At 37.9% G+C, this 288,358-nt stretch overlaps 15 protein-coding genes, 3 long non-coding RNA genes and 1 pseudogene across 34 annotated transcripts; 12 read left to right on the top strand and 7 right to left on the bottom strand.

The window, feature by feature from the left end:
* Nucleotides 1-24,416: 24,416 nt before the first annotated feature.
* On the top strand, nt 24,417-34,701 carry LOC136245840 (kelch-like ECH-associated protein 1). The gene is made up of 2 exons (XM_066037313.1): nt 24,417-24,537; nt 33,104-34,701. Exons 1-2 carry the CDS (start codon nt 24,491-24,493, stop codon nt 34,410-34,412), a joined length of 1,356 nt encoding a protein of 451 aa, XP_065893385.1. The 5' UTR covers nt 24,417-24,490; the 3' UTR covers nt 34,413-34,701.
* Nucleotides 34,702-37,489: 2,788 nt separating this feature from the next.
* On the top strand, nt 37,490-38,221 carry LOC136245980 (uncharacterized). Its single transcript, XR_010696188.1, has 3 exons — nt 37,490-37,525; nt 37,575-37,637; nt 38,016-38,221. It is a non-coding gene; the product is annotated as an uncharacterized lncRNA (long non-coding RNA).
* Nucleotides 38,222-38,964: 743 nt separating this feature from the next.
* On the bottom strand, nt 38,965-42,839 carry LOC136245529 (uncharacterized). The gene is made up of 3 exons (XR_010695914.1): nt 42,630-42,839; nt 41,258-41,306; nt 38,965-39,266 (listed from the first exon to the last, which is right to left on the bottom strand). It is a non-coding gene; the product is annotated as an uncharacterized lncRNA (long non-coding RNA).
* Nucleotides 42,840-42,897: 58 nt separating this feature from the next.
* On the top strand, nt 42,898-51,491 carry LOC136245528 (uncharacterized). The gene is made up of 4 exons (XR_010695913.1): nt 42,898-43,031; nt 50,984-51,045; nt 51,105-51,171; nt 51,232-51,491. It is a non-coding gene; the product is annotated as an uncharacterized lncRNA (long non-coding RNA).
* Nucleotides 51,492-55,579: 4,088 nt separating this feature from the next.
* LOC136245753 (uncharacterized) lies at nt 55,580-58,426 on the top strand. Of its 2 annotated transcripts, none has more exons than XR_010696111.1 (4): nt 55,580-55,639; nt 56,669-56,847; nt 57,396-57,481; nt 57,535-58,133. XR_010696111.1 is itself a non-coding variant. In XM_066037232.1 (4 exons), exons 1-4 carry the CDS (start codon nt 55,712-55,714, stop codon nt 58,244-58,246), a joined length of 1,008 nt encoding a protein of 335 aa, XP_065893304.1. In that variant the 5' UTR covers nt 55,688-55,711; the 3' UTR covers nt 58,247-58,426. The 2 variants fall into 2 exon arrangements, 1 of the variants encoding a protein (XP_065893304.1); XM_066037232.1 differs by lacking the exon at nt 55,580-55,639 and adding an exon at nt 55,688-55,742 and having other exon boundaries at nt 57,535-58,426.
* Nucleotides 58,427-64,015: 5,589 nt separating this feature from the next.
* On the top strand, nt 64,016-97,532 carry LOC136245251 (uncharacterized). Its single transcript, XM_066036741.1, has 6 exons — nt 64,016-64,208; nt 73,439-76,324; nt 80,470-82,569; nt 82,628-82,774; nt 90,576-91,856; nt 97,518-97,532. The coding sequence occupies exons 2-6, from the start codon at nt 73,475-73,477 to the stop codon at nt 97,530-97,532; spliced, it is 6,393 nt and encodes a 2,130-aa protein (XP_065892813.1). The 5' UTR covers nt 64,016-64,208; nt 73,439-73,474.
* On the top strand, nt 68,242-69,172 carry LOC136245252 (zinc finger MYM-type protein 1-like; annotated as a pseudogene).
* On the bottom strand, nt 86,306-90,335 carry LOC136245372 (uncharacterized). Of its 15 annotated transcripts, none has more exons than XM_066036870.1 (9): nt 89,330-90,324; nt 89,037-89,272; nt 88,627-88,695; nt 88,527-88,578; nt 88,129-88,372; nt 87,668-88,065; nt 87,486-87,620; nt 86,601-87,433; nt 86,306-86,493 (listed from the first exon to the last, which is right to left on the bottom strand). In XM_066036870.1, the coding sequence occupies exons 4-8, from the start codon at nt 88,546-88,548 to the stop codon at nt 87,381-87,383; spliced, it is 852 nt and encodes a 283-aa protein (XP_065892942.1). In that variant the 5' UTR covers nt 88,549-88,578; nt 88,627-88,695; nt 89,037-89,272; nt 89,330-90,324; the 3' UTR covers nt 86,306-86,493; nt 86,601-87,380. The 15 variants fall into 15 exon arrangements, with proteins under 15 accessions (XP_065892942.1, XP_065892943.1, XP_065892934.1 ...); XM_066036871.1 differs by having other exon boundaries at nt 89,083-89,272; XM_066036862.1 differs by having other exon boundaries at nt 88,129-88,695; nt 89,330-90,159; nt 90,244-90,335.
* A 6,320-nt stretch (nt 97,533-103,852) lies between the features above and the next one.
* Nucleotides 103,853-119,235, top strand: LOC136245715 (kelch-like protein 7). The gene is made up of 2 exons (XM_066037200.1): nt 103,853-103,974; nt 117,414-119,235. The coding sequence occupies exons 1-2, from the start codon at nt 103,895-103,897 to the stop codon at nt 118,735-118,737; spliced, it is 1,404 nt and encodes a 467-aa protein (XP_065893272.1). The 5' UTR covers nt 103,853-103,894; the 3' UTR covers nt 118,738-119,235.
* Nucleotides 119,236-123,747: 4,512 nt separating this feature from the next.
* On the top strand, nt 123,748-135,881 carry LOC136245973 (uncharacterized). Its single transcript, XM_066037424.1, has 2 exons — nt 123,748-123,831; nt 131,674-135,881. The coding sequence occupies exon 2, from the start codon at nt 132,026-132,028 to the stop codon at nt 135,650-135,652; it is 3,627 nt and encodes a 1,208-aa protein (XP_065893496.1). The 5' UTR covers nt 123,748-123,831; nt 131,674-132,025; the 3' UTR covers nt 135,653-135,881.
* Nucleotides 135,882-137,946: 2,065 nt separating this feature from the next.
* LOC136246126 (uncharacterized) lies at nt 137,947-144,873 on the bottom strand. Its single transcript, XM_066037584.1, has 2 exons — nt 144,812-144,873; nt 137,947-142,097 (listed from the first exon to the last, which is right to left on the bottom strand). The coding sequence occupies exon 2, from the start codon at nt 142,080-142,082 to the stop codon at nt 138,132-138,134; it is 3,951 nt and encodes a 1,316-aa protein (XP_065893656.1). The 5' UTR covers nt 142,083-142,097; nt 144,812-144,873; the 3' UTR covers nt 137,947-138,131.
* Nucleotides 144,874-144,921: 48 nt separating this feature from the next.
* LOC136246130 (uncharacterized) lies at nt 144,922-146,268 on the top strand. The gene is made up of 4 exons (XM_066037588.1): nt 144,922-145,195; nt 145,494-145,650; nt 145,731-145,865; nt 146,005-146,268. The coding sequence occupies exons 1-4, from the start codon at nt 144,927-144,929 to the stop codon at nt 146,194-146,196; spliced, it is 753 nt and encodes a 250-aa protein (XP_065893660.1). The 5' UTR covers nt 144,922-144,926; the 3' UTR covers nt 146,197-146,268.
* On the bottom strand, nt 146,216-150,293 carry LOC136246132 (uncharacterized). Its single transcript, XM_066037589.1, has 3 exons — nt 150,059-150,293; nt 149,905-150,007; nt 146,216-146,694 (listed from the first exon to the last, which is right to left on the bottom strand). The coding sequence occupies exons 1-3, from the start codon at nt 150,291-150,293 to the stop codon at nt 146,382-146,384; spliced, it is 651 nt and encodes a 216-aa protein (XP_065893661.1). The 3' UTR covers nt 146,216-146,381.
* Nucleotides 150,294-150,308: 15 nt separating this feature from the next.
* LOC136246133 (RWD domain-containing protein 4-like) lies at nt 150,309-155,616 on the bottom strand. The gene is made up of 8 exons (XM_066037590.1): nt 155,451-155,616; nt 155,305-155,385; nt 153,074-153,183; nt 152,799-152,844; nt 152,636-152,755; nt 150,585-150,663; nt 150,485-150,537; nt 150,309-150,428 (listed from the first exon to the last, which is right to left on the bottom strand). The coding sequence occupies exons 1-8, from the start codon at nt 155,481-155,483 to the stop codon at nt 150,396-150,398; spliced, it is 555 nt and encodes a 184-aa protein (XP_065893662.1). The 5' UTR covers nt 155,484-155,616; the 3' UTR covers nt 150,309-150,395.
* On the top strand, nt 155,602-244,856 carry LOC136246128 (N-alpha-acetyltransferase 25, NatB auxiliary subunit-like). Its single transcript, XM_066037585.1, has 25 exons — nt 155,602-155,713; nt 155,829-156,053; nt 157,239-157,432; nt 157,751-157,928; nt 159,567-159,678; nt 159,885-160,111; nt 161,647-161,762; nt 162,067-162,144; nt 163,245-163,380; nt 232,048-232,137; nt 232,283-232,393; nt 232,740-232,809; nt 233,761-233,860; nt 233,989-234,036; nt 235,204-235,307; nt 235,391-235,458; nt 235,555-235,621; nt 236,008-236,050; nt 236,276-236,500; nt 242,615-242,738; nt 243,340-243,402; nt 243,665-243,793; nt 243,846-243,928; nt 244,240-244,530; nt 244,585-244,856. Exons 1-25 carry the CDS (start codon nt 155,659-155,661, stop codon nt 244,732-244,734), a joined length of 3,087 nt encoding a protein of 1,028 aa, XP_065893657.1. The 5' UTR covers nt 155,602-155,658; the 3' UTR covers nt 244,735-244,856.
* LOC136245984 (uncharacterized) lies at nt 193,943-194,931 on the bottom strand. The gene is made up of 4 exons (XM_066037432.1): nt 194,913-194,931; nt 194,698-194,858; nt 194,168-194,651; nt 193,943-194,131 (listed from the first exon to the last, which is right to left on the bottom strand). Exons 2-3 carry the CDS (start codon nt 194,745-194,747, stop codon nt 194,267-194,269), a joined length of 435 nt encoding a protein of 144 aa, XP_065893504.1. The 5' UTR covers nt 194,748-194,858; nt 194,913-194,931; the 3' UTR covers nt 193,943-194,131; nt 194,168-194,266.
* Nucleotides 209,320-211,878, top strand: LOC136246129 (uncharacterized). 2 transcript variants are annotated; one of them, XM_066037587.1, is made up of 2 exons: nt 209,320-210,048; nt 210,092-211,878. In XM_066037587.1, exons 1-2 carry the CDS (start codon nt 209,346-209,348, stop codon nt 210,103-210,105), a joined length of 717 nt encoding a protein of 238 aa, XP_065893659.1. In that variant the 5' UTR covers nt 209,320-209,345; the 3' UTR covers nt 210,106-211,878. The 2 variants fall into 2 exon arrangements, with proteins under 2 accessions (XP_065893659.1, XP_065893658.1); XM_066037586.1 differs by having other exon boundaries at nt 209,320-210,340; nt 210,392-211,878.
* Nucleotides 211,539-213,748, top strand: LOC136245874 (uncharacterized). Its single transcript, XM_066037334.1, has 3 exons — nt 211,539-211,744; nt 212,843-213,115; nt 213,297-213,748. Exons 1-3 carry the CDS (start codon nt 211,539-211,541, stop codon nt 213,694-213,696), a joined length of 879 nt encoding a protein of 292 aa, XP_065893406.1. The 3' UTR covers nt 213,697-213,748.
* A 720-nt stretch (nt 244,857-245,576) lies between the features above and the next one.
* On the bottom strand, nt 245,577-246,660 carry LOC136245732 (uncharacterized). The gene has a single exon (XM_066037216.1). It carries the CDS (start codon nt 246,652-246,654, stop codon nt 245,725-245,727), a length of 930 nt encoding a protein of 309 aa, XP_065893288.1. The 5' UTR covers nt 246,655-246,660; the 3' UTR covers nt 245,577-245,724.
* Nucleotides 246,661-288,358: the final 41,698 nt, after the last annotated feature.

Raw genomic sequence — 288,358 nt, 5'->3', positions numbered from 1 at the left:
AGAGCATGGAGAATCTGAAAATCATTGTTTACATTTACACAAATTCCTGCAAGGTCAGCATTTTAAAATTTTTAAATGGCAGCCAATAAAGTAAGAAATTCCTGATATATCAATTTTAATAGTTCATTAATGAACTCAACAAATTCTCTGGTGACATTTTTACATCTCTATTCACTAGAGGTGACATAGTTAATCATGAAAAATTAAAAGTTTTAACAAACAGAATAGAAGAGCGTCCATTATGCTGCAATAACTCAGGAATAAATTTTAGCAAAAAGAATTGAGGAATATTCCAGATTAATTGGATGAGATATATGTATAATTGGTGCAAAGTATTAGTTTGGCTTCCAAAGAAACATTTCAAGCCTAAAAACAGCACAAAGATTGAGTTACTCTAATAGAGCAGTCAATTACTCTGATAAAGCAGTCAACTTTTGAGTCCACATTTTAAATGTAGCAGTCACATTTGTGAAAGTCCTAGCTAGTGTGCTTATGTTGGGCATAAATTTCAGGAGATTAGCTAATTTTAGGTTTGAAAGAATGATTGGAATTTACATAAAATATTCTCCCATAAAAGGTAATTTTGTTAATTAGCAATTGGCAACTATGATTTCACCCTGACTGGCACTTTTGTCAGTTGGTGGTATGCATTGACATAGTCAGGTTAACTATATAATTATGTCTAAGATAACTTCGTTCAAAATTTATGGGCCTACATAAAGCTTGGAGAATGCATGGGGATCAGTGAAAATCAATGCTTGCATTTACTGTATACAGATGCCTGAATGGTAGTCAATCAGCAGTTTGAAAATAGCAGTCTATATGGTACAGATTTTAACACTATTTCTATGTTCTCACGCCCATATAGAATCCATTACTTAATGGCCTCTAAACGGCTAAGAAACCTAAAAGCAATTTATTTGGCAGACAGTTATTGCATGAAACAAAGTGAATAAGTGAATTATTAACATTGAGAAGTAGGGTATAGCTACATATGAAGACATCATGGCTATGCATGTACGTACATATACATAACAATCATCAGCAGTGTCACTGTTGTCGTTTTCAATGCATTATACAGTATTATACTGTATATTAGGGATCATGCAGAATTGAGCTTTTCCAGTTCAAAATATCACCCTAAAACCAGTCTCAATTTCCCTTCATGACAGCTTGGCAGCATTGGTTAGACACAGCCAAGCCCCAAAATGTCAACTCCAAATTCTTCCAACAAGTTTCTACAGCATTTAAAACTTTTCTATCCAACAAAATTTTATGCTGACTTACTGACTGATGCTTCCCGCCAAGCATGCATAACTTGACACACAGGCTTGATTTTGGCAACATACAATATATATATAGATGCATCGTGGACTTGCCTTTGTCCTCCTTTGTGTTTCAGTTCTCTTCACTGATAATGCAAGGTGTCAATTCATGCTATATCGTGATATGGCTTCCCTGTAGCTGTATTTTCCATAAGCCATATGACTGATTGTTGAGACGCTTCTCATGCTGTTTTTTGTTTGCAATGTTGTGTAATGGGCAAAGCATACTGTAGATGAAAATGAAGCATCATGGCCACCTCCCTTTTAGCTACATAACTGATAGTTGGGGTATGCGTCCAGACATATGGCTTGTCAGGTGCCTGTCCTCCTTTTGATGCAACATATGTATGGGTCCACCAGTCATAACTATGTTACAAAAAAATAAGTAGAAAGTTAGATTAAGAATCAAAAAAGTAAAGAAACAAGGAATAGCTAAACAGTAGTGAAACAAGAGAGGTTGTCTATATACTGCAGATTAAATGTCCACTAGTACATCTGCAGTATATAGGTAATCTCTTGTTTCACTACTGTTTAGCTATTCAATTTTTTCTTTACTTTTTTGATCCTTAATCCAACTTTATACTTAAAGCAGTTACTTGTGAACCAGTAATTAAAAATGTCTTGGCTAGATGTGCCAAATGTCTTTTGTTTATTTTTGGATAAGAATCAATTCGTTGACAATGGCAATCTTTGGATTATTTGAATATGTCTGTTATACAATTATAATTCTGTCACTGAAAAGCAAATTTTCATTGGATTTACAGTGGATACTAATTTTCAAGATTGTGTATATATCAATTTTAACTTGTTGGTGCAAGTCTGTTTGATGCAAAAAATTGCTCTTGGTGATCAGCATGAATTCGTTCTTGCCAATTGTTATTTTAAAACTACTGTATTAAGCAAATTCCAACTACTGTCTTAGAAAATGAAAATTCTTTCAAAATTTATCTAGTAATAATAATATTATTATTATGCTAAACATGCATAAACACATTAGCAAAAAAATAGGTTCAAAAGTTGACTGCTTTACTAGATTATGTGACTGCTCTATTAGAGTATCTAAATTTTCAGGCTTGAACTGTTTTATTAGAAGTCAAATTATACATTGCACCAGTTACACTTTGCACCGGTTACACTTTGCACCAGTTATACTCCAGAATATTCGTTACTGTAAATTATTCCTGAATTATTGCAGCACATAAATTATAATGGGCCTTCTTCTATTCCCTTTGCAAAACCTTTCAATTATTCATGGTTAACTGTCACCTCTAATGAATAGAAGTGTAAAAATGTCACCAGAGAATTTGTTGAATCCATTTATTAAACAGTGATTCTGCGGATAATTCTAATTGACCAAAAAAAAGATCTATATTTGTGTTTGCATAATTATAGAAGCCTTGCAAATAAGTTGACAACATTTCAAAACTTTGTCTACACTTCTCACTACAATATTATAGGAATAACTGAAACGTGGTTGAATTCTACGATAGCAGACAATGAAATTCTTCCTGCTGGCTTTACAATATACCGTTCAGACAGAAACACTAGAGGTGGAGGAGTACTACTAGCTATCAGGAATTCTGTTCCCAGCCAACTTGCAGACTGTCCTGTGAACTTAGAACTAATCCTTGTACATGTTGGCCTAAACAATCCAATTCGAATTTGCTTACTATATAACCCTCCAAATACTACTACTAGTCATAGACAAAACCTAATAACCTATCTTGAGAAACTTACTGCTGATCCCAAGCCACTTGTCATAATGGGTGATTTTAATGTCCCTGATGTAAACTGGGCCACTTTAACTGCGTCAACTAGTTTTTCATCCCAACTGTGTGATTTAGTATTCCAGTATAATTTGTTGCAGATAATTGACTGCCCCACACATATCCATGGCAATGTACTCGACCTTGTATTTACCAACTGTAATGATGCCATCAATTCATTCTCTGTTTATACGGATAACACAATATCTGATCATTATTTAATAACCTTAAAAATGTCATTTAACTTTACTCATTCCGATCGGCAACCATCGAATTATGTATATGATTTTTCAAAGGCAGACTATGAAGGCTTTTGTCAATTTCTCCTAAGCTGTGACCTTACTAGTTATTATAACTGTACTGATGTCAACGAAGCATGGACCTTCATCAAGCAACTAATTATTACAGGGATGGATCAATTTATTCCAAAAGTTAGGTTGAGATCCTCTCAATATCCTAAATGGTTTAACGCCCATATAAGACACCAAATTAAGTATTTCCGAACACTACGACGAAAGTTAAGACGACGCTTTTCTATACCTGCCCTTAATCGCTTGATCTGTGCAGAAGATAACTTACAATCGGAGTTACAAACTGTTAAATCTAATTATGAGCAAAGTTTATTAGACAATTTTGCCAAGTATAAAGACCCTAAACTATTTCAGTATATCAAGAGTCTGTCTAAATCGAGATCATTGCCTACAGTCCTGAAATACAACTCCATCTCAGTGGAGACTGACAAAGAAAAAGCAGATATGTTCAACAACTACTTTTTCTCCGTGCTTACAGATAGTACTTCTGACTTACCCATGTTGCCTGAGCTAAATAGCTTAATAACCGATATATCAATCAATCCGAATGAAGTATTTGAAGTGCTAAATGCCCTCCAGATGAACAAAGCGTCTGGTGCAGATAATATTGGCCCTTCTGTATTAAAGAATTGTGCTGCTTCTCTGGCTCAACCATTACATTTCCTTTTTTCCTTGTCTCTAAGAAACGGTGAGGTGCCTTCACAGTGGAAGCACCACACAATTATACCAGTGTTCAAAGCTGGTGACAAATCCAGTGTTAATAATTATCGACCAATTTCACTACTAAGTAATATCTCAAAGGTCCTCGAACGGATAGTTTATAATAAAATAATGGAAGTTTATTCAGACTTAATATCACATCGTCAGTTTGGATTTTGTAGAAACAAGTCCACGTTACAACAATTACTGCTGTATTTTAATGATCTTTGCTCCTCTAAAGCACAAAAGGACTGTATTTATTTAGATTTTTCTAAAGCTTTTGACAGTGTCCCACACAATAAATTGTTATCAAAGCTATGGTTTAACGGGATCACCGGCAACTTATGGTCTTGGTTTCGTTCATATTTGACTTCTCGTTACCAATGTGTGTCTGTTAATGGCTGCCTTGCCAATGTCTTACCTGTTAAGTCTGGTGTTCCACAGGGCAGTATACTAGGACCGTTACTATTTTTAATCTATATAAATGACTTATCTCATGTCGTAGTACATTCAACTATATTCAAGTTTGCCGATGACCTCAAGTGTTATCTACCTATAAGAACTCATATGGACTCCACTCATCTCCAACATGACTTGAACCTATTATATAAGTGGAGTACAGAGAACTTTCTTTCAAAGTTAACAAATGTGTTGTCCTACAGTGTTTACCATCATCAACTTCAGCTATCACTGTTTACAATCTTGATAATTTTGAACTATCTAAAGTACCTCAACACAAAGATCTTGGCATCATATTTACAACAAACTTAACTTGGCAATCCCATTACGAAGCCATTACAGCTAAGGCTTATAAATCAATTGGTCTGATACGGCGAACATTCAAAAACACTATATCAATCCAACCCAAAAGAACTCTTTATTTAACCTTAGTCAGATCAACCTTATTGTATTGCTCTCCTTTGTGGCGGCCCAATCTCATTAAGGATATTTCGATGTTGGAAAGAATTCAGCGACGTGCCACCAAATTTATTTTAAACGATTTTACTTCGGATTACAAGGAAAGACTTATGGATCTCAAACTATTACCCTTAATGTACACATTTGAATTACTAGACATTCTATTTTTCATCAGATCATTGAAGTATCCTACTCCTAGTTTTAACATCTCCAATTATGTAACCTTCAATAATTCTAATACCAGATCATCAAATATCAAACTAGCTACATCACAAGATTTTAAGCAATTCAACATGTGCCAATTCTTATTTTTATAGACTTCCCAGATTATGGAATTCTCTGCCAGTAATTGACCTTACCCTCTCCTTCAACACAATTAAGCAACAGTTAAAGAGCTATTTATGGGAACATTTTTTAAGTAATTTTAATTCAAATAATAAATGTACTTTCCATTTCGCATGTCCTTGTTGTAATTGTGCTAAGCTCCCCAACCCTTGTAACTATCATTTATTGTAGTAACTAGTTTTATAGGCTTTTGGTAATTAAGTTAAGTATAAGTAGTTAGTTTTATAGGCATCTGGCATTGATTGTCATTTGTCCTTCAGATCACCTTTCCAATCATACTGTCTTATTATTGTACCTACCATCCCTGTAATTTTGCTGTGTATCTGTAAAGCAATGAAATAAATAAAATAAATAAATAAACTTTTATGTCAAAATTAAACTTGATGTATTAGAAATTTGTTATTTCTAGCTGTCACTTTGAAATTTAAAAAATGCTGACCTTGCAGGAATCTGAGCAAATATAAACATTGATTTTCAGATTCCTCATGCTCTAAGCTTTCCAAAAATGCATAGGTTTGCTAATCCCCATAAACTTTAAACGAAAGTGTATTTTTGGACATAGTGAACCTGACTAAAACCCAACCTGTGTCAAAACTACGCGATCGACTTTTATGAATAAAAAAACTATTAGTTTTCACGTCTACCAGGCAAACCGCTTAGAGCAATGAGCTAAAAATCAGTATGTAGCTGGAATAATCATCATAGAAAGTCCTTGCAGTAGTACAGAAGAACTGATCGGATTACAAACCACTGAGTTATGATTCGAAACGCAACTACCTGTATAGCAAATGGACCTAAAGTCCTAAACAGCTGTGCTGATTCATTGACTGCACCTCTACATCATCTATTTTCTCTGTCTTTGGCAAATGGTGTCATTCCCAGTGACTGGAAATGCCACAACATAATAGGTGGGGACTATTCTACGGAACGGAATGATGGACTAAACCACGGAACGGAACGCTTTCTAAAATTGAAGCTTGCAACTTACCATCGCTGAAACTTCCCTTATAAGTTAACAGTGGCATCTCCAGTGGGTGATTAAACATAAGATAAAAAGAATTAACGGATCGATTGTGGGTTTTTGTTGGTTGTCATTAGTAACGAAGTATTATTGTGGGATGAGCTGTATCAGTGATGTTCATCCATACGGAAGGGAACTTTATGTGAGCTGTTTTTCTTATTTAGACTTTAGAAAACAGTCTAGGCCGGTCTTTCAAGTCATAAGTCAGTGTATAAATAAAGCAAGCAGGAAGATACTGGTAACAGGAAAGAGCCAGCTGAATTAAAACTTGAAGAATTTTGTGCAGTGTGTGAGGAGCAAATATTTTGGCAGACCGCAAGGAGGGTATATTCTGCAAACATCACTGAAGTGTATGCATGGAGTTATTTATATATTGACAGCTGGTGCAGTGGGCTAATGCCATATTCAATAGTGAGCTGATTTTATCTGTTGCACAATTCAAGGATGTGTCTGACTGCTAAATGCCAAAACTCCAAGATCAGCCAAATCTTTATTATAAGCCGCATGTGAAACCATGCCCGTAGCCACCAGGCAAACGTGATTTGGACCAGGATGTGTGTGTAATTTCAATGTATCTAGTCAGACCTGAAATGGAACACTCACATTAATTACATACCACCTAAGAATCCTAGGATTTCTTAAGTGTAACATTTCACATGCTTCACTTCAAACAAAACAGGTTAAATTTGTTCGTCTATTTTCAAGTGATTCCCAGTCCAGCTGGTCCATGAAATTACAATGGGATCACATGTATTTGTTACAGTGCGGGTTGTCCTGTGTTGGATCTACTCTAGAGTTGAGATTTCAAGGTAGACTCACTGCCAATGTACTGACACTAGTACTGTTGTAGCATGTTTAAGTGGAGGACAAATGAAATAGTAATGCTAGATTATTTATGTATACAAATTTTTCATAATGAAATTGATATCCCATTTTGATTTGTACTTCCACTTTGCAACATATTCAAGAACAAGAAGCTACCACACTTAATCTCCAACCACTGTCATTAATTAACCAAGATCTCACTAGTCTGTAATTCACCTTACTGTAGTGATTTTATTGATTCATCTGTATGTTTTCTTCATTTTCCTTTGAAGTTGTACCAAGAGTTCATAATAAGGTGGAGAGTGTCTAACTTGAATGCATTCACCAAACACCCTGCTTAAAGTAACACCTCGGCCTTATTTCAGAACAAAGGCTTTACCTTCTTCAGCAACACTAATCAACAGTTTTCTATCCCCCAGTAAAGGTGTTGATTTGATGAAAGGTGAACTTCACGCAGGGTGTTTGTACAGGCCATACTGAGAGTTAGACACTCTCCCCCATACAAATCAGTATTACGAACTCTTGGTTGTACAGTATAGGTAAACAAAGATAAGTTTCTCTCCCATCTTATTCTAGGATTTCTATTGACAAGGAAAATTCAATTATTTGTATACAGGCTCAAAATTGAGAAAATATAAAGAAAATGAATTAATATTATACAGTCAGTTTGCTTTTGGATATTTAATGTCTCCAACCACAACAAAGATTCGATGAATCCATACATCTCATCACTGGTCGTCTGAACATTCTGAAAGTGATACCTCACTCAATCAACCATATAATCTGTTTATTAGACTGAATAAAGTCATGATTACCTAAACAATCAATTAATGTTTTATAATTATCCTATTCCATTTTCCTGGAGGTTCCACTGATAAAATGCAATTTCAGCAATGATAGCAGCTAGCCAAGCTGCAAGTTGATTCAGAAAGCATTCCATTCTGTAAAATAGACCCCATCCAGAATTCAACTCAGTACTCAGGCTGAGATATCTGACAATAGTCCACTACTCTGTTAATGAATCATTGATGTTCACACAATATAGCCTCCTTGAGGTATCTGAATGTTTGCTCCTCACACACTGCACAAAATTCCTTTAGATTCTGCTTAGACTGAGTTGATTCAGCTTGTCACCATACTTGTTTCCTTTGTAGTGTAGCTATACACATACTGATTTATGCCGATTAGAAAGGCTGGGCCTCAGACTGTACATTCTAAAGTCAAGTAAGTAAAAATAACTCACATACTAGTAAAAACAAGTCATGCATTAGTTCCCTACTTGATATATCGGAAGATGAACACACTGAGTCAGCTATTCCCACAATTAGTACTTCGTTACTAATGACAACCAACAAGAACCCACAATCTATCCTTAAATTCGTTTTATCTTTCTTGGGGTAACGTTTGATTACCTGCTGGAAGTGCCACTGATAACTTGTACAGCAATGGTAAGCTGCAAGCTTCAATCTGAGAAAGCATTCCGTTCCACAGTTTAGTCCATCATTCCGTTCCGTTCCGTTCCGTAGAATAGACCCCACCAACATAATACCTGTTTACAAGTCGGGTGATAAATCTTCTGTCAAAAACTATCGGCCTATTTCATTACTATGCAATGTATCTAAAGTTTTAGAACGTCTAGTACATAACAAACTTCTTGATTTCTATTCAGACTCCATATCACACCATCAATTTGGATTCTGTAAAAACAAATCTACTTTGCAACAGTTGTTACTATATTTTGATGATCTATGTTCTGACAAGAAACAAACTGATAGTATTTACCTTGACTTCAGCAAAGCTTTTGACAGTGTTTCACATATTAAACTGTTGTTGAAGTTATGGTCTGCTGGCATCACAGGTGATGTGTGGTCATGGCTACAGTCCTATTTGTCTGACCGTAGTCAACGTGTTTTGGTCAATAATAGTTTATCTTGCTCTCTACCTGTTAAATCTGGTGTACCTCAGGGTAGCATCTTGGGACCATTGCTGTTCATAATCTATGTTAACGATCTGTGTGATAAAGTTGAGAATTCCACAATCTTTAAGTTGCTGACGACCTCAAATGCTTTAAGGCAATCCATTGTATCACTGACTCCAACCAACTTCAGAATGATTTAAACTCCCTATATGGATGGAGTCTTGATAATGACCTCTCTTTCAGTATTAAGAAGTGTGTCGTTTTACATTTCAAGGTCACATTACACGACACAAACTATTTCATTAATGGTGTTCAACTATCTAATGTCACAGAACATTGTGACCTCGGAATAGTTTTCTCCAAAAATTTGTCTTGGGCCAGTCATATTGATTCTACAGTGGCTAAGGCTTACAAGTCCTTTGGCCTACTCCGCCAAACGTTTAAGAACACCTTCTCTATTCAAGGTAGAAAAACACTATATCTGACTCTAGTGAGATCCAAGCTTTTATATTGTTCTGCCTTATAGCGACCCCATCTTATGAAGGACATTTTGTTGTTAGAGCAAGTCCAGCGCCGTGCAACTAAATTTATATTGAATAACTATACTATGGATTACAAAACAAGATTGTTTCATCTGAAGCTTTTACCTTTGATGTATGTGTTAGAATTACATGATGTTCTTTTTCTAATAAAATCTTTGAACTCCCCTACTAGTAGCTTCAACATATCCGACCATGTTTGCTTCAACAACAGTTGTACCAGATCATCCAGCAGCAAGTTATGCCACAGAAATTCTGACAATGTCATTACAGCAAATTCATATTTTTACAGAATCCCTAGATTGTGGAATGCATTACCTATCATTGACTTATCCCTTTCCCTCCCTACTATCAAACATAAACTTATTATTTTTTATGGAATCATTTTACAAATAGTTTTGACACTACCAGTAATTGTACTTTGCATTTTTTATGTCCTTGTAGGAACTGTAGTAAGCTTCCCCACTCATGTAACTTTAACATTTTGTAGTTGTACTGTACGTAAGTAAAGTTTAGTTGTAAATAAGTAGCTAAGCAGTTAATTAATTTAAGGCAGCTGGCACTGGTGGCTAGCTGACCCTCAGATCATGTAATTTCCCTTTTGATTTGTCTAAAGTTTTGTACTTGTATTATTTGATCTGTAAAGCATTAATACATAAACAAATAAATAAATGCGAGATCGAGATACTCTAATAGAACAGTCACCCTAATAAAGTATTCAGCTACGTTTATAACTTACTCCATTATAAAATTATATTAAATTGCAAGTTATTCTGTGGGGAATACAGTTAATCTGATAGACAATTCAGCTACAGGCAAGTCACCCTGTAGAGAGTTCATCTTGAAACAAATCACTCTGTAGAGAGATCAGCTAGAAGAAGTCACCTTGTAGAGAGTTCACCTACAAAGAAACCATCATGTAGAGAGTTCAGCTGCAAACAAATCACCCTGTAGAGAGTTCAGCTACGAACAGATCACCCTGTAGAGAGTTCAGCTACAAACAAATCACCCTGTAGAGAGATCAGCTAGAAGAAGTTACCTTGTAGAGATAGTTCAGCTACAAAGAAACTACCATGTAGAGAATTCAGCTGCAAGCAAATCACCCTGTACAGAGTTCAGCTATGAACAGATTACCCTGTAGAGAGTTCAGCTAGAAACAAGTCATCCTGTAGAGAGTTCAGTTACGAACAGATCACCCTATAAAGAGTTCAGCTAGAAACAAGTCATCCTGTAGAGATTTCAGTTACAAAGAAACCACCATGTAGAGAGTTCAGCTGCAAACAAATCACCCTGTAGAGAGATCAGCTAGAAGAAGTCACCTTGTAGAGAGTTCAGCTACAAAGAAACAATCATGTAGAGAGTTCAGCTGCAAAAAATCAATCACCCTGTAGAGAGTTAAGCTATAAGAAGTCACCTTGTAGAGAGAATCCTGTAGAGAGTTCATCTACAAGCAAATCGCCCTGTAGAGAGTTCAGCTACATTTCAAGTTACCCAGTAGACAGATGAGCTGAAAACAAGTACTGTATGTATTATATATCTAATCCAAAACAGCCAAGCTGTAAAAAAAGAGTGCGGCCCTCAGAAAGGCTATGGTGAAAAAAGATGTGAAATCCAAGGTGGCGGCCAAGAAATGACTGTGATGGTGGTTAATGCACTGCTTGAAGGTTCTTAGTTTACTAATTTGTTAAGCTGCTTTACTGTAGTTATACTGATAGTAAAATGTCAGTAACTTTAAGTATATGGAACCTAATTGTTTTACTAAGTTTTAAACTCTCAGTAAAACATCAGTGAATGCGGGTTTACTGAAAAACTACTAAAATAACAAACAATTAACTGTTCCATATACTGGGGATATACCACTCTAGTAAACTAAGAAACTTCAAGCAGTGATGGTAAAAATTTTAATAACGACAATTCAGGTGAATTTTGTGCCAAGACCAAGCGGCACCAAATCACCTGAATTGTTGTTATTAAAATTTTTACCATTAACCTACCATCACAGCCATTTCTTGGCCACCACCTTGGATTTCACATCTTTTTTCACCATAGCCTTTCTGAGGGCCGCACTCTTTTTTTACAGCTAGGCTGTTTTGGATTAGATTTCACTTCTTTTTGTATTTGTATACCCCAAAGCCGGCCTATGGCCGGCTTTAGGGCTTTTTAACCTATCATTTTTTTCTTTACCACAGGAAGAAGAAAAGATGAAGCAGGGTGATTTCTTTGTAGCTGAACTTTCTACAAGGTGATCCTTCTAGCTGATCTCTCTACCGGATGACTTGTTTGTAGCTGAACTCTCTACAAGATAACTTCTTCTAGCTGATCTTTCTACAGGGTGATTTGTTTGTAGCTGAATTCTCTACAGTGCGATTTGTTTGCAGCTGAACTCTCTACATGGTAGTTTCTTTGTAGCTGAACTCTCTACAATGTAACTTCTTCTAGCTGAACTCTCTACAGGGTGACTTGTTTCTAGCTGATCTCTCTACAGGGTGACTTCTTTCTAGCTGAACTCTTTACAGGTGATTTGTTTGCAGCTGAACTCTCTACAAGGTGACTTCTTCTAGTACAACTTCCTCTTCTTGTCTCCCTTCTGGGGTACAAGTCTGCATGCAGAACTGTAGGAGCTTGACAAAAAACCTTTGATTTTTCCAAAATTTTATATATGCTTCAAATTTCAAAATAATTGGCCTGTCTGAAACATTGTTATATAATGCTGTACTTGATTCCAAAATTTTGCCACATGGTTATACAATTTATAGAGGTTCCTGTGATGGTGGAGTGATGATTGCTGTTAGTCATGAGTTTTCAAGTGAACAGATTCCAAGCCCTCCTAATTTGGAGGTTGTTTCTGTTTCTATATCATTGGTGCCGGCTATAATCTGCTGTATGGTGCATGTACCTCCAAATTCCACAGTGGAATATCATACTGAACTTATTAATTATTTACAATCCCTACCCAGTCATGTAATAATATTTGGTGGCTTTAATATGCCTGATATCGATTGGTCCACTCTTGCTGGAAGCTCAACAAGTTCTAACAATTTTTGTGAGTTCATATTCCAATCTAACCTTGGACAACTAGTGACTTGTCCAACTCATAAACATGGTAATGTGCTGGATCTAATTTTGACTGATAGTGCCGATAACATAGTTGACTTAACTGTTCACCCTCTGGAGTACCAGTACATTTCATCAGACCACCACTTGATTACCTTTGCCATCTGCTGTAAGAATATTATACCAAAGCCTCTCACTAAGGAGACATTTAATTATGCCAAAGGTGACTATGTTGGCCTTAATGAATACCTATTGAATTGTGACCTTGGTGTAATTTGCAATTTAACAGATGTAGAAGAAATCTGGAACATATTAAAGAACCATATCCTTTCCGGTATGACCCTTTTTATTCCTAAAGTGAAAATAAGAGTTCGTCAATTTCCTGTATGGTTCACTCCTCATCTACGTCATCTTATTAAGTGTTTATGGACACTTCAGCGAAAATACAGTAAACAGCCTACTACTAATAATTTTCAAAAGTTAGTCAGAGCCAAGTGAGATGCAAGCAAGGCGGCCAAATCCAATTACAAGCAAAACCTTATCCAAAACTTTGTGACAAATTGAGATCCAAGAATATACAGATATATAAAACAATTTACTAAGTCTCATACTCTACCTCCACAGTTACATTTCAATTCTAATGTAGCCAACACCGATCATTATAAAGCTGAGCTCTTCAATCAGTACTTTTTCTCTGTTTTTACTAGAAGTACTTCCCTAGAACTAAATCCTAATGATTTAAGCATTCCAGCCAACTCCCTGGATGCAATAAACCTAACAGAGTCTGATATGTTCAATGCTCTTGTTAATCTTAATCCACACAAAGCAACTGGAATTGACTATATAGCTCCTAGCATTTAAAAAAATTGTGCTACCTGTCTTGTGGCACCACTGTTTCACCTATTTACCACCAGCTTAAACACCAGTGTAATTCTAACTGAATGGAAGACACATAAGATCATTTCAATTTACAACTGGTGATAAAACATCTGTCAAAAATTACCGACCCATTTCCTTGTTATGCAATGTTTCAAAAGTGCTAGAAGACCTGATATATGTTAAGATGATTGGTACTGTGGCTAAGTGTATTACCCTGTGTCAATTTGGTTTCCAGAGTAACTCATCAACCCTACAACAATTTCTTTTATATCACCACCAACTGATAACTTCCAAGGATGAAGTGGACGTTGTTCACATAGACTTTCGAAAGGCTTTTGACAGTGTGCCGCACAATCAACTATTGGTGAAACTCTGGAACATTGGGATCACTGGAACTCTTTGGAAGTGGTTTAAATCATACCTATGCAATAGGGTACAATGTGTTTCTATCAACAACTGTTTGTCTAATTGCTTACCCGTATTGTCAGGTGTACCACAGGGGAGTATACTTGGCCCCTTACTCTTTCTAATTTACATTAATGACCTTCCCTCTGCTATTCATTCATCCAATATGTTTGTTTTTGCTGATGATACAAAATGCTTTATGAAAATAAAGTCTGAGTTGGACATCCATAGATTTCAAGAAGATTTGTCATCAGTTTCTCATTGGAGTAACAACAATAACTTTGCCTTCAGTGTTTCAAAATTAATTATTTTTACATTATCACAACATATTTAATTCATTTTATAGTATCGATGGAAATACCATTCCTTGCTCTGATAGCTGTAAAGATCTTGGTATCTATTTCTCTGATAGTTTATTATGCATGGAGATTACACTATCAAAACATTACTTCTAAAGCTTATAAATCTTTTGGATTACTTCGCTGCATATTTAAAGACAGTTACTGTTTGGAGACTAGGAAGAATCTGTATGTTTCAATGATTAGATCTACTTTAATGTATTGTTCTTGCTTGTGGAAGCCCTATTTACTATCTGATGTTGAACTGTTAGAAAGAGTACAAAGGAGGGCAACCAAATATATTCTTAACGACTACACCAGCAACTACAAAGAAAGGCTTTTGAGACTGAAACTTCTTCCACTGATGTATATTTACGATTTAGCCAACATCATGTTTTTTATAAAATCAGTAAAATTTCCATCTGAAAAGTCCAACATATTAAACTTTGTAGAATTTATCTCTGGACCCACAAGATCAGCAGGATACAAACTCAGGCACATGCATATGATAGCATCTAAAAACAGTGTAATGAATTCCTACTTCTACCGTATACCCAGATTGTGGAACAGCTTACCATTAATTGACCTATCCCAAACCCTCCAAATCATCAAATTCAAACTCAAGAATTATTTTTGGAATCATTTTGTTAACAATTTTGACAGTAATAATCTATGTTCTTTTATTTCCGTTGCCCCTGTTCCAAATGTTTAAACATTCCAGCTCCTACAAACTATTTTATTCTTTAACTTGTACTCTTTATAGCTACCCCTTGTAATTATTATTTGTAGTTATATAGCTTATTGTAATTTGTAAGTAATTAATTATGGCTACCAGTGCAAGACACTGGTAAACCTTCAGTTCTGTAATTTAATCGTTATAAGCTCTTAAATATTGTTTAATTTTGTTTATTGATTTGTACAGTTCTGTAAAGTATTAATAAATAAATAAATAAATAAAAAGCTGATCTCTTTACAGGATGACTTGTTTCTAACTGAACTCTTTACAGGGTGATCTGTTCATAGTGGAACTTTCTACTGGGTGATTTGTTTGCAGCTGAACTCTCTACACGATGGTTTCTTTGTAACTGAACTCTCTACAAGGTAACTTCCTCTAGCTGATCTCTCTACAGGGCAATTTGTTTGTAGCTGAATTCTCTACAGGGTGATTTGTTTGCAACTGAACTCTCTACTTGATGGTTTCTTTGTAACTGAACTTTCTATTAGGTACCTTCTTCTAGCTGATCTGACTACAGGGTGACATGTTTGTAGCTGAACTCCCTACAGAATAACTTGCAATGTAATATAATTCTATAATGGAGTAAATTATAAACGTAGCTGTATGCTCTATTAGGGTGACTGTTCTATTAGAGTATCTCGATCTCGCATATGCTACACGTAGTTGGCTTTGGAATCATAACTCAGTGGTTTGTAATCCGATTCTTCTGTACTACTGCAAGTACTTTCTATGATAATTATTCCAGCTACACACCGATTTTCAGCTCAGTGCTCTAAGCGGTTTGCCTGGTAGGCGTGAAAACTAATAGTTTTTTTATTCATAAAAATCGATTGCGTAATTTTGACACAGGTTGGGTTTTGTGTCATATCTCGATGGCCTTTAACTGGATTCTTTTCAAACCACAAAAAGGCACTCCTACGATAGTTACTCCATCTACATAGCAATTTTCAGCTCATTCCTTCAAGCGGTTTACCCTGTGGGCGTGACAGACCTTCGACCTAATTTTACGCAAATAATCGGTCATAACTCCGTGAATGTTCATCGGATTCCTACCAAACTTGGTACTGAGATTCACCTTAATGAGCCCTTTACGAGTACCAAAGTTCAGTCCGATTGGAGCACGAATTCGTGTTTTATGGCGGATTTTGCAAAGTGTGCGAAAAGAAGAAGAAAAAAACGAAGAAGAAAAAAAACCTAACTTTGGCCGCTCGTATCTCGGAAATGGCTGGAGCGATTTTCTCAAATTTGGAATGTGGACTTCCCTTCCTAGCCTGCACGTCTGTAGCAACTTTGGTTTCAATCGGGTAAGGAATCACGGAGCTACAAAGGTGTGAAAATCACGTTTACTTTGTTCCTGTAAATATACTCACGGTGTGGCGCACCGGCTTCTTGGGCGCACGACACACTACCGTGTGTCTTGATATATATAATCTAATCCAAAACAGCCAGCTGTAAAAAATGTGTGCGGCCCTCAAAAAGGCTATGGTGAAAAAAGATGTGAAATCCTAGGTGGCGGCCAAGAAATGGCTGTGATGGTAGGTTAATGGTAATTAATAACAACAATGCAGGTGAATTTTTGCGCCGCTTGGTCTTGGCAAAAAATTCATCTAAATTGCCGTTATTAAAATCTTTACCATTAACCTACCATCACAGCCATTTCTTGGCCGCCACCTTGGATTTCACATCTTTTTTCACCATAGCCTTTTTGAGGGCCGCACACTTTTTTTACAGCTGGCTGTTTTGGATTAGATTTCACTTCTTTTTGTATTTGTATACCCCAAAGCCGGCCTATCCGGCCATAGGCCGGCTTTGGGACTTTTTAACCTGTCTTTTTTTCTTTTCCACAGGAAGAAGAAAAGATGAAGCAGATGTACTTTAAATATTTCTGATTTTATCAGTAAATGTACAAATTATATATATATAATACATATGTTTATTACAGAACTCTCCATGGTGGTTTCTTTGTAACTGAACACTCTACAAAGTGACTTCTTCTTGCTGCTCTCTCTATAGGGTGAATTGTTTGTAGCTGAACAATATACAAGTAACTTCTTCTAGCTGATCTCTCTACAGGGTGGTTTGTTTGTAGCTGAATTCTGTGCAGGTGATTTGTTTGCAGCTGAGCTCTTTACAGAATGGTTTCTTTGTAGCTGAACTCTCTACAAGGTAACTTCTTCTAACTGATCTTTCTACAGGGCAATTTGTTTGTGGCTGAATTTTCTACAGGGTGATTTCTTTGCAGCTGAACTCTCTACATGGTGGTTTCTTTGTAACTGAACTCTCTACAAGGTAATTTCTTCTAGCTGATCTCTCTACAGGGAGATTTGTTTGTAGCTGAACTCTCTACAGGTGATTTGTTTGCAGCTGAACTCTCTACATGATGGTTTCTTTGTAGCTGAACTCTCCACAAGGTATCTTCTTCTAGCTGATCTTTCTACAGGGTGATTTGTTGTAGCTGAACTCTCTACAAGGAAACTTCTTCTAGCTGATCTCTCTACAGGGAGATTTGTTTGTAGCTGAACTCTATACAGGTGATTTGTTTGCAGCTGAACTCTTTACATGATGGTTTCTTTGTAGCTGAACTCTCTACAAGGTAACTTCTTCTAGCTGATCTCTCTACAGAGAGATTTGTTTGTAGCTGAACTCTCTACAGGTGATTTGTTTGCAGCTGAACTCTCTACATGATGGTTTCTTTGTAGCTGAACTCTCTACAAGGTAACTTCTTCTAGCTGATCTCTATACAGGGAGATTTGTTTTGAGCTGATCTCTCTACAGGGTGATTTGTTTGTAGCTGAACTCTGTACAGTTTGATTTGTTTGCAGTTGAACTTTCTACATGCATGATTGTTTCTTTGTAGCTGAACTCTCTACAAGGTAACTTCTTCTAGTTGATCTCTCTACAGGATGACTTGTTTCTAGCTGAACTCTCGACAGGATGATCTGTTCATAGCTGAATTCTCTACATGGTAGTTTCTTTGTAGCTAAACTCTTTACAATGTGACTTCTTCTAGCTGATCTCTCTATAGGGTGATTTGTTTGTAGCTGAACTATCTGCAGGGTGATTTGAACTCTCTACAAGGTGATGTTTTCTAGTTGATCTCTCTACTCAGTCTGGATGACTTGCTTCTAGCTGAACTCTCTACAGTGTGATCTGTTAAGTTTCTACCTGATCTCTCTATAGAGTTATATCTTGTTTGTATAGCTGAACTCTTTTACATGGTGGTTTTTTGATTGGTTGCTGAACTCTCTCTCTCCACGGTGACTTGTTTGTACTACAGAGTGACTTGTTTGTAGCTGAATTCTCTACAGAGTGACTTACTTGTAGCTGAACATTGCATAAAGTAACTTGTTTGTAACTGATCTAGATGAACTCTCTACTAGGTAGCTTTTTTGTAGCTGAACCCTTTACGCAGTGACTTGTTTGTAGCTGAATTCTCTACAGAGTGATTTGTTGTAGCTGAACTCTCTACAAGGTGACTTGTTTATAGTTGAATTCTCTTCAGTGTGACTTATAATGTTCTGAATCTCTACAGCAACATATTTGTAGCTGAACTCTCTACAGGATGACTTGCTTGTAGCTGAATTGTCTATAAGATTAACTGTTTGTAGCTGAACTCCCTACAGAATAACTTGCAATGCCATATAATTCTATAATGGAGTAAGTTATAAACGTAGCTGAATACTTTATTAGGGTGACTGTTCTATTAGAGTATCTCGATCTCGCATATGCTACACGTAGTTGGCTTTGGAATCATAACTCAGTGGTTTGTAATCCGATTCTTCTGTACTACTGCAAGGACTTTCTATGATAATTATTCCAGCTACACACCGATTTTCAGCTCACTGCTCTAAGCGGTTTGGCTGGTAGGCGTGAAAACTAATAGTTTTTATTATTCATAAAAGTCGATCACGTAATTGTGACATAGGTTGGGTTTTGTGTCATATCTCGATGGCCTTTAACTGGATTCCTTTCAAACCACAAAAAGGCACTCTTACGATAGTTACTCCATCTACATGGCAATTTTCAGCTCATTCCTTCAAGCGGTTTACCTTGTGGGCGTGACTTACCTTCGACCTTATTTGCGCAGATAATCGGTCATAACTCCGTGAATGTTCATCGGATTCCTACCAAACTTGGTACTGAGATTCGCCTTAATGAGCCCTTTAAGTGTACCAAATGTCAGCCCGATCCAAGCACGCATTCGTGTTTTATGGTGGATTTTGCAATGTGTGCGAAAAGAAGTAGTAGAAGAAAAATTAACGAAGAAAAACACCCCAAACTTTGGACGCTCGTATCTCGGAAATGGCTGGAGCGATTTTCTTCAAATTTGGTATGTGGACTCCCCTACCTCGCCGGCATTTCTGTAGCAACTTTGGTTTTAATAGGATAAGGAATCACGGAGCTACAAAGGTGTGAAAATCGCGTTTACTTTCTTCCTGTAAATATACTCACGGAGTGGCGCGCCGGCTACTTGGGCCGCACGACACACTATCGTGTGTGTTGATTTGTACATTTACTGATAAAATCTGAATTAGTTATAAAGTATTTAAAATCTGCTTCATCTTTTTCTTCTTCCTGTGGTAAAGAAAAAAAGATAGGTTAAAAAGCCCCAAATCCGGCCATAGGCCGGCTTTGGGGTATAAAAATACAAAATTTAATCCAAAACAGCCAAGCTGTAAAAAAAGAGTGCAGCCCTCAGAAAGGCTTAAGTGAAAAAAGATGTGAAATCCAAGGTGGCGGCCAAGAAATGGCTATGATGGTAGATTAACGGTAAAAAATTTTAATAACGACAATTCAGTGTGAATTTGGTGCCGCTTGGTCTTGGCACAAAATTCACCTGAATTGTTGTTATTATAATTTTTACCATTAACCTACCATCACAGCCATTTCTTGGCCGCCACTTTGGATTTCACATCTTTTTTCACCATAGCCTTTCTGAGGGCCGCACTCTTTTTTTACAGTTTGACTGTTTTGGATTAGATTCCATATCCATGACCATAGACCATGCACTGCATTTATCATCATTCCTTTCTATATACTTTTTGTGCTTGCTCAGCTCCATGTCAGCTGTGCCTATTGTACAGATGTATACAGAGTAATATTGTACATAGAAAATAATAACAGCTAACTAGTTGGTAGTTACATATTCAGTTTATCTCAAAACTTTCTAGGCTTGGTGATATCACAACCTCACATGGTAAATTGTTCGATAGTCTGATGGCACTAGAGCATAATAAAATTAAAAGCATGTACATGTACACATAAAGTTTGTAGTTGTTGAAATTTCATTGAGTGACCACTTGTCACGGTGCTTGCTGGCTGTATAAATCCTCCATGATTCATGATGTAACTGTATTCTTGTACACTGCTATATACAGCATGGAAGTTATCCCTGTCTCTTTTCTAAAGCCATAGGTTTGTAGCCCTATATCTAAAGTGTCCCACTGAAGACAAAAACATAGCTATATCAGTCACACTATAGCAAACTTAAGACAATGAAGAATACCAGTGACAAAGTCACACTGGCACTATAAAGCTTGTGAAGCAGGAAGTCAGAAACATAGGACAAAAATTAAATCCAATGCAAAAAAAAAAAACAAAAAAACACCAGATTATGCAGGTATATGATGACTGGATCCATGCAGACACCAAAATTGAATAGCTAGGTGCTAAGACTCTCAGTCCATTATGCACTAGCTATATATATTTTTATTTATATTGTACTGGAGAGCCAGTAATTAGAAAAATTATGATTAGCTAACTACTTACATACATGTAATTACATAAACTACAAATAATTCAACTGACTAACACTAGCATCAGATGTAAAAGTGTATAAGTACAAACACAAACAAAGAATGAGCTTCTGAAGTCCTCAGACAACATGCAACCACTAAAGAGACTTACAATTGTAGGACTATAGTGGGCATGGCATGGAAAAATGTGTGTATGCGTGTGTGTGTGTATGTGTGTGTGCGTGCGTGTGTGTGTGCATGTGCTTGTCTGTGTGAGAAGCTACAATTAATTTCAGGTTTTACTTGTGAATGCATTTGAATAACTCACACAAGTGAGCTGTTTTCTCTCCTTTTAATAACACAACTACATTTTTCGCCTTCTTAGATCGTTAGACAATGCCAGGGACATACTGAGGTAGTTATTCAACACATTAAAGCACTGCACGTAAGCATTCACATGATCCTGTTCAAAAATCATGTGTGCGAATTGCTCAATTGCATTCGCAAGCAACCTGAAATCGACTGTATATACAAAACAATATATAAGTAGTTAGTCTGGACTAACTGTCCATTCCTTACAGTTCCTGCTAAAGAAAATTCTTGCAGAAGCACAAACTAAAGCTCTTGCAATGCAGTCATTTAAAAGGCCTTTAACAGTGACTGTAGAAAGTAATTGATCAGGCTGTATGAAACTAATAACATCTTGGATTGCCTTGATGGAATGTGACTGAAAATGACCAAGGACACTGATCTCAACAGTTGAGTAAACTCAGTATTTGAGTAACAACGCAAAATATTCAAACAATTCAACTAAGCTAATATTTGGTTTATTCTGCTTCCAGTTGAGGACTGATTCAAGGTGATGTTAAGAGGACAGGTAAGTTCTAAGATGCCAATTATGGAGGAATGCCCATAGGTGTAGCACGTACCTCGTGGTTGGGGGAGCCGCAAAAAGCTGAGCATGTAAAGCATGCTAAACTGGGGGGGGGTTGTAGTCTCCTTCCCAGACCACTTTTTTTCTTTTCCCGCCCCCACACAAAAGAAAAAAGTGGTCTGTGCACAAGACTAGGGGGTTTGGGGAGGTATGCTCCAGAACTATTTTTGGCAGGTTTTAATAAACCTACTTTTTGCCATTTTTGGCAACTTTCAAAGCTGCCAAAACTGGTAACTTCAAAAGCTGCCAAAACGGAGAGTACACAGCTTTGTCATGGAATCCGGTAAGTGCTTCAATTTCTTTCACAATTAAGCATCTTACAGTTATTCCAAAATTGGAAGGTATCAGGTTATAGTGGTGTGTGTAACCATTGATTGTGGGTTTGAGTTTCCATTATTGGCATGAAGTAGGCATGCCAAACTTGGCAATAAAAGCAATATAAACATTTCATTTTCTTTCCAAAAATGGAAACCCAAACCCGCAATCAATGGTTACACACACCACTATATAAGTAAAACCTGATACCTTTCAATTTTGAAATAACTGTAAGATGCTTGTAAGAGAAATTGAAGCACTTACTGGGTTCCATGACAAAGCTCTCCTTAGCTTGCCAAGGAAAATATGTTGCTTTATTTTTGTAATAATTCAGATCCAATGCCAAAGTTAGCAATATGAACTATTGCCAAATTTGGGTCTAGATGAGCCAGTTTTTGAAGCTTGGTAACTTTTACATTTGTTGTTGTCACAACTTTGAAGTTGCATTTCGTAAATTGCCAACAATGGCAAAATAAGATTCTTTTCATTGCCAGACTTTGCTTTTTAAGGGTGTTCCAACTCTGGCTGCAAAATATGGAAACCAATAGATTGTCAAAAATGGCAACATGTTGGATCCACATTTGCAAGAATATGGACAATGATGAATTTACCAACATCTGGGATAAGCCGGTTCGAATCCTGGGGTTGGAGGGATTTTTTTCCTTACTTTGGCCCCTTTTCTGTTACACTTTTCAGCTATAAGCCACTAAGTCTAAGTCCTTGCAATTAGATTAGGGCTGCAGCACATGTTGCTGTCAGACCTTCAGTGCTGGCTGTAAAGCACTAATAACAATAACAATAAAAGCCTAATTTTGCCACAATTGGCAAAAATATGATACCAAACTTTGCCAAAACTGGCAAAAAAACAGGCTTATTAAAACTGTCAAAATTGGCTATTGAACATACCTGTTTAGGGGCATGCTCCTCCCCCCCCCCCCCCCCCCCCCCCCCCCCACTAGGGATGCGGCGATTATGCCAGCATAATTTCAGGCATAATAGGCATGTGCGAGCATTTTGAGGTGATTATAAAGCTTTAACAGTAGGAAAATCTGCAGACTGCACAATTCCGTTAAAAAAGATCGAGCCAGATACTCTAATAGAGCAGTCAGAAACTCAAATAAAGCAGTCACTGAATATTATTTACTCTAATAAAGCAGTCACATTTGAAAGAAATACTCTAATACAGCAACCAGCTAAAAAATTCAAGACTATTTGAAGCTTAAACATCAATGAAAATGGTCTGATGCAACAATAAACTGGCATTATTAGCCTATTATGGTGGCATAATTTTGGGAATAATGGGCAATTCTCAAAAGCATAATAGGCAATTTTTTGAGCACTGCTCAAAAGCATAATGCTCAATTTTTGGAGTATAATAGCCTCATGCCTACCCCCCACCAAGGGAAATTTTTGAAAACTAACACTCCAAGATTGAATTTCTAAGTATTTTTAGCAGTTGAAACATTCCAGCAGTGCATTCTTACTTGAACACTACGAAAATTAATTTTAGAGATGCTTGCCACAATTGTCGATCTTAAGTGCTGCTGAGGAGTCACTGAGTAACCATAGTGCAACCTGGATGGACTACATCTACTCATAGAAAGAGAGAGAACCATCATTAGTAATAAGATGATACATACAATACATTATTAGTCCTCGGTCTCGTACGACCACAGTCAGATCATCTGTGACCTACTGGAACCCTCCTAGTATAATAAGATCGAGTACCTTGTACCGTATAGCCTAAATATTTTGAGGGGGAAAATTTTCACTGATTTTGCGGTTTTGGGAGTTGTCAGCAAAAATGTTAGCCTCAAAATATTTAGACCCGGCTCCATATAGTCTAATACATTTTGGGAGTGTTTGCAAATCCACGAAAATTTAATTTTTGCAACAGTGCTCAACCTTGAAATATTTAGGCTATACGGTATATAATTTTTTTTCCCGGGCTAGATGGACTGTCCTTGCCACCACCCCCAGCACTAGGTGATAAAGTGCTGAACAGCTGGAAATACCAGCAATCAAACAAGGCCGCCAGACTCCAAGCGACCCTCGGAGTAGGTCAGATCAATATTAGTGGTTGGTAGACGGTATATATTATTATGATTATGATGATTATGATTGAAGTACCTGGTAAAGGCAGAGCCTGTATACCAGAAGGCCTTATAAAGGCCTAAGATGTTTATATTATTAATTTCACTAAGTATGTTTGAAAAGTAGGAGAAAGAAGATAAATCCATGGGCAGCCCGCTCGAACCTGCAGCCATCCGATTAACGCTCGAACGCTTACAGGAGTCTGCCAGGTACTATAAGATATCACGTGGGGGGGCTAAACTCTCTAATCGATAAGCGTGCGAGGAAGTGCGTGAATTAAGCAAGGCGTGAAGTGGCGGCTGTGGCCGTATCTTGGTTTATTGAAACAGTGATATGATGGCAACGAAACGCCGTCAAGAAAGTGCCGAATCATCAACTCCGTAAGTAATTTTAACCAGGAATTGAATTAGTCCACAATTGTGGTCCTAGGGGAGAGTCCTAACTCATACCGCATTACCGTATAGCCTAATATTTCGAGGGGGGAAATTTTTGCTGATTTCGTGGTTTTGGGTGTTATGAGCGAAAATTTTACCCTTGAAATATTTTGACCTTCATATAATCTAATACATTTTGGGAGTGTTTACAAATCCGCGAAAAATTTTTATTTCTAGCAACATTGCTCAACCTCGAAATATTTAGGCTATACCGTACGCAAGGAAATTTTGACGTAAGAAAAATTTGACGAATTCAGGCTTCAGCAGGTTTGCCGAATAAAATGTTGACAAAAATGAAGAAATTGTAGGCAAAACCTGTACTTAAAAGGGCGCTTATAAACATTTGACAAATTAAACCGATTTGTCAATTTTTTTTTATTTCAAAATTTCCTTGCGTATGGTAGACCTTATTCATTTAGAACAGTAAGCGCCCTCTGATGTCACGCGAAGCTATACAATGGTCCCTATTTGCCATGGTGATGGCCTTTCTAAAACTGGGCGGGTACAACGGTTGCTATCATGTTACCATAGTTATGGTACTGCAAATGGCGGTGAACTGTGATGTTACTATGGTTTTGGTACTGCAAATGGTGAATATTGGTGGACAACTCCTTCGCAACGGGTTATAAGCGCTGTCAAATTAATTCAGTGAATGAGGTCTATATGGTAGATTTTAGAGGCACGTAGTGGAGCTACACGTCTCTAAAATCTATGCCTGGCAATCTCGGTGCGTTTCCTCACTGTCATCTGTCTCATGAAAACTGGACCCCAAAAATATCGAGGGCCCCAACACTTTGAGAAATCTAGTACGCTAGTGGTGAGAAATCAAGCTTGTTATTGTTATTAGTGCTTTACAGTGACCAGCACTGAAGGTCTGACAACAACATGTGCTGCAGCCTTAGGATTACCTAACCTAATTTCAAGGACTTAGACTTAGTGACTTATAACTGAAAAGGTGTAACAGAAAAGGGGCCAAAGTAAGGAAAAAATCCATCCAACCCCAGGATTCGAACTGCAGGTCACTAGGGATGTGCAATACATATCGATACGGCAATATATCGATACAGCAAATAAGTATCACGATACGATACTGTACTTGGTAAATATCGATATATTGAAGTTTTCTAGTAGAACAGTCAGTGATTGCTCCATTACTGTAACAGTGATGTAGATATTCAAATAGAAAGCCTCTCTATTTACCTGTACTATAAAATGCAACATTACGAGAAGCCATACAAATACACATGTATAAGTGCTGCTGTTATGGCTTACTAAAAACAGTAGCTGTTACACTTTAAGTTTAATGAACTGCACCACTATGTAGTAAACAACCTGCTGTATATATACAGTAGCCATCTTGACAACTCATCAAACTGCAGAGTAATCCGGACAAGCCTTTGTGGGAGCATGCATTAAACTGTTTGTGGTAGCTAACTGTCTGGGTGGTGTAATAGAGGCAGGTATCCAGGTAGAGATGGGCTTTTTAACAGCAACTCTGTTTTCCATACTAAAAATCATATCAGCTAGCTATTTGTCACCTCGGTATAATACTGTAGTTTATCAGTATTAAATTTACTGAATAAAGGAAATTTGTATACACAGTGAATGTATAGAATCATTGTCGGTTCTTTAAGGTACAGATAAATTGGATATTGTTACAACGATTAGCTAATATGCCAGTCATAACTAGCCATGACCACTTCATTATAGTATCGTGATACAGTATCGTATCGAACAGTTTATTGATGGTGATACGTGATACACAAAATGCACTATATCGCAGAACACTACAGGTCACCCAATGTCTATTCGGGGCCACACTCAGTCTCCTCCAGGAGGGATGGATTTTCTTCCTTAAACCTAAAGTATTTATTCTCTGTAAATTGGAAAGATTTTTCCATTTATGTCAGCAAAATTAGCAGAAATCAACTTGGAAATCAAATCAAGATGGGATTTTTTTTACGGCGAAAATCAGGAAATCTCATAAGTATTGGACTCCCCTGGCTCAAATTGAAGCTCAAATTCAATGAAATATTGGTATCCCCAAATCCTAAACTCCCATCCTACCTTTCAGACATTTTGGACCCTTGAAACATGCATAGCCCTCACTGGTCCTAATAGTTTACTGCCAGATCAACTGAATCAAGAGTTCATAATATAAGTAAGGGAGAGAGTATCTAGCTTCCAATATAGCCTATACAAAATCACTGTGTTAAGTTTACCTTTGATCAAATTAATACTTCTTCTGGTGATACAGACCTGTTGATTGGTGCTTATTGGTGTTGATAAGGTCAAGGCTTTATTCTGTAAACAGGCTTAATGTGTTACTTGACTCAGTGACTTTCCTGGATGTATTCCAGTTAGATATTCTCTCCCTTACTTGTATTATGAACTCTTGACTGAGTGTTGACCACTTTTCCAGTGGCGGAGGAAGTAGTTGATGTGAGGGGGAGGCCAACCAGAGTATAGAATCTCTTTCAGCAGGGAGTCTCGGGGGGACAGCCCCCCAGAAGCTGTAGCCATTTTAGCTTTCACAATGTCTTAAAGTTCACCAGAATTAATTTATAGCAATTTTATAGGTGTATTTTGTAGCATTTTAACTAAAACACCAACTTTTAGTCAACAGTATTTAAAACAGCCGATTTGCAGTCTCTTGGTGAAGCTTTTAGCTGTTGACTGCAGGGTTAATGAACATATTATTATTAACATATATATATATATATAGCTAAGCAGTACAAAAACAGCACCTGCCTGGAAACACTTGGTACAATGGTAAGACACCAACTCTGAAAGTAAAAGGTACCTGGTTTGATTCCCACTGTAAGCAAACTTTTTTTTACTACTACTTTTAGGAACTACTACTTCTACTACTTTTTTAATAAAGGCCTTGAGTGCTCTATTAGGGTATTTGAGCATTCTATTAGAGTATATCAATCTTTATCACGATTTCAGCCCCACTTCAAGAAGGATAATTTTGGCATGATATCATTCTGAGGGGGGGCTAAGTCCACCCGCAGCAGACCGGGGGGGGGGGGGGGGGGGGGGGCTTCAGCCTCCTAACTAATGCCCCTAATCCCCCCCTTTCCACCATCTATGCACTATTTTACATCATACAGTACAGTAATATTGTATATCATGTGGTTTGGGCTTTCTTTTCCAACAATATCACAGCCTTACAATACCTTCATGACACCTTGGCAGTATTGGTTTAGGTATATCCAAGCTCATAAATGTCTTCAGAGCGACTTAAAATCCTTCCAACAATTTTCTGTAATTTTTAAACCAGACGTGCGCCCACAGCCAGCTGAAGACTGGCTGTTGGTGCACGCCTGGTTTACTGCAATGTTTGTTTTTCCGAAAAGTGTGTATGTGTTTGTATGTATGTATGTTTGTATATTTGTTTGTCTTTCCACACCCACGTGAGCAAAACTTTGTTCGCTAAAAACAGCCTTTATGTGATAAATAAAGGCCATATAGAGCCTGTATTAAACTTCTGGACAGGTAAGTTTTGGTTTTAGACAATTAATATGTGCCAGTTTGAAATACATGTGAAACAAGTTTATAAGGTTGCGGTGAAAGCCTTTCCCAATGGGCTCTATGGACGTCAAACAGCCGAAAAACAACACAGCTGGCTACCGGATATAACGAATTCCTTCGAGTTGAAAAGGGGGCATGTCTGTACATGCATGAACAAAAATTAAGAGCAGCTTTGATGCTTTTCCTGGAGAACTTGCATAAGAAAATGTTATAGGCAAACTATAAAACAGTTACTAAGATACTTCTGTGCATTATTAATGGGTTAAAAGTGGTTTGTTTTAGGTACGCTTCCTGATGGGTCTACAACTCTAGGAATCACGTCAATGGTTTCAGATGTGATTCTGGAATCAGGAATCATAAACTTATTTTTTTGTGTTTTTCCGTATTTCTGTGTTAGTGCCAGGAATCATCCAGAATCACAGGAATCACTGTCAGAATCACAGAATCAGTTGTAGAATCAGTGCGATTCCAAATCATATCAAAAAACCCGTAGTTGCAAATTCCTCGATGCCTCCTAAGCAGTACTTAACAACATAATTACAGAATTATGAAATATATCATCAATTATGAAATACAAATTACTATGATTCAATTGTGTATGTAGCAACAAAGCAAAACCCAATATAAATATTAGTCTAGTACACTGTTAATTTATTCCAGTTAGGTTTGTTTGCTGCATGGCGCAGAAGTAACACAACATCAACTTATTTTTAAAAATTCTATTAGCATTATGCTTAACTGAGTAACTGTTGCCTACAGTCAAGCATAACTTGACCACGGATATGGCTATGGGCTTAATTTCTTCACTGTTTAATATTGCTTTGTCTGGAGACGTGCCTTTTTGCCAACTGCATCATGGACTCCTCCTTTGAGTCCCAGTTCTTTTTGCTGACAACACAAGGTGTCTATTCACAGTAGTGTAATACAGCTTCTTCAATTCACGCTAGGTTAAGTATTGATGGATTGATTGCAGAGATGCTTCTTGTACTGTTCTTTGTTTGTGACGCTGTATAACAGGCAGAACATAGCTGAAAAACAAACCATAATGACCACTTAGCTATTCAGTAATTCATTGTTGTGGGGGGAGGGGGAGGTGTTCAAGTGCAAAATAAATTTTATGGTATGCCTTGTGCCATTTTTTCTGTTGATGCTGTATGCGTGGGTTCAGTGGCCATAATTATGATATATAAATATACTAGGGATCAAAGGTAGTGAAACAAAGGAATAGCTAGAAGGAAACAGAGGTTGTCTATATCTCCCTATAGATACACTAAGTAGTACTTGTATCATGGGCCTGAGTGATTTGCCTGGTATGTACACCCAAGCTCAAGGGCTACAGGCCTGAGGACATGGATGTTCATATCAGGCAAATTACGAGGACACGTGATAAAACTAATTTGCATCATGCCAATTGCAGGCTAATAGCTCATGGGTGACCAATCATCCAAACCATTAGTAAATGTTGTAAACAGTCTGTAAAATGAAACAGCGGTTTTAAAATACTTGTAAATCATGTAATTGAACTTTTCTGTTATACTCTTACCCATCATGGTAACAAACATAGTCACAACAATAGTTGTTGCTGACCCATAATTAGAGGTGCACCGATAATCGGATCGGCTATCGGTTATCGGCTATATCGGCCTTGTTTTTTCATATCGGTATCGGATCGGTAACATGCATAAAAAGCAGCAGATACAGATATACATAAACATCTATTTGTGGGCACTCATACTCTAGTAATACCCTAGCAGCACATGTTTATGTAGTGTTGGCTGTTGATTACAGTCCCACTCTGTCACTTATTTACTAAATTTAGAGAGCAAATTGTTAGAGAAAATGTCCATGCTACCATATCGGATCGGCTTTGTTTATCGGCTTCATGATATTACTTTATATCGATTATCGGAATATCGGTTAAAAGTCTTATCGGTGCACCTCTACCCATAATTGAATTTTACAAGTTGGTCTATAACGTAAATCCAGCGGTTGGTCTTGTATTAACATCTATAGGGGTAAGCCTCACTGTAGAGTGGTTATCTCATGTTACTCAAAAAGTGGGCATGGTCCATATTCAAAAATGTGGCGAACCGCTTGTGAATATGCTTAAGCACTAGTTCTCATGTTAAACTAATGTTCCTCAACCCATGGGATAGCAAGGGTGGAGTGCTGTAGAATGCAAAATCAGATGCATGACTTTCATCATGTGACCAATAATAAATTCTCACAACCAAATTCCGGTTTGAGTTTTTTTATTAAAAATTTGACTCCCACATCAAGGCCATGGTACATTTACCATGTACCATCATGGCCAGCCAGAGTTTAAAGATATGTACCTTGAAATTGGCCTCTGAAGTTATATAAAGCTTTATGGTACATTGGACATTTAATACAGACTGAAGTATAGGGTTAATATGTACATTAGTGTATTTGCAGGCATAGACAACCTCTGTTGTTTTACTACTTTTTAGCTATTCCCTTGTTTCACTACTTATTTTCTTTGATACCTAATCCACAGTGGCATATCTTGGGGTGGGCCTAGGTTGGCCTGTACCCTACCAAACAATTTTGGTGCCTACCAAAGAATTCTGGTGCCATACCATAGGTATTTGTATTTGAGATTGAGACTCTAATAGAGCAGTCAATCACTGTAATAAAGCAGTCAGCAAGGCCGGATCTAGCAGTTCAGCTGGTATGGTTTGGGCTGTACCAGTTTTGGACAGCTATTTAAAAAGTGCATTTGCTATTAATATTGCATGCATGTGCGATTAACAAAATACGCATATGCGATCTGTAGCAAGCATCGTGTCAGTTCAGAGTTTGTCTTCAGCAGTGGACTTGTGCTTTGATTTGCCAGATATTCCCTTGAAGCCACACCAACCAACTAATTTTGTTTTTCTGAAGAGACATTTTGGCCAAACCAAGGTAATATATCGATCCTTCCAGTTGTCGTGGTTTCAGTAGGCTGAACAACCTTTTGCTTCTTCATGTCGACAATGAGTATACAGACTCATTAGATTTAACGTGTGTTATTAATGGGTTTATTGGTGATTTTCTACAATGTAGCCAACAATGCGTACATATATGATCTTGTCTTTAACTGTTTTCACATAATTCTCACAATAATCACTAGTAATTTTAACATAAAATTTGATGCTGAAAGTGCTCCAAATTCCATTTAAGAGCAATAAATTTTCAAAATTTTCGGAAGGGGAATGCCCCCAGACCCCCTAGATTTTCAGCAACAGCTGCTTATAGTTTACTCAGATGACCTGACCACCATTCAAGTGCTAGATCCGGTCCTGAGTCACACTGTTCAGAGAAGCAGTGTTATGTAGCTATAAATACGAATTTTTATGTACTTTATCAGTATCAAAAACTGAATGAACTGGTTCATATCTTATTGGAATTAATTACTAACCAAGCAGTCAAACTGTATCAGTTGGTCATCACTTGTAGATCTAGCATTTTGTGAGCAAAGAACCCAAACTCTGCCCAATCCTGTAACAATGGAATAGTCCCCATCACTGATGCAGCACTGCCTACCTGTTGAACATTAATAGCAGTTAGAAAATATTGTGTCTCCAGTCTGCTCCATGACCTAGGAACTTTCCACCGCACCAGCACACATGCACACCCCAAGTACCCAGGGTATCAATACAGAGGGGAGAGAAATAATTTTAAAAGAGTACTACCTGACCTTTGCAGACTCTGGAGAGTTTGCCAGTCAGCTGGCACCACTTGAGAAAGTAGACACATTCGATGGGGCGAGGGTGCCTGAACAGGTGAAGTCCTAGAGTAGGGTAAGCCTTGCCACCAAGGCCATCCGGCTTCTTCCTATCATCACGGCACACACCGACAGGCTCCAGGTACACCAGAGCACTACAAATAGTTTCATTCAATGTAGCATGCCTTGGAATACGGTTGCCACTATACCTGCTAAACAAACCATGAGTACCAAAAACATCAACCTTACTACCACAAAAACACATGTTCAACAAAAATGGGAATACCAAGACGTTGATCAAGAGCAATCCTCATGCAATGACTCATTATCCAGCTTAGTGTCCAAGGGAGTTATTTAACACAGTTAGGTTTTTACTGACTGGCTATACAACTGCCTGCCCTACCCTGCCTGATGCTTTCAGATACGCATAACTTGATAACGGCTAAGACTATGATTTTTCACTGTTAGATGTTGCTTCAGCCTGACAGGTGCCTTTTGGCATACCGCAGTACATACAATATATATGTATCGTGCTGTGGCCTCCTATTTCTTCTTGTTGACAGTGCAAGGTGTTGATTTGTGGCATCACATGATGGCTTTAGGGTCCATACTTAATTGTAATGGAAATCATCTGTATTTTCTGGATTAATTGTAGAGAAGCTTCTTGTAATGTTTTTCATTTGTAATGAGCTAAACAGCCACTTCACTTTTTCAGTAGTTAATGGTTGGGGCATGTGTTCAGACAAAAATATCAAGTCTGGTGCCATTTTTTTCTTTTGATGTGGTATGCATGAGTTCACCAGTCACAATCATGTTTTTAAAATGTAAACTAGGAATAATAGATATATGAAACAAGGGAGGTTGCCTATGTTGTAAACATGTTTGCTCACCTGAACTGTCTATACTAAATGTATTTAAGCCTCAAACTTGCCCATATGGCCTTATCAAAGCACTTTGTTGTTAAACAGTTCCAGTGTTACAAGTTTTCCTGGACTGAAACTGACTGTTCAATTAGAATATTTATGTGTGTGTTTTATTAGAGTATTTGAACCAAACAGTTCATTTTTATCATTGCCTGACATCATTGGATATTTGATAACTTAGATCGCATGTACAACTATGGTAGTTCAAAATGCTCAATGCCAATCTATATTGGACAGCGGGGAGCAGTGCTCCATGCCCTTCCTCTACAGGGATTATAATGTATATTATATGTTTATAGAATTACATGAACTTTGCATTCAATAGCTCCAAGCAAATATGTCTAAGATACAACATGGGGTTTCTACAAGCTAGTTCACTTCATCAACCACCTACTAATGTAACCTTCCAATTGTCAGATGGTACCATTGATGCCAACAAGGAATCGCTAGCATCTTTTTCCCCTGTGTTTGAGAAAATGTTTAATAGCAAGTTCAAAGAGAAGATGTCCAGTGTGATACCTTTACCTGCTGACAACCTTAAAACTATCAAACAACTACTTGATATCATTTACAAAGAAGGATGTGAGATGGATGGTCTTGATGATATTATTCCACTAATGGAGGTGGTCGATCGTTATCAATTCAACAAAGCACCATTTCTTCACATGTGTGGTGAAGCCGTCCTATCACAATTGGATTCCTCTGATTACCTTACCTTGTTACCAAAGTATGTTAGTGTGATGAGTGAGGAAAGTCACAAGAAAGCAGCTGATAAGATCATGGTCTACACAAACAATGATTTTACTAAATACGATACCAAATGCCTCCCTGAGAATATATTGCTACTTCTACTAAGCAGGAATGACCTCGCTTCTCATGAAATTGATATCTTCAGATTTCTCGTCAGTTGGTACAATTATCAAACAAAAGAACTAGACAATTCACTTCAACTGGTAGATGAATTCTTTCAACTTGTCACATATCCATTAATCATTCCTCAACTTTTGTCTTCTGAGGTAGCTAGATGTGATTTAGTCAACAAGACTACATTAACTAAAGCCTTTGAGTACTTGTATGGCAGTTGCAGGGCACTTGGGGAATGCGATTGTGGTATGCCGGTGTATTTAAACAAAGAGTGCCACAGACAGCCAAAAAGCATGATACTACAGTGGAATGGGCAAAAAGGCACTAAAATTTTATATAGTGCTGTAGACAAATGCAATGTTAAATTTGAATATCAAAATTTGGAAAGCGTAACTGTTATGAAATCTATGCCACTCACTAATGGTATATATTCATTTTATTTTCACTCATTTCAATTGGATGAATCCAAAGCAAAAGCTAGTAATCTTTTAAGTTTACCATCTACATCTACTTCACCAACAAACCTGGCTATTGCTATCAGTGATAGAGATGGAGAAACTCTGGTTACAAGTCTGCTTGAGAATGAAAATCTGGTCACACTTTATGTCTATGGGAAATACATATTTCTAAAACGTATTGGACTTGCTCAAGTTAAAGCTACCATCAGCACTGATGGAAATTGTCCATTTAGTATCACGATACGTCTACGGAAAAGCAGGAAGCATAGTACTGAATTTGTTAGATTTGCACTAAACATCATTCACAGTTAACTATGAGTATTATCATTTGTTGTGTGTCCCACGTACCTTATTATATTCATGTACTCTTAGATAACTACAATGTAAATTTAGTGACTAAATAAATTATAGTTTGACTCAGCATAGCTAGCTAATACACATTGATGCATGATCCAAGGAGTCAAGAGGACCTGCCCTATCAACAGCAAGTGTCAAAGATTGTTGACATTACGCATACACTTAACAATAATGCACGTAATATATGATGTAATAGTGTGCTGTTATTAGGGGTTTGACAGGTCATGACTTAGTGTTGAACTCATTGAGTTGTATCTGTGCATATCGAGCCAATCGTGTCCTTCCAGTTCACGAATCTGTTGCTATACAAACCTGCCCCCGTCAGCAAGTATATTCCCTTCTTTGTATTGAATAATGACAATACAGAGGGTAATGAAAATTGACATTCAGTGATAGGCCAAATTAAGTACACATTCTGTGATTCATCAAAGACTTCACAATAATTATATTATGTGGTAAGTATAAATATGTAGCCATGAGTTTGGTAGAATGATACACTATAAGTATTGTGTGGATTTTGATAATCTGACGCTCATCTGATTTGTGATGAGTACACATGGTACGGTGTAATCCAGATCTAGATCCATTGAGCCTTAAAAATCCTAATCTGGTAACAATATTCATAAGTAAATATGGACTCACCCATATGCATCAAGTATCCCTCAGCATCAGAATGAGCAATCTCTATACACACACACACACATACCTAAATCAGCTTGATATATGTACAATATAGCTGTAGGGAAAAAATAAAATACTGCAACTCACTATTATAGTCATAGTAGCAATCTTTCAGGGCTCACAATCCCACTAAATTGATCTTTGGAGGTATATAGTTATAGCTTTGCTGTTGTGTTAATTTTTAGCTACACCTGTATGTATATAAATGAACAGGCCAGATCTCTTCAGTTCTTATGTGATTCAATCACACAGCATTTTTGGATACTGAAGTGTCTTGATCCTAATGAACCTACTAGATTCTGTAAAAGCCACCTATCTCTGGCACTTTGACCACATCTAGCTACTTGACACTATGATCTGCATGCGGTATCTCATAGGGTGATTTTACATAGCTAATATACATGCAAACAACCTGGTATAGCAAATATAGACGATTGTGACCGGATTTGTGAAAAGGGATTTACCATACACATCCATTTTATTATCTTTGATGATTCATAACTTCAGGTTGGAAAAGGGCATTGACTAGAAATTTGGCTAGTGGTGAGCACCGTCACAGCTTAATGGATAGAGAAAATTTCAGGTTTATAATTATGTTTAGGCACCAGCCTATTATGCTTTTAATTTTGCCTATTATGCTATGCTGCAGTGCTCAAAAAATTTGCCTATTATGCTCATAATTATGTTCAATTTTTTTGCCACAATTCCCATGTTTTGTTACTTTCTATGGATAATGATAAACTTTGTCTTATGAACAACTGGTTAAATGTAAAAAGTACTCATTGCGCATTAAGAATTTGGCTACATTGTAAACTATAATAACAGTTGTGTCAGATAACTACTTAATGCCATATCAGTGGCATTGACTGTTCTATTATTGTAAGTAAACCTATTTCTGTGGCATGCATTTTTGCTTACAGTATGCCAACTATTCTGCCTATTATGCTAGCATTATGTTTGATGCTTTCAGGCACCTATTATGCTTAAAATTATGCCAGCATAATAGGCTGGTGCCTAATTATGTTAGCTACTCAAGCACTAAGTTGTGGTAATAAAGTTGGATGTATGTGAAAGACCCCTTTTCGTAAATCTGGTCACATTTTACTCAACTGTAATTCATAATTCCACTAATTACTGCTGATATATAATAATATATATTTTAATTCTTTTACTCCGGCCCTAATGGCACTCCCTTCCACCCACACGTCTCTATGGAAAACAAGCTAAAAGAACAACATTAAAACGGAAAAAGAAAGAATTTACCTAAAGAAAAGACACCTAAAATACAGAAGCCCAGGGAATGTTAGTGAACTGGTAGATGCCCCTCTGCGACGGCGAGATCTACTGCTGCATCCGGCATGGGGGCACACCAGGGGACGCTTAGCTATAGAGCGTGATCGAGAACCATGCATGGATGCACATGATGGAGGAGCGAAGCAAGGAGAACCCAGACTGCAACGGAGCCAGCCCATCACCACTGAATATGGGGAATTCCACTTCTCAGTGAGTAATAGACACATTCCAAAATTACGTCACTGCCATAGCAACAACTTTCCGCCATTTTCATTGGGGCCAGTTTCTGTGGCTTCGAAGCCTCAAAGTTGCGTAGTATCAATGCCACACAATTGTTGCGTGCCTGAGTGCGTTAAGAAAGGCTATAGGACTATCACTATTGATGGAAGGAAGGCGAAGGTATCATTTCACAACTTCCCAGATGAAACAAAGCGTGACTTGAGACGCCGTTGGGTTCATGCAATTCGCCGCGATATTGGTAAGGCTCTTCTAGAATGTAATTAACTATAAATAAAAAGAATGATAGCATTAGCATAAACATTCAGTGATGTTACGAAGTCCTTTATACCATTCCCTAGGGCCTGCGGCCGTGCAGTAGGCCTAAGCTGACCGTACATTTAAATTTATAGTAGATATAGAACACTAGCTAGCTACTTTGAGTCCTTGACTAACAATTCAGCCACTTGAAATTATGTTTGTCTATCTTGTACTATAACAGGAGAACACTTTCAACCTAATACATGGACGAAGATTTGTTCTCTGCACTTTCACACAGAAGACTTACAATTTTTGGAGTAGTTACAGAACATTGAGGGAAGATGCTGTGCCATTTATTTTTCCATTCAAGAAATCTTCACAAGCTAAAAGTCGGACTTCACGCAATAGTAATAAGGAGCAGATGAATACAGAAGATGATGCGAGTGCAAGTGCCAGTGCTACAGAAGAGCAAATGAATAGTTGTGACTGTGAGTTGGGAGATACTATGAGAGAGGTAGTAAGCCAACAGCATTCCTGTGGTTGTCAGGAATGCATTCCTGTGGTTGTCAGGAATGCATTCCTGTGGTGACATGTAAAGTCCTCAAGATACCACTGAGGTAAGTCTATTGTCACAAAGTTTTAGTGATGTATGTATATACCATATAGACAATCAAATCATCAATCAAATATCATCACTTGTTCTACCCAATGCAGCCAAGTAAATTTCGAGTGAGAATTTTAGCAGGAAAATGTCAATCTACATACATCATCCTTACTAACCTGTACTGAATGAACTGAGGCGAAATAAAGCCCAAATATATGCTTTCAGAGTGATCTGAAATGTTTCTGAGAAGTTAGTAAATCTTAAATTTGCATTGACTAAATGATTCACTGTTAGGCATTATTTAGGCCTAAAATGGGCTTATGCCAACCATCACAGCTGCAATATATGCATCGTTGAATTACCTCTATTATCTAATGCCTTACTCCACTGTTCTAGAAGTGTCAATTTGTGGGTTTGTGATGGCTTCCTTTGCTGATTTGATTGTTTTCTGTGATCCTTACCAGAAGCTTTGTGCCTTTAACACCTCTTTTCACTCCATACAGGTATCTACTGTTCGAAGGAGCTACTGCATGCTGTCTGCACTGAAGGTTATGGGAAGACAATTAATTTATATATAAAGTGTGTATACATTCTAATTGCTTACTGTTTGTCACTTTAGACAATGAGTTGTGGATATTGTTACTTGTTCACACCTGTTGCATGTTGTAAAGTGGGTCCACTATGCTGTAATGATTTTTAACTTGCTGAATCTCAATAAGCAAACTTATCACCTCAAAAATTTCCTGTTGCACTCTATGGCAACGTAAAATCATTGGACCAGAGTTTTACCTTCAACCTTTCCTGTAAATATTAAGATTTTATCCATTAATATGCTACATCCAAATCATGAGCAAAGTCAGCATAGCTCGGCAATATAAGTGCATAACTGTTGGAAGAAAATTGATTTTAAGACTTTGGTCTGTCAGGCTATTCTGTAGTACGAAGCAACCAGGCAAGATAAAGACTGGTGGATGCTCATCCTGGATTATGGACCGGCAGACCTTGGTCTGTGAGGGGAGAATTGGTAGGTGGAGTAAGCTTGACACAGGATGAGCATGGAAAGACACTATTGAATCTAGTAGATTTTCTGTGAAAAAGAAAAGACATGAGAGGTATAGAAAAGGCAAGACTTGCAGCACAATTATTTAAGTGGCAAGATATGTAATTTCATCAAATGTACTATCCGCACATTCACCAGATGTGTAACCTTAACACTTGGGGCATAAAACGTCTGACTACATACACAACATAATTCATACACAACTGTACTTATTCTGTCTATGTTACAGTTATGGAACTACACACTAGTCAAAAAATTTACCTAGGCTCAAACAAAAACAGGCCACAGGCCCCAATACTGAATAGCATTGCAGTCAGTTATAGATCCGTGGTTCATATTGTTTCAGTATACAGAGAGAGATTAGCAATTACAATACCAACATGAGGGTTAATATTCTTGCTGTGGTAAATATTATACTGATGTACATTGTTCAACATTTGAGTGTGTGTTGCAAACTAAAATCCCACGTCTATATATTATAGATTCCACAAATACCTATGTAAAGTAAAGAACGACACTGGTACTGTAGATAGCTACAATCAAATTGTCAGTTACACAAATTTACAACTTTACAAATTGATTGCTGTCTTAAGCTTGACCCTATCTGGACATCTGCAGCATCACTAAAGGTTCTTCACTGTAAAACGGGCAGTGCTGAATGAGCACACCTGCATTCACATAGACTTCTCACCTCCTGGAATATAAATGCTAATGATAAATACAAAAAAACAATAGTGATTACTAGTGTACATAATACAAGCAGTACTGAGGAGTCCTCAGAGAAGTTGGGTCCTCAGTGGGGACCAACTTTTCTTGGAAAATATACCTCACAATGTGTATTGGTACCTCCAAGTCACATGCCAGCGTCCAGACTTGCATGGCCAGACCACTTACTCTCCATCACAATGCTTCACATGATGCCTAGCATTTAGTGCCTATTCTGAAAGACTGGTTAGCACAGGCCTGATGAATGCTGATTTTCACACTTCCAGCCACATAGTGACCTTTATAAAAACTAAACATTTTGCCTTCATGCAGAAGAAGCATACAAGCCTAACTGCTTGTATAGCCAGTAGTGATTGCTTCTTGGAAAAATGGTTTGTCTCCAGTTAGGTAATATAATAGTGCATTCATGGGGTAACCAATGAGCAGCCAGTCCAAGATGCTTTTAATCATAGACATTATGTGAAGTAATGATGATATAGAAGTGGTCTGACCATGCAAGATGAAACGCCGTGACTTGAACGTGTAAACACAGGGAAGTATATAAAATTCCAAGAATAGTTGAATCCTGCAGGTCCTTGGTCCCAGGGTTCAGCACATAATACACACCTTGGGTAGGGATATAGTGCTGGTTTGTGATTAGTCATTTCTGCTTATGTTAATATAACTGAAAGTAGTTACGTATAAAAATAACAATATTAATTTTACACCAAAGTATATCTCCATGTACTGTATGACCACAAATCAATGTACGATTTTCTGTAAAAATTTTAATGCATTACATTTTCTAAAGAGCCAGCACAGGCCCCTCATTTATTCTACAGTATTATTGTTTTCTTCCTTTATTTTAAGCCTAGTTGGTGCCCACCCCACTTTAATTATCACAGAGGTCGGTAACACTATATAAGCCCTACTCAAAACTATTTTGTTAATTGCATAGTGTATCTGGAATTTTACCACATAAACACCTCAATAGTCACAATACAACACTAGCTAGCAGGGGTTGTTGTATTCAGATTACGCTTTGTGTCAGCATTAAGTGATTAGTATATTTTGTTTTGTTAAAACACTTATAATTAGTTTTCCAAAATGAAATCTATAAAATAGTGTTTCACTTGTAACATTGTAACACTAACTAGGTATACACTTTAAACAAGTGATCACACTTCACATCGTCCACTCATTTTAGTTTGTCCCAGAAAACAACTATTTGTATTTTAATGGTCCTTAAATTGTTTCCTTCCTCCTCTGATCATACTACTGACAATTTTTGTAAAAAAAGCACTGGATAGACAGTTGTTGGCACTGAAGTCACTTTTGTTAAAATTGTCTACAACTACAAACCTATATAGGCAATGCAAATAACCATCACTTAAATCAAGCTCCCTACTAGGGACGCCCAATTCAGTTCCATGTAACTTAGAGTAGATGGGTATTCCTTGTTACGGAGTATGTGCAATTTAGAGCATGGTCCTCTTAATATGCACAACACATACTCCATTATTTTGAGAGCAAGAAATTCTTTATCATTCTATGCTGGGAAGATTTTTAATGTTCATAGTGAAAATAAGTTTAACTGTTAACCATTACAAAGTGTCCAGAATATGCAGGTGTCCTTATTTTCAAGTATCCTGGTTAACAAATTCCACGGTACATGTATACCATATTTTTCGTATAAAAGCCACATACAAATAAACTATTGTCTTGATTATAAGCCAGGGAGTTTCCAGCACACTTTGAAAATAAATACCGGGGCCTGCCTGATTCATTTACAGGCTGTGTCAATACTGCTAGGAAGGAAATACAAGACCAGGCTTTTTATACAAAGAAATATGTACTGTACGGTAGTAATGACATTTAGAATAGTTGGATCATTTAACACCTACAACTTTTTTTACATTATTATGTTCATGACTGCATATAGTTTATAGTAAAATCACAAACAAAATAATACACACTTACATCAGGATTGTTCAAACTGGTGAATTCTGTGACATCTTGTTTTAATACTCTGCAAAATAAAACAATCGGTATAAGATTGACAACATGCACAACACAATAGGGAGGATACAAGTAATTTTTCTACTAAACAAATGCCAGGTATCAAATGAATACCAGTCATAATTTCTAAACATTCTGTGCAACAGTGCTATTAAATGAAGAAGTGAAGAGCATTGTATAGAGCTCGTGGAAAGCATCAAGAAGAGTACAACGCAAGCTGTGAAATTCAATCATCTGGGACACTGATCACGTTTCTACCAACTTTCAGGTTGATTGCAAAAATGTAGTAAGAACAGATACATAATCAAACAGGTGACCCATGATACGAGTATCTTGAACTATATGGCAAGGATTGTAGTTAACAGTTTGCCAGCAAAACATGATGTATAATTATACTGATTGTTATATATGATAGGCAGAACACAAATTTTCATCAGAAAATTTAAAATCCTCAAGTGAAATGTGCACGTGATTTTGTTTTTACATTTCGCAAGCAACCGGTAAATGCCCGTGGAACTCATAACCCCGACACCACTAAGTGACACTAGCTTCCCCAAGTCCCAGTTATACAGTCATACTTAGGTAGGTCTCTTGCTCAAGGAAACTGCAACTTACAGTTGGAGGAGGGGGCATCGAACCTGGAACCTGCAATTACCAAGCCAATGTTCTAACCAGCCGGGTTGGCTATGTCGCTTCACCTATATGGTATAAGCAACAGCACAAAGCAGGCATTTGTACTAATCAAAGTTCAAATCCCAACATTGTCCCATGTGCAGATAACCAGTAATGTTACAGTTTATGAATAATAATAATAATAATTAACTTTACAGTGTACATATACCTACATACATACAAGTTGCAGATGTTGGTATGATAGAGAATTGGGGCATATGGCAACACACTGATGGTCCACTGACATCCTGTGTCAGTGGCCGGAAGCTAAATTGTAGAGTGATTAGCTACAAAGTTTACTCACTAGTCTAAGATTACTTAAAAGGGGGGGAAATTAACAGTTAAAGGGAGTTGAAGTTAGGTTGGTGAGGGATCTTTGAACACTTTGAGCATGGACATAGAAATGAAAAAGAGCAGGTGTTGTTGGAGGTGAAATTTGCAGTGAAATGATTCCACAGATAATCTAAAAGTTTGGCCTTTATCTTGCATGGCATTGGTTGGTAAGCTTGGTTGATTTGTAACCACCTGATAACAATGCCATACATTATTAGCTCAAGGCTCACTCACTACTTAGAGTCCATGTAATGAAAGTACTACTTGGCATACACAACTATTAAACTACCAGTACACAGTCACTATAGCTACTGACTACGTATAATACCTTCCATGAAGCAGAAGCCAAGATATAGGGGGTAGCTTGAGGTCACCTGTTATACTAGCAGACTAGCGAGATATCCACTCCACTGTAAACAAATCTTTAAATAAAGGTCACTCGATCTGTCATTGTTACGCAGAACTTTGTGCGGTGATCACGTGACAACCCAGTTTCCTGTATGACGTAATTTTGTGGTTGAGCAAGTCTGTACATAACGAGATTGTTTGTCAATCAAAGGGAGCGAAACTCCGCACCTGCGAATAATTAGGTATTATGGTCACCCGTGTTTCTCCGCGTACCGAAGTCAGGTATTAACACTTCCTTGTGACCTTAGTGGTGACCTCAGGTGGTTGTTGGACTATTAGTGCTATTGAAAAGGTGGCGATTTTCGCTGTTTCACTATGGAAGGTATGTAGTTTCACTCGTGTATGTGGACCTCAGTAGTGATCACGAAAGACTAGGCCTATTCCTCAGCCAGTGTGTCACGAGTGAATAGACGATATGCGTGTTCTAATAGCCGTAGAAAATTTTACGAGAATTCGTAATTAATGTGTTTCTTGAAATCTCAACGGTGTCACGTATTGAAGGAGCATTTCTTGAGAGCTACCTAACGTACGATTAGAAGAATATGTCAAGACGCCTGTGCTGTGTTTGGGGTTGTACCAATAAAAAGGGGGAAATGCCCGGAAGATATCGCTGGAAATCGGCTTTGTGGCTGTCCATTGGCACGAAATCATGGTTGTCCCAAGCCTCAGTATTTAACGATGCACAGTATTCATAGTATGCCCGATCATGTCAAACAAGTTGTCATCGAAAAGATCAATCTTACCAGGCAAGGTGGACGGCAAACTAAGTGGCAGCCTTTTAAGGAAGCTGTAATTTGCAACATACATTATGCAGATTGTAAAGGACCTACCAGAGATGAAAGTGACGTTCTTCCAATTAATTTTAAAAGACCAAGGAACTATCCTGTAACTAGTTCTGCACCAAAAAAGAGAAGGACATTGGAGAGGAAGTCTCCACCAGAGAAAACTACCAGAAGAAGAAGAGCTTCTCAAGCAAAACAGCACAGTGAGCAACCATACAGTTCACAAGATTATCAGCCCGGTGATGAGTTTAACAATTTACAAGCTGGCCAACTCACGCAACACAATGCACAAACAAATCACAGTGGCCAACTCACACAAATAAACACAGAGACACATAACAGTGGCCAGCTTACACAACTGATAGCTGACAGTAATCTACACACACAGCAGGTCAGCGAGGAGTCTGATGATACACAATCTGGTCAACTCACACTTCAATGCACTAACACAACTGAGGATGCACAGCAGCTCAGCGAGGAGTCTGATAGTACACAATCTGGTCAACTTACACTATGGTGCAATGACACAACTGTGGACTTAGAGCAGCACAGTGAGGAGTTTGACAACTCACCAACTGATCAGCACTCACAACAACAGTGTGAACGGAATGATTTCCAACCGAGCCAAACTGCTTCACACACTGAACACAGAGGGCCAGATCTACCAGTCTTACAAGTGGCAAATCATGAATTAAAAGTTGACTACAATGTGGAGAATCTAATGAAGGAGAATGAAGAGTTACGTTTAGAAAATATGAAGCTTAAGGAGCATATTCAATATCTTAATACTCATATACAGAGACTTGATGTTACCTTGCTCAGTGATGGTCAAGTGAATATGTACACTGGAATATCACGTAAGCTTTTTGACTGCATTGATCGCTGGTTACAGCTGATGTTGGGAAAGCAAACGACAAGTGAAATGCTTTCACCAACCCAAAAGCTTCTACTTGTTTTGATGCGGCTCCGGCAAAATCATTCACAAAGCGATTTGGCGTGCCGCTTCAATGTTGATCAAAGCTCTATTTCACGTATTTTAAACCACTGGATTCCTCTTCTGAGTGCTCAGTTTAAAAGGCTTATACAATGGCCGCAGACATGCATTGGTCCATCTGTAGCGCCTTATGATCTGTTGCCAAACTCAGTAGCTATAATTGATGGCACTGAAATTTTCATTCAGAGACCAAGCAACCTGGCAACGCAGAAGTCATCTTATAGTGATTATAAAAGTCACACAACCGTCAAGTACTTGGTTGCTGTTGATACTTTTACAGGTGTCTTCGTTTATGTTTCTGCAGGTTCTCAGGCAATAGCAGTGACAGATTCACCATTGAACACAGTGGAATATTGGAAAATCTGAAACCAGGGCAAAGAATTTTGGCTGATAAGGGCTACAATGCACGTGACTTGTTTGCCCAGAAAGGGTGTTTCTTGACAATACCAAGCTTTTTGAATGAAGGCACACTTGCAGCTCAAGAGGCCAGACAATCTCGAAGCATTGCCAGTGTGCGAATAAGGGTGGAAAACGCAATCAGAAGGATAAAAGAGTACAAGATATTTACTGAAACATTATGTAACCGTACAAACAGAAAGATAGTCGATGGTAGTGGTAGTATGTGCGTTGTGTAATTTAAAAGAAAAACTTATAAAGTAGTTATAGTGTACTAATGTAAATTGACTAGCTTTTTAAATACAGCACCCAAATTTAAATTATCACAAAAATAATTGATTACATACTATACAACCTAGACAAAATTTCGATACCCAAAGTTGTCATGTAGAAGTGAGTGAGTTTTTCTTTCATTTCACTCCACAAATCATTATCCGGTACAATCCTTTTGGTGTGCAGGTCCACTTTTGTCCAGACAATAAAATCACAAAACTTTGCACCAGAAAGTGCAAGCTGGCCTATAATTTGAAAATAATAATCATGTGATCGCTTTAACCTTGTTTGACAACCATCAACAATGCTTAAGCAAAATGATGGATCCTCACATGCCTTTTCAATGGAGCTGTCACGATGTTTATACATACACTTCACTTCTATGATGCTAAATTCTTCATTGCCAAGCAAAATGATACCATCAGGAGATGTGGCTAGAAAAGGATGCTCAACACTTAAGAAAACACCACACTCTTCAACTTGGGTACCAGTTGCAACCATGTATTGCTGTATAGCATTGCACTCATGGTCACATCCCCACTGTAATGCTGCTGAATGTGGAGTTCCATAGTCACCTAAGACAGTTTTTATTAAGGATGGAGGATAGGAGTGTCGAAATTCTCTGTTGCATACTCTCCCAAAATTACTAGATGTAACTCGCCATTGCCTTGCATCTAACCAGAGCGGATTATTTCGCTGACCAACACTCATATTCTGTATCAGCTGCACATCCTCTGCAGTGGGCTTTAATGACTCAACCAAATATCTTACATTAACTTCACGATCAGCACATATCTCGCATAATTTGTCCAGAGGGTCTATTAATGCTGGATTGGCACTCGGTGATGGAAACGCTTGTTGGCTCCTGTCTGATTCCTGAGTAAAGTAATACTGAATACCAGTATCACAACCAGCATCTTCCAGTCCTTGTAGTAAGCCATCTAAAGGTGCCAAGGCACCAGTGTATGGAAAATAACCAGTTGATGATTTTCCAAAATCCAGGTCAGCAGAAAAAGATGGTTTCCTACCTTGAGAAGGCCGGGACCATGCACATCTCACACTCGTGTATGCCTGTGGTGTGATCTCTGATAACATTATCAGTAATGCAGCAATGTGCACACAGCTTTGAGTGCTGCCAGCAGGACATTTACAGTTACCAGCAACAGGAGTTTGAGTGGCATCTAACTTAATGAATAGGCAGTAGGAAGATGGAACTTGCCTCATGGTGGGTCTGCATTTTGCCTTGACATATGTAAAATCATTGCACTTGGCCTTTTCTAAGCTAAACAAGTGTCCACACTGGCATAAACGAATACCTGTTCGAAAGTTCTTCGTATATCCATCTTTGTGTTTTAGGTAAGTGGAAACACAGTTATCTGAAACCAGTGGAAAGTCATCTGTAGTCCAAGTCACATCATTTGAAAGCTCAGAAAACTCAGGAGGCGAAGGATACTCAAGACGTTGAAATGGCACTGCCTGGATTTGCCCTTCTAACTCATCCGTTTCAACGATATCCAAGACCTTCCTAACTAATTGCTCTTTGTTTCCAGAGAGAGGAACCCGTCTCTCTCGTAAAAAAGCCTTGAGCTGATCCACAGTCCATGAACGATACAGTTCACCACGTCCGGCCATTATCAAAATTCCGTATTATTGCGTCATAGGAGTCACGCGAGAATTAGAATATTTACGGTACGCATATCGTCTATAGGGCCATAGATAGGGCTAACTTTAAAGATGCAGTGGTCTTAGCCTCATGGATGTACGGATTGTGAGCTTGTCACCTTGTGGGTTGTATAGGGTAATTAACTTACAGTGACTTGTTTAGCCAATTATACTCCTAGTCTAAATAAGTTAGACACTGTGACCAAGCGATTTAGTAACCCTCAGGCCCTTAGTAGCGCCCTCACTGCACTCGGGACGCTACAGCTTCAGGCCATCAGGGTTACTAAATTGCTTAGTTCCCTTGGTCTTGGTGTCTAACTATTATTTAACCTTACTCTAAGTGAATGCTATCAAGCTATTGGCCTTCTTACTCCATGCATACATCTCTGTATGTGTCTTAATACCATATCAGACTAGGAAGAAACCTGAATTAAAGCATGAGGTACTTTTATTGTTGTATCACGTGATGACTATGCCCTGCCACTGCCACTAGAGTTGTCAGCTTAGAACAAAAAAAAGAAAACAGTTGTTGACTGAACAAGTATTCCGTACCGTTTTAACTATCACTAAGTAGTATCTACGCAACTATTGCTTCAAATGTCTTGCCTCTGATCCGAGTTTTGACCACACTGATAGTTACACAAGTTAATCCTAATGTTTAACTTAACTGTCGATCCCACTATACTGGAAGAATTAATACCAATCCTTGTTCTTTACTCCATGTCACAATTCTGTGTGGTTTTTTGTAATCACATGATCTCACTTCTATTTATTGCCTCCTATTATTTCTCCACAATGAGTGATATCCGCAATGACATTTTTTGACGTTGCAATTACAAAATTTGATGTCATAATTGACAAAATGGCTGTGTTAGTGTTGGGGCTTTAGAGACTTCGGCGCACAGTATTCGAAATGAATGTTGTCTGTATATTTTTACACATGGAACCACGAGATAATAAAGGTAAGAAGTAGTACACGTACTGTGACAGTGCAAAATGAACTCCAACAAGGAAAACAAACCAAAAATTTTAAAATCACACACAAATAGGCTTATTTGAATTGCCTTATATACTATAAGTCTCACCTTCGCCCTTATTCGAATTTATAAATGCTATCATAGGGAAACACCATCTCGCCCAATACCTCCATGTACAAAGTCCCCACACTACAACGGCCATTTTGTTTGTGACATCACAGATAATGCACACTGCGTCAAGAAACGTAATTGTGGATATCACTCATTGAGTTACTCATAGGGAAAATCCCTTGGATACCCCATCTCTGTCCATCAACTAAATGGAAAGAAAAACATCGGCGAAAATAACATGGTTAGTATTATGTAAGTTAAGCTACTGTATCACAATAATGGAGTAGTTAATTTTAATCCAGCCTATGTCTATAATTGCTCTGGGTGGCTGATGGTGAGGTAAATTAGTCTGATTCCAGGGCAATTCCCAGGCCAGGTTTGGCTACGCCACTGGGTAGATGGCTAGTTTTCAACAACGCATGTGTTGGTATACCTTTTTGTGGGATACTAGTTCTACTACTGGAAGTTAATAATTTGTACACACCTAAGTAGTGCATGGGTGGCCCGGTCAACTGGGTAGGTATGACAAATTTGCATTGTATAGTATGTGCATACATGCATACATGGTATGTATGTTTGTGTGTCAGGCATTAGAAATGTACATAACTATTATGCCAGCAGCAAACAGAATGAGAAAGTGTGTGACAAAATTGATGTTGACTAGCAGGCAGTGTTGGGCAAGTTACTTTGTAAAAGTAACTAGTTACATATTACATATTACTTGCAACTGAACTATTTAGTTACAGTTACATATTACCCATAAAATAAAGTAACTGTAATAATATTACATATTATATTACTTTGTGTCCACAGCCTTAAGCTGTCACGTGTGAAACTACCACCTTATCATGTGACATGATTGTGTTGTTGGACAATATGCAAATTTTGATTATAAGTAAGAAGCTGGTGAATAAGCTTCATTCAGTAGGCTTCGTTACTTTGTTATGGCTAGGCGTTACTCAGGGATAACTAACGAGATTAGTAACTTCGTTACTTGTAGTAATAATATTACGTAACATTAGACTTGTTACAGTAACTATATTACTTAGGTAACGCGTTACATTTGTAAGTAAAGTAGCTTGCGTTATATTACCTGTTTTTATAGCGTATTTCGTTATATTACTTTGTTACCACAAAAGTAATAATATTACGTAACGCGTTACATAAGTAACGCGTTACTCCCAACACTGCTAGCAGGTAGGAAAAGTTTTGTTCCTGGCTAACATGATTAGTTCTCTGGTGCAGCCTGTCACTTGGTTTCTGTCCTGGCATTTAACCAGTAGCCCATATAGTAAGTGCTACAGTAGTGTTGTGAGCCCTTGTGGCACCACTCAGGTGTAGAGGTGTACCAATAATCCGATTGGCTTTGGCTATGTTGGCCTTGTTAGCAACTGACCTGGTTCAATGCAAGCTAGTAATATCCTAGCAACACCTGTTGTCAACTGTTGATCAAAGCCCCACACTGTCACTTTATAGCTGAAGTTAGAGTGAAAATTGTAAGGGGAAGGGGTCTATGCTACCATATCAGATCAGCTTTGTTACTGCATGTAATCCATTGTCAAAATTAACTGCTTAAACAGCTTACATGTACCTCTGCTAAGAATCCTTAATTTGTATAGACCTTTCCAAATGTATTGTGCCTCGTTGTCCTCCTATTTGTGTTGGGCTATTGAGTGCTACCAGAATAAAGGTACCTCTTACTGGCTCTCAGCTATTTCTTTGGTGCATTATGGCTTTTCACTTCACAAGGGTCAGTTTGTTGTGTTTCTGTTACGGTTTATTCCCACTTTATCTACCTTCTCATTATGTGTGTGTGGCTAAGATTTTCTGTGTTTCATGTTCACATGGTATCTTTGTGCCAACTTCTAAATTGTTATTTAAGGTGTGCCATATGAGTCTCCCTGGCAATCCCTTACAGGGAAGTTGTTGCATAATTGTTCTGCTGTTCTTGAAAAGTAGATCTTTGTTTGACTACAGGTTTTTAGTGGTCTATTAATGTGCGTGTTATTTAACAACTTTGTAGCAACCAGTTGGTCTCCCACTCTACTCACTTTCTCCAGTCTACACAGCCATATAACAGGGACTTGGTGTCAACTAGGGAAATAGCTCACCCAGCTCTAACACCAATGGGTACCTAGTGTTAGCTGGGGAAGCAAATTCCCAACTGTCCTTGTCTTGTTTAGCAGTGTAGGGGTCAGGGATTAGGGATCATAGAAAAAAGCAAGGAAACAAGGGAGGGAGGTTGCCTACACCTGCAGATACACTAGTGAACATTTAATCCCTAATTTAGTCTTGGTCTTGGGGTATAGACTGGATTACGAATTAAATGTTCACTAGTGTATCTGCAGGTGTAGGTGACCTCCCTTGTTCCCTTACTTTTTTTCTATGATCCCTAATCGAAATTAAAATTTCAAATTTTTCCTTAAACTTGTACGCCCAAATACCATATCTTTACAACTCGAGTGTGTGGGGGTGTGTCCATGTGTGGGTGTGTCCATGTGTGCATGTACATGTGACTGCATTTGTGTTTATGGTGTACTTTAATCAATCCGGATCAGATCCTCGCCTTACTGGGATTACTATCTGGGTCAGTGATGCTGACCTGGTTCAATGCAAGCTAGTATAAATAGTTTTCCCCATACCTATTGTTCATGCAGTTGTTATGTAGGGCTAACTAACTGGTACCAACAAGGCTAAATAGTGCCAAAATACATAGCACTTGGTGGATACCTCTGTCAGTGATGGTATACACACTTGCCTATGGTCCCATTTGCAGTGATGTGCAAATAGTGGTGGCTTCAAGAGACAGGGTTGAGTCCAGAAATGTATGACAAAATATGTGGGTCCTTGACTTACTGATTTGTGTAAGTCAGAGGTCTGTAGTGGTTGGTGAGTGAGTGGTAATGGTGGCTACTTTATTTGAGTGCTGGTTGATGCTGACATTTGCTAACCACTATGGATACATTCTTTCACCTCACTATATTAAGGATGTCCCAAGGTGTCAGCCGTTCCAATGAAATGACATAATATTGTGAGTTGCACCAGAAATAGTGAAATGCTCTTTCTCTTTTTACTATAGCTGTTAGTGAATACCGTGTTGAGGTCATGCTACCACATGCAAACCTCTGAGAATCATGTAAGGTAAAAGCTGTAACACAGTTGTTTCCGTTGTATGTAACATTTAAATTGCAATATGGCAGGTCCCTATAGATGATCATGACAAGGACACATGACTTTCACGCTTCATCCATATACTGTACAGTGATGGTATGTATTTAGTGCATATGTCAGCAATACTACAGTTCTCTTCTTTCTCCTTATTTCTAGCGAATACATAAGAGACAATTTGCTGAATCATCAAGGAAGTTGAATGCTGTCTTTCTAAGAAGTGGCTAGGTGAAGAAGACTGGAATGAACTAACAACAATAGTTTTTGTCCTACCTAGGTAAACGAGGGGCTTAATTAGATAAAAATTCATGATCCATGATTTAGACTAAAGTTACATAGGGTGATGCATTTACTATGTAGTCACTATGAAATAGCAGCCAGTTTACTATGTGTTCACTTACAAACAAATTGTCTATTCATTTGTACCATTAGTGTAGTCTGTACCACCAGCCCTAGAGGTGGACGTCCAGACTACTTTTTTTCCACCAGAGCAATTTACTTTGACTTGAGAGTTGACCAAATCCCCCTCTTTGCTGGCTGGGGTTAGACTGACAAAACTTTGATGGGTGCATTGTTATTCACTATAACCTTTTATGGTAATTTATTTTACGAATAGTTTGTATTGTTATTGTACATAAAACTAAAATTTACGGTAAAAATTACAAAGAATGAATTTGGCGCGTTATTCGAGTGCAGAGAGTTGAGTTGCGGGTAATTGTCACATGTTTGTACCTATCGCGAGATATGGCCAACAATGCTACTGAGCTCGAGTCCAAGAGTGGAGATCAAGCGATTGTGGAGTGCTGTAAAGGTATACTGACGTATATTTGTGCACACGATCATCGTGCTGCAGCTGGCATATAATCAGCTGTTGTAGGTTTAGTAGTGCATTCCATGCCTCGAAAGCTACCCTGTAGCTAGACGTAGGACATATACTGAATCACTGATGGTGTCGTGGTGAGCTGTTCTCTGAATTATTTGATCAAAGCTAATTGTATTCATGATTGCCAATGCCGAAGTCTATTAAGTGGATGTAAAAGGTGTAGCTAGAGAGCTTTAAGCTGGCTAGAAAGTTTTTCTAAGAGGAAGGAAATTAAACTAGCTTCAATTCCATGCACTTTGTACAAAAATTAATAGTTATGCTTGACTTAATATAAAAATGACAAGCTATTGAGGCATGGATCCAATAAGGCATGCTATAGCTATCACATTAGTTACCTAGATCAGATCATAGCTATATAAAACAATGCAAACAAAATTGCATGATAGTGTGCATGTCACCATGCAGTGCTTTCAGAAGTGTGTACGTGAATAAATAATTACTGTAAGCTACAACATTATATTATGTGTGCCTTATAAATGCAGCTGACATAGAAATCTTGGGTCGCTGCATATCATGCTACAGAAATAAGAGGAGTACTGAGTATTGCCGAATGATGAAACAGCATGAAGAAGCTGGTGCTGATGTGTGTAATAGCTGTGATGACAAGCAGAATAACATCACAACATGTCGCCAGCAGCTGCGACATGACGAAAGCAATGCCACCTGTAAAAAAAAGTTGACCGTTGCGAAGAACTGGGACTTCCTCAGTGTTGCTTAAACTTAGCAGGTCTCCACCTGGAATGTTATGCTTCAAACCCAGACAAATTGAAGACACCAAATGCAACTGGTTACATGATGCCGTATAATGAGGAAAAATGGGAAAAGTGGCTTCAACAGTTTACACTTCAAACACAGTGTGAATACACTGCCCGAAATGGCTCTAAAGCCAACATTAAAACAAGAGAAAAAGGTGTTATTAGAGTAAACAAAGGCCAGTTCTCCTATACATCATCATGGGTACATACATATAATTGCTTGCGTGGAGGCAAGGGAAAATTCAATCCACCAAGTCTAGATGTGGAGAAGAAATCACGTGCTTCAATTGGCTCTCGTCGTCTTGGCTGTCCAGCATGCATTCACATTAGACACCTTATAGTCAGCAATGGGATGGAAATTTTAGAAATCAAAGTGCCATTGTTACGCGCACACTTGTCATCACACACTCCATCATCCATCAAAGATCAGCTTACAATGAAACCTCTAACTGAGATAGAGCAGAAGGTTACAGACTTGGTACAAGAGTGCTTCTTAAATCAAAGAGCTTTAAGAATGCTTCTGAATAGTTGGGTTGAGAAAGATCTTATACCAGCCCACATTGAAAGTGGAGTGCTGATTGAACCACCATCACAATTTAACAGAGCTTACTATCCCACAAAGGCTGACATCGGGGTAATGGTAACAAAAGTTATGACAAAACAACGCAATGGACTCTTTGATCAAGACGCAGTAATGGAGCTACTACAAAGCACTGCAGGTATAAAGCATTACTTCCAGCAATACAACAAAGGCACTGCAAAGTATATGAATTAGTTTAATTTGATCAATATAGCTACAATATTTTATTTTATAGGCTTGAAAGCCATATAAGCAAAGCTGGGTCCCACATGAACAGTAAGAATCCCATTGAAAGGTATATAGATAATATTATAGAATGGTGTTATTTTTTATGTACTGTATGATATTATAGACATTCTGAATTGCTGGAAGAGGCAGATGAGGCAGTGTCAAAAGTTTTTGTGCCAGACGCTGATCAAGAAGAACTATGCTTTAATGATGAACAGCCATTTTTATTAGTCCTCCAAACAAGGCAGCAAAGTAAATGGCTACAGCAGTATGGTAATACTATCACCTGTATGGATGTAACATACAAAACCTTACGGTATGGGTTTCCCTGTTTTTTTGTTGTTGTAAAAACATCTCTTGGGATAGGGAGAGTAGTAGGGACCATCATCCCACAGTATGAAACTGAAGATCTAATAAGAGAAGGCTTAATGAAACTGGCAGAATGGAATCCATCATGGTGTCCGCAGTTCTTTATGACTGACAAGAGTACACAGGAACTAGGTATATCACCCGTGAACAGGATTGTTCTTACCTTTTATTTTAGGAGCTGTTAAGGATATACATCCAAATTGTGTCAGGCTTGTGTGTGATTTCCACACCCTTCAAGCTTTTGAACAATGGGTAAACAATTCCCACCATGGTGTATCACCTGAAGTGAAGCAGTCTGCAAAGAAAGCATTTAAAGAATTGATGTATTCCAGAACCGGTAAGTTCGTTTGTCTTGTTTTAGAATAGTATTTGTATTAGGATTGTGTATAGAAGATCACGAAAAGGCCTTAGTAAAGATCACTACTTCCTCCTGGTACAAAGACAATGAAAAGTTACATACATATCTGCAGAATGAATGGCTGAGTTGCAAGCCAGTAAGTTTTTTTAATGTATATACAGTGTACATAACAAACTATCATGTAAATTTCACAGCTTTGGTTCCATGTTTTCAGACAAAAGTTTCATGGAGAAGTAAACACCAATAACTACACAGAGTCATTTAAAAATGTTTTGAAAAACCACTATTTTATCTTACGTAATGATAAGTCAGTCTTTTCCTTGATAAAACTCCTACTACAGCATGTCTTTCCTGAGCAAGAAAAGGAGTCCATAGAGTAGTCAGCCAGGCAAGCTAGAGATCACCGACTTCCAAGGGAGCTTCTTCCTTCATTTTTACATAATCGTCCCAAGCCAGTCATAAGTGCCTGCCTATCAAGTATTGAAAAAGCCAAAGCTATCGACATCTCCACCATTACTGAAGTAGACAAAGTAAATGGCATTTACCAAATACGTTCAAAAAATGGTGAGTATTCAATTGACATTAAGGGTGGAAACTGCACATGCCCTTATTATACATTGCGCCAAATACCATGTAAAGACATGTTCTGTATTTTTCAAAATTTCTGCTGGACTTGGAATGACCTTCCTCCATCATGCATACAGTGTCCTCACATGACTTTGGACAACGAAATTGACATGTACATTAATCAGGATGACTATCAACTAGTTGATCAGCAAGATGATGCACACAATCATGATAACTCATCAATCACAATGCATTCTTTAACCCCCATTCCACCTCATCAAACAGCTGGTTCAAAGTTACTCTGTTTGCAGAAACAGCTAAGAGATGAATTAGCAAAATGTACTGCAGCTGCGTTTATGATTAATGACATTGAGGTTCTAGAGACGTTAAAAGAGAAAGTACATGGCATACACCTAGAACTAGTTTCAGCTGCCTCGACATCACAAACAGAAGTAGGTCTATTTGCTATGAAGCAATTGATGAAAGAAGAGGTGTTGGACTCCAGAAAGAGATCAACAAAAATTTGTAGAGCAAATTGGGTGACAAAGAAGTACAGCAAAATGAAGAGGAAAACCAAAGGAGAGTACCCAGTACTACCGAAAAGATCCAGACCAGTGCAAAGAGATGATCCACTCAAAGCAGCTGCACATGCTTCAGTTGGCTGTCCAAAAGACAAGAAACATTCTGCAGCTACAGGTACAGTTCATATCTCAGTCACTGAGTTATCTTATTATCTATAAATTGTTTAATTAACAACTAGAAATGATGATCATGGTGGTATATCACAAAGTGATAAATCACAGTTAACCAGTACCACAAGTGAACAGGTATCTATCGCCTTTGTAATGTAGCAGTATAAGTTATGTTGTATATAGGCATTACTTACTCACTCATAATTGATGGATGATAAATTCTCACATGCTAAGAAAGGTATAATATACGTAGCTACATGCACATATTTCATATAAAGTTGTCATCTGAACTAAACGACCGAGATTGCATAAGCTTACTTCAATATTTTATAGACTTTACATTTTATATACTAGAAGTGATATTGCTGCAAGTCTCCTATACACAGCTGTTGATCAGCTGTTTAACATCCATTATACCACTTTGACACCTCAGATCAAAGGAAACCACTCACATATTGTCCTGACCACAGGGCGATATTGCCCTAACCTTACCTGTGGTTAGGACGATATCATATTATAGCCCTGACCACAATGCCTTTTATGCTGAGGCAACTAAAAAGCATCAGTTCCCTTCGATTCTCTATATATATTGGGTTTCTTAAAGTTTTGCATTGTGGGCTTGAGTTTATTTAGCATATAGGCTTATAGCATTCTCTTCATGGAAAAATAATCAAATGAGTCATCATCACATAGTTTAACTACTACACACCACTAAATAATTCTTTGTGCAGTGTAGGGGTTGGTTCTCAAAACAGCACATTTCAACCATACGTAACCTCTACTCTTCAGCACTTACTCTAGTACCTTAGACTATTTCCTTAACTGGATTACTTGGCTAGAAATGGTACCACTAAAACCAGAAAAATCCACAATCATTTCTTTTTTGAATAGCACAGCCCAAAATTCAAACCCACAATAAATATCTACATAGCTTTGTAGTGGTGAATGTAGTTTTGTTTCTTCACATAATATTAGGTGAACATACCGAAGTGGTATATTACTTTTACCATGGCCACTCCTGATATATATGCCCACGCCCTCGGGCATATATATACCCTTGTGGCCATGGTAAAACTATTAAATGTAAATATATCACACAAAGTATTTACAATGGTTGCATATGCTTTAGCTGATTTTGCATATAAATGTACGTACTTATTGCAGGAAAAAAACGACAAGGATGTGGTCAGTGTGAGGCATGTACAAAGGCAGACTGTGGAAAGTGTCGTTATTGCCTTGATAAAAAGAAATTTGGTGGAAAGGAGAGACTTAAACAACGTTGTGTTCATAGAAAGTGTAGGAAAATTCACATTAGGGAAAACAAACTTTCAGAAAGCAGAAAGGTATGTATGTATGTATTATGCAACTGTTTGGGCTAGATATAATCGGATTCGTATACAAACTTTTAGTCTTGAGTCTCTTGACCAACTTGTCCATAACAGGCAAATTACGTGCATACATACATATTTCATCCAAGTACATGCCAGTACTTCATGTTGTCAATATATCACGCATATCAGCATAAATGTAAATGTAGCCATGCAAACATTATAAGTGTAGCCATGTTACACATTAATATGTACGTATTCCAATTGGAGTGCATATAATGTGCTAAATTATTGTTATGTGCCTCTTAAATGATGTGGGACTAAAGTTAAGGTTAAGACAAAAATCTGCAAAATTTGTTCACTAGTTAGCTATAATGAGTTTACTCGTAGCAGTATGAGTCTACCTATCACTTGACATACTCATTCGCCAATGTAACTTTACCCCTAAATCTTACAGTGAATTCTATGTGTACAGCTATATATAAACATGAATTATGTTTCCAAACTATTGAGACTAAGACATAGCTATAGACTTACAATGCTATGGGCGTATCTTTGTATAGACACCAAACTCAGTGGAACAACACGTCAAAGCATCAATCAAGTCATTACACACAATTACAAGTCAAATACTGTGTACATCAAACAGGTAAGTTATAAATGTCAGAATAATAACATACTGATTACATAAAGTAACTGTAGGGAAATAAATCCTGTCAAGCTGTCACTATCTGCTAGCAGTATTTTCAGTTACCGTCTTATGTTGGCAAGTACTTTGAGACTAGACATCACAGAAGAACAGTGTAGGGAAATTTCAGTTATGCCACCTAGTCCATCAACTTTCTCCATCCAGCTGTTACTATCTGAGCAGAATAGGTCTCTAGATAGGATCATTGGTGATGGTAATTGTCTTTTCAGATCATTCTCAAAGGAGCTTTTTGGGGATGAGAAACACCATACAAACCTACGAGGGATTATAATGGAGTTTATATCAAACAATTCGGACACTTTCAAACAATTTTTATCAGACAGCTCAGAAAATATTATTCAACACTGTAAAACAGTAAGCAGAGTAGGCACCTTTGCTACACAAGTAGAGATTTATGCTTTCTCTCATTTTCTACACCTACCAATTTACGTGTACAGTATGGTTGGATTGGCTTCATCTTGGAAATGGCTCCAGTACCAGCCAAAGAACACAGTGAAGTATAATCCCCTACATTCCAATTTGCCATTGCCATCCCCAAGCAATTACCACATTGAACTGTGCCATACCAATGGGAACCACTTTGATCGTGTAATACCAATAAGTCAGTTATTCAAATCAGTATCGGACTCATCATATGACCAATACATAAAAGATTATCCAGCATTATCAGGGACAGAAAACAAAGAAAACATTATTGAACTGTAAACACATATACACAAACTGTAGCTTGGTATCTCAGACATTGTAACATCTGCTCACGTTTCATATATACATTATATCATACAGTTTGATAGCATTAAGCAGACCATCAACTAGTTATAAATACACTCGAAACTGTAATACATAATTCCACGATGTAATGCTGTCTGATATAATTATAACAAGTCAAAGTGTACTGTATCTTTGAACTAGTTGGACATCAAAGCCATGAGTAAACCAAATTCCATGATTTGATATGCAAGTGAAATCTCAAGTGGCACCTTTTAATGCCATGCTAAAAAGCTAAAAGTGGTACATATAATAATGATATCAAGATAATAAACTTGAATCCGTTGATCTATATGGCAATCCCTGGATCGGAGCTCGTTAACTTATTACATTGCAGTAAAGTGGACAAAATTTTAAGACACACACACAATTATTAACTTTTTGGGATACTTCAAACCTTACTTGGTGGTACTCATTTGTTCTAAAACTTTTACTACAAGCACAATGTGGGTTAAAGTATAAATCACACTGTTAAAATGAGGTGTTACAGGTGATCGTAAAGGTGTTCATGTATACCCATGGTATTTACAACACCCTAAGGGAGTACTGTAGCACTAGGGGTGTTATTGAACACCACAAATGTCACTTTATTCCCCATAATAGCTAAGCCACTGTAAGGGTGTTTGCCTACACCTTGGTATATTGAAACCCACAATCGGATGCTCCTATTAAAAATTAGGTTATAAATACATTTTGTTAACTTCTATAAGAGTGACTTGGAAACAACCATGTGATAAGTATAAAAGTGTTGCAAAAATATAATTGTGTACTGCTAATGTGGTTTGTTGTTGTTAATCGTTGCGTATAAATTGAAATCAACATGAAGGTTACCGGAATGTTATAGCAAGCCTACATTTCTTTTCAACAAAATGCCACCATGGAGAGCACTAGAACACCTTTAAAGTGTACTGTGACGCCTTTATAGCTATTCCTAGAACACCCTTAGGGAGTATTGTAACGCCTTTGTAACACCTTTTAGTTGCTCCTAGAGCACCCCTGGGGAGTACTACAACTCCCTTCAAAGGAGTTTAATTTACACAGCAGTTAGAACTCCTCTAAAGGTGATTGGATTACACCCTATTTTTAACAGTGCATAGCCCACCCATGTTTCTAAGTGCGATACGGAGGTATTTTTCCTAATACCATACCATTCTTCAAAAAAATGCAACACCACCCACCCACAATTATATGCATGCACACAACCACAGTCACCCATGCATGTGCACATATACATATACACACACACACACACTACACAATGCAAAAAACCCAGTTGACTGGGCTACCCTTGCACTACTTGGGTGTACAGGTTATTAAACCCCAGTAGTGGGACTAGTACTCCACAAAAACACATGTGCTTGCAACTTTGAAGTTAGTTGTAAAAATGTCTAGCTATAGTTGTTCTCTTATTGTACATTATTGTACATGCATATCTAGCACACAAATGCTGTGCTGTAGTTGTGTACTTATAAACCACACACTCCGCAGATTGGACATCAAGTTATGACTGTCACTCTAAGGTGGTTAGAGGCATTTGCAACTAGTGACTAGTGTAAGTACCGTAGATTCCCTAAAAATTCGGCAGAAATAAATTAATTCTGTTCGTGTCTGGCAGAACAATTAGGAAAAAAATGTACCAGCCCGGTGTTATTGTCGAATTTTTAAGGATCTATCCCTAATACAGTCTACACGCTTCATGGCTATGTTATTTGCGATCTGCTTACTGGTTACTTTCTGGATTTATTTCTACAGGGACCAACAGGAACGCCTTGTGGCGGAACTGACGATACTGGCCGTAACACTCACTTCACTGCAGCACTATATACCGTGATTGCCTACATTATCCAGAAGAGATCAATGTCATTACTGCATCGCTTTTGTATACAGTCACTCGACACTAATAATAATAGAAACCACAATCAATATTATTAAACTAACTATCTCGTAATAATTAATTAAATCTCGCTAGCTCCCAGTTGCTGCATGAAGTGTTCCATGACTAAACAGAGCATTATATCTGAGGATGTATCATGTTTGTGGGCTCTAGGAGAGATGTTATTCTGTGAACAGAAACGAAGATCGTTTTGTGGTAGCCGTGATGTCACACAATGATATCGTTGGGCACGTTCGTTCCGTGAACAATTTTACACTTTGTGCTTAGGCAGTTCATCCAGCATCAAGGTAGCATAATATGTGAGGTCACTGGGAATGCTCAGTACTAAAGAAACCTTCGTCAATTAGTACTCCAAGTGCCGAAAAATTAGCACGCTTGTAATAGAAACTTTCTTTCCGCTTGCCGAAATTTAGAGCACATTGTGTTCAAAGCACGGGGAGTGCCGAATATTATTTTAGAGATGCCGAAATTTTAGGGAATCTATGGTATACTGTTTATGCACCTACAATTTGTACCCCAAGTACAAGCTAAACAGGTGGAGTTTACAAATAAAATGTTCCACAGGTGTGGATGGCCATACTTTTTTCACTTTGAGTCATTGTTTCTCATCACCACCTGCATCATCCTGACAACTCATTCCCATTGTATAAATTCACACAAGCCGCCACTTCGACACATGTGTTCTTTACACTGCTGTGATGCCATAGGTACTGGCTACCGCTAACCCGGCTTGACGTTTTCGATCACTGCCGTTTCCCAGCTGTGCAAGATCCGAGTCTAACGTGAAAGGAAGCGGTGTGAGCTTCGATTTTTTCAAAACTTCGGCAAAAGCACATTCAGTCTCTCCGTGATTATTTTAAATTGTGTAACATTGTCACTACAACATATAACCCAATCCCACAATGACTCCACCTATATGCCCATATAAAATGCATACATTTTTAGAGACCCTTGGATCTTTGTGGATTTTAAACACCTTGCTTTGCTCGGTTTTAAAATCCACAAAGATCCTTGTGCTAGGTCTCTAACCTACACTTAGGGAAGGTTTTCAAATTATAGAATGCTCAATACTTTTGTCATCACTTTTCCCCGGAAATCTGAAGCCATAGCAACTTCTTACCAGACCATGCCTTAGGTCGCAACCCGCCTATAGAAACCACTTTTTCAAGGTGTGGACATAGTGGGGCTTAGATTGATAGGTGCATAATTGACTGATTATAATAAAAAAGTCAATACTGTAAGTTAATTAACCCTATACAAACCATGAAGTGAAAAGCTCACAATGCATGCTACACGAGGCTAAGAATTCAATCACAATAAAAACTACCTAGATTACAAATTTTTCAAAACTGTACATCAAGAGTGCCCACCGTCAATCCCTTCCCAATGGAAAGATCTACCAGACTATATCACCCAAGACGATTCATTACACCTCATCCACTTATTTGAACCAAAAAGTTTTTATTAAAGGATTGGAACAATCTACTATCTAATAAACAACATTAACTCTTTTTCAGTGGAACTTTATACAGCACTGTGTTGAACTAAACAACATCATTGTAACTACATCCTGTGATTGCACTAATTAATTTCTTTTCCTGAGTACATCAACTGTGCTGTCTGCTCAGTAATGATTAAATAAAAAAAGACCACTACATCTTTAAAGTTAGCCCTATTCACTCGTGACACACTGGCTGAGGAATAGGCCTACAGTCCTTCGTGATCACTACTGAGGTGCACATACACGAGTGAAACTACATACCTTCCATAGTGAAACAGCGAAAATCGCCACCTGTTCAATAGCACTAATAGTCCAACAACCACCTGAGGTCACCACTAAGGTCACAAGGAAGGGTTAATACCTGACTTTGGTACGCGGAGAAACACGGGTGACCATAATTCCTATGGGGATATTTATTTCTCAAACTTTGATTTTACATATTTCAATAAATACCACATGGATTTTAATCCGGTAAAGTGCATTACGAAGTACGAAGCACTGATTACCATTAACTGGAACGGCAGCTTTTGAAACATTTATTGAAGGTGTGTAATTTAAGTATGTGTGAAAAATTGGTTGGTTGGAAATCGCTACTTACGGTGTCTGCGGTGTCTTACACTGTTATTATGTTATTATTATCTACTTTGCCAGTTAGGCACTGGAGGGTGTACACAGAAGGCAGAGCCTGTTCGAGGTGTCTTAGCTACCTAGACGTGACTTGGGGACTTTGTAAAAGTGTGAAGCCGATTGTTGTCTACTTCATTCCATCTTGTTAACGTTCGTCTTACTCTCCGCAGTCTTCGAGTAGCAGCCATTTTTTGTCCAAAATCGTGTTGATCACGCGAGCAGGCTGTATACCACGTGTTCGCGGCACGCCCATGTGACTTACAAGTTACGTAAAGAAGGCGCCATACAACACTCCTTTACGAGTTAGTGTTGAGATCTTGTTCTTATCCCGTCGACGATCGTTGGGTAAGAACAAGTTACCTTATAGGGTTTTTTTTCTTGTTGTATGTATGTATGTACCGGCGTATGCATGTATAGCAGGGGCGTAGCCAGGATTTTTTTGAAGGGGGGTTCCAGCACCAGCATTGAGTTACTAGAAGCAGGGGTCTCAATGGCGGATCCAGGATGGGGCATTTGGGGCAAATGCCCCCCCCCTTCAAGAAATTGCATACAAGATCGAGATACTCTAATAGAGCAGTCAATTACTCTAATAAACCAGTCACAATGCTCATGAGGCAGTGTAGCTTACCTATGAAGCTATAAATAGGATTTTATTTTACATAACAGACGTGATATAGTTGGTAAGGATAACTAGCTATTATTGTCGTGACCTTTTTTTTTTTTTTTTGGTCTTCAAATGTTTTTCAGAAAGGTGCCCCCCCTCTTTCCAGACTATGGATCCGCCCCTGGGTCTGGGGGCACAGCCCCCAGCCGCTGAGAGACTTTCAATATTTTAATAAATCAAAACTCAGCAAATTGCTATATTTTATGCAAAAAGTACATTAATTATAATGCATTAAGTGCCCCTGGGATGAAGGTAGTACTAGATAAAGTCACCTAGTGGAAACAGACAGCATAACACATAGAGACACATATAGTAATCTGTAAGTGATGGTTATATCTCACTGTGGTATAGGAGCCATGAATCCACTGATACAAATGACAATCAAAACATTATAACTATACAAATATGCATAGCATGAATTCATTTTGCATAACACAAGTGATAAATTACTGGAGCTCTATATCTTTAAACACTGCACACCAAAGCTATAGCAGTATAAGGTCATGCTAGGTTTTGCATTTAATGTTGGAATGTCTGAAAAACTTCATATGGACATGGATATTTAAATGCATGTTTTATTAGAGTATACCTGACTGCTCTATTAGAGTATATACCTGACTGCTCTATTAGAGTATATCGATCTTTTTGAAGAGGGCTCATGTTACCTCTGTAAATCTTTCCCTGAGAGATGAATGTAAGTTTTATCAATTGTTGTGCTGTGCCATTACACTATATTGCTCACTCATTTTGTCCTGCCACACTAAATGGTGTGTTAGGATCCTGCTTGCAGAAGTCTAAATTTTACAGGGGGGTTCCTGAACCCCCCGGAACCCCCCCCTCCCTACGCCCCTGTATAGAGTTACACTTTTTTTTTCCTTGCCATGCCCACAACTGACTACTGTGCGCTACTGTGTAGATCAGATCTGTGGTCGCATGTTAGTCCGAGGATTCACATACTTGTCTCTTTATGTTGTACACATTCATCATAATCATGATGGTCTCTCTCTCGCAGGCGCGTATATTAGGAAAGAACTGAGAAGCACTATTGTAAAATCCATCCGAGGTATAACGAAAGGTAAAACCACAAGTCAACTACTGGAATAAGGCCATAGAGTCAAGGTAAAGTTGTTTCTGGTGAAGGTGGTTGGACTACGGTGCACCCAGTGTGACACCAGACTCTCTCGGAGGTTTGGAGAGCTGTCATTTCAGTCTTGTAAGTTACTTAAGTAGCTATGGTTCATAGGACTACACTAGACTAGTATATCTATCCTTGTATTTTTGGTGTAATCAATGCTTGCACTGTATGCAGCATGTGTGTAGCCAATTTACTGATGTGGTTAGATATCTGTTGCTGTAGTAAGTAGCTATTTAACTTTTCTAGTATTGTCAAGATTGTATGCCACCCTTCAGTGCTTCACTGGTAAACTTGACAATCATAAACCTACGTTTTGTGACTATACAGTACTGTATTTTGTCACTGATATTTCTGACACAATACTGCCCATAGGTGGAACAGGTTATGAGCCTTCCCACTTGCCAACATTCACTTTACTATACTGGTCCTGTTGATGTGAAAAATTACAGGGTATCTCTGAATATCGATACACAATAGTGTGTTGTATGGCTAAGTACAGCCAGTGCAGGCATGCAACAGACAAGTGCGCATTTACAAAAACCAAGAAAATGTTGTTCTCACACATTTATAGCTTGATAGTTCCTAAGTACAATTTTGTGGTGGGATGTGGGGCACCTGCTATTCCAATTTTGACCCCACAATCCAGCACTGAGATGTGCGTCTTCAAAGATAATATTATTTTCTTCATATCTGATTCTTCGCACCACTTAGAAATTGCTATAACTTGTGCATACTTCAGTCAGTTTACCTCAAATTTGGAGAAACATCATAAAGCACATTTGCAGTCCAATTTTTGTATACATATTGGAATGAAAAACAAGGAAGTTTGTGCAATTTGTTTAAACAATGCAAAAGCAATTTTTGTCATGGCTACAGGGTAAACCGCTTCAAGGGGCAGGTTGAAAATTGGTTTGTAGATAGGTTAACCGTCATAGGAATGCCGTTGGTGGTTTGAAAAGAACCGAGATAAAGACCATCGAGTTATAGCAAAAAAAAATACCAACCATGTGTATCAGGCACATGATCTAGAAAAACAATTCATTGTCATGTCTAACAGAAAAACTGCTGAAGGAGATGAGGTATGAAATGTAAGTATATTAATCATGTTAGGAAAGCCTTTCAGTAGCATAGAATAATCTGAAATTAAAACCAGTAAGTTATAATGCAAAAACCAATGACCTGTAAGTTCATGGTTGAAATACTCTAATAGTGCAGTCACCCATTAGCTATGCATTATATTAGAGCACAAAACGTTCAGCTACAATACAAGTCTCCCTATAAAGAGCTCAGCCACATTACAAGTCACTCAGTGGAGAGTTCAGCTATGTAGCAACTCTCACTGTAGAGAGTTCAGCTATATAACAAATCTCCCTATAGGAGAGTTCAGCTATGTCAAGTCACCCTGTAGAGAGTTTAGCTGCATTATAAATCATTCAGAGAGTTCAGCTACATTACAAGTCTCCCCATACATAGAGAATTCAGTCCCATTACAATTCACTCAGTGAAGAGTTCAGCTATGTTTCAAGTCCCACTGTAGAGAGTTCAGCTACATTACAAGTTACCTGGTGGAGAATTCAGTTACATAACAAGTTTCGCTGTAGAGAGATCAGTTCAGCTGCATTTCAAGTCACCCAGTAGAGACATTGTAAGTTACGTTGTACGGAGTTCAGCTACATTACAAATTCCTTGGCCTGAAGAGAGTTCAGCTTCATTACAAGTAACCCAGTAGAGAGTGCAGCTATATAACAAGTTTCGCTGTAGAGAGCTCAGTTCAGCTACATTTCAAATCACCAGTGGAAAGTTCAGCTACGTTACAAGTCCCCCTGTAGAGAGTTCATCTACATTACAAATTACCCAGTGGAGAATTCAGCTACGTAACAGCTCTTCCTGTAGAGAGATTGCTAGTCTCCCTATAGAGAGTTCAGCTATATAACTGGAGAGTTCAGCTACATTACAAATCACCCCGTAGAGAGTTCAGCTACACAGCAAATCTCACTGTTGGGAGTTCAGCTACATTACAAATCACCCAGTAGAGAGTTCAGCCATGTAACAAGTTTTAGATCAGCTGCATTACAAACCACCCAGTAAAGAATCCAGCTACATCACAGGTCTCCCTGTATAGACTTCAGCTACATTGCTAGTCACCCAGTAGACAGCTTAGCTACATAGCAAGTCTCACTGTAAAGAGTTCAACTATATTACAAGTCACCCAGTAGAGAGCTTAGCTACATAACAAGTCTCACTGTAGAGAGAGAGAGAGAGTTTAGCTACGTAACAAGTCTCTTTATAGAGAGTTCAGCTACATTACAAATCTCCTGGTAGAAGTTGCCTTTTCATACATGATGATATTTTATTATGACTACATATTACAGCTACCTCAAAATTTTTCTCTTCTTTTCTTTCTACAGTAAAGAAAGAAAGCAAGTAAAAGTCAGTCTCAAAACCAGTTGGGTAATGCCGGTTTTGGATAATTACATAAAGGAGTGATATCTGTGTATACCAAACACAACCTAGTTGTGAGATACAGTGCATACAGCCTCCAAAACTCAGGGTGAAAAAATTGTAAAATCAATATGTCAATTGTTTTTAATGATGATAGCAAGCTACAAGATTTTTAAAAAATTGTAATAATCAATTCCTTATTCAAAAAATAGTGTTTACTCTTCAGAACTGCAAACTGAGTAATTAGTAACTAACATACATCTGGTCATTAATTTTCTGTAATACCTAAACCAATTTCTAAACTACTGCCCAAATCATTGCATGCCATGAATTTTAAGTGTGTTTGTAATTTTCATTAGTATTGATTGCACTACTCAAGTTTGCTATGTCTTTTCAAGAAAATCAAAGTGATAGTGGTGATGGCTTTGATGGAGATGGTCGAGCTATTGTATCACCTCAACACTCTTTACAACATGTTCCAACACAACATGAACCACACAAATTATCCACTGGTATCGAAAGTGACAGGACAAGGAAACCACAAGTAACAACACTAAGAATGTACGATTTATTGGTCATGATCGCAGTGATCTTCCTTTGGAATTATCTGATCTATACTCTAGCTAGTTCAAGTCCTTCATTCATTGTAGCTACATAGTTTAGGTCTTCCTTCATTGATCATATATACAGTAGTTGTCTTGAGTCCTTCTTGATTCACTGTAGCTATAGTTCACAGGGCCGGAGCAATCGGTCAGGCCAGTCAGGCAAATGCCTGACCACTTTTCAGGCTTAAATGTTCCACTAACTAGCTAATGATCAAATCTAAAAAAAGATCGTCAGTGCTAAGCTACCCATTAGCTAGCTACATAGTATCATACATTATAGACTGAACGCTGAGATGATTAATAGCCTACTTACTGCTAAAGATTAACAGGGTGTTAGTCTCCATAATATTATCGTCATCTGGTTGATTATCTCGATGTAGGTAGCATATCACGTGATTGAGTCTAGATTCATTCGAATTTATAAGAATCGCAATGTGAATGGCGTTTTTCAGATCGATAAATTTGAGTAGTTTACCTATCCTTGCCGAGAAACCTAACCAACCAAGGAATATCAGTTTTCCTAAGAGAAGCTATGGACAGACTAAAATAACTAAAAGACCATTCCTAAATGGCGATGGCTTCACTATGACAGTGCTGGTGACAAAGCATTTTGTTTCTTGTGCGTTTCTGCACTTAAAACACAAAAGATGAAGCCAGATGGTAATATTGACAAAGCTTTTGTAACGCGAGGTTACTCCAATTGGAAGGATGCGTCTGATGACAAGGGCGGATTTGTCAGTCATGAATGTTCCTCAGCGCACAGAAGAGCAGTTGAGGTTATGGAGACACTGCCTAAAGCAACCTGCGATATTGGCGAACTGTGTTCGAGTGCTCATGCAGATGAAAAGCTTCAGAATCGATCTTATGTATTGAAAGTGTTCCAAACAATACAGTTTTTATCAAGACAAAGTTTAGCCCTACGTGGAGATCAAAATGACCAGGAAAGTAATTTTGTACAGCTCATGAAGCTGCGTGGAATTGATGATTCTAATGTTAGGAAACATTTAGACCAAAGTACAGATAAATATACCTGTCATCAAATACAGGACGAAATGATTCGTATTATGGCGCTCCATACTTTGAGGAATATATCAGCTGACTTTCAAGCAGCTACATACTACTCAATAATGGCAGATGAAGTAACTGATGCCTCCAATAGGGAACAAGTTGTAATTTGTCTGCGGTGAATAGATACTTCATTTGAGCCTCATGAAGAATTTATTGGGCTTTACAAGGTTGATGAGACATCTGCGAATACCATCACTAAGGCTCTAATGGATGTGTTGGAAAGAATGCACCTATCGCTATCCAGTTGTCGTGGACAGTGTTACGATGGTGCCAGCAATATGAGCGGGATTAGACGAGGTACTGCTGCTCAATTTTTGTTAAAAGAGCCTCGTGCTCTATATAATCATTGCTATGGTCATGCATTAAATTTAGCTGTGGGTTAAACAAATCAAGTTACTAAGAGATACATTAGACACTTGTTTAGAGATGTCAAAGCTACTTAAGTATTCTCCAAAGCGTGACACAGCATTTGAGGCTTTGAAGTCAGAAATCGCTCCTAGCAATCCTGGATTTAGAACACTATGTCCTACACGGTGGACAGTGCGTGCTGTAACACTAAACAGCATATTTAAAAATTATTGTGTTTTGAAAGAGTTTTGGGAACTGGCCCGGGACTTCAAGGTTGACTCAGAATCCCATGCCCGTATAATTGGAGTTCAATCACAGATGAATGAATTTTCCTTTTTGTTTGGGCTAAAGATTTCTGAGCGGATATTGTAGCACACAGATAATCTAAGCAAAACTCTGCAAAACCCTAAATTAACTGCAGTGGAGGGAGCAAAAATAGCACACTTCACCCGAACAACTGTGCTAAAAATGCATTCAGATAGAGATTTTGATCTCTTTTGGGCAAGAATTTTGAAACTTAGGGAAGAATTAGTAGGAAACCGCAGCAGTCCTACTAAGAAAAAGAAAAGCGCCATCTAGGCTAGATGCAGGCACTGCAGCACCAGAGTTCCATTCTACTGTTGAAGGTTATTACAAGCAGATTTACTATGAAACCATAGATTTGATAGCTTCTTTCATTTCACAAAGATTTGATCAGCCTGGTTTAAAAACCTACAAAATTCTACAGGATTTGCTTTTAAAAGCAGCTGGGAATGGATCGTACAATGATGAGCTGAAAGCTGTAATTGAATTTTATCAAGATGATTTCAATGAAGTGTCTCTCAAAGCACAATTGGAACTGTTTAGGGCTGGGTACAAAGAAGCTAAAAAGGGTCTACCTGACCTTTGTGAAGTCATTGAGTACATGAAAACCCTCTCTCCTGCTATGCAAACTGGCTTGTCAAAAGTTGTGAAATTGCTGACTTTGATTCTTGTGATGCCAGCTACAAATGCTGTTAGTGAACGTACTGCATCTGCTCTACGACGTGTCAAGACATATCTTCGGTCTACAATGCACCAAGATCGTCTAAACCATTTAATGATCATGCATGTGCATAAAGCAGAAACAGATGATCTTAAATTAGAGAGTTGTGTGAATGAATTTATATCACTAAACCCTTACAGGGCCTCCAAAATTTCCCTGTTTACTGACAATCAATAGTTACAGTAACTAGGTATATACATGTAAACATTAATAGTAAGTTTGTAGGTTTTCAAGTGGTTATGATGTTGACTGTAGTCCTCCATGTCCTTTTTCCAAGTGAAAATCTCTTCTTTAAATATGATATATGATATTACATATCTAGCAGGAACACACAAGTGCATGGATTATAGACACATAATATGCAAAATAATAATACTTGACCACAGAATATAATAGATATTTTATTGAAAATTACTGTGAAATGTCATTAAAATTGCATATCTGAGCATGCAATTTTCAAAAATTTCCTGGGGGGGGGGGGGGGGGGGGGCCATGCCCCCAGACCCCCTAGAAGACAGTGTGCGAAGTTGGTGTGTCTCCAAAATGCCTGACCACTCTAAATTTCACTGCTCCAGCCCTGGTTCATGTCCTTCTTGTAGGCCTCCTGGAACTTCTTCGTTCTGGAAAGTGTAAGTATGGTGATGACTAACTGCATATTGATGCTACAACTGCTAGTTGCTGGATGCCTGGACGCTTCTCTCTGAATCTCTGCACTTCTGTTCCTGTATGTGAGTGCAACGGGTTAGTTGTTAAAAATCACTGAAAGAAGCTTTACTACTGGACTGTACCAATGTTACCAGAATTTACAAGGTGCATCTGTTACACTGGAAAATTGTCTATAGAAACTGTATGAACATGATTGACAAATTGTAGGCTACTACACCACATTTCATATAACACAACACAGTAATACCTGGGAAAGTGCATCATGCTAGCAGTGAACTCTATCGGAAACCAGTTTGCTTTTGTAAAGTATTAAATATCTCTTGACTGGCTGGTTTCATGTACATAAAACTACTACGTATGAAATGGAATTGCCCAAGTTTGAATATTCTGAGTTGGGGTCATTATTTTAAAAATGTAACCCAATATGTGTTTCTAAGCAATGTATGAATTGGAAACGCGCATATAAAAGGTATTACAAATGGTATACAGTCCTTGTAATACAATGTCACAATGTTGTGTAGATCTGGTAGTGGAGACTAGTGTAGAATAATGTGATTCTTTCACAGTTGCAGAAACTTATAAGGCCTTTTGTCAAATAGAGTGCCTTGGTATCATCCCTAAAGTTGTTTTGTTGTTGAGTGTTGCATAGTTTCGCAGTTAACTACGCTGTTTGTGGTTTTTATGTTGCTCTGGTACATTTGTTTAGGATAATCACTGACTAGGTGATGGCAAAAGAAAGGATAGTCACTTAATTTATAGAACTAAACTGTGTTTTATTTCTTTAGCTATTAAAACCTGTTATAGAACTTTGCGTGGGCGAGATCAAAGGAAAAAGTGTACTTTTAATTTCATAAAGTACACTCTCAGCTGGCCAACAGTGCTTCATGACCACAAAGAGTGCTTTATTGAACGAATAAAGCACTCTTTGCGGTGCAGTAAAGCACTCTTTGTGGGCAATAAAGCACAGTTGCCCACGTGCCTTAGTCGGGGCTCGCGCCAGTACGACTAATCACCCACGCCGGTGAAGGCTGATAGCCTCGCCGCGCTGAGTGATCAATCACCCCAGCCAATACAAGTTTTACCACTGGATTGCTTTTATAGACGTACCTAAATGCTTCGATGATGGGTGGGAGAAGGTAACATTGCTGTTACGTTTGTTAATGTAAACGGACAAGTCCTGGAGATATCATGGAATTGTTTCACTGTGACTCACAATAGAATCGATTGTGGGTTGCGAGCAAAACCTGCCAAAATAAGTGATGAACGTCTACCAAGCCAAATTATGGTGAAATACGTGTGAGTTACTTTGTTAAACTAGTTCGTGTGCGTTCAGGCTGCTAATAGTTCGTGCAACGCATGTTAATTACGAGTCCTAGTGTATGGTGAAGCTACACGACTAGAAAGTTTCATAAATCATTTAAAGCATAGCCCTGCTCATGCTACATGAAAATAAAGTACTCGGCCGCGCACCTCGTACTTTCATATAGCACTCGCAGCTATGCTTTAACATATACATATAGGATAAGTTAATGTTGATTTATTGAGTGGATGAAGCACAAATATAATTGTGTAGACAAATCATGGCAGTGGGAGTGTGTACTTACACATACTTGGCACACGTGAAAGAGCAGTATCTGTTATGTTTCTTTAGCAACACAACGTGATGAGTTGACATAAGTATTCGAATCAGTTTTGTATAAAACATTGTCTTCCTCTACATAAATGGCTAGTTCACCATGAATTAAGTTTGCCCCATAAACTTTATTACAAGGAATGTTTCACCATTTTGTGCAATTTATGGAGTTGTTTCCAATCCATGTACAACATATATATATATATATATATATATATATATCATACAGTACGATAGTACTGTATAGTAGAGACCACAAAGGAGTAGGCGTGGCCCATGGGATAACATCACCCAAAAACCAGCCTCAATTTTCCCTGACAATGATGAGGCAGTATTGGTTAGGTAAAACTAAGCTCAAACAAGCTTTCAGATTGACCCGAAACGCTTTCAACAAGTTATTATATTTAATGGAATTTACTACTGACTGACTGAGTAACTGACTGACTGATTCCTTCAGACAACTGTAATTCGATAACAGCTAAGGCTAGGGGCTTGATTTTTTCACTGTTCGACATCACTTCAGCCCAACAGGTGCCTTTTGGCATACCGCAGTACATACAATGCATTCTTCATGGACTTACCAGTGTCCTCCTTTGTGTTCCATTCATCTTTGCTGACAGCGAAAAGTGTCGATTTACATGATGCTTCCCTTCGTAACAGAAATCGTCCATATTTTTCGTAGTGGCTATTTTGAAGTGCTTTTTAAACAGTTCTTGATTCGTACTGCTGTGTAATGGGTTAAACATAGCCGACAAAGAAGCATAATGGATACTTCACTTTTCAGACGATAATTGATATAGACTAACTGGGGCACGTGGCACCATTTCCTTCTTTCGGTATGCGTGGATTGCAGAGGTGCTTTTTGAACAGTTCTTGATTCGAAATGCTGCGTAAGGTGTTGAACATAGCTGACAACAAAGCATAATGGATACTTCACTTTTCAGACGATAATTGGGGCACGTGGCGCCATTACAGATGTGGTATACGTGGGTTCACCAGTCATAATAATTATTTACAAAAAAAGTTAACAAACATGTACACAGAAAAATTTGAAAATTTTCAACTAGAGTAGGGACCATAACACATCGATAAAAAGTACTGAAACAAGCTGGAGTAGTGCACGATATTAAATCACAGTAAAACAATAAGAAGTGTTATATCCCTACTGTGCTCAAGATACCATATTGAAAATGCACAGTAGGGATATAACACTTTTTATTGTTTTACTGTGATTTAATATCGTGCACTACTCCAACTTGTTTCAGTACTTTTTATTGATGTATTATGGTCACTACTCTAGTTGAAAATTCCAAATTTTTCTGTGTACTTGTTTATATATGTATATATTATCCATGGGTATTACACTGTACTGTATGATTAGAGTACTGATTGCTCTATTATTAGAGTATTACATTAATGATCTGATTGGTCACTTAACAGTAGTCAGCAAGAACCAATACATTTTGCATTTTGTACTTAGCATGGCCTGATCATTACTCAATGCATGTATGTATATTTTTAGCATTGATTAAGGACTTCTGCACTACTCAAATTTACAATGTCTTTTCAAGAAAATCAAAGTGATAGTGGTGATGGTTTTGGTGGTGATGGTGAAGCTATTGGCAGTATTATATCACCTCAACATTCTTTACAACATGCTCCAACACAACATGAACCACACAAATTATCCACTGGTCCTGCTGGTATGAGAAGTGACAGGACAAAGAAAACACAAGAAGCAACTACAGCTGGTATTACTCCTAGTGTACCAGTAAAACCTACAGAGTATATTCCTGGTAATGAAAATGGACCAATCCTAATAGACACTCTTAGTGGAAGAAATGAGTTAGTTAATGCTTCAAATATAAATCGGGAGGTGCCCAATTTGTTCCCAATAATTGGAGTACCTAAAGGAATACCTGCTGGTATTGCTATACCACCTGCAGTACCTCTAGACCTGCCTACACTGGGAGGGAACAAGAAACAGAAAAGGTTACAAGTGGAAATATTTCAGCAGCAGAATTCAACTTCTAGAAGACAACACACCACAACTATTAACCAAAGCATTCCATTACAGCAACAATTTATTAGTCATGACCGCAGTGATCTTCCTTTGGAATTATCTGATCCACAAAATATTATACACATATCTTCTCAATTTTATCATGCTGGAGACTATGGGATGATGATCAAGTCATTGGAAGTGCTTGATAGACATAACATGAGTGCCAAGTATGAATGTCATCCCTTAGCAGTAGGTAGAGCAGTGTCAAACTTGGGAAATGCTTACCAATCAATGGGAAGTCTGCGGAAAGCTAAAGAATATTACGAGATTGCTCTTGGTCATGCTATATATGGTAGTGACCAGCAAGGACAAAGCCGAGCATGTGGCAACATTGGAAATATTTACATGACAATGAAGGAACCAGTCAAGGCAGTTCACTATTACACAGAAACCTTACGTCTGAGTTCAGACAGGTCTACAAAGACCACAGGATACCATAATCGAGGTTGTGCAAGGTTTGAAGTAGCAGAATGCATAATGCAGGGAAAGAAACCAAAGGAACTTGTACGTTCTTCTACACGAGATTCTGTATACAGAACATTGACTATAAAACTAACAGATGAAGTGATTACTACTCATCCAGTACAAGAGACCAGTCTTGATTATAGTGCTCACAGTGTCAGTGAATCTGAAGAGATGATAGAACAAGTTGTTGCAACCCCATCAACAGTGAGTGGTGAATCTCTTGATATTGTGACAAGTGAAGAAGTCACCAGGTTAACTGAGGCATTACCATTTTATGAGACTGCTAAAGCTAATTTAATCGAAGCAGTTGAAGCTCATGAAAGAGGTATACAAAATGTGAAAGGCTCTCATGAATCTTTAAATTTGTCTACATTACTGTTTGAGAACAATTCCAAATCATTTTACAAATTACAAGAAACTAGTGTTGAAATTGGAAGAGTGCATTTGCGGTTGTCAGAGCTTGGTATTATGGACTCAGAATCACAAGAATTCAAACAAGCTTTGGTGTTTGCAGAGCAAGCTCGGGCGAGAACACTTGGTGAGCTGTTGCTACAAAAGAAAAGAGCTTCTTGTTCTGACCTCCTTGCTGTATCTACACCACTTGGCTTAAGTGACATTTTTAAGACAGTAGAGAAACAGAAAATGCCAGCTGTGTTTCTGTCATATTGTCTTTCTAAGCTCTTGATGTGGGTTCTCATACCAATCAATGGTGAAGTGAAGATGAGATGCAATACAATTCAACTTAGGAATGAAGATTTTGATAACAGTTCATTTGAACTCTACATCAGATATAACCTTCTCCAGTTTCTCAACCAAAATGAAGTACACATATTCCAGAGGTGTGCCTATGAACAAGAGTCACCATTCACAGTACTTTATGATGTGATAGCCAGGAGGATAATGGAAGCATTTGAGAGTCTTGGAGCTAGTAAAGTAACAGAGTTCATAGTTATACCAGATAGTGTAACCCACTTGATGCCATTTTCTCCTCTGATTAATAAACAAAATTGGGAGTTTCTTGGTGATAGATTCAGAATTAGAATTGTACCTTCATTTTTAACTCAACTCATAATGAGTGTAACTGGAAATCCAATAGTGGAAGTGCCAGGGGACAAAAGTGACTTTGTTGTTGTTGGCAACCCAAACATTCCACCATTTGAACTTGACTCAGTACAGTGGAACTTAGGTAGACTACCTTATGCAGAAAAAGAAGCAGTTTCAGTGGCAAATATTGTTGGGACCACTGCAGTGTTGAGGGAACAAGCAACAAAGCAAAGTGTTCTGTATCGCTTGCGATCAGGTAAAATTATACATTTAGCAGCACATGGGTCAGCTAATGCTGGTTTCCTTGCTTTTGCTTCATCCTTTCCTGTACCTAAATCAGGGATTGTCAATTCGGAGCACATTTTGATCTTTCCTAAAGAGATCGAAACATTAAACATATCACCAGCTTTAGTAGTTTTGAGCTCATGTGATTCAGGACGAGGTCAGGTGAAGGCTGAAGGTGTCATTGGAATGGCAAGAGCTTTTTTATCAGTTGGAGCACAATCTGTATTGGTGTCACTATGGAGAGTGCCAGATGAAAGTGCTCATATTTTTATGCAGTATTTTTACCAGTTTTTAGTAAATGGTTTACCCAGCTTTCATGCTCTACAGAGATCAATGCAGAGTTTGAGATGTTTTCACAAGTATTCACATTTTGTGCATTGGTCTGGATTTCAAATTATTGGAAAAGAAATCACACTTCATAAAAGCAGTAATTCTCAATTTCCTATTTTGAAAATGATAGGTGAAGCATCCATCTTCCCCAGGCAATCTGTAAAGGAAATTGGTGAAGGTTTGTTAAGTGGTAAAACAAAAGGTCTGAGTAATGTTCAGGTATGTTATCATGATCAATAGTTACATGTTATTTAGTATTCTTATTTCAAAACTTATGGTAGTAAGTCGTGCAGCCAAGGAAAGTAGGGCGTGCGACTACCGTTAGTTATTTACACGAACAACTAACTCTAATAGAACGCACACCTAAAACCCACCTTTAAAACTATTCTTTTTTAAACAAAATGTTGCAATACAACAAAACCTTTGGTGTATTGTTATATAAGCGTATTAAAAAGTAAGTAATCCATGTTATATTTTAGTAACACCACATGAAATTTTGCTGAAAATGTCGTATTCTTCTCCTCCTTCGCATACTCGTTATCGTGAGCTGCTCATTTTTATTACTCTTATATCTTAGATTGTGATAGTTCTACAGCCTTGGATTTGCTATCACAAGTTCTTTGGCTAGTTAAGTTTCTTCAGTACAAATCTTGGAACTCCACCTCTCTTGCGAGAGCCACCATAAGCAATTTTCTCAAAGTTTGATACATTCATTCTTGCGCTTCATGGGACAATCTTTGATATGTAATTAAAAATCTAATCAAAAACAGCCAAGCTGTAAAAAAAGGTGCGGCCCCCAAAAAGGCCATGGTGAAAAAAGATGTGAAATCCAAAGTGGCGGCCAAGAAATGGCTGTGATGATAGGTTAATGGTTACATTTTAATAACAACAATTCAGGTGAATTTGGTGCCAAGACCAAGCGGCACAAAATTCACCTGAATTGTCGTTATTAAAATGTAACCATTAACCTACCATCACAGCCATTTCTTGGCCGCCACCTTGGATTTCACATCTTTTTTCACCATGGCCTTTTTGGGGGCCGCACCTTTTTTTACAGCTTGGCTGTTTTTGATTAGATATCACTTCTTTTTGTATTTGTATACTGCAAAGCCGGCCTATGGCTGGCTTTGGGGCTTTTTTAACCCATGTGTTTTTTTCTTTAACAAAGGAAGAAGAAAAGAACTTAAAGAAGAATTTTAGTACTTCAATTATTTTCGATTTTATTAGTAATTATACAAATTATATACATATATTTATTACATGCCCATTATGCCCCACAGGATAGTTTTTTGCAGCTGATCTCTCTACTGGGTGACTTGAAATGTAGCTGAACTATATACAGGATGGTTTCTTTGTAGCTGAACTCTCTACAAGGTAACCTCTTCTAGCTGATCTCTCTACAGGGTATTTTGTTTCTAGCTGAACTCTCTACAGGTGATTTGTTTGCAGCTAAACTCTCTACATGGTGGTGTCTTTGTAGCCGAACTCTCTACATGATGGTTTCTTTGTAGCTGAACTCTCTATAAGGTGACTTCGTCTAGCTGAACTCTCTACAGGGTGATTTTTTTGTAGCTGAACTCTCTGCAGGGTGATTTGTTTGCAGCTGAACTCTCTACATGATGGTTTCTTTGTAACTGAACACTCTACAAGGTGACTTCTTCTAGCTGATCTTTCTACAGGGTGAATTGTTGTAGCTGAACTATCTACAAGGTAACTTCTTCTAGCTGATCTCTATACAGGGTGATTTGTTTGTAGTTGAATTCTGTACAGGTGGTTTCTTTGTAGCTGAACTCTGTACATGATGGTTTCTTTGTAGCTAAACTCTTTACAAGGTGACTTCTTCTAGCTGAACTCTCTACGGGGTAATTTCTTTGTAGCTGAACTCTCTATATGATGGTTTCTTTGTAACTGAACTCTCTACAAGGTAACTTCTTCTAGCTGATCTTTCTACTGGGTGATTTGTTTGCAGCTGAACTCTCTACATGGTGGTTTCTTTGTTGCTGAACTCTCTACAAGGTGAATTCTTCTACCTGATCTCTCTACAGGGTGATTTGATTGTAACTGAACTCTGTACAAGTGCGTTTTTGTGGGTGATCTCACTGCAGGTTGATTTGTTTGTAGCTGAACTCACTAAAGGGTGATTTTGCTTGTAGCTGAACTCCTTGCATTGTATCTAGTTTCTAGCTGATCTCTCTAGAGGGTGATTTGTTTGTAGCTGATCTCTCTACAAGTTGATTTGTGTGTAGCTGATCTCTCTGCAGGTTGATTAATTTGCAGCTGATCTCTCTACAAGGTAATTTGTTTGTAGCTGAACTGTCTATAAAGTGATTTATTTGTAGCTGATCTCTCTGCAGGTTGATTTGTTTTAGCTGAACTCTCTACAGGGTGATATACTTGTAGCTGAACTCCTTACATTGTGTCTAGTTTCTAGCTGATCTCTCTACAGGGTGATTTGTTTGTAGCTGATCTCTCTACAAGTTGATTTGTGTGTAGCCGATCTTTCAACTGGTTGATTTGTTTGTAGCCGATCTCTCTACAGGGTAATTTGTTTGTAGCTGAACTCTGTACAAGGTGCTTTTTTGTAGGTGATCTCACTGCAGGTTGATCTGTTTGTAGCTGAACTTACTAAAGGGTGATTTGCTTGTAACTGAACTCCTTACATTGTGTCCAATTTCTAGCTGATCTCTCTACAGAGTGATTTGTTTGTAGCTGAACTCTCTATAAGGTGATTTGTTTGCAGCTGAACTCTCTACATGGTGGTTTCTTTGTTGCTGAACTCTCTACAGGGTGTTTTGCTTGTGGCTGAACTCTCTGCAGGGTGATTTGTTTCTAGCTTATCTTTCTACAGGTTGATTTGTGTGTAACTGATCTCTCTACAAGCTGATTTGTTTGTAGCTGAATTCTCTGCAAAGTGTTTTGTTTGTAGCTGACCTCTCTTCAGGGTGATTCTTTATAGTTGATCTCTCTACAGGGTGATTTTTTTGTAGCTGACCTCTCTTAAGGGTGATTTGTTTCTAGCTGATCTCTCTACAGTGTGATTTGTTGTAGCTGACCTCTCTTCAGGGTGATTTGTTTCTAGCTGATTGCTCTGCAGGTTGATTTGCTTGTAGATGAACTCTCTACAGGGTAACGTGCTTGTAGCTGAACTCCTTACTTTGTGTCTAGTTTGTAGCTGATCTCTCTACAGGGTGATTTGATTGTAGCTGATCTCTATACAAGTTGATTGTGTGTAGCTGATCTCTCTACAAGGTAATTTGTTTGTAGCTGAACTATCTATAAGGTGATTTGTATGTAGCTAATCTCTCTGCAGATTGATTTGTTTTAGCTGAACTCTGATTTGTTTTTAGCTTATCTCTATACAGGTTGATTTGTGTGTAACTGATCTCTCTATAAGCTGATTTGTTTGTAGCTGATCACTCTGCAGGTTGATTTGTTTCTAGATGATCTGTCTACAGGTTGATTTGTTTGTTGCTGATCACTCTAAAGGTTGATTTGTTTGTAGCTGAACTCTCTGCAAAATGTTTTGTTTGTAGTTGATCTCTCTACAAGGTGATTTTTTGTAGCTGACCTCTCTTCAGGGTGATTTGTTTCTAGCTGATATCTCTACAGGGTGATTTTTTGTAGCTGACCTCTCTTCAGGGTGATTTGTTTCTAGCTAATCGCTCTACAGGTTGGTTTGTTTGTAGCTGAACTCTCTACACGGTGATTTGCTTGTAGCTGAACTCCTTACATTGTGTCTAGTTTCTAGCTGATCTCTCTACAGGGTGATTTGTTTGTAGCTGATCTCTCTACAAGTTGAATTGTGTGTAGCTGATCTCTCTGCAGGTTGATTTGTTTTAGCTGAACTCTCTACAGGGTGATTTCACTGCTTGAAGTATCTTAGTTTACTACAGTGATATATCCCCAGTACATGGAACAGTTAATTGTTTGTTATTTTAGTAGTTTTTCAGTAAACCCGCATTCACTGATGTTTTACTGAGAGTTTAAAACTTAGTAAAATAATTATGTTCCATATACTTAAGTCTACTGACACTTTACTATCAGTATGTCTACAGTAAGGCATCTTAACAAATTAGTAAATGATTGGGCCTTACTGAACACTATTCTTTAGCTCTAGAGATGAAAATTTTAAATCTGGTATATCCATACAGTTTGCATTTTAGATTCACATTCACATGTGAAATCAACATTTAAATATTTTTAATCTCCTGCACCCATTTATGCTTGGATAGCTCATGAATGCATGATGTTATTAGGAAATGGTTGACTGGCATACATCATTGGTACAAAAATTCTATTTAATTTTGTATATGAACTGAGCTCATCAGTTGTTCACTGTTTGAAATGTGTCATTTTGTTTTCAGACTCCACTTGGAGGAGGAATTTACAGAGAGCAGAAGGAGAGTTTTGATAAATTACCAGATATTAGTACTCCAACTTTGCAAACACTGAAGAATAACGAGCCTGCCAGTTGTGAAGAAAAGAAACTGATTGTATTGCATGACTTTGTCAGTTTGGATACATGTGGCTATGTCATGAATCAGCTACAAGAAACATCAACTGACATTATTATTGTTAGTTATGATTTTCTTTTTAAAAACAACATTGTTACAGAAGTAGAGAAACATCTTTCTAGAGGGTGTAATTTGATCGACGTAACCAATCTACATACTATTAATATTAAACAGAAAATGGTGTATGCTTTATTAGAGAAGGATACATTCAGTGTGAGAGATTCTGACCATGTTGTATTGACTCTTTTAAGTGAGTATTCACGAGGATCAGCCACAATCATACATCTGTTAACATCACTGATGAAGAACAGTGATGATAGCAGAACTGGTTTTAACCTGGTTAAACAACAACTGAAACTCCACATTGGACATAAAAAGTATCTTGAAGCTTCACAAAATTCTAAAAGCAGTGTTAGCAGATCTCAACACAGTACTATTCACATGTTTATTAATGACCTAATAAGGAGTGACCATTTCTCATTACCAGCTCAACACTTGTTGTATTGCCTCGCTATAGTAGGGTCACTCCCTCTACCACAATTCTTTATTAATGAACTTGACAGTGTGATAACAACAGCTGTAATCACTAAGGAGGATAAGAGGATGCAAAGATTACATGGATTTGTTTCTAAGTCACTGGTGGAACAGTTAGTACAAGGAGGGTTTATCAGAATGTTTCCTTATCCTATTACCTATCACAAAGAGTTTGATCCAGAGACTATACATAAAAGTCTTCAACTTTTGTTTGTTCCTAAACTAATTTGCTCCTCTATTGAGAGTGAGATGGATGCTACAGACAAGGCAGTATGCATCATGTCTCTACTACATGCTTTAGAGAATATATTGACAGACCAGAGTACAGTACGCGTTAATATGGTCCACCTCCACTACCTACTTGTGTTGTGCAATAAGTTATTTGATGTCTGTGTCGCACATCACCCTATATTTTATGATGTGATAGCCAAGAAGATAATGAAAGCATTTGAGAGTCTTGGAGCTAGTAAAGTGACAGAATTCATAGTAATACCAGATAGTGTAACCCACTTGATGCCGTTTTCTCCTCTGATTAATAAACAAAATTGGGAATTTTTTGGTGACAGGTTCAGAATTAGTATTATACCTTCATTTTTGTCTCAGCTTGTGATGAGTATAAGTGGTGATCCTGTGGTTGAATTACCAGGAGATAGAAGTGACTTTCTTGTTGTTGGCAACCCAACCATTCCAGCATTTGAATATGATTCTGTGCAGTGGAACTTGGGTAGACTACCTTATGCTGAGAAAGAAGCAGTTTCAGTAGCAGATATTGTTGGGACAACTGCAGTGTTGAGAGAACAAGCAACCAAACAAAGTGTTTTGTATTGCTTGCAACCAGCAAAGATTATACATTTAGCAACACATGGGTCAGCTATTGCTGGTTTCCTTGCTTTTGCTTCATCCTTTCCTGTACCTAAATCAGGGATTGTTGATACGGAGCACATTTTAATCTTTCCTAAAGAGATTGAAACATTAAACATATCACCAGCTTTAGTAGTTTTGAGCTCATGTGATTCAGGACGAGGTCAGGTGAAGGCTGAAGGTGTCATTGGAATGGCAAGAGCTTTTTTATCAGCTGGAGCACAATCTGTATTGGTGTCACTATGGAGAGTGCCAGATGAAAGTGCTCATATTTTTATGCTGTATTTTTACCAGTTTTTAGTAAATGGTTTACCCAGCTTTCATGCTCTACAGAGATCAATGCAGAGTTTGAGATGTTTTCACAAGTATTCACATTTTGTGCATTGGTCTGGATTTCAAATTATTGGAAAAGAAATCACACTTCATAAAAGCAGTAATTCTCAATTTCCTATTTTGAAATTGATAGGTGAAGCATCCATCTTCCCCAGGCAATCTGTAAAGGAAATTGGTGAAGGTTTGTTAAGTGTTAAAACAAAAAGTCTGAGTAATGTTCAGGTATGTCAGCATGATCAATAGTTACATGTCATTCATTATTCTTATATCTTATATACAGTTACTTGTGGGAACTCCAGGTAATGAACCTGAAGAATGTGCCAGAGATTTTATCAAAACTTACTACAAATATTATCCCTGTGGAATGTACTGGTATGATGTGTCTGATGAGTTGGCACTGGAGACTTGTGTTAAAGTGGTCACTGAGGTTTGTGTGTATGTGTGTTGTACCTGTGACACAAATGTATATACAGTGGTTCCTCGATTATGTTAACCTCAGATTTCTGAACACCTCAAGTATCTGAACACCGGACATTACTGTTCTATTACACCGTTTAGTTGCTAGCTTGCATTCTGTGAATGTTCTATTAGAGTCATTGAATAAAGCTCTGTATAAAATCACTTATCTGAATATCTCGTTATTAACAATTAAAATCTTTTTAAAATAGGGATTGATAAAAATACACATGTTACAAAAAGTAAGGGAACAAGCTCAAAAATGTTACAGCTGAAATGAGAATGATCCATGCTAAAAAAGTAAGGAAACAAGTCAAACAAGATTACATGGCTACAGTGAACCCTTGGTTATCTGAGCCCCTTTGTTTCCAGGCAATAATAAATGTTATTGTTTGGATAACTGAAACCCACACATTTATACACAAAGCTCTTTTGAAATGCTCTAATAGAACATACACATGTACTTAAAAATACTCTAATAGAACAGTCAACTCCAATTTCGTATAAACGAGGATACGGATAAACAAGGGTTGGATAACCGAGGGTATACTGTACCTACTAAAATGAGACACATTTTAATGCCTACTTTTGGCTAACATGTTGAAATTAGACTAACTATATCAAATTAACCAAAAGTAGGCATTAAAATGTGCCATCTCATTTTAGCAAGTAGCCATCTAGCTAACCTTGTTTGACTTATTGTTTCCTTACTTTTGTAGCATGTGTATTGTATTGATTGTTACTTCATTTTAAACTTTGTTTTTAATAACTAGTTTGATTACTTTTAATGCCTAGCTAGCCAGCTTATATTACGCGATCACATCTTTTCACGAAACTAGAATAGAGCTCATTGCCTCCCACATAAATGCTAGAGATAATGACTCCTTGACTACTACACCATTTCACTCTCATCTTAGTGTTCACAATCACATGATAAGACAGTGATGCATGCTGCAACTATCAGTCATCACTTTGGGAAGAACAATGAATGATGAAAGCGAACAGCATGGCACAGTGGACCAAACATAATCAGAAACAATAGATTCATTAATTTTCCGTCAATATCTTGACTGTCAGAAATTCTGGAGCCATACACCTAGCGCTACCAGGTCTTACAGCAGGCAGGCAGGAAGGCAGGTAGGCACTTATCAATTATCATCTGAAAAGTGAAGTTTCCATTATGCTTTGTTGTCAGCTATGTTCAACCCATTGCACAGCATTTCGAATCAAGAACTGTTTGAAAAGCACCTCTGCAATCCACGCATACCGAAAAAAAGAAATAGTGCTGCGCACCCCAATTATATTAATTATCGTCTGAAAAGTGAAGTATCCATTACGTTTCGCTGTCGGCTATGTTCAACCCGTTACGCAGCAGTACAAATCAAGAACTGTTTGAAAAGCACCTCTGCAAACAAAATAACCACTATGAAAAATACGGACAATTTCCATTACGAAGGGAAGCCATCATGTGCTACCGTCAAATCTACACCTTTTGCTGTCAGCAAAGGTGAATGGGACACAAAGGAGGACACTGGGAAGTCCATGAGGAATGCATTGGATGTACTGCGGTATGCCAAAAGGCACCTCTCGGGCCGAAGCAATGTCAAACAGTGAAATAATCAAGCCTGTAGCCTTAACCGTTATCAAGTTATGCTTGTCTGAAGGCATCAGTCAGGGTACAGTATCACTCAGTCACTCAGTCAGTAAAACATTCCGTTGAATAAAAAAAATTAAATTCTGTAGCAACTTGCTGAAAGCATTTTGGGTCAATTTGAAAGCTTGTTTGGGCTTAGTTTTATCTAACCAATACTGCCTCATCATCGTCTGGGAAAATTGCGGCTGGTTTTTGGGTGATGTTATTTTGTGGGCCACGCCTACTCCTTTGTGGTCCCTACTATACAGTGCTATCATACTGTATGATAAGTACCATACTGTACACATAAGGCCAGGCCAAATTAATTCACAGTTTATCGTCACCGCCCGCATGGGTTTTTAGGAATAGAGCAATAATTTCATAATTCATTATTTCTCAGGTGATAATCATTACTTACGCTTCTGAACTCGCTTTTGTATATTAAAACATGGTGTGGCAACAAACGTGACGATTATTCCCAGCCCGGACTCGTTAGTGCCTTCAATAAATGGATTTCTAAAGAGAGATTGCATAAATGAATAGCTAAGTATTAACAGTGACGTAATCAAATAAGCTCTGCAATCATTTTTAAAGTAGCTAGCAACTGTGTGAAGCTACTTTTTAAATGTTTTTCCATGTTAAAAAGATTATGAAATATGAAAAATGACCTCCCGCCCGCATGACTTTTTCAAATATCCTGGACGATAAACTGTCAATCAACTTGGCCTGGCCTAATAATACTTTAGTCTATTTATAACTTTAGTAATAATGGTGGTTTGGAATGAGGATCCAGCACATGTACATACAGTTTACCACTATCTTGTTTATCAGTAAAACAAATGTCAAGATAGAATGTTAGCATTTGCATGTGAAATTCAACTTTTAAGGTTACGGGATACCGGATACTACTACTACTACGGTTGAAGCCAAAAAATCATCCATTTACGCATGTTGAATATAAATTATAGTGTCAACATATCACATATATAATTGTCTTTTACAGGAACGACGGTGACGGAGGATACTCTAGAAGACACTGCACTATTAACCTTGAAAGTGCGACAATCAGCGCGCCAAATGCTGTATCTTATGCACTTATTTTAAACGTACTTTTTACATAATATCATTGTATTTCATAGTATTTAGGTCTCCAGAAAGTAAGGAAGTAGTCGCGTCAAGGAATGCAAACTGACGGCAAAATTCATGATCACTACGATGTTTTCAATCGACAATTGTCGAAAATTTTGCCCCGCAATCGGGTCCATGTATCCTTTTCGAAACAAAACTCTCCGTATTGCACTGCTAAATTTATCTGTTAACCCGTTGGTGTCTACTTTACTAAGCAGAGAGTGGCAAATGTCTAGAATTTTGGTTAGCGAGCACACAAGCCACCTTAATGTAAATTAGGACTGATAACATGCATGCGTTCAGTGTTGCCAGATGATTTGCTCCAAATGTTCATGTGAAAAAATAAATTTGTTCATAAAAAGTTCATAAATCCATAGTCACTTTCCGAAAACTAGCCTACACATTATAAATAGGTGGATCTCTGGGTCAGTAAAAAAAGGTTACCACCTAAAATTGCCAAAAGTTCAGATTACTCCAGGTTCATAAAAAAGTTCATAGATTATTTCAGGTTCACAAACCAGCCAAAAGTTCATAGATTATTTCAGGTTCACAAACAAGACAAAAAGTTCATAAATCTATGAACTTTATTCACAGCATGGCAACACTGCATGCGTTTAAGAGTTTCGCGGTGTATCTATGGTATATCTAAGCATAGATACTATACTAATAACGCAGCCAGCTGCCTCTACACATGTTGGTGTTGCAATTTTCGTTACGCGAAAGTTTGTCTACATCTTGTAGTGTGTTTGAAGGTAATATTATTATTATACATACGTACATTTTTAAAATGAAAAATCTAAATTACAGTTGTAGTGTGAACAACGGCTAACAAAAGGAACAACGGCTAACAAAAGGAACAACGGCTAACAAAATGAACAAACTTGACAGACACATTTCCCATGGCATATATCGTAAGAGGAGAGTATCTGCTAGAAAAGAAGATAACACAACAGTTAACAGCACAGCAGAGACAGTTAATGATAGTAGAATAATTAAACTACAACAGCTACAGGAACATTTACAGATTGTAGCTCACCATGTAGCAACTTGCTCACCCTGTGAACAGAAGTCTCCGCAGGACCACATAATATCTGTAAGGGAAGAACGCAGACAAAGACTAGCATCAATTCTTACCACCCGTTGTGCTGGTTGCCATACCGAGTTCTCTTTCTCCACATCTGTTAGAGTCAGTGGACCAACCGGTGGTCAGTACTGGGAGAGTAATTTAGCTGCAGTATGGGGCCAGATGTCAACGGGTGGTGGTCATGCCCCATTACAGGAGTCTATGGCAACTCTTGGAGTCCCAACCATGACAAAGTGATCCTTTATTGCTGCTGAGAAACGCATCGGAGAGTGGTGGTCAACTCTTCTTGAAGATTCCATGAGACAGGCAGGCCAGGAAGAGCGGCAGATAGCAATTTCCAAGAATCGCACTTGTCTGGGTGACCCAGCCATCACAGTCATCTTAGATGGGGGGTGGAGTAAACATGCCCATAAACATTCTTACAATGCGAAAAGTGGGGTGGGAGTCATCATTGGATTAGAGACACAGAAGATATTGTTCATGGGTGTCCGGAACAAATACTGCTCAATATGTAGTCATACCGATGATCCTCCACTACATTCTTGTTACAAGAATTGGGATGGCTCTTCATCTGCCATGGAATCAAGCATCATTGCTGAAGGCTTTCAGAAGTGTACAGCAACATGGGGTGAAGTACAGCAAGTTCATAGGTGATGGTGACAGCTCTGTTTGGTCAACTCTGGTTTCTGCAGTTCCCTGGGGTTTCGCCATTGAGAAAGTGGAATGTGCAAATCACTCAGTCAAGTGCTTTCGCACACAACTGGAGAATTTAGTTTCCAACAATCCTAGTTACAAAGGTAGAGGAAAGTTAACGGAGGCAATGCGGAAACGACTCACCAGAGCAGCTCGCTGTGCAATCGTGATGAGGAGCAAAGAGCCAGACAGGACAACTGCCATTATCAAGCTGCAACAAGACCCCATTAATGGACCTCTCCACTGCTTTGGGTGCCACACCAACTGCAGCATAGATTTCTGTAAAACAGCACAAAAGCATAAGAACACAAACACCTACAACTCACCATCAACTTCCGCTGCATCAGTATCACCCCCGATTGTAGCTGTTAACACGCCCACAATATCAACCCCTACTCCAGCTATTAATATGCCCACTACATCCACTAGCCCAGCACCATCAGACAGCAGTACTAATACTCCACAACTTGATTTGCTTCCTACCACATTGTCAGCTTCAGCATCATCTTCTGGCCTCCATCCACCTGATGAATGTCCAGATGACCTTGATGATCTGATGACTGAACAGGCACAGCACTGGATATATGCCACAAGTGATGAGTGTCTGGACGAAGTGAGAGACATCCCAGAAGAAGATCTGCAAAACATTGACATGGGAATGATATGCGATATCCAGTTAGCTGTTAGTAGACTGGTGAGCAAGGCTCCACAGCTAATTGGTAAGCTAAAATGAGTTGTGAGAATTAATATTCAGTATGCACACACTACAGGTAATTTTACGACCAACCTGGCAGAAAGCTGGATGCATATCAGGTCGAAGTTTGACGGTGGGAAGCAAATCAATAGAGTCCAGAGCGGCTCCTGGCAAGGCCGTTGTGCTGGAGCTGGACTATGCTGTAACTTGGGACCATCTTGGGGACCACTGGCATGGGAGAAGGCTATTGGCGCTCCACCTGATGTCTCTGTGGCTTCTGGACAGAATGCTGTACAATGCTGTGAGAAGGATAGGAAGCGGAAGGCTACTGATGAGTCTAAAGAAAGGAGGAAACGGGCAAAATACTGTACAGCATCTGTTGATAACAGTATAAGCTCACGAAGAGCATACTCCAGGTAATACAAAAGTTTAGTTATTGCAGAATATGCATACCAGTTAAAGGGAACACACATTTTACCTAAGTTTCATACCAGCAAGCAATTTTGGTTGCATTACAGCAGAATCACTCTTAAAGGATACTCCCTGTAGAGGACACTGTATGTTTAATTTATCAAGAGGACAGAGAACAACCTCCTTATAGCAGTAAAATTTCAGTTGGTCCCAAAGTGTCCATTAAATAGAGGTTCTGCTGCATAGTGACTAAAATTATTAGGGCTCAAACAAATAGTGGCTTTTACTATTCGAATATTCTTTATTCACAACTACCGAATATTCGAATATTCTTTTTTAGCATTGATATGCAATAATCCTACGGTTACACAAGATGTCTCTTTAATATAATTCAGAATCAACATGATTCGATCACTTATGTCATAGATTTGCTTATGTAGGATCAAGAATTTCCATGTACTCTACCACTGATGTTATATATTTCCTTTGAAACGAATATTCGAATACCAGAAATGGTATTCGAAAATTCGTTTGAGCCCTAAAAATTATACAGAATAGCATTAGAATCACAATGAAATTTGCCAACTGACATGCTGTAAATTGTGTAGAAGCTTACACACTGTACACACCACCCACTTTATAGCATAGAAGTTGTCCTTCAAAAATATGTCCACCCTGTAGTATCCATTTTCTCTATACTTTTCATAAATATTACACAAATCCTTTTATACCATCCTTTACCATCTAGACATGATGGTGAAACTGAAGTGGATGATGTTCCCAGCCACCTCCCATGCTCCCGATTGCAGGAACTGTCATTGGCATTCTACAGAAGCAAGATACTCATTGACACCAATGCCATGAAGAGAGTTGAACTGCTTACCTCACAACAGGGAGATGATGACACTGCAAGGGCAATTTGGAAAGCTGAAAGGAGGCTACGCATCACCTCTTCAAACGTTAAGAATATTGACCAACGCAGATCAACTACTGCTTCTGCTCCACTTGTCCAGCGACTGCTTTACAGCAACTTCAAGGGGAACACAGCCACCCGGTATGGTTTAGCACAGGAAAGAGTCAGCTCTATCAAGTACTTGGAATGGCTGAAACAAAGTGGATCTGCTGGGGCTACAATCAACCGCAATTGTGGTTTAGTCATATCAGCTACTCACTCATGGCTAGCTGCAACACCAGACGCATGGGTCAAGGATCCATCCGCCTCACCACCAGAAGGCTTGGTTGAGTTTAAAAATCCCTTAGTTATAAGGATTTGCTCTTGCAAGAAGCGTTAGACTGCAAACGTTGTAACTGTTTGGAGAAGGCCGACGGCTCATTATCACTGAAACGCAGCCACGAGTATCACTTCCAGATCCAGTTCGCCATGTTTTGTACGGGCAGGAAATGGTGTGACATTTTCATTCGAGCCAAGGACAGCCACTGTGAGAGGATCCAGTACGACGAAGGGTTCTGCTCCAAAGTTATTCCGAAGTTGAAGCGATTTTACTTCTGTGCCATTCTGCCTGAACTGACCCTTTCTTGCCAGCCAATACGGGAGCCCAAGGAATGGATAGACGACGAAGACAACTGGATGGGCATGGTTGAGGGTATCTCTTCTTAACTGTTGGTCGACTCCCGTGTTGCCGGCGTAGATTCGTTGCGTAGCCGTAGATTGGGATAGAAAGTTGGCTTTGTGTGCCGGTATTCCACTGCAAACTAATTCATAATAGTATATAATCTTGTAATCATACTAATTCACGTAGAATATCTATTTGTTATCACTTTATTTATTACTATTACTTGTACAATATCAACTTCTTCAGAACCCTCGAACTGAAACAGTGCCAACGTGGTGTCTCTAAATATAGATTTGCGCACAAATTACGTAAAAAATATTTTCCATCGTGTTATTGTTATATTCGGTAAGTAGCGGGTATCCCGTAACCTTAAACATTAAATTAATTTTGTTCTCCCACACACATATGCTGGATAGCTTATGGATTTACAGTTGATTAGTGAGTATTGGGAATGGTGCGTATATCATTAGTATAAAAAATTCATTCATGCAAACACTAGTGTGTGAACTTTGATCATCAGCTTTTACTGTTTAGAATGTGTTTTTTGTTGTTCAGACCACATTTACAGGAGAAGTTCACGAAGAGCAGAAGGAGAATATTGATAATTTACCTGATATCAATGCTCTAACTTTACAAGCATCATTGATAAAGAACTGTGGTGATAGCAGAGCTGGTTTTGAACTGGCTAAACACCAGCTGAAATTCCTTAATGCCGGACTTCTTCTTGAAGTTTCACAAATAAGGAATGATCATTGCTCGTTACTAGCTCAGCATTTGTTGTATTATATTTCCAGATTAGGTTCAATCCTTCTTCCACAATTCTGCTTTGATAAACTTGACAATGTGGTAACAACAGCTGTAACAACTGAAGAGGGCCATTCTGATCTTGATGCTCAAATTGCTAATAAATGCAAAAAATCAGTGACAGAAAAACTCAAGTACCCAGCTGCGAATTTATGTGGAATGGCTATGGATTTTGACATCTGTGACCGATGTGCCTTTGATAGACTGACTACTGTAAAAGAAAGTAGTTGTGGTCATATCATCTGTAAGGACTGTCTCAAGGATATAATTGATCCATTCATTACAGGCGTGTGTTCAAAGTGTCAGGATACATCCCAAAATCTAACTCATCATGTTGAGTATGAATGTCCACGTCGTGAAGTAAAATGTCAATATTGCCACCTTGTTGGAGAACAGCAGTTTATTGAGGGTGAACATGACAAATTTTGTCCCAAGTTCCCTGTAATCTGTCCTAAAAAGTCTTCTAATAATAACACTATATCTCAACTGCAAACTGAGAATAAAATAAATACTTTTGAACAAATGATAATTGATCCAGATGGAACCTGGCGCAAACTTATTAATTCCAAAGTAGGGAAGTCATCAGATCAAACTGTTCCAGTACTTGTGAAGATGATGGAGTATACCAATAAAAAGAGAAATAATATTAACTGGTACAGTGACTCATTCTACACTCATTACAAGGGGTACAAGTTGCGCTTGTGTGTTCATTTCAAAAACAATACTCACCTGTCAGCCTGTCTGTTCCTCGTGGAGGGTCCGTATGATAGTCAGTTAAAGGAGCATTGTGAGGTGAGGTTGTTGAATCAGGTCAGTAACAGTGAGCATCATCTAGGAGTTGGAAAGTACATAGACATTGGTCACAATAGAATCACTACCCAAGAGAGATGCATGCCCAAGTGGTATAGTACTCAGTTTATTGCCAATGAAGTTCTGTACAAGACCACTGCTACATGCCAGTATCTCAAAGATGATAGCATCTTCTTTCATGTAAATTATAATCTAATCCAAAACAGCCAAGCTGTAAAAAAAGTGTGCGGCCCTCAGAAAGGCTATGGTGAAAAAAGATGTGAAATCCAAGGTGGCGGCCAAGAAATGGCTGTGATGGTAGGTTAGTGGTAAAAATTTTAATAATGACAATTCAGGTGAATTTTTGTGCCGCTTCACAAAAATTCACCTGAATTGTCGTTATTAAAATTTTTACCACTAACCTACCATCACAGCCATTTCTTGGCCGCCACCTTGGATTTCACATCTTTTTTCACCATAGCCTTTCTGAGGGCCGCACACTTTTTTTACAGCTTGGCTGTTTTGGATTAGATTTCATTTCTTTTTGTATTTGTATACCCCAAAGCCGGCCTATGGCCAGCTTTGGGACTTTTTTAACCTATGTTTTTTTCTTTACTACAGGAAGAAGAAAAGATGAAGTAGATGTACTTTAAATATTTTATCAGTAAATGTACAAATTATATATACTGTATAATACATATGTGACCGGATTTGCGAAAAGGGGTCCAATTTGCCAACTTTGACAATTGATAACTTCAGATTGGAAAGAGCTATTGCCTTGATATTTGGGCAGTGGTGAGCACCACTATAGCTGAATACATGGTGAAATGTTCAGGTTAATAATTATGTTACTTGAACACTGAGTTATGGTCTCCAACATTTACGGAATTGGATGTGTGTGGAAGACCCCTTTTCGCAAATCCGGTCACATATATTGATTACAGAAATCTCCATGGTGGTTTCTTTGTAACTGAACACTCTACAAGGTGACTTCTTCTAATTGCTCTCTCTACAGGGTGAATTGTTTGTAGCTGAACGATCTACAAGGTAACTTCTTCTAGCTGATCTCTCTACAGGTGATGTGTTTGTAGCTGAATTTTGTATAGGTGATTTGTTTGCAGCTGAGCTCTTTACAGAATGGTTTCTTTGTAGCTGAACTCTCTAAAAGGTAACTTCTTCTAACTGATCTTTCTACAGGGCAATTTGTTTCTGGCAGAATTTTCTACAGGGTGATTTCTTTGCAGCTGAACTCTCTACATGGTGGTTTCTTTGTAGCTGAACTCTCTACAAGGTAATTTCTTCTAGCTGATCTCTCTACAGGGAGATTTGTTTGTAGCTGAACTATCTACAAGGTAACTTCTTATAGCTGATCTCTACAGGGTGATTTGTTCGTAGTTGAATTCTGTACAGGTGATTTGTTTGCAGCTGAGCTCTTTACAAAATGGTTTCTTTGTAGCTGAACTTTCTCCAAGGTAAGTTCTTCTAACTGATCTTTCTACAGGGTGATTTGTTTGTAGCTGAACTATCTACAAGGTAATTTCTTCTAGCTGATCTCTCTACAGGGCGATTTGTTTGTAGCTGAATTCTGTACAAGTGATTTGTTTGCAGCTGAGCTCTTTACAGAATAGTTTCTTTGTAGCTGAACTCTCTACAGGGTGATTTGTTTGTAGCTGAAATCCCTACAAGGTAACTTCTTCTAGCTGATCTCTCTACAGGGTGATTTGTTTGTAGCTGAACTCTCTACAGGTGATTTGTTTGTAGCTGAACTCTACAAGGTGATACTTCTAGGTGATTTCTCTACAGGATTCCTTGTTTCTAACTGAACTCTCAACAGGGTGATCTGTTCATAGCTGAACTTTCTACTGGGTGATTTGTTTGCAGCTGAACTCTCTAAATGGTGGTTTCTTTGTAGCTGAACTCTCTACAATGTGACTTCTTCTAGCTGAACTCTCTACAAGGTGACTTGTTTCTAGCTGATCTCTCTACAGGGTGACTTGTTTCTAGCTGAACTCTCTACAGGTGATTTGTTTGTAGCTGAACTCTCTACATGGTGGTTTCGTTGTAGCTGAACTCTCTACAAGGTAACTTCTTCTAGCTGATCTTTTTCACTGCATATTTGTTTGTAGCTGAGTTCTCTACAGGGTGATTTGTTTGCAGCTGAACTCTCTACATGGGAGTTTCATTGTAGCTGAACTCTCTACAATGTGACTTCTTCTAGCTGAACTCTCTACAGGGTGACTTGTTTCTAGCTGAACTCTCTACAGGTGATTTGTTTGCAGCTGAACTCTCTACATGGTGGTTTCTTTGTAGCTGAACTCTCTACAAGGTAACTTCTTCTAGCCGATCTTTCTACAAGGTGATTGAGTTTTTTGCAGCTGAACTCTTTACATGGTGGTTGCTTTGTAGCTGAACTCTCTAAAAGGTGACTTCTTCTAGCTGAACTCTCTACAGGATGATTTGTTTGCAGCTGGATTCTCTACGTGGTAGTTTCTTTGTAGCTGAACTCTCTACAATGTGACTTCTTCTAGCTGAACTCTCTACAGGGTGACTTGTTTCTAGCTGATCTCTCTACAGGGTGACTTGTTTCTAGCTGAATTCTCTACAGGTGATTTGTTTGCAGCTGAACTCTCTACATGGTGGTTTCTTTGTAGCTGAACTCTCTACAAGGTAACTTCTTCTAGCTGATCTTTCTACAGGGTGATTTGTTTGTAGCTGAATTCTCTACAGGGTGATTTATTTGCAGCTTAACTCTCTACAAGGTGACTTCTTCTAGCTGAACTCTCTACAGAGTGATTGATTTTTTTTGCAGCTGAACTCTCTACATGGTGGTTTCTTTGTAACTTAACTCTCTACAGGGTGATTTGTTTGTAGCTGAACTCTCTACAGGGTGATCTGTTCATAGCTGAACTCCCTATAAAGTAACTTCTTCTAGCTAATCTTTCTACAGGGCGATTTGTTTGTAGCTGAGTTCTCTACAGGGTGATTTGTTTGCAGCTGAACTCTACATGGTAGCTTCTTTGTAGCTCTACAATGTTACTTCTTCTAGCTGAACTCTCTACAAGGTGACTTGTTTCTAGCTGATCTCTCTACAGGGTGACTTGTTTCTAGCTGAACTCTCTACAGGTGATTTGTTTGCAGCTGAACTCTCTACATGATTGTTTCTTTGTAGCTGAACTCTCTACAAGGTAATTTCTTCTAGCTGATCTCTCTACAGGCCGATTTGTTTGTAGCTGAACTCTCTACATGATGGTTTCTTTGTAGCTGAACTCTCTACAAGGTGATTTCTTCTATAGCTGATCTTTCTACAGGGTGATTTGTTTGTAGTTAAACTCTCTACACGATAGATTCTTTGTAGCTGAACTCTCTACAAGGTGATTTCTTCTATAGCCGATCTTTCTACAGGGTGATTTGTTTGTACCTGAACTATCTACATGATGGTTTCTTTGTAGCTGAACTCTCTACAAGGTAACTTCTTCTAGCTGATCTCTCTACAGGACAATTTGTTTGTACCTGAACTCTCACATGATTGTTTCTTTGAAGCTGAACTCTCTACAAGGTGATTTCTTCTAGCTGATCTTTCTACAGGGTGATTTGTTTGTAGCAGAACTCTCTACAAGGAAACTTCTTCTAGCTGATCTCTCTACAGGGAGATTTGTTTGTAGCTGAACTCTCTATACATGATTTGTTTGCGGCTGAATTCTCTACATGATGGTTTCTTTGTAGCTGAACTCTCTACAAGGTAACTTCTTCTAGCTGATCTCTTTACAGGGTGAATTGTTTGTAGCAGAACGATCTACAAGGTAACTTCTTCTTACTTATCTCTCTACAGGGTGATTTGTTTGTAGCTGAACTTTTTACAAGGAAACCTCTTTTAACTGAGCTCTGTACAGGGTGAATTGTTTGTAGCTGAACTATCTACAAGGTAACTTCTTCTAGCTGATCTCTCTACAGGATGATTTGTTTGTAGCTGAACTATCTACAAGGTAACTTCTTCTAGCTGATCTCTCTACAGGGTGATTTGTTTGTAGCTGAATTCTGTATAGGTGATTTGTTTGCAGCTGAGCTCTTTACAGAATGGTTTCTTTGTAGCTGAACTCTCTACAAGGTAACTTCTTCTAGCTGATGTATCTACAGGGTCACTAGTTTGTAGCTGAATTCTCTACATGGTGGTTTCTTTGTAACTGAACTATCTACAAGGTGACATCTTCTAGCTGATCTTTCAACAGGGTGATTTGTTTGTATTTGAACTCTCTACAAGAAATCTTCTTCTAACTGATGTTTTAACAGGGTGAATTGTTTGTAGCTGAACTCTCTACAGGGTGATTTGTTTGTAGCTGATCTCTATACAGGTTACTTATTTCTAACTGATCTCTTTAATTCTGTTCAGGGTGACTGCTCTATTAGGATGACTGCTCTATTAGAGTATCTCGATCTCGCACTTGCTACACCAAGTTGGATTTCGTGTTATAACTCCGTGGATTTAAGTCTGATTCTTCTACACCATTGAAGAGCCTTTCTAAGATGATAACTCCATCTGTACAGCGATTTTGAAAGCATTACCCCAAGCGGTTTACCTGGTAGGCGTGGCAAGCATAATAATAATAATAATAATAAAATAAAAATATTAAAAATTAGCTAATCTCGATTGCGTAATTGTTACACACTGTTGATTTTTTCGCTGTATCTTCCTGGTTTTTAGCTCGATTTCTTTCAAACCACAAAAGGTTTGAGGTTCAATAGTTAACCTATTCACCCACCGATTTTCAGCTTCTTCCCATACGCGGTTTACCCTGTAGGCGTGACAACATATTGGTGTTATTTTTCGTGCATAATCGCTCATAACTCTTTGTCTGTTTATGGTATTCCAGCCAAAGTTGGTACCGAGATGCGCCTTTATACCCCCCTTCTGTGTGCCAAATTTCAAGGCAATCGGATAACGCGTTCGAGTTTTATAGCAGTTTTTGTAAGTGTGCGACAAGAAAAAGAAAAATAAGAAGAAGAAGAAGAAAAAAAAAACGAAGAAACTCAGCCAATTTTTGAAGTCGCATATCTCGGGAACGCGCGAAGCGATTTCGCTCAAATTTGGAATGTAGAGTGCTGCAGTTGGGGGGCATGTCCACAGCAAAAATCGTCTTGTTTCATCAAGGAAGCACAGAGCTACGGAGGTGCGAAAATTGCGTTTTCTTTCTTCCTGTCAATATACTCACGGGTGTTACGCGCCGGCTTCTTGGGCCGCACGACACACTACCGTGTGTCTTGATTTGTACTAATATATAAGCAGTTGTAATTAAGGACATGATATATGTAACTTTGTAATGCCTTTTTATAAATTTGGTGCTAATAATTTAGTTGCATCTATTTTCTGAAGTTCTTTCCTGAAAACAATTTATTGATGTACAGTAATAATAGTAACAAAGTATTTGTCACTGTTTCCAATGGTAAAGTTATGAGCTGTACAGTTGTTTGATATGAATCAGTAAGACAACTTTTATCCTAGAGAACTCCAGGGTATGTGAACGCTTTATTAGAGTTTATTAGCTAATTTTTTTGTAAAACCTTAATCTCCCTTGATTATTTGAATACTAGACTGAAGCTATATACAATTACCATTCTTTAGAGTAAAATCCCTTTTAAAAGTTGCCCTTAGTAGCATGCTCGACTGCAAAAGTTATCAGATAACCACTGATTGCTAGTAGCATAACTAAAAGTGCATAGTCATTGCTGAAAAACGTATATCAGGAGCATAGAAAGGAGGGGGTTTCCAAGGGAACTCAATTTGAAATTTAGATTCTTATAAATTTACAGCAGAACACACCATTTATAGGCAGCACAAAAGTAGTGAGTGACAACATGTTGTACAGCATAACAGTTTATAGTAGCATGAAACTTACCTTCATTCCCCAGGAAAAGGATCACTGATACATTTAAAGCATGTTTTTCATCAACAACCACTATAGTATAGTTATCTGTGCTATGCACATTTTTCACAGTAATTAGGAATGTGGTGATTATGCTGGCATACTTTCAGGAATAATCGGTATGTGTACATGTGCATGGGAATCAGGAATTATGCTAGCATTTTAAGGTGATTATGAAGCTTTAACAGTCGGATAATCTGCAGATTGTTAAAAAAGATCAAGATACTCTAATAGGGCAGTCAGAAACTCTAGTCACTGAATATTATTTACTCTAATAAAACAGTCACATTGAAATGAAATACTCTAATACAGCAACCAGCTAAAGAATTCAAGACTATTGAAGCTTAAACATCGATTAAAATGGTGTGATACAGCAATAAATTGGCTTTATTGGTGAATTATGGTGGTGTAATTTTTGAGCACTGCTCAAAAGTGTAATGCTCAATTTTTGGAGTAGAATAGCCTCATGCCTAACAGTACTTACATTAGTAATCAGCTATTTGATAATTCTTGCAACCGAGCATGCATGCATGCTATTCAGGTGTGATCCAGACTTTTAAAAGGGATTTCACTCTGTAGCATGGTAAGTACAGCTTCAACCTAGCTACACAATTGTAATTTCTCTCCATTCGCTGTTAAATCTTAACCATTTAGGCCTTCTGTGTATAAATGTACTGAATCATTTGTGACCCGGTCTGTGAAAAGGGCTCTTATAGCCTTTCCAATTATCCATGTTTGGCTAATCATAACTCCTAATCTACTAAAGCTATCACCATGTAATTACAACCACAGCTACTGCCAGGTTAGGGTTGTTGAGTGACCAAATTGTAGGCTTGTACCATATTCACCAGTCAAGTTATGGGTTACCATATATATGCAATTGGAAAGGCTATAAGAGCCCTTTTCGCAGACCGGGTCACATTTATCAAGAGCTGTAATAACTTTTAAAAAGTGTCAAAACAATAGTTAAGCACTTATTGTGTATAGAGATGCAGGGGTAGCAGTTTAAAGTGATTTTGCAGTACAGAGAGGTAATTAAGTGTACCAGCCTTACCAATGTGTAACTTTACCGATATATATATAAACTGATTTTCAGCTCATCAAGTAATATTAAGGCTCTTCCAAAAGAGGACCTTTGAACCCCTCCTCTCTGGATCTGCTCCTACGTAGTATACATCATGATTAACTTATAAACAAACATCTGAGACCTGGACTTTACTGTACCTTCTATCATTAACATAAAAAATTAGGCTGTATAAGGTAATTAAACTGAACAGATCTAATTTTTGCCACCAAAATCAGGCAGCCACTCGCTGCTGGTCTCTCAAATCATTTTACTTTGTAATAGTGTTTGTACTATAAGTATTGAATCTTTAAAGAATTGTTAATTGTTCTAAAAGCAGAGACTGAACACAAGATGAATAAGTGCTAGTTTTCATGCATGTATGTAGCTGTTGCTTCTCATGGTCTTGAGAACAGAAACAGGTAGCAGACCAGAGAAGTGCTGTAATTTGTATCTCATTAAGGATGAAAAGATAGACCTCAATTCTAATTATAAGCTTACTGCCATGGAAACCTTAAGCCATTTCATCCAGACAAATACTACATTGTATTCAGAGTTTTCAGTATCAATTCACCATTAATTGGTGTCCATTTAAAACAGGTACTCAATGGGCCACATTATTCTCTGCCCATTAAGTCTCTAATTACATTAAATGTTGTACAGTATAATGTCTTATTCATCTTGACACCCACTATAATCAGGGGCGAATCGGAGGGGGGCTTTGGGGGCTGAAGCCCCCCCCTCATATTTAGGTTTTACTTGATCAATATGCTGAGTATTATAATGAAATTTGTGACCGGGCCTGCGAAAACAGGGCATGTGGGCACAAACTACACCCCATCACTCTACTGGTCATATCTCATTACTGGAAAAGTATATTTCCATTCTGTGACTTGCATCATTATGCCAATGAAATGCTTACTAAGTGCTGAAAATTGCAACACCATAGCATAATGGTACAAAACGTTATGAGTGATGAAAGTGTGAAAAAGTAGACAAAAATCATGTGCCCACATGCCCTATTATCGCAGGCCCGGTCACATTTTGTCTTAGCATAATTATATGATCACTAATAATACAAATACTCATAAATCCACCTTATAAACATCTTTCCAAGGTATTATCAGTGGATTTATGCTAAAAGTTATACAACAAGGACCCGGATCAGCATTAGAGGTGTACAATATCGAGATACTCTAATAGAGCAGTCAGCTAACTACTCTAATAGAACATTCACTGGAAACATGTAGTTGGTTCTGTTATGGAATTTTTCCAAATCTGCCTGCACCTATACATACAATGAAGTGCATTGGTCTGTTTAAAGGGCTTCATTCATCTACTTGTGTAGTTAATATGTATGGCAATACTTAATTCAGGTACACAATTTCCACTGAAAATGCTCTCAGATTCAATCTTGCATTGTTCAAATTTCAAAATTTTCCATTTTCAACATTCTTATTCTAACATGCACCTATTCAGTGTTGTGCAATTGTGAGAGGGATGCATCATGTACTTGGTTGTCTGTACCTACCCAAACTTTTCCATTAGTAAAATACTTCAGAGAGCCATACCTATAATCTAAAAGCAGTATATAAAATATCTACAGGTAGAAAATATTATGAATTTTATGTGGAAATGTCTCCAAATTGCAGTATTTTAGCATCTATTTTTCAAAATTTTCCTGGGGGCATGCCCCAGACCCCCCTAGTTCCAACATGCTTCGCATGCTGAGAAGTGTGCTTCGCACACCTCTACCCAAGAGATTAGTATCTTGAGTTAGACCCCCTTTTTATAAATCCTAGATCTGCCCCTGATAATTATTCTATTCAAACATCAATATGGTTTCAGATCTAGGCACTCATGTAAACAAAACTACTATATCATTGATAACTTTGCTAAGGCTGTAAATGACAGAAAACAAGTTGACACTTACATGCTGGAATTCTCAAAAGCCTTTGAGAAGGTACCCCACCAATGACTCCTGCATAAACTTAAATTCTATATGGTATTACTGGTGACACTCTTGCATGGCTTGCATCATTCTTATCAGATTGTTCTCAACAATATGCAAGTAGCTATATTCAACTATGTGTTATCTTCTCTAAGCAAGGCCAACTCTGAAGTACTAGTCAAGTTCCATTTTTGGCCCTACATGCATGCACTGTTCCTTTTGTACATAATGACATAGCAGATGATACGCAACGCCAACTTTGTCTACTGCAGATGACTGCATGCATAATAGAACCATAAACTCTCCTGAAGACCATACAACATTACAGCAAGTCTTTAACTGCGGCCACACCACAAGTGTACCTAGACCTATACAATGTATGAAACTCAACTGAAATTGGTGAAAGAACATAATTATATTTATCTTGGTGTCGTATCAATGAAAAACTGTCATGGCAAACTCACATCTTGTATACTTGTAACAAAGCAAATCAAACACTGCATGGGGTTCCTACACTGAAAAACTTAGCTATACCCTATTTACTTGAAAGAAATTAACTATTGCATACAAACAACTAGTGCTTCCACCAGTGGCAATTCTAGACCTGACCTACGGGGGGGGGGGGGGCAAATAGGGAACAGCATGACTATTGTTGTTTGGCTGTAAAAAGTTGAATTTCGGGTGGATCTGGGGATGCAGAATTTTTGCAATTTTAAGGCTTGAAAACAGCTAAAATTTTATGCAAAAACATGAAAACATGCACTAAAAATAACAATGTCGATCTATACTGCAACTTTCCCCCAAGATTTTTAAAAGTTATTTTTCAGTAGGGAGACATCCCCAGAATCGTCTATGGTTTCCACTACCTGAATATTGTGCTTCTATTTGGGACCCTCACCTTCAAACAGAGATATCAACAAACTAGAGCAAATCACGACATTCAAACCAAGATTTCTCATGGATTAAAGCTAGGCTACCTTGTAAGTAACACATAATTATTTCTAGATTTTAGATCGATTTACTTTACACTGCATAATGCTAATGCATCGATTGGGAATATACAGGCTTTGCCTTTACCCGCATTTGTGACCCAATTTTCGACTTATTGTCACATTTGACAACTCAAATATTTGTGACCAAAATTAAGTATTCCGGCCAAGCAATTAATGAGCTTTACAATGACTAGCTACAGTTGTTAGTCAGTACCTTAAATTACTACAAATTCTGAGAAATAATCAGTGAATTGTTAATTTCTAATTATTTCATGCATGACATTAAGGCTGATTTTCCAAAATTGGGTCACATCATAAGGCCACTCCAAATAAATTCTCTGTTTCCCGTCCACCGCCCGCATCTAGTTACTGTCAGCTCTATTATATTTCATTATTCCGTATTCTTCCATTATTTTCCGGTTATTGTTGCATACTGACAATCTCATTTGAAATCATGTCAGCTCACGTGTCAGCAGTGCTATCAAGTCTGCACAAATTTCACGTTTGTGCTATTTTTGCAACCTCAAAAGGAAGGAACAAGCTTAAGCATACTTTTATGCCGATTTTTATGATTGGGCAAGGCAAATAATGGCTTGAAAAGCTGTCAATCTTATAATGAATAATGGAAATGAACCGCCCGCCCGCATGCAAATATGCTTGAGTCCAGGACGGGAAACAGAGAATTTATTTGGAGTGGCCTAATAATACGAATAATCACATGATTTACAGTGGAGCTAGCTATAGGGCTAGGACTCTAGTCCATTATGCACTAGCTATATTAAAGTATGGACTACATACCTACTGCAGGCCTGCCAACCTGGAAAGTAAAAAAATCTTGAGATTTCTGTACCTTTATTGTAGTATTTAATACAGTGTGTAGTAAAAAAAGCTATGCTGAGACCAAAAAAAAAAAAAAAAAAAGGTCTCAACTTTTTAAACTTGAAATCCGTGACATTCGCGCTACAAACCGTGAGATTCTATCCAAAGAAGGTTAGGCCACACCAAGTCAAACCTTAGTTTCTGGTCACCCGCCCGCATGGTAAACCTGAAACCCTAGTTTATGAGGACTATTATTAATATTACAGGTGCTTAAGTGCACGTGACCCAGCAAGACACTTATTTTTTACTGCAAAAGATCGATATACTCTAATAGAGCATTCAGGGATTCCAATAGAGCAGTCACACTACTCTTAACTCTAATATTAGGTATATATTAGGTATATATGCCACACTAATAAAATGTTTCTAACTATAGCTAGTTTTGTCCTTGATTATATAGCTGTTCAGATTATAACTGTTACTAATGCTTCTGTAACCAAAGTAATTTCAGTAGCATTAACTACTAGTCCATGCAGATGGGCCATAGCTTTAACTTTATAATTCAAATGTAGTCCTCTAATGATTAGTCTAATTCCTTATCACTGAACACTACAGGGGTATGGAAAGCCGGCAACATTCGGTGAGCTTAAACTTAAACTTTTCCATAACTAAAATTAGATTGGCAAGTAGAAACCCTTATAGTTTAAACATTCCCAGATGATCACTAAAAAACAGTAGTCTGGAGCACTCAATGACTCAAAACTTTGACAGTTACTTTTCTCAAGGTTACTGAATAGAAGGCTGGAAACACATAGCTAGTGGGCTAAGACTTTTCATTTGAATGAAGAATTTCTGATGTGAAAATAGAAGTTAAATTTCATTGTGTATCATGATCATTTGAACAACTTAGCTATAAGTCATAGTAATACTTTCCTGACATAGCTAATGAGACATTTATTTCACTTGGAAAGCATAAGTAGCTACATGAGCAAAACATTTCCTATAGTATATTCAAAATAAATAAATAAATATATACTTAAATGCTATACATCAGTGTATAGCTAGCCATGATCCATCAACAACTTTCCTAGTGCATTTTTTGCTGAAGCACAACTACTTATGTTGTTGGTTAAGTATAAAATCAACATGAATTTGCTAAATTGAGCAAATAATAATACCATACAGTATATTGTCACAGTAGAGTCTATAGTCCTGAAGTCCTGATCATCCGCCCGCCCGCATCCATTTGTAGGCTTGGGAGTGACCAGAAACTAAGGTATGACTTGGAGTGGCCTTAGTGAAATCGTGAGAGTTAGCAGGCCTCAAAAACCGTGAGATTCGATCTGCTGCCCCTGAGCAGGGTAGTGAAACCGTGAAACTCACGGTAAACCCGTGAGAGTTGGCAGGCCTGCTACTGGTCAGTGGAACTCTCCTATAGAAGCCATACTTTAGATACCACGTGACTAATACGATACCTTTTTTTCCTTTTTAAAGCTCTCTAATCGATAAGCGTGCGAGGAAGTGCTTGAAGTGGGCATATGGTCGTAGTGTTTGTTAAAGTAAACAGAGATATGATGACTACTAAACAACACCAAGGAAGTGCCGAATCATCAACTCCGTAAGTAATTTTAACCGGGAATTGAAATAGTCCACAATTGTGGTACACGTGTCTGGTTTGTATTGAAGGGAAAGTACTATAGTTAGGGTCCGCAACGTGAAATTTCGACCTCCGAGAATCAACTACCAAACCACCCACAAATGCTAGGCTAGGTACCACTTAGAAAATGCCAGATTAACGTTATTTTTCATTAACGTCTTGTCGTGCAAGTCGGCGAATATGCTTACAAATTACGAGATTTTTTGATATATCTTCAAGGAAATGTCTTTTAAAGCTACAATACGCGCTCTCAACCTTTCTTACTAACTGTACTCTAAACTAAAACCATCAATGGCTGCATTGTCTTGAGCAATTTCCAGCCGCAGCATCGCGAAAATGAAATTTCGGACTCGAAAAAAGTTTCAATGCCACTGGAGCACACAGTAGCGATGCCAGAGTAACCCTCCCAGATCAAACTGGTCTGGCATGGGTCCAACTACTACCACACCAAATATCATCGAATTCCAAAATTGTTTGCCATCTGGCTGAGCTCGACGGCTGTCAAAAATTCGTCAAAAATGCCGATTTTATTCACTGACGGGAACTTTTGCTAGCCAGATGTGCTAGTTTACTTCTCAAAAGCTTGCTAAACCCATAGCCTGGAGCTTTAATTCATAGGATTGGTCTGGTAGCTCTTCAAGCGACCTCAAAAACCGCCAAATACCGATATCCACGAATTTTGTCAATATCGACTAATTTACAATGCGTTAAAGAAATTTTGCACATCAAACGTGATGCTTTGCCTCTCTAAAATCATGCTGCATCCTTGTTTTGTTATATTCGTCCATAGGGTGGCAATGGCGGCTCTCTAATCGAGGCCAAAATCCATCAAAATGCCCATCTCACCATTTGTCATCAGTTTTAGAAAGTTTTACAAGTCAAACATGCTGGTTTGCCTCTCTACATCTTTACTGGACGTTTAAATCACCTTCGTCTGTGTAGACACTTTCTCAGTTCAGTCTCTTGAAAATGTCAGAGCACGCCAATTGGGCGCAACCATTAACACCACTTACTGCTTATTTTGTTTCATTGATTCCACGAAAATCCAGCAGAAATATTACATAACCCAACTGGAGTTAGTCTAGTTCTAAATATCCACCTTCGGAACTCTACACGAATGGAAATTTCGATTGTGGTTTTTGATAATCGGAATTTGCATTTCGGTAATCATTTGTATAAACATGTAGAGTACAATATTTAGAGCTAAACTAACTCCATTTTCGCTCTATTACATTTCTGCTGGTTTTCCTGTCATTCTTGTGTGGAACCAATGAAACAAAATAGCTAAGCATTAACTGGTGTTGATGGTTGCGCCCAATTGGCGTGCTCTGGCGTTTTCAAGAGAATGAAGAAAGCTGCCAACACAGACGAAGGTGATTGAATGGTCCAGCAAGGATGTAGAGCGGTAAACCAACATGTTTGACATGTAAAACTTCCTAAAACTAATGACAAATGGTGAGATGGGCATTTTGATGGATTTGGGCTCGATTAGAGAGTCGTCAGTGCCACCCTATGGACGAATATAACAAAATAAGGATGCAGCATGACTTTAGAGAGGCAAAGAATCACGTTTGGTGTGCAAGATTTCTTTAACGCATTGTAAATTGGTCAACATCGGCAAAATTCGTGGATATCGGCATTTGGCGGTTTTTGAGGTCGCTAGAAGAGCTGCCAGACCAACCCTATGAATTAAAGCTACTGGCTATGGGTCTAGTAAGTTTTGAGAAATAAACTAGCACATATGGCTAGAAAAAGTTCCCGTCAGTGAATAAAATCGGCATTTTTGACGAATTTTTGACAGCCGTCGAGCTCAGCCAGATGGCAAACAATTGTGGAATTCGATGATATTTGGTGTGGTAGTAGTTGGACCCATGCCAGACCAGTTTGACCTGGGAGGGTTACTTTGGCATCGCTACTGTGTGCTCCAGTGGCATTGAAACTTTTTTCGAGTCCGAAATTTCATTTTCGCGATGCTGCGGCTGGAAATTGCTCCAGACAATGCAGCCATTGATGGTTTTAGTTTAGAGTACAGTTAGTAAGAAAGGGTGAGAGCGCGTATTGTAGCTTTAAAAGACATTTCCTTGAAGATATAGCAAAAAATCTCGTAATTTGTAAGCATATTCGCCGATTTGCACGACAAGACGTTAATGAAAAATAATGCCAATCTGGCATTTTCTAAGTGGTACCTAGCCTAGCATTTGTGGGTGGTTTGGTAGTTGATTCTCGGAGGTCGAAATTTCACGTTGCGGACCCTACTATAGTCCTAAAACAGTGGAGCGGACTCCTCGAATGTGCAACATAACTCAACGCGGCCATATGGCCACTCCAAACTAAATTCTCCGTTTCCCGTCCCAAACTCAGGCATATTTGCATGCGGGCGAGCGGGAGGGGGTTCATTTCCATTATGCTGCACCTATCAATGTCAAGCCCCACCTACCCCAGGTCAGGCAGAGGTGGGGATTAGTGGGGGATTTGCAAATGTTAGATGACAAATTCCCCACCCCTGGGGACAACTTTGAGTTACAAATCCCCTATACTAATCCGTATTATTTATCCCGGGTATCACTAACAATACGGCCAAGTATGGCTATTTGTGTTGCAAATGCCTCTACCCTAGGGACGAGTTTGGGTGATGAATGCCCAACCTGGGGTAGGTGGGACATGACATTGATAGGTGCATAATACCTGCACCTATCCAATGTCATGTCCCATTCCAACCCTCAGTAGGGTGGGAGAATACAGGGGATTTGAGGATTTGATTTACCTATTAAAATAATTTTTGGTTCAACAAACTGCCACCGTCAAAAGCCCCAGGGTGGGGCAAGGTCAAATCCCCACTATAGGTGTATGGGGATCCCTGGGGGGTGGGGCTTGACATCGACAAGTGCATAAAAAGCTGTATAAAAGTATTCATTATGCTTGTGCCTTCTTATTAAGAACACTAATGTGAATTTGTGCTGACTTGATTGCATACTGAAATGTGAGTTGACACTATTACAAGATATCATTTAATGAGCCTGTATAATATCAAAAGAATACAGAATAATGGAGTACTGTAACAATTTACAAAAGTTTGCAGACATTTGCTGTACTTTTGTTCTGGTATATATAGCAAAGTATTGTTGGACCTTCAACATGCTGGATTTTGAAGTTTGCTGTCTAGGCCATTTCATGCCATTGACCGTTACAAGACTTAGCAATATGTGCCGTCTACTGAAGAGTACAATACGTTGTATACTTCAGCAGGCAGCTCATGTTGCCATCTCCTGTTTGTACAGGATATTTAATGCTCAGGCTTCAGCATCATGGAATGTTCTGTTGAACTGTTGAAATAATTATTTAGTCTTATAAGACACATTAAAGCATAGACACAATGAAACAACAGTAAATATGACAATTAAACAAAAAGGAATATATCTGTCACAACTGTCAATAAGATGTCTCATCAATAGCTGCTCCATCTGCCAAACTTAGTGATCTCCATTTCGTTCGTGATCCATGCACACACAATAAGGCTGCTCGAATAATTGCAAATGATAATCATGCCCTCACATATCCCATCACAACACTATAATTCTTTTCCCATTTAACAGAGTCTGCAAGACTGCGCAAAAAATAATCAGCCTCTGAGCCAAATAAACCATCTACAGAAAAGCACAGAGGCGTGAAATTGGCACGATGCGCCAAACAAGCAGCACCATACTTCCTCCTTTTCTCAACTTCAGCAGTACGAAGGACAGCCTTTAGTCTTATAAGTAGTTACAATTTTTTTTTTTTTTTTTGTCTTGCCAGGGCTCCAGTTATTATTGCTTTTAAAATAACTTGGTAACCCTAAGACTAGACTCCTGACCCCTTAATTGTAATTATGTCATACATGTAATTGTCAAATTTTGATGTTATCATCATTTCCCTTGTATTGGGCATTTCACAGGCATGTAATAAAAGATGTAATAACCTACAACACATGATAGATACCTCAGATTCTGGACCAGATTTGGAAACAGCAGTGAATAGTGATTAAAATGAGCTATAGCAAAAGTCATTTTAACATTGAAAATTACTTACTTTTTCTATGGCAAATTGAATGACAGATATTTACTCTGAAGCTATTTCAACATCCTGACAGCCATTAATCTTCACTACATCAGTACTAAAATCAAACGAAAGCATTGTGAATTTGTTGTGCAGATTAGTTTGTGAACATTACGGTGTTTCTGTGATTACGCACATTAATGTCCATTCCATGAAGCAAACTTCTTCATAATGTACTTTGTACACTCATATGGTTAGTGAGCAATCAGAAACCAAGCCTGTAAGCTCCGTGTTTCTCTGTAAATGGGAAAGATTTTTCCATAAGCGATAATTTACATCAGCAAATTAAAATTGACTTGGAAATCAGAAATCACAGTGAATTTATTTTGGTAAAATCAAGAATCTCTTTTAAGTATATTTGTATCCTAAACTCCCAGCCTACCTTTCTGACATTTTGGACCCCCAAAACATGCATGGGCCTCATGTTATCCCTGGTTCAAATATTTTACCGCCAGATCAACTGGACATTGACCCTTATTCTACATCATTCAGTACAGTAGTACTGTATATTAGGGATCATGGTAGTTTGGGCTTTCTTGCCAATCAGTATCACCTAAAAATAGCCCCACCTCTTTCCTTTGTAATAGTTCGGCAGTACTGGTTACAGGGGCGGATCTATAGTATGTTCATGTTGAGCTGAATCCTGAAAAACAGCTAAAAATTGAAAGTGGATTTTTTCTCAACAGAGTTAACATGTCAGCCAACCAGATGATTATTGGTAACAGCAAAGGTGTCAACAACAGATACGTACGGTTTGGCTCCATCAGAAGTTCGGGAAAGGGCTGTAATGGACACTGTACTTATATGGCTTCCCATAGGAATGTATTGTGAACATTTTGATTGGCTGAAAATATTGTCAAACATTTGAACAAAAAAAAGATTTCGAAATATTTTTAGTGGGTCAAGCAGTACTACAAATTTCAAGATCGTGTATAATTGCATCCATGAGTTATTAAATGTTTTTGAGGATTCAGCTCAACGTGAACATACTATAGGATTTACAAAGGGGCGAGTGCTAACTCAAGGTACTAATCTCTTTGGGTGGAGGTGTGTGAAATACACCTCCCAGCATGTGAAGCATAGGGGGTCTGAAGGCATGCCCCCCCAGGAAATTTTTGAAATATAAGTGCTAAAATACTGAAATTTGGAGACATTTCCACATAAAATGCATATTTCTGCCTGTAGATATTTATATACTGCCTTTAGATTATATAGGTATGACTTTCTGCAGCATTTGTTAATGGAAAGGTTTGGGTAGGTTCAGACAACTAAGCACATGATGCACCAATGGGGGCCTCCCCCATTGGCAATGATGTCTCCAAGGCCATACAAACCAAAGGTGCTGGGGCCTTGTTTTCAGTGTGGTGGTTATGGCCGTATAGCCAAATTTTGCAACATACCAAAGAAATTGTATCCTTTGACACAGCCTGTGGTAAGCAGTGCTGGGGTTTGTCCATCTGCTGTGTCTGACAGACAAGTGACCTTGGAAACAACTCAACTTTGGGAGCTAGAAAGCCTTGGAACGGTGCAAATAGCAGATGTTCAAGGCTGCCTTAAGCAATATATATTTTTGGAGAGATGTGTTGCATGCACTACCTAATATACTGGACTGTATTGAAAAAGCATGGCTATTGTTTACCATTAAAATTTATCCCCCTACCTTTTTTCAAAATAATCATGACTCGGCTAGTGCCCACCGGGAATTTGTGGATGATGCAGTATGGAAAACCATTGTGTGGTCAAGACAGATAGATAAACAGCCCCACATTTGTAGCCCCCTTTTAGTGGTTTCGAATGCTGTAGGAAAGCTGTGTTTAGTTCTAAACTTGAGATATCTTAACAAATCTCTCCATTTATTGACTTTTAAATATGAGGACTTGCATGTAGCTGTCTTATGTTTGATAAGGATGAGTATCTACATATTCAAATCAGGATACCATCATGTGGATATCCACCCTGAGTGCTACAAATTCTTGGGTTTTCAATGGTACAATAATTTCTACAACTTTACTGTCTTGCCTTTTGGGCTTTCCAGTGCATGTTACCTGTTTACAATGTTATAATGCTGTGTTGGTTACAGCTCAACAGTTGTAATGCTGTGTTGGTCACAGCTCAAAAGTTATAATGTTTGTGTCTTAAAAGCTCAGAGATGAAGGCCATGTAAGTCACAGCTGGGCTGTGGTAGCAGTACAGGACTGTGGGCCTCAGTGTCATTGATCGGTGTTGCGTAGGTTGCAGCTAAAGGAAGGGGCCTTAAAGTGGATTCCTCATCATGTATACATGGTATTTTGTTCTGTAAGTATATTAGCACAGGGGACTTGGAAATTAATCAATGAGATAGAGGACCCAGAACTAAAAGATCTTTCCAGCAGACTACCAAATACTACTTTACATAGCTGTGTGGACAACACTGTCAAGAAGTACCGTGGTGTTTTCAGAAGATGGAAAACTTGGGAAGTGGCTCACAAGTTGATACCAATCCCAGCTAAGCCACATGAAGTTGTTTTGTACTTGCAGTACCTTGGTGAGAAGTCAGGATCAAAATCAGCAGCAGAAGAGGCATGCAACGTACTCTCTTGGGTCCACTCCACTTCAGGATTAGCTTCCCCAGCAACCCATCCCCTGGTGAAAGCTACCCTGGAAAGCCTGCAGTGCTCCTTAGTTAAACTGATAGTGAAAAAAGAACCAATGACAATGGAGATGATTGAGGACATGGTTTTGGTTGCTGAGCAGTCTGGCCCACTTTCTGACTTGAGTCTCACAACTGCATGTGTGCAGGATTCCTAAGATTTAGTGAGTTGATAGAGCTCACACCTGCTGATTTTGCTATCAATGAGGAGATGATGACGATACGCATTACGCATAGCAAGAATGATCAGCTTAGGCAAGGTGACGTGGTGGTGATTGCCAGAACCAGGTCCAAGACATGTCCTGTGGCTATGCTTGAATACTACTTGCAGAGAGTAGGCATGACAACCGAGGATGATAGGTTTCTTTTCTGGGCAATTCAGAAGACAAAGAACGGAGAAAGCTTAGGGGAATCAGCTACAGCTGTTTGTACAGGCTGTTTAAAAAGAAGGTAGCTGGTCTGGGTTTTCCAGGAAATCCAGAAGACAAAGAACGGAAGCTTACAAGAATCGCGTATTATCAGCTACAGCTGTTTGCACAGGCTGTTTAAAAAGAAGGTAGCTGATCTGGGTTTTCCGGGCAATCCAGAAGACAAAGAACGGTGAGAGCTTACGGGAATCAGGTAGTATTAGCTACAGCTGTTTGCACAGGCTGTTTAAAAAGAAGGTAGCTGATCTGGGTTTTCCGGCTCAGGAATTCAGTTTTCACAGCCTTAGGTCGGGAGGTGCCACTGTTGCAGCGAATGCAAAGGTGCCAGACCAGATTTTTAAGAGGCATGGTAGATGGAGAAGTGAAAATACCAAGGATGGGTATGTAAAGGGTGACCTAGAAAGCAGACTGGAAGTCACCAGAAAGATTGGATTGCTCTCACAATTGCACATCAATAGGTGCATGTTAGAACAATAATGTTGAAAGTGAAATTTGTGTGATACGAGATTGAATCTGAGAGCATTTTCAATGGAAATTGTGTAGCTGAATTAAGTATTGCCATCCATAATAACTGCACAAGTAGATGAATCAAGCCTTTTAAACAGACCAATGCACTTCATTGTATGTGTAGATATGGATAAATTCCATAGCATAACAAACTATTATGTATCTGCTGAATGTTCTATTAGAGTAGTTAGGTGACTGCTCTATTAGAGTATCTCGATCTTGACACCTCCAATGCTGATCTGGGTCCTTGTTGCATAATGTTTAGCATAAATCCAGTGATAATGTCTTGGAAAGATGTTTATAAGGTGGTTTTATGAGTATTTGTACTAGTAATAGCAGTGAAATATCACGAGTGTTGTATTGGAAATGGGGAAAATTTTCACAAGGCGAAGCTGAGTGAAATTTACCATTTCCAATACAACAAGAGTGGTATTTATCCCAAATTTCACTGCTACCCATGCTATTCCCAGTTAATACCATACTCGCTGCATATACGCATGCTGTGCATTAGCGTTGCTATGTACGCAATTTGTCACTATGTACTAAACACGCAGACACTAATTGGCGCTACATTGTTAACATAAATTCTAGCCAATGAAATTACAATTACAACTTTTTCACTGCTGTCAGTGAAATACGGGATAAATTTCACTGCTACTATTGAGACTTTTGTATGGGTAGTGAAATGGGGGGGGGGGGGGGGGGGGGGGGGGCTTCAGCCCCCAACTCCCCTTCCCAAATCCACCCCTGCGTTAGGCATAGCTAAGCTCATAAATATCTCCAGCCGGAGTGACCCTAAACCGTTCCAACAAATTTCTATGAAATTTTCTATTTAACAGAATTTTATGGTGACTAACTGATGCCTCCAACAAATCGACAATGGATAAGGCTATTGGTTTGATTTCTTCACTGTTCGATGTCACTTTGTCTGGAGATGTGCCTTTTTGCCGTACATGCAATACACACATCATGGACTTCCCTTTGCCCTCCTTGGAGTCCCTTGCTGACGACGGAAGGTGTCCAATCGCGGTAGTGCAATATGGCTTCTTCAATTCATGCTAGGTGAAGTATTGATGCAGAGATGCTTCTCATAGTGTTCTTTGTTTGTAACACTGCATGAGTAACAGGTGGAACATAGCTGAAAACAAGCATAAATAAATATAATGGCCACTTAGCTATTCAGTAATTGATTGTTGGAGGACACAAGTAAATTTAATGGCATTCCTGGTGCCATTCTTTCTTTTGATGCAGTATTTGTGGGTTCAGTGGTCATAATTAGTTTATCATACAGTATGGTAGTACTGTATATTAGAGATCATGAAGAACTGGGCTTTTTCAGCCAAAGATATAACCCTAAAACCAGCCTCAATTTCCCTTCATACCACTTTGGCAGCATCAGTTACGCACAACCAAGTGTCATCCCAAACCCTTCCAAAAAGTTTCTATGCAAACTTTAAATGCTGTGTCTATTTGTCCGGCAGTCACGTGAATAAAAAAAAACTTAGACAAAAAGGGTGCTGTCCTCAAATGAAAAAAAAATGTATACTAAATTCCTGACCTGGAATCGAACCAAGGACCGTGTGTTAGCCAAGGATTGTAGCCACTGTGCTACGTGATTCCCAGCTACCCACCTTTCTTAGTTTCTACCTTATATACGTCATTCAAGAAGGAACCTATAAGAAGAATAACCAGTGAAGAAGAAACCCAAGCTGAACTCGACCCTAACACTAACCTGACATTTGTATAATGATGATTTTCACTGTCTGTATGAAGGTAAGTTTTTGGGTGAGTTTGAGGCGAGCTAGGGTTGGAGTGAGCGAAGCAAGCGTCCCGGAGAAGCTGGGCTAACCCTAGCTCGCCCAAAAACTTACCTTCATGCAACTAGTATGTTTGATACTCAATTTATGGGTGACACTGCCAGACGAATTGTGAAAAAAAATTGTGTACAGCTGCCAGATGAATAGACATTGCGAATTTTAAATTTTTTTATTTAACAGAATTTTTGGTTGACTGACTGACTAACTAATGCCTCCAGCCAAGCATAACTCGACAATGGATATGGTTATGGGCTTGATTTATTCACTGTTTGATGTCGCTTTGTCCCGAGATATGCTGTTTTGCCAACCGCAGTATGTATAATACGCATATCATGGACTTGCCTTTGTCCTGTAGCTGCATGGTGACTGTTCTATTAGAGTATCTCAGCAGCTGAATGCTGTTAGGGTGACAAATCCCGAGTAAATCACCATGTTGCAACTGGGGCCAACAGTGGGGATTTGACATGATAGGTTTACCCTACTATGGGGCATCTGACATTCAGCTGTGTCAAATCCCACTATAGCCCCATATATGCCCGAGGGGGGGGGGGGGGCATTGGGGCAATACATTGATAGGTGCATATTATATGGACTAGTACTATTCCGTAAAGGTGATTTTGGTTACTCGAACTCTATCATAAACACTACTAAATTAGGAATCCAAGCAATAAAAAGTAGTGAAACAAGAGATGAATGATGGTAGCTATTACAGCATAGCTCTGTGGGAAATCCCTACTTTGGCATTGATATTTTGTGTTCAATGCCAAAGTAGGGATTTCCCACCGAGCTATGTTGTAATAACTACCATCGTTCATCTCTTGTTTCACTACTTTTTATCGCTTGGATCCCTACTTTATTTTTAAATTTATAATTTTTAATATCAAGACACACGGTAGCTGGCAACCACACCATGAGTATATTTACAGGAAGAAAGAAAACAGCTTTTTCACTCGTGCATATATTGTAGCTCCATGGTCCCTTCTCCAAAGCACACCATTTTAGCATTATAGCTGTCCCCCAGGTAGGGTACGCCACACATCAAAGTTGAATAAATTTGCAACAGCCATTTGTGAGATATGGGCGTTCAAATTTTGTTTGAATTTCTTCGGTTTTTTTTCTTATGCCGTACAGGGGCTTCAATTACTTTTCGCACACTTTCTATATAATACAAACATGTAACTCAATTGCCTTGATTGTTAGCACAAATGAAGGGCATGTAACGGTGGTTTCATGTACCAAGTTTGCTGTGAATCTGAGGAATATTCAAGGAGTTATGAGTGTTTATTCACATAAAAAAGATCAAATTTCTGTCACGGCTACAGGGTAAACCAAGTATAGAACAACTTGAAAATTAGTGTGTAGATAGGCTGATCATTGTAGCAGTACCTTTTGGTAGTTTGAATACCAATAGAGTTACAGGGAAAAAGTTATACAGCAAACACCAAGCAAGTGTAAAATTGTGGGATCGATGTACTCTAATAGAGCAGTTACCATGGGATAAAAAGGTGTGCAAAAAATGTTGAATAAAAACCTTGCCAGAGTTCGAACCAACAAAACACCTGCATCCTTAACCACTGAACCACTACTACCTTGGCTGATCACCTCACTTAATTTCTGCTTTATAAATGAAATTTCTAGTTGAAATCTGCTTATAATCAAATGTTCATAATTTCATAGATCTACCAATAAAAGTACTAGATTGTTCTAGAACATTCTATGTATGTTCTATTAGAAGTCCTCAAAAAAATGTGCACTCTGTTAGAGTATTACATTAATATTATCAAACATTAAATTAAATCGTGCAATGAAATACATTTACAAGTACACAGGAATTTTCAACTAGAGTAGGGACCATAACACATTGATAAAAAGTACTGAAACAAGCTGGAGTAGTGCATGATATTAAATCACAGTAAAACAATAAGAAATGTTATATTCCTACTGTGCATTTCCATTATGGTATCTTGAGCGCAGTAGGGATATAACACTTCTTATTTTTTACTGTGATTTAATATCGTGCACTACTCCAGCTTGTTTCAGTACTTTTTATCAATGTGTTATGGTCCCTACTCTAGTTGAAAATTTTTCTGTGTACTTGTTTGTTAACTTTTTTTTGTAAATAATTATTATGACTGGTGAACCCACGCATACCACATCTGAAATGGCACCGTGTGCCCCAATTATCGTCTGAAAAGTGAAGCATCCATTATGCTTTGTTTCCAGCTATGTTCACCCCGTTACGCAGCATTTCGAATTAAGAACTGTTCAAAAAGCACCTCTGCAATCCACACATACCGAAAGAATTGGTGCCACGCACCCCAGTTATATCACTTATCATCTGAAACGTGAAGTGTCTATTGCGATTCATTGTCGGCTATGTTCAACCCGTTACACAGCAATATGAATCAAGAACTGTTTGAAAAGCACTCCTACTATCAAAATAGCCACCATGAAAAATACGGACGATTTCTGTTACGAAGGGAAGCCATTACGTGCTATCACCAAATCGACACTTTTCACTGTCAGCAAAGATGAATGGTAGACAAAGAAGGACACTGGTAAATCCATGAAGAATGCATTGCACATACTGCGGTATGCCAAAAGGCACCTGTCGGGCCGAAGCGACGTTGAACAGTGAAAAAATCAAGCCCGTAGCTTTAGCCGTTATCGAGTTACACTTGTCTGGAGGCATCAGTCGGTCAGTTACTCAGTCAGTAGAAAATTCCATTAAATGAATTATTTTTGAAATTCCATAGCAACTTGTTGAAAGCATTTCGGGTTGATCTGAAAGCTTGTTTGGGCTTAGTTTTACCTAACCAATACTGCCTCATCGTCGTCAGGGAAATTGAGGCTGTTTTTTGGGTGATATTATTTCATGGGCCACGCCTACTCCTTTGTGGTCCCTACTATACAGTTACTATCGTACTGTATGATAAGTCTGTCTTCAATAATCATCATTGTATCTACATAGAAAAGAAGAAATGTGAGTAAAAACAAACCTCAAAGTCTGGTTTTGGGGCTTTATAAAGTACAAAAAGATGTGAAATCCACACAAAAAAGTCAAGCTATGAAAAATGGTGCGGCCTTAAATAGCCTGGGTGAAAAAAGCTGTGAAATCAAAGGTGGTGGCCAAGAAATGGCTGCAATGATGTTAATACTTAAAAATTTTTAATAATGGCTGTGTGCATTGTTAAAATTTATTAACATTAACATCTTTGCAGCCATTTCTTGGCTGCCATCTTTGATTTCACAACTTTTTTTTCACCCAGGCTTTTTAAGAGCACACCATTTTTTCACAGCTTGGTTGTTTTTGTGTGGATACTAGTTTGTTTAGTTTTTTGTTAAGGCATACAGCTAGCTATAAAAAATGTGACTGTTCTATTAGGGTGACTGCTGTATTAGAGTATCTCGAGTCAGCCTGCTAAGATGTGCACTAGCCCAAAAAGAGGCGTGGTTTTGATCGATTATTAGAGTATCTTGAGTCAGCCTTCCAACTTGAAGGTGTGTGGTCACTGAAATACAGCTAGAGTAAAAGGGATGTGTCATCGTGGTTTCAATCGATAGATCGATAATACATAGAATGAAGAAATGGGCGTGATCTTGTGACCTATCATGAAAGCTATCTAGTATCGGTACCTCCATACAGTAGTGTAGTCTAAGCACCATAAATAATCTTATGGCATCTATTATGCTGCTTAAAGAAAGTGTTGATATGGAAAATTAAGCAATAGTTCAGGGAATATTTTCACTTTCATTGCAATAGAACAATTCTTGGAGGCACCTCTCAAAAAGTGTTAGCATAAATTGGTTATAGCTATGTGCTGTGTACTTACACTGTACTAGATATTATACATTAATAATTGCCATAAGGCAAATAGCTTGTTGCATCCTATATTATAAAGTGTAATCACATTGTTTGACTTGTAGTGAATCAAAGCGATTATGCCTAAGAAATGAGATGGGATTTCCTCAAGTTGCTTTAGCACTTAAGTTGTTGCCCACTGATGTAACCCTCAAGTTATCTGATGGTAGTATTGATGCTCACAAGATGATACTAGCTGCTGTGTCCCCTGTCTTTGAAACGATGTTCAATGGAGAAGAGAGGGAAATAAATTTACCAAAGTACAGCTGCAAAATTATGCAACAGCTCATTGATGGTGTTTGCAAAGGAAGCTGTGAGATGGACAGCCTTGATGATGCTATTCCACTGATGGAGGTTGTTGATCACTACAAAATAAACAAAGCACCATTTCTTCACATGTGTGGTAAAATTATACTATCACAATTGGATTCCTCTAATTACCTTGCCTTGTTACCAAAGTATGTTAGTGTGATGAGTGAGGAAAGTCACAAGAAAGCAGCTGATAAGGTCATGAGCTACACTAACAATGATTTTATTAATAAGTTTGATGAGATCAAAGATCTTCCTGAGGAGGTGCTGCTTTGTCTTCTAACGAGAAATGAGATTGCATGTCATGACATTGACATCTTCAGTTTCCTTGTGAAGTGGCATGATTACCAAGCTAAAAATTTAGACAAATCATTACAATTTACACCTGAACTCTTCAAGTGTGTCAGATATTCATTAATAATTCCACAGCTATTATCTTCTGTAGTAGCTGCTTGTGATTTGGTTGATGCTAAGGAATTGAATAAGGCTTACAGATACCTGTATGGTAGTTGCAGCCCGATTGGAGAAGATGACGAAAGTATGCAGCTGTCCTTTGCCCAAAGTTTAAGAAAGCCATTTTGGTCGTTAATGCCAGAATGGCATGCACAGCACGGTGTGCGCCTTTCCTATAAAGCTGAGGAGAAGGGCGTAGTTCAAGTTGATTTTGTGCATGCACAACTACAATACCAAAAATTTGTGGTAGAATCAGCACCGCTCAAGAATGGAATATATTCCTTTCATATTTTCAGCCCACCTTCAATTTTCAGCCCACCTTCACTAGGTCAAAGTGTTGCTAAGCCTATTAATGCATCACTTGTCTTCAAGGATGAGGGTGGATTTAATGGCAAAACTGTATGCACAGACAAACTACAAAATTACAACCTAGTCACTTTTTACATTCACAATAACTACTTGTTTTTGAAACGTATTGGAGATGGCAAAGTAATATCAACCATAAGCATTGAGGGGTCTGGAGCATTTATCACCTGTATTCAAAGTGAATCAACTGGATTTGAAGATTACAACCAGTCAATCACCTTTAAAATAGGGGAATCATCATTTACAACAAAAGAACTATAGCAGACAACTTCAAGTACAACGTACGCATACAGTAGTTGTATTTTATGTAGGCATGTGTTCCTGACATTGTACACACACACACACACACACACACACACACACACACACACACACACACACACACACACACACACACACACACACACACACACACACACACACACACACACACACACACACACACACACACACACACAATTAGTCATACCAACTATAAAGCATGCAATGAACCAACTCTTAAATTTATTTAATCTGGGGATGTACATTGGATGTGATATGGGACTTAAAAAGAATCAAGTCAAATGGATCTCAGCCATTCAGTGTGCATATCAGCAGAGATGTTAATGCCACTAAAACACCTGAATCTTTTTGAATTCTTTCTGGCTCTACATTAAATACAGAGGTAACATTTAAGATTGGTCACCATGTGCACTACCAAACTTTTCAGTAGCTTTACATAATATATACTTTAAGCAACTGACAGTCTATATTATTATTGTTTTGACCTCAGAAATGAAATTGTGGAAACTATGTTCTAATCAAGAGTGAACTCTTGTTCTATTTTGTGAATTAAAATAGCTAATTATCTGATTTTGATAAACTCAGCATATCATATTATAGTCTCACCTTTCTCACTCATTACGCAGACTTCTTCTATGTATATACATGTCCTACAACAACCTTTTTTTTATATTGGCATTCCCCAGCACAGGTACCTGCAATTCCTCTGCTAGGTTTAACGTCTATACTTAATCGCCTTTGTTATTAACATTGTCAATTAGGGCCACCAATTGTAGATTCCTTGTTTCCTGTCACCTGCCCACATGGTAAATTTAAAACCGCATGCAAATTAATTTTATTACTGTATTTGGTAGTCACATGACCTAACTTACTACTGGCAGGGAGTTGTGTGGTGGTCATGTCATTGGGATGAAGACTAGTGTCATGGTGTATTATTAGATAGGTGGACTCTGATGCGAACTTCAGATGTTATGTTATTTAGTGCATGGCTCCAAATAATAGCAGTGGATCTCTTTAAGTAGCCTTGGTGAAGCTTGAGATATATTAATGGACACAAGTCCCATTCTTTATTAATGTGTGAAACATTCAGAAAATTTGAGTTGATGGTACAGAGTCAGGCTAATGCTATATAGCATGTGTCACTACGAGCATGACAAATGCCTTTCTGGCTGCACAGGAAACACGAAGGATCTGCAATACTTCAAATCTAACCATCTAGAGGTTTGAATCTTGTTGAATCCCAGTATAATCTTTCAAATCACAACTAACATTGAATCTGGGACAAAAACGCTATTAGGAGTTAATGGCTTCCTTTAATATCCTTGATATTATATAATAGATTTCAGCAGGGGGGGGGGGGGGGGGGGGGGCAACTGGGGCATTTTGCCCCGGGCCCCAGCCTGAAAGGGGCCCCCTGAATACCTGTTTAAAAGATCGATATACTCTAATAGAGCAGTCAGATCTAAATACTCTAATAGAGCAGTCACAGTATTCTTCAGAGGAGGAGCAGTGTAGCAAGCTTATAGATAAGGAGATATGGTTGGTGATGGGTAGTTATTGTCATTGCCAACAGGTTGTGACCTTTTTTTTTTTTTTTTGGTCTTCACCTTACAACTTGGGTCAAGGGCCCCACTTTAACTCTTTGCCCTGGGCCCCTTAATTTCTCTGGGCAGCCCTGGATTTCAGCAATATAATAAACAATAGCCGCCCACCTGCATGTTTTTTTTTTGGTTTTGTTTGACTAGGATGGGAAACAAGGAATTTACAATTGTTGGCCTAGAAGTAGGACATCAATATTGATGTACCTGCATGCCATGGTCCAAGAGTTTTGTTCTAGAACTAGCCCCCACACACTGTAGCTATATACTTGGACTTTTGAGGAATTGAGACTTTATATACAGACTCCAGCTCAAGAGATTTGCCACCCTCTTATCAGGTTCCTTGTTAAGCAACATTTCTCATTATGTTACAATTACCGTATTTAATTTGTCTGCACTTTATGTGGCTGAAGACTTCTGTAACACTGCAGCTGCCCAATGAAATGGTCACTTGAGTTGCAATTAGATTACCCTTGAACCCTTCTTAATAAAAACTTGTATAATTATGCCCCTGGGAACTTTTACCTCTACTTGGAATTCTTGTGTGTCCATTTTTCTTGCACAGCAGTTTCTGCACATCTAGTTACATTTTATATACTATGCAAATGCTATCTATGCCAATATGTAGATTGAGCTGAATCCTGAAAAATTAAAAACAGAAGTGCACTCCTTTTCTAGAGAAATAGAACTGGATGATTAGTGATGACAGTAAAGGTATCAAGAGTAGATATGTGGGGGAAAAGGCCGTAATAGAATATACTCCTCCTTAGAAGATGATAAAAATGTAGAATGGCCGTAAATATATTGTGTCAGATAATTGAATGAAAAGATTTTGAAATAATTTCTGCAGGTCAATCAGTACTACAAATGACATAAATTTTGATAACTTGTATATCATAACTTGTTATTAAGTGCAACCTTCTGTAGGTGTCAAATCCATGGCACAAAGAAGCCTGATATGTCCAAACTTTGAATAGTATATATAAGACCATAATTGATTAAGGAATTCAAGCCTTGGAGAAGGTACAAGAGAGGACTGCCCACTGGGTTTTGTCTGACTATAGTTTGGACTAGCAGTGTAACTGACATGCTGGGATGGGTAACTCTTAGCTGAACATTGTCTCTTACAACATTTTATAAATTTGTTCACCACCTGTCTACTCCACAAATTTATTCAGTCATTTTACATGCCAATATCACCCACAACACTTCACGATTCCTCCTTACTTCTACATCTATATAGTTTCTATCCCTGAACAATCTGTGGTTGAAATAATGTACCCATAGCTGTGAATGAATTGAACACTTCAAAGGAATTTCCAACAAAGTCTCCAGTACTCACCTGTCCTAACTGTACTCATACTATAGTTAATTAAGTTCATTATGAACATAATGAGCTACTATTCATATATATATATATTTTTTGGATTGTGCCCCTCCAGCATCTTGCTGCCTACTCAGTATCTAGTTAAATGTTTTTGAGGACTCAGCCCAACATGTCTGTGCTGGTCAAGGGTCAAGCCATTGACTTTAAAAATTGACTGTCTGTGCCATACAGTGCACAGTGAAGAGATATTGCCTAATCAACATGACACATACCTACATGGGTTAAGTTTTCATGTAGAGTGGCTATAATACAATAATGAGGAGCTATATACTTCCACAGACTTTCATGTTAACTGTGTGCAGTCTTAGTAAATTTTCTGTATTTCATGGCCAGAAAAGTTGTATTAACTATACAAGCGTTTTTAAAAGTAGAAACCATGAATTATATAATGGTAATGCTATCCATATCACTCACTACCTTTAACTATAATTAACCAGAAAAAAACTAATTATAAAATTGCATGAACAAAGCTTATGCAATTATAAAGTACAATATGAGGGTAAAGCTGAAGTGTAATAGCAGGGAGTCTACTTCTAGAAGCTGTAAGGTAGTTGTGGTTTACAATTATCAGCTTGAAAAATGATGTAAAATTAAAATTGATGCGTACAGTCAACCCCCATGAAACTGAAAACCAGTCATAGAACCAACCACATAGGCATTCAATGATACTAATGTTTCTGAATGTCATCAGGTTCAGGGGGATGGGGTCAGAATAAATCATCAGTCTATAAAGCCTGCATGTGCAGGGTAACAGCCAAGATCAGTAAGCATGTTAATGCTCTCATATGGTGAAAATTCAAATTTTGCAGACCTTCTTTGTTTTTGATACACTAATGTTCCTCAAGTGCATGTACAGTGACCAAATAGTGGATGCATATTACCTTACATTACCTTAAATGCTAAAATAAAGCATTACCTTAAATGCTAACATAAAGCATTTATAACAGAAATAAATAGCTTTATGGTAATAAATAGGTAATAAATAGCTATTTATTACCTTACATTACCTTAAATGCTTTATGTTAGCATTACCTTAAATGCTAACATAAAGCATTTATAACAGAAATAAATAGCTTTATGTTAGCTGGATGCAATCTGGGTTGCACCAAGAAAACATTGTTGGCTTTTGTTGTCAGTATAGTCTGTATGTGTTATATGCTCAATCCACCAAACTTCACTGTACTGTTATGCCTATACCATCCTCAGTTGTAATGATAATATTAAATAATAAAAGCTGTTCTTCAGTCTAGTCACTCTAGTGTAATCATTACTTGCACTCAAAGAGCACTTGGCGTGCTGCATGTGTATATAGCCAATTTGCCTGTAGTTAGATATCTTTGCTGTAGTATGCGAAGGCTGGTGATATTTAGCCAATTATTGAAATTTTTTAAAAACTTGGAAAAAATTGTAACACGAAAAAGTGATACAAGAAACACAACCATGCAGGATTTGCTACCCAGACATCAAGGTTTGGAGTATACTACGCCCTACCACCAGTGCTTGCTGGATAGCTACTCCTCTTGTTTTGAGAGAGGGACATCTTATTTTGTTTAAGACAGTATACAACATGCATAAGTACAGGGGTCTAGACTCAGGGGTACCAGACAATACAGGAGCCCTGGCAAGATTTACACTATTAAATTATAGTACGAAAATAGTAATTATAGCATGCAGAAAAGGCAAACCGAAAGATCCTAACAGGGAGGCTCTAGAATTAAAATCCTGTATGAGCAGGAGACAGCAATGCGAGCATCCTGTTCAAACAGAAATCACCTTGCCATTTTCACAAGCATTGGTCACTTGGGCAATTGTGTCTGACATAAAATAGACCAAACAACCAATGTTGATGGAAATGAAAATTTTATGATGCCGCCATTCTGCTGTAGGACTACCAATTTGAGTACGATGGCTAAGTTGCTTGAAAAATACTACAATTATGAGTTTTGCTTTGTATGACGTCATACAAACATGCGCGAAATTTTGACATTGCCTAATATAGAAGGCCAGTCACGCCCATCCCATTCGGAATTTCGGATTGACGCTTTGCCCATTGCCATCTTCGTCAGCATCACTGCAAATGATTCTTGGGTAAGGAACTTGCTGTTATAGTTTTTGCACCGTACGTGTCTCCTCTCGTGCATGTTTCAGCGCTATTAATAAAGTCTAGATTTTTGTAAAAGGAAAAAGAATGTCTTTGCCTCATATTGTGGGCAGAGAAGCAAGCTTCTCAATCCTGTGATGATGGAATTGTCGCCATTACCAATGCTGGTAATGCTGCATGGGTAATGGCGACAATTCCGCCATTCGAGTCGACAGCATTACCACTGAGCATCGATAAAGGCGACAATAGACGATATGCACACTTTATTACTCGAACGAAAAATGATCAATTAAGCGTAGACGGCGCAAAACTCGACGGTAACTTAAAAGCGGAAGTCCCATACAAAAGTATGGGAAGCAAATGCGGCTCGAGCAATAACTCACCACTCGAGCTAAGGACAGGCCATCTTGCTTGCCATACACTTCTTTTGCACGGAAAGAAGTGTATGGCAAGCGAGATGGCCTGTCCTTAGCTCGAGTGGTGAGTTATTGCTCGAGCCGCATTTGCTTCCCATACTTTTGTATGGGACTTCCGCTTTTAAGTTACCATCGAGTTTTGCGCCGTCTACGCTTAATTGATCATTTTTCGTTCGAGTAATAGAGTGTGCATATCGTCTATTCCATCGTCACAGGATTGAGTTTGCTTCTCTGCCCACAGTTTGAGCCAAAGACTTTCTTATGTAATTGAAATGCTGTATTTGATCGGTTTGCAATTACCTTATTTTTTATTGTAATTTCCTTGCCACGCACTTTTTTGGCATTTGCCATAATTATGTGGTGGTGGTGTGAATCCGAGGACACACCACACTTCATTATTCATGCCTTTTCACCAATAATGATGGTTTCTTGTTAACTGTTGCCACATGGGGTGGAAGCTGGCCTGCAGCTGATGGACCCTTTTAACTACTTTCCCTGTCTATTGTACAGTTTGTAGTGGCATTGAATCACGTTTTGTGGTTGTTGGTGGTATTAATTTTAAGGCAGTGGATACTGAACCGAACTGAAGTTGGTTCAAAAAGCCGTACCAGCTATTGAACCAACAATAAACTAAGGGTTACTAAAACAAACAAAAAAACCTGCAAAACTCATACCCTGGACTACCGTTGTGCTAGGACAGTGTGCTAGCCACTGTGCTACCGCTGCCTCCACTACGTTTCTATCTTACAAGTGTGACTCAAAAAGTGAGCTGTATTATAGAAGCACATAACCTAAAGGTGAAGAAGAAACCAAAGCTAAACCCAATCCTAACGCTAATATATAGCACTTGTCCCGTGTTGAATACTCAGGGCAACCACTAGACATGTACCCTAAAGTCAAATACTCAAGGCATACCAACCCAAACATAGAACTAATTGTTTTCCTCATGTAGATGGATGACTGTCAGTTATTTTGTGCTATCCATGAAAAAATAAAACCTTTCAGTTTAGTAACAACTTCCTACATGTAATTGGCAGATTATCAGATCATTGCATCATGTGATTCGGTGTAACGTGATCCCTCTCAGTGCGTGTCGGTATCAGCGGGGTGGGACAAGCCCACGTGAATACGTAATAACACTGTGCAAGTACTGAAAATATTTCACGTGAGCTGAATAGGCCCTGTACAAAAAGTAGAGGAAGGGGATTGACGGGGATTAATACATATTTTAGTTCAATGGTGTGATTCACGATTGGAAAAACGCTGCTGTTATGGAGTAATTAGACTTACAACGATGTCGAATTAGACTTACAACGATGTCGATGTGTGGCAGTGACGACTTTCACATCAACAGTAACAGTGGTCATTAATGATTACAATACAATCATTTATTGTACGATCTGTTAATTTCGACAGGTAGTATGACTACGGTTAAAATAAATATTTTGTTAGTGCTCCATAGTGCACGTGGTCATGTCCTACCCCCATGGGTCGGTATCAGACGTGTAGCTGCTGTTACATTTTCGAGTTGTTATAATCTGTATGGCTCGTTGTGGGGTAGCAGGGGTCTTAAGTAGCTAGATGGAATTTACACAATGCAAGGTGATCATCTTGCTTGAAGCTCGGTTTACCTGTCTCCCAGATGAGGTCTTTTGTCACCTATAATTTGATAGGTTCTGTTAAGTGTTAGCAAGTATGTCTGTTACTCAGGATGACCTGGCCACCTCCTCCATGTTGGTACATCCAAACCCTTGCTGATGCATGCCAGCATCATGGTTAGTAGCTGCAGTTAGTTGATACTGGCCACATAGACCTGTTAAGGCACATATTTCAAAACTTTAAGTGAGTGCTTTTGTGACGGTGTCATGTCTTGGTCTGGTGGGCATGCAGTCGGCTCCCCAATTTTGTCAATACTTTACTACATAAAGCATACAGTGATGTGTCTGGTAGATCCAATTAAGATTTATTATCACAATTCTGACATTAGCTAATACCGCTATACTTAGGTATGTACATATGTATATATATATATATATCATGTGTGTTGTAGTCAGCATAATTTGACCATTATCTGTAGCTGCATAGGTTGTTAATCTATAGCTGTGTACAACCACAACTGCTGGTGTGCAGCCTGTGGCTGTGATACTGATCATGAGGAGAAAAGACGTTTTAGAGGCTATATGGCCTGTTGGATATTACCTGTGTACGTATATTATAGTCATTTGTAGTGATGACCTAGCTGCACTATGTCTCTGGCCCATTGCAATTGGCTGCTTGCAGTGCAGTCATAGTGAGTAATATTGGCTTACCTGCTAGTGGGATGTAGTTGTGCACTCTTGACACATCTGTATTCAGACAGTTGAAGCTGTTCTTGACCACCACCAACTAATTTTGTGTCCAACACTGCCAGCCTGTCACTGACTGATACTCAATTGGCATGTTGGCTAGAAGTGCCCTTGTAAACATTTGTAAGGCAATTGACACAGCCCAGTCTGAACTGTCCATGTGTCACTAATATGATATCATTAACCATGTTCTGAGCAATCCAACTTCTCTACTCGTGGTAGGCACTAGGTCTTTATAATTTGTGTGAATGAAGAGGCAGAAACTGAAAGATTGCCTTAGAGCACATGGCTGGACATGCTGAGTATGTGAAATTTGTAATGAGGAGTCTGCCTCCCTAGTAAAACAATTGTTTTAGCAATTTAGCTCTTTTGGAAAGAAAATCATCAGTTCAAGTTGTATATGGTAGTTAACTGAAACTATGGCTGACTGCTGTATTAGTGGTTGATGCAGTCAGTTGCTACTCATGTAGCAGATGTGTCACTGTGATTGAAACTGTCACATTTATGTACTGCAATTGATGCAGTCAGGTGCACCAACATAGCTGATGTGTGAATATACTGAGCCACATTTACTACTGTTGATGCAATCAGGTGCTATGGATATAGCTGATGTGTGGCTGTACTGAGAAACTGACCTAGCTGTCATCTACTGGAGTTGTTGCAGTCAGGTGTTACTGATGTAGCTGATGCATGACTGTGTTATGCTACCAACGTAAAATGCAAATGATGAAGTCAGGTGCTAATGATGTAGCAGATGTACGACTATTCTGAGACCATGGGATCGTTTCTGTGACTGTACTGTAACTGTTTCTGCAACCATGGCCAGTCACAGTTGGTTTGACCATTAACATGTCCCCTGAATGCGACCAACATACATCATGTTTGTGTGCTGCTGACATAGCTCATGTTTGTGTGTTACTGAATGACAGCTCATGTGTCATTGATGTAGCTCACGTTTGAAGGCTACTAACATACGTGGCTGATGTTATATGCAACCAATGTAGCTCATGTTTGAGTGCCACTGACTACCTCATTTGAGTGCTACTGACATAGCTACTACCAATGTAGCTCATGTTTGAGTGCCACTGACTACCTCATTTGAGTGCTACTGACATAGCTACTACCAATGTAGCTCATGTTTGAGTGCCACTGACTACCTCATTTGAGTACTACTGACATAGCTGCTACCAATGTAGCTCATGTCAAGTGCTACCATAGCTCATGTTTGAGTACTTCTGATGTAGCTTATGTTTGTACACTACCAACATAGCTCATGTTTGTGTGCTACAGATCATTAGAGTGCTATCAATGCAGTCATGTTTGAGCGCTACTGACGTAGCTTATGTTTGAATGCTACCATCAATGTTGTGTGCTACTGACAGAGCTCATGTTAAGTGATACGAATGTAGCTCATGTTTGAGCACTACCAACATAGCTCAAGTTTGAGTGCTACTGACACAGCTCATATTAAGTGCTACCGACATAGCACATGTCATGTTTGAGTGGCTTGTGTTTGTGATACAGCTCATGTTAACTGCAACTGATACGACTCATGTTAAATGTTACCAATGTAGCTCATATTAAATTGCTAGTGACTTACCTCTACTGACATAGCTCGTGTTTGTGGGTTACCGATGTAACTGATGCATGCTTGTGTGCTACCAACATAGCTCATGTTTGAGTGCTACTGATGTTGTAGCTCATGTTTGTGCTACCAACATAGCTCACATTGTTATCTTTTGAGTGCTACTGACGTAGTTCATGTTTGAGTGATATCAATGTAGTTCCTGTTTGAGTGCTACCAACTACCTTTACTGATGATATAGCTCATGTTTGTGGGTTACCAACATAGCTGATGCTTGTGTGCTACCGACGTAGCTCATGTTTATGTGCTACTGATGTAGCTCATGTTTATGTGCTACTGATGTAGCTCATGTTTATGTACTACCAATGTAGCTCATGTTTGAGCGCTACCAATGTAGCTGATATTTGTGCTACTGATGCAGCTGCCCATCCACCAATTCAGGCATAGCTATCTTAATGTTATACGTCTCCCTCCTATGGGATAAGGGCCTAAGAAACAATAAGATAGTTTTGGAATCCACCCTGTTTAATTTGAGGTCAGCTCATCCATGAATTCCTTAAAATGAATCACCACAAAGTCAACAACTCTACCCTAAGGCCAAAGATACTCTCTGCACCTATATTCTAAGCCATCCAGGATTTACTATATTTCACTCTTGTCCTGTGTGAAAGGAAAAGAAGTGGCAACCTGTTAGTGGCTTGTGGGAACTTCTGGTGACAACTCACTCATCTGGCTCTGGCTAGACAATGTTAGATGCCCTAACAGTAGAGTTGGTCGTTGATCTGTTTGTATCATTAATGCCACCATGGTTAGAGCGCTCAGGTTAGACGCCAAACCAGTGAAAATTTGCTTGAACATCTACTCTCAAACTGACCATCCTCCCCATGAGTAACTGTAGTAGAAATTGATACCCTAGTAACTAGACCGCTTTTTCTTCTTTTGTAGTGGGTAGGGAAGAAAGGGGTCCGGTATAGCAATTTTGTTCTGGTAATCTCCAGGTTATGGGGTTTCTACTGTGCAGCTTCTGATTGGTGTCGAAGACACACAAAAGCTCGTTGATAGGGGGCGAGTGATGTAGTCACTCTTTGACATTCATTATTTGTGTGCCATCTAATGTCGGACCCACATGTCTCGTCACGGTATAAAAGCAGATAAGAAAGACTACTATCTCGTTGTGTTTGTGATTCTACTTCAAAAGGGACCAGAAAGCTTCATGGAAAAAGCCGTAATTCCGGAAAGTTAATTACGAATGATGTTGATGCCATGTGTTGAACTGTGTGGAGCTACTCCTGAAGAGATAATCCAACATGTGTTGTCTGTTATAAGTATACTGTAAAGCTGGGAAAGTTTAATATATGTTGCAAATGATGAAACCAGGCAAATGTCACAGGGTAACTGCATCACTTGCACATATCAACAAGCCTTCCTGCATCTTTGACACCAATTAGGAAGCTGCACAGTAGAATCCCCAAAATATGGGAATTGCCAAAACAAATTGCTATATTGCATTCACCACACCTTTTTTCTTCCGACCCAATATAAAAGAAAATGTGGTCTGTCTGGATGCACAAGACTACTGATACCCTACTATATAGTATATTCATGTTGAGCTGAATCCTGAAAAACAGCTAAAAATTAAAAGTGGATTTTTTTCTCAACAGAGTTAACATTTCAGCCAACCAGATGATTATTGGTAACAGCAAAGGTGTCAACAACAGAAACGTACGGTTGGCTCCATTACAAGTTTGGGAAAAGGCTGTAATGGACACTGTATTTATATGGCTTCCTCATAGGAAATGTATTGTGAAAATTGATTGGCCGTAAATATTATGTCAAACATTTGAACAAAAAGATTCTGAAATATTTTTAGCGGGTCAAGCAGTACTACAAATGAGCCAAATTTCAAGATTGTGTGTAATTGCATCCATGAGTTATTAAATGTTTTTGAGGATTCAGCTCAACGTGAACATACTACCGTAATTTGCTTAATTTTCGTGCAAAAAAATTTCGTGATAAAAATTTTTGTTGTAAAAATATTTTTGTATGGTTTACGTGAATGACTGTTCTATTAGAGTAGTTTGATCTTTTATAAAATTTTCGTGCAAGAAATTTTTGTACAAGTTTTTGCATATGAAAATTATTTTACAACAAAAAAAAAGCAAATTACAGTATAGTCATCAGGATATTGTTTCTGCTTGAGATAGTTCTCCATCTTGTACTTTAACACACAGAAAGTTGAAGTTTGATCACGCGAGGAGCCAAAAAATGGTGCCTTCTGCATCATCACATGCTTAATTGGTTGGAGACATGTGTGATTCCTTATGTGCTAACCATGGTTATGCTATTAAACCATTTAATCCAGCTTTTGGCCACTTAACTATTGTTAATTATGTTTCAGATCAGTTTGGATGGATAGCGAGTTAGCTGAAAGCTCAATACCTATTGCTTCCGTACAATTACTGAAACACTGTGAGACATAGCAATACAGGCTGGGAGATCTGAACCATATAATCAACAATAAGTGGTGCTTGTAGGTTATTACTATTATCCTAGTACAGCAGATTTTTATCATTGATCATGTAGTTTGCACAACAGCTCTCCATGTATGTATGCATATTATTAAACATGGCAACTGAAAAATCCACTGTACATGGCACAATGGCTCAGCCACATTTACTTTTTACATCTGAACTCTCCACACTGCTGACAGTTGTGTTGACTGACCCATAAAATTTTATATACTATATGTCAGATCTGCAATCTTCCTTTGATTCAGTTGTGAGGTGTCTGTTTGACATGCTAGTTAGTTCTTGCTTGGAAAATTCTACAGACATCATTGTCAGAGGTATGGCTAGAAGGTTCATTTTGTAAATCAATTCACCATGTACTTTACAGTGCACATGATTCATTCACGGTTTTTCTTGCACTTGTATGTTAATTTTTTTGTATCAGTGCATCATTATTAGCACCACATCAAAGGAAAGAATAGTGACAGACATATGAGGATATAAATGCATGAAAAAAACATGTACTAAATAAAATTAAATTTTTCGTAGCAACTAATTGAAGCATTTTGGGTCACATTGAAAGTACTTTTGAGCTAAACCAATACAACACTAGAACTGGTTTATGGTCGGTATTGTTGTGGGGTCATGCACACTTTCATGATCTCTACTATACAGTACTGCGCTATTGTATGATCACAACATATTTGCATGAAATTATCATAAATTTTGCTTAAGCTTAAAGAAAATTAAGGACTTTTAGTCCCTTGATCAATTTGCTGTCACTTGATATGATATTATGATAGGACAGTGCTGGTACTTTGATTGTGTATATATAATCATGAAAATATGATAGTTTGTGTATGGTTATATGATATACAGTACCACAACGTTATCTTGCAAGATAACATTGTATTTGAGCAGTACGGTAATTATGCATTTCCAGATATATAATTGTAACTATTAAATGTTTATTTAGAATATAAGGAGGCAGACATGGAAACAATCTTTCTTGTTAGTTCTCTGATATTACTTTCCTTTATATCAAGAGCAGCTGATGCTATTGTAGTACGGAGCAGTGATGATAACATTTCAGAGGGAAAGGACCACTGGACTATTTCTTGTGTAACTGTTTGACAACAAACACAACTATTGACATTCAAGTTTCACCAGGTCAGTACACATTCAGAAGACAATTAGACTGTATACTAGAGAACAAGACCAACATAAGAATTATTGGTAACTCATCAGATGATACAGTATTTAACTGTGATGGACCATTTAGTATTGTCTTTTTGAGAGTATGCAATGTTACCATTGAGGGTATTCAAATGGTAGGCTGTGGTGATGTGGTGAGCAATGTCATCAATCAAACGCTCTATACTATTGTTCCAGCTGCCCACTTTGGAGCTGGCTTCAGATCTGCAGTAATGTTTTACCATGCTAAAGATGTGAGAGTCACTGATCTCATCCTGCTCAACACTCTTGGTTACGGTATTGTCACTGTAGACACAATAGGAAATGTTACATTGTCTACTGTCCGTATTATCAATACTACATTTGATAACGATCCAGCTTGTGACAATTATGATTTCAGTATTGATACGGCTACTTTTTATTGCTCAGGAAGTGGTATTCTAATTGTCTATCATGACAATATTGAGGTAGGCACTGTTGATGAAGCTAACACAGTCTTAACAATTGACCAGTCTGTGTTTCTCAACAATAGAAATCTTATTCCAGACAGACAATTAGCTATTCTTGTTGAGTTGATTGCCACTGGATTCTACCGACTACCAGTACCACTGCAAGGAGCTAGTGGAATCTCCTTTTACTATCTACAGAAATTGTATGATGTCAAAACTGAAATTAGCAATTCATTATTTTATAACAATTATGGAAGTCTTGCTGGCAGTTCAATAGTGGCATCTGCATCGAGTATTAGGAGCACAACATTCTTTGAAAGATGTCATTTTGAGTGTGAAGAAACAGCTTTAAATTTTGCAGTCAACAGTAGGTATTTAACTAGGGGTGGAATATCTTTCTTTTATTTAATGACCAGAAATGCACCTGGAATAGAGCCTTTAGTGGTTACGACTGCAATTGAAGTTAGTATTCTTGGAGTCTTACAATGTAATTTTACTAACCTTGGTGGCAAACTAGGGGCTGCTTTACATATTTATAAAGTATCTCCAGATACAGTATCACTTGTCATTATTGTTGAACAATGTAATTTTATTGGGAACGTTGCTGATGCTGGAGCTGCAGTGTATGCTATTGATAATGGTTTTGGTGCCTCTGCATCATCAGGTGGACTAAGTGTTCTCTTAATTAATATAAACGCACACCACAATGCTATTTCACCAAGCTCTTCTTTGCTGCGTGCTTCCAGTGAATACATTACTGGTGTTTTTACTGCTCAAAATTTATTATTGACACTCATTTGTAGTGAGCACTGTAGTTTTACTAATAATGAGCCATCAGTTTTCTATGGGCACTCCTCCTCCATTGTAATATCTGGTTCAGTGGACTTTACGTATAATGTAGGACATCATGGAGGTGCATTTGATGTTATTAACACTATTGTTTACTTTTATCAAGGTGCTCAGGTTTACTTTGGCCACAACCATGCTGTGGTACATGGCGGCGCTTTGGATATCTTCCTATCCACAATCAATTTACAAACTCTGGTTACATGTCCTATACAGTTTCTAGGACAGAACACAACTGATCCAATATTCACTCTGAATAGGATTGGTGATCTTAATCTCAATATTACTTTTGAAAGCAACACTGCAGGTTCATCTGGTATACTGCAATCCATCTATGCTAATGTATTCTATGTATGCTACTATTACCCACACACAATAACACAATTTAACTTTGGTTTAGAAACTCCTGTAGTGAATGGTACTAGACCATCTGTGTATCACAATGTGTTTAACTTTGTACCAGAAGACTCAGCTAGTGAACACCTCTTTGTGTCAGCTTATCTACCATGTCCCTGTTATGACAATGGCACTTACGACAGTGAGAATTGTTTGGCTGCAGAAGCTAATAACACACTGAAACTAGACTCACCTGTCATTGCTGGAAGATCATTTACAATCAGCCTGGTGACACTGGATGTAGTTGGTTCTATTGGATTCACAAGGACTCTTTATAGTGATGTTTACTACAATGAAATATCAGATGGACATTTAGCTTTAGATAGTGATCAGAATACTAGAGCATTTTCTATTGTCAACAGACAATGTACACCAGTTGATTTCACAATATATGGACTACAAACAACCTTGCCAACACATGGAAATTTACGTCTTTCAGTTATACCAGGTTCTGATCATGACTTTCATTTTACGTTTGATGGTTGCCCAACTGGATTCAGTATTCAGAAATATGAGAATGGCTTGTATGGCTGTGCTTGTGGTGAGTTCTTCATAGAGTCAGAAATCAGAGATGATTTTCAGTGTAATCCTGTTTCTGGGATGATCAGACGTCTAGATTTACGATCATGGTTAGCCACAAATGATGACAGAATTGAGTACTCTAGCTTATGCACACCCACTTACTGTGATGACTTACTAACAAACTTTACTTTAGAGAATCGGAACATTCTCTGTACCAATTCTCATGCAGGGCGCGTGTGTGGAGGTTGTGTTGATAACCTCAGCAAAGTGTTTGGCTCTAATATTTGTAAGAATTGCAGTAATATTTGGCTGGCTACCATTATCCTCTATGCTTTACTAGGAATAATTCTAGTACTGATTTTGTTTGTGCTAAGGTTTACAGTAACACTGGGGGCTATTAATGGACTAATATTTTTCTGTAATGCTGTCAGCATAAATGAACATTTATTTTTCAACACTGAAGAATCAGACTTTTTATTTTTAAGAGTGTTCATATCTCTTCTCAATTTGGATTTAGGATTTGAAATATGTTTTTATGATAAGATGACTCAAATTGGCAAGACAGGGTTGCAGTTTGTGTTCCCCATCTACCTGTGGCTGCTGATATCAATCATAGTCTTCCTCGGACGATATTATTTCCGTAGTCAAAGGGTCACATCTTCATTAGTCCTCCCAGTATTAGCTACTCTCATGTTGTTGTCTTATTCTAAACTGCTACGTACCACAATCAGTGTATTTTCTTCCACGACAGTTCTTTATTCTTCAGCACAAAGTAACTACACTGACTTACAGAAAATATCAGTATGGCATCCAGATCCCAATGTAGAGTACCTACACGGCACACATATAATATTGTTCCTAATTGGGGTTGTGTTTACGCTGGTGTTTATACTTCCGTTAGCTTTAGCTATGACATTTCCAACTGTTGTCTTACGACCTAAAAGACTCAGTTATTTCTTTCCACTTTTTGATTGCTTTTATGCACCATTCAAAGACAAATATCGCTACTGGTTTGGGGCAAGAATGATTGTTCTAATATATTTGTCCACAATGGAAAGCATCATACGTTCTTATCAAGAAGCACTACTGCTATCTGTTGTAATAGCAGTTTTGGCATTTGCCATTGTACAAGCTTATATTCGTCCATTCAAAAACACAATAATCAACATTTTGGATTTAATTTTTATGGGAATTTTTATTTTGCTATCCGTCATCACTTTGTACATCTATCCCAGCACATCAAGTTATGCTGAAGTGAACATTGCTGTTAAAGTGTTGGGTTCTGTGGCATTTGTGTTGTTCTGCTTTGTACTGGTGTTCCATGTACACAATATTATCAAGAAGACTGATAGGTACTCACATGCCATTGAGACTTTGCAGGAGACATTGAGGGCAAAAGGAATAAGCACAAATTTTGATGTTCTGTTTTCCACCAGCAAGCCAATTGACAAAAATAATGTCAGAATGAGCAGATGTGATGGTAGCCAAGAGCACAGTGATGATAATTATTATGCGCATCTACGGGAATCTTTCCTGGATCAAGTTTAGGATAGACTGTGGCTACATTTAGTATTTGTGATGTAATTTAGAAAAATAGCTGTATCATTGCATTTTGTGTATGTAGTAAGCCTGTGGCTACATTTAGTACAACTACTAACTTGTGATAGTTTTCTATGTACAATGTATTTGTGTATCCATGCATAAGTTTATTAACAATTGTATAGGTGATCATAAAGTGTGCTTGTTTAATGTGTTTGCTTTCGTGTGCAGCTGTAGATAAGAGAGATACATTTGTACTATTGTGAGCTATATAGGGCAGACAAATTATATATCAGTAAATCACCATGTGACCAATAATTTGATTCAAAATTGGAAATTTGTCTGCTTTATTATTTGTCAACTTACAATGAAATACGAAGCAACAAGCAAAATTACCAGTATGCAATAATTGTAAGATACAGAGCTGTACAATGTATGGACTCTCAATTTACACAAGCCAACTTTACCTTTTTTAAAAATATGGTGATGGTAGTGGCTAATCCTTTACTTTATTGACATGTTGAGGTGATTATAATAACTATATATTCTGACTCTTTCTTTTAAACCTGCTATGCACTATTGCCATATATATTCTACACTACGATAGTACATTTTTTCCTTTGTTTGGCCCATTTTGTGTTTCACCCTATTATTACTAGTTAGGTTAGTAACCTTACCTTCTCCATTTCTGTTAGATTAGGAATCCAAAGGTTGCAGCACAAGTTGCTGTCAGACCTTCAGTGCTGCATGGCCACGTGAACTAGAATAGTACATCTATTTCTTGACCTCTACACTCATCAGTCTAACCAAACAATTCTTTTTCCTCTCAATTCATGCAATGCTTGAGCTGTTAGCACATACCAAATGCTATTGTTACTGCCATCACTGACATTTAACTAGGAGGCAATGCACTATTGTTGAACTTGTGTTTGTTCATCAGATAGTTTGCAAAAAATAATAAACAGTCCCAGCCCAGCCAGCTATTACCATTATATCCTATTGTTACAAAATCTTTTTAGAATTCTTGTTATTGATTGTTGTGTTGGATTAAAATACTATTAGTTATTGTTTGTTATTGTTAACAATAATTATTTTTAAGCTGCTACAAAAGCTATTTTTGATTTAGTTATTGTTTAACAATTACAACATTACATTGTATATGTGTGTTGTTTGTGCACTGATTCAACTCAATAACAAAAGCATATTTACAATCTCTTACTACAAGATTCTATATAAATGTCACACAAGTATTTATGGTTCTTTCTATTTGTTAGATGTCAAACCAGCCATGCAGTCTCTTGCATAGAAGGTAGCACATTTCAGTTTTAATTGTTACTGCATATTACATTACAAAACCAAAGGTTAACAAATTGGAATATATGTAAAGTCGACAACTCAACTATCGTTTTTAAAATCAAAACTTGACTGCATAATGACTTCACCAAACTTTAATTTGTCTGCCCTATATACCCTGCACAAAAAAAAACACTTTACAAAGTAGTGTCTAATCACTGGACTGGAATGGACTACTTGACTGACATTCTTTTGGTTTTACACATTTTTAAGGGTGGGGTCACTGTACATTTAGGCAACTTGTGACAACATTTCAGCACTCAGTGATGAATATGATGCTTTAATCCAAAAAGTAGCTATGATAAGCCAAATGGGTTCAATTAAATGTATTCTATTCAATGCTTGACAGAATCTACTCTACTATATAGCAGATACTGACATGTAGGTATACCAAAAATAGTTTCTCACATGTTGTGATACAACTTTCTATTAACATATATTGTGAATTGGTGACTAGTCACTGGAGTCCATGATATGTAATGGGGGCACATTAAGTTTACCTGTTTTTTAAACTTGTATGCCATTGTATTATATATGACCATGCAATTTTCTACTCCTATTAACAGCTAACATTCCAGTAATGAAATATAACCAGTTAGGTGATAGGATCTAGTTTGTGTGTTCACACACCCACCACATATGTTATATCACAGTAATCACATGTGCCTAACAGTGAGAGAAACAAATTTGGGTATACACACATGTCTATACAGAAGAGTAGATACTGTCAAGCAGTGAATAGATTTAATTGAATCTAATTTGGCTTATCACAGCTACTTTTTAGGATTAAAGTATCATATATTCACCACTCAGTGCTGAAACGTTGTCACAAGTCACCCAAATGTACAGTAACCCCACCCATAAAATGTCAGTCCAATAGTGCATTCCAGAATTCCAGCTGCAGTCCAGTGATTAGACACTACCCACTTTACAATCATTCATATGCTATATATACATACACTGATACAGTTTATATATAATATAAAATTACAGCTCACAAGCTGTACATCAAATGTAACCACCACAAGATATCCTACGTATATATACTCAACACAGTTATGCATATACATACAAACACAAACTTTAATATATTTTTTATAAATTTAACACAAGCACAAAAAAGCCACAGTCTATCCTAAATTTGCTCCAATAAAGATTCCTGTAGATGAGCATAATAGTCATCATTACTGTGCTCTTGACTACCACCATATCTACTCATGTTTGTGGTATTTCTGTCAATAGGTTTGCTAGTAAATAACACATCAAAATTTGCACTAATTCCTTTTGACCTCAACATCTCCTGCAAAGTCTTAATGGTATGCAAGTACCTAGCAGTCTTTTTGATAATATTGTACACATGGAACACCAGTACAAAGCAGAACAACACAAATGCCACAGAACCCAACACATTCACAGCAATGTTCACTTCAGCATAACCTGATGAGCTGGGATAGATGTACAAAGTGATTACGGATAGCAAAATAAAAATTCCCATAAAAATTAAATCCAAAATGTTGATTATTGTGTTTTTGAATGGACGAATATAAGCTTGTACAATGGCAAATGCCAAAACTGCTATTACAACAGATAGCAGTAGTGCTTCTTGGTAAGAACGTATGATGCTTTCCATTGTGGACAAATATATTAGAACAATCATTCTTGCCCCAAACCAGTAGCGATATTTGCCTTTGAATGGTGCATAAAAGCAATCAAAAAGTGGAAAGAAATAACTGAGTCTTTTAGATCGTAAGACAACAGTTGGAAATGTCATAGCTAACGCTAATGGAAGTATAAACACCAGTATAAACACAATCCCAATTAGGAACAATATTACATGTGTGCCGTGTAGAAACTCTACATTGGGATCTGGATACCATACTGATATTTTCTGTAAGTCAGTGTAGTTACTATCTGCTGATGAATAATAAATTGTCGTGGAAGAAAATGCACTAATTGTGGTACGTAGCAGTTTAGAATAAGACAACAAAATGAGAGTAGCCAATACTGGAAGGACTGATGAAGATGTGACCCTTCGACTACGGAAATAATATCGTCCCAAGTAGACTATGATTGATATCAGCAGCCACAGGTAGATGGGGAACACAAACTGCAATCCTGTCTTGCCAATTTGAGTCATCTTATCATAAAAACACACTTCAAATCCTAAATCTAAATTGAGAAGAGATATGAACACTCTCAAGAACAAAAAGTCAGACCTTTCAGTGTTGAAAAATAAATGTTCATTTATGCTGACAGCATTACAGAAAAATATTAGTCCATTAATAGCCCCCAGTGTTACTGTAAACCTTAGGAAGAACAAAATCAGTACTAGAATTATTCCTAGTAAAGCATAGAGGATAATGGTAGCCAGCCAAATATTACTGCACTTCTTGCAAATATTAGAGCCAAACACTTTGCTGAGGTTATCAACACAACCTCCACACACTCGTCCTGCATGAGAATTGATACAGAGAATATTCTGATCTTCTAATGTGAAGTTTGCTAGTGAGTCATCACAGTAAGTGGGTATGCATAAGCTAGTGTACTCAATTCTGTCATCATTTGTGGCTAACCATGATCGTAAATCTAGACGTCTGATCATCCCAGAAACAGGATTACACTGAAAATCATCTCTGATTTCTGACTCCATGAAGAACTCACCACAAGCACAGCCATACAAGCCATTCTCATATTTCTGAATACTGAATCCAGTTGGGCAATCATCAAACGTAAAATTAAAGTCATGATTTGAACCTGGTATAACTGAAAGACGTAAATTTCCATATTTTGGCAGGGTTGTTTGTAGTCCATATATTGTGAAATCAACTGGTGTACATTGTCTATTGACGATAGAAAATGGCCTCTCATTCTGATCACTATCTAAAGCTAAATGTCCACCTGACGTTTCATTGTAGTAAACATCACTATAAAGAGTCTGTGTGAATCCAATAGAACCAACTACATCCAGTGTCACTAGGCTAATTGTAAATGATCTTCCAGCAATAACAGGTGAGTCTAGTTTCAGTGTGTTATTAGCTTCTGCAGCCAAACACTTTCCACTTTCGTAAGTGCCATTATCATAACAGGGACATGGTAGGTAAGCCGACACAAAGAGGTGTTCACTAGCTGAGCCTTCTGGTACAAATTTAAACACATTGCGATACACAGATGATCTAGTACCATTCACTACAGGAGTTTCTAAACCAAAGTTAAGTTGTGTTATTGTGTACGGGTAATAGAAGCATACATAGAATACATTAGCGTAGATGGATTGCAGTATACCAGATGAACCTGCAGTATTGTTTTCAAAAGTAATATTGAGATTAAGATCACCAATTCTATCTAGAGTGAGTATTGGATCAGTTGTGTTTGGTCCTAGAAACTGTATTGGACATGTAACCAGATTGATTGTGAATGAGATAATATCCAAAGCGCCGCCATGTACCATGGCATAGTTGTGGCCGAAATATACATGAGCACCTTGATAAAAGTAAACAATAGTGTTGATAACATCAAACGCACCTCCATGATTCCCCACATTATACAGGAATTCCACTGAACCAGATACCTCAATGGAGGAGGAGTGCCCATAGAAAACTGATGGCTCATTGTTAGTAAAACTGCAGTGCTCACTACAATTAAGTATAAACAATGAAATTTTAGCAGAAAAAACACCAGTGATGTATTCACTGGAAGCATGCAGCAAAGAGGAGCTTGGTGAAATAGCATTGTGGTGTGCATTTATATTAATTAAAAAAACACTTAGTCCACCTGATGATGTAAATCCATTATCAATAGCATACACTGCAGCTCCAGCATCAGCAACGTTCCCAATAAAATTACATAGTTCAACTACAATGACAAGTGATACAGTGTCTGAAGATATTCTATCAAAATGCAAAGCAGCCCCTAGCCTGCCACCAAGGTTAGTAAAGTCACATTGTAAAACTCCAAGAATGACTTCAATTTCAGTTGTAACCACTAAAGGCTCTATTCCAGGTGCGTTTCTAGTCATTAAATGAAAAAACGATATTCCACCCCTAGTTAAATACCCACTGTTGACTGCAAAATCTAAAGCTGTTTCTTCATACTCAAAATGACATTTTTCAAAGAATGTTGTGCCCCTAATACTTGATACAGAAGTGACTATTGAACTACCAGCAAGACTTCCATAATTGTTATAAAATAATGAATTGCTAATTTCAGTTTTCACATCATATAATTTCTGTAGATAGTAAATTGAGATCCCACTAGCTCCTTGCAGTGGTACTGGTAGTTGGTAGAATCCAGTGGCAGTCAACTCAATAAGAATAGCTAATTGTTTGTCTGGAATAAGATTTCTATTGTTGAGAAACACAGACTGGTCAATTGTTAAGACTGTGTTAGCTTCATCAACAGTACCTACCTCAATATTGTCATGATAGACAATTAGAATACCACTTCCTGAGCAATAAAAAGTAGCCGTATCAATACTGAAATCATAATTGTCACAAGCTGGATCATTATCAAATGTAGTGTTAATAATACGGACAGTAGACAATGTAACATTTCCTATTGTGTCTACAGTGACAATACCATAACCAAGAGTATTGAGCAGGATGAGATCAGTGACTCTCACATCTTTAGCATAGTAAAACATTACTGCAGATCTGAAGCCAGCTCCAAAATGGATAGCTGGAACAATGGTATAGAGTGTCTGATTAATGATGTTGCTCACCACATCACCACAGCCTACCATTTGAATACCCTCAATGGTAACATTGCATACTCTCAAAAAGACAATACCAAATGGTCTATCACATGTACAGTTAAACACTGTATCATTTGATGAGTTACCAATAATTCTTATGCTGGTCTTGTTCTCTAGTATACAGTCTGATTGTCTTCTGAATGTGTACTGATCTGGTGAAACTTGAATGTCAATAGTTGTGTTTGTTGTCAAACAGTTACACAAGAAATAGTCCAGTGGTCCTGTACAGTTTCCCTCTGAAATACTATCATTGCTGCTCCGTACTAAAACAGCATCAGCTGCTCTTGATATAAAAGAAAGCAGTACTAGAGAACCAACAAGGAGCATCGTTTCCATGTCAGCCTCCTTATACTGTAAATAAACATTTGATAGTTACAATTATATATCTGGAAATGTATCATTATATTATATTATTATATAACCACAAGTTTATTATATTTTTATGACCACATGTACAAAGTACCAGCACTGTTCTATCACAATGTCATATCAATGAAATGTGAACAGCAAATTCGATCAAGGGACTAAATAAAAGTCATACCATAATTTGCCTTATTATAAGCAAAATCTACGTATGATATTTGATGCAGACATACTATGATCACACAATACCATAGTACAGTAGGCACTCGATTATCCAGACACTTAATTATCTAGATCCTTGATTAAAACAGTGCGAATGACCATTTTATTAGAGTATTTTGACAGTTATTGTATGTTCTATTAGAGTAATTGGACAGAACTCTGTATACAAATTCACTTATCCAAACAAATTCGCTTATCTGAAAACTGACATTTGTGGTACACAGGTGTTCGGATAATGGAGAACCCACTGTACTGTATAGTAGGGATCACAAAGGTTTGCACTATCCCACAAAAATATTGACTGGAAATCAGCCCCACAATAGGCAGTATGGCCATGGATTTGGCAGGTCAGTGTTTTGACAAAATCAAAATAATCATGTGATCTCTTGAAAAGAATTGTTAGTTTAACTGCAGACTCTAAATATTGTCCTCTAATAGAACAGTCTTATAAACTCTAATAGAACAGTCAGTTCTAGCTAAAATGGTTTATAATTTTTTGACCTTCATTACTAGAGGGGAAAACATATGATTAATTTGGCATGGCCTGTTGGTTAGGTGTAATCCAAAAGTATTTCCAAAATGCTTCCAATAAGTTGCTACAATATTGAAGCACATGTTTTGTGATACATTTATATCCTCATAATCTCTGTCACTATTCTTTCCTTTAATACACTGTTACTAATGATGCACTGTGATACTCTGTTACTAATGATGCACTGTGATACGCTGTTACTAATGATGCACTGTGATACGCTGTTACTAATGATGCACTGTGATACGCTGTTACTAATGATGCACTGTGATACGCTGTCACTAATGATGCACTGTGATACGCTGTTACTAATGATGCACTGTGATACGCTGTCACTAATGATGCACTGTGATACGCTGTTACTAATGATGCACTGTGATACGCTGTTACTAATGATGCACTGTGATACTCTGTTACTAATGATGCACTGTGATACGCTGTTACTAATGATGCACTGTGATACTCTGTTACTAATGATGCACTGTGATACGCTGTTACTAATGATGCACTGTGATACTCTGTTACTAATGATGCACTGTGATACGCTGTTACTAATGATGCACTGTGATACGCTGTTACTAATGATGCACTGTGATACGCTGTTACTAATGATGCACTGTGATACGCTGTTACTAATGATGCACTGTGATACGCTGTCACTAATGATGCACTGTGATACGCTGTTACTAATGATGCACTGTGATACGCTGTTACTAATGATGTACTGTGATACACTGTTACTAATGATGTACTGTGATACTCTGTTACTAATGATGTGATACACATAACAATGCAAGGGAAAATCTTGAATGAATCCTGTTCACTGCAAAGTGCAGATTCGTTGTGAAATGAGACAACCTCCTATACCTCTGATAATGTTTATAGAATTTTACAAGCAAGAGTTCGTGTCAAACTGCAGTGTCTCGCCACTGTGTTTGTCAAATTAAAGGAAGATGGTAGATCACAATCTTGCTGCTAATGTCATTTTGGATAGTATATCAAGTTTTGTGTTGGGTCAGACAATTCAACTGACAGCAGAGTATTGAGTTGTTGTGGCAAACTGTTGTCATTCATGCACAGAAAAGCTGCAATATCACTGTAATGGTGAAGCGTTTAATAATGGTGTACAACTCTGTTACAACTTCAGCACTGCATGGATTGAAACAGGTTAAAATAAAAGTCTACGTATGCGATAAAAACGTAGCAAGATGACAAAGATAAAAGTTGATCAATTGTTACTCATCCCTGCTCGCATCTCTTTTTACCCCACCACCTGTAATTTCGTTATTGTTGTTATTAATGACATGCACACTTATTTTAATGTTAAGAAGGCTGGCTATCATTTTACAACACAGCAAATGTCACCTGCACCTCAGAAACGGTGGTAAATGTAGGTACTGCTAACCTTTATAGTAACAGACAGCGTGATATGGATTACTTAATGAATAATGAAAATGACCTTCCGCCCACATGGAAATCCGAATTTTTGTGGATGAGAAACAAGTGATCAAGTTTGCCTGGCCAGGGCCTGGCCTAATAGTAATGAACCCCCCACCTGCACATCGCTATGTCTCACCACCTGGTATTTCACCATTATTTCATCATCTCAATGTTTCAGTACTGAATGCATGGATGCAATAACATAGCTGGAGCATTGGGCTTTCACTGAGCCAACTTACCATCCGAACCCACATTGGTTTAGGTATTATAGTGACCTAAAAGCGCTTAACTTGGTGCTTCCAATGCCACACACATGCGCACTACAAACTGCACAACAGGGCAGGGAAAGTGGTTAAAGGGTCCACCAGCTGCAGGCCCAACTCCTTTCAACTTTCACCCCACGCAACCATCTTAATAGGGCAAAAGTAGAATCTCGACCGCTCGCAGCATAGTTCGAAGAGACACATACATTAGATGCGGAACAAAAACTAAAATATTGAGTTCTTACCCAGGAATGATTTGCAGTGATGCTGGTCCTAGCGAACGGGACGCCCGGAACGGAATGACGTAACTGACCTTCTATCAAATTTTCGCGCACATTACGAAGAAGGGCATGACGTCATATGAAGCAAAAAATGCATGTGTCTAATATCTTCAAGCAGCTTAGTCATCGTGCTCAAAGTGCTGTAGTAAGCAGCAGCAGCAGCAGAATGGCGGAGTTCATCCCTAGCAGGTCATCATGGGAGTGGAAGACTCAGCTTTACATGGAGCAAGAGGGCAAGGAATGGCCTAGTGAGGGTAGACACGTTTTAGCTCAATACGACGATCAAGGCGTAGTCGTATACCAGGCCTACTGTCCCGAGATAGCAAAATATGCAACCGATAACCAGAGGTATTGCTAGAGATAGCACAGAAAGACTGTCTATATCTATGTTGAATCTTGTGTTGAATTGTCTATTAAATCAGGTACTATTAACCTGTGTAAAATGGCTTGCCACTTTAGTATAAATCCTCAAGTGTGTCATTATGCAAAGTTATCTGGCCAGCTACTTAGGGAAATTTTGGTCCAACTAAAGCAGCTAAATGTAGACCGACTTTACTGTATTGCCATTTGGCAAAGCTGTTCTTACATACAAGAGTGTTTATACAAGTATACAGCAAAACTACACGCGTTGTCTTCTCTTCTGTAGATTTGGTGGTAGTAAGTTTTCCTTCACTCGGATGTCATGGATCAAGACAAACTTCTTGTGGATGATGTACCGATGTGGTTGGGCCACCAAACCAAATCAAGAACGCATCCTAGCCATCCGTATAACCCATGAAGGTTTTAACACAATTTTGTCACAGGTTTGTGTGTGTGTGTGTCAGTGTAGTGACATAAGTACTAGTTGTATGTGCAATGTGTATATCACAATTTGATTTTGCAGGCACTAACAGGACATGATGAAAAGGAGAGAGGAATGAAGGATAAATCTGATGTCCGGTTACAGTGGGACCCTGATCATCTGCCTAATGGAGAGTCTCACAAAAGGAGAGCCATACAACTCGGTATGAGAAACAAGGTATGTTGTTTGTCTGGTGGTATCTGTCGTGCAATTCTACAAAAAACATCAAATTTTATTAGTGTTACTTCTTGTTCAGCCATTTGATGCAAAAATCAAAAATTGACATCTCTGACAACACACTGTTTCACTTTCATAGATGTTGGAGAGGTATTCCAATGAATGGATACTCGACGTTAAAGACATAACATCTTTTGTCACTGAACAACACAAGATTGTCCAGTCAGGTAACCTTGACAACCTCCTTGTAGCCAGTGAGAGACCATACCCAGTCAAAGATATTAACATAGCCAAACAACTAGGTCTTGGAACAGCAGAAACAATAACATAGGGTTATACTACATGATGAATAATGTTTATTATTTTTAATTTTGCAATAAAATAAACTTCACAGTTCAAACAATGGACAATTACACATACTAAAGATTGGTTGACTGAAAATAAGTGAATACTAGGATAGCGAAAGGATGAAATGGTATATATACAACATGATCACTACAGGCTGTAGTAGAATAGTTACGTTTGATTCATAGGTCCATTGCTGATAAATACTCTTCTTTCTCTTGAACTATGCAACAATCGTTTTTGCTCTTCTATTAATGCTCTGTAACGTTTTCTTCTGTTCGCTTTATACAGTTCAATTCTTTTCTGTTCTTCTTCATCATCAGATAAACTATTCTCCCATCTCAAACTGGCCATAGAACTGATGCAGTGTTCAAGCATCATGTCGGTCTTTGATGATGAGGTAGTGGTGTGAGATGAGACACCTGAGGCTGATGATGCTGGTCTTATTGGTGAACATGATGTACACTGGAGTGGCTCTAAGTTTCTATGAATAATACATAAGTATAATTTCGAATACTGCAACAACAAGGACTTGTGATTACTGAAGACTGTTTTAGCATCTTTTCAATCCCTTCTTACATGGTATAATTATGTGTGCTGCATGACTTTCATGCACACACACACACTCACATCTGTAAAACACATTACAAAAAGTTCTTGTGTTTGGTAACTGCTAACACGCTTAACAGCACAGCGGTGGGACAGCGAAACTTACACTAAAAATGATTACTCAGTAAGACGTTAGCAGTAATCAATACTTGACAAGGCACCTATATGATTGATGATCTCTTTGCATACATGCATTCACAATACTAATAGAAAAGCCATTAGCTGCAATTTACAATGATACAGTGTGTCCTATAATGAAATGCTGGTAATTTTGTACCATTCAGATTCTAGGAGTTAGAGCAGGCAAGACCCCCATAAAAGCAGTTTCACAGGTCACATGAATACATTTCTCCCACACACCCTCAAACACATCCACACCCTTAAACATACCTGTATACCATCACCTCCCCAAACACATACATCTCCTTTCCAAGCTAATTTTTTTTTGGGCACACTTTCATCATTAATTTTATAAAGTTAAAGGGAATTGATTCCATGAATAGTTATCACGTCCTCTACTACAGTATCGTATGAGACCAACTCTCATGATTCTAGTAGTCCAAAGTTAGGGTTGGGGTTTGGGTTCAGCTTTACCTCTTTAAAAATCATTGCATTACATTAAAATGGTCAAAAATTCAGGGTGCTGGCAGCAGTAGCACAGTGGGTAGGACTCTGATGACTTGTAAAAAGTAGTGAGATCTAGCTCAGAATATGAAACTTTTTTCTTCATGTTAATGCCCAAAAAGATATGCCCTTCCCAAACACATGCACACACATACACAAATGTTAGGCCACACAATGTAAGTCTACCAGCATCAACAGCTTCTGATTGTTGATAGCTACCTGCTGATTCTCTGGTAATAAATTTGAAACGTGTTTCATACTTACTGGTTGTCACTAGAAGTGTCCCAGAATAAACCACATGTTGTGCATGTGCACACGCACTACACGTACCATAACAAGGTATCAATAATATTATGATAAAGAACTGAGACATGCATGTGGTATGATTCGTTCAAATGTGACACAGGTAATGGGTACTAGTGGTGATGACTTCCTTGAAATACTGTGTGTATAAGACTAATGGAGAACAATCAATCAGACGATGAAGGTAAATAACAGCATATTGCTAATTTTCATGGCACACAAGGTTTGAAAATAGCCAGACAAAAACTAGGTAGTTTCAATGTATCATACAGTACTACAGGGATCACGGGGGTTAGCACATTCTCACAGAAAATACAAGCCAGAAACCATCCTCACAATATCTTATGGTGACTTGGCAGTATTGGTTGGGTATAACCAGCTCAAAAGTGCCTCCAGTGCCATCTGAAATGATACTGCTACACAAATTTTTATTTAAAAACTATTCAGTGGAATTTTCTACTGACTGATTACCTGGTGTCTTCAGACAACCATAACTTAATAATGGCTAAGACTACGAGCGTGATTTTTTCACTGTTCGACATTACTTCAGCCAAACAGGTGCCTTTTGGCATACTGCAGTACATACAATGCACGCTCCAAGGATTTTATCTTTGCTGACAGTGAAAGGTGTTGATTCTCAGTAGCACCATGTGATGGCTTCCCTATGTTTGTAATAATAGTCCAAGTTTTTTATTGTAACTGGATTGATTGCAGAGGTTCTTCTCATAGTGTTCTTCGACTGTAACGCTGTGTAATGGGCTGAAAACGAAGCGTAATGGCTACTTCACTATTTCAGTGATGGATAGTTGGGGGGTACATTTAGACAATAAGCCTGGCACTGTTCTCCCTAATGTGGCATGCATTGGTTCACCAGTCAAAACAATGTTACAAAAAATGTACATAGACCCTAAATAGTAAAACAACCACAATATGAAGCAGGACAAAACCTCAATTGTAAAAAGCAAAAATCACTAATCATTTGTGGCCTATTTTCAACACCACAAAACCACTATACTAACTAAACTGGTAAGATGGGATATGTACACCAGTGGTATGTACCACAAAGTGTCACACCACATCTCATACTGCTCAGCACTATACAACACCAATTCAGCTACAATATATCACAGTCACAATCTGATTTGTAAGAGTCTAATGTATGACTCTTTCATGATCCCAAGTGTATTTGTACAGTAGTATTAAATATAACACCCCATTTAGGTTACTTTCAACTTGGGCCAACCCGGGCTATCAAACTCAGTTCACATACTGCTTAACAAGTGGGCTAGGTATTGCACGTGCCAAAAAATAATGAGTTTATAACAAGTGCACAGTGTATAATAAGCCATTTATTGTTTCAGCACTTAATAAAACTTGTAGCGATGAAACAAAGACAAACGGCTGTACGCTGTTATACTTGCTGTATTATAGCCAGCGGGTGCTCCTTTTGCTAATGTCAGTAGAACAAAACTGTTTAGAGTCTACTAGAGGCTTGCAGTATGTCACATCGTTGCCATGCATGCTTCTAGGACTTTTAGAAGCTAGGGATCATGAACAATGGAACTGTATACTTTCTCACACGGTTCTCACAACACTATGCAAGCACAGACGTAAGCTTGCATTATCTGAATCACTGTGCATATATAGACATCATATTGATGCCTTATACTTGAAATAATTAGGTTGCACTGCTTAGAAATACGAGCTGTGCAGCCAATCAAATTACAGAGGTATGGTAATGGATAATGAGCATTAGGTAAAAACTACCTCATGGCAATACACATGTGTGTAGTGTATGTTTTGTGGTTTGACGTGTGCAGCATACAAAACAACATACGTCATCTCTTCTATAGCAGCAAAATAATATAATTTCTGGCAATGTAACACAAAAGGGGACATCACTGATGACATAATACATCATACATGCACACATACATGATTGAGTATTTTATCACTGATCGCAAATTCTGGTAGAAAGACCACAATTGTTAAAGTTCCATGCCTTATGGTAACAGCAATAAACTGATTTGGCGTACAACAGAAAGTTTACAATTGGGCACTTTGTTTGTGTGCAATAGAAGGGAATTAAACCAATTAACAAAATCTACTAGTGACTTGGTGATGAATCACACTTCAACTAAATGAACACAGCACTTACCGGGTAATCACATCTGGTTTGCGAAACAGTTCCTTTTCAAATGAGCGACTCACTGGCGGTTGTAGGCGCGGTACGGGAGGCGACCCTTGCGTAACACTTCCACCTACATGAATCAGCTTGATAAACCATTTATAGACATTTAATTGAAACTCACTTGTTAGTTTAAGCGAAGGTAGATGCACCTTAGCTGGCGAGGAAGCTGATTTCTTCATCGCAGCTGAAGACTTGGGTGGTGTGGAAGCCCGAGTGACTGGCTTCTTTTTCTTCCGCTTGGAAAGCTTCGCGCCGTTTTCTTTCCTTCCCCTAACCATCATCCCATCGCTACTATTACTCTTCGACATTGTTACTGGCTTTCGCCTCCGCGTCGCTGTCGGAACCTTGGAATCCATTTTAAATTTCGTAACTATGGTAACGCCATTGTTTGTTATAATAATATATGTTCACTCATTTTTGAAATACAAAAAGAAATTGCATATACTGAAGCTCTGTATTCATGTAGGATTAGCTGGCCCAGTCTTAGACAACTGTAAAACAGACAAAGTGCTACAGTTTATGAATACTACTAGGGTTTCACACTTACATGTTTGACAACATCCACCCAGTCCCATCCTCGAGGTAGTTCTCCTTTATTATCTGATTACAAGACAACAAATTAGACTTACATATCATAACGTACTGACTTAGCCTGTCTGCTAGTTTTCTTTTAGCTTGCTTGCTCAAATGTTCCTTCTTTTGCTTTGGCTCTTTATCCTCAGTGACCTAAGTACAGACTCATGGTACATGAATATCTTTCAAAGCAATTGTATACAGTGGAACCTGTTAATCAGGACACTTAAAAATGAGGAAACTGGACACTTAGGTAAGGTCCCAAAGCATCTCTTATAACAAGAGTTCATAATATATATACTGAGGAGAGTATCCTACTCTCATATACCCCTGTAGAAGGGCATATCATGAAGTTATGATATAATGACAAGATGTTGTGGTTTGTGACGTATGAGCAGTCATAAAGGTTCAAGAATTGTTAGGATAGTTCAACACTCACGACGCTCAGGATAGCTGTATTTGCAAATGGAATGCCTAAGAAGTGGTCTGAACCCATGAAGGAAGTTCAAACAATGATTGTACTTCGGTGAGAAATGCTTAAGAGCTGGAGTTAATTTGGTTGCTAGCAACATTGTTAGGCATGCATTCAATCGATATCATGCTCAACTAATGACATCATTAATTTTACAAAGAAAAACGGGCGAACTCAGAAGTGCTACATCATAACTTCACAACACACCCTTACAGGGGTATATGAGAGTAGGATACTCTCTTCAGTATATATTATATAGCTATACAACGGCCACGAGTGCTCTGCCAGATATAAACGCACGAGCCTGAGGGCCGTTAGGCCCGAAGGCAAGTGCGTTTATACAGGCAGAGCACGAGTGCACGTTGTATAACTGTTATGTACCACTCACCTAATAGGTGGGGAGAGTCTCACAAGACAGCTGTAACACTTATAAAGGCCAGGTTTCTAACATCGATTGTGGGTAACCAAGCCGGACGTTGCGATGACGTTCCCCCTGCAGTAGTGCAGCCACCTGAGATATTGAAAGCTAGTACGCTATGGGTTATATCACTAACCTGCATTCGCTGTTCGACTCTCATTATGTAGTGCTCAACATGCCAGCGTGATCACTCAATCGCCATATAGACTAAGCGCCAGACTAATCGCCATAGTGATTCCCTCGAGCGAAAAAAAGTAGCTAAATAGACGTTTTAAGTAAACAAAACCCAACTACTAAACGATACTAGTCTAATTCTTACTATTCACACTGGCTAAACTCGAATCTGGTGGCATGACAAAACTGGTTACCACAATCGAACGTAAAGGTTAGTATTATTTAGAATGTATTTGTTTTATTGAGTCATTGTCGAAGTGGACTACAGTTTAATCTGGACTAAGATGGCACCAGACTAGTAAGGTGTATAAGTACGTTTATATATATGTAGACTAGAGTTGTGGCCACCCGTGTTGGCTTTTTCGATCGCCATTGGCTGCTTGTAAACATTATACGTATTGGTGATGTTATGGCCCACAATCGACCTTTACATGTCAGGCTATAAAAGAATTCGAGTGATCTGTGAAGTGTTCTTCCACCTATTAGGTGAGGTGTCGTAGTGGTCTTCGCCACCGGCACTTGTGCTATGCTGCATAAAACCGCAGCCAGTGCAATATCTGTATATTGCACTGCGGTCGGTGCATTATAACTTATAATGCACTCGTTGTGGTCTAAAAAACCGCAACCAGTGCGTTATAAGTTATAATGCACTCGCTGCGGTCTGCAGCAGTGCAATATACAAATTATGGCACTGGCGGTGCCTTTGAACTGCCCACGCAGAGTGGTACATATATATATATATATATGTATATTATGAACTGTTGCTTATAATTAGTGACCTGAGGACACCTTGATAATCAGGACACTTTCGGTCAATTCCAAGGTGTCACAGGTTGCACTGTATATATGCTACAGACTAACAGGGTTCTGCCCAGGAATTCCTGAGTGGTGGCCTAAAGTTAGCCTGAACTAATATGCTGTGTATTATATTAGGGTATATTACATATGCAACAGTGATAATTGTACTGGTCAGGGTTAAGAGGGTACTGGTCGGATTTTAGAGGTACAGGTTGCTTTGAACCACTGCCGAACAGTGTGGGCAGAACCCTGGACTAACTTACTGTGTTTGAAGCTTGAGCTACTGCCACTGGTCGCTCTTCAGGAATGATTAAATCCTCTATGTTATCTCTACACCATTCAATGATGGAATAAGTTGCAGCAGAGTCCAGTAACTCCTCAGCCTATAAGGTGGGTATGGTAAGTTAAAGCAGCTATGCTACTTACCTGCTCTTGTAGTGAGGTTAGGATTTCTGCTTTATTTTCTGATGAACTAAATAGGATGCACAAAAAATAAACCCTTTAATTTTAAAATGTACTGTAAATGTTTAATCTAACCATACCGTCCCGAATTATGGCCTAGGCATTTATTTCATTCAAGCAATTTTTTACTCCAGCTATCAGCATTTATGTATTCACAAATCAAGTTCATATCTAGGCAACTAAATGGGACCAGCTGTAATTCAAGGCAATATGGTACAGCTATTGTGTTCACTACTTACAGATGATTGTTAAAGAAGTTATCTAATGAGAAAGTAGGGAGAACTGATGGGTACTGGTCACTCCATGATACTTGCAGTAAACAGGCCTTGGGCTCTCCAGCATTGCCAAACTAGAAAAGATACAGTAACACAAGTTATAGATAAAGCACCACCGCGTGTGTGTACAAAAAATACAGTACAAGGGATTGTGTTGAGATGCTATTACAGCATGAGACGAAGCCGAGTGCTGTATTTGCCTCAAGACGCCCTCGAGTGCTATATTTTTAAGCATATATAGGTGGTGCTTCAAGTGTTTTATTGTACTTCCTGATAGTCTTGCTTGGTGTGATTTTCTTGAGCACTCGCATCGCTTCAATTTTCAGTGATCAGGCTATTAGTAAGTTGTCATAATCTATTTGTAGTGGTAGAATGAACTGGTAGGATTAGTTTGGTTAGTACTAGCGTTCGACAGTGTCACGCACGTGATTCTCTATGGATCAGACTATCAGTAAGTGTTCATGTAATCTATTTGCAGTCATAGAACCGACTGGTAGGATTAATCTGGCTAGTTTATGCACCTGCTTTCTGAGTGGGGTTGTTTTTGTAACAACTGTTCTGCATAACTATACTGTACTTGCCCAAATATCCACATAACTGCACTGTACGACCCATACAGTACAGTTATATAGCTAATTGGTGCAATGAAGAAAAGGCCTACTTTATTCTGCGGACTGGACTGATGGACTGGACTGACGGACTGGACTAGACTCGACTTGCAGATTGAGCTGGAAACCGACTTTCTACAAGTAAACTATCTCTCACAATGCTGGAGAGACGCCTATCTTTGAGTTATGCTTACGACTGCTTATCAGTTCTCTTGTTGATGAAACATGGCAAAAATACCTTGTGTACTAATTAATTAAAACTGCATAGGTATACACTCACCATAGCTAGCACAATAGGCTATCTGTCATAGAGGGCAAGCACGGGTCATATCAAGTAGCTTGTTAAGTTCAAGTTACTTGAGTTAGGCGCGAACATTGTACCAATATGTTTGAATACAGCAGACGAGAATCATGTGAACAGTCACGCTTTAATCGAGGTGGCCTACAGGGCTTTAGGAAAAACAGACCACTCAAGCATGGGTGGTCTGTAACATATAGTTTGAATGTTGTCACCGATCTAGGCATGCAGTGAATGCCTTAGCTACTATACCATCATGTGGAAGGACTATAGACTATAGGGACGAATCCAAGAGAGAATGGCCCACACTTGTTGATGTGATTCTCGTCTGCTGCATTCAAACATATTGGTACAATGTTCGTTGAACTTAACGAGCTACTTGATATGGCCCACGATTGCCCTGTTGTGCTATAGCTACGGTGAGTGTATACCTATACAGTCCAGCAATTGGGGCCGTCTTCTAATTAACTCATAGAGCATGAGTTATTTTTGCCATGTTTCATCAACAAGAGAACTGAGATTATCAGCAGTCGTACGCATAGCTCAAAGATAGGCATCTCTTCGGCATTGCAAGAGCTAGTTTACTTCTAGAAAGTTGGTTTTCAGCTCAACCTGCATGTCGAGTCCAGTCCGTGAGTCCAGTCCGCGGAATAAAGTAGGCCATAAAGAAAATACAGTATGCAGCAGCACTTTGATCTTCCCATGTAAAATACAATAACACAAATATAAAGCACACACATACCAGCAAATTTTAAAGGCATAGCATAGTGACAATTCTTTTAACCAACTGGATGAAAGGTATGAACAAATGGAAATGGCCTGTATTTTTAAATTATCACCATGCATACTGGGATTTGTGTAAATAGCTTTGAAAATCAAGACTTGGCTACATGACAATTTATCTTATATTGACATTGAAGTGTTAGCCACTTGAACTTTCTCGTTGAAAGTTAAACAGCTGATGTGCTGCATTGTTTCAAGTTGTGAGTATAATTGTAGTAGAGTGTGTGCTTATCCTAGCCGTTTGCTGTAGTTGCATGTTTGTAACATTTATTAGTTGTGCAGGACTTGATTTGATTATTATTTATCCACAAGCTATTTGGCAAAAAGCCATTCTTCCATAGCTGAGCAAACATTATAAAACATAACAAGACAAATACGCAGCTACGAAAAACAAAAATGATTACAAAACAACTTATATCACACTACTGATGAACTGGCCGAATCTGCATTTTCACAAAATGAAATGTATTGGTGCTTGCCATGCAGTTTATTAACCACATACTTACCCTGTAACTAAAACTGGTTTCACTCAACGCCTTAAACGCATCGTCATCTTCATAAATTGACTGTAGTACTTCTCGTTCTTCCTACCGACACCATACACATACGCGAAAATAATAGAATACATTACAAATTTCGCAACTTTCGTTACCTCTTGTAAATCAGCACAGGATTGGCTTGCCATCCGCTATCTCATTATAGACTGTTTTATTACACAACCAAACAAAAGGCTGCTATTTTTATATAAGCAAAATAAATGCTGTAATCGGAATATTAAGTAATTACAATTTCTTGGTAATTTGAAATACGGATGTTCAGGTGATATTTATCATTTGCCACGTGCAGGAAACTGGAGTGAAATGGCGGCGTCTAGTCAGCAGGGCGTTACAGAGAGAAGACTGAGGCCTATATACGGTGCGTTACTTCTATAATTCACTAATGGCGAGCGCAACCTTCTGGTTTATTAGCTGATTCATTTTAAAGCCCACCAAGGGCTTGCATTATCGTTGTTACATTCTTGTCTTTCCAGAGGCTATTGATAACATGCAGTACAAAAAAGCAGTGCAGTTATGTGATAAGGTACTAAAGAAGCAGTCAGAGTTACAGAGTGGCAGAGCCTTGAAGGCACTAGCATTGAGCAGACTGCAGAAAATGGATGAGGCCCTAGTGTTGGTTGAACAGCTGGTTACTGAGCAACCATCAGATGAAGGTACACTACAAGCAATGACAATGTACTTCAGAGAGAGTGGACAAAGTAAGCTGCATAATGTGTGGTGGTATGTATATGTGTCACTACAACACAAAACAGAGCATTACGTACATACACACATGCGCACACACTCTCACATAGAGTTTGTTGGATGTGACAATGCATGCACATTTTCACTTGATAACTGTAGTTGTACTGCACTTAATATTCATATTCTCTTGTTCTGTGTTTGTATAATAGTGTTGGGGTCACAGTTATTAAGTGTATGTACTATTGACACTGCTATGGTGGCACTGGTGGCACTTTAGCTGATCGGTCACATTTTAAGGGCTGCTTGCTGTCAGGCATGTTTCTTAATGTTTGCTAATGGGTGATTGTGGCTGATGACAAGTTGAAAGAATATATAAGCATTGTTTTTGTAAGGCCGGGTCTCAAGTAATTTGTAAAGATGTGTATACTTAGTGTAAATGTGGTTTGATGCGTATTCATGATGTTATCTGCCAATTTTTGCATTGTGTATGTAATTAGGTATATTACATATCATTATGATAGTACTGATAGTAGAGATTTTGTCTAAAAGTGTATCAATTAAAAGCTACCCTCATCTTTTCAGCAGTAGCGTAACCCTGATTGCTTTCAGCGTAACCTAAACCTTCCAACAAGTTTAAATTTATATTTAACTGAATTATCCATAATTTCTGTATTGGATTGATTACTGAGACTTTGTAATGGCTGAAAATAAAGCGGAAGAGACAGTTTGTTTTTCACACGTTCAGTTGCACAAATAATTTTTATGTGTCTGGCGGGCTCACCAGTATGTATTATGTTATGAAAAAGTGAACAAACAAGTGTAAGGAGGATCTTAGAAATAAAATAAAGAGGTGCAGATATACAAGTGGACATCTAATAACCTTCTCTTAGTCATGATTTAATTATTGACAGGCATAAAGAATTAAATGTCCACTAGTATAGCTGCTGGTGTAGGTGACCTCCCTTGTTTCATTTCTTTTTTTTACTATGATTCCAGAATTTCTCTTATAATTACAATATATAATTACAGTAGACGTGTACATGTTATATGTGTATTTCAGCACTCTCCGTAACAATGGTATTACTAGATTCCAAATCATTGCCTTCGCTTTTTCTCACAAAGTAACAAAAAATAAGTAAATTAAGAGAACACCATGTATGTCTACATAGGCACATATGTTTGTGTGTGTGTGTGTGTAGCAAAGAGGATTCCAGCGATGTATGAAGCTGCTGTCAAGAAAAGACCAAAGAACGATGAGATACTGTCTCACCTGTTCATGGCCTACGTCAGGACGGAAGACTACAAGAAACAACAACAAATTGCTCTAGCCTTGTATAAGGTTACCCCAAGCAATCCCTACTACTCCTGGGCAGTAATGAGCATCGTGATGCAGGTAAATGATTGGATAAAATTACTATATCATGATTTTAAAATCTCTAAAATCACATCAACAGATTTAATATTTTTTAATCACACTTGTTATTTAATGTTTAGAGATTTATAATTCTCTCAGTATTAAAATTAAAATATGTTTGATGATTGTTTTACTTGAAATTGTACAAACTTGTGTGACTACCTAGTGATGTCATTTGACATCATAGCAAATATGTCTGGACTAGAAGTGTTTCATGTGGACCAATAATATTCTAGAACTTGCAAGTGCACCAATTTTAATTTCTCTGATTAATCAGGTAATTCTCTTTGTTCTCAGGCTGAACAGGACCCCACTAAGGCGAAGGCTTTTTACCTCCCTTTAGCTGAAAGGATGTTAGAGAAATTTGTCAAAGAAAAGAAGCTGAATGCTGTAGCAGAGATGCGTCTCTATGTCATGGTTCTGGAGATGCTTGGTAAAACGGAAAGTGTCGTTCAACTATTGGAGAGTCCACTAGGTAACTTCTGTGTGTGTTGTACAAGTGTGCCTGGGGCAGTGGTAGACAATTAGCAATTGACTCATTGTCTTATAGGGATTGATTGGAGATGAGGTTGTAGAAGTGAAACCTCATTAACAAGGGACCAAATGATGTAGCCTATGTGGCCTTTATTAATGAGTTAACGTTATCAATGTATGGTACTACTAGATTTAGCTGTTATAACAAGGTGGTCTTAATAAAGAGGTGGCTGCCAGCTGAGTGAGGTTTTACTACATCATAATTATTGTCCACTAAACTATAGCAATAGAAAATGTTTGATACAGTCTGTACTTGAAATGTTGTCTGAATGCCTTCATGAGAGAAGTAATTATAAAATACTTTGGCTTCTTTTCAAAAACTTATTGTTACAATATACAAAGGAGTTTTTGTTTTTTTTAATCATTTGCAGAACACAGTTTCTACAACAATATTTAACTCTTCAAATAGAAAGCTGACTTGTGCTAGGTCAGACGAATGCTGTCTACTGAAAACTTCAAGTTATCGTCCTGTGTAATAGAAATACAAAACAAATAGATAAGATCTCTTTCCGTGCCTGGCCAACAACTTCACTTTCTTTAATAATACTGCCACAACCATGCCCACGGCAAGTCAATCGTGAATACCCATCCGCAAAACAAACTCCTCCCAGTGGAGTGGTCTGTATTTTTTATAAACATAATAACTCCTAGTGACTGTCTCAATTTCGATTACATGTGGTTGCCATTTAAACATGCACTAACGAAATTATTTTTAGTAGTGCTATGCACAGTGGTTGAATATTCGAAAATATAACCTTCAAATTTTATTTTACCTTCTGCTATTCAAAAATTTCTCTTTCAAAATTAACTGATTATATGGTAGTTGGTTGACCCAACTGTCCTGATGTGTATAGTAAGAATTTAAAAGGTTTTGCAAGGTTTCTGTTACTATCCCATTCTATGGATATGGGAGTTAATATTGCAAGTTATGGTGGTATAATAAAGAAGCCATCTGTAGGGATGTTTGCAAGTCATCATTCTAATTTTTTTTTCAGAGCTTGAGAATACATTTCCACTGTATGTTGTATAATAGTTGAACTTAGTGATTGAAAAGTCCCACAGCAAAATATTTTACGCGCATAGCTCCAGTCTACCCAGCTGTGTAACAGGAACCTGATGTCAGCTGGAGAAGCAAATGTCAACTGTTCAGGTGGTTGTTTGGGTGCCCACACCTTCACCAGTGAGATGAGGTACAGCCTCCTGTGGGGTACTAGTCCTGTTCCAGGAGGATTTTCCTGTGCTGACTTTATATAGCAGTACACAGGTGTTCCAGTGTTCCACTATATAAATGTGACAGCTGAACAGTTTGGTTTTGTGCACGGGTGTATGAGTGTAGTGTAGTTTATTAGCTACTCAGGGTCTCGCAGTAGAGTGGTACAATGTTTTGTTCAAAATTGTGGTAAAAAGAATGCTTATAATTTTAACAAAATGGCTTTGATTTTAGTAGCAAATTGACACTTTTATTGCTCTACTTTATTTTCTGGGGAACCTCTGCTACTTTGACTCTGGTAGCATTTCAACAGCAATGAATGAGGAATGTGTGCATGATCTTTCAATGTACTTCTCCCTCCCTGTATAGCCAAACTATACACTAACAGTTATGAGCTGGAGATGAAGGTATTGGAGTGTTGGATGAAGTTGAAGAGGTGGAGGGATGCAGCCAGGAAATACACCGATCTTATACTGCATAAGTATGTGTGCAGTTTTTTTTGTGTGTGTGTGTTTTTTTGTAGTGTATTGTTTGTAGTGTATGAGGTGTACTGTTTTAATATTGTGTTTGTTGTATAATCTATGCATTCGTGTGCATTCAAGACTTCAAATATTCTCTATCTCAATTGCGTACATCCTTAACTATACAAGCATTTTGGCTGTTGTATGTTTGTGCATTTTCTAACAGTCCAGACCGTTGGTCCTGCTATGGAGAATACATGTACTGTCAGATGCAACGATACTACACTGACGAAAATGATAAGTCTCCTATAACTGAAATCAAGGATTTTGTACGCCATGTCAGATCATTGGAGGAGGCAAAGAACAAAGGTTTCTTTCGAGCACCTTTTCTGGCTGAACTGGAGTTAATCAAGAGACTACGAGAAGCCAAACTTCAGCACCTTCTTGAGCTAGGTATGTTTTAATTGACTAGATCGTAGAATGTAGACATCAGCTGTCTGAATTTTCAACTTTCAGGTAAATATTGTGGCATCTTCATTATCTGAACACCTTATGCCAGCTTAGCCAACAGTGTACAGCATGTACAGAACATTCAATTACTTTAATAGAACATACACCTGTATGCTTACTCAAATAGAACTTTGACAATATACTCTAATGTAGCAGTCGTTATGTTGTGTGATTAAAGGTTTGATTGGATAAATGAAGTCTCCTTGTGCGTTACGGTGCTGCTATTCCCGGTTCCACTATTTAATACTAGTGCTACTTTAACCTAGCTTTTACTGAAGTGTATCGATTGTAGTTCTTGTATGAACCTGACAAGTGAATTTTGATTGACTGTCTTCAGTCTTCTCTTAACCCTTTCTTACCGAAGTTATTTCGTAAAACCGCAGAAAAACCTCAGGAATTGATACTTTATGGCTTGTGTGATCTTTGTGCGATACGTGAGGACCCCACCCATTAATTAACACGGAACGCTATATACCACATGAAAGCCCTCTTTCCCTTCTACCCAAACATTTAAAAACATTACAGGGAAACACAACTCATGCGCTTTGAAGTGAAGAAAGGTGCATTGTTATTCTTCACCATAGCAGCGAAAGATGGGCACCGCCATCTTGTTATAACCCCGGGTTGCATCATACTGTATATTTTTAGAATCCTCATCACGTGAAGAATATTTTTATTCTTAGTAGAACACACCATGATGCTCAGAGCGAAAGTTATCGAAATTTAAACAGGTACAATTGTTTTTGATGCATTTTTGTGTGTTTATAAGTGTTGATAGTTCCCCATACTCATTCTTATCGCTTCGCACTAAACTTTATTAGAACCGCCTGGGCCTACTCAACAAATTGGTGATTATTTCAAGTTCGTAGCCCTTAGGATGAAGGAGTTATGGGTCCATTTATAAAGGGCACCCGTAACACGTTTTCTGGCAATATATTAGCCATTCGGTAATAAAGGGTTAACTGCTCTAATAAAACACATGTGCATTACACAGTATGGTAGACCTTCAGTTGTTCGAACCCCAATGGTCTCATATAAAAGTGCTCGGATAAGTGAATTATTTGGATAATTGCAGCTCAGTCGTGTACTGTATATACTGCTATTGTCTTATCCAGGAAATTTAAGTATTTTGAAGCCCACTCCTGAGTGGTAGGGATAGGTTAAAATCAATATGCCATTGTTATCTGTGCGTAATCTGTAGTGACATGCAGTGTTTTGCTAAAGTTTCTTTTCTCCAAAGTGTTATACTGCCCAAGTTTCCTATCATACGGTATGGTATGGAGCTCCATTCAGTGAACATACAGCTCCACTTGAAATACTTAAATTGAACTTTTAATTTCAGATACAGATAAATAAGGGTCAGAGTAATGGATAGCATCCTTGCATGTATACTCACAGACAGACAGATACATGTATGTGTACAATCATACATATGTACTTCATGAATAGAGTGCCATGTGGGTGTGTATCGTTTTCAGAGGAGCCTCTTGTTCTGTTGATGGAGTACTTCAGGAGGTTCAGTCATAAGCCATGTTGCTATGATGATACACATGGCTTCATCTCTAAACTGTTAACCAGCGAGGACATAGACAAGGTGGGTGTGGTCAGTGTCAGCATCAAACATTTCTTGCATAGAGCTTATTGAATTACTCTAAAAGAAGGTTTACTTACTCTGATAGAATTCCCCTATTCACTGTTATTATTTGATCAATGGCTTCTCTGTATCGAGTTTCCTAAACACTCGTTTCTTAATGCTGTTTCTTATAATTTTGAGCCTTCAACTGTATGTGTGGTCTGATGTACTGTGTTTGTGAGATGGTGACCATAATGTAAAGAGAGAACAACAGTACACGTGTACAGTGTTGTGACTTGCTAGTAGCTGCTCTCTCATCTCTTAGTACATGAAATTTGTGGAGGAGACAGTGGCAGCTGAACAAGTTGACTATGACTGTACCGACCAAGAAATTTCACAGAATGTGAGTACCAATTACATACAGTACTTATGCCATGTGCATTGATTGATGTTAGATTTAGTTCGTTTTGCCAGTGCTCATAATATTGTTTGGTAGTGGCAGTAGTATCATTCACAAATACAATGCATGTGTTGTTAGTCTAACTAAAATCCCAGCTACCGCAATTGAAGCAAGCAATATAGATGACTTTAAGAAAAGAATTGTGGACTATTTTTGTATTATCCCAGCTATAGACTAAAATGTTGTATGCTTTGTGCTTATGTGTGTTTTCTTGTGTGTATCTGTGTTTTATCCCTAATGGAGGTCTACATAGTATCAATAATAAATAAACAAATGAATAAATTCTCTGAATTTTGCCAAAGGCTATGCCAACTGTCACTGTTTGTTTGTGTGTTTGTATACAAATGTGGTAAGATAGCAAATGTGGCAAGATATGGGACCAAAAATCATTGTAAATATTGTGTAACAACAGTTACAGTGGTTACATTGTTACACTAGTGCGACTACTACTTGTATCTCTGTTATGCTGTACCTGTTATACTATTAGTACCTATAAATACTTGTTTCACTTGTTACACTGTTTCACCTCTCAGGGGCGGATCCAGAGTTTGGAAAGAGGGGGGCACCTTTCTGAAAAAACAGTTGAGGACCAAAAAAAACTTGCTGAAAACCAGTTGAAGACCAAAAAAAAAAAAAAAAAAGTCACAACAATAATAGCTAGTTATCCTTACCAACTATATCACGTCTGTTATGTAAAATAAAATCCTATTTATAGCTTCATACGTAAGCTACACTGCCTCATGAACATTGTACATTGTGACTGCTTTATTAGAGTAATTGACTGCTCTATTAGAGTATCTCGATCTTGTATGCAATTTCTTGAAGGGGGGGGGGGGGGGGGGGGCATTTGCCCCAAATGCCCCATCCTGGATCCGCCACTGCCTCTTACACTAGTATATACTAGTACTATTATATATTTTATTTAATTCATGCATTTGTCTTTTTACCTATCGAGGATAACAGTTGTAACAAATGTTACCCTTATAATATAACACATTTTGGTCACGTATCTTGTCCTATATTATAATGTGTTTGTTTTGCAGGTATCAAAGCTGACGAAGCACCTTTACCTGGTGCAAATGCAGCGGTACCTCGGTAAATATGATAGCCTAAGTGTTCAGGATAAACTAGCGTTGATCAATAACCTTACTCAACGTCACAGTGCTGGACTCACATTTGGTATGTAGTGTGCACATATCTGTGTCCATACAACATGTATAAGAATGGAAAATAGTGTGTACGTACGTGCGTGTGTGTGTGTGTGCATGCGTGCGTGCGTGTGTGTGTGTGTGCATGTCATATGTGCATGTGAACATACTAGTGCATCTAACATGCTGTAAAATGTTTTGTTCATATGTATCAAATGGTAGACATATGGTGCTCCCTTAATACAGTTGTAATTGTATATGATTGAAGTAATAATTTAAATCATATGTAATACATGTGAACATAAACACAATCCATTCTGTATTATACTTGCTACTTCTGTGGGTTTAATTATCTTCCACGAAATACAGTGAACTTTCTTAACTGTACCGTGGCACAACCTCTCTAATGCAACAGTCACAATTTTGTACTGCTATTCTTTGCTATGCTGTAGATGTGAATGATTGATTTACTGATACAATATGCAATAGGATTAGTGTTGCAGACTGTGAATGTTGCTGTGTATAGCTCAGAATAGTATGCTACAATAGAGACATACTTCAATGAAGTATTTGTTTTTTTAATAAATGTCAAAGGTGGCGGCCTGGAAATGTCTGTAATGACTATGTCATTTCTAGTGGTTTCTTATTTGGCTGCACATTTTTCTTGAAGGTTGCACTCTTTTTTTTTTAGCTTTGCCATTTTTGTTTTACATTATAGGCCCTGCAAATGGCTTTGGAGCCTGCTCATCTTTTGTTTTGTCAGTGTATAATAATGTTGCATGCACTCCGATCTCTACACGAGGATACACACATGTATTATTAACACGATAAACAGCAGAGCAGTGAGTCAGTAAGGTAAGAACTGTGTATGTATGTGTTGCTTCTAGTTGTACTCACTGCTCCATGGACAAGATCACAAATGAGTAGTTATACAATATAATACCATGGGAACGTGAAGTGACTTGGCTACGATGAGATACTTTGGATGCTGTGTAACGAATTAACGGACTAATGAAACAGCAAGAACTTGATGTGTTAGTAGCCACATAGCTGTATTGCTGAGCAAAAATTCTTCAGCAACGAATCGCTTTACGAATAATTTAGTATGTGTTTCACTCTACGTGTACATTTAGTATGCGCTAAACTGATGACCGTGGCATGGTAAGTAATCTTGTTTCTCACACCATATGTGGTGACTATAGCAGAACATTACTTTTGGCCATGGAGGAAGTACATGTGTTAATTTTATAGTCTAAGAAGGGATTAGGTCAGTTAGGATGTTGCCACACAATTGTGTGTAGAGACAAGAGTAATAATTTGTATTTGTCTATATGTGTGCATGTATAGTCAAGTGTCTTCTTCTGAGACTCCAATTATAAACTGTTCAAAGTACAGCAATATGTATTTTCTTTATAATGTTCATGGTTGTATTGCCATACCAGCTCTTCATCCTGTGTAACATCAACCAGTATGGTATAGTACTGTTTAAGTAGAGATCGCCCCTAAAGTGATGTGAACCGCCTAAAATTCTGCCTTTAAAAATCTTCTAGAGGCATCTTATGTGACGAAAATCACCTTAATGGAATAATATTAGTCCATCTAACATCAAATACAGCATTTTAAACTTACAGGCGACCAGATATAGAAATTTTTTTTTAAATCACTGATGCTCGGATTTTCGTCTCCCTGCCTGCCTGCCTGCCTGCCTGCCTGCCTGCCTGCCTGCCTGCCTGCCTGCCTGCCTGCCTGCCTGCCTGCCTGCCTGCCTGCCTGCCTGCCTGCCTGCCTGCCTGCCTGCCTGCCTGCCTGCCTGCCTGCCTGCCTGCCTGCCTGCCTGCCTGCCTGCCTGCCTGCCTGCCTGCCTGCCTGCCTGCCTGCCTGCCTGCCTGACCACAGTTGCAAGACTAGAGCAGCGTTTACCCACCATTTCTCACCACAATAACAAACTGACAAATTTCTTACCATTTCTTACCCATGACCCATTCCTGCTGTGTCATCTCATTCTCCTTACTTCCATTCTGCCATCTTGGTTATCTGGGGAAGCAGGACTGTTGGGCCCCAGTATACCTCTGCTGAACTGCGCTTGGCAGAGGTTAACCTTGACCACTCTGTTTAATGTTTAGCTGTGTGTATATTCTGTATCTTTGTTGAGTTATCCTCTTGTGTTGTTGTCTTGTGTAGCACCGCTTGTTCTGGTATTCTGTTGTTTATGTCTGTCACATTCCCTGCTTTTCTCAATTCCATTTCTTTCCATTTGCAATCTGTGAAGTTCTCTGTGATGCCTACAGACTCTATCATCTGTGTCGTCCATTTGGATGATACACAAAAATAAGGAACACGCCAGTAAAACAGTCTAGTTATTGTTCGCGTCGTAAACGTATGTACCAGCCATATATGAAGCATCAGTAAATTATGCCGGTTATTGTTCGTGTTATGAACATGCATACCAGCCTTATATGGAACATCAGTAAATTTTGTCGGTTATTGTCTGTGTTATATGTAAGTTATCCATGTTTTCTTGTAATTGTCCATAAACAAGATACATGTACCACTGACTCGCTAGTGTGGGGCTTGCTCAAGCTTTCCCCAATGATTTTATAATGTACCATTATGTTTAGTTTTGTTTTTGTTTTATTTGCTGCATTTGCTACATGCATTTAAACAAAATGTATAATTTGTTATGTTCATATGCTGGTAGATATGTATGTAAAGTTATATTAATTGCCAGCTTTACTGGAATTGACCTGCTGTGTATAGAAATACATGTATAAGTATAATAATGATAAAACAATAACACACACAAATTTGCAGTCTAGTAGCAGCTATGTACATAATGTATAGTTTAGTTTGTAGTTCAGTTAGTGCAGTCCAGCAGCTCATTCTTTTGACACATTGTCTTAAAACACATAAATAATGGCCACGATGAGACATTGTTGTGTGAAGAAGTGAGCGTAGCAAAGAGTGCTAGCTCAATGGTGACTATACCATTAACTGTGTACATGGTAAATGTAAGCCAACCACTGCCTCCATGGTGAAACCAATCTTGTGCAAAAGAGACTGCTGTTTATCCAAGATGGGGAGGTTGCTGATATCCTTGTTCATCTGCTATATATAGTAAGGATAAGCAATAAACAACATAAGTTGAGCAATCTTGTTGATACCAACCATGCCAAGTATAATCTGTACTGTACCATAGGGTTCAGCTACATAAGCGCAATGACCATCTGGTAGGAGTAAATGTTTGTAGTTGCCCGATGCCACATCAAAGCTTATGACAAAGAACAAAGCAATCATAATTGTACCAAGAACATAAATCATGTAATATCTGAGGTAGAGCTTTCTGTCTTCTGGTGTCACCCTCCTCAACTTATTGCTACAACACATGGTGTTTACAGCTTGATGTAATATACATGTATCTAGCACTTCAACAGCTAACCCTGTCGCCTTAAAAGTAATGGTTATGGAATAGCAAAATACAAGTGAGTCAAGTGTAACTAGGTTTTGTGATGTTTACAAAGGTGTGGTGGCAGTGTTAGTACACAACAACAAATTTATATGCTATTAACAACTTTCCGGTGACCATTCGGAGCTCCTTAACCATCAAATGTATGAACGCACTCATTACCAACACCATTGCAGGACCAATCATTGCCAGTACAAGTTGGACTTCTTGCATTCGGTACTGCAAAAGCATGCTACTAGGCTTAGTACAAGATACGTAGCTCATTTTGTTGTTTGGCAATCACCATAGAAGTGTGGCCATCTGTTGGGGTAGTAATAATGAGACTATCGGTAGTGTAGACAATATTGTTCGATCCTCTTGGTGGTGCAGTTATCAACCAGGCAGTATTGTAGAGTAGTGACTTGTTGGAGGTCATCATCACCACTAGCTGGTATCAGAACAGTGAAGTGATGTTACCTTACTGACTGTAGTAAGGATAACAATGAAGAGTAGAGTAAGTCAAGCCATCAACCTTTCTTGTTCTCTGACTAAAACTGACAACACGAATAACAGTGATTGAGAGGTATACTGTATAACCAGCCCCAGGAGTGAATGGTGATCTTTCATACAATGTTCCTATAGTACCTGAAGTGCTAACATCATAAATTCTCTGATCTTACATGGGTATTTAAAATGTTGAAAATTGAGATGTTGTCGCTGGAATCTGTCAAATCTCACATGTCAACAATTTGCCACTATAATCCATGTAATAGTAACACTATTATCACATCTGTCATGACAGTGGCTTTTCTACTCTTCTCAACACTAGTTAACCTAATATGTTGTAAAACTGATTGCATCTTACTAAATATTACATCATCAAGCTAAAGTACATTTCATCACTGAAGTGTTACTGTAAATCAGGCAAGGTTAGTGCTTCAAGTGCAGTTAGAAATGATGCATCACATGATAGTCTTCTATATAAGGTATGGCTTGATAATATATTGGAACCAAATTACATCAAAGTAAAGAAGAAGTTTCTGAGAGCAATGCTTGCTACATGCATTATACACTTATAGTAGTAGGTATATGTGAATAACTGGATTAAAGTATAGTTGTAATTCCTGGAAACAATTTCCTGGAAATAATTCTGTAAAGGTACCATAGTACTCCTCCCATCTGGCCTTTTCTTCCTCTATTAGAATGTACTGTAGTATTGGGTAGCAGCTGATATAAAACAATTGCAATGGGCCACGTCCCCTTGAACAATCAGAACACCTCACAACACCTTTTGCTGAGGCTACACCCCTGTATGATAATATATACTAATACATTGTAGCAACCCCTCAGTCCAAGCTCTTGTAGAATAGACAGAATGCTGTGTTGTACATGCCACTGTAAAATTTGCATTGATTATGTAACAAGATGTAACTGACACAATCGAGAGCCCATTCTACCACTACGCTTGCTAAGTTTGTTTTTTTTTAGACCAAAATTTGAAGGCTAGTCGTGAACAGTTTAATGAATGCTCTCGTGTATATCCATCACGCTGTGTTTAGGTGTTTTAACAATAGAGCTGCTTTTTCCTAGCTAAGTGTGAGTGCTGTATATTCTGTAGTGCCAGTGTTGACGATATACATAACAAGTTGATGTTGTGCTACTTCTAAAAACCAGATTCCATCCAGCTAGCTAACTCATCTGGAATTAACCAACTGTGTATTATTATTTTATTGTTATAACAAATAGGGGTTTTGGTTGTGCAATAATACATTATTATTAGTACGTAATTTTCGTATTTTGTAATTCATGAAATTTTTGTAATTCTTTTAATTACATTGCTATGCAATGCTAAGGAAGCGTTTGTTAAACAAACCACTTTTACCAACGTATTACACACAGAAGTATCTTCTGAACTGTTTTATAGTTTGACTATCATGTTTTTTCCCCCACAAGTTCTCTCAACAAAACCTCAAAGTTGTTCTTTATTTTCGTTCGTGTATATAAGGGATACGCCCCCTTTCAGCTCAAAGGGATAGGCTATTCCTAGTAGTCTACGAGGCTTGCACCACCGTTTTTCAGTTGTTAAATGCCTGTACAACCCCGAAGGGAAGGTAATTCACAAAGTCTGAGGAGAGTCGCCACACCAGTATTTCAGACCGCCAAAAAGAAACCACCTCAAAGCAAAGTTTACCTGTGCAGAAGTTTAATACAGACTTCCTTTCGCTTTTACTTCTTAACGTAAAAGCTGCTTTACCATTATTTGATGATTTTGCTCATGTGGGTGTGTACGGACAAATATAGATAGGTACACATGCACGCACACACACACACACACACACTTTTATGAAAACAATTTCAGTGAACCAGGCGCGTGCTATAACACAGCACTGAAGATTAAATGGTTTTCTTTACACAACAGGATCACCTTGTTGTTATCTCTGGTTGAATTCCCCTGAACTCTGTGTAGAGATAAAGATACGGCATTTCAAAAAAGTTAATTACAATACTAAGTGACCATTGTTTGACCACTACCTTTAAGGGTGCTAGCGGGTTTTTGAAGCCATTCAAGGGACAACCCACGGCTGTTACATCATAATTGGCTACATTCCGTATGCTCAAAGTATCTGTGCTAGGCAGCTGTGTTTTGCGCCAAAGAAACTAGACTTGTTTCATTTGAAAACCATCACGAAAATGATCGTCTGGGTGACCAAGAGTGACAAGAGATTGAATTAGCCTGAAAGTAAGTGTTAGTTTTGAAGACACTGTTTGTAGCCAACACACGTTCTTCCTGTGTTTTCTTGAGTGATAGTGTATGCTGATAAGTTACATTTGTATTTGTACACCTGTTTTTAGGTAGTGACAATGTTCCAGCTGGATTAATCACCCATTGCAAGACACCGACTGCTATAGAAGGCCTATCGAAGAGCAGGCATGGCGACTCCACAAGCAACAGGAAGGTGTCCCAGTGCACAAAGAAAAGGAACAAGAGCTTTTCTTTTGTTCAGAACTTCATTTATAGCTTGTTATTTGATAAAGTTGGCATTTGTGGTTTATTGGAATTTGTTGTAATAACTGGTCGGAGTGCGCAAGTTCTACACTGCATTGTAAAAGGTAATGTTCTGGAACACACGATAGTCAGATCTCTACCAAACTTTTGATGGACCATCAGTGATGAATTTGCAAACTTTTAGCGCATGGAATTATAATTGTTGTTATCCAGCACGAAGTTACAAGGCCCAGAAATCTAAGTTTGCTTGTGGGCACTCGCTCTTTGTTTTATAACTCAAGAAAGAAGAAGTGCAAAGACAAATCCATACACTAAATTTCCACAAGTTTATTGAAGAATCTTCACAGCAAATTTGATGCCTGTGCAAGCAGCCAGTATCTCAGAATAAGAAAAATGTATGGATTAACTTTGAGGAACTATAGTGTGTGAATGAAACAAGGTACAATCTTATACTTTGTTCTCTGTATAGTAGAAAGTTAGGTCAATCTTTGAAGCAGTAGTTTAGATTCCTGAAACTTCCTTTTTTTCCTGTACCAAAGGTAAAAAGAACAGCATTTGTGCAGATTCAAAAACCCGCTACCACCCTTAAAGGGTTGGCTCTTGAATGACTTCAACAACTTTGCTAGTGCTTTTAAGTATTCTCAAAAGCATATACCTGCACAGATCTGTGAAGAAGACCAACTGTCATGTGATATGCTGTGGTATTCTACCGTACACCAATATCCTGAGCTAAGTTGAAAACAACTTTCTAATTACTCAATGTCATGTTTGTCATAAATGTGTTATGGATGCTCTTTTTTTATACTCTTATCATTACTGGTACAAGAGGTGATATGTTTCAGTTTAGTGTAATTCAGTAACAGCAGTTATTGTGAATAACAGAATTTCCAGTGAAGACACTGATTGACAATGCATGAATTAAGCATGTTTGCTAAACCATCTATACATCCAAGCACACATCATCAATAGCAGTACATTTACACACTACAGTGACTACATACATAGGAGAATTCTTTCTTCCCCTGGATTGTATTGTCTTCCTCCACATGGACATACACAGCTGTTTGTATTGACTCTGATTTCAGTACTGAGTGTGTACAAAGTTTTCCATAAAAACTTTTACTTGTTAGCATTGCTACAATATGATCAAGATCATTATAATATTCAATCTTTTGGGGCTAAAGCTAGTTTTTTAAACCTCTGGGAAACACAGTGAAAGTATGTGTTTTACTTTTGGGAATCGAGGAGCATCTTTACAAGTGCATGTTCAAGTATGTACCTTGTATGTATTCAGAAACATGATATTATATACTTTTTGTAAAGTGATAAATCACTATTTTCTTTATGGCATAGCTATGCTAGTCCAAAACAACTATCCTATAGCTAGTTTGATGACTAGGACTGAATGGTAGGGGAATTGCAGTGAAGCCACACTATAAGTACGTGGTATTTTGTATCCAATTCTTTTTAAAGGAATGCATACGTATGTTCATGAGGTACTGTAGCTTGACTATGGCTAACAACTACAAGCTTAATTTTCTTTACTGCTTGACGTCACTTTGTTAGGCCTGAAATGAAGCCTAATGTTTCTTATATTGTGAAATGTGTAGTTTGCAAACATTATGCTCTGTAACCCTTAAAGCCACACAAAACTTTACAAAACGCATATATTGTATCTGAATAAGCCACCATATAGTGGCATAACTTATATACACGGGATTTCAATTTAGATTTTCAGAATGCTGATGTCATTTAGAATAAAATGGTATATACGTTTCACAATTGTGACATTCCTTTGCCATGCTAAGATGGTTTAACACAGGGGTGTAAATTGTGCGGTGTTTTAAGGAGAAGAGTTAAAAGTGATACTATGTTAAGCATATTGTTGAAAAGCCTATTACCATTAATACAGTGTTACTAAAAATTAGATCATTGAACTATATTTAGTACATTACATCACTAAAGTGTGACTATAAATAGGCTCACAACTGATTACTTACCATGAACAGTGTTCGAGTACAGTTGTAATGATGAAGTACATTATCCTCCTGTTGTTATTTGCTACTGGCTTAGCTGCTAATGAAGATGTAACTGTTGGTATTAGTGAAGCTAATCCTGCTAGTAGTTGTAATGAGATATACCATCGTAATCCTACTAGTAGGGGAAGTGTTGGACAGTACTGGATCAAGACTGATGAAGGAAAGTTTAAGGTGACATGTAACATGAAGCTAAAGTGTGATGGTGTTGGAGGAGGATGGATGCAAGTTGTTGATGTGGACATGACTCGAGATGATATCTGTCCAGGAACATGGCATAAGATTACTAGTCTAAGAAGACTATGCTTGGGAAATGGCCCTAAATGTAATTCTGCTGATTTCAGTGTTGATGGTGTTAGCTATGAACACATCTGTGGACAAGCTAAGGCCTATCAGAAGGGTAACACTATGGATTTTCACGCTCAACGGAGTCTGTTTATGGGTTTTATTTTGATGGTATTTCCATTACTTTAGGATCACCACGTAAACATGTGTGGACCTATGCCATTGGCTTGAGTGATGATGGTAACTATCCAAAGTGGAACTGTCCATGTTCCACTCATCCTGGTCCCTCTCCACCTGCCTTTGTAGGGAATCACTACTACTGTGAGTCTGGAGATGTGGGGACATATGTTGCTGTTCCTTTCTACTTGTCGGATCCTTTGTGGGACGGCCATGGCTGTACTAGTGGTAATGGTTGTTGTGCTCAAGTAGGTATGCCATGGTTCTATAGGAAGCTACCAGTAGCAGTGGCCGAGAACTTTGAAGTTCGTATTTGTCTTAATGAACTTACATCTGATGAAGACGTTGCTGTTGAGAAAGTGGAGTTGTATGTTATGTAGCTAACAACTGTACCGTACTTGTGCTGGACTGTCATTTAAGTTTCTAGACTGCTAGAACAGTTGGAGTGTAGTAAATAGTGTTTATTGCTGCTGTATATGCTTTAACAGTATTATTAAACTTAAATGCTCTGTCAGCAGTTGGAACAATTAAAATCCAATGTTTAAAATGAAGGGATTATCATCCTTCTTCAATTACTGTATAGCGGAAAATTTTGGTGGAAGAAAAATTTGGAAAATTTGGCGAGATTGCATGGAATCGCCAAAATTTTATTCGCCATTTTTTTAAAATAAAAACACCAGACACTGTTCTCCACCACTTCATAATCGGTGAGTGAATATCGTTACAGCGGTTATTCAGCCTTCCCCAAGTATTCCATTCAACAACTTTCTATTGATACGTGGTTTTAGGATAATATAGTTAAGCTGACAGGTCATTCATGCCCACACGCATTACAGTCTCGATTGCTACAATCCACTTTATTATTGATGGCACTGCTTCAATACTTTACATTGAAGAAGAAAGCAAAGCTGCTTTTACTTAATCCAAATGGTCCGTTGAGCTTGAGGGTACCATCTTCGGGGATTTTGTCCGCGAATGCTTGTGTTAGCAAACTGTTAGAAAGTGGTACTGCCTCAGACACTCATGGCTCATACACAATACTAGACCCTGCACAGAGGTTTGAAATCGGCAGGAAAGCAGCAGAAATTGGTACAACTGATGCTATACGTTACTATGCCAATCGATACCAGAGTCTTCCCCTCTGAAGGAAACCACAGTTCAACGATGTAAAGACTTATACCGAGACAAAGTCAAAGACCAAGTTAAAGAAGCAGCACACAAATCACATTCACCTGATAGCAATAATGAAGAGTCAGATAGTGTAATTCAAGAATTAGTTCCTAAGAAAAGGGGTAGACCTTTACTGATTGGCGAGGACCTAGGCCACCTTCGCCTTGATCACACTTTACAGTAGTTGCTACAATCCAGTGGTGTCGATTACTGCAGTGAATTATTTGGAGCTTATTGGTGGTCTCATCTTCTGTGAATACCTGCTCAAAATTTCTACATTGCAAAGGGGTCAACTTTAATCCTTTCAACTGGGGAAACTGTGCCTTTAACAAATTCTGTGCCAAATTAACATGGATATCAGACAATTCATTGCCCCATAATAATATCTTGCACTTCCTTATTAGGTAACTTGCATCTTTTGGCAGCTGGAGGCATTGGGTGGTCTTCTGTGGTGTCCATTTGATTTTCTGCTTTACCTACTTCATCAATTCCATCAATGATTATTTGGTGCTGGACTTGATCGTCTTGATTATTCATCTGCTTCGGCTCCTGAACTTCTTGTTTGATTTGTCGACCTTTAGCAGAGGCAGTTTGACTGCTATCTAAACTTTGTAGAGGGATTTCGATATAGACGAGTTCAATGTCATATTCCTTGCTTAAAGCCCTCTTTATTACTCTTTTTTTTTTCACAGCGACTGCAAATGTATCATAGGCATTTCCCACTTCCCTTTTACAGTGAAGAGCTTCTCCATCGATCGCAGCATCCCAAATGGCACAGTAAACATAATAACCTCGGACCTTCGATTGAACAGCAAATATGTACTCCATCAGTTATTCTATCAAGCAGCAAAACGTGTAGTGTCTTGTGAGGAATCATGTGACTGATGTGACGGCATCAGTGTTGCTGATCAAATAGCTATAGTAGGCTAGCTATATACAGTTCACAGAATAAACATGATAACAGTGTGTCAATTTTGCCTAGTGAAGCATTAACATATAAGCTGTGCATTTACCCTGTAGCTACTTAGTCCCGGCGTAGATATCGCAACCTCGTCTTGAGCTCGCGCTGTTGTCTAATTTGCGTGGGAGTATACATGTGATCCATTCACCAAACTATTATCTGCCAATTTCTGTTTAAGACCAATTCGCCAAAATTTTCCACTATACGGTATACCTTGCATGAAAACTGTATAATGGCTGTTGTATAGATAACATGGCCATAGCACGTTATGCAAGATTTTTATTTTTTAATACATAAAGCACCATGGCATGTGTATATGTACAAGGGAGGCATGTTGGGGCATGGACTGTACGAGTCTTCAGAGTTTTCTCACTAGTGTGGGGCTTTTTGTTGATTATCATAAATGGTTGACCATATAAGTTTCAGGAGTTTTCTTGTTAGCGTGGGACTCGTGCCCCAATAACACTTAAAGTGCTGCCTACACTTGTGTATGCAAATACAGCACTTAGGGGGAGGGTGTGGCTCTCAAGACTACTACAGCACTTGACCATTCGAGCATTATGGAAAGCTCCATACTAGCAAGATGCTCATACAGTGAACCAGTACACAAAACTACACTACGTAATTATTGATATTCCATGTGGTGGATATTTGTTGTGTCATGAATGGAACAAGAAGAAAGACAAAGTAGAGGGTACAGTATAGAACAAGAAGAAATCACGAAACTTCTGAACAAAGAGAAGAAAGATTAGTCAGGTGAAGAGATTGAATATGTCAGATACAAATATACTACCATTGAAGAACTTTGTAATTTACCTCAAAGAAGAAGGGAACGACGGCTACTAGCTAGTGAGACACACCAAGCAGCAGACCCCAGCAATAACAATCATTTTACTGCTGTATCTACCACATAACTGATCACTGCTTTATGATTAATAAAACACTCTTTTACACTTTGTTCCTCCAACGTAAGGTAGTTTTAGAATCCTACTGGCACCATTCCAACCAAGCAATGGTCACATTTTTGTAATACTTATCAGTTACTAGAAGCCGTGTAGTTCTGCTGCAATCAATTAAGTGTTTGTCTATTACCACACCAAACTATTGTTGGTACTTCTTTGAGCATGATGGATCCTGTGGAGTTACTGGACATAGAAAACATGGTAGTACTGTACTATTATAGTTTTAGTGTGAAGAAGATGATTAGACAACTGCGCAAAAAAAACTGGATATGTTTTTGTCATTCAGTAGTAGTGACTGAGCTATACAGGTTTACCGTGTTAATTTGGAGATAAATCCACCAGGTATATATAGGTGGATGGCATTCTTTATTACTCAGTAGGTGCAGTAGATTTTGGAAGCTTCTGTAAATTAGTCATCATTGTCAGAGAAATGCATCAACATTATTGTCTTTAGCAAAATCTTTTCCCACTGCAACATAATTATCTAGCTCAAAAAAGAATTTTTTTTTTTTAAATAATACATATAACATCACCATCACAATCATCATAGCTACTGGCATCACTGGAGCTACTTTCATCACTGAAATGATCACAGTCGTTGCCCATAGTCCTCTAAATTATCATCCTGTGATCCATCTACTGTACATACCAGAAACTCCACATTTCTTGAACCCCTCCCTTATCACCATATCCTTCTTGGCGGCAACCTCTTCCCAAAGCTATTTAGTCAGTAGAATTCTCCGCTCATATGCTGTAAAGTTACCATTGCAGTAATTATTGATGTGTGTGGTAGCTAGCTATTCAGTTGCCTCTTTGAAAGGACATATTAATCCTTAAACCTTCGGAGAACTTTTGGGGATGCGTGTGTACACAATATGGGCATGCATGGTGACACTAGGTGGGGTAACTTAATTTTTGCAGCCTACAACTATGCATTGATTAAAAGTCTGTTCATTGGGCTACTTGGAGAAGGTTAAATGAACACTGTTACTACAGTGGCTTACTTGTTATGAAGTGATGAACAGCGATGAGTCATGTCTCTGTGTTTCAAATTCTTGCCACGTGTTTAATTTTGATTGTGGGTTTACTCACATGAGTCATAATATGGCCCGATAGAAAATTTGATGGCGAAGTTGTTGGAAGGAGATAGGAGCAACCACCATCTAGTTATGGACCATTTTATAACTATACACTAAATGGTGAGGCCAAAACTACCCGTGAAAATAACTTTTCTGATGGACACTTCGAAAGTTACAGAGCTTTGTGCAAGGCATGCATATTTATTAAAGTTAAATCCACGTTTCTGGTTTATGCAGGTTTAAGGGTTAAATACTACATCCAAATAACTGGTATAACCAGGAGGTTATAGTAATGTTGTTGCATTCAAGTACAGTAATGGTATTGCATTCATTTAATCACAGATGGTAAGCCTTTGGTTGAAATCTAACACAAGCACATCAATCATACTTGAGCCTCTCAAAGTGACAAGCATTTTCCAGTTCCTCTAAAAATCACCAATGTTTTACTCTAGGAACACTATCTGCATGCAATGTAAGCTGGACTGTCCATTAATGTTTATCCAATCCAGATCTCCCACCTTGGTATCCACACCATTTTGCACCTCTCTCCTCATATGTAGGCCCATTTGTAAACACAAAATGGCAGAGTAGACTGGTCAACATTAGCCACATTATTACTGCCAACTTACATAACTTCCGTATTTGTGGTTCTTTTCGTTGAAAAGTTTGTGAATTTTACTCCTTCTTGTCTGCTGGTATATATTAGTGGGTTGTCTAAACTAATGCTTATAGTGCTGCACGAACACATCAAACCAAGCAGTAAAAAAGCTCTAAGTGAGACTTGAGTCTGTTGATTGAAGCACCTGCTCTGCTCTCGTCTTAATAAAACAATGTCCATTTGGTTCCACTTGGGGTACTTAGAGATAATAAGTCACTCTCTAGGGTTCCTATGGATACAAATACATGAAAATAGTAAGAAGAAAATATCCTGACCGCCTGGCAGACTCCTGTAAGCGTTCGAGCGTTAATCGGATGGCTGCAGGTTCGAGGCTGCCCAGGTCCAGTCATGGATTTTTTCTTCTTTCTCCTTCTTTTCAAACATACTTAGTGAAGTTAATATAAACATCTTAGGCCTTTGTAAGGCCTTCTGGTATACAAGCTCTGCCTTTACTAAGTACTTTAATCATAATAAACCACCACTCTTTAACTTGTAGCTCCTTGTTGCCAGTGGTTTCAATACTTGTGCAAGGTATCTTCCATTGTTGGGAATTGTGGTATTCTGTCAAATTTATACTTTTGCAACCCTATCAGCTGTCTCATCTCTTTCTCTCGTTCTTTATCCATCAAAGCATAGTTTTTGAGTTCGAATCAAAATTTGCCATTTTTCCAGTACCACTGAGTAACATTAGCTTCTCTTCTCTGCTGTAACTTTGCCGCATGTGTGAGCAGGTGTGCCTCTCAGCCATGATTAGTTGCAGAAATTGAACATGCACTTAATAAATCATGTAATACAGGTGTATGTGCGTGCGTGTGCACTTAACCACCAGACTCTACGGTAGAGCACTAAATCATCTTTTAGCTGGTATCATTTTTCAACCAAGCACTGTCCACAAAGTGGCTGTGGGTGCACGACTGGTTTCCCACATGCATGAATTCAAGTATTTTTTAATTACATGCAAACTTTAAACAGTTCAGCATACTGGTACATTTATTTCAAAATGAGTTATATAGTTATAGTTGACTGCTCAGCCTATAGCTAAAGCAAAATGGTACATGTAAATACCTCATTGTACAGTGGCATTTGTGTCATTATATACCATAAGAAATATTGATTGTGGGTTCTACAAAACTATCACATGTACTGACGTTTGATTGTGAGACCTATCACATGTGCAGCAGGTGCTCTCTTTGATTCTAAGCCAGCACACTTATAGTGCTGATTCATTCATTCATGGAACAACCATCAACTTTTCTCAGTTTGTACCTCTTGAACTACCTTTTTAGAGTAAAGAGCTGTCCATGACATTGTAGGTCTAGATTTCTTGCTCAACTGTAGATCCATACAATTGTCACCTGGCTTCACTATCTGGATAAGATCTTGACGAAACACACTCCTCTTTATTTTTATTTTTTTAAAGCAATTTAGTTCAGTAGTAGTCTAACCACCAAGGATGTTACATTTCACAATGCAAACAGCATTCTGCAAGCTGGCAGTCTGATTACCATATAAAAATATCATGTCTTCAACTACCCAGTTGTTCAGTCAAGGTCCTTAAGCAAATTCTCTCGTACTGCTTGATCTCACGATTATCCACTAGTTTATTTGTGTAAGGATCTGCTCATTTCATCACACACACTATACTATTCTGAACAAATCATTTTACTCCATTCAGATATTTTTGGTAGCTTATGATACTTTCCTCTACCTAACAAAGTTATTCATGTTAAGTGTCACATTCCACTAATATGTACACATGTACAGTGGTCAGTGAATTATGCAAACTTGCCACTCCTTACATATTTGGTGTATGTAGGAGGTGTTGTTGTGGTAATAATAAAGCACTTACTAATCTAAAGTTATAACTTGCCAGTGTAAAGTTGATTTAATTACGTTATATAAAATTACATCATTGGGCTAAATTTAGTACATTACATCACTGAAGTGTCACTATAAATAGGTTCACAATTGATCACTGACTATGAACAGTGTTCAAGTACAGTTGTAATGATGAAGTACATTATCCTCCTGTTGTTATTTGCTACTGGCTTAGCTGCTAATGAAGATGTAACTGTTGGTATTAGTGAAGCTAATCCTGCTAGTAGTTGTAATGAGATATACCATCGTAATCCTACTAGTAGGGGAAGTGTTGGACAGTACTGGATCAAGACTGATGAAGGAAAGTTTAAGGTGACATGTAACATGAAGCTAAAGTGTGGTGGTGTTGGAGGAGGATGGATGCAAGTTGTTGATGTGGACATGACTCAAGATGATACCTGTCCAGGAACATGGCATAAGATCACTAGTCCAAGGAGGTTGTGTTTAGGATATGGAGTTGGGTGTAATCCTGCATTATTCAGTGTTAAGGGAATTAGCTATGAACACATTTGTGGACAAGCTAAAGCTTATCAGAAAGGAAATATGAATGCATTCTATGCCAATAAGCAATCGGTTGATGATGTCTATGTTGATGGTATTTCCATCACTTTAGGCTCACCACGTAAACATGTGTGGACCTATGTTGTTGGTAAAAGTGATGACTATGATTATGGTGATGATTATCCACTGAACTGTCCATGTGCCACTTATCCTGGTCGTAGCCCTCCAGCTTTTGTGGGGAACAACTATTATTGTGAGTCTGGAGATGTGGGAGATACTCATCCATCCCTGTACTACTTATCAGACCCTTTATGGGACGGTCATGGCTGTACTAGTGGTAATGGTTGTTGTGCTCAAGTAGGTATGCCATGGTTCTATAGGAAACTACCAGTAGCAGTGGCTGAGAACTTTGAAGTTCGTATTTGTAATGATCATGGTCATGATAATGAAGATGTTGCTGTTGAGAAAATGGAGTTGTATGTTATGTAGTAGCTATGAACTCTGAACAGTATGTGGTATATTGAGACCTACTTCTATGCACCTAAGTACTAGAATATGATTTTACTTTATTGTAGCAACAATCTTCTTTTTAGCATTATGATTAACCAAGACATTGTAATTAGCATCACGCTTTAAAATGTAATTGTATACTTCTGTAGAATATTCTGTGTTCCTATAATTTGTCAGTGTTTGTCCAACTTATACTTTGCTTGGTGTTTCATTAGTCACCCTTTAACAGCTGTGATCTTGTCTAGAGTGATAGTATGTGTGGCCTTAATCTGAGCCAATACAAGTACAGCCACTGGCTGTATTATATATGCATACCGAAAATTTTCGATTATGGGTCAGCAGCTAGTACGTTCTGGTTACATTCGGTTATGATAAATGGACATATCCTAGAGATATCACTGAAAATTTCTATCGAGAGCCCATTCTACCACTACACTTGCTAAGCATTTTTTTTCCCGACAGGTCGTTGTAACATTCCAAAATTTTGAAGGCTAGTCATGAACAGGTTAATGAATTCTCTCATGTATATCCATCACGTTGTGTTTAAGTGTTTTAGCAGTAGAGCTGCTTTTTCCAAGCTTAGTGTGAGTATTGTGTATTCTGTAGTGCTGCCAGTGTTAATGATATACATAAAAACAGTTAAGAATGACTGGTTGAGGACAATTATCGCATTTGTTTATAAACTTGTTTACAGTAATGTTCTTATAACACAGCACCGAAGATTAATTGATTTTCTTTACACAACAGGAGGTCCATGCCACCTCACTGTTAACTCTGGTTGACTCTGTGTAGAGATAAAGATACAGCGTTTCAAAAAAGTTAATTACAATACTAAGTGACCATTGTTTGACCACTACCTTAAATAGGTTGGCTCTTGAATGGCTTCAACAACTTGCTAGTGCTCTTAAGTACTCTCAAAAGCATATACCTGCACAGATCTGTGAAGCAGACCAACTGTCATGTGATACACTGTGTGTTACTAAAAATTAGATCATTGAACTAAATTTAGTACATTACATCACTAAAGTGTAACTATAAATAGGCTCACAACTGATCACTTTCTGTCACGTCACTTTCTCTCTGTCAACTGACCCTTGAAGTTATCAAACATTGCCACTGCTGGGTAATCAAAGTTCAACTGAGGTCAACCCTATTCCTATCCAAATATGGTACAATGACTTCCTTAATGTACTTTGCCATTGTTGACCAATGGTTTGGACTGTGACTGATTAGCCAGTAGTCTCCAAGGAAATCAAATGGTGGGTGACATCTTTGGGTTTCACCTTCATAAACCAATGAATAGCTAAATCTCTCCAATAAGGGCACCACACATTACAGTTGTCACGTGCCTCTTATCGTTGTGCCCAGCAATTGGAACTCTTTTCCTGCCTTTCTTGTCCATGGTCCACTTGGGACCATCAGTATTCCTGTCTGGTCCCAATTAAAAATAAGATCTGCAGAAACTTTACCCAGTTCAACAGTTACTATTATCTCCCCAAGAAATTCCTGTCGTAATCTTCCATGTTCTCTGATGGGTTACCACATTTCATACTAACTCGCCTTTTTGTAAAATTAGAAGCAACTTGACCCATGGAACACATAGTGTTACTGGACCACCTCTTTCACTAAAACGTGATGGTTCAGTAATTCTAGCTAGGCCTCTGGCAGCAGTAACAACAATTGTAGTGTTAATAACACACCCATACTCACGTAGCTTCAAATTATATTCTTGCACCTGGTCATCCAACCTTTTGCCAAGAATTAAGGGTCACTCTTTTTTCTTCAATAGTAGCTCAGTGAGATTTCCCTCTTCTACTCTAATTCTCTTCATTCGTTTTTCCTCCTTGTACAGTTATTTAAATCTGTGAGCAGTACTTTCATTTACTGAATGGCCCAACTTTCTTGAACACCTTCTAGCTGCTCCAGAAGGTCCAACTTGTCCAACCAGCTTACCAATTCCAGCCCTCTGTTTTGGTGAATAAATGTGTGGCTTGTTGCCTTTACGAGAATGACCGCCATTAATCGGTGGCTCGCCATTTAGCACTGCTCTTACTTTGGAATTGGCAGATGCAATTGCAGCAGACGAGAAATTCTGGTCCTCTAGGGTTGGGAAGCGATCTAGAATGTTGCATTCACAAGTAGTCTAACAAAGACATTTTCAGCAGGATTTTCAGCACCATGAGGTCTAACGGTCCACGAGATCTGATAGGTCTACCATATACATAACATTATCTAAAACTCAGCAGAATTTTTTTTGAATGATGTAAAAATATTTGCAAAATTTAATGTTGCGAAAGTGACAATTCGCAACATTAGCTTCTTTGCATAAATATCTTACTATACAGTACATGCAAACTTTAAACAGTTCAGCATACAGGTACATTTATTTCTAAATGAGTTATATAGTTATAGTTGAACGCTCAGCCTATAGCTAAAGCAAAATGGTACATGTAAATACCTCATTATACAGTGGCATTTGCATCATTATATACCACAAGAAATATCGATTGTGGGTTCTACATAACTATCACATGTGCTGATGTTTGATTATGGGACCTATCACATGTGCAGCAGGTGCTCTCTTTGATTCTAAGCCAGCACACTTAAAGCACTGGTTGATTCATTCATGGAACAATCATCAACTTTTCTCAGTTTGTAGCTCTTGGTACTAGGAACTACCTTTTTAGAGTAAAGAGCAGTCCATGATATGCTAGGTCTAGATTTCTTACTCCATGGCAGGCAACTGTAGATCCATACAGTTGTCACCTGGCTTCAATATCTGCATAAGATCTTGACGAAATGTACACTCCTCTTTTGTTTTTAAAATCAATTTGGTTCATAAGTAATTTGTGTATATACTTAATTTGTGTCAATAAATGGTAATGGGGGTGGGGGAGGATTTATGTGCTAAATGCGATATTTTGAGTGGCTGCGTGACCCAAGCATTTTCTGATGCCCGGGCAATGTGAAGTGATGCCCGGGCAAATGCCTTGGCATGCCCGGGCAAATGCCCTGGCATGCCCGGGTGTAGCTACGCCACTGTCTGTTAGTAGTTCTGATATTATTTATAGCTATTAGTCACTGTTTAGTAGCAGTGTTTACTGCTATCATTGCAGTTGGGGCTGTTGAATCAGATGTTGACTACAATGAGTATGGCTTGTGTGTTAAACTTCCTGGGAAATCTTGTAGAGATATTTACCAGCTAAATCCAACCAGTCAAGGCAAATCTGGTTATTATGTTGTACAAGCTGGTGATAGGCCATTGTTTGTATACTATGATATGGAACTGGAATGTGGTAGAGAGAAAGGTTGGATGGAGATGACTGTCCCATTAGATGGAGAAAGATTACTAGTTCTGTTCCAGCTTGTAGAGCTCCTAGTGATAATGATGGGTGCTATTCTGTTCAATTCTCAACTCACCAAGTCCCTTACAGTAGAGTATGTGAAATGGTGATAGGTTATCAGAAGGGTAGCACTGATGGGTTTAGGGCTACCTCACATTCTATTAATGGTCCATATGTTGATAGAGTTTCCATAACTTATGGTGTTCTTAGAAGGCACATTTGGTCTTATGGGATAGGTGTTAATGAGGTCGGCCCTTCTAATACTTGTCCATGTGCTCGGAATGGTGGTCCTTTACCACAATCATTTGTTCATGAGAACTACTACTGTGAGTCTGGATCATATAATACTCCTTCAAGTTGGAGCGTCTTATTGACTGATGACCCTGTGTGGGATGGTGAGGGTTGTCGTGATGAAAACAGTTGCTGATCAGAACCCAACCTGCCATGGTTTTATCGTCAAATACCACTAACCAGTGACAAGAATCTTGAAGCTAGGATTTGTCGTGATCAGGTTTACTCAGATGAAGGTGTCCTAGTTAAAGAAATTAAGCTGTATGTGCAGTAGTTGTTGTGATGACTACGTTAACTGACAGGAAACTTCAGTTTATGTGTATGTAGAATACTTGTCATGTTTGACAGGCTTTTCAGTTCATTATAACACATATGTGCACATACGTGCTACAAATTATTTTGTACTCTTTATTGTACAGGATGGAGGGTTTGGGAGTGGAGAGTGAGTGAGTGTGAACATTCGATGCCACCAATAATCTTACATGTGCATGGCTGTATGTACATACACTTAGAAGAAGTGTTTATAATTGCAATGAAGTACATATATACATAATTGTATTAAGAAGAATACATCTTTATGTACATGAACCATGAATCTGGGAATGCTGTTAAGGATGAAAGTTATTTAATTTGTCCTGTACCTATATCACGAGACTCATAACACAATGTTAATTATAGAAACTACAAATAGAAGCATCTTGTGTTCAGGTGTGAAACACACGCTGGTAATATTTTTATTCTAACTATTTTTTGAGTAAACATGTTACTAATACTCTCATTCACCAGTAGCTGGGGATACACTACATACTTTGTTTACTACCAATCTGTTTGTGTACAGTTAATATGACCTGATTATCAAAAGAACATTCATCCCTCATTTCTATGGCTACTAATTGAAATACTATTCAGGTTTTAGGCCACAATATATCTCCATAGTGATCTGGTGCACCACCTATGTGATATCACTAGGAACCTAAAATTTGCTGTACACAGAAGTTAGTGGGTACATGGTTATTTTAATTTCTGTACAAAAGGAGCATCTTTTTATCACCCTCTGGTGTTATTAGCTGTTAGAATGTTGCTAATTGAGAGTAGGTAATGTTTTTTTACTCATTTCACAGAGCCAGCAACACATTAATATTAAGCATTTGTTGCTATAGTTGCATTTTTTTTCACTATGTCATCACTTTCTGGTGACTGGTGCAGAGTCAACAGCTGATGTTTTTACAATGTCCAGAGTCAACAGCTGGTGTTTTGAAAATACTACCATCCAATAATTAGGGGATATCTGGTAGCCAGTATTATCACTAATAAATAACAATTCACATCACTAGCTGGGAGTCACTGAATCAACAACATCTCCAATCAATACAAGATTTCTCATATATACGTACTTCAGAGCTAGATGTGACAATTTTTATCACAGCAGTAGATGAAGAATCCACATATCCCATAGCTCCACATTGTACAATAAATGTTTTACATAATACAGTCTGCCAATGGGTATCATAACACTCAATTATCTACTAGTTTATTTATGTAAGGATCTGCTCATTTCATCACACACACGCACGTGTGCACACTATACTATTCCAAACAAAACATTGTAATCTATTCAAAAAAATTTTTGTCTGTATAGTTTACATTATTTCGTAGCTATGATACTTTCCTCTACTTAGAATAGAAGCGTAACAAAGTTATGACAGGCTGTTGTAATATTCTTAATCAGTTGTGCTTCATCAACTGTCGCTGGCATGTTGAGTGTCGCATTCCACTTGTGTACATGTACACTGGTTGGTGAATTATGCAAACATGCTACTCCCTCACATATTTGTGTGTGTGTGTGTGTTTGTGTGTGTGTGTGTGTGTAGGAGGTGTTGTTGTGGTCATAATAAAGTACCTATTGAGCTAAAGTTATAACTTGCCAGTGTAAAGTTAATTTAATTAAATTACATCGTTGAGAAATTTAGTACATTACATCACTGAAGTGTCACTATAAATAGGCTCACAACTGGTCACTTACTATGAACAGTGTTCAAGTACAGTTGTAATGATGAAGTACATTATCCTTCTGTTGTTATTTGCTACTGGCTTAGCTGCTAAGGAAGATTTAGCTGTTGGTATTAGTGAAGCTAATCCTGCTAGTAGTTGTAATGAGATATACCATCGTAATCCTACTAGTAGGGGAAGTGTTGGACAGTATTGGATCAAGACCGATGAAGGGAAGTTTAAGGTGACATGTGACATGAAGCTAAAGTGTGGTGGTGTTGGAGGAGGATGGATGCAAGTTGTTGATGTGGACATGAGTCGAGATGATACCTGTCCAGGAACATGGCATAAGATCACTAGTCCAAGGAGGTTGTGTTTAGGATATGGGCCTGGATGTAATCCTGCACAGTTTGATGTTAAGGGAGTTAGCTATGAACACATTTGTGGACAAGCTAAAGCCTATCAGAAGGGAAACACTAATGCATTTTGGTCCAATAAACAATCGGTTGATGATGTCTATGTTGATGGTATTTCCGTCACTTTAGGATCACCACGTAAACATGTGTGGACGTATGCTGCTGGTAGAAGTGATGACTATGATTTTGGTGATACGGTGCTGCTTAATTGTCCATGTGCCACTTATCCTGGTCGTAGCCCTCCAGCTTTTGTGGGGAACAACTATTACTGTGAGTCTGGGGGTACAGGAGTAACTGATCCATCCCTGTACTACTTATCCGACCCTTTATGGGACGGTCATGGCTGCACTAGTGGTAATGGTTGTTGTGCTCAAGTAGGTATGCCATGGTTCTATAGGAAACTACCAGTAGTAGTGGCTGAGAACTTTGAAGTTCGTATTTGTAATGATCAAGATCATAGTAATGAAGATGTTGCTGTTGAGAAAATGGAGTTATACGTCATGTAGTCACTGCATGATTTCTCTGTGTGACATTTTTAACAGTATACTATTTACTCCATAGAACTGCTGATGATAGTATTGACTCTTGTATGCATGTGTAGTTTTTGTAATGTTATGTCTTAAATGCCACACTATTGTGGTGTTGTTGATATAAAAAACATCAAAGTAATTTTGAGTTGCTACCTCATGCACATCCACTTACTGGGCATGATAGTCTACATGGTAGTTGTCATGTATTCATCATCACAAGCTATTAATTAATTATTAAATCCCTTTCACAGCTGAATTTCCTGGCGCAAGCACACTGAATCATGCTGTATAAGCCTCACTGTACACTACACCACTTGGTTACTATACCTCTACGTAAACGCTGTGGACTAACAAGGTTGTTTATGTTTACATAAATACTAGCTAAAACCACAAAGTAATTATAAGACAACAAAACTACAAAATACGCCAAAAGCAGTCTTGAGAAACAGGCGGCCACAAATGAACTTATGTACGAAACTACTTTATATTATCTCCTTACTGAATTGTCATCTTCATGACTGGTTTCTTCAAGTTTAATGACAAATCCAGTGTCACACATGTTATATGCACATGATTGAATCATGCCACATGTCTGAAAAACCATCAACAGCCATTCGCAGTTTGTTTTAGCCTATCTATAACAATGTATCATTGTTCAAAATGTACTATCAACTCAAACATAAATGAAATAGTCCTATTTTTGAGAGAAAGGTTTTACCGGGTTATGAGATAAACCCGCAATAGTGCACAAACTATCCGGTTATCCCCAAAACAGGACCTCTGTGGGCATACCCACTTCGGGATTAGCACATCATACTGTGAAACGCACAATAGAAGTGCTAGCGTGTTGGAATTGCACTCAGCACATGTTTTATACCGTTGTGCCAAAAAATCCGGTTCCAGCCATAAAAGTGTTAACTTGTGAATCTCTACAAAGCAAAAATAATTGTGTGGCTGTGATCATCATTTTGGTTGTGATCATTTGATCTTTTTAAGTATTGATGTATTGAACACCTTGGCTGTACAGGTGTTTTGTTTTGTGTGGCAGTGAAAAAATACTGAATTTATTCAGCTGAATGGTAGGCCACGTAAACCCAGTACAGAAATTCTCCATGAATTGTAGCCATGAATTCAGTTCTGGCTAATAAATTTGCCTTCTTGTTTCAAAGGTTATGTACTTTGATTCCGCTTTGTTGTTACTGTAAGTTGTACTTGTTAACGGTCCACTGAATGGAAATTTTACCTCCTATTTTATTGTATGGATGTGTTGTTTATAACGTGAAGTGCACAAAAACACCATTTTAATGATTTCATTGTAGTGATATACCAAGATGTTAACCCGCAAAGCTCGATCACGTCACAAATAATTGAACCTGTGACATATGATCGGGAACCGCAAGAGTTTTATTACACATGTTACAATGGCAGAAAGTGGCAGCTTGCACAACTCATCGATGAGCAGCAATGATTCAGACGAATCTCCCTCCACATACTTATCAGCAGAAGTGAGCGAAGAGTTGTACTTGTCTCTACCAACTGAAGTATAACTCTGCCTCATAAATTTGTGTGTTTGCTTATGCCTGTCAGTTATCAGCGTATAAGCATCCAGTGAATTATCACTTAGAAACTGGATTTGACAAGGTTGCTCTACAATAGGTAAGAACACAAAAGATATTATGTTGTTTGTAAAGAATTATGTATTATGACTTACTCTATATGTATAACTTCATTTATCATCAAGTCAATGATCCCATATGACTGAAACTTAGCAGAGTGACCAGGGCTATCAGCACAACCATCACCACCAATTGTGAGGGAGTACCAGTAATTCAGATTGTTTTGTGTTCCAAATTGATATCACTGCTGGCTGTAAATATTTCTTTTGATGTATGTAGTATATTTGATCAGTGATGCAGGCAACATTCATGTGGGACAGTGCTTTGAGAAATTTTCCAGCAGTTCCTCCACCATATAGAATAGCTGCAGACAGCATGATGTTACCATCAGGTGTGTCCTTGATGTGAGGTTGGCTTGACCATGATCTCTGATACCCACAGTGGGAACATGCCTGCTTTACTGTAACAAACGTTCCCTGTGGCTTTGTTGTTATTCCAGGACATAAGCTATGACATGATAGACAATGAGTGAACAATGCTAACAGAGATGATCTAAACACTATGTATCATCTAGTGTTGAACCTGACTGAACTGAAGAACATGGCTGCTGAATGTCATAACTGTGTAAATTAGTAGGTGCTGATGACATGTTTATAAGTGTAGACAAATATTACTTACTCTGTTGAGGCTTCATCCTGAGAAATATAGAAAGAACTCTCGAGATCAGTTTTGTTTGGCTCAGTTTCCTCAGGCTTACTAGAAGGCAGCAATTCAATGGTGCAGGAAAACTTTTTCAGTGGAGGTACTGCTAGAAGATTACACTGTATTCCGATTGACTCTATTACCAGAGAACCTTTTTTAGTTACATAACTAATACCAGGACTGACCTTTATTCTGTGTATGTGTCTGTATTTCCATTTGTGTGGGTGGCTGTTCAATAGTAGCAGACTCTGACTCAACTTCTAACTGATCAGACTCAGTAGTTGCTGTTCAGTATTGGCATATTCTAACAATGGTGTACTCCTGCAGATCTTCTATTAAACTAGTCTGTAAGACCTCATCAGCTATCTGTATAAAAAAACTTTACTGTTTGATTTTTCAATAGCTATAAAATTTTGTTGATTTTCAATATGTTGTATTAATCAATATTTACTGCTACTGATTTTTGTCTTCTTCATTCAGAAGCTGGTCTCTTGGGTGATGCAGATGGTTGGCTGCTGCCACCATGAATAGATCTGGGGAATGTGGTCGGGATGGCACCTCGCTTCAGGCATTTCTTAGCAGGAATACCAATGGCATCTCGATAGCTTGAGCCATCAGTTTCAAAGCACTCAGGCATGAAATGCTTTGCACAAAGCAAAGAATGGGGTGTCCAGTTCCTTCGCTGCTATTGTACAGCCTGTGTTCATTTCGCTCTTAGTGTGCCATCACTAGGAAACTCATGTGAACTGTATCCCTGTCCACATTCAGTATAGCAATCGGCTGCTACACAGCGTCTTGGCATGTTTAAAGCCTTATCAGAAGCTATACGGATCGACTATAAAGCAAACATCGCTTTAGTTATGGTTTTTATAGCGGTGATGCGTATTCAGCTTTCCTAGTGTGATGCTTTATGACGCATCTCACATCATCAACTGCAAAGACCTAAAATCTGCCATATCTACTGATCTAAGTGGAAATAGATTGAATAACATGCATCAACTTGTATTACTATTAGTGAGGATTGGCTATAGCACAAGTTGATTTTATCATTTCAGTGGACCTTTAAACATTAAGGTTAATTTTGTTCAATGAGCACTGTATTGGTGATGCCTCCTTTTATGCCATCTAGCAAGCCATGGAAATTCTATTGGGTTGTACTCAGATAGATTCCATGCAAGAGTTCTGTGTGTGTCAACAAATGTAAAGCGGAAGTACACAATATAAGAACATTAGAATACTATGATATAAATTTTTCTGCATAAAACTACTCTACATCAAAAATTCAGTCCTGAAACATATATTACCTGGGGCTCCGAGTCCCCCCACAGACACTATTCCATACCTACTAAGTGTTCTGATTTCTTTTTGCCAATTTCCGATTTCCCTTGCTGATTTTCTGATTTCTTCACTTGCATTGATTGAGCTCATATAATCAGTGATTTTTCTTGGTGGTATTCAAGATTCAGTAATGGATTGAGTGATGCATTGAGTGAGTATCTCAACATTAATGTTCTTAAGCTAGTTTTTGGAGGAAAGAGTGGTGGCCTCAAACCCGGGGATGGTTACCAGCATCTTTAGCTCCAGGAGAGCATGGAGGCGGTGTTTGCCTGCCTCTTCTAGGGATGAAGCTTCTAGGGAATCTGAAAGGAGCTTAGGTTGCTGTTATTCAAGTATGATGTCTAGGTCAATATCCATGAGTAGCGCCTAAACCCCTAAACCCGCACATAATTTTAAGCAATATGTGAATACATAAAACCATTATAAATGGCCAGTCTAGCCAGACTAGCCTAACTCTATTAGCCTAAAGTTATATACTGACAGAAAGTTTATTCATTGGGCTACTTGAGAAAGTCTAAATATATAACCACTGTAACAATAGAGGCTTACTTGTTATGGAGCAATGGAAATGGCAACTTTATTTTCCATTATTTCTCGATACTCATGATGGCAGCCATAACAACAATTAAGTAAATTACGTGAGCTGTATATGGAGTGACTCGCTATTGAATGAGGAATTGCCTCATGTTTATTTCACACGAATCCGATGAAGTAGGAAGGAGATATTAACCATTTCTAAAGGTGTGTAAGTGGTTTATGTGCTTATTTTGCATAACAATTGTTTCAGGGTGAGTTTTGGCCCCATGTTTTTGTGCTGGGATAAAACACTAGACACCATTTCATTCCTTGTTTAAATAATAGTTAGACGTCAAGAACCAGGGTTCTATGGGATTTAGAAAACTTGAAGGCCCTGGGCTGTAGCGCCTGAGCGCAGCGAGGACGCTACTAAGGGCCTGAGGGTTTTCTAAATCCTGTAGAACCCAGTGGTTCTTGACGTCTAACTTATTTAGACTACAACTCGTTATTGTACCTTGAGTTGACAGCTGCTTGTAAACCAGAAATGTATGGCTAATTACTAGAAACAAGCCCTCTACACCTCCCTACATGGCGGGCTGTTGCTATCTGTTTAAACGCCCATGCGTTGCCAATGTTACAGGCGCGTGCTATGTATCGAAGTACTGGACCATAGATAATAGAGGGCATAAACGGGATTGGAAACGCGCTCGTATTTACCTAGCAACCGCTTTCTATCCATGTTATCAGTGCGTAGTGACTAAATTCAGCGAAGTTTTGGTTCTTCTAGTTATCGGTTTAACAGCTAAAGAAAGTGTATGGCAGGTGCAGGTACTTAACTCGGTTCTTGTTGTCTGCTAACTAATTATTTGACGTTGTAAAGGGTGTGGCTTACAGCGTGCGGTTTACCGCATTAGCAGTGACAAACTATAGTACTAATTGCCAGCTTCGCCTACATTTTGGTTACAAATTGAACCATATTTCCATAGCTGATAACTTTATACCAAAAGTTAATGTTCAAGTAGTCCATTCTCCTGCCAGCGGCTGAGAATTATATCCATGCCATATATTATTGTTTACTCTCTATCTACAGCTAATGGATCCGGATTTGTGAAAAGTGGAATTGAGTCAATTATGAAAGAAGAATCTTTTACAGTGCCATCACATACAGCAAGAAATGTAATTAATATAGCAAAAGAAATGAAGAAATGGATTTAACAGCCTGAGAACAATGCGGAAACGAAAAGATTTGAAGAAAACCTAATGAAATCCATCGAATCATGCTTCACATACAAGGGAAAAATTCCAAAGAAACACAGAGGGAGAAAATGTGGAGCGCATACCACACACTGCGTACATCAGCTAACTATCTGAGCTTATGGAAGAACTTTTGTAAAACTGTGGGCACTGAAGGGTCACCAATTTTTTGCCAGTACATTGGAGATCATGTGCTGAAGGAACTAGCTAAACTAAAATACCCAATTTCCACTAATATTACCATCAAAACTGAAGAGGCTGCACTTACATATGAAGAAAGGAATGGACTTCGCTATGCTGCAGGGTATGTGCCAAGGTCATTAAAGAAGAAGCTATATCGGTCAAGCCATCAGCATAAAGAGGTATTAATTTCTCTTTTGAGAAATCTGCTCGATGAAAGAAATGATGATTTTGATGACTCAACAGATTGGATCAGTTTGATAGACAGAGGTGGACTGAAAAGAGTCAACAATGATACATACCAGTTGTTTGTGGCCTTAGAAACACAATTACGAAAGCAGATCAATTCACAACATATTCCACTACTATAGGGGCAGAGAGCAAACAAATTCTGCTGAACAATGACAATGTCCAGTTCTTTTGGAGCATAGTTTGTACAGAATGGGAAGAAGAGATTGGCAATGTCCTACTTGAGATGATTGTAAATGAATGGGTCACAATACGTGGATTTTCATATGCTAATAATTGGATAGAGAAGTATAAGCAGGATACCCAGACAACAACTGGGAAGTCTAAAGGATTACGAAAACAACTATTGGCAACTAAAAGTGAATAAAAAGCAGCATGTACAATACTCACTTCACACACATGTACACATGCACGCACGCACACAAACCCACACACTACTAATCTGCTACCAATACTGCTATACATATGCACATTTCATGTAGCTAATGAAATAAAGATATAAATCTAGTCAACATTTCTTTGATATGCGTGCTCGCTTTGGTAGTGGCTCATTAATATCTTCATTACTTAGTGAAGTGTCTTGTTTTCCTTTGCGATAGTTTCCTCCCCTTGGAGCCCTGGCTACTGAGTTCACAACTCTCAGTGCTTGAGTGTTGTTGCGAAATTCCTTAGCATTTGGATTATCATGTACACCACCACGTTGTCTCTGTAGTCCAAAAAATCGTTTTAAAGGATCCTGACACAGCCGCTGACTTAAGAAAGATTTTACCCCAGGAATAGTGAAAATGTATTGAACCAGCTCTTTGAATGACATACCTATTAACAAAATAATTTATTTTAATATAACTTATGTACCCTTACAATCCATTCTAAGTCCAAGATGTGTTTCTCTGCTTAGTAGCATAAATGCTTTCTCTTCTTTACAGTAGCCAGATCGTTGGTCAACTGCTTCTTCCCAGTCTGTGAGGTACTGTTGGAATTCATCCATGAACTGCATGTATGTCATAGAAACAATAGCTTATTATGTTATGTTCACATTTCAATTAACATGCCACTAATCGGTCATCCTTTGCTGATTCATAAGGCTTTTGAATATCTTTGCGAGTGTGTATACCTTCATAGTAGTTGTGTACATTTATTGCATCAAACCACTTATCGCACATCTCCAAAAATCTAGCTGTTTCATCTGCCTCTTCTCCAATACTTAATTTCATACCACTGGCAACACTTTGGCTCAATACCTAAATATAACATTGACTAGAAGAATAAAACATTGGCTGTACAATTTTGTACTTGTGCAGCCAAGTCAACACGCATCTTAGAGAAAGATGTAAGCTTGATATGTTCCATCTTGATTTTGGGAATCAGTCTGACTCCCATAGCTGGATCAGTATCTCTGCTATATAGCGTTGTTAGGTGTGACCATAAAATGCTTTTTCCATTATTCTACAGGAAGATTAGTCAACTTGTAAATGGCCTTGCAGAGTAATACTTACCCAAAGGTGGCGAGATTTTGACTCCCAGCAGTTCCGAATGGTTTTCATCAAATGAGGAGGATCGGAAAAAAAGTAAATGTAACGGTCTTCTTCAGTAAACGGATTTTTTGTCTTGTGCACAATCTCTTGGAATGGATTATGCATTTTCATAAACTTTCGGTTGATGGAGTTGCCATCCAGTGTTGCAGCAAGAACCTACATGCATAATGCATTACATGCTTTAAATATCACCTTAAACCCACAAGTTTCTACCCTCCTCACTGCTTCCCAAAAAGGATCATAAAGTTGGTCTCCAGACAAGTTTGCACAAGGAAATTGTGCATATGGAAACTACAGCTTGGTAAACAATCCTCGTACCATGATTACCAGCATTGACTTGGCAAGTTGGGACTTAGGTGGACTATCTGCCTTCAGTCTCCCTTCATATTGTAGCAAATGTGTATTGATATCCCCCAAATCTACAAAGCCAATCAGTTCTCCTGAGTGTTTGTCAAAGACCAAGTCTTCCTTGATGTGCATCTCATCCAACAGGAGTAAGACATGCTTATCTCTTGTTGGACAAGATTCTATGTTGGCAGCTTTCATCAGCATTCTGTCTACATCACTGGAAAATCCATTGCTGGCTTTTACATAATAAGTGTAATCCCTGAGTGTTCGTTGGGATGGAAGATGTATACATCCTGTGTTCCTCATTGATTCATATGCACCCCCAGACCTATTAGAACAAGTACTTTTGTAGCAAAGATAACTTGTAGATTTACCTGTGCCTAATGTAAAGACACCAGCGTATTATCAAGGGATGCCAACACATGGTACGAGCATCTGTTTTGCTGGCTGCTTCAAGTTGTTGCTTCCAAAATATATGCTTAAAGGAGTCCTCAGGCTCATTCTCAAGGAATTTTAGTCCTTCACTTGCAATAGTCTGTGAACACAATATGCGTTTCTTTGTGATATATATATATACATTTAAACATACCTTGATATCTTCATGGGTTTCTTCATCAAGGGTAGTGCTATCAACCTCCACACTTGCAGCTATCTGTTCTTTAAGTTGTTTAATTCTGACTTTGGCTGCATGATATTGTTTCTCCACTTCACCAAGTCGACTTACAAGAGTAGGTAGGGTCTGATGCCTGTTCAATTGTGAGTAGATGCTGAATTGAAATACTGCTATGTACTTGTTACCTGTAGTTAGTATGGCTACTGATACTTGCTTCAAGGTCAATGTTTTTGAAGCGATGCACTTGTGTTCTTAGATTCTTACGAAGTGTACTACATTGAGTACAACGGTTATACCGGTTGGTGCTTGTAAGCAAGTAGTGGCAATTATTGTGATGAACAGAAGGCTCTATTGTATCTTCCAAATGCCCAGAACCTGGATCTTAATGAAAAAGTAAGTGATGGTGTACATGTAGTCAGTAATGCAATTTAGATTATTTAATTCTGTGGCACTGAGCTTGATGCTCAGCTTTGATGCAGGATACCAAAATATCAACAAACTTTTAATTTTCATGCTAATATACTCTAATAGAGGGGTCATGTATACCTCTTTAAAAGTTATATATAATAATAATTATTATTATGTTGCTCCTTTGATTACAAGGTATGTAGAAACTGACAACCATACAGTCACCTAATTTCTAGAGTTATACTGGATTGAGTCACTTACTGGCAATTCCATGTAGTGTTGATAGCCGATACTGCCAACACTCAACAAAATCTTGATCAGGGTTGCCTACACAATACTTAGCAGCATCCAGAGTTTCAATTATTTCCATTACTTTTGCTACATTGCTAATGGTATCTGGTAAAGAGCTAAGTAAGGGACAATTTGCTGCTGTGAGTTGATGATGCAGGTAGTGCACTGTCCACTTCAGTTCTGAATTGATACTTAAGCTCATCATTACACGGCCACACAATACTTCACTTGTAGACAACTGTTGAACCTCCAACTTACAAAGAGTCAGTGGATCTGCAGTGGCTATCTTCCAAGATGGGTGTAAGTGTGTGAAGAAAGGAGAACTCATCAGTGTAGTTATTCGAGAATGCAAAACATCACTAGACGCAACTGGTCTGGTAGCATATATGTCAAGGGGAAGTGGTACTGGTGCTTCATGAATCACCACTTCTGAAGGCTGGCTATTACATTCTCTCTTCTTCTTCATAGCCTTCTTCCTTTCTTCATTCTTACAGTGTGCACTAAGTCGAAACCTTCTGCCACCCATTCTTCTGCAAAAGAGTCATTCAACAAGTTAGCCTGAATGATAGCTATATGCCAGTGGTGACAATAAAAATCCACATTGTTTATGCTTTACATACTATACCTAGCCTAACATGTGATGTAGTTTACAAACGCTATGCAAAAGTAGAGCATTTAAGCAGCCCAACACATTCAAGTATTGGTCTCTACGAAGTTTAGAATAAGAGAATCCCCCCCACAAAATCAGGTGGTGAGACAACCCGAATTTTAAGATGTCTTACTGAATAACTTGTAAACCTCTATATTTACAGCAGCATTTTATGCAGCATGCAAAATAACACTCAGAGAGTAATTAAACGCGTTAATTACCGTCTATGTAGAGTGTGTAGTAGAGCGACACTACCCCCACAAAACGTTTGCCTCGAAGCCATAAACATTACGTTAACATTTTCGACGTAACTAACCACACACTGTGCGGTTTTGTGACATAAGTATCTAACATACCAGCTATACAGTTCCTGCGGTAGCAATAGAGCGACACGAGATACGACACAAGACGAAACCTGTTACACAAGCGTAGCAACAAAGTTTTCTTTCCAAAAAGGAGGGAAACTAACCGCGAAAACTTCGCATTACACGGATAGAAAGTGGTAGAAAGTATTAGACTATTGGGTGTACGTGAGCCGTTTCCAATCCCGTTTACGCCCTCTATTATCTCTGACTGGACTCAGCGACTGGACTACAACTCATTTTTGCTGTTGTTGTGCCTCGACAGCTGCTTGTAAGCAAGTAATGTAGTGTTGATTAGTACAAACAAGCCCATTATACCTCCCTCTAATTCAGTATGGCTGTTACTAGCCATTTAAACACCCATGTGTTGCCAATGTTACAGGCGCATAATTATCGTGTTTCGTATCGCCTCAGAGCGTGGTCTCTATTGGACATGAGCGTGGCTCTACGAGATTTAGAGACCACGTTTTCAGCCAATCAAATTTCAGTATCAAACTTGTTGTAGTCTAATTTCAAATAAAATGGTGTTGATTACATAGCCATAAGAAGAACGATTCGTAAGTTACAGTGCATTGTTTATAGCCATGCGTAAATGCCGATTTACCAGATTATACGGGTTTAAGGGTTAAAAACGGAAGAGATTCATTCATGGCTATGATCATCTTTTTACTTTTGACCTTTTAACAAATTAGTTTTCAATAGTGTGTTTTACCTTATTCATTTTTTCAAAAGTGCACACTGATCAAAGTTATCAAACTAACAGTCAGTCCAGTGACTGTTAATCAAATTAGTTAGGTGAATGCTGCACTATGCTATGGTAGGTGGTGAACAATTGGATTAAAGTGTGGATTGCTTTCTGTATTATTTGTAAAGGTTACTCTAGTCTTCTGTGCACTCTAACCTCATGCAGAAGTAATCCAAATTTGTTAAACAAAAGCTGCAAAAAAATATTGTTTACTCACAGAACAGTCAGAAAGCTGAGTGTTTTCTAAACATGTTGGTGTCCAATTGTTGAAACTTGATCTACTATGTCACTTCAACGCTTTAGGTTTAAAGTGCTCAAAGAGAGGTTTGCTTGCACTCGCCATAGATCGCTGTAATAAAACACTTGTGGTTATGTGGTCAGTGAATTTTGCAAACATGATGCCACTCCCTTACATATTTGTGTGTACATGGTGTATGTAGGAGGTGTTGTTGTGGTAATAATAAAGTACCTACTGAACTAAAATTATAACTATCTAGTGCTCAATTTAATACATTACATCACTAAAGTGTCACTATAAATAGGTTCACAATTGATCACTTACTATGAACAGTGTTCAAGTACAGTTGTAATGATGAAGTACATTATCCTCCTGTTATTATTTGCTACTGGCTTAGCTGCTAATGAAGATGTAACTGTTGGTATTAGTGAAGCTAATCCTGCTAGTAGTTGTAATGAGATATACCATCGTAATCCTACTAGTAGGGGAAGTGTTGGACAGTACTGGATCAAGACTGATGAAGGAAAGTTTAAGGTGACATGTAACATGAAGCTAAAGTGTGGTGGTGTTGGAGGAGGATGGATGCAAGTTGTTGATGTGGACATGACTCAAGATGATACCTGTCCAGGAACATGGCATAAGATCACTAGTCCAAGGAGGTTGTGTTTAGGATATGAAGTTGGGTGTAATCCTACACAGTTTGATGTTAAGGGAGTTAGTTATGAACACATTTGTGGACAAGCTAAAGCCTATCAGAAGGGAAATATGAATGCATATCAACTAAGGAAACAATCAATTGATAATGTTTATGTTGGTGGTGTTTCCATCACTTTGGGTTCACCACGTAAACATGTGTGGACCTATGCTGTTGGGTTAAGTGATGACTATGATCATGGTGGTAGTTACAACTGTCCATGTGCCGCTCATCCTGGTCCCCCTCCACCTGCCTTTGTAGGGAATCACTACTACTGTGAGTCTGGAGATGTGGGAGAGCGTGACCCATCCCTGTATTACTTATCCGACCCTTTATGGGATGGTCATGGCTGTACTAGTGTTAATGGTTGTTGTGCTCAAGTAGGTATGCCATGGTTCTATAGGAAACTACCAGTAGCAGTTGCTGACAACTTTGAAGTTCGTATTTGTTTGATAGACCCTCATAGCAATGAAGATGTTGCTGTGGAGAAAGTGGAGTTGTATGTGATGTAACAAACAACTCGAAACTACCTGTGTTAGACTTTTAGTTATGGTGCTAGGCTTTTAGAACACAGGCAAAATTTGATTTTTATAATATTTAGTGTTGATGCATATTAACTTGGATATTGTGTGTGAAATGCAGTGGTATTTGCTGTTCTGTCAATGGTTAGAACAAACACAACTATTATCTATAAAAACTTGACACAGATACAAACATATGTATTGCATTCAATGGCTATGATTATAGTCCAATAAACTTGTGCTAAAAATCTTGTGCCTATATATAACAGATACAATAGAAAGAATTTTTATTGTACCTGTATGAATATAGTGACTAACTATAGAATTCTCAGTAGTAAAGGGATAAACACAATGAAGCACAGAAAGGTATGCTTGAGTATGTTCGTTTTATAATGATTAACATGTAACAGTAGCTATGAATGGCACTACAATAACACTAAGCACATAAATGCAGTACTCATTGATGTACAGTGTGTATGTACCAGTATGCAGTAGCAATGTATAAATATTTGAAGCAGCAGACTGTAGTAGGGATTAAACATATACCCTTTATGGGATGGTCACGCTTGTACTAGTGGTAATGGTTGTTGTGCTCAAGTAGTATGACATGGTTCTATAGGAGCAATGGCTGAGAACTTTGAAGTTCGTGTTGGTAAAGATCAAGACCATGATGATAATGAAGGTGTTACTGTTAAGAAAATAGAGTTATATGTCATGTAGTCACTGATTTCTCCATTTTGACAGTGTTTACTTTTTTGAGCTGTTGACTTATTGTTGTGTGCGTATCAATTGTTTATTTGTTTTTACAAATTTTACATTGCATACCACACTGCTTTTGTCGTTGATTAAACTACTAAGTAACCACACCTCAAAAAATATTTCTATAAGCTTATGAGAAGTCACGTGATACCATGGACAGCTGTGAAGACTCGTGTGAGAATCTCAGGAGTCAGTCAAGAAGAGAGTCACAAAGAAGTTGGTAGCCAGAACTTGATAGCCAAATAGTCTACTTTTATGATCATAGATAAGAACTCAACGCTTTTTGATGTATATTGGTGAACAGTAGATCATTCAATACGCTGTGTGTGTCCTGGAAGTTTGCACAGCTCAACCAGGACTTGGGCTTCTGGGGAGAAAAGTGCTACTGGGTTCCTACTTATACTTTCTGTTTAGGTAACAATCACTAAGTGGTTGCAATATAACAAAGATAAAATACAATACTAGTATACTAAAACTTAAGGATCCGAGCAATAAAAAAGTAGTGAAACAAGAGACGAATGATGGTATTACGGTGGGAAAGTCCCTACATTGGCAGGTTATAACAATTGTTTTTTCAGTGCCAAAGTAGGGATTTTCCCACCGAGCTATGCTGTAGTACCATCCATCATTCATCTCTTGTTTCACCACTTTTTATTGCTTGAATCCCTACTCTGTTTTTAAATTAATAATTTATAGTATACTAGTTTGTTAGGTTTTTATATAGCATACAGCTATACACGTGTGACTGCTGTATTAGAGTATCTTGAGTCAGCCTTTTATCTAACCAGGGGTGTGTCACTATTTCGTTGTGCTAGCATTATGAATACATCTAGGCTAATAATAACAGAATGTGTCATTGTGATAGATTGTTGGTCTTGGTGCTCAATCATTATTAATCAACCAAGATTATGTTAATAGGCATGGCATTGAACCTATCATGAAGTTACAGGTATCTACCAAGCATAATTGAATAATTTTGCAGCGTTTAAATATGTTGCTCAAGGAAAGTGTTGATAGGAAACATTAATGCCTCAATATGGTTTCAAGCCGGGAGAAGGAAGAAGACTAGCCTGATTGAAGATAAAAGGAAAGACAAGGTGCAGAGGGCACACACTTGTTGGAACCCCAATTTGTTATTTCGGTATAAAGTGGTGGCCATGCGTTGCTTCGTTTGGCTTCCAGCCTTACATACAACACACACACACACACGTACATGCATGCACACTGTGACACCAACACTTTTAAGCATATACCGTACGCAAGGAAATTTTGACGTAAGAAAAATTTGACGAAATCACACTTCAGCAGATTTGACAAATAAAATGTTGACGAAAATCAAGAAATTGTAGACAAAACCTGTACTTTTAAAGGCGCTTACGAATTTAAATTTGACGAATCAAACCAATTTGTCAAATTTTTTGAGGTCAAAATTTCCTTGCATACAGTACACTGTACAATAAAATTGAAATAAAAAGAAATTAAATTGCATGTATACCTGTGATCATACTAGAGTTATTATAGAGCTAAGCCAGTTCAGAGGTTTCCACTATAAACATATAACAGTGCATACCAGTCCTATACATTACTAAACATACTAAGCTATTTAATCCAACAACTGAATGTGTTACTGTATAATACTCTCAATAGCAGCTCGACGTATTATATTGAAATACGTCAAGCGATTAACCAATAGAATTAGTATTACACTTGTTTGTCAAGGTCCCATGACAAAAATCTATAATATTAATTTGATTGGCTAAAATAGTGTGGTGTGTTTATATTAGAAGTAAATGTCCGACTTGACAACTATTGTTACCATAGTGATAGTTTCCCCCAAGGTATGACACAATATGGTTGCTTAGCAACGGTTGCTAGGTGATCGTTGCTAAGGTAAAAGTCCTTTTGAGACCATAGCAACGGTTGCCAGGCAACGGTTGCTAAGTGTGATTGGTCTTTTGCAGTGGTTACTTTTTGAATTTCAGTTGCCTAGTAACAGTTGCTATGGTTGTCGGATTAATTTGCAATAGGACGGATGGCTGAGGTATTCGGGATTAATAGTTCTCGCATTGTAAACAGGAAGGAAATAGTGCTCGGCTTCACCTCGCACTATTTTACTCCTTTCCTGTTTACAATGCTCGCACTATTAATCCCTAATACCACAGCCATCCATCCTATTACATATACTAATACGTACAGAGAAAAATTTGGAATTTTCAACTAGAGTAGGGACCATAGCACATCGATAAAAAGTACTGAAACAAGTTGGAGTAGTCCATGATATTTAATCACAGTAAAACAATAAGAAGTATTATATCCCTACTGTGCTCAAGATGCCATAACGGAAATGCACAGTAGGGATATAACACTTCTTATTGTTTTACTGTGATTTAATATCGTGCACTACAGCTTGTTTCAATACTTTTTATTGATGTGCTATGGTCCCTACTCTAGTTGAAAATTCCAAATTCTTGTTTGTTAACTTTTTTGTAAATATTTATTATTATGATTGGTTAACCCATGCATACCGCATCTGAAATGGCACCGCACGCCCCAGCTATATCAATTATTGTGTAAAAAGTGAAGTATCCATTATGCTTTGTTGTCAGCTATGTTCAACCCGTTACACAGCAGTATGAATCGAGAACTGTTCGAAAAGCACCTCTGTAATCAAAACAGCCACTATGAAAATATGGACAATTTCCATTACGAAGGGAAGCCATCACGTGCTATCGCCAAATTGACACTTTTCACTGTCAGCAAGATGAATGGGACACAAAGGAGGACACTGGTAAGTCCATGAAGAATGCATTGTACATACTGCAGTATGCCAAAAGGCATCTCTCGGGCCAAAGCGATGCCGAACAGTGAAAAAATCGATCCCATAGTCTTAGCCATTATCAAATTACACTTGTCTGAAGGCATCAGTCAGTCAGTCAGTCAGTCAGTCAGTCAGTCAGTCAGTCAGTCAGTCAGTCAGAAAATTCCATTAAATGAATTATTTATAAAATTCCATAGCAACTTGTTGAAAGCATTTCGGATCGATCTGAAAGCTTGTTTGGGCTATATTTTTGGGTGATATTATTCCGTGGGCCACACCTACTCCTTTGTGGTCCCTACTGTATAGTAACTTTTGTACTATATGATTACACATATTACACTCAGTATTTGATCATTAGCAGCTGGTTATTCAAATCTGTACCCTAAGAACCATATCAACTACCCACATGTGCTTCATAAACATTCAACATCAGGATTCAAGTCAATATGTGCTATTCGTTACAGTATCTATTCAACCAGAGTGTCTGATACATTTATTTTTTTAGTCATTAACGAATATCCAAATGTGCTGTGTTTGTCATGTCTGCCTGTTAAATATGATAACATTCAGAGGACAGAGTTTGCAGGTTCATGGACAGAGTTTTTGGGTTCGTGGTACATGGAACTGGTTTGGTTTCCCTAACCAGGTCAGCAATGCTCCAGGTTTGTCGCCAAAAGGACTACAACCAAATCATCATTAATTAGTGATGCCAAATTCATACCACTGTTGTAGCCTCCCTTCATCTGTACAAAGTACACAAGTACACTAAACACAATGCTACTTGACTACCTACATGGTGCCACATACTACAAAAACAGTGAATCATATACAAACTGGTTATATTAAAACTGTAAACCAGAACATACATAAGTCTATATAGTTCGGTGAAGTAGAATATTTTGTAGAATCGAGTGATAATTACTCAACTTAGCATGTTATTTTTAGGTGTATTACTTTGACAATAACTTTCCTTATTGTGTGGTTTTGGTCTGCAATATGTTAGCCTGTCCTTTTATGTACCTTTGGCCATTAGCTAGGTTACTTTGTGTATGAATAAATTAGAGATTTTATAAGTAAGTTTGTTATATATTGAGCAGGCCTCCCCAGATACCTTCATTTGTGCTATTGCATGAAAGCTGCATTTATTAATTAAGGCTTTATAGCTAAATACAGTGGAACCTGTGTTACGGTCACCTGGATTAAGCAGTCACCTCTGCATAACGGCCATGGACACGAGGTCCCAAATATTTTCCCATAGAAATGTATGCATTGTTGTCTGCATTAAGCGGTCACCTGTCTAACGCGTATAACGGCCAACCACGAATTCGCCTATGAATCATTGTATACATAACTTTCTCCTTCATATAGCGGTCACTACCTTTTATGGTGGCTTGTTAAGCCAACTGTCTGGCACCACGGCACCGTTTGAATTAATGTACAATTATCACACTTCCTACCTTTCACTGAATACTATATAATCTATCAGGCTTCATTGCTTAAACGTATTCAATAGCTATAACCAACATTCATAACAAGCTCACCTTGTCCTTTCTGCACTAAAAATATTACTGCATTGCGGTTGGCGCGAGCCTCTTAATAATAATCACTCATTTATAACAGCCATAGCCACTAAAATGCTGCTGACCACCTTATACAGGTTTTCTCTATAACAGCCACCTGTATATAAAGGCCAGATATATCTGGTCCCAAGGTGATCATTATAGACAGGTTCCACTGTACTGCATCTCTTTGACATGACCCAACAATCCTCTGGTATTTGTACTTTAATTGGTAAATTAATCTCATTAGAGCTAAGTAGACCAGATGTAGGGTGACCATGTCACATTGAACTTGCCACTCTGTACTGATAAATTAGCAGCCTATGCCTGAACCTTTAGAAATGGTGACAATTTGATGAAGTCTGTTATGTCTCAGACATTGCCAACTGGTTTATCCGAGAGGATCGTTCTAAGAATTGGTTTGTATTAAATTTCTGTCTTTATTCTTGAGTTTCTGTGTCTGTATATCTGTCTGTCTCAATGGTAAATTGTTCTGCGGTATGTTTAGTCTTATGTAGCCAGACAGCTACCTTGCTTCTTCTTTCTTATTTGTGACATCATTGGTTGCCAGTAAGGTAAGCTACAGTTCAATTGACAATGTTGTGTGTTTCCACTGAAACTCGGTGCATTGGCTAGCTGTACATATATATTTGTCTGGCAAAGAATAATGTGATTGAAAAGTACCAACTCAGAGAATAGGAACTGGGATTAATATCCAGGTCAGTAGCCTAGCCAAATATCTGTTACAATTTGTTACATAGCTGTGCTGTCTATCCAGTAGCATTAAGTTAAAGTCTTTGAAGTGTAGCTTTATACCTACTGCCTACACATACACTTATCACCAGTGGTCACAGCCAGTGAGTATGTACAGTAACTATAGAATCCTTACACATAATTGTATCAATTCTTGGAAAATAATGTCACAAATTATTAATTACACTGGGCTAAAGTTAGTACATTACATCACTAAAGTGTCACTATAAATAGGCTCACAGCTGGTCACTTACTATGAACAGTGTTCAAGTACAGTTGTAATGATGAAGTACATTATCCTCCTGTTGTTATTTGCTACTGGCTTAGCTGCTAAGGAAGATGTAACTGTTGGTATTAGTGAAGCTAATCCTGCTAGTAGTTGTAATGAGATATACCATCGTAATCCTACTAGTAGGGGAAGTGTTGGACAGTACTGGATCAAGACTGATGAAGGAAAGTTTAAGGTGACATGTAACATGAAGCTAAAGTGTGGTGGTGTTGGAGGAGGATGGATGCAAGTTGTTGATGTGGACATGACTCGAGATGATACCTGTCCAGGAACATGGCATAAGATCACTAGTCCAAAGAGGTTGTGTTTAGGATATGAAGTTGGGTGTAATCCTGCACAGTTTGATGTTAAGGGAGTTAGCTATGAACACATTTGTGGACAAGCTAAAGCTTATCAGAAGGGAAATATGAATGCATTCTATGCCAATAAGCAATCGGTTGATGATGTCTATGTTGATGGTATTTCCATCACTTTAGGATCACCACGTAAACATGTATGGACCTATGTTGTTGGTAAAAGTGATGACTATGATCACGGTGATGATTACCCACTGAACTGTCCATGTGCCACTTTTCCTGGTCGTAATCCTCCAGCTTTTGTGGGGAACAACTATTACTGTGAGTCTGGGGATACAGGAAATGCTGACCCATCCCTGTACTACTTATCAGACCCTTTATGGGATGGTCATGGCTGTACTAGTGGTAATGGTTGTTGTGCTCAAGTAGGTATGCCATGGTTCTATAGGAAATTACCAGTAGCAGTGGCTGAGAACTTTGAAGTTCGTATTTGTAATGATCATGGTCATAGCAATGAAGATGTTGCCATTGAGAAAATGGAGTTGTATGTGATGTAGTAGCTGTGAACTCTGTGTGATTTTACTTTGTTGTAGCAACAATCTTTTTTGTTCTTAGTATTCTGATTAACCAAGACATTGTAATTAGAATGTAATATGTATGCATCACGCTTTAACCCTTAAAACCACAAGTAATTATTAATAAAGTGTGCTGAAAACGTATAGGCCGATATTTTTTCCGTAATGCATGACTGTAAACAAAGCACTAACTTTGTACAGTAAGCACTAATAATGCTACACAATTTGTACCATTCTATCCATAATGTAATAAGGGATAAAACAGTACCTAGGGTTTTACCCTTTAGCGAAACCATAAGGCCAAAACTCACTGTGAATACAAGCTGTCACAAAACACGAAAACAACTCATTACATACCTTCAGAAAACGGTTGATAACTTCTTTACAGTATGTCCTATGGAGTTCTGGTAAGTACCATTTGATTCTCCATTCAATGACAAATCACACCATATAAAGTTCACGTGAGTCAAACATTGTTGTAAATGGTTACCAACACGATGTGTGTGAAGTAACAAGAAATACAGTTGCTGTTCTTCATGGCTTCATAATAAGTAAGCGATTGTTGTTGCGACAATTATTGATACTTGTCTAAGTATAGCCCAATGAATAAACCTTCCATTGGTATAAGGTTTTCAGTCAATGTACTGGCTGTTTAGGAGCCATTCTTTAAGCATGCATTACTTAAAATATTTATGCATTTTACATGCTTAAAAAAACAGCTGATATATCAGCCCATGCGCTTTTAAGGGCTAAAATGTAATTGTATACTTCTGTAGAATATCTTATGTTCTTAATCACTTCCTATAATTTTTCAGTGTTTGTCCAACATATACGTTTGCCGATGTTTCATCAGTTACCCTATAACAGCTGTGATCTTGTCTAGAGTGATAGTGTGTGTGGCCTTAATCTGTTGCTTCTAGTGTAACTACATGTAATAGTTGTAACACAGGCAAAGCCCAAATGCTCCGTATTACAGCTAATATGTAACATGTATGAGGCTGATAGCGATCAATGACCCGAGCCAATGCGAGTACAACCACTGGGTATTATATATGCATTAGAGGTGTACTGATATACCAATACATGTATAGTCTGAGCTGTGAATAAAGACCACACCACCATGGGTAACCAAGCATAGCCAATGATCTTAAAAGACGGTCTTCAGTAGTTAAACATGGCATATGTGGTTCCTCAAATATAAATAGCTACACTTAGTTATATCAGTATATCAGATTGGTATCGTGTCGGTTTCAAAATGATTAACCTCATATTGGATCGGTATCGGATCGGTTTAGTTTTCTTATATCGGTACACCTCTAATATTCATACCTAAAATTTTTTTTATTCTGGGTCAGCAGCTAGTGTGTTCTGGTTACGTTCAGTTACAATAAATGGACATATCCTAGAGATATCACAGGGAATTTCTGTTACGCGAGTGTAATGTTTTAATCAGTGCTTTGAATCATTTATGGAAGAAAAAAATACGAAGTTCACTAAAGGCCTAGATAGGTAAGCTTGCTTGTAGAGTAGTTACTCTCTGCAGAGTGGTAGCTTTGTGATGGGGGCGTGTCCGTATTTGAAAACATGTGGAAACAATTGGTGAATAAGCTATAGCACTAGTTCTCACCTTGTCCAGATGTTTTTAAACTCGTAGGATGGCGAGGATAACAAAACACTTTCCATCTGAGTGGTTGTCATGGTGAAATCCCAGCCGTTCATCCTAATCACGTGAGTATTAATTGATCCCCACAATCGATTTCAGCCTCAATGTCTACATAATCACTGCCCAGTTGTAGCCCAGTTACATTTCACCCCCCGGGCAGCCCCTTTGATCTGAGGTGTGAAAGTGTTACATAAGTAAGATAGAAAGGCTGCTGTATAGAATGCTGGCATGCACAAGTGATAGTGTGATAGTGTTTGTAATTAGTAATAGCAATAAGTTGAGCAGCAGACTTGACAGTCAAGACACTGATTGACAATGCATGAATTAAGCATGATGTGCTGAACTATCTATACATCCAAGCACACATCATCAAATGCAGCACACTCATCTTATATGTACTAGTGAACTTCACAACATAAGTTTACGAGCATCAATAGCAACAATAGTAGTACATTTATACACTACAGTGGCTACATAGAAGGATTCTTTGTTTTTCTGAATACACACAAGATGCATACTTAAACATGTACTTGTAAAGTTGCTCCTCAATTCCCAAAAGTAACACACAAAAGTCTTTAGTAACATGCATATTTCTATATACTTCCACTATGTTTCCCAAAAGATTAGAGGTTTAGAAAATTAGCTTTGGCCCCAAAAGATTGAATATAGTGATCTTGATCATATTGCAGCAATAGTAATAATTAGAAATATGTAAATGGTTATCAGAAGTTTTTATGGAAAACTTTGTTATACTTTTTGTAAATTAATGTATCAAACTATTTTCTTTATGGCATAGCTATGCCAGTCCAAAACAGCTATCCTATAGCTAGTTTGATGACTAGGACTGAATGGTAGGGGAATTGCAGTGAAGCCACACTATGCATGTGGTGTTTCTTGGATAGTAACAGTATCCAATGCTTCTAAAAAGGAATGCATATGTTCATGAGATACTGTTAATGCTACAAGCTTAATTCTTCACTGTTTGACGTCATTTTATATAGACCTAAAATGTGCCTTTTCATTCTCCTGTTTACAAGTAGCATGCCTATGGCATCTTGAGCTAACTTATGTGTATCCGTAGTGACAGCATTAGCACTTTTCCTACTGTTCTTTGCTGCTGTGTAATGAATGGAACCTAGTTGAATACGAAGCTGAATTGCCACTACCTTTTCCAAGTAAAAGTACCTGGGAAAACATTCAGACATAAAGTAATTTTATGGTATGTCCAGTGCCATTCTTTCCTTTGATGTGGTTTCACAATGCAAGGAAAATTAAGAATTGTAAATTTGACTAGAGATCATAGAAATAATAAAAAAATTATTGAAACAAGGGAGGATGCCTACACCTGCAGTATGAATACCTACTTTAGTAATTGCAATACTATCCCCACTTAGTGGCTATCTGTTTGATAAGCTCTACTAATTGACTGCATGTAGATTCCAAACAAATGTAGCAAGGGTGTATTTTATGACTTCTTTATAGTTTGTAAGTTCAGCAATATTTCTTGGTTCCATGAATCAGATATTAAGGAGCTTTCATTGTGTATAATATTGTAACGTTGTAGCCACTGATTCACTTGCAAGATTGTAGTTCTGCTTTCCAGTGTATTGAACATCTGTTGTCGTAGCATCGGAGGTTATTGTCCAGGAGCTAAAATTAGTATACGATGTGTAGTGTTACTATATTTGAACTTGTTGAGATAAATTTAGTACATTACATCACTGAAGTGTCACTATAAATAGGCTCACAACTAATCACTTACTATGAACAGTGTTCAAGTACAGTTGTAATGATGAAGTACATTATCCTCCTGTTGTTATTTGCTACTGGCTTAGCTGCTAATGAAGATGTAACTGTTGGTATTAGTGAAGCTAATCCTGCTAGTAGTTGTAATGAGATATACCATCGTAATCCTACTAGTAGGGGAAGTGTTGGACAGTACTGGATCAAGACTGATGAAGGAAAGTTTAAGGTGACATGTAACATGAAGCTAAAGTGTGGTGGTGTTGGAGGAGGATGGATGCAAGTTGTTGATGTGGACATGACTCGAGATGATACCTGTCCAGGAACATGGCATAAGATCACTAGTCCAAGGAGGTTGTGTTTAGGATATGAAGTTGGGTGTAATTCTGCACAGTTTGATGTTAAAGGAGTTAGTTATGAACACATTTGTGGACAAGTTAAAGCCTATCAGAAGGGAAATATGAATGCATATCAACCAAAGAAACAGTCAATCGATAATGTTTATGTTGGTGGTGTTTCTGTCACTTTGGGTTCACCACGTAAACATGTGTGGACCTATACTGTTGGTTTAAGTGATGACTATGATCATGGTGGCAATTTCAACTGTCCATGTGCCACTCATCCTGGTCCCCCTCCACCTGCCTTTGTAGGTAATGATTACTACTGTGAGTCTGGAGATGTGGGAGAACGTGACCCATCCCTGTACTACTTATCCGACCCTTTATGGGATGGTCATGGCTGTACTAGTGGTAATGGTTGTTGTTCTCAAGTAGGTATGCCATGGTTCTATAGGAAACTACCAGTAGCAGTGGCCGGCAACTTTGAAGTTCGTATTTGTTTAATGGACCCTCATAGCAATGAAGATGTTGCTGTTGAGAAAGTGGAGTTGTATGTGATGTAGCAAACAACTCGACACTACCTGTGCATATTAACTTTGATATTGTGTGTGAAATGCAATGTTACTTGCTGTTCTGTCAATGGTTAGAACAAACACAACTACTATCTATAAAAATTTCCATTAGGAAGTTATATTGGACACAGGTACGAGCATATGTATAGCTATGGAATTTTTATTGTACCGTACGAAAATAGTGACTAACTATAGAATTCTCAGGGAAGCACAGAAAGGTATGTTTTGAGTATTTTCACTTTATAATGATTAACATGTGACAGTAGCTATGAATGGCACTACAATAGCACTAAGCACATAAATGCAGTACTCATTGATGTACAGTGTGTATGTACCAGTATGCAGTAGCAATGTATAAATATTTGAAGCAGCAGACTGTAGTAGGGATTAAACATATACCCTTTATGGGATGGTGACGGCTGCACTAGTGGTAATGGTTGTTGTGCTCAAGTAGTATGCCATGGTTCTATAGGAACAATGGCTGAGAACTTTGAAGTTCACGTTTGTAAAGATCAAGACCATGATGATAATGAAGGTATTGCTGTTGAGAAAATAGAGTTATATGTCATGTAGTCACTGATTTCTCCATTTTGACAGTGTTTACTTTGTTGAACTGTTGACTTATTGTTGTGTGCGTATCAATTGCTTATTTGTTTTTACAAGTTTTACATTGCATACCACACTGCTTTTGTCATTGATTAAACTACTGAGTATCCACACCTCAAAAAATAATTCCACTCTTTCGTTGTGCTTGCCATTAATGTTTGGCTTATGTAAAGCTGCTGAGCCTGATAACAATGATATTTCAACAGTGAGGAGTATCAAAACAAACCTGACTGAACAGTTGGATAGACACTTCAATTTGACAAACCTTGAAATAGATTCCCCAGCAGTACTAGCTGCAGCACTGGATCCACGATTCCGTAAGCTGGCCTTTCTTTCTACTGAAGAGCGACAAGAACTGAAGAGTGTTTTGATGGACAAAGCTGTTGACTATGATAGTGCTATATCTTCTGCTGGTACAGCACAAGCAAGTGGGCCACCTGCTAAGAAGCAATAGAGTGTCTTAGATCATTTACTTGGTGATGATGATGAAGTGGAGGCAACTGTAACTATGTCAGATGAAGTTGATGCGTACTTTGAAGAGCGGCCCATCAGTTGTAAAGAAAATCCACTTGCATGGTGGAAAAGTAATAACAGTCGATTTCCTCGCCTTTCCAGTTTGGCAAAACATTTTTGGCAATACCAGCAACCTCTACACCCTCTGAGATGGTTTTCTCAGTTGCAGGTAGTGTAGTAGATAGAAAACGGTGTGCACTTACACCGGAAATGGTAGATGCTTTGGTGTTTCTTAACAAGAACTCTTATTTGTTGGATCTAACTGAAGAGGAGCCACCAGCTCCACAAGCAGAGTTACTTCTGTTGCCAAAAGAGCATGAGATGATTGAGATCAGTGACAATGAAGATGATATGGATGATGTGATTACTATTCAATCTGGAGATGAAGAAACTTATGAGAGCGATACTTCAAGCCAGTAGATAACTTGCTGACATTTACATTTCTGGATTTTCCAGTATTCCTAAACACATATATATATAGTATTGATTATTGTAGTTACATGACAAGGACGTTGTTTTACAACATTTTGTAATGACAAAGTACACGAATGACAAATGGTATACAAAAGCTTACAAATAACATTACTTGTAAAAGTATAGAATATTCGATTGTTCCTTTGTTTGCGAATTGGTTCGTTTGGAATATTCGTTTTAGCCCTAGTGAAAAGTAGATCATTCAATATGCTGTGTGTGTTTTCTGGAAGTTTGCACAGCTCAAAGATGTCCAATACATGCAAAAATGATATTTAGCACAATAGCCTTCTTGATTTTGCTCATACACATGCATGCATATCACATCACATTCTTTAAAAACACTTGACTGTCTTTCTGACCAACGTAGCCCATCATAATTAATTCACTATTATCAACAACTTGAAGAAGCACTCAATTCTTTTTAACTAGATGTTAAAGTTATGGTGCAATACGTAGGCCATTGTCCACTTCTATTAAAAGTCAACTGGCTACAATGACCTGACCTTTTATTTCCTCCCGCCCTGTATAATGTAACTGATGTATCATTTTTATATAGAATGTGGTTTTCTGACAATACTTGCACATTTGTTTGGTGCCGAACACAAAACTTCTATCATATTAAAGCATCTCATGTTGATCACATGCTGTTAACTATGCTTCGTCAGTTATGCTAAAGACTGTCACTGACATGTTCTGTTAGTTGAAGTACCACACTCTGCTTGTGTGTATGTGGTCGGTGATTTATACAAACATCTCACATATTTGTGTATAGATAGTGTATGTAGGAGGTGTTGTTGTGGTAATAGTAAAGTACCTACTGATCTAACTATCCAGTGCTCAATTTAGTACATTACATCACTAAAGTGTCACTATAAATAGGTTCACAACTGATCTGTGGTGGTAGGGGAGATTCTGAAGCTAAAATTAGTACATGTTGTGTAGAGTATTATTTTTATTGCCTGTTGGCTAGCTAAATTTAGTACATTACATCACTGAAGTGTCACTATAAATAGGCTCACAACTGATCCCTTACTATGAAGTACAGTTGTAATGATGAAGTACATTATCCTCCTGTTGTTATTTGCTACTGGCTTAGCTGCTAAGGAAGATGTAACTGTTGGTATTAGTGAAGCTAATCCTGCTAGTAGTTGTAATGAGATATACCATCGTAATCCTACTAGTAGGGGAAGTGTTGGACAGTACTGGATCAAGACTGATGAAGGAAAATTTAAGGTGACATGTAACATGAAGCTAAAGTGTGGTGGTGTTGGAGGAGGATGGATGAAAATTGTTGATGTGGACATGACTCAAGAGTCCAGGAACATGGCATAAGATCACTAGTCCAAGGAGGTTGTGTTTGGGAAATGGCCCTAAATGTAATTCTGCTGATTTCAGTGTTAATGGTGTTAGCTATGAACACATTTGTGGACAAGCTAAGGCCTATCAGAAGGGTAACACTAATGGATTTTGACGTTCAACAGAGTTTGTTGATAGGTTTTATTTTGATGGTATTTCCATCACTTTAGGATCACGACGTAAACATTTGTGGACCTATGCTGCTGCTTTAAGTGATGATGGTAACTATCCAAAGTGGAACTGTCCATGTGCCACTTATCCTGGTCCCTCTCCACCTGCCTTTGTAGGGAATGACTACTACTGTGAGTCTGGAGATGTGGGGACATATGTTGCTGCTCCTTTCTACTTGTCGGATCCTTTGTGGGACGGTCATGGCTGTACTAATGGTAATGGTTGTTGTGCTCAAGTAGGTATGCCATGGTTTTATAGGAAACTACCAGTAGCAGTGACTGAGAACTTTGAAATTCGTATTTGTCTTAATGAACTTACATCTGATGAAGACATTACTGTTGAGAAAGTGGAGTTGTATGTTATGTAGCTAACAGCTGTACCGTACCTGTGTCATTTAAGTTGCTAGACTGCTAGAACATTTAGAATGTAGTAAATAGTGTTTATTGCTGCTGTATATGCTTTAACAGTATTGTTAAACTAAAATGCTGTCAGCAGTTGGAGAAATTAAAATCCGACGTTTAAAATGAAGGTATTATCATCCTTCTATAATTTTACCTTGCATGAAAACTGTATAATGACTGTTGTATAGATAACATGGCCACAGCACGTTATGCAAGATTTTTATTTTTGAATACATAAAGCACCTTGGCATGTGTATATGTACAAGGGAGGCATGTTAGGAGATTAACACAACATGGACTGTACGAGTCTTCAGAGTTTTCTCACTAGTATGGGGCTTTCTGTTGATTATCGCAAATGGTGGCCATACAAGTTACCAGAGTTTTCTTGTTAGTGTGGGACTCGTGCCCCAATCATACTTAAAGTGCTGCCTACACTTATGTATGCAAATACAGCACTCAGGGGGAGGGTGTGTCTCTCAAAACTACTATAGCACTCAACCATTCGAGCATTATGGAAAGCTCCATACTAGCAAGATGCTCATACAGTAAACCAGTACATGAAACTACACCTGATCTTCCATCTGGTGGATATTTATTGTGTCATGAATGGAACAAGAAGAAAGACTAATTAGAGGGTACAGTATAGAGCTAGAAGAAATCACGAAACTTCTGAACAAAGAGAAGAAAGATTAGCCGGATGAAGAGAATATGACAGAGGCAAATATGCTTCCATTGAAGAACGCTGTAATTTACCTCAAAGAAGAAAGGAAGGACATCTACTAGCTAATGAGGCATACCAAACACTGGATCCCAGCAATAACAATCATGGTACTGTAAAAATCAACAGTTTATAGCTACCTAAATAGTAAGTACAGTAACCAGCTAGAGATAGAGATCATATTTGAATACAGAAAAATCTGTTAGCAATCCAGCTAGTCATCCTTCAACATGTAGCTTTATAGCAAAGACCTTAACTACCTGTATCATAATTATTCATATCTCAGGCTTGCCCCATGATGCTCATACATCTGTCTAGTATAGTACTTTTTGAGTCATACTCTTCGGAGCATTCATCTCGAGCACTCAACTGCTTCTGTTGTTTACTGTCAGACTGTTAATTAGTGTCTTAGTGGCCATACTATCTGTATCTAGTTGTAGAGCTAGCAAATAGACTAGTGTTAGCAATATTGAATGTAACACATGCGATTAAGATCCAGAGATGCTGTGTTGTTTATGTGTAGTATACATACTTTTTATAGTTGTACTACCACATAACTGATCACTAATTTATGACTATACTTTGTTCCTCTAACGCAAGGTACCATTTTGTGCAATAAGTTTTAGAATCCTGCTGGCGCCATTCCAACCAAGCAATGGTCACATTTTTGTAACACTGGATGTCATACTGTAATCAACCGTGTAGTTCTGTGTTGTACTGCTTCAATCAATTCAGTGTTTGTCTATTACCACACCAAACTATCGTTGGTACTTCTTTGAGCACGATGGATCTTGTGGAGTCACTAGATATAGGTAATGGGTTAGGGGTACTGTACTATATAGTTTTAGTGTGAAGAAGATAATCAGACAGCCGTGCAAGAAACTGGATATGTTTTTGTCATTCAGTAGTAGTGACTGAACTATACAGGTTTACCATGTCAATTTGGAGATAAATCCACCAGGATGGCATTCTTTATTATTCAAAAGGCACAGTAGATTTTGTAAAATTAGTCATCATTGTCAGAGAAATACATCATCATTATTGTCTTTAGCGAAGTCTTTTCCCACTGCAATATAATTATCTAGCCCAAGAAAATTCATTTAAAAATTATATATATCAAGACACTGTCGTGCGGCCCAAGAAGCCGGTGCGCCACACCATGAGTATATTAACAGGAAGAAAGTAAATGCGATTTTCACACCTTTGTAGCTCCGTGATTCCTTATCCGATTTAAATCAAAGTTGCTACAGAAGTGCCAGCTAGGTAGGGGAGTCCACATTCCAAATTTGAAGAAAATCACTCCAGCCATTTCTGAGATACGAGCAGCCAAAGTTTGGGTTGTTTTTCTTCGTTTTTTTCTTCTACTACTTTTCACACACTTTGCAAAATCTGCCATAAAACTCAAATGTGTGCTTCAATCGGGCTGAACTTTGGCACACTTAAAGGGCTCATTACGGCGAATCTCAGTACCAAGTTTAGTAGGAATCCGATGAACATTCACGGAGTTATGACCGATTATTTGCGTAAAATAAGGTCAAAGGTCTGTCATGCCCACAGGGTAAACCACTTGAAGGAATAAGCTGAAAATTGCTATGTAGATGGAGTAACTATCGTAGGAGTGCCTTTTTGTGGTTTGAAAGGAATCCAGTTAAAGGCCATCGAGATATGACACAAAACCCAACCTGTGTCACAATTACGCGATCAATTTTTATGAATAAAAAAAACTATTAGTTTTCACGCCTACCAGGCAAACCACTTAGAGCAATGAGCTGAAAATCAGTGTGTAGCTGGAATAATTATCATAGAAAGTCCTTGCAGTAGTACAGAAGAATTGGATTACAAACCATTGAGTTATGATTCGAAAGCCAACTACGTGTAGCATATGCGATTTTGAGATACTCTAATAGAACAGTCACCCTAATAGAACATTCAGCTACATTTATGACTAACTCCATTTATATATAGAATTATATTACATTGCAAGTTATTCTGTAGGGAATTCAGCTACAAACAGTTAACCTTATGGACAATTCAGCCACAAGCAAGTCACCCTATAGAGAGTTCAGCTAGAAACAAGTCACCGTGTAGAGAAATCAGCTAGAAACAAGTCATCCAGAGATCAGCTAGACACAAGTCACCCTGTAGAGAGATAAGCTAGAAAAAATTTACCCTGTATAGAGATCAGCTACAAAGAAACCATCCTGTAGAGAGTTCAGCTACAATCAAGTTACACTATAGAGAGATCAGCTAGAAACAAATCATCTTGTAGAGTTCAGTTGCAAACAAATCACCCTGTAGAGGGTTCAGCCACCCTGTAGAGAGTTCCGCTAGAACAAGTCACCATGTAGAGAGTTCAGCTGCAAACAAATCACCCTGAAAAGAGTTCAGCTACAAACAATGAGAGTTTCAGCTACAGTTCAGTTATGTAAGAAGTCACCTTATTAACTACAGTATGTGATAATGATCATTCAATGTTAAATATACAAATATTTAATCAGACAAAAGCTATACACACAATTATTTCCTTTGTTCCACAATTCCTGCAGTAAAGAAATAAGTTAAAAGGAAGCATCAAAGCCATATGGCCAGCTTTGTGGCTTGCAATACAAAAAGAAGTGATATCTAAACCAAAACAGCCAAGCTGTAAAAAAAGAGTACGGCCCTCAAAAAGGCCAAGGTAAAAAAGATGTGAAATCCAAAGTGGCAGCCAAGAAATGGCTGTGATGGTAGGTTAATGGAAAACTTTTTAATTACAACAATTCAGGTGAATTTGGTGCCGAATCCTAGTGGAGGAGGCAACGCAAATTCACCTGAATTGTCGTAATTTAATTTTTTGCCATTAACCTACCATCAGCCATTTCTTGGCCGCCACCTTGAATTTCACTTTTTTTTTCACCTTGGCCTTTTTGAGGGCTGCACTCTTTTTTTACAGCTTGGCTGTTTTGGTTTAGATATATATGATCATCATGGCATCACTGGAGCTACTTTCATCACTGAAATGATCACAATCGTTGTCATGTTCTGAGGTAACAAATGGGTCATCACTTTCAATTTCATAGTCCTCTAAATTATCATCCTCTGATCCATCTACTGTAACAGAAACTCCACATTTATTGAACCCCTTGATCACCATATCCTTCTCGGCGGCAATCTCTTCCCAAAGCTATTTGGTCAGCAGGATTCTCTGCTCATATGCTTTAAAATTACCATGCAATTAAGTATTGATATGTGCTTCCATGTGTGTGGTATATAGCTAGCTAGTCAATTGTCTCTTTGAAAGGATATATTAAAAACACATCCATTGGCTGGACAAGACTACTATAGCCAGGAGGCACAAGCATTCATTTTATCTTAGATGGTGTCTTCTGGGCTTTGTGATGTCAAGCAACATCATTTTGTCTTTAACACTATGTGCTTCAATGGTTATGTACCCAGTACTTCATACAGGGTTTATCACACCAAGCCTTTGTTTGAAATCTAACACCAACATACTTGAGCCTCTCTCTAAGTAAAATGCATTTTCCAGTTCCTTTAAAAATCACCAATGGTTTACTCTAGGAACGCTATCTGCAAACAATGTAAGCTTTAGGCGACTTGAGTCTATTGATTGAAGCAGCTGCTTTGCTCTCGTCTTAAACCACCACCTTTAACTTGTAATTCCTTGTTGCCAGTGGTTTCAATACACCTTGTGCAAGATATCTTCCATTGTTGTAAATGGTGGTATTCTGTCAAATTTTACACATTTGCAAATCTATTGGCTGTCTCATCTCTTTCTGTATCCATCAAAGAATGGCTTTTGAGTTCAAATCAAAATTTGTCATTTTTCCAGTACCACTGAGTAACATTATCTTTTCTTTTCTGCTATAACTACATATATACAGTGGAACCTCAGTTATCCGAACCCCTTGGGACCAGGAGTGGTCCTTAAGTCTGAGCAGTCCATATCTCTGAAACTTAGCATGAAGAAAACTTTTTTAAATTTCAGTATTTTTAAATACCCAAGTAGAACAGTCACTACTCTAATGGAGCAGTCATTTCCGTAATTTGGTTTACCGAGAATCCGGATAAGTAGGCTTCAGATAACTGAGGTTCCACTGTATATATATATACCATAAAATGGGAATGATTCACGGAAGAAAACATTCGCGAATGATTTACTATTTCCTCATTCGCGAGAAAACATTCGCGATTTATAGCATAAAGTAATTTAATAATTGGGCACACACCTACAACAGATTAATCATGGATAGGGAATGTTTGACTCTGACATGTTGCGTAATACGCATCCTAGTAGCCATGCATGATTGCTGCTTCACTGGAGAAGTAGGCATTCACGATAATGAGTGTGGACGATAGGCATGCCTAGCCTTGGGGACGGCACTAAAACCAAGGCTAAGACATGCCATTCTGGCACAGTGAATCGCTGGGCTGCAATTATATCTGCCCCATTTCTCTTGCATAAGTGGCACTGATTTTTTTTAACGGTCACTGAAACTTTCATCTCTGTTCAAATGGTGTTGCACCTCACAGGTAGCACTAATTTCTGGCTATACCGTAACACATATATAGCAGTTTAGTGATTAGCAAGGCGAGTAGCTACCCGCTTATGTACTCATTATATGAATGCTGCATCAACTGATCCATTTTAAAAAGTTTTTTAATTGTAGGAAAAGTTTTGCAAGAAAACATTCGCAAATACATCTAAAATTGCGAAAATCGTGAATGTTTTCTTCCACAAATCATTCCCATTATATGGTATATCTGCACTTAACAAACCAGACTCTATGGTAGACCATTAAATCATCTTTTAGCTAATATCATTTTTCAACCAGGCACAGTGGCTGTGGGTGCACGACCGATTTCCCACATGCACTTATTCAAGTGTTTTATAGTTACATGCAAACTTTGGACAGTTCAGCATACGGGTACATTTATTTTAATGCTCAGCCTATAGCTAAAGCAAAATAGTACATGTAAATGCCTCATTTTACAGTGGCATTTGCATCATTCTATGCCATAAGAAATATCGATTGTGAGCTTATCACATGCACTGATGTTTGATTGTGGGACCACATGTGCAGCAGGTGCTCTCTTTGATTCTAAACCAGCACACTTAAAGTACTGATTGACTCATTCATGGAACAATCATCAACTTTTCTCACTTTGTAGTGCTTGGTACTGAGAACTACCATTTTAGAGTAAAGAGCTGGCCATGACATACTAGGCTAGACTTCTTGCTCCACGGCAGGAAACCATAGATCCATACAACTGTCACCGTCTGAATAAAATCTTTACGAAAAAGCACTTTTTTATCAATTTAGTTCATGCATACAGTAGTATCTCCAGTATGCTACATTTCACAATGAAAACAGCATTCTGCAAGCTGGTAGTCTGATTACCACATATAAAATATCATGTCTTCAACTACCCAGTTGTCCAGTCAAAGTACTTAAGCAAAATTCTCTTACTGCTTGATCTCACGATTATCCACTAGTTTATTTGTGTAAGGATCTGCTCATTTCATCACACACACTATACTATTCTGAACAAATCATTTTACTCCATTCAGATATTTTTGGTAGCTTATGATACTTTCCTCTACCTAACAAAGTTATATGACAGGCTGTCATGTTAAGTGTCACATTCCACTAATATGTACACATATATAGTGGTCAGTGAATTATGCAAACATGCCACTCCCTCACATATTTGTGTGTACATGGTGTATGTAGGAGGTGTTGTTGTGGTAATAGTAAAGCACTTACTAATCTAAAGTTATAACTTGCCAGTGTAAAGTTGATTTAATTACGTTATATAAAATTACATCATTGGGCTAAATTTAATACATTACGTCACTGAAGTGTCACTATAAATAGGCTCACAACTGATCACTTACTATGAACAGTGTTCAAGTACAGTTGTAATGATGAAGTACATTATCCTCCTGTTGTTATTTGCTACTGGCTTAGCTGCTAATGAAGATGTAACTGTTGGTATTAGTGAAGCTAATCCTGCTAGTAGTTGTAATGAGATATACCATCGTAATCCTACTAGTAGGGGAAGTGTTGGACAGTACTGGATCAAGACTGATGAAGGAAAGTTTAAGGTGACATGTAACATGAAGCTAAAGTGTGGTGGTGTTGGAGGAGGATGGATGCAAGTTGTTGATGTGGACATGACTCAAGATGATACCTGTCCAGGAACATGGCATAAGATCACTAGTCCAAGGAGGTTGTGTTTAGGATATGGCATTGGGTGTAATCCTGCACAGTTTGATGTTAAGGGAGTTAGTTATGAACACATTTGTGGACAAGCTAAAGCTTATCAGAAAGGAAATATGAATGCATTCTATGCCAATAAGCAATCGGTTGATGATGTCTATGTTGATGGTATTTCCATGCTGTTCTGTCAATGGTTAGAACAAACACAACTATTATCTATAAAAACTTGACACAGATACAAACATATGTATTGCATTCAATGGCTATGATTATAGTCCAATAAACTTGTGCTAAAAATCTTGTGCCTATATATAACAGATACAATAGAAAGAATTTTTATTGTACCTGTATGAATATAGTGACTAACTATAGAATTCTCAGTAGTAAAGGGATAAACACAATGAAGCACAGAAAGGTATGCTTGAGTATGTTCGTTTTATAATGATTAACATGTAACAGTAGCTATGAATGGCACTACAATAACACTAAGCACATAAATGCAGTACTCATTGATGTACAGTGTGTATGTACCAGTATGCAGTAGCAATGTATAAATATTTGAAGCAGCAGACTGTAGTAGGGATTAAACATATACCCTTTATGGGATGGTCACGCTTGTACTAGTGGTAATGGTTGTTGTGCTCAAGTAGTATGACATGGTTCTATAGGAGCAATGGCTGAGAACTTTGAAGTTCGTGTTGGTAAAGATCAAGACCATGATGATAATGAAGGTGTTACTGTTAAGAAAATAGAGTTATATGTCATGTAGTCACTGATTTCTCCATTTTGACAGTGTTTACTTTTTTGAGCTGTTGACTTATTGTTGTGTGCGTATCAATTGTTTATTTGTTTTTACAAATTTTACATTGCATACCACACTGCTTTTGTCGTTGATTAAACTACTGAGTAACCACACCTCAAAAAATATTTCTATAAGCTTATGAGAAGTCACGTGATACCATGGACAGCTGTGAAGACTCGTGTGAGAATCTCAGGAGTCAGTCAAGAAGAGAGTCACAAAGAAGTTGTAGCCAGACCTTGATAGCCAAATAGTCTACTTTTATGATCATAGATAAGAACTCAACGCTTTTTGATGTATATTGGTGAACAGTAGATCATTCAATACGCTGTGTGTGTCCTGGAAGTTTGCACAGCTCAACCAGGATCTGGGCTTCTGGGGAGAAAAGTGCTACTGGGTTCCTACTTATACTTTCTGTTTAGGTAACAATCACTAAGTGGTTGCAATATAACAAAGATGAAATACAATACTAGTATACTAAAACTTAAGGATCCGAGCAATAAAAAAGTAGTGAAACAAGAGACGAATGATGGTATTACGGTGGGAAAGTCCCTACATTGGCAGGTTATAACAATTGTTTTTTCAGTGCCAAAGTAGGGATTTTCCCACCGAGCTATGCTGTAGTACCATCCATCATTCATCTCTTGTTTCACCACTTTTTATTACTTGAATCCCTACTCTATTTTTAAATTAATAATTTATAGTATACTAGTTTGTTAGGTTTTTATATAGCATACAGCTATACACGTGTGACTGCTGTATTAGAGTATCTTGAGTCAGCCTTTTATCTAACCAGGGGTGTGTCACTATTTCGTTGTGCTAGCATTATGAATACAGCTAGGCAAATAATAACAGAATGTATCATTGTGATAGATTGTTGGTCTTGGTGCTCAATCATTATTAATCAACCAAGATTATGTTAATAGGCATGGCATTGAACCTATCATGAAGTTACAGGTATCTACCAAGCATAATTGAATAATTTTGCAGCGTTTAAATATGTTGCTCAAGGAAAGTGTTGATAGGAAACATTAATGCCTCAATATGGTTTCAAGCCGGGAGAAGGAAGAAGACTAGCCTGATTGAAGATAAAAGGAAAGACAAGGTGCAGAGGGCACACACTTGTTGGAACCCCAATTTGTTATTTGGGTATAAAGTGGTGGCCATGCGTTGCTTCGTTTGGCTTCCAGCCTTACGACTGTGGTCATGCAGGCTGGCAAGCAGACAAGTTTCAGTATTTTTAAAAAAAATTCTATATCTGGCATTACCTGTAAGTGTTTTCTTGTTTTTGATGCTGTATTGGATGTTAAATAGACTAATATTTTCCATAAAGGTGATTTTTGTTGTGTAAGATGTTTCTAGGATGATTTTTAAACATGGCATTTTAGGCAGCGCACGTTTGATACAACAGCAGATACAAGCAGTGTGGTGCAATAAAAGCAATTACAAATCACTGTTTAACATTCCTACATCAGTTGCTTACTAAGTGATGTTTTCTCTGGCAGCATAAGTAGCACTACCATTCACAAGGGTAATGAGCATCATCAAACACGTTTAACTGGAAAAGCATCTGAGCATATTTTCCGAGACAGTCTTGATCATCATTCCAACGATGAAGATGACCATGCTGATTACATAATAGACCTAGTTGATTTTGTCAACAAATAATGCAAAAATGATATTTAGCACAATAGCCTTCTTTGATTTTGCTCATACACACACATGCGAATCACATCACGTTCTTTAAAAACACTTGACTGTCTTTCTGACCGACGTAGCCCATCAGAATTAATTCACTATTATCAACTTGAAGAACAACTTGAAGAAACACTCAACTGTTCTTGAAAAGTTTTAACTAGGCATTAAAGTTATGGTGCAATACGCAGGTCATTATCCACTTCTATTAAAGTCAACTTGGCTACAATGACCTGACCAATTCAACCTTTTCCTTCCTCCCGCCCTGTATAATGTAACTGATGTATCATTTTTATATCATGGTACTGTATAGTAGGGATCACAAAGGAGTAGGCGTGGCCCACAAAATAATATCACCCAAAAAAACAGCCTCAATTTCCCCTGACGACGATGAGGACTTACCAGTGTCCTTCTTTGTCTCCCATTGGTTAGGTAAAACTAAGCCCAAACAAGCTTTCAGATCAACCCGAAACGCTTTCAACAAGTTGCTACGGAATTTTTAAAATTATTTATTTAACAGAATTTTCTACTGACTGATTGAGTAAGTAAGTAACTGACTGATGCCTTCAGACAAGCATAACTCGATAACAGCTAAGGCTTCAGGTTTGATTTTTTCACTGTTTGACGTTGCTTCGGCCCAACAGGTGCCTTTTGGCATACCGCAGTACGTACAATGCATTCTTCATGGACTTACCAGTGTCCTCCTTTGTGTCCCATTCATCTCTGCTGACAGCGAAAAGTGTTGATTTGGCGATAGCATGTGATGGCTTCCCTTCGTAACTGAAATTGTCCGTATTTTTCATAGTGGCTATTTTGATAGCAGAGGTGCTTTTCAAACAGTTCTTGATTCGTACTGCTGTGTAACGAATTGAACATAGCCGACAACGAAGCGTAATAGACACTAATGGACACTTCACTTTTCAGGCGATAATAATTTATATAACTGGGGTGCACGGCACCATTTCTTTCGGCATGTGTGGATTGCAGAGGTGCTTTTCGAACAGTTCTTGATTCAAAATGCTGCGTAACGGGTTGAACATAGCTGACAATGAAGAATAATGGATACTTCACTTTTCAGATGATAATTGGGGGGCGCGGCGCCATTTCAGATGCAGTATGCGTGGGTTCACCAGTCATAATAATTATTTACAAAAAAAAAGTTAACAAACAAGTACACAGAAAAATTTGGAATTTTCAACTAGAGTAGGAACCATAGCACATCAATAAGAACTACTGAACAAACTGGATTAGTGCACGATATTATATCACAGTAAAACAATAAGAATAAGAAGTGTTATATCCCTACTGTGCTCAAGATACCATAATGGAAATGCACAGTGGATATACCACTTCTTATTGTTTTACTGTGATTTAATATCGTGCACTAATCCAGCTTGCTTAATGTTGATCAGATGCTGTTAAATATGCTTCATCTGTTATGCTAAAGAGTGTCACTGACATGTTCTGTTAGTTGAAGTACCACACACTGCTTGTGTGTAAGTGGTCAGTGAATTATGCAAATATGCCACTCCCTCACATATTTGTGTGTACATGGTGTATGTAGGAGGTAGTTCAGTCTTGGCTAGAATAGATGTGTTACAGCTTTGTAGAAGCTTTTTGTTGACTGCTGATGTGTGAGTTTGTTAGCTATAGAAATATTCTGGACTATTCTTACATTCTGGTATAGTGAATAACTGTTGTGGTAGTGTAGGAGGTTATGGAGGGTAAAAAGTTAAGCTAAAATTAGTATATGATATCATAAAGAATGTTACTGTAATTGGTAGAGTGTTACTATAATTGAACTTGTTGAGCTAAATTTAGTAGTTACATCACTAAAGTGTCACTATAAGTAGGTTCACAACTGATCACTTACTATGAACAGTGTTCAAGTACAGTTGTAATGATGATGAAGTACATTATCCTCCTGTTGTTATTTGCTACTGGCTTAGCTGCTAGTGAAGATGTAACTGTTGGTATTAGTGAAGCTAATCCTGCTAGTAGTTGTAATGAGATATACCATCGTAATCCTACTAGTAGGGGAAGTGTTGGACACTACTGGATTAAGACTGATGAAGGAAAGTTTAAGGTGACATGTAACATGAAGCTAAAGTGTGGTGGTGTTGGAGGAGGATGGATGCTAGTTGTTGATGTGGACATGACTCGAGATGATACCTGTCCAGGAACATGGCATAAGATCACTAGTCCAAGGAGGTTGTGTTTAGGATATGGGCCTGGATGTAATCCTGCACAGTTTGATGTTAAGGGAGTTAGCTATGAACACATTTGTGGACAAGCTAAAGCCTATCAGAAGGGAAACACTAATGCATTTTGGTCCAATAAACAATCGGTTGATGATGTCTATGTTGATGGTATTTCCATCACTTTAGGATCACCACGTAAACATGTGTGGACCTATGCAGCTGGCACAAGTGATGACAATGATTTTGGTGAAAGCCTACTCAATTGTCCATGTGCCACTTATCCTGGTCTTAGCCCTCCAGCCTTAGTGGGCAACAACTATTATTGTGAGTCTGGAGATGTGGGAGAACGTGACGAAACTCTCTACTACTTATCAGACCCTTTATGGGATGGTCATGGCTGCACTAGTGATAATGGTTGTTGTTCTCAAGTAGGTATGCCATGGTTCTATAGGAAACTACCAGTAGCAGTGGCTGACAACTTCGAAGTTCGAATTTGTAAAAATGCTGACCATGATAATGAGGATATTGCTGTTGAGAAAGTGGAGTTGTATGTTATGTAGTTGCTCTGAACTCTGAACAGTGTGTGTAAATACTGACACTCTCATTACTAAGCTGCTGATGTGTGTGTGTGTTTTGAGTATCTTAATGTTTATTGTATCAAAAATATCTGTACTGCACAAGTATAAAGTATTGTATTCATATGCTGTAGTATAGTAGTATTGTATAGTAGGAGGTTTTTCAACATGGTTTAGGTGTGCCTTTTTGCCTACCAAAGTAGCTACAATGTATCCCAGGCAGTGCATTGGAAGATCAAATTTCCACACTGTATGACGTCACTAATTGTGTCCCTCTCTTGTACTGGGATACAACTTAGTATTGAAGCAGTATTAGTAACAAAGTGTTAAGAGAGCAGGTTGCTTGTTGAAACATTTGTCCATGATCACTGTTAGATGTATGATCTTTATTATTGTCCAGTTGCAATAGTAGTGCTCTCATCACCTTCTTGTCTATATACATGCTGCCTGTTGTGCCATGTTGTCAATTTCAAGACATCTATACAAGTAGTACTGTGTAGTAGGTATCATGAAAGTTTGGACTTTTCTACACAAAGATATCACCCTAAGTACTTTTCTTCATGCCAGCTTGGCGTTATTGGTTAGGTAGATGTAATCTAGCTCTAAATACATTCAAGGAGACTGCATACCATTTTATAAAGTTAAAATTGAATTTATTCTGGCCGATTCTTCAGCCAAGCATAACTCAACTACACTTAAGGCCATGACCTTGACTTTTCCACTGTTTGACATCACTTAGACCCAAGACATTCCTTTTCACCAACCACAGCAGCTACTATGGACTCCTTGTTTCTTCTCTCACAACTGCTGAGGTTTTGATTCATAGTAACACGTCATGGCTTCAGTGGAACTGGCTATCATGAGAATAGTCTATATTGACTGGATTGATTGCAGAGGTGCTTCTCTTACTGTTCTTCATTATAGTGCTGTATAACAGGTAGAACATAGCTGATAACTAGCAGAATGATCACTTCACTTTGGTGCGCATTCAGTCGTAATTTCTATAGTGACTGGATTGATTACAGGGCACTTTTCATTCTGGTCTTTGCTTGTAACGCTGTACAATGGATGGAACATAACTTAATAAAAACAAAGCGGAATGACCACATCACTTTCAGTAATTGAGTCTGAGCATATGTTCAGTAAGAGATTTGCATTTGAATAAAATAAATAGTAATGAAACAAGAGAGGTCATCTACACCTGCAGCTGTGAGTAGTAGTAGTAAACATTTAATCCCTACTTCAGTTATGACTATACAGGTGTACATATGTCGCTGAAGTTGAGATTCAATGTAACTGCAGGTGTAGATAACCTTCCTTGTTTCATTGCTTTTATTTCTTTGAAATTTCTAATCTGCTATTGTGCTTGTATGTATGTGTATGTACAAAAATTATGAATTTTCAATTCTAGCATAGTGCGTGCTTTGCACTTTTACAGTTGCTTGTATATCACTAACCACAACACCTTGAGAGTATGCCATAACTTCACAATACACCCCTTCTACAAAGGTAGGATACTCCCTTTGGTATATATCAGAAATCCTGGCGGGATCCCAGGCTGTGTGGCTCCTCAGGCACTTACCTACTAATACCTAGCCTACAATGGATCAAACCACCACCTGATCTGGGATTTTTTCATTCAACAGACTTTTAGTAGCACGTTTCAAGATGACTCCCTGCTACACAGTCCTGTAGTTGCCTTCTTTGACAGGTTCCTAGTGGGATAGTGACTACTAATTATGAACTCTTGATATCATCAAGAGTTCGTGATATAAGTAAAGGAGTACCACGTAAACATGTGCGGACCTATGCTGCTGCATTAAGTGATGACTGTGGTAGTTACAATTGTCCATGTGCCACTCATCCTGGTCCCCCTCCACCCGCCTTTGTAGGTAATAACTACTATTGTGATGTGGGAGAACATGATCCATCCCTGTACTACTTATCAGACCCTTTATGGGATGGTCATGGCTGCACTAGTGATAATGGTTGTTGTTCTCAAGTAGGTATGCCATGGTTCTATAGGAAACTACCAGTAGTAGTGGCTGACAACTTTGAAGTTCGTATTTGTAAAGATCAAGGCCATGATAATGAGGATATTGCTGTTGAGAAAGTGGAGTTGTATGTTATGTAGTAGCTATGAACTCTGAACGCTGTTTGTAATTACTGACACTTCACAATTCTGCTGATGTATATTTACGATTGGAGTATCCAAAATACTTTTTACATTGCAACACAAAGTAATTGTAAAATGAATTTTGCTCATATACTGTAGTATAGTAGTATAGTGTAATGGAAGTTTTTCACTTGCCTACCAAACAGGGGCATCAAAGTAGGTCCGGCAGACCCGGCAATTGCCGGACCAATACTTGCCATAGTAAGATCAATATACTCTAATGGAGCAGTCAGACACTCTAATAGAGCAGTCAGGTACTCTAATAGAACGGTCAGTTGTTGAACTACACTATATAAAAACCATATAAATGGCAATCTAAGGATGTAGTACACCACTACAATCTGTTTGAAAGTTTAGTTACCTGACCAATCCAAGATTGCTTCCTACTCCCCTGCCAAAGCAGCTACTGTGTATCCCAGTCAGCACAAGGAAGTCATTACATGCTATTTGTGTATCACCACATACACAATGATGGAGAAAGAAATGGAACACAAAGGGGGACAAAGTAAATCCATGATGCACTCACTGTGGCTGCTGCAGTTGGAAAAAAGGCACATCTAATGTCAAGCAGTAAAGAAATCAGGTCCATGGCATTAACTATTGTCCAGTTATGCTGGTTGAAGGCATCAGTTAGTAGAAAATTCAGTTATACTAAAAATTATTCTATAGAAACTTATTGGAAGCACTTGGGGTTTCTCTGGAAATACATTTGGGTTTGAATACACCTAACCTATACTTCCAAGCTAGCATATAGGAAAAGTGAGGCTGGTCTTAAGGGGAAATTTAGGTAAGAAAGCTCAAACCTTCATGACCAGTACTACCGTACTGTTTAGTAAGGATCATGACGGTTTGCTAAGATATTGACCAGAAATCAGCTGCACCTTACCTTCACTGTACCTAGGTAGCATCAAGAGGGTGTCAAACTGTGCTATAATGAACCCATAAAGTCCTGTGGCATCATTCAAATGACTCGGTGATTTGTGTTGATTGATGACTTATAAGTGCAGTGGATGCACTTTGTGCACACACACATACACGTCTGAAGAAACTGAAGCTAGTACAAGTATGGCACGTTGCACCGAGGAACTCGGTACAAAGAAAGACACAGGTAGCTAACCTGGAAAGTAAACATCACTAGGAACATTGATGCTGCCTTGGACAAATTCAGTTCCCACTTGTGCTGTACTCTGGGTCATCATAAATAAAAACCTCGCACGTGACATCTTCATTCAAGATTTAATCAAGGTCGCCATCCCCTGCCTTGACAATTTTGCTAGCAAAACTGACACATCTAAATGGAGTTTCAGCCATTGTGATTCCATGTGGACTATCTGTCTTGAACTAGTAACATATTAAATCTGGGCAATTAACAGCAGCCAGGTTACTGAGAGGAATGTAGGTATGCGGGTTACTCTACAGGCTCATGTCTCACAGCGTATAGTGTAGTTCGACACTCTCCCTCCTCCATTAATATTCTTGGTACGAAAATTCGATGGTACTTTTTTTTCCATTATTTAGTTTCTACTGATTGACTGACAGTACAAGGTGTTGATTCACGGTTGGGCATCAGTGACTCCATGTGTTACCTGTCAGTAAAACAGGAATTGTCATATGTATGCACACCACACCTCCAGTCATAGTATTATATATTTTTAGGCTAGCTTCTCTTTCAGAGACTTTACAATTTCTAAATGCGCAAACCAAAAACATGATCATGTGACAGTTAGGGCTGAGCGATACTACCGTTTTAGCGATATATCGCGATATTTTGAAAGTATCGATATCGCAATATTTTGTTATTAACTATCGGGATACCAGGCCTGTACATTACTGTCATTAAAAATCCATTTGTTATGCAGTACTAGGCTAAGAATCCTTGTAAGTGATAAGTCCACCCACCTGGTTTCCCCTGCAGAGAGGTGTGAACACCACAACATAACCTCAAAGCATGTGTTACAATAACTGTTACTGTAAACAAGAATGATAGTGGCTAGTATACTATCACCTATAAAGACTTCCTGCAGGAATGCTGAGCAATACAGTATGTAGCAGCAGCTACGATTGACTTATTCATAAGTATCATAAACTATTCAGTATCGTGAACTATTCAGTATCATGAACTATTCAGTATCGTGAACTATTCAGTATCGTGAATAGTGGCTTCAGTATTGATCGTGATACTAAAATGGCAGTATCGTTCAGCCCTAGTGACAGTATGGGAGATGTTAGTTTGATGGATTTTTTGTAATGCAAGGATTCTGATGGGGACTCTAAACACAGCATTATGGGGTATGGGAGGCGAGGAGACTAAATAAGCGAAGACAGTTTTATATGCTTTGCAGTTTAGATTGCAAGTTTTTGTAAAGTGTCTGTATCGTTCTCCATTTGTAGGACTATATAACAGACAGAACGTAATTAAGCACTATGTAAAATGGTTATCATTAATATTTATATAGAGTGCAGGTTTGTTTATAATTGTAATCTCATCCATTCTTTCTTTGATGAGGCGTAATAGAAGTTCACTAGTGATTAGATCCCTTACGTTTCAAATGATCTCTGTCTCTGGGGCGATACAAAACACAGCAATTACGCACCTGTAATGTTGGCAACGCACGAGCAGTGTTGGGCAAGTTACTTTTTAAAAGTAACTAGTTACATATTACATATTACTTGCAACTGAACTATTTAATCACAGTTACAAATTGCCCATAAATTAAAGTAACTATAATAATATTACATATTATATTACTTTGTGTCCACAGCCTTAAGCTGTCACGTGTGAAACTACCACCTTATCACATGACATGATTGCGTTGTTGGACAATGTGCAAATCTTGGTTATAAGTAAGAAGCTGGTGAATTAGCTTCATTCAGTAGGCTTCATTACTTCGTTGTCGCTAGACGTTACTCAGTGGATTACTAACGAGATTAGTAACTTCATTACTTGTAGTAATAATGTAATAAAGCAAACATGGTGTTCGGTTAATCGGTGTTCAGATAATACAGGTTCCACTCTACTCAATCATTTTTAAAGTATAAATTAATTGCTAGGAAACGGATTTCACAACACATTGATGGATAATGATGCCAACTTGTTGTTAAAAAACCTTTGCCCATTTTCACAGTGTATTGAACTACAATTTTTAAAACAGATGGATGTAATGGCCAGCTGTGCCTGGATGAAATTGGTTGTCGAAAATTATGCTTCTTTGCGTGTCTGTTTCAGCACTTACATAAACAATTAGTTTCAAGTGAAAAAAAGAGTTTAGGACATTATTAAACAATGTGTAAGGTAAGCCTGTTTTCATCCAACCTAGGAGTGTGACATATGTCCAACATTATAATTGAGTTTTCCTATATATGCGTGATGTAATGTACACAGGGGAGTTGCAACTCACAGTCTCCTACAAATTTTGTGACTTGCAGTCTCCTCCAACTGCTATCTGTATGAATGAAAGTATTACTGTAGCGTCACCTTCTTACATCATCATAACACTTGAGGCCATATTCTCTTGGCATTGTAGAGCACCATCAACCAATTGTGCTGTACCTGTAATAAATGCTAGCAATCTCATACATGATTTTCCTAATTGTGAACCTCTTTGACTGTAATAGTCTTGTGTGGCAGCAGAAATAATGACTTTGTTCAGCTGGAATGGTAAACCACATGAACCTGGCACAGAAATTCTCAATACTGAATTGTAGCCACAAATTCAGTACTATCTAATAAATTTGCCTAGGTCGTGTACTTTACTGTAGAGCTCTAATTGTTGTGTGAGTGCGTATGTTCTGTTGAGAACTTATCTGATAACTGAAAAATGAACAATCACAAACTTGTTATTAAGGGAACACTATATGAGACAAATTGTATTATGGTGTGCAGGTGTGTCTTTATACTGAACATTTTTACCTTTTGATCTTGTTGATTACAGGAAGATTATTACGGAAAACAGAGGTTCAGTTTAGTGATGTTTATGTACAGTTAGCAGCTCAACTAATGTTAGAAATATACCAAGAAACAAGTAAGATATACCACAGTTAATACCTACGTGTAGAGCTGTATGCTTTAATATGATGTTAGTATCTGTTGACTATAAACTTGATGTAGTGTTGATTTCTGTAACTAACAATACGATACTGAATTATTTAATGTATGCTCATGTACAGACAATGTTGGTTACTTGTGGGATACTGCCCTCATGTTGGAGCTAGGCTGGAAGAAGAGTAGAAGTAATGCTCAACTACAACTGATGCTACTGAAGATCTATGGTGAACTAGGTTAGTGCAGCAGTCCCTATGTACTGAATGTTCACAGTGTAGCTATACACGGTCACTTTTGTGCCAAAAGTTTTTGTGTCGGATTAGTAAGGATGTTGACTTATCGAGGTATTACATTGAATGGTCTCATTGGTGCAGCAAGCAGTGTCAGGTTCTTTACTGATCATATTCAGGCCAATTTCTATATTGTATATTTGGGGTAAACCCACAATGAGATTATCAGTTGTTTTAGCCACATTTGATCCATACAAAGTGTGTGTGTGTGTTCTGTTATTTTGATGAAAGTCCATTACACAATGTATTAGTAGAATTTTTTTTACAATTTTTGTCTTCTTAATGTCTGTAGGAGCATTTGAGCTATGCTCAGAACTATATGACTCACTGGAGATCAAAAGTATCCAGATAGACACACTAGGGTGAGTGGCCATTATCATGTGTTGTGCATTACATACTACTTGTGTAGGGAACCACTAGAGATGCTCTTTATGAATATATAGCACTCTTTTGGACTATTTGAGAGCTAGGAATATACCTCCTATAGTGGCTGTTTGTAATATTAGAGGTGGTAAATAGAAGTGCAAAAAACATTTTACTATGTTTAAGCTGTTGCACAGTGTTAAAAATGAAAAAGCGCCTCTTGCAATTTGTCTAGTCACACTATGGAAATAAAGTACAGTGTACTTAAGCCATGACGCATTACCATGAATTAGTGCCTACATGGTAGTGGAGAAAGAAATGGTACGGAAAGGAAGACATAGGTATCACCATGATGCATGCATGGTAGCTGCTGCGGTTGGTGAAAAGGCACATCTCAGGGCTAAAGCCACATCTCAGGGCTAAAGCCACATCTCAGGGCTAGAGCCATGTCAAACAGTGAGGAATCAAGCCCATAGTCTTAACCATAGTCAAGTTATGCTTAGCCAGCAGAAAATTCTGAAGAAATTTAAAATTCATATAAACTATGTAAAAATTTTATGGTCACTCTGAAGACATTTATTGGCTTGAGTATGCCTACTCGATACTGCTAAGCTGTCATGAAGGCTAGCTTTTGGGTGATATTTTTGGACAAAAAACCCAATACCTCTGTGATCCCTACAATACAGTACTACCATACTGTATGATACACTGGTAAGCAAACTGTCATAATGCAGCAGCTTCTGATTAAGATTCCCTTCCAGGAGTAGCTTCTGAATTGTAGCTATAAATATAATATGAAATTTCACACGCACATAAGCAAATGCCTTTGTTGTATAGTACAACACAATACCACATGTTCCACTAATATATTAATGAAGTATCGGAAACCAAATGGCATGTATATATGTATTTTGTGCTGTCACTCAAATGCTATCATTGCTATTGTGTAGGTATATTGCTAGCCGGTACATGCAGTCTGTAGGAACATTTCTGTTTGCCAACCACTTCTACAGCTTTGCCTTAAAATTCTATAAGACTTGTGAAAGAGAGGTGAGTGTTTTATATTATAGGTTTAGCACTGCCTACGTTAAGAGTTTGGCAGTGTGTGGTTTAATAGTACGTAACTGTGATGTTGTGAAGAATGTGCTTATCTGCTCCTGTGTATTGTCTTGTTTTAGACTACAGAATGTATGGTGCAAGCTTACAGGAATGGTTTCTTTACTAAGGTGTGTGTGTGTGCGTGCATGCATGTGTGCGTGCGTGCGTGCATGTGTACGTGTGTGTGGTGTGTGTGTGTGGGTATTGTAAACTTATAGGCAGGTAAGCTTCTTGTCCTGGTTTCAAATGCACATGGGTGAAACCTAATGGACTCTATGGGTGCTTTACGACTGAAAATCTATGTAATGGGTGAACAGAAATGGGGTATCCCTTTGGGTTAAAAGAGGGCACGTCCCTCTGGTGTGTGTGTGTACATAAATAAATAACCAACTAATGAAGAATTTTTGTAAAAAAAAAGTACGATTAGACAAACTACAAACATTGAGAAAATACTGTACTTCTGTACACTCGAATTGTAAAATAATTAACGGAGCATTGACATGTGTTATGAAATGTTCACACATACACACATTACATATGTATTTAGATTTAGTGTACTATTACAAAATATTTGGGTTCTATCTAATTGTTAGAGGTATACCGATATAAGAAAACTAAACCAATCCGATACCGATCCGTTATGAGATTAATCATTTTGAAACCGATACGATACCGATCCGATATACCAATATAACTAAGTATAGCTATTTATATTTGAAGAACCACATATGCCAAGTTCAACTTTACTACTGAAGACAGTCTTAAGATTATTGGCTATGCTTGGTTACCCATGGTGGTGTGGCCTCTATTGACAGCTCAGATTATAAGGCACCCACAAATGTTTTAATACATGCCCCTGCCAAGATTAGTCCGGAATTCTCCGCATTTTAATGGCTTGCAGAAATGGTTGGTTGTTTTATGCTGTGCACTTGGTTCATCTTATTGCTGTTTCCCCAGGCTCACCACTATGAGTGTTTGTTGTATGATTGGTAAGCTTTGTGACAACAAAACAGTGATTATGCATGCACTTAGATTGCTTCGTGTAGTGTACTGCTTTTAGACAAGGATGTTAACTACTGTTTCCCACCCTTGTTAGCTAAATAATAGGGTTTATAATGTGGCTTGATCATTGGACAGTGTCCTCAAGATAGTTCAGTTGTATATAGGTATATCGTATCGGTTTTTAGCAGCAATATCGGCTCCCACCGATATAGTAGAAATGTCTATATCGGCCACCAATACGATATGTATCGGCATATCAGTACACCTCTACTAATTGTCTCCATTTACTACAGATTCCTGAGATGAGAACAACGTACCTTAGACTCATTAGCTCTCACCACTATGCTCTAGTCACTGTGGACCAACAGATACTACTGTTAACTACTAATGCAAACAGGTATTGCCTTTTTGTCAGCTTCATCCGTATATTACAGTGAAACGTGTATATTAAGACATTAAGTTGTTTGTTTTTTGTTCTAGTTTATTGACTGCTGAGAAGGTGTTTTCATCACCTCTACTATCTCCTCGTTATGGACATGATTTTACTGGTAGGTAGTATTAGGCTGTGTGTACTGTTCTGTGTGTTATGAAGACACTGATGTATTACATATGTGACTTTGTTGTGGTTTTGTACCATTGTTTAGAATACTTTGATAATCTACGTGATAACAGAGACTTTGAAGTATTTGAAGATTGGCAGTCACCAAAGAGGTAATGATTGTCAGTTATACACATATGACATCATAATGGCTGGAGGTATATACACTTGTATGAATGTGAGGATCTCTTTGAGTAAGGCTTCTGCTGCTTGAAAGTAACTGCTTAGCAACAAGACCTACCCCTTTGCTGTGTTTATACTTTGTACTGTTTTGGTGACTGAGTTATATCATTATCATGGTTTTAGAGACAAATGAAAGTAGTTGTTTGGAAGTCATCCAGCTAAATACACTGTCCAGTTTAGGTATCAGAAGTAATGTTTGGCATATTGATAAAATAGCTAAAATAAGCAAAGGGGCTGTAGGTTGGTGGGTAGTGTTATATATACTGTTGTGATCTTACTAGCATGTAATGTGCTTTGTGTGCAAATTATATTGCAGAAAACTGTCTAAGGAACTTATAAGAGTATCATTTGAGGCTGAGGTATGTTCATAATGTAGATCTTGTATCTTTGACAAACAAATACTGACTTACCGCATGTGTGCCAAGTGAATTGCATAGTTTACTTTTGAGCATTTGAAATTTAATGTAATGTAGAATAATTAGATAAGAAATTTCCCATACTTTCGGCATATAGTCACTTCAAAATTTGTCATAAATTTAATCATTTTACATATTTTACATTTTTATGTCAATTTCATATTACAGTGTTTGTGGTTACGGATACTTGCTCTGGTCATCAAGCTGTCACGAGGAGCCTTGTCCTTCTTGCCTACTTATTCCACTCTATTAAATGATTTCTCACAAGATGCAGGGACACAGGCACCTCCTGTTGAGGTGTTCAATGAAGATCTGCGTATGTTTGAAGAGTCTGTACAAGCTGCTGAAACACATGAGTCACTCTCTGTGTTCAAGACGTTACGGATCCCATTGGTTAGTTGTGGTATCCATCTCATTTCTGTGTTGTTTGAAGATGAATTGCTGTCCTTACAGTGGGTAATGTATTATGTGTTTTGAATGTAAATGTACAGTGTGCGTGTGTGCGTGTACGTGCATACGTGTGTGTGTCATGCATGCATTCATGCACACGTGTGTGTTTGTAGTGTGTTGTGTGTTTGTAGTGTAATGTGTGTTGTGTGTTTGTAGTGTAATGTGTGTTGTGTGTGTATCTCAAAGATGGGTGTGCACTACTTTGGCTTTATAACGAGACTTGTAAAATCCAGACGTATCAGATTGTACAGTTTGCATTACATGTACTGTAGCTATTGGGCTACTGGTCATAGCTAACTTGTACATATCTACACATGTATACATGCTCTGATAGCACAACACTTGTATTAATTCAATTAAATATACACACATGCGAGTAATTGGGTACATACATAAGTGTAAGTGTAGACATGAAAAAGTAGTATACATTCTGCCCACATGTGATAAGTACGTTTGTACAAATTTATATTCAACTAGTTGTCTTTGCATGTTGCGTCAATACTCCAATATGGTGTATTATTGTACATAAAGTTGAAGTCGGTCAATTATAGTTCCTTCATTTGAGAATTCTTGATCTCGGCATATTCTTGCTTCTACATCCCCAGTCACTGATGAAGGGAATTGTCTGGCAAACCATGGCATTCCTGGATCATGACAACACTGGTTGTCCCCTGTGCACTCTTCACCATCCCATAAAGGATCATCAGTGAAGTAGTCAGACCCTGTTGGTGTTCCACCTGTTCCTGATTCACAGTAGTAGTGTTCTCGAACATATTCTTGTGGGTCTGGTCCACTAAGCAAGTCACCATTATTGTCCACAATGAAAGTGCATGGACAACTTCTGTCATGGTCAGCAAACCCTGTAGCATAACTCCATATGTGTTTACGAGGACTGCCGCTGATGGTCAGAGAAAGTCCATCCAAGTACGCTTCATTGATTGAAGTACGTCTAAATTGTAGCAAACTTGCCCAAAAAGCATCTGGTGTTCCTTTCTGGTAACCTCTAGCCATGCCACAAACCTTGTTATAGCTTAATCCATTAGTGGAGTATGTTGCTTGATTGCAACCTGAGCTCTCACTTTGTCCTCTGCACACATCTACATTTGTTGGAGTAGTTATTTTCATCCATCCTGTGGGACAATCATCTCCCCTGCTGGTATCAAGATCAGCTATCCTCATCCAACCTCCCTTGTGTCCACCACACTCCAGTTCCATATCACAGTAGACTTGATGTGTACCAGTAGCAGTTTGAATCCAGTAGTCACCTGACACTCCTCTACTGGCCTTGTTGATTTGGTAGATGTCATTACAAGACTTTCCAGGATTAGACTCCATCATTCCCAGACTAGTACAAAAACTGGAGCAGACTTTTTCCTGACCCAGCACCATCTGACTGACACATCCTAAAAGGATGAGTATGTTAGTAGCTGTAGTCTTCATGTTGTTGTTAATGATGATATGAATCATAACACTTAGTATTGTGTATTTGTACTAACTGACTAGTAACATTATGTCTTCACAAAATATGTCAGTAATTTATGATCTCAACTGTCTTCCTTCATTAAGTACATTTCCACGTCTTCTTTCAGTAGGCGGTTACATAATGACACTTATAGCAGTCTTTAGCTGTTGAGATTCAGCAAATCATTAATCATTCCACTGTGAATACATCGTGTGTGCAATTTCATTTAAAATTTACATGGTTCAACAGTGCTATCTATATTTGCTCACTTTTTCATGACTTTTACTCATATAAGAGAATTGTAGTACTGAAGGTTACTGTGGCACATAGTAAGATGACTTGTAGCACTACAAACTTCTTGTTTAAATATATAATCAATATGATGTACCCCTATTGGTAGTTCATTGTAAACAAGTATGTAGGTATATGTTCTACAGTGTTGGATTTAGTGAAGATGCATGATGTTAGTACACAACTGGACAGTTATTGTCAACATGAAATATTTACACATATTAGTATGCTGTCACATGACTTGTGTGGCTCCTCAGCCTAGCTTATCCTTATAAGTTGTCTGTGGATCAAGCCACCAGCTGGTGTGGAACTTTTTTGTTGCACTCACAACGAAGTTTTGATGTCCGGATTCATACAGGCTTGTGACCTTCTCTTCTCTTGCTGGTCCTTAGTGGAATATATCAGCTATAACAGGCTAGTGTTAGTTTGCTATCTGGTTTCAGCACCTTATACCTAGTCATGGCATAATTCTCGTGAATGCATCTAGCTGTTTTTTCTTTGTAATCTAACATGTGATAATAGTGCTTAGAGTTTCTGATGATGAGTTTATGTTCTTTTGATGTAACACTATCACTGTTGTTACCATGCTGGTCTAGTGTTGAGTAAACAGTGTCATAAACGGTACAGAAACAATTGATTGGTCGCCCATTTAACCCTATCAACAGGTTATTAGTTTGGTTAACCTCCATGATGTCTTATTGGCTGCTAGAGTTGGTCTTGATACCTTCAATATGCATGAGGCATTTGAAAGATTAAAGCTACACAAAACTTCCAATAAAGCACATGCTTGTAATCCAAATATGTTAAATGATCACAGTTAAGTAATGCAGTTAAGTGACTAACTGAAGTCTACAAACACATCACAATAGGATGTGTTAGTCAGGTAGTGTCAGCTCAAGACAGTTATACTCCTGTTCAATACTGTACTGTAATTCAGTTTACACTGGAATCAATTTTCCTACAGTAGGGCTTTTCTGTCACTTGTTAGCTCTTATCAAGAAAGATGCTGTATTATGGAGGTCATTCTGTAAATCAGTAGAAGCTTCTGGAAAGCTGTCTATTGGGTTTTGTGTTTTGCCTAAATTGTTTCTACATTTAATAACTCATTTTTTTCTGCTGACCACCAGAGACATGTGCAGCTCACCCTACTCTGTCAATAGAAAAGCAAGTTACTGATCACTGGCTGAGACTTATGCATGATTATTTTAGCTGCATCTGAGTTTTTAAACCAGGTGTGTACCCACAGCCAGCCTTCGCTGTGGGCGCGTGCCTGGTTTACTGAAATTGTTTTTGTAAAAGTGTGTGTGTGTGTGTGCCTGCCTCCCTACCTACCTACCTACCTACCTACCTACCTACCTACCTACCTACCTACCTACCTACCTACCTACCTACCTACCTACCTACCTACCTACTTTTGTCTGTACGTATGCACCCACGTGAGCTAAATCATTAAATGGTAAAAAACAGCCAGGATGTAAGAAATTAATTGAACTTTCTACACTTTGCTCTACAGTGGTTTGTGATGAGATGAATAAATCATTCTTCATGAACCCTTACCAGTGTGTCATTTCAATATGACATGGAAGCTCCCCAGGCGCAAGTATGATAATTGTTTATATAATTGATAACTCTATTTTGTTGTCAATTTGCCCATTGTGTGGGTAGAATTTACTAAAGGACACAGAACATACACTAAGCAGATATTTGGTGTCATCACCAACCATATGCATCACAACTGTTAAACCCAATTAAAGGAGAAAAATATTGATGTAGTTTTGATATGTTAAGTGAACATGTCGGCCAGTCATTACGGTCTTCAGTGTAGGATGTAACTGTCAGCTAGTATCAGTTTGAGGGGAACCTCACCTCTACAGATGTTGTTGCAGCTTTAAAGCATTCAGGGTTATTATCTTAAGAACAGTGCAGTACCACTCTACTCTACAATCCCTTTGATGTGGTTATAGTGTATTATTAAGAAATGCTTTGATGTTGGTAGCAAATTACAAAAGTTTTATACCACTTGTTTCACCGCAGAAAAAATGTAGTGTTTGAGTTTTTTCTAGATCCAGAATTCATCTTCAACTGAACTGTAAAGAAAATGAAATTAGCTTGATGAGTGCAAGGTGTCATTACTAGGTAACCATGTTACGTTATAACTAGTCTTGTTGAGCAGTTGTACTACTACATGCTATCATTTTCTCAAAACAAACACACTACATGACTTCTGCTAGGTGTATTCAGTGAGAATCTCATGTACTATGATCTGAATCACTTTTTGTTAGCATTTCCTCGACTTTCCTTTCATAACCAGCCATTTGCATCATCATTGTAAAAGCCTGGTAATTGAGGAAAGTGTAATTTGATTAAGAATGAGACGTGGCGGGACAGGTATAGCTTCATGTCGGGAGTAGGGTCTATCATTAGTGATATTAGTAGTGTATCATTGACTGTTCCCTGTCTGAATAGACCACCTCTGGAAGTTGCCACTCCACTATACACACCGTATGTATTATACACAATACTGATGTTTTTAGTTACCGGTTTTTGGTATGCCAAATTGTTGCAGTTGTGGTTGAGGAGGTTTTTAAAATCACTTATCCTTTCTATTTATTATAAATGCTCTCGAAAATATTGGGTTTTCTTCTGACTGCTAACAGATGCCTTCAGTCCGATGTACATAGTTCAACTATGAATAAGCTGCGGGCTTGACTGTTTGACGTCGGTTAGGCCCAAGATGTGCCTTTTTGCCAACCACAGCAGCTACAGTGGATGCATTATGGACTTACCTTTGTCCTCCTTTGTGTCCCATTCCTTTCTCCACTACTGGATGTACTAGGTATTACTAGTTGTTGATTTGCGGGCAGAGGCATGGCTAGCTTTCAGGAATACCCAGGCACAAGGTTTGCATTGTCCCCATACTAGCTATGTGGTAAGAATTGCAAGCCCATCTCTGTGGACTGTTTATTACACATTTGCTTTTGAAGAACCATTTAAAAGTGCATACATATATCTAGCTAGTTACTACATTGCATACAACTTATTTCACTAGGGTATTTTAGTTACTGCATGAATAATATAGAAGCTAAAACTAAACAATGACAGACTGACTTATCACAGCTCCAGCCCCAGTAACTATCAACTTCTCTTTCCATTCTTCTGTACTTGCATACAGCTCTTATGTGTACTTCATATCCGATGTTGAAAGAGCTTAAATAAAACAATGATTCTCCTTAATCTTGTCTTCAGTGTGGTGGGCACAAGACTAGCAACTTATTCTCTGTTCAAAATGCCTTGCCTTCCAAACAACAGCAGGAAATGACTTTTGTCCATTTTTATCGGTCTATCATTAATAAAGCAATTACTGTATTACCCAGTACAGTTGTTTATTTGACAGTTTCTCAAAATGCAATCATTGGTGCTGAGCGTTATATAGAAGTTTACTAAATTCTTGATAAGCTCGAATATAGGCAATCTTTGATGATTAACAACTGTTTCAGTGCAAGTATTGCATTATATCGGTGGTGAGCACCGCCTTTACCAGGTTCGCTTCCCAGGCACCAGTAGTGATAGTCCGGGCCTGTGTCTGTGCAGGCCTGGGTGTAGCTACACCTCTATTTGCAGGTAGCATGTCTGTGGTTTTGTGTGTTGACTGTCACACTTATAATGGGCAGTTAGCAGAGGCACTTTGATGCTATGTAATATGCTGAACCTGAAAACAGATCAGAATGGTCACTTCATCTTCCAATAATTGATAGTCAGGGCACCAAAATTAATTTCATGATGTAGTTGGTGCCATTCTTTCTTTTGTTACGGTATGCGTGAGTAAATTATGTTTCAAAAAAAAGAGCTAACAAAGAAAACTATTAATTTAGGAATTTAAGTTGAGTAGGGATCATATAAAAGTGATGAAACAAGGGAAGTCACCTACAGCTATACTAGTGGACATATAATTCCTACTTCAGTCATGGGTATACTATATGACTGAAGTGTGTAATAGAGCAACTACAATATTGACGACCTCCCTTGTTTTATCACCTTTATTTCTATGATCCCTACTCAAATTTGAATTCCTAGTGCCGGTATTAGAGATTGCATATATGGTCAAATAAAAACCAGATTCTATACGTTGTACCATATTATTTGTATCCTGGGATTAATGGAAAATGCCTCATTTTTAGTAGCTCTGCATGTGCGTCTGTCAGTCTGATCTCAACTATTATCCCACTGTACTACATTGCATACTTGCCTTACATGATACACCATAGATAGTTACACATTGTTTTTGCTGTGTATGGTTTTTATAGGTGCCTGTATCACAACCTCCTACTCCACTACTGAACTTGTTTGTGAAGAATCATTATGGACAAACATTAGCAAATACCTTCAAGTTAATAAGTCTCTTCCAAGAACTGACACAATCAGCTACAGGTTTGTGTACATATGGTAACTGTAATTGGTTGTTGGTGAACCTTACTAAGCTATAATTGAAGTTGTGGTATAGTAAATGGATATTTCAAACAAATAGAGTATGTATAATATTGCTGCTGAACGCATAGCAAAGTAATTATACGAATAATGTAAATATCAGCAGCAAAGTGATACGTAACCCAAGTGTACTCCATAGACATACATGCATACATGCATACATACATACATACATACATACATACATACATACATACATACATACATACATACATACATACATACATACATACATACATACATACATACATACATACATACATACATACATACATACATACATACATACATACATACATACATACATGCATACGTACATGCATACGTACATACATACACACATACACACGTACATACATACACACGTACATACATACACACATACATACATACATATACACACATACACACATACATATACACACGTACACACATACATACATACATGTACATGCATGCATACATATATATGCACACACGTACTTACATATACACATGCATGGCTTAATTCAATTGATGTATAAATATAATTATTATTGTGTAGTTGATGAAGGCAAGTTTGCTGAAGTGAAGAAGCTACTTGAAACAGTCATGACACAATTAACAGGTGATCCTTTAGAATGTGTTTATTAGATCAGCAAGAGTCTGTTTTTGAAATGTGATATGTATGTAGTGACTTTTACACAAGTATGCGTTTTAGCTTGTAAGTCACAGCATTGCTCTCTCCCATGTTGAAGCACCATAATGGGGCTAGACATTTAGTGTGTTTGTGTAACTGTCAATAGAACCATTCATGCATGGTCACATTCCACATAGTTGTTGCTAGCCAGCTAGTTTGGATAGTTGTAACTGTTATCTGCTGTGATTAGAGTGTAGCAAGAAGATTCCAGGGATACCTGATGATGTCCGGAAACAGTTTCAAGATGTGATACAGAAGGAGATGGCACCAGCAGGTGATGCTAAGCCAGCAATTTGTTCAGAAGATGCTAACGAAGATGGTATTTTGTATATGTAGTGTATAATTGATGTTGATTGTTGTTGTTGATTTAGATACACCAGAGACACCACTGCATCCATTTGACATTTTAAGAAAAACTTCAATACAATTTGAACCTTATGTAATGTTTGTACAGGTAAGCTACCCATGTAGTAATCATACGATCATGTAGAAAATGTGCTGAAATCCTAAAATCAAGTATTAGCATAGAAGACTGTCACTATTTTACACTAGAAAACTGCTAATGTGTCTCAATGTGTGTACCTGTGCTGTGTCTGAGTGGTAGGTATGAGACTTAGTGCAGAAAAGCTGTACATACATCTTAGCTGTTTGTAATTGTTGCTAATGGTTTATCCGGCCCTTAAACTTTTTTTTGAAAATGTATGGAACTATTAGCACTAATTCAGTAAATTGTGTAGTTAAAAAGCACATTTACTGTTGTTGCAGGTTTCAGGGTTTATCACGTTACTATGTGCAGTATGTGCTGAGATGGCATGTCCTATGAACACAACGTCTGCAGCTGCTGCAAAGAAGAAAAGAGTGTTCAAGCCAAAGGTGTTACCAGCTGAGACCAACCAACTTCTATTAAACTTTGCTGGTCAACTGAAATTCCTCATGTCCGAGTTAATCACTAGGCATCCTTTATTTCCTAATATTGCAGACACTGCTGAATTTGTTGAATCGTTCTCACAGTTATCTATAAATGATAAAGATGCTAGCGGAAAGGCTAGAGATCAGGTGAGAGAAATTTCATAAAGCATTTCAGTTTTTATGGTGAGTTTTTTCTTCTAGGTTTGGCTAGCATCTGCTACACACATGTTCCGGGAAGTAGTGGAAAGTTATAATAGTTCATTAAAAAGTTGCAGCAGCATCTTGACTTCCAAGCAGCAATTTTTAGATGATGTTATTTCTTTGCTAAATCAGCATCACCACTACTCGTGATTTTAGGAATTATTGTTGTTGTGATTGTTTGGCTGTCAAACACTTCAGTTTAGATGCATTCAACAATATACATATTTACTAGTAATATTGCTATATTATTTTTATTATCTACAATAATTTTATTTATGGTACATTGCGTCAGCCATTCATTTGTGTACTATAACCTGCATCACTTCTTGTCCATCATTTCCTCAATTTTCTTGGTATCACCAATCATATCCTTCATTTGAAATCCACGACTGTTTTAAGAAATCCAGACAAAAAGAAAGCCTTCCCTGTACTTTGCTATACACATGCACACATCAGTACAACTAAGGCTCCCTGTACTTGTTTTATAAAAAGGATGGAGTTGACAGTGTATATAGTAGCTATTAGATGATAATGATGTGCTACCTCCATGTTCTACCATGTTCTATGAAGTAAAATCACTTCTAGTAGCAGTCCACCTACACATCCATCATGGAATGTGTATAGCAAAATATAGTGTGTGGAGTGTTTAGTGAGTATGCTTCTGCCATGGGATGACAATTGAGCTAAATACCATTTTCTAATTAGGTTACAAGTTGTGCTTGATGGCATTCTCATCAGTACGGACAATAAAATAATATGATATTCTCATGTGTATGACAACATGAGTGTGTAGACTGTTTTGTCAAAAACATGTTCATGCATCATTTGTACTATATGTAAACAGTTAATTTTTTCCATATCTGGTTCATGCATGCCATCACATGGTCATCCTAGATCAACAGGAATTTTAAATGAATGCTGTGCTCTAGATGTTCAACATCAAGTACTACTTTGAGGTAACTAATATCCGAAAAAATGGATTATTTGACAGTTTAAAAAGTCAACCAACTATTAACAGTAGGAAAATACACTTGCATAATGTAAAACAATTTAGCGATACACAGATCATGTTGTGTGTTACTTTATGCAAAAAATTAATGTGTATATATATTACAAGAATTTGACAGTAGATGAAGAAAATTATTGCACAAATAGTTGAAGTTGATCAATTAAAATTCCTTCATCATTAAATGTTTGGTCTCGGCATATTCTTGCTTCTATATCCCCAGTCACTGATGAAGGGAATTGTCTGGTGAACCATGGCATTCCTGGATCATGACAACACTGGCTATCTCCTGTGCACTGTTCACCATCCCATAAAGGATCACTTGTAAGATAGTCAGCAGTCTGTGCATTGTCACCTCCAGATTCACAGTAGTAGTAACCTCTTACAAACTCTTGTGGCTCTGGTCCGACCAGCTCTCGGCCATCAGTAGCACGTATGAACCCACATGGGCAGGCAGCATTGATTGCATTATCACCACTAGCACCTACGCCATAACTCCATATGTGTTTACGAGGACTGCCACTGATGGTCAAAGACAACCCATCTACATATGCTTCATTAATTGGTGTACGTCTTCGTTGCAGTGTAAATGCTTCAAAAGCATCTGGGAGACCTTTCTGGTAACCTCTAGCCATGCCACAAACTTTGTTATAGCTTAATCCATTAGTGGAATATGTTGCTTGATAGCAACCTGGGTTATTGTTAGTACTTCTGCACACATCTACATTTGTTGGAGTAGTTACTTTCATCCATCCTGTGGGACAGTCATCTCCCCTGCTGGTATCAAGATCAGCTATCCTCATCCAACCTCCCTTGTGTCCACCACACTCCAGTTCCATGTCACAGTAGACTTGATGTGTACCAGTAGCAGTTTGAATCCAGTAGTCATCTGACACTCCTCTACTGGCCTTGTTGATTTGGTAGATGTCATTACAAGACTTTCCAGGATTAGATTCAATCATTCCCAGACTAGTACAGAAACTGGAGCAGACTTTTTCCTGACCCAACACCATCTGACTGACACATCCTAAAAGGATGACTATGATAGTAGCTGTAGTCTTCATGTTGTTGTTAATGATGATATGAATCATAACACTTAGTAATGTGTATTTGTACTAACTGACTAGAAATATTATGTCTTTACAAGGCATGTTTGTAATTTATGATCTCAACTGTCTTCCTTTGTTAAAGACTTAAAATATACATTTACATGTTTTCTTTTAGTAGGTGGTTACATAATGACGCTTATAGCAGACTTTACTGTTGAGATTCAACAAATCATTCCACTGTGGATATGTATGTGTTGCACATTCATTTAAAATTCACATAGTTCAACAGTACTATCTATCTCTGCTCATTTTCTCATGACATCGCTCATATAAGAGAGTTGTAATTCTGCACCTATTGAGAAGACTTGAAGTATTACAAATAATTTTCTTGTTTAAATTTCTGTTTGTGTGTAAATGATATAATCAATATGATGTATCCCTATTGATTTCTCATTGTATGCCAGTGTATAGAGGTGTTTGTATATGATCTACATTGTTGGATTTAAAGAAGATGGTGTTAGTACACAACTTGACAGTTATTGTCAACGTGGAATATTTATACATAATATTGGTATGCTGTCACATGACCTGTGTGACTCCTCGATCTAGCCTGTAAGATGAAGTCACTACCTCACCTGCAACTTTTTCTACATTCACAACAAAATTTTAATGTCCGCATTCACAACATATATTGTGCATGTGGCATTTGAAGGATTAAAGCTACACAAAACTTCCATAAAGCACATGCTTGGAATCCAAACAAATGATTATATTAAAATGATCACAGTTAAGTAATGTAGTTAAGTAACTAACTGAAGTCTACAAACACATCACAATAGGATGTGTCAGTCAGGTAGTGTCAGCTCAAAACAGTTGTACTCTTATTTAATACTGTCTTGACCAGACTGGAATCATACAGTTAGGCTTTTCTGTCACTTGTTGGTCATGATTATCAAGAAAGAAGCTGCATTTATGGAGGTAACTTTGTATACCAGTTAGAAGGTTCTGGAAAGCTGTCTGTTGGGTCTTGTGCTTTGCCTAAATAGTTTCTTCGTCATCACAATTCACTTTTTCCTGTCCACCACCTCCATCAATAGAGACGTGTACAGCTCACTCTATTATATGTCAAAAGCAGATTAGTGACTGAGACTTATATAACATTATGGAAGATCCATTCTGTGGTGATTCATGCTTCTATCATTATGGGATAACTTTGGTGGTTTTAAATTAAATGTATGACTGTTTTTGCTGCATCTGATTTTGGTGTGGTTGTCATGGGAAGTTAAAATGAAGGTACGTACTGTGAAGCTAAACAGATGTCTTATAAGAACACCAGTAGCAAGAGTTAATAATAGTGCCAGTAGGTTTCCTAATCAGATTACAAATAGGAAGTTTGCTTGCATTTTCATGTGGAGTGTCTGATATTTGATGGATACATTCTCGGTGTGATTGTGCTGTATGAATGAGGAAGTTGTTAGATAATTGGGTGCAAGTGTATGGAATTTTTGTTGATGCTATGTGAATGGTCATTGTAGATAGCTACTACTAGCACTTACAATAATACCTAGTTAAATTTGTAAATATTGAGTACCAAGACAGCTCTTGCTAGTACAGTAGTATTTTGAACTCTGATGTGTTGGTCCACTATTCTTGTGCAATGTTGTCTTTCCTGGTACAAATTCATAAGCCATACCAGTGTGTCTTGTTGGCGGTGTGCCAATATGACACGGAAGCTCCAAGTATAATAATTATCTACTTTGTTGTCAATTTGTGTATACTAGCCCATTGTGTGGGTAGAATTACTAAGGGACACAGATCACACACTAAACAGGCATACAGATGTCATTGATGTTACTACAACCATCAACCATACACATCACAATTGTTAAACCAGTTAAAGGAGAAATAAGTGGATGGTATTTAGATATGTTAAGTGATGTTCATATATCAAACATGTCAGTCAGTCATGTAGGGATGTAACTGTCAGCTTGAGAGGAAACCACACCTCTACATTATTCCAGATACTGTAGTAGCTTTATGAAGAGTAAACAAATTAGTATGATATTATTCATAGCATTCAGGGTACTATTACCTAAAGAACAGTGTAGTACCACTCTACTCTGCTCCACAATTCATTCTTTTGATGTGGTTATAGAAATGGATCATACTTTGATGTTAGTAGCAAATTACATGTTTTGCCAGAATTCATCATTACCATTTAACTGAACTGTAAAGAAAGCTTGTTGAGTGCAAGGTGTCATTACTAGGTAACCATGCAACGTTATAACATTAATCCAGTCTTGTTGAGCAGTTGTACTACTACTACTACTACTACTACTACTACTACTACTACTACTACTACTACTACTACTACATGTTGTCATTTCACAAAACAAACACACTACATGACTTCTGATAGGTGTACCCAGTGAGAATGCACTATGACTTGAATCACTTCTTATCAGCATTTCCTCAACTTTCCTGTCATCACCAGTCATTTGCATCATCACTGTAAAAGCAGCCTGGTAATTGAGGAAAGTGTAATTTGATTGTGAGTGAAACGTGATGGGACAGCTATAGCTTCATGTCAGGAGTAGGGTCTAGCATTAACAATAGTATCATTGCCTGTTCCCAGTCTGAACAAACCACCTATGGAAGTACTGGGTGTTACTGTACTAGGCATTACTGGTTACTGATCTGTGGTCAAGGGCATAGCTACCAGGGCACAACATCTGACTGTCACCATGCAAGCTATGTAATATAAGTCCATTTCTGTGGACTCTTTATTACACATTTGCTTTTGAAAAACCGTTTAAAAGTGCATACGTATACCTAGCTAGTTACTACACTGCTGTTTGTACAGCTTATTTCACTAGACTTATTATAATTACTGCATGAATAATATAGAAGCTATCACTAAACAAATGAGAGACTGACTTGCCCAGTAGTTGCGTACAGCTCTTTTTGTGTATTGTATATCCAACATTAAGGAGAACCACAGCTTAAATAAAACAGTGATTCTCCATAATCTCACCTTCAGTAAGGCAGACACGACTGCTCAAAATTAGCTCAAATCTAATCATGTGATGCTAGTTATTACATAGAACTTTTACTAAATTGAAGAAATTTTGAGTACAGAAAATCTTTGATGGCTAGCAACTGTTTCAGCCAAGTATTACATTATCATTTGCTTTACCAGGCTCACTGCCCTGGCACCAGTAATGGCCTGTGCCCAGGGTATAGCTATGCCTCTATTTGTGGGTAGCATGTCTATATGTGGCTTCATGTGCTGACTCACATTTATAATGGGAATCTCAGTGGTGTATGGATTGATAGCAGAGGCACTTTTCATTTGTAGCACTATGCAATAGACCAAATCTAGCTGGAAATGAATCAGAATGGCCACTTCATCTTCCAATAATTGATAGTCAGGGCACATTTAAACACAAATATGGTTGCCTTTGATGCAATATGTGTGAGTTCACCATGCAGTCATAAATTTTATTATGAAAAGAAGTACAAGGAAAAATGAGGAATTGAAGTTTGAGTATAGGGATTATAGAAATAGAAGCAAGAGTACTTCAGTCATGGGTGCAACTACGTATATGACTGAAGTGTGCAATAGAATAACTGCAAGTGTAGGTGACCTCCCTTGTATCACCACTCCTTATTTCTATGATCCCTAATCGAATTTAGACTCCTAGTATATACCAGAATTAGAGCTCAGTCAAATACAAACCATGCAGATTCTATATGGTGTTTTTATCTGTCAATTTTTCCTGGGATTAAGTATTTTGATACCTCATATTTACTGTAGCTATGTGTGTGTGTGTGTGTGTGTGTGTGTGTGTGCGTGCGTGCGTGCGTGCGTGCGTGCGTGCGTGCGTGCGTGCGTGCGTGCGTGCGTGCGTGCGTGCGTGCGTGCGTGCGTGCGTGCGTGCGTGCGTGCGTGCGTGCGTGCGTGCGTGCGTGCGTGCGTGCGTGCGTGCGTGCGTGCGTGCGTGCGTGCGTGCGTGCGTGCGTGCGTGCGTGCGTGCGTGCGTGCGTGCGTGCGTGCGTGCGTGCGTGCGTGCGTGCGTGCGTGCGTGCGTGTGTGTGTGTGATCTCATCTATTATCCCATTGTACTACATTGCATACTTGTCCTACATGGTACTTCATAGATAACTACAAATTGTTTTTAGCTGTGTATGATTTTTTATAGGTGCCTGTATCACAACCTCCTACTCCACTACTGAACTTGTTTGTGAAGAATCATTATGGACAAACATTAACAAATACCTTCAAGTTAAGAAGTCTCTTCCAAGAACTGACACAATCAGCTACAGGATTGTGTATATATGATAACTGTAATTGGTTGTTGGTGAACCTTAGTAAACTGAAATTAAAGTTGAGTTACAATAAATGGATATTGTAAACAAATAGACTATATTATACTGTTGCTGCTAAATGCATAACATGTTATACAAAGAATCTAGAGTGACACGTAACTCAAAGTGTACTCCACACACAAACACACACACACGCACGCACCCACGTACGTACGCACACACACGCACACACACATATGTACGTATGTACATACATAATCCAATTGATGTGTGTGATATAATTATTATTGTGTAGTTGGTGAAGACAAGTTAGCTGAAGTGAAGAAGCTACTTGAGACAGTCATGCAAGTAATCCCCACACCATATTAGAATAATTATCATGTGCTTATTAGATCAGTAAGAGCCTGTTTGAAATGTGATATACATGTAGTGACATATGTATTTTAACTTGTAAGTTATAGCATTGCTCTCTCCCATGCTGAAGCACCATAATAGGGCTAGACATTTAGTGTATTTGTGTAACTGTCAATAGAACCATTAATGTATGACCACATTCCACATAGTTGTTGCTAGCCAGCTAGTTTGGATAGTTGTGACTGTTATTTGCTGTGATTAGAATGTAGCAAGACGATTCCAGGGATACCTGATGATGTCCGGAAACAGTTTCAAGATGTGATACAGAAGGAGATGGCACCAGCGGGTGATGCTAAGCCAGCAATTTGTTCAGAAGATGCTAACAAAGATGGTATTTTGTACATGTAGTGTATGAATTGATGTTGATTGTTGTTGTTGATTTTAGACCCTGTTGTTACACCAGAGACACCACGTGCACTGCATCCATTTGACATTTTTAGAAAAACTTCAATACAATTTGAATCTTATGTAATGCTTGTACAGGTAAGCAAAACCTGTAGAAATTATATGATCTATATCTACTGTGGCATGTAGAAAATGTGCTGAAATACTAAAATCAAGTATTAGCATAGAAGACTGTCACTATTTTACACTAGAAAACTGCTAATGTGTCTCAATGGGTGTATCTGTGTTATGTCTGAGTGGTAGGTACGAGACGTAGTGTAGAAAAGCTGTACATACATCTTAGCTGTTTGTAAATTTTGCTAATGGCTTATCCGGCCCTTGAACTTTTTTGTAGTTTTGAAAATGTATGGAACTATAAGCACTAATTCAGTAAATCGTGTAGTTAAAAAGTACTTTTACTGTTGTTGCAGGTTTCAGGGTTTATCACGTTACTATGTGCAGTATGTGCTGAGATGGCATGTCCTATGAACACAACGTCTGCAGCTGCTACAAAGAAGAAAAGAGTGTTCAAACCAAAGGTGTTACCAGCTGAGACCAACCAACTTCTGTTAAACTTTGCTGGTCAACTGAAATTCCTCATGTCTGAGTTAATCACTAGGCATCCTTTATTTCCTAATATTTCAGACACTGCTGAATTTGTTGAATCATTCTCACAGTTGTCTATAAATGATAAAGATGCTAGTGGAAAGGCTAGAAATCAGGTAAGAGGAATTTCATAAAGGATTTCAATTTTTAATGGCGAGTTTTTTTTTTACTTCCAGGTTTGGCTAGCATCTGCTACACACATGTTCCGGGAAGTAGTGGAAAGCTATAATAGTTCATTAAAGAGTTGCAACAGCATCTTGACTTCCAAGCAGATGATGTTTTATTTCTTTACTAAATCAGCATCACCACTACTCGTGATTGTAGGAGTCATCGTTGTTGTGACTGTTTGGCTGTCAAACACTTCAGTTTAGATGCATTCAACAATTACATATTTACTAGTAATATTACTATATATTTTTATTATCTACAATAATATTATTTATGCAAGGTTATGTACAGCTGTTCATTTGTGTACTATAACCTGAATCACTTCTTGTCCATCATTTCCTCAATTTTCTTGGTATCACCAGTCATATCCTTCATTTGAAATCCACGACTGCTCTAAGAAACCCAGACAAAAAAGCCTTACATCCCAGTACTTTGCTGTACACATGCACACATCAGTACAACTAAGGCTCCCTGAATATGCAGAAATGGTGGAATTATGAAAAGGATTGAGTTGACAGTGCATACATGTAGTAACTATTAGCTGATAATGATGCACTATCTATGAAATCAAGTCATGTTATGGGCACTGCAAGGTATTGGTTGCAACAGTGTAGCTATCTGTTTGCATATAGTAGTCTAACTACACATATCCAACATAGTACTAAAGAATAATATTATGTGTAATATGTGAGGTGTTAAGTGAATATGCTTCTGATGAAAATGTGAGCTAAACACCATTTTTCTCTCTTGTGTCTGCAGGATTTCTGTTTCATGCCAAACATCAGTACTGACATTAGAAGAGTATAATATTCTCATGTGTATGACAACTTGCGTGTGTAGACTGTTATCCCAAAAACATGTTCATGTTATGAAACAGTTAATTTTTTTCCATATCTGGTTCATGCATGCCATTACATGATCAAAGCTGTTCATTGCCTGACTTCATAGATCAACAGGAATCTCAAATGAAGGCTGTGCTCAAGATGCTTATATCTATCATCAAGTGCTACTTTGAGGTAGATTTACTAACTGATATTCAAAAAAATTGATTATTTGCCTAACTATTGACAGTAAGAAAATACACTTGCAGAATGTAAAACAATTTAGCTAACAATACGCACAGATTATGTTGTATGCTAGTCAAGTATATGTGTCTCCATGCAAGTTGTAAGATCTCAGTCTTTCTGACACTCCTTCCTATTACGTGGTGAACATCTGTAAGCATTTAGTATGTATTGAGTATATCATAATTTGACTGCTGTCATTCATAACTAAATAATTATTTTTGTTTCATTGTGTAATTAACATAAAATTATTTATGCACTGGCCATAATGCAGGATTACTATACTTATAATACAGTAATTCATTCTGGATTCTAACAAGCATAATAAAAATATAACCAGCAATTTCCATGGTCCATAACCTGAATCATTACTGGTTACTATACTCAATAGCATGATGACTGTATACATGATGACTGTTAAAGTCTGCTAAGGAGGAAATTGATAATGCTAATTAGATACGTTAGATGATGTTCACAACTCAAATATGTCAGTCAAGTTGAAGACAGTTTTCAGTGTAGGACGTGACTGCCGCGTAGTATCAGCTTTAAGGAAACCACATCTCTACTCTGATGTTGCAGTAGCTTGAACCTATTGCACTCTTTTTGACACTAACCTTTTGTATCAGTGGCATGAAGAATCACAGTAGTACAATAGAGTTGCTTTAGTACTGTCAATGTTTGTTAAACACTCAACATTAATTTTGTGCATAAAGAATAAGTGAACAAACATGCATTGTACTTGTAGCGTTTGAGAATTTATCAACACTTGTGCACATCTTTGAAATTCCTGAGCTATAGAAAATGTAAATGGCTTGATGACTTAATCATGTTACTAGGTATGTAACTACACAACATTATCAACTCAATCCAGGCTTGTTCAGCAGTTGTATTACTACATGTTGTCATTTCACAAAGTAAACACACTACATGACTTCTGGTCAGTGTATCCAGTGAGATTCTCATGTACTATGACCTGAATCATATCACTTCTTGGCATTAATTACTGAATAGTAGCATTTCTTGTCATCACCAGTCATATACGTAAACCATACTTTTAAAACCAAAAGCATAATTTGATTACAATGGAACATGTCACTGTAGGACATGGTTGTCAGACAGGTAGTGACAGGTTAAAGTAGGGTCTAGTTTTGTGACTGTTTTTAAATTCTTGTGTTGTATGTATTGGTGCCTTAGCAATCATCATGACTTGCTTGTGGTATGTCGTATATGTACTTGAAGGTATACTCATCATTGATCCAGCTATGCTAGCTACTCTTGGCATTCTTCTCACACAACAACATGTCACAATGGCCATTTTTTGCACTTAAAATGTGTCACTTGTATAGGAAACACATTTCAGCTGAAATGCTTTATCAATCTTTGAACAGAGTGTAATCTTGTAGAGTAAATGTGTAGGGTTTTTGTATTGGCTAGTTATCAAGAAAAAAATTAATTGTTTGCCATGTAGCCTTAGTTTGAATAAGTACATGCTGTGGTCAATACAGTGTGTAGTGATCGTTATGGTGATAAGCTAAATTTTCCATATTAGACAGCACTATATATGTGACCGGATTTGCGAAAAGGGGTCCTCCACACACATCCAATTTACCAACTTTTACGATTAATAACTTACAATTGGAAAAAGATATTGACTTGAAATTTGGTCAGTAGTGAGCACTGACATAGCTGAATGGATGAAGAAATTTTCAGGTTTCTACAGTAACTGAACACTAAGTTATGGTCTCCCCAGTTCAGAGAATTGGATGTGTGTGGAAGACCCCTTTTCACAAATCCGGTCACATATATGCTTCACAATTACGTACAAATACACAACAGATGATTTTACACAAATACAACATTAATAATGTTTTACTACATAAACTTTATACACAGAACACAAGGAAATTGAGTTATTGTACAAATAGTTGAAGTTGATCAATTAAAATTCCTTCATCATTAAATGTTTGGTCTCGGCATATTCTTGCTTCTATATCCCCAGTCACTGATGAAGGGAATTGTCTGGTGAACCATGGCATTCCTGGATCATGACAACACTGGCTATCTCCTGTGCACTGTTCACCATCCCATAAAGGATCGTCAGTAAGGTAGTCAGTAATTGCTGGAGGATTTCTGTCTGTTCCAGACTCACAGTAGTAGTGCCCTCGTACAAATTCTTGTGGGTCTGGTCCAACCAGCTCTCGGCCATCATTAGTACGGATAAACCCACATGGACAGGCAGCATTGTTGTCACTAAACCCTATTCCATAGCTCCATATGTGTTTACGAGGACTGCCACTGATGGTCAAAGACAATCCATCTACATATGGTTCATTGATTGGAGTACGCCTCCTTTGGAGTGTAAATGCTTCAAAAGCATCAGGGACACCTTTCTGGTAGCCTCTAGCCATGCCACAAACCTTGTTGTAGCTTAATCCATTAGTGGAATATGTTGCTTGATAGCAACCTGGGTTATTGTTAGTACCTCTGCACACATCTACATTTGTTGGAGTAGTTACTTTCATCCATCCTGTGGGACAGTCATCTCCCCTGTTGGTATCAAGATCAGCTATCCTCATCCAACCTCCCTTGTATCCACCACACTCCAGTTCCATGTCACAGTAGACTTGATGTGTACCAGTAGCAGTTTGGATCCAGTAGCCACCTGACACTCCTCTACTGGCCTTGTTGATTTGGTAGATGTCATTACAAGACTTTCCAGGATTAGACTCCATCATTCCCAGACTAGTACAGAAACTGGAACAGACTTTTTCCTGACCCAGCACTATCTGACTGACACATCCTAAAAGGATGAGTATGTTAGTAGCTGTAGTCTTCATGTTGTTGTTAATGATGATATGAATCATAGCACTTAGTAATGTGTATTTATACTAACTGACTAGTAATATTATGTCTTCACAAGACATGTTTGTAATTTATGATCTTAACTGTCTTCCTTTGTTAAAGACTTAAAGTATACATTTACATGTCTTCTTTCAGTAGGTGGTTACATAATGACGCTTATAGCAGACTTTGCTGTTGAGATTCAGCAAAATAATTCCACTGTGGATATGTATGTGTTGCACATTCATTTAAAATTCACATAGTTCAACAGTGCTATCTATCTCTGTTCACTTTCTCATGACATCGCTCATATAAGAGTCATAATTCTGCACCCACTACAAATAATTTTCTTGTTTAAATTTCTGTTTATGTGTGTAAATGATATCTAATCAATATGATGTATCCCTATTGATTTCTCATTGTATGCCAGTTTATAGAGGTGTTTGTATATGATCTACATTGTTGGATTTAAAGAAGATGGTGTTAATACACAACTTGACAGTTATTGTCAACATGGAATATTTACATGTAATATTGGTATGCTGTCACATGATCTGTGTGGTTCCTCAGCCTAGCCTATAAGTTGTCTGAAGATGAAGTCACTACCTCACCTGCAACTTTTTCTACATTCACAACAAAATTTTAATGTCCGCATTCACAACATATATTGTGCATGTGGCATTTGAAGGATTAAAGCTACACAAAACTTCCATAAGCACATGCTTGGAATCCAAACAAATGATTATATTAAAATGATCACAGTTAAGTAATGTAGTTAAGTGACTAACTGAAGTCTACAAACACATCACAATAGGATGTGTCAGTCAGGTAGTGTCAGCTCAAATCAGTTGCACGGCTCTTGTTTAATACTGTAAACCAACCTTGACTAGTGCTGTTCAGACTGGAATCAATTGACATACAGTGAGACTTTTCTGTCACTTGTTGGTCATGATTTTCTGACCTTATCAAGAAAGAAGCTGTACTATGGAGGTCACTTTGTATACCAGTTCAAAGGTTCTGGAAAGCTGTCTGTTGGGTCTTGTGCTTTGCCTAAATAGGTTCTTCGTCATCACAATTCACTTTTTCCTGTCCACCACCTCCATCAATAGAGATGTGTACAGCTCACTCTATTATATGTCAAAAGCAGCTTAGAAAAGCAGATTAGTGACTGAGACTTATATAACATTATGGAAGATCCATTCTGTGGTGATTTATGCTTCTATCATTATAGGATAGCTTTGGTGGTTTTAAATTAAATGTATGACTGTTTTTGCTGCATCTGATTTTGGTGTGTTTGTGATGGGAAGTTAAAATAAAGGTATGTACTGTGAAGCTAAACAGATGTCTTATAAGAACACCAGTAGCAAGAGTTAATAATAATGCCAGTAGGTTTCCTAATCAGATTACAAATAGGGAAGTTTGCTTGCATTTTCATGTGGAGTGTCTGATATTTGATGGATACATTCTCGTGTGTGATTGGGCTGTATGAATGAGGAAGTTGTTAGATAATAACAGACTTGGGTGCAAGTGTATGGAAATTTTGTTGATGCTATGTGAATGGTCATTGTAGATAGCTACTACTAGCACTTACAATAATACCTAGTTAAATTTGCAAATATTGAGTACAAAGACAATTCTTGCTAGTACAGTAGTGTTCTGAACTCTGATGTGTTGGCCCACTATTCTTGCCGGTGCAATGCTATCTTTCCTTCATGAAGCCTTGCCAGTGTCTCTTGTTGGTGGTGTATCAATATGACAAGGAAGCTCCAAGTATGATGATTATTTGATAACTCTACTTTGTTGTCAATTTGTGTATACTAGCCTACTGTGTGGGTAGAATTACTAAGGGACACAGATCACACACTAAACAGGCATACAGATGTCGTTGATGTTACTACAGCTACCAACCATATATATACATCACAACTATTAAACCAGTTAAAGGAGAAATAAGTGGATGGTATTTAGATATGTTAAGTGATGTTCATATATCAAAACATGTCAGTCAGTCATGTAGGGATGTAACTGTCAGCTTGAGAGGAAACCACACCTCTACATTATTCCAGATACTGTAGTAGCTTTATGAAGAGTAAACAAATTAGTATGATATTATTCATAGCATTCAGGGTACTATAACCTAAAGAACAGTGTAGTACCACTCTACTCTGCTCCACAATTCATTCTTTTGATGTGGTTATAGAAATGGATCATACTTTGATGTTAGTAACAAATTACATGTTTTGCCAGAATTCATCATTAACATTTAACTGAACTGTAAAGAAAGCTTGTTGAGTGCAAGGTGTCATTACTAGGTAACCATGCAACGTTATAACATTAATCCAGTCTTGTTGAGCAGTTGTACTACTACTACTACTACTACTACTACTACTACTACTACTACTACATGTTGTCATTTCACAAAACAAACACACTACATGACTTCTGGTAAGTGTATCCAGTGAGAATGCACTATGACTTGAATCACTTCTTATCAGCATTTCCTCAACTTTCCTGTCATCACCAGTCATTTGCATCATCACTGTAAAAGCCTGGTAATCGAGGAAAGTGTAATTTGATTGTGAGTGAAACGTGATGGGACAGCTATAGCTTCATGTCAGGAGTAGGGTCTCACGATAGTATTATTGCCTGTTCCTGATCAGAACAAACCGCCTATGGAAGTACTGGGTGTTACTGTACTAGGTATTACTAGTTGTTAATCTGTGGTCAAGAGCACATAGGCTGATATGATATAGCTACCAGGGCATAATGTCTGACTGTCACCATGCAAGCTATAATGCGAGTCCATCTTTGAGGACTGTTTATTACACATTTGCTTTTGAAAAACCGTTTAAAAGTGCATACGTATACCTAGCTAGTTACTGCACTGCTGTTTGTACACTAGACTATTATAATTACTGCATGAATAATATAGAAACTACCTAAACAAATGACTGACTTATCATAGCTCCAGCCCCAGTAGTTACGTACAGCTCTTTTTGTGTATTGTATATCCAACATTAAGGAGAATCAAAGCTTAAATAAAACAGTGATTCTCCATAATCTCACCTTCAGTAAGGCAGACATGACTGCTCAAAATTAGCTCAAATCTAATCATGTGATACTAGTTATTACATAGAACTTCTACTAAATTGAAGAAATCTTGGGTATAGACAATCTTTGATGGCTAGCAACTGTTTCAGCCAAGTATTACATTATAATTTGCTTTACCAGGCTCACTGCCCTGGCACCAGTAATAGCCTGTTCCCAGGGTATAGCTATGCCTCTATTTGTGGGTAGCATGTCTATATATGGCTTTGTGTGCTGACTCACATTTATAATGGGAATCTCAGTGGTGTATGGATTGATAGCAGAGGCACTTTTCATTTGTAGCACTATGCAATAGACCAAATCTAGCTGGAAATAAATCAGAATGGCCACTTCATCTTCCAATAATTGATAGTCAGGGCGCATTTAAACCCAAATATGGTTGCCTTTGATGCAAAATGTGTGAGTTCACCAGTCATAAATTTTATTATGAAAAGAAGTACAAGGAAAAATGAGGAATTGAAGTTTGAGTATAGGGATTATAGAAATAAAAGCAAGGGTACTTCAGTCATGGGTGCAACTACGTATATGACTGAAGTGTGCAATAGAATAACTGCAAGTGTAGGTGACCTCCCTTGTTTCACCACTCCTTATTTATATGATCCCTAATCGAATTTAGACTCCTAGTATATACCAGAATTAGAGCTCAGTCAAATACAAACCATGCAGATTCTATATGGTGTTTTCATCTGTCACTTATTCCTGGATTTAAGTATTTTGATGCCTCATATTTACTGTAGCTATGTGTGTGTGTGTGTGTGTGTGTGTGTGTGTGTGTGTGTGTGTGTGTGTGTGTGTGTGTGTGTGTGTGTGTGTGTGTGTGTGTGTGTGTGTGTGTGTGTGTGTGTGTGTGTGTGTGTGTGTGTGTGTGTGTGTGTGTGTGTGTGTGTGTGTGTGTGTGTGTGTGTGTGTGTGTGTGATCTCATCTATTATCCCATTGTACTACATTGCATACTTGTCCTACATGATACACCATAGATAGTTACAAATTGTTTTTAGCTGTGTATGATTTTTTATAGGTGCCTGTATCACAACCTCCTACTCCACTACTGAACTTGTTTGTGAAGAATCATTATGGACAAACATTAGCAAATACCTTCAAGTTATAAGAGTCTCTTCCAAGAGCTGACGCAATCAGCTACAGGATTGTGTATATATGATAACTGTAATCGGTTGTTGGCGAACCATAGTAAGCTGAAATTAAAGTAGAGTTATAATAATAAATGGATATTGTAAACAAATAGACTACATTATACTATTGCTGCTAAATGCATAACATGTTATACAAAGAATCTAAAGTGATACGTAACCCAAAGTGTACTCCACACACACACACACACACGCACGCGCACACACACACACACACACACACACACACACACACCCGTACATACATACATGCATACATACATACATAATTCAATTGATGTGTATGATATAATTATTATTGTGGAGTTGATGAAGACAAGTCAGCTGAAATGAAGAAGTTACTTCAAGTGAGACAGTCATGCAAGTAATTCCCACACCATAATTATGCTTATTAGATCAACAATAGCTTGTTTGAAATGTGATATACATGTAGTGACTTATGTATACTAACTTAGCATTGCTTTCTCCCATACTGAAGCACCATAATAAGGCTAGACATTTAGTGTGTTTGTGTAACTGCCAATAGAACCATTAATGTGTGTATCTGTGTTATGTCTGAGTGGTAGGTACAAGACTTAGTGCAGAAAAGCTGTACATACATCTGTTTGTAATTGTTGCTAATGGTTTATCCGGCCCCTGAACATTTTTGTAGTTTTGAAAATGCATGGAACTATTAGTACTAATTCAGTAAATCACGTAGTTAAAAAGCACATTTACTGTTGTTGCAGGTTTCAGGGTTTATCACGTTACTATGTGCAGTATGTGCTGAGATGGCATGTCCTATGAACATAACATCTGCAGCTGCTACAAAGAAGAAAAGAGTGTTCAAACCAAAAGTGTTACCAGCTGAGACCAACCAACTTCTGTTAAATTTTGCTATACTAGTCAACTGAAATTCTTCATGTCTGAGTTAACATAGGCATCCATTATTTCCTAATATTGCGGACACTGCTGAATATGTTGAATCATTCTCACAGTTGTCTATAAATGATAAAGATGCTAGTGGAAAGGCTAGAAATCAGGTAAGAGGAATTTCATAAAGGATTTCAATTTTTAATGGTGAGTTTTTTTTTACTTCCAGGTTTGGCTAGCATCTGCTACACACATGTTCTGGGAAGTAGTGGAAAGCTACAATAGTTCATTAAAGAGTTGCAACAGCATCTTGACTTCCAAGCAGATGATGTTTTATTTCTTTACTAAATCAGCATCACCACTACTCGTGATTGTAGGAGTCATCGTTGTTGTGACTGTTTGGCTGTCAAACACTTCAGTTTAGATGCATTCAACAATTACATATTTACTAGTAATATTACTATATATTTTTATTATCTACAATAATATTATTTATGCAAGGTTATGTACAGCTGTTCATTTGTGTACTATAACCTGAATCACTTCTTATCCATCATTTCCTCAATTTTCTTGGTATCACCAGTCATATCCTTCATTTGAAATCCACGACTGCTCTAAGAAACCCAGACAAAAAAGCCTTACATCCCAGTACTTTGCTGTACACATGCACACATCAGTACAACTAAGGCTCCCTGAATATGCAGAAATGGTGGAATTATGAAAAGGATTGAGTTGACAGTGCATACATGTATGTAGTAACTATTAGCTGATAATGATGCACTATCTATGAAATCAAGTCATGTTATGGGCACTGCAAGGTATTAGTTGCAACACTGTAGCTATCTGTTTGCATATAGTAGTCTAACTACACATATCCAACATAGTACTAAAGAATAATATTATGTGTAATATGTGAGGTGTTAAGTGTTGCTTCTGCCATTGGATGAAAATGTGAGCTAAACACCATTTTTCTCTCTTGTGTCTGCAGGATTTCTGTTTCATTCCAAACATCAGTACTGACATTAGAAGAGTATAATATTCTCATGTGTATGACAATTTGCGTGTGTAGACTGTTATCCCAAAAACATGTTCATGTTATGAAACAGTTAATTTTTTTTCCATATCTGGTTCATGCATGCCATTACATGATCAAAGCTGTTCATTGCCTGACTTCATAGATCAACAGGAATCTCAAATGAAGGCTGTGCTCAAGATGCTTATATCTATCATCAAGTGCTACTTTGAGGTAGATTTACTAACTGATATTCAAAAAAATTGATTATTTGACTAACTATTGACAGTAAGAAAATACACTTGCATAATGTAAAACAATTTAACTAACAATACACACAGATTATGTTGTGTGTTACTCAAGTATGTGTCTCCATGCAAGTTGTAAGATCTCGGTCTTTCTGACACTCCTTCCTATTACGTGGTGAACATCTGTAAGCATTTAGTATACATCGAGTATGTCATAATTTGACTGCTGTCATTCATAACTAAATAATTGGTTTTGTTTCATTGTGTAATTAACATAAAATTATTTATGCACTGGCCATAATGCAGGATTACTATACTTATATTACAGTAAATTCATTCTGGATTCTAACAAGCATAATAAAATTATAGCCAGCAATTTCCATAGTCCATAACCTGAATCATTACTGGTTACTATATTCAATAGCATGATGACTGTATACATGATGACTGTTAAAGCCTGCTAAGGAGGAAATTGATAATGCTAATTAGATACGTTAGATGATGTTCATAACTCAAATATGTCAGTCAAGTTGAAGACAGTTTTCAGTGTAGGACGTGACTGCCGCGTAGTATCAGCTTTAAGGAAACCACATCTCTACTCTGATGTTGTAGTAGCTTGAACCTATAGCACTCTTTTTGACACTAACCTTTTGTATCAGTGGCATGAAGAATCACAGTAGTGCAATAGATTTGCTCTAACTCAAACATGTTTGTTAAACACTCAACATTTATTTTGTGCATAAAGAATAAGTGAACAAACATGCATTGTACTTGTAGCATTTGAGAATTTATCAACACTTGTGCACATCTTTGAAATTCCTGAGCTATAGAAAATGTAAATGGCTTGATGACTGAATCATGTTACTAGGTATGTAACTACACAACATTATCAACTTAATCCAGTTGTATTACTACATGTTATCATTTCACAAAACAAACACACTACATGACTTCCAGTAGATGTATCCAGTGAGAATCTCATGTACTATGACCTGAATCATATCACTTCTTAACATTAATTACTGAATAGCATTTCCTGTTATCACCAGTCATATGCATAAATCATACTTTTAAAGTGGAAAGTGTAATTTGATTACAATGGAACATGTCACTGTAGGACATGATGGCAGGTTAAAAGTCGGGTCTAGTTTTATGACTGTTTTTAAATTCTTGTGTTGCTTGTATTGGTGCCTTAGTAATCAGTGACATTGACAGTATACTGATGCTGAATACTTCTGATGTGTGCATGTGTACATGGCTCAGTGGCTGCAGTATTTTATCTACTGGGTTTTACATGTCACAGACAACATAAACACAGTTTACTTTGCCACGACCAGTTTAGTCGACACAATATATGTACACATAAAAACCACTCATAAGACAATTAATTAACTAAGCTGCTGTATACAGTTATCGAGTAATTTTTGTGGCACCTCTTAACTATCAGCTGATTGATTGTAAACATGCTAAAAATCATGTGATTGTGATTATTACATTTTTGTACTAACGTTGGTACCTGCCCTACATGTAGGACCATTTCCACATTTTTTGCAATACTATAATTATGATGGTAATCGATGATACAACACACCATTCATGTATATATGCAGCATGCTGGTGATAGTACATGAGTGCTATGCCATCCTGCTAGTATATTGAAAAGATGTGAGTCTGCATGCACATAAGTTAAACAGCTGAACTTATCAAAGGCAATTGTAATATTGATAATGTGATTAACACACACAGATAAGCTATGCTAAGTAGTATACCTGTCCTATCAATGACAAAATCACTAAACTTTGCAATGAGATGTACTGTGGTAAGAATCTAACACTTATGTATTCGAAATGGCTGTTGGCACACTACTGGCATGATATAATATGTGACCGAATTTGACTCTGACAAAACAAGGCTTCCACACACATCCACTTCTATAACTTTGAAGCATCATAACTCATTGTAGGAGTATGCTATCAGTTTCAAAGTTTGACCTGGTATTTTACCATATCATGCTATGGAAAAATTGTGCGAAAAGTTTAGGTCAATAGCTTGCTGACTAGTCAAGTTACAGTTGGTGAAAGTCAGCGAATTGGATGTGTGTGGAAGCCTTGTTTTGTCAAATTCGGTCACATATTATAATTATTATTCTACATCACATTATTTCCTGTACAGTTCGCTCTGTACTCAGTATATCCTGTCTATTAACATCAACTTGCTTAAAAGGTAATACTCACTGAAATTTATTGCAAATACAAAAGAAACACTAAAAAAGTGTTAGTGTATTTTTGATAAGTGAACAATGGTGCATGGCATGAAAAGTCAGTCACAGTAGAAAAGTAAGTCATAACCTTCCCTATTATTAAGTACCTTGTATACACTCTCAGGCTATCAGTGACAAAAGCTAACCATGAAACTATGTGCTGAGATGTTTGGTAGGCATATATATAAAATGGTTATTCGGGCAGCTATAGTGATAGAGACATTATAGTTATTCCTTTAAATAATACAACACATGTATTTCAAGTACCTAAGTGATACTGGCCTGCCTTCCTGCTCTATATCCTATCTACAGTAGAACTGCACAGTAAAACCAACAGTTAACATAGGAGAGGTAAAACATGTGATGTTTTGAAAAAGGAAGGTGCACAATGAGAGATAAAGGTGTCATAAAAGGCTCACAATAAAGAGGTGTGTCATAAAAAGTTACAATCAACACAAAAGGAAAAAATGTACAACAAAAAGGTTCTGACAAAGAGGTTATAGCTAAACGGAAGAAATTGAATTCGAAAAAAACCACACCCACACACAAGATTGTGATTATGAAGCACATGATCTGACCACTATGCCAACTGCACATAATGGTAAGGGCTGAACAAAAAGTGTTTATAAATGCATGAGCAAGTTGAATGGCATAGGTGTTTACCTGTGGTCATGCACGTGATCTATAAAGAATTTCACTGAGCTGTGGCTCTACACTCCCGTCTTCACGGCACTATAGAGAAGGAAAGAAAGTATGTAGTGATTTGTACCAACAAATTTGGAGTTGCCAGATGACCAGAAGTTAATTTCATTAAAGTCCCATGTTTGGTTGTCGAGTTAGCAGCATTGCAAAGCAGATGGACAGACAGACAGCTTTATAAAATAGATAGATAACATCTTATCACAATAAGTGAAATGATTCTACAAAGATTTCAAACATGTTTAAGGCAATAATCTATCTAATCCAAAACAGCCAAGCTGTAAAAACAGTGTGCGGCCCTCAGAAAGGCTATGGTGAAAAAAGATGTGAAATCCAAGGTGGCGGCCAAGAAATGGCTGTGATGGTAGGTTAATGGTAAAAATTTTAATAACAACTATTCAGGTGAATTTGGTGTCGCTTGGTCTTGGCACAAAAATTCACCTGAATTGTCGTTATTAAAATTTTTACCATTAACCTACCATCACAGTCATTTCTTGGCCGCCACCTTGGATTTCACATCTTTTTTCACCATAGCCTTTCTGAGGGCCGCACACTGTTTTTACAGCTTGGCTGTTTTGGATTAGATTTCATTTCTTTTTGTATTTGTATACCCCTTTTTTAACCTATGTTTTTTTCTTTACTACAGGAAGAAGAAAAGATGAAGTAGATGTACTTTAAATATTTTATCAGTAAATGTACAAATTATATATACTGTATAATACATATGTGACCGAATTTGCGAAAAGGGGTCTTCCACACACATCCAATTTGCCAATTTTGACAATTGATAACTTCAGATTGGAAAGAGCTATTGCCTTGATATTTGGGCAGTGGTGAGCACCACTATAGCTGAATACATGGTGAAATTGTCAGGTTAATATGTTACTTGAACACTGAGTTATGGTCTCCAACGTTTACGGAATTGGATGTGTGTGGAAGACCCCTTTTCGCAAATCCGGTCACATATATTGATTACAGAAATCTCCATGGTGGTTTCTTTGTAACTGAACACTCTACAAGGTGACTTCTTCTAATTGCTCTCTCTACAGGGTGATTTGTTTGTAGCTGAACTATCTACATGGTGGTTTCTTTGTAGCTGAACTCTCTACAAGGTAATTTCTTCTAGCTGATCTCTCTACAGGGAGATTTGTTTGTAGCTGAACTATCTACAAGGTAACTTCTTATAGCTGATCTCTCTACAGGGTGATTTGTTCGTAGTTGAATTCTGTACAGGTGATTTGTTTGCAGCTGAGCTCTTTACAAAATGGTTTCTTTGTAGCTGAACTTTCTCCAAGGTAACTTCTTCTAACTGATCTTTCTACAGGGTGATTTGTTTGTAGCTGAACTATCTACAAGGTAATTTCTTCTAGCTGATCTCTCTACAGGGTGATTTGTTTTAAGCTGAATTCTGTACAAGTGATTTGTTTGCAACTGAGCTCTTTACAGAATGGTTTCTTTGTAGCTGAACTCTCTACAGGGTGATTTGCTTGTAGCTGAAATCCCTACAAGGTAACTTCTTCTAGCTGATCTCTCTACAGGGTGATTTGTTTGTAGCTGAACTCTCTACAGGTCATTTGTTTGTAGCTGAACTCTCTACAAGGCGATACTTCTAGGTGATCTCTCTACAGGATTCCTTGTTTCTAACTGAACTCTCAACAGGGTGATCTGTTCATAGCTGAAATTTCTACTGGGTGATTTGTTTGCAGCTGAACTCTCTAAATGGTGGTTTCTTTGTAGCTGAACTCTCTACAATGTGACTTCTTCTAGCCTAACTCTTTACAGGTGATTTGTTTGTAGCTGAACTCTCTACATGGTGGTTTCATTGTAGCTGAACTCTCTACAAGGTAACTTCTTCTAGCTGATCTTTCTACACTGCATATTTGTTTGTAGCTGATCTCTCTACAGGGTGATTTGTTTGTAGCTGAACTCTCTACAGGTGATTTGTTTGTAGCTGAACTCTCTACAAGGCGATACTTCTAGGTGATCTCTCTACAGGATTCCTTGTTTCTAACTGAACTCTCAACAGGGTGATCTGTTCATAGCTGAAATTTCTACTGGGTGATTTGTTTGCAGCTGAACTCTCTAAATGGTGGTTTCTTTGTAGCTGAACTCTCTACAATGTGACTTCTTCTAGCCTAACTCTTTACAGGTGATTTGTTTGTAGCTGAACTCTCTACATGGTGGTTTCATTGTAGCTGAACTCTCTACAAGGTAACTTCTTCTAGCTGATCTTTCTACACTGCATATTTGTTTGTAGCTGAGTTCTCTACAGGGTGATTTGTTTGCAGCTGAACTCTCTACATGGGAGTTTCATTGTAGCTGAACTCTCTACAGGGTGACTTGTTTCTAGCTGAACTCTCTACAGGTAATTTGTTTGTAGCTGTACTCTCTACAGGTGATTTGTTTGCAGCTGAACTCTCTACATGGTGGTTTCTTTGTAGCTGAACTCTCTACAAAGTAACTTCTTCTAGCTGATCTTTCTACAAAGTGATTTGTTTGTAGCTGAATTCTCTACAGGGTGATTTATTTGCAGCTTAACTCTCTACAAGGTGACTTCTTCTAGCTGAACTCTCTACAGAGTGATAGATTTTTTTTGCAGCTGAACTCTCTACATGGTGGTTTCTTTGTAACTTAACTCTCTACAGGGTGATTTGTTTGTAGCTGAACTCTCTACAGGTTGATCTGTTCATAGCTGAACTCCCTATAAGGTAACTTCTTCTAGCTAATCTTTCTACAGGGCGATTTGTTTGTAGCTGAGTTCTCTACAGGGTGATTTGTTTGCAGCTGAACTCTACATGGTAGTTTCTTTGTAGCTCTACAATGTGACTTCTTCTAGCTGAACTCTCTACAAGGTGACTTGTTTCTAGCTGATCTCTCTACAGGGTGACTTGTTTCTAGCTGAACTCTCTACAGGTGATTTGTTTGCAGCTGAACTCTCTACATGGTTTATTTCTTTGTAACTGAACTCCTTGCAAGGTGACTTCTTCTAGCTGATCTCTCTACAGGGAGATTTGTTTGTAGCTTAACTCTCTACAGGTGATTTGTTTGCAGCTGAACTCTCTACATGATGGTTTCTTTGTAGCTGAACTCTCTACAAGGTAATTTCTTCTAGCTGATCTCTCTACAGGCCGATTTGTTTGTAGCTGAACTCTCTACATGATGGTTTCTTTGTAGCTGAACTCTCTACAAGGTGATTTCTTCTATAGCTGATCTTTCTACAGTGTGATTTGTTTGTAGTTGAACTCTCTACATGATAGATTCTTTGTAGCTGAACTCTCTACAAGGTGATTTCTTCTATAGCTGATCTTTCTACAGGGTGATTTGTTTGTACCTGAACTATCTACATGATGGTTTCTTTGTAGCTGAACTCTCTAAAAGGTAGCTTCTTCTAGCTGATCTCTCTACAGGACAATTTGTTTGTACCTGAACTCTCACATGATTGTTTCTTTGAAGCTGAACTCTCTACAAGGTGATGTCTTCTAGCTGATCTTTCTACAGGGTGATTTGTTTGTAGCAGAACTCTCTACAAGGAAACTTCTTCTAGCTGATCTCTCTACAGGGATATTTGTTTGTAGCTGAACTCTCTGTACATGATTTGTTTGTGGCTGAATTCTCTACATGATGGTTTCTTTGTAGCTGAACTCTGTACAAGGTAACTTCTTCTAGCTGATCTCTTTACAGGGTGAATTGTTTGTAGCTGAACGATCTACAAGGTAACTTCTTCTTACTTATCTCTCTACAGGGTGATTTGTTTGTAGCTGAACTTTCTACAAGGAAACTTCTTTTAACTGAGCTCTGTACAGGGTGAATTGTTTGTAGCTGAACTATCTACAAGGTAACTTCTTCTAGCTGATCTCTCTACAGGGTGATTTGTTTGTAGCTGAATTCTGTACAGGTGATTTGTTTGCAGCTGAGCTCTTTACAGAATGGTTTCTTTGTAGCTGAACTCTCTACAAGGTAACTTCTTCTAGCTGATCTTTCTACAGGGTGATTTGTTTGTAGCTGAATTCTCTACATGGTGGTTTCTTTGTAACTGAACTATCTACAAGGTGACATTTTCTAGCTGATCTTTCAACAGGGTGATTTGTTTGTAACTGAACTCTCTACAAGAAAACTTCTTCTAACTGATGTCTGAACAGGGTGAATTGTTTGTAGCTGAACTCTCTACAGGGTGATTTGTTTGTAGCTGATCTCTATACAGGTTACTTATTTCTAACTGATCTCTTGAATTCTGTTCAGGGTGACTGCTCTATTAGGATGACTGCTCTATTAGAGTATCTCGATCTCGCACTTGCTACACCAAGTTGGATTTCGTGTTATAACTCCGTGGCTTTAAGTCTGATTCTTCTACACCATTGAAGAGCCTTTCTAAGATGATAACTCCATCTGTACAGCGATTTTCAAAGCATTACCCCAAGTGGTTTATCTGGTAGGCGTGGCAAACATAATAATAATAATAAATATAAAAAATAGCTAATCTTGATTGCGTAATTGTTACAGACTGTTGATTTTTTTGCTGTATCTTCCTGGTTTTTAGCTCGATTTCTTTCAAACCACAAAAGGTTTGAGGTTCAATAGTTAACCTATTTACCCACCGATTTTCAGCTTCTTCCCATACGCGGTTTACCCTGTAGGCGTGACAACATATTGGTGTTATTTTTCGTGCATAATCGCTCATAACTCTTTGCCTGTTTATGGTATTCCAGCCAAAGTTGGTACCGAGATGCGCCTTTATATCCCCCTTCTGTGTGCCAAATGTCAAGGCAATCGGATAACGCGTTCGCGTTTTATAGCAGTTTTTGTAAGTGTGCGAAAAGAGGAAGAAAAATAAGAAGAAAAAAAACGAAGAAACTAAGCCAATTTTTGAAGTCGCATATCTCAGGAATGCCTGAAGCGATTTCGCTCAAATTTGGAATGTGGAGTACTGAAGTTGGCGGGAATGTACACAGCAAAATTTGTCTTGTTTCATCAAGGCAGCACAGAGCTACGGAGGTGCGAAAATTGCGTTTTCTTTCTTCCTGTCAATATACTCACGGGGTTGCGCGCCGGCTTCTTGGGCCGCACGACACACTACCGTGTGTCTTGATTCCTAGTTTGTGATAAAAATATCATGTTTATATGGTGTGCACAACTAATTGTGATGGTGATAAACTAAAATTTCCATATCAGCTGAAACACAGATTATGTTACATGAATACAAGCTTCCATAAAATGCTATTGTAAAAACTTAATACATAATACATGATGAAAAATTATTGTACAAATAATTGAAGCTCATTAATTAGAATTCCTTCATCATCAAATGTTTGATCTCGGCATATTCTTGCTTCTATATCTCCAGTCACCGATGAAGGGAATTGTCTGGTGAACCATGGCATTCCTGGATCATGGCAACACTGGTTGTCCCCTGTGCACTCTTCACCATCCCATAAAGGATCGTCAGTGAAGTAGTCAGATACTGTTGGTGTTCCACCTGTTCCTGATTCACAGTAGTAGTGTTGCCGTACATATTCTTGTGGGTCTGGTCCACTAAGCAAGTCACCATTATTGTCCACAATGAAAGTGCATGGACAACTTCTGTCATGGTCAGCAAACCCTGTAGCGTAACTCCATATGTGTTTACGAGGACTGCCACTGATGGTCAGAGAAAGTCCATCCAAGTATGCCTCATTGATTGAAGTGCGTCTAAATTGCAGTACAAATGCCCAAAAAGCATCTGGTGTCCCTTTCTGAAAACCTCTAGCCATGCCACAAACCTTGTTATATCTTAATCCACTAGTGGAATACGTTGCTTGATAGCAACCTGGGTTATTGTTAGTACCTCTGCACACATCTACATTTGTTGGAGTTGTTACTTTCATCCATCCTGTGGGACAGTCATCTCCCCTGCTGGTATCAAGATCAGCTATCCTCATCCAACCTCCCTTGCGTCCACCACACTCCAGTTCCATGTCACAGTAGACTTGATGTGTACCAGTAGCAGTTTGAATCCAGTAGTCACCTGACACTCCTCTACTGGCCTTGTTGATTTGGTAGATGTCATCACAAGACTTTCCAGGATTAGATTCCATCATTCCCAGACTAGTACAAAAACTGGAGCAGACTTTTTCCTGACCCAACACCAACTGACTGACACATCCTAAAAGGATGACTATGATAGTAGCTGTAGTCTTCATGTTGTTGTTAATGATGATATGAATCATAATACTTAGTAATGTGTATTTATACTAACTGACTAGTAACATTATGTCTTCACAAAACATGTCAATAATTAATTTTATGAATTGTGTCTTCCTTCCTGTCTTATAAGGTTTCTGGATTATGTTACTTTGATCTGTTATGTGCCTTTTAATGTATCAATGGAGGTATAATGCATACATCATAGACTAAATACCTTTGTTTTGCTCAAGTGTATCGATTCACTTGTAGTGCATGCATGATGTCCGGCTGAAATAGCATGCAATTTTTGGACCATGCCCACCACAGTTGTAAGCAGTTTGATGTCAGACGCAATCCATAATATTGTTCTTGATATGTGCATAGGACTGCGTAACGGACTGGACATACATGGGGCGAAACAGCATCTGTAGGCATTTAGTATGCAGCATAGATGTTGATTTTATGTAGTATAGGGACTTTTGTCATAATAAAATATCCTTGAGAATGTCATCATTCAACTCACTGTCGTCAAATTAACAGCATTGATACTAAACATTTCATTATGTCATTGAATATCATTCATGCACAGGCCATAATGCAGCTGTATCATGATCACTGCACTTACATACAAGCTCACACTAGTTTCTAGTAAACATGTCCAACAAATTCTATGTTCTATATATGACCTGAATCACTATACTCAACAACATGAATACCATATCATGATGACTGTTAAAGCCTGCTAAGGAGGAAATTGATAATGCTAATTAGATACATTAGATGATGCTCACATCTCAAATATGTCAGTCAAGTTGAAGACAGTCTTCGGCGTAGGACGTGACTGTCAGGTAGTAGCTTTAAGGAAACCACATCTCTACTCTGATGTTGCAGCAGCTTGAACCTATTGCACTCTTTTTGACACTAACCTTTTGTATCAGTGGCATGAAGAATCACAGTAGTGCAGTAGAGTCGCTTTAGCTCAAACTCCACCAGTATTTTAGACACTTGTAATTACTTAGGAATAAGTACATTTTACTCAGAATTCTTTCTGACAGTAGTGCATATCATTGAAAGCCTGACTCCTTTGAGCTATGAATAATGTATATTAGCTGGATGACTGTATCTTGGCGTTGCCAAGTATATTATGTATATTGCCATATGACATTATCAACTCAATCCTCTTTTGTTCAGCAGTTGTGTTGCCATTTCACAACTACATGACTTCTGGTAGGTATATCCAGTGAGAATGTCATGTACTATGACCTGAATCACTTTTTGTCAGCTTTTCCTCAACTTGCCTGTCATTACCAGCCATTTGCATCATTGCTGTGTTTAAAGCCTGGTAAGTGTAATTTAATGGAGACAAATAGATTTTTGAAAGAGTAATAAATGTTATGGAAACATAAAGTGTTTTTGTATTGAGACTTTACAGTTGCTTTGGCTTACTGGATGGTTGAACATATGGAAAGGATGTTTTAAAGAATGCTGTATAGCTGCAGAACTGTGAAGAATCAGTATGGAGGACAAAGTTAGCAAATGCCTTCAAGATTAATAGTCTTTTCCAAGTATTGACACACAATCAGGCATCTGTATGCAGGTAATAATACAATGGCTACTAAACACACAGAAGAGATTTACAAAGTACTAAAAGCTGGTGAAGTGATGCATAACCAAATCTGACCAACACACACAGAAGCACATACACATGCAGTCTATATATGTACACAGTTGAAATGCATGACAGTGTAATACTACACTTAGTATTGTTGTTTAGTTGATGAAGACAAGTTAGCTGAAGTGAAGACATTATTTGAGATAACCATGCAAGTAATCCACACCCTATTGATTATACTTATTGGATCAACAAGGGCCTGTTTGAAATGTGATATCCATGCAGTGACTTTGTACACAAGTATGCATTTTAACTTGTAAGTTATAGCATTGCTCTCTCCCATGTTGAAGCACCAAAATAGGGCTAGACATTTAGTGCATGTGTTTGTGGTACAACTGTCAATAGAACCATTCATGCATGACCACATTTCACATACGTAATTGTCTGTTAGTCTGTTAGTATAGAATAGTTGGTGTAATTGTGATTGTTATCTGTTGTGATTAAAGTGCAGCAAGAAAATTCAGGGATACCTGATGATGTCTGGAAAAAGTTTCAAGATGCAGTACAGTCAGATAGAGATGGTACCAGTGGGTGATACCAAGCTAGCTCAGAAGATGCTAGTGATGATGACATTTTGTGTGCATATGTGTATAGTGTATAATGATTATTGTGCTGCTATTGTTGTACTAACAATACATCTATTTTGATGTGCTCAAAACATTTTCAATTTGAACCTTATATCAAATTTTGTTATGTGATGTTGTATAGGTAAGCACACCCTGTAAAATTATTTAATAGAAAAGTGTGATTTAAAAAAATAATCATTGCCGTCCATCCAAATAGATTTGAATCCTATAACACATAGAAAATTTGCTGAAATACTTATATGTCAAATAATTCATGTATTTTAAACTATATATCCCAATGAAACCATACCTCAAGGGGTTTCTAGTAAGTTGCTCCTGAATATAGAAGTCTTATGGTATTGGAATCCTCCTAATGGCTCAATTGTAGTGTTTCCATCCCACTTATTCACTTACTTTAGCACACTTGTTAGCTCCTTCAAACCATGTACGTAATAGCAGCTTTGTTAACTAAGATAACTGCTTCATGAATGTTCTTATTGTACATAGTGCTGGCTAAAATGGACATGGCAAAGTCAAACATGTTGACATACATGTTGTCTCTTGGTAATTAAAATCTGGTAGCTAATGGTCTGCAGCCACTGAGCCATGTACACTTTAACTTTATTACCAAAAGTTCAGTAGGTGACTTGGCTGCAATAGAGTGACTAATGGTATTACGATGATTACTCAGGCATTAATACAATCAACATTCCACTAACACTAGATGCTACTCCTGACCTGACAGCACTTGACATGTTCCACTGTTCCACTTTCCTCAATTACCAGGCTTTAACACCAGTGATGATTTATATGATTGGAATGTTATTCAGTAGGGTGATTCAGGTCATAGTTTGCGAGATTCTCACTGGATACACCTACCAGAAGTCATGTAGTGTGTTTACTTAATGAAAATGACATGTAGAATATAGTACAACTGCATACTGAACATCGAGTTAATAATCTTGCGTAAAAATATCCTCTTAACCTGCAGCATCAAATTATCAATGCTGACATAATGTAGGATTGCCACTTGTATTTAACAAGTCTCACTGACAAAACAGATCATACGTACTTCCTATAATACTCGGACATTAGGCCATAGATTGGTTATTGCATAACATACTCTCCATTATAGAATGGATCACCGTTAATTTATGTACCACTCACATGATGCTACTAACAGTAACATGAACCAACAATACCGAACTGTTGTTTTTTTCATACAAAGGTTTGTGGCATATGGCTAGAGGTTACCAGAAAGGTGTCCCCGATGCTTTTGTAGCATTTATGCTACAAGGAAGTTGTACTTCAACTTATGAACCATAAGTGAATGGATTGTCTTTGATCATCAGTGGCACTTATGAGGTTCTTTTGATAGTAATGCTGCTTGTCCATGTGGATTTGTACAATTGATGGCCAGGAGTTGGTTGGACCAGAGCAACAAGAGTTTATAGGAGGCCATTACTACTGCAAGTCCGGAGCTGACACAGTAATCTTCTGACTCATCAGTTACAGGTGCAAGAATATGCTGAGATCAAATATATACTGATGGAGGAATTTTAATTGATCAACTTTAACTCTTTGTAAACTTATATTGTACATACACGCAGTCTACTCATGCATACTTACAAAGCATAATATAGCATTGCCCATGTAGCATACAATGGCATCTGTGCATGTACATATAAGCCATACAATGTGTACATGTTTGAATTATCTTTGTTATAATATAATTACACTCATGTCAGTTGTATTGGTGTCACTCTACAGCAGTCAAATCTGCACACATTTAAATATGTAATGTTTTCTTGAATGATTATTTGCAAGACAGTACTCATGTCACTCATCTGAAATTTCACTCCTCATAATGCACATGATACACAGGTAGCAAACATACAGTTAGCTACAATTACATGGCGATGGATAGCTACAATTTGCTGTCCAATTACAACTCCTGAAAGACATTCCCCAAACAAACAATGTGTTTTGTGATGAAGGCAATTCAGTGATGGCCTTTGTCATTATATTGCTTATACTAAAAGTCAGTCTATGTGATGTAAGAAGTTGGTTGGGCAGAGCCACAAGAGTTCGTAAGAGACTACGCATGCCGGTTTTACTAGTGACATCATATAGGAGATTGTTATCAATGCAAAGGAGAAAGCCAGTCTGACCTAGAAATTTAGCAGACAATTCCTAATTACCTAGGGTGTAGAAGTAGAGATCAAATATGTATCTATTGATGACAAAATTTTAATCAATTCTTTTATAGTAATTTTTGTGGTGGATTTGTAAGTTTATTCATGTAATCGTATGTACCAATTAAGTGTTATAAGTGTACCATACAACATTATCTGTGTAATGAAACACTGTACAATGTCTGCAACAATACATCAAACAAAGCATACTAGCTATAGTGCTGCTTATTTCCACTGTTTGGATCATACAGAACAACCTTTGAGGTATACTTTTCTACATTCACATATTCGTGCAAGCATTACTAGGGTTATATATAATATAGTAACCTATTAAGTATATAAAATTAATCGGTAATTATGGCTTTACCCATGCATGCATGCTTGGAAAGTAAATAATGTGTGGCATTTTCTTTTCCAACTTTCTTCGTCTATTGAAATTTCCACTTTTATCATAGGTGACATCCCACTAGGAAGACTAGAGTTAGAATCTTGTTATTAACATTCACATAACACAGAAAGTATTACCCATATCAACTATAATGATAACACCCATAATCAACTATAATATATACATGCTTTAGTTTGTAGCTCATTGCTTTTTTCTTGAGAGAAAACTCTCTGTACAACTGATATATCTTCTTTGAGCACAACAACATTGTCATGACAACAACACTGTTGCATGCATGAGCAACAATGAGTGTACTGACCAGTGGTGCGTCAAAAACAACTGTGACATGATTTATCATGATTACCCTTAGCCAACTACTGCTCCCACCGCAATACTAATTTTGCATAAAAGAGATTGCAGATCACAGGGTCATCGATGTCCTTTTTCACCTTGCATGGACGCAATGGTGCAATGAAGAACATGATTAATTTTGATGTGTTGATTCCACAAATCATAATAGGGTATAGGTAAGTGCATGCAGAAAGCATTTTAGTTTGTTTCTAAGGACTTTTTGTACTACTTTTGTTGATCTATTTTTTTTTATGACATTGCACATACATGTTCGGATAAAACACTTTGTGAGCATGCAGTCAAAATTAGCTATAGGCTACAAATGAAATGTTACATTGTAGGAAGGCATATAGCTAAATTGCATAGAGCCAATTTTAGTAAATTTAACACAGTCATTTAGTAATCATGCTATTATACTCTATTATGTTGTATCTCAAAATAATGAATATCATCTACAGTTCCATTACACGTTTGAAGTATTGGCTGCTCGGAGTCATTAATATCAGCTCATTAGCAAACCTGTATCAGAAAAATATATCGGATGTTAGTAGGATAGCTTATAGCATCAATTTCTGAGGAAATCATTATGAAGCAGATAAAAGAACCAATTTTTTTCTGAAGGTTTACTGATGCATTTGGACCATTTTTGGAAGGAGTGCCACACCCCCATTATTATTGGTCACTGCTTGTAGCAAAAAATCTAAATACTCTAATAGAGCAGTCAACCACTAACAGATAATGTATAAGCTGTAGCTAATAAGTTATCTGCATCTAAACTGCTATAACAGACCTTCTATAATCTAAAATATTCCTGGGGAGTATGACCCCAGACCCCAGAATGACACCCAAATCTGCTGCATTATTCAAACTTCACTGTGCAGTTTCATTTCCAAAGTTACCCTATCCCCTATTGACTTCTCTTAATTAAGTTGACTATGTAGTGTGTCTAATTTTTGACCTGTATCCCCTTAAACTTGCAAGGACCATGAAAATCTCATGGTAGCTCAGCATAGTGTAACAGTTTACATCTTTGGTGTACTTTTCCAACTAACATTCATATGTGACAAAACTACGTTGATGGTCTAGAAACCTATTTTGCTGGGGAGTCAAGTTTTTTGAAAGTACATTCAGCTACACTGTATACTGCATGTCATGGATAGTGTATTGTAATTGATTACATTTGGTCCACCCTGTTATGACGATACAGAAAGCAATTTTACCACCATACAAGTTTAGATGACAGATCAGGGCCGGACGAAGCAATTCAAAAGTGGTCAGGCCAAGGGGGTAGGCAGTGAAATGCTGAGCATTTGTGTGAATACTAGGGGGTCCGGGGGCATGCTTCCCCAGAAAAATTTTCAAAATTACATGCTCTGGGATTAAATCTGAGATTATTTCCAGCTGTAAATTCCCTAGCAAATTATTGACTAACACTTGTGTTAAACTCACTATATATAGCTAGGCAGGCCTACATCATGTGATCACATTAATTTCTTACATTATACAGTTGTAACTAGGGACCCGCCGATTATGCTGGCATAATTATGAGCATAATAGGTGCCTGAAAGCATTGAGCATAATGCTAGCATAATAGGTAGAATATATTTGCAACAGCATGAATTCTTGCTTATAAAAATAGCTATCAAAGAAAGATCAATATACTCTAATAGAACAGTCAGTAACTCTAATAGAACAATCACATAGCTGACTGTTCTATTAGAGTATATCGATCTTTTCTGTGATATGCAAGTAAGTTTGTGCTTCAGCCACTATAATTTATCCATAAACTGGAAATTATTAGCAGAGCATGAGAACTGAGGCATAAATAATTGGGCATAATTGAGCATATTAGGTAAGCATTGAGCACAAATTAAAGCATAATAGGTAAATTTTTGAGCAGTGCAGCATAGCATAATAGGTAAAATTATGAGCATAATTATGAGCATAAAATCATGTCCCTAGTTGTAACACATGTAAATACAGTATTGTTCCCTTTTGTTATAGTAGGGATTTCCAACTAAATTAAATAATTAACATTCCATACATTCATTGGTATGACAAATATTGTGCTTTTTTTCAGGGTCATTTTAGTGCAAACCCCACCTCAATCAGTGGTTCCTACCAAAAGATTTAAGGAAAAGAAGTTGACAGTGTGATGATTTTTGTGTACAGTATTTTCAATGCTTTTATGTATATTGCATGGCACCAAACACAGTATTCAAAGTGTCATAAATCTAGATAAGAAACTAATAATGACATCAAATTTTCACCACATAACTATTTCATGGAAAACAGCATATGAACTAGGTAAAACCTCTCAAAAGTGACCACTTCTTTGTAGACTGACCACTCAGAATATTACATGAATAAAGCAAGTGATTCACAGATACAACTGTGTAATGTGTAACACTTATTATTTATTAATGCTTTACAGCACAAGTGCTGAAGGTCTGTGGGACACCTGGTCCTACAGCCTGCTCAAAGACTTTAGCTACATAAGGTGTGTTTGAAAAGTTGGAGAAAGGAGAAAAAATCCATGACTGGACCTAGGTGGCCTCGAACCTGCAGCCATCCGATTTACGCTCGAACGCTTACAGGAGTCTACCAGGTGGTCAGGATGTTTTCTCCTTGTTATTTTCATGTAACTATATCCATAGGAATTCTAAAGAGTAACTCATTATCTCTAAGTACCCCAAGTATAACCAAATGGACACTAGTTTATTTATTAATAAGTATACACAGGTACCTAATGTATTTTCAGGGATAACTAACTAGAAAATCAGTAATATTTTATAACATGGTAATTACTGGCATCAAAAGTCACAATCAACACATACTTCGGAAACATGACAATCAGATAACACAATGTAAGAGCAACATTATTTTTAAAATAGATTTGTTAGGACACTGCTCAGCTTTATTTGTCACATTGTAAGCACTAAGGATAATAATTATTATATAACACAATGACATCACTATACTTCAAAGAGAAATTATAAACAGTTTCTGATCAAAATTACAATCACTGAAGCTGCTATAAAATGGATCAAAACAGCAGTAAATACACCAGAATATGACAACAGGTAAGTGTGAAGCCAAGTAAGGCTGGTATCAGATGCCAGTCTCCACTTTTGAAAAGACTATGCTCAACCTTGAACCTTATTTTGCAATTCCGCGCAAGACAACAAACTGCTCACCTTCACAAACTATACTTGCATCGATGCAGGGGGGTGCCTTGAAGCCCAGGGTGATTGTAATGCTGATTCTGAACAGTGCTAGATGGTGATTTATCTTTACAAGGGCCATATTTCCATCGTAATCCAACATCAATCGTCCTCCAATCAAAAAACACATGGCAAAATCGAAATCAGCATATACGGTTTGCCTAGAACCACTTTCTTCGTCCTCATCAGCAGCAGATTCATGCGGAATCACTCAGAAACTTCGGCCATCACCGGTGCCACATTCTTCCAATTAGAATTACGTACGCAATTATTTGTATGGGCTCCCTATGGGGATTTTTATTTCTCAAACTTTGATTTGTTGTATTTCAATAAATACCACATGGATTTTAATCCAGTAAAGTGCATTACGAATTACGAAGCATTGGCTATCATTTACTGGAACGGCAGCTTGTGAAACGATTATTGAAGGTGTATAATTTAAGTAGCAAAAATATGTGTGAAAAATTGGTAGGTTGGAAATCGCTAGTTATAGCTACTATACACATGCAGTAGGACTCTAACATTTGAAACTGATAGCTATATAACTAATTTAATGTGATGAAGTCACAACTCAGTGAATAGCTAGCTGGGCACTAAGCTATATGCTTAATCTTTACTCTATCATGCTATGCTGCAGTGCTCAAATATTCATCCAATTATGTATTCTTCCATGCTTATAAGCTATTTATATTTCGTATTTGCTAGCTTCATAAAGCGTTTGACTAATAAACTATTAGGGTGACTGTTCTATTAGAGTGTTTCAATCTTTTCCATGATTGATTGTCACAGGGAAGGATTCACAGGTAAATATTCTATATCACAATGCTTATGCTTTAGGAATCTATCATTCCCCAAAACATTCCAGCATAACCGGCCAGTGCCTATCATGACTTGGATATATATATTTAAAATTAATGCTGATAAAGTGGTCAGGCTATGGCCTGACTGGCCGGACCGCTTCCTCCGGCCCTGCAGATAGAGTGTCATGCACAGTATCCAAGGCAACCCAAGATTCAAAATGATGCATGCAGAAAAACATGCAGTACATCTCAGCAAACAAATCTACGTACCTGGTTGTAATGGAGGTACTTGAAATGCAAGCAGAAAACAGGACTGAATTGTCCATGTGGTTACTTCAGAGCTTATGATCCTCCATGCAAAGTAGTTTACTGCTGAACATCATATCAAGACAATCTATTCTAAAGTGGTGGTGGCTCTTTGGTCTTAATATGCCACATAGTAATAACACAGCATGCAGATATGCATACCCAGGAATGGTTTGCAGACCAATGCAAAGCATGCTTTAAATGCCATAGTCATCTTATTATAGTATAGTGTGTTTAATGAGCTATACATAGCCACTTGTGGCTCAAACACTGATACACGTAGATTATTAGTTTGCATAAGCACTGGTGCTGAACACATTTTCTAAAATATTGGACAATTTTGATGTTACAGACTCTTTTCCAACATTACAACCTAACTTGCTTTCAAAAGAAAAAGCAAGAATGTATGTTTGGTGGCAAGTGTAGTTGCCATCCGAGAAAGCTGACTAGATTCTAGACAATTATTTTATGTATCTTTCCCAGCGCCTTTTAAAGTTTCTAGCAATGTGAAAGAATTAGTGTTGTCTTTATGGCAAGCTAGTTTAAAGATGCATGGATAGGTTGCTTAGCAAACAAACTGCATTTGCTGAGCAACCTGCCCTTGCATCTTTAAACTAGCTGGTCATAAAGGCAGTACTAAATCTTACACTTTGGTGGAAACTTTAAAAAGTACTGGGAAAGATGTATTATGTATGGGGTGAAAACAAAATGGCCATCAAGGAGCAGCGTACATTTACAGTATATCATACATTTGTATGGAGTGAAATGCACTTACTTTTCCTATTTTATATTTGGCAATGGTGGTACTGTAAGTTAACTTTTTGCATGTATGCAATTTGAGTAGTCTTCCGTATGGGTCTAATGTTAACAGTCATTACCAAACTGCCACTGTGTGTATGAGCTATAGCTTGAGGCAAAATTTGTGTATTATTAACTAGTCCAAGTGCCTGTTAATGCACTGACCAAAGGGCAGTTATGAACATGCCTCTTAAACATTGGTAGTAACTGCCACTAACTGGTTCACAATGCAAAAGTTAACTTACAGTGCCATTTACTAATTCATTTGACTACGTATTGAATGCAAAATATAATATAGGAAAAATACACAAGTGCATTTCACTCCATATTCAAGTGTTATGATATACCGTGAATATACTATACTGCTACTGGATGGCCGTTTTATTTTCAGCCCACACATAATTAGGTTTGGTGGGCACCCCTTCTAATATTGGTAAGTACACCATAAAGAACTTGTGTATCAAAAATGGTGCTTTTATCCACCCTGTAACAATAATTTTGCTAAGCTACCTCACTATGTTGCATGGTACCAGTGGTATTGGTACAACTTTAGTACAGATTGCCTCAACATCGACTCCTAGCTGTTGTATGAGGGAATAACAAAATGTCAGTGAGATTAGAATGTGTCAATAGCTATACAGACAGAAACACCCTAAAAAAGCAGACTTGAATATACAGCATTGATAACTTCCCACTCATGCATAGGATAAACTCTTTGATCAAGTGTGCACAAGACAAAACATAAACCCACTTAGCTACAGCAGATATGCCTAGCTCTATACGAGTAAAGATAGTAGCTACATGTCATAGGCGAATAAAGATGACTCCATGTAGCTCCAACATTGAATTTTGGCTTAGTACAAGGTAGCTAGCACATTATCTTGTTTGGCAATCACCATAGACATAGAAGCGTGGCCATCCATTGGGGTATAACAATGAGATTATCAGTAGTAGTGTATTATAGTCCATACAGTAAATAATTATATTGATCCTCTTCGTGATGATGCAGTTGTCATGCATGGTGCATGCATGTTGATGTCGTGGTCGCCTCGGTCATGACATGTCACCACCAGGCTGTATTGTAGGGTATAGTGACATGTTGAATCTGGAGGCAATTTTAGCCAATAATCGTAATCACAGTTATACTAGATAAGTAATCATAGCAACCTTGGTATACTATGTTATTGACGTGATAGGACTGATGACACCAAAAAACACAATTAATAAGGGGCTGTTACTTGAACTAATTTAAATATACCCCCCAGAAATACACATAGATAGGATAGTTATAAATTACTTGTATGTGGGATGAATTAATGAATTAACATCTTCCCCCCTGAGTATTAACTACATTCTGCGTTAGTTCGCAGATCCGTAGTCTTTTTTTTATTTATTTTTTAATTTAAAAAAAAATTAATCAGGGAAAATAGCATCAGCCAAAAAGGCTGTTTTTCAGCTATGCCCTGAGAACACATACAATATGAGTAACTTACAGTACATACATACATACACAAAACGAAGTTACAACATGCAATACAATTTCTTAAATTCTGACACAGTTTTAGCACCATAAAGTGCTGGTGGTAATCTGTTCCAGATGGCCGGCTGTGCCCCTGTAGGCCAATGACCGTTTGCCAAAATTAGTTCGAACACTGGGAACATATAACCTGTGTACGTTTCTACTAGAGCGACCAGTGACATCTACGGCAAACGAAAAAACTCCATGTAAATAAGAAGGAGAAATCCTGTTAACAATCTTAAAAACTTGAAGAGCGGTATGAAAAGTACGTCTTTCAGTTAGAGACAATCGCAAATTAAAGTTATCAGAAGATGGTAGTGATGATGTAAATTTAGAATGAAGTCTCTCTAAACGACGAGTACCAGCAGAATTAGATTAGTCTTCTGGGAAATGGGACTGTTCTGATTCAGCTTCCTCCATCAAAGGTTCGTTATTAGGGCTAGAACAAAGCTACCTCCACTAGAACCGCTCGGGGAACTGCTAGAAGCTCCTTCACTAACAACTGGACTCTTTGAAATAGGTCTACCACGACTATGAATTAATTCTGACAGAGTTTTCTGGTAGTGAGACTCTCTGCAGCTGCACAGTTCCATTTTCTAACACGAATCACACGTGAGGTGTAGCTTATTATCACTTTAAGCGCCTCTAATATTATTTCAAATAAACTAGGACCAACATTTTAATTGGTGAGGAAGGAACATAGTCCAAGCAGGCCAATGATCTATAATTATTACGTGTCAAATGATGCATTACTGTAAAAATGACTCCTGCTGTAAACTGGAGGGGCCCTGACCTGTTCTATCTATCCATGGCCACAGACTAGGGGGGCCCTGGCCCCTGTTCCTATGCCCATGGTATTAATTACTGACACACATCATTTTGCTTGGCAGGGTCGACTATATCAGACCTTATTATTATCAAATTGCTTAAAGGGATACACAAAAGGCATGTGCACGTGCCTGTACAAGGTGATACCCTTAGGCCACTCCAATTGGTAATTATGTTTCTGGTCCACACCCTGCGTCCTTTTTGGAGCATGCGAAATTTCAGAAATACATGGGTAAAATGCCCGCATCAGCTTTTTGAAAACCTAGATTTCAGAAACAAATATTGGGCTGCAACAAGTATGCTAAATCTAACTATCTAAGTGTCATGATTTGTATTTTATCAGTGAAAACCTGCAAGAAATGGGCATACTGCATAGTACAGATCAATATACTCTAATAGAACAGTCAGTAAATCACAAAAATACTCTAATTAATCAGTCACTTCATTGTTGCTTTGTTGCTGAATTATGCCCGCCCGCCCCAGGGGCGGGTCCAGGAGCTGGAAAGGGGAGGGGCACAAGCAGGAGGTGGTTGGCCGGAGAGCCAGATTCTCTGCTACATTTTTGAAGCAACAAATAATACACCTTTTGGTAGTATCTCACTGTTGATTTTTACCATTTTGGCCTTTGCAGATAGTTGTGAAGTCTTAAAATCTGTTTAAAAGGCTCTGAATGCCTTAAATAACAGCAAGCAACCATGTACACCTGTAACATTGCACTAATGACTCTGACAAAGCAGAAGCTCTGAACAATTACTTTTGTTCTGTTTTCACTGCAAGATCATGTGATGAGTATCCTGGTTTTGAAGAAGTGCCCTTTCCATCCATACCACCTATTAGTATTAATGCTGATGGAGCTGCTGGACAGTCTTGATGTGCAAAAATCTACTGGTCCAGATTGTATTCCTGCACGTTTATTAAAAGAATTGAGTTCTGAATTTGCACCAGTACTTACCCACATATTTCAAGCATCTTTACAACAAGGTCATATACCAACCGAATGGAAAAAAGCGAATGTAGTTCCTATTTTTAAGAAAGGCAATTGTAGTACACCAAGTAATTACCGTCCTGTGTCATTCACCAGCATATGTTGTAAACAGTTGGAACATATCATATATTCACATGTATTTTCTCACTTAGATAACCACAATATATTATGTGATGAACAACACGGATTCCGAAGAAATAGATCGTGTGAGACTCAACTACTATCAACTGTACACGATTTGGCCAAAAACTTGAATGATGGTTTACAAACAGATGTTGTGTTTTTAGATTTTTCTAAGGCTTTTGACAAAGTGGATCATAACCTTTTATTACACAAACTAGAACATTACGGTATTCGTGGACAGCTCCTATTGTGGTTGACTGACTTTCTTTCTGAGAGAAAACAGCAAGTTGTTGTTGAGGGGCATCATAGCTCTTCAGCTGAAGTTACCTCTGGGGTACCACAAGGTTCTGTTTTAGGGCCCTTACTTTTCTTATGCTTTATTAATGACTTACCAACCAATGTTAGATGTAAGATTAAGTTATATACAGATGATGTTTTGCTTTACACTACCATCAGAACAGTAGATGACTGCCACAAACTACAGGCTGATCTTTATTCTCTTGAACAGTGGGCTAAAAAGTGGAATATGCTATTTAATCCAGCAAAGTGTGAATTCCTCAGGGTATCCAACAAGTGTAATCCTATATTAATACATTATTATATTCAAGGACAAGAAATTAAGCACAGTACATCAGCTCAATATCTTGGCATAACAATTGATGAACATCTCACGTGGAATGATCATGTTAAGACTGTTACCAGTAAAGCAAAGTGAAAGGTTTTCTCCAGCGTAATCTTAAGCACTGTCCAACTAGTATTAAAGCAAGATGTTATAGCAGCATGATTAGGCCTATACTAGAATATGCCTCTGCCATCTGGTCTCCATATACTCAAAGGAATGTTGACTTAGTAGAAGCTGTCCAAAGACGATCAGTGAGGTTTATATTTAATAATTACTCACCTTATGCTAGTGTTACAGAAATGTTGGAAAGACTTGATTTTAAGACTTTAGCAGAGAGTAGAAATGAATGAAAATTGATATATTTGTACAAGATTGTTAATAATTTCGTAGAAATAAACACAGATGATATCCTTTTCCCCCGACCATCTATTCATAATACAAGAGGGCACTACAATTTTATAGCTAGTTTGACTTTGGTTCGCTTTGATTTCAGGTGAATCTGTAATAAATGCTAGCAAAATGTGCATATTTTTTTGTGAGTTTTATAAGCTGCATGATCTTGGCCTGACATAAAGCTTAGTATTTTAATCAGAAGTATGGCTCCTCCACAAGGAAGGTGGGGGTTGAGGGGGGGGGGCATTTGCCCCAAATGCCCCATCCTGGATCCGCCATTGCGCCCACACCTAAAACTGATTTTCAAAGGACCAGAAACATAATTACCAATTGGAGTGGCCTTACATACAATCCTTACAGTTACAAAAATACAATTACAAAAACAGAACAGCATAGCTACACAATACAAGTCAAGAATTAAATAATCACATTAAAATAAACTGTTTCAATCTAGATCTGAAATGTTTAACCTGGCTTCGGGCCAAAATGTCCTCAGGAATAGTGTTCCACAAGAATGCTACGGATACAAAAAAAACAATAACGGAAAGCATTGATAGTAGAAGAAAATACTTTTAAAGTTAGGGAGTGCGACCTTGTACACAGTGTATTGAACTCAAAGTAATCACTAAAGTTTATTCCAGTACGCCCCTTCCAAATATCATACAAAATTGACAGTAACAAGGATTGCCATCTAGACTGCAGGGATGGCCATTGCAATTCACTAGTCATCCAATGATTTGGACCACTGATGTGATTGTGGATTCCAGGTGCTACAGATCCAGCGTACTGCTCTGCACTGATTCAATCTAATTAATGTTAGAAGAAGTAAAGGGAGACCAAACAGGACAGGAATATTCAAGATGGGGTCTCACAAGGCACTTGTACGCAATGTTCTTAGCTGAAAATGAAGCACCAAACTTAACATAATAAGACGGAGATGATTGAGACAAACCGTAGCCTTATGCATGCAATATTTGCAATGGTCGGACCAGTTCAATTTTGAAGGTACAAAAACACCAAGACAGCTAGCTACTTCACTTTTTGAACCCAGCTTATCAAATGAGATCCAATATAGTAATTAAAATGTAAAGGACAGCGCTTGCTGGTAATGTTCAAGGCTTCACACTTGAGTGGATTTAGTCGTAATGCACTTGTCAATTTCATGCCCCACCCCCGGGCGTCCCCACACCCCAGGTGGGGATTTGACATTGCTTCTTGTCCCCACCCCTGGGGCAATTGACAGTTGTCCAATTCACTGACCGATTTTCGGTAGTTGCATTTCTAAACAATAAAATCGCACTTGCTATAATTTTACTATAGCTACAGGGCAGGTTTATCACTAGTTGCATGCATGAAATATGCGCTTAGTCATCCTTGAGGTGTTGTAAAATCCCCTACTATGGGGGTGGGGACATAGTGGGGATTTGACAGCCGATTTTGCCCCAGTAGTGGGGAATTTGACATCACGATTTGTCAAATCCCCTGTATTCCCCCACCCTCCCCGGGGGTGGGGCATGAAATTGACAAGTGCATAACAACCAAGTCAAGGTCCACTCATATATCCTCCTAAGATCCCATTGTAACTTGACAACTCGCAATCACTCACACTGGCAATGTTCCGATACAAAGTAAGATCATCAGCGAACATCTTTAGATAGG

The sequence above is a fragment of the Dysidea avara genome, chromosome 15, assembly GCF_963678975.1.
Source record: "Dysidea avara chromosome 15, odDysAvar1.4, whole genome shotgun sequence".
Classification (NCBI taxonomy): Eukaryota; Metazoa; Porifera; class Demospongiae; order Dictyoceratida; family Dysideidae; genus Dysidea; species Dysidea avara.
The sequence above is the reverse complement of the archived record's forward strand: the minus strand, read 5'-3'. Positions and strand labels throughout refer to the sequence as shown.

Bases quoted from the DNA above. Each gene is read 5' to 3' on its own strand.
- LOC136246133 (XM_066037590.1), bottom strand. From the start codon at position 155,483: ATGGCAAGCCAATCCTGTGCTGATTTACAAGAG. The intron at 150,664-152,635 runs GTAAGTTAGTCC...GTCTGTACTTAG, and splicing joins TAGCTCAAGCTTCAAACACA to GTCACTGAGGATAAAGAGCC. The intron at 150,538-150,584 runs GTCAGTACGTTA...TCTTGTAATCAG, and splicing joins AAAACTAGCAGACAGGCTAA to ATAATAAAGGAGAACTACCT.
- LOC136245732 (XM_066037216.1), bottom strand. From the start codon at position 246,654: ATGAAGACTACAGCTACTATCATAGTCATCCTTTTAGGATGTGTCAGT.
- LOC136245372 (XM_066036862.1), bottom strand. From the start codon at position 88,508: ATGTGTGTTCCCTTTAACTGGTATGCATATTCTGCAATAACTAAACTT. The intron at 88,066-88,128 runs GTTGGTCGTAAA...AACTCATTTTAG, and splicing joins TGCATCCAGCTTTCTGCCAG to CTTACCAATTAGCTGTGGAG. The intron at 87,434-87,485 runs GTGAGTCGTTTC...CTTTGTAACTAG, and splicing joins TTGCACAGCGAGCTGCTCTG to GATTGTTGGAAACTAAATTC.
- LOC136246129 (XM_066037586.1), top strand. From the start codon at position 209,346: ATGATGAAGTACATTATCCTCCTGTTGTTATTTGCTACTGGCTTAGCT.
- LOC136245251 (XM_066036741.1), top strand. From the start codon at position 73,475: ATGTCTTTTCAAGAAAATCAAAGTGATAGTGGTGATGGTTTTGGTGGT. The intron at 76,325-80,469 runs GTATGTTATCAT...TTTTGTTTTCAG, and splicing joins AAGGTCTGAGTAATGTTCAG to ACTCCACTTGGAGGAGGAAT. The intron at 82,775-90,575 runs GTTTGTGTGTAT...TTTGTTGTTCAG, and splicing joins GTGTTAAAGTGGTCACTGAG to ACCACATTTACAGGAGAAGT.
- LOC136245753 (XM_066037232.1), top strand. From the start codon at position 55,712: ATGGATGATAAATTCTCACATGCTAAGAAAG. The intron at 55,743-56,668 runs GTATAATATACG...TACTTATTGCAG, and splicing joins ATTCTCACATGCTAAGAAAG to GAAAAAAACGACAAGGATGT. The intron at 56,848-57,395 runs GTATGTATGTAT...ATCTTTGTATAG, and splicing joins AACTTTCAGAAAGCAGAAAG to ACACCAAACTCAGTGGAACA.
- LOC136245984 (XM_066037432.1), bottom strand. From the start codon at position 194,747: ATGTGTTGGCATCCCTTGATAATACGCTGGTGTCTTTACATTAGGCAC. The intron at 194,652-194,697 runs GTAAATCTACAA...TTGTTCTAATAG, and splicing joins TGTCTTTACATTAGGCACAG to GTCTGGGGGTGCATATGAAT.
- LOC136246126 (XM_066037584.1), bottom strand. From the start codon at position 142,082: ATGGAAACGATGCTCCTTGTTGGTTCTCTAGTACTGCTTTCTTTTATA.
- LOC136245715 (XM_066037200.1), top strand. From the start codon at position 103,895: ATGGTCGTAGTGTTTGTTAAAGTAAACAGAGATATGATGACTACTAAA. The intron at 103,975-117,413 runs GTAAGTAATTTT...TTTGACTTGTAG, and splicing joins AGTGCCGAATCATCAACTCC to TGAATCAAAGCGATTATGCC.
- LOC136246132 (XM_066037589.1), bottom strand. From the start codon at position 150,293: ATGGATTCCAAGGTTCCGACAGCGACGCGGAGGCGAAAGCCAGTAACA. The intron at 150,008-150,058 runs GTGAGTTTCAAT...TGATTCATGTAG, and splicing joins ACCTTCGCTTAAACTAACAA to GTGGAAGTGTTACGCAAGGG. The intron at 146,695-149,904 runs GTAAGTGCTGTG...TATTATTCATAG, and splicing joins AAACCAGATGTGATTACCCG to AAACTTAGAGCCACTCCAGT.
- LOC136246128 (XM_066037585.1), top strand. From the start codon at position 155,659: ATGGCGGCGTCTAGTCAGCAGGGCGTTACAGAGAGAAGACTGAGGCCT. The intron at 157,929-159,566 runs GTAACTTCTGTG...CTCCCTGTATAG, and splicing joins ACTATTGGAGAGTCCACTAG to CCAAACTATACACTAACAGT. The intron at 235,622-236,007 runs GTAATGATTGTC...ATTATATTGCAG, and splicing joins GATTGGCAGTCACCAAAGAG to AAAACTGTCTAAGGAACTTA.
- LOC136245973 (XM_066037424.1), top strand. From the start codon at position 132,026: ATGGTAGGCTGTGGTGATGTGGTGAGCAATGTCATCAATCAAACGCTC.
- LOC136246130 (XM_066037588.1), top strand. From the start codon at position 144,927: ATGAAGCAAAAAATGCATGTGTCTAATATCTTCAAGCAGCTTAGTCAT. The intron at 145,196-145,493 runs GTATTGCTAGAG...TCTCTTCTGTAG, and splicing joins TATGCAACCGATAACCAGAG to ATTTGGTGGTAGTAAGTTTT. The intron at 145,651-145,730 runs GTTTGTGTGTGT...TTGATTTTGCAG, and splicing joins TTAACACAATTTTGTCACAG to GCACTAACAGGACATGATGA.
- LOC136245874 (XM_066037334.1), top strand. From the start codon at position 211,539: ATGGTAGATGCTTTGGTGTTTCTTAACAAGAACTCTTATTTGTTGGAT. The intron at 211,745-212,842 runs GTAGATAACTTG...CTTACTATGAAG, and splicing joins GAGAGCGATACTTCAAGCCA to TACAGTTGTAATGATGAAGT. The intron at 213,116-213,296 runs GTCCAGGAACAT...GTTTGTTGATAG, and splicing joins GATGTGGACATGACTCAAGA to GTTTTATTTTGATGGTATTT.
- LOC136245840 (XM_066037313.1), top strand. From the start codon at position 24,491: ATGATGGCAACGAAACGCCGTCAAGAAAGTGCCGAATCATCAACTCC. The intron at 24,538-33,103 runs GTAAGTAATTTT...TGCATTCAATAG, and splicing joins AGTGCCGAATCATCAACTCC to CTCCAAGCAAATATGTCTAA.